Source organism: Lathamus discolor, chromosome 1, assembly GCF_037157495.1.
Source record: "Lathamus discolor isolate bLatDis1 chromosome 1, bLatDis1.hap1, whole genome shotgun sequence".
In the NCBI taxonomy this organism is placed as follows: Eukaryota; Metazoa; Chordata; class Aves; order Psittaciformes; family Psittacidae; genus Lathamus; species Lathamus discolor.
This window is the reverse complement of record NC_088884.1, coordinates 34,542,518-34,830,875: the sequence shown is the minus strand read 5'-3', so window position 1 is coordinate 34,830,875 and position 288,358 is coordinate 34,542,518. Positions and strand designations below refer to the sequence as shown.

The 288,358-nt window shown below is 37.6% G+C and overlaps 1 protein-coding gene across 1 annotated transcript; it reads left to right on the top strand.

Moving 5' to 3' along the window:
* Positions 1-111,956: 111,956 nt before the first annotated feature.
* SEMA3A (semaphorin 3A) lies at positions 111,957-285,985 on the top strand. Its single transcript, XM_065667262.1, has 17 exons — positions 111,957-112,206; positions 160,153-160,310; positions 163,039-163,101; positions 180,917-181,036; positions 218,269-218,362; positions 225,371-225,490; positions 247,943-248,085; positions 249,218-249,332; positions 249,426-249,495; positions 250,557-250,701; positions 256,647-256,866; positions 262,005-262,096; positions 265,097-265,138; positions 270,671-270,828; positions 274,836-274,903; positions 280,621-280,763; positions 281,674-285,985. The coding sequence occupies exons 1-17, from the start codon at positions 112,095-112,097 to the stop codon at positions 282,127-282,129; spliced, it is 2,319 nt and encodes a 772-aa protein (XP_065523334.1). The 5' UTR covers positions 111,957-112,094; the 3' UTR covers positions 282,130-285,985.
* The last annotated feature ends 2,373 nt before the right edge of the window (positions 285,986-288,358 follow it).

The following is a 288,358-nucleotide window of genomic DNA, read 5'->3' as shown; positions in this document are numbered from 1 at the left end:
AAAAAACAACACAAGGCAAAATTAATACAAAAGCAAGGCTGCCAAAGCTCTGTAGTCTGTTATCCAAGTGGGATTTGTTTACCAACATTATTCTTCATGTAGAGTACAGTTAAGCCTTTTTCCCTAAATCATTTGTAATACCATCGCCTCACCCAAGCTAAAGGCTATGAACTCTGTATTTCTTCCAAAAAAGAAGGTGAATGTTAATTAATAATATATTTTATTCATATGATGAATTCATATTACCTTTTGAATTCTAAGCCACTGTGAGCATTTTCTGCACAAATACTGAGATTCACCTGACCTAACTTTGAATGCTTACAATGCTGACACACACATATTGATCAGCATCAAGACTCCTTTTGTAGACTGACAAAAAACCCTAACAAACAGCTCTAAAGAGTCACATGTTTGAGCTATTTTAAATAATTTACTTACCAAAAGCTGACTCACACTTTAAAAGTTTCTACTTCTCCCTTTAAATCATAAGTGAAAATGAAACATGACTAACTCAAAAATAAGTTTTATGAGGAATCTTAACTAAACAGATCTATAGTCTAGGTTAGGCTCCCACAAGACCACGCTGACTGCAGAAATATTTGTACCTAAACCAAATTACTGAAAATTGGAGCAATATTTTGATTTTAAAAGATAGCCATAAAAGGTGTAATTCCATATACCTACCCTTCCTGAACAGAGAGTGCCACCACAGAGTAAGAACTGAGTTCCACCAGTTGGCAGTAATGGCATCAGCATCTGCCATCTCTGCAGTGGGCAGTGCATGTTTCACTTAGCTGAGCAGAGTTCACTGGCCAAACAGCTGCTCCCCATCTTCTCTGGGGAAAAGGCAGTAAGCCAGATATTTTCTGCACATACTTCGAAGTAGCTTTACCGCTGCTATTGGTATACACATCATAATTTGATTTAAATGATTTGTTCTTGCAAAGGGAACTGCAGCCAAATTATATGGAGTTGAGGAGAAACAAGACAATGCCATTATTTACCATTTATCAAAATGAGGAATGGACCTGGATGTCCTCATGCTTCAGCAAAACAATGATCTCGATCCATGCAAGAATTTTATTACAAACTCAAATTCCGTTATTAGTAATATAACTACATGTCTAAAACCCCCTCAGCTTTGGAATAAATATCGATCTGACAATAAATTTTTATTTTTAGGATTGTCTGTTTCTAAAAACAAGGCCTCAGTTTAGACTAGCAATGATTGCTGAAGCTTTATGTTCCCTACAGAAGAGGAAAAAGAATCTCAAGTAAAAATTCAGGATGGATGACATTGTTTAATTTTCACCGCCCACAGATGTTTCCTGAATTAAATAACAGGTCTGAAATTTATTTTCATCTTTGTACATATCTGTCTGTCCCATTGGTAAATTCACTTTGACTCAACTCCTAAAATCCATAAAGTAGAGACAAAAAGATTTCTTATTGACTGGGGAAGCCACAAAGTGGAGGCAGGTAAGTTAGAGGTCAGCCAGACACTAAATGGGAAATATCAGAAATACTACATAAACATGGCACGGACTTTTGAAAGTCTGGCTTTGGTTCCACTGAGGTTTTGTCTGGCCTCCAAATATACATTCATGTATTCCTTAAGCCCATCTACTGAGCCACAGGTGACAGAAATAATCAGCATTATTGTTGAAGGATTTTTTGGACTTCTTAAAGCAAATAGTACTGTAACCAAGTGTGTTCCTAATGAACCTTACTAAAAGTCTGTCCAGAAAAACTGTATTTGAGGACTTTTCAAAATAAAAACCCTACGGCTTAAAATCAGTAGCACTGGGTCTGCAACTACTTCACTAATTGTCTTAGTAGTGACTAAACCATAAGTCAAAAGGACTTTTTTGCAGTCCTAGTGCCCATTCATCCTCAGTGACCAAAAATATAAGGCCTGGAAATCATTCTAAAAGCTGAACTTTAAAAAAAACAAAACAGGATTCCTTTTTCCATTAGTCTGGCCAAATCTCTGCTCACCAAGAACCTTGAGTGTAAACATCAAATACAGCTTTTCCAGACAGGCTCGTAAACAATTATAGCTCCTAACTAGACATCAGCCTCACTTACCACATCACTATAACACTTTACTATTCCAAACTATTGTCATGTGCCAGTATGTTTTCTTTTTACTGTTATATTACTCTGTAATTGCAATGTGTTGATGTTATTTGAGCTAATATGATTGGTGGATAAAGTACAAAACTCTGAGTCAAATGACCATTCATGAATAATGCAAGCAGGTGTTTGTCTACTGCTAGGTTTTTTTCTAAGTATTATTTCTCTTTTTATCCTTCTATATTCCTAATGATGTAGCATAGCTTTTATAGAGGCAGGTAAGAGCCTTTACAAATCCATCTCTGTCTAAAAGATTGTTTCAGTTATTGTCATAAAAACATTCTGCTGGTGATATTTCCTGCTTTTGTGATTTCTCCCTGAAAAGTGGAGCACAGTCCAATATTTTAGAAATAAGTCTTGGATTTCCAGTAAAATGAAATCTCAATAATTCTTAACTATCCCTTAAATATTTGAGGGAAAACTAATAAATATCTAGGAATGTCTAACCCTTGGCAAGGGAAAACTATTAATCTAGAACAGTTTTTAAAGAATGCAAATGCTAGAAAACCTATCTTCTCAATATCTTCTGTCACGAACTTAGGCTAATATATTCTCCCAATTTTCAACTTTGAATGCAAATCTCTGCCTGTCTTATAGCAAGTATAAGCTAGACCCTTGTATTTCCTTGTAGATATTGTGGATTTCTAACCATAGTAAAAATAAAAGCACTCTTCTCATTGCAGAACTTGCATTGATATCTTCTAGATATTACGAAGTATACTATCCCTAGTGGAAAAGCATAAATGATGCAATCATACCCATTCATCTTATAGATTTCCTGGCTGGGTATACTCAGTGTTTCTTTCTCTGTTACTATTCTTAAGACACTCCTCACCTTGAATTCATCTTTAGTCTCTGACCTAACATTTGTAATCATCATCTGCATTCTGCACCCTAGTAGGTGACACTAAAATATTTCAGAAAAATATGTAGAACAATCATACTTTCAGTGTTAATCTGCTTTAAATGGAGTATTTGCTTTTAGCAGTCTGAAACAGTCTCCTCAGCTTGATCTCCTTTTAATCTAATGCATCTGGAGAAATGTTAAAAACTTCATTCATTTGCTTTGTGAATGGCTAAAACATTCCTTGCTCATCTTCTATGAATGTGCACTGCGGTAAACTTTATTCATTTCAGTTCAGCATTCTGGAAATTCTTAAGTTCCAAAATGTGTTTAAGTGTTTGGGTAATATCATTATCTGTCCCATCTGTAAAGCTCTTTTGCTCACTCCAAATGTACCATTTCTGTCCACTTCCATTGGGCAGGTTTTTCCCTTGGGCATTCTCAGAAATGAACCTTGGTTTTAATAAGAGCCCCAAGACTCACTTCTATCTGTGGAAGATTTTTAATCAGTGTTAGTCTTTTATTGCAGTCTAATGAAGTGTGGTTTAATCATTATTAGCTTTCTGTATTTTACCTGCATTTTTCTTGGCTCAGATTATCAAAGCATGATCAGCTGTCACAGAGGAGACTATTATACATAGACAACCCAGAAAACAGAATAGGTTATAACTGGCTTAGTTAGGGGTTTGCTTCTCCATTTGTTCCATGTGCTGAAATCCCAAAACATTCACAGGAATTTTTAAATAGATAAAGAACGCTAAAATAACATGGGCAAAAATGACTGGTTTATTTAACATGTGAATAGATATTTACAGGCTAAATCAGAATGTCAACTGATTTCTGAGCTCGTGACACCCTTGATAATCAGGACTCACCAATATATTACTAATGATCCAATACAAACTGTGCTTGCCTATTTTTTCAGCTGTATAGTGTTTTTCCACATTACTTTTTTATTATTATTTTGCATTTTATTTTTACTCGAAATTATCTGGGCAAGCAGCTGTGCATAGCAGGATGCTGACTCCTTGGGTCTGCAGGAGTGATTTATAAAGGTACCATACAAAGGCACATATCTCAGGACCCTTATTCAATTTTTACACAACTTGTTCTCAGATAGATTCTTATTATAGGTGCTGCATACTGTTAAAATATTTGGCTGAAAACATATCCATGAATTGAATTTTATGTTATTCCTTCACGCAAAACGTATCCTTCGATAGCCCAAAGGCATTTAAATACTTCTAAACATGAATAGTCGTATTGGTTGCTATTTTATCTCACTGAATACACTTTACTCCCATTTTTAAAAAATGCATTTCAGTGGGCATCTCCTTACTAAAGTTAGATGCCTGTTTAAACACATTCCTGATGTATAGCCTAATTCTCTCCTTGTTTTATGAATTGGGTAGTTAATTTGGGGTTTTAATCCATAATAACGCTTTTACTTTGACTGTCAACATATATGTTGGAGATTAATTACTAATTATCATTTCTCTTCTCCACTTTGTAATCAAAATCATTACTGTCAGCACTTTTGGATCATTTTCAAAGACATGTTGCACAAAGCTTGGATGTTTAACTACCTGCACAGTGGCAGTTACCTGTAAGTGTTGTCATAGTTTTGAGGGTTGCGGTTTCACACAACTGTAAAAAAATCTATGCTTCAAAAAATTACAAGAACGAGAAACAAACTGGAAAAAAAAAAAAAGGAAAGAATGGGCAACATAATTAATATTTATAAATAAAATTCTCCCTTTAACTGTTTCTGTGTAGAAAGCATTGCATCTATATTCCTTGCTTCCAGTACCCAGGCCCTGATAAATTGAAGAGGCAATCCAGGTGCTCTGTGCTGCTAATAAAATTACCTTGAGATAAAAGATTTTGGAAGGGCTCATATATCTATGTATTATGCCCAAATGGACACTTGAAGACACTTCAGATGTCCTGATGATATGTTCCCAGAACATCCAGATGCAGGGTTAGCACCTATGAGGTAACACCAAATGCTTCTGCTCAAGGGACAGACATGCTCCAGGCTTTGAAGAGAGCAGACATCTTCACTGTGTCTTACTGTCCTATTGCTCAATACACTGTGTATTGCAGAGCCCAGTCTCAGCTGCCAAACTGTCTCCTTTGACTTAGACAAATGAGGGAGCCCATTTGTGAAATTTATTTCCAGGATCAGGCATCTACATTTAGGTACTCATGGGTGAAAAATAAACCAAAATAGGTGGTCAGGATTTTTTCTTAGTTATTTATGAAGAATTAATTTTATTAATTTCTAGATATATTGTGATATCGTGGCAAGGCATCATTTTGGGGTGGGGTTTTCTTTTTTCCTTTTCTGTTTTTAAATGAAAAATGTCTCAGAAAATACAAAGCTACTACACTGAATCTGTTTTGTTCACTGTCTTCAAATTAATAGGATTTCTTTTCAGTCACAGGTAGAAAATAGTAAAAAATGGGGAAATAAAAGCAAAGACTGTACAAATTTTCCTCTATCCTGATGAATAAAGGCATGTTTAAGTACTGTTTTCTTCCTTTGCTAGTAGACCCTCCCCAGGAATTTGTAAAAATGTAGCTCCCCCAAAATGACATATTTCATAAATTCGTAGGACTTCATTCAGATTTCTGGCTTGTTCTTGGATTTTTCCAGTCTATTCCTGGCTTTGATTTTCTTTGGAACCATTTTTAACCATTTGAAACAGTCCTATTCAAGCTGGCAAAATAATAGTAAGAATGATAAGAAGTATATGGATGTTTCACTGAACCGAAAGGTACTTTCCATCTCCCAAAACCTATCTGTCAACACAGGAGAAATATGCAAAAAATGTGAGACAAACAAGCCATATGTTTTGCTTTTCATGCATCTGGCAAAAATGTGATTTCTTTTGCCATGTTTCTCCTGTGATGAGAATTTATTTCACAAACCTGACATCATATATTTCTTCTCAGTTCTTTCGTAGTCCTCATTTGCCTAAGTCTGGTATTCCACGCTGCTCTTTCTTTAGTGTCTTGGTGCATTTTCTCTTAGGTCATTATCCCATCTTACCGGCCCATGACGTTGCTAAAGTTGCAGAGGGAAATGTAACTAGATCCAAAGGCTGAAATTGTAAGAAAAATACTATAATAGTTTATTAGGGTGGCTTATTGGTAACTTGAATAATCTATGTGTAGATCTTGAACATGTTGAGTCTTTTAAGATATCTCACTGAAACATATATCAAAAATTATGCTGCAAAATCTTTGGCTAAATTCTTCAATTTAGGATGTGAGAGTTCAAAATGGATAGTGATAGTGGTCTTCTAGTCTTGAAATCTAATAAAACATAATTTCTTCAACAATCCTACCGAAAAACTGGATCATGCTTTATCACTTTTGGCTTGCTTCTTCCAAGAGTCTTTTTCCTATCTGAAATGTAGGAATTACTTTTTGACTTACATAGTACAGTAGTAACGTATTCAGTCCCTCATTTGTTTCTTCTTTCATATCTGTGGTATCATATTCATGTCTTAGTTTTTGTATTTCCAGTGCTCAAACTGTAGCCAGACACAGGACTTTTTTTTTTTTTTTTGCCACTCTGCACTCTGCTCTAATCCACCTTTCTTTCCTATCATTTTTTTCTCTCTTCCAAAATACCTTTAAGTTTTCTCCCGTCTTTATGTATATGTTAAGTTTTCTTCAATTTTAATAGTCATTACCTTGTCATGTATTTCAGCATAAAAAGAAGATATTTTCTTTAACACAAACACTACTAAGGAAGAAAAACTAGCTAAAATGATTCCCCTATTATTTAAAAATCAGTTTTTATATGACCGATTAATGGAATCTCTGTTAAATGCATATAACATACTGAATTTGCAGAGGTAATTTGTTGGAAAAAAATGGTTTCATTTCTTGATGTCTGAATAAAATAAAAATATTATTTAGACCTTTGAAATTAGTAATAAACAATTACAAACAAGGAATTTTTCTTAGTCATTACTATTTGAATAGATTTTAAGAAACATCACTAACTGTAAATATATAGCCATAATATTTAAAATGTAAAACATTAGCCCCAATTATAGTAATTATATAGATCAACTCTCATGGAAAAGAGAGTTATAGTAGTTTCTTGGATTCAGTAACTGGGTAATGTTAGAACTCAACCATGATAATACTTGTCTGCTCTTACGAACTCCTATTATCCTATTCTATATCATCTGTTCATACCATATGCTTGCAAAACATTCTTAGTTCAGAAATTTTAGGTTTATTACCTCTGAATTGAGCATATTTGGAAATGTTTATAAGACTGGAACCTAAATTTCAATGCTGGAAGTTTTACACTATGAAGCAAAACACTTCAGAGCAAAAGCTTCTGGGCACTTTATCAAAAAATTAACTAACACAACATTTTCCAAATTGCTGTATGCCAAATAAACTGTAAAGTCTCTAGATAGTGGAATAAAAATGAAAGAAAAAATACATAATGAAATGATCTGGTTTTGTTGAGTAAAGTTGCACCACATGTGGAGAGTGAAATAGCTTAAGCAGTGATCACTTTCTGTTTCCAGGTCCTGTGTATCATCATCTGCCCATTTGTTATACCCACCAACAGCCTGCAGTTTTGGCATGCAGAGTTACCAGATTATTTGGTACCTAAATTCCAAAAAAGTGTATCGGATACATAAATTAGCAATTCTGAATCACTAAATTGCTATAAATAAACTCATCCTGATAATTCATACAGAAGGAAACTGCTTTTTTAGCTTACCAGCTCTTTCATAGGTAGAGTTCATTCAGCCCTGAAAAAGAAAGGGCACAATGATCCTACCTTTCTGCATTAAGCACAGTAAGACGGTAGATGTCTAGCTAAACCTAGTACCTGGTTTGTAGACAGCTGCATTTTGATGAGATGAGTTCTTACAGAAAAAGGTAAATCTCCTCACAGTGATCCCAGATGCTGATCACAAAGTTGTGGACAAATAATTTTTCAAATTTATTTGTGAAGAGGAAAATTATTTAAATAGTCTCATTCTCTCAAGAATTCTCTACTTCTCCATATTGTAATTATTCTTTTCATGGAACTACTGTGCCAATTGTTGTACTTATCCTCTTGAATTTAGTTTGCCTCATTCATTTATTGCTATTATAACTAAAGACCTATACAATCAATAGATTCATATTGCAAGAATGTCCGCAAACCATAATCAAATCTTGGACCACATACAGTTGTATAAAATACAACAATCATACCAGAATAGATAACATCAATCTGATTTGAAATGCAAGAGCAGGTCAACTAGTTTGAGATAATGATGGCTGGTACTGAATATTTTCTGAACTATGTAAAGAAATACTGTTTGTTACTTCTTCCTCTTAAATTCAGCAGAAAATAACCTGAAGGTTTATGAAGTGTGCATCTGAGCCATTTGTTCACATCTGTACCTCATCCTGCTGAGTGTTTTGGGTATATACAACTGTCTAGGACTGTTTCAATTATATTTATTTTGGAAAACTTACCCTCTATCATAGCAGTGTTACAGAAGAATGAGAACAATAATCCCACCCTGAGCTCTATGTTGTGGAAAACTAGGTGGTTAAGAGCTTTTGTAAACTTAAAGCTGTGCTGCCATTAGTTTGATCATATTAAAACCCCACATGTCCCTGTTTTCTTTACTTTTATCTCAGTAAAAGATAAAACTGCTCATCAGTTTGTGAAAGGCCTTAGTGAACAGACTTGGTTTTACCACTAGCTTGCCATGTAGACTCTAAGCCTTAAATAACAAAAAGGAGTGGTGCTTTCTGTAGGCTAGTCATCTGGCAGTCATGTATTCATAACACCTTTAAGCATATTAATCTGATTTTTCTGTATCTTGCAAAGATATTTACAGTTTCAAATTTTTGCAATATTTTCCAAATGGATCATATGTATGTATTTAGCAATTGATAGGCATGGCATTCAGTGTCCTTTTCTTGGACAAGCAAATATGCAGAGATCTTAAAAATAAATTCAGCCCCCAGGAAAATACTGTGAATGTGCAGTTACTTGGAAATATCTCTCTAAATGGGATTTGGGTATTATATTTCTGAGATGGCATGTTGGAATGTTAGATGGGAAAAGTGGTTTCATCACCCTCCTACAGGAGTGGGTACTGATAATTGCAGGCTATTAATATTAAACAGATTTACTTCTTGAGAAGCGGAGGTTTGGTCTCCTGAAGCATTCCCTAGGATGGTTTGCTTTGCTGACTGGGTGAAACAGCACAAAAGGCAAAGTTCACACCTTGGCCCTTCTACAAAAAGAACGGAGCTACATGGTAAGTGTGAACAAAATATATGAAGGAAGCAGTCTGATTTCTTTCAGGGTCTGGTTTGTGGGTTTTTTCTTCTCAAGAAATTCTGAGAACCTTTGAGAAGAGAAAGACAGAGTAGTTTTACATAAAAAGCTGAAGGGTTTGGAAGACACAAAACTCCAGCAAAAGGTATGGTTTTCATCTTAGCATGTCTCAATCCACTTTCATTATACCATTCTGTGAGTAGCTTCATTAATATTTATAACACATTTTATCACTCTTTTTACTTTCAGCGCTTTAACTGTCTCAATGGTTGGCTCCCTTTGTTACCTGTGACAGTGAATTGAATAGGCAAATGCAACATGCAAACAAATATTCAAAGTGTAAACTGTAGAGCAAAAAAAAGGAATTGTTCTCAACAATACCATAACTAAACCAGAGAGGTTGGTTATGTTTTCAGAAAAGTTGAAAGTTGTCAAGAAAGTTCATGTAGCTAATTTTCTATTCAAGAAATTATATAAATAGCAATCAGTTTTAGGTCAGTAACTCGCTACTTTAGTCAAGCTAGATAAGTTTGTTCTATGATGTCTGTCATGAAAGCTTGTCTGACATTTTTCTTACAACTTAGCTTGGGAAAATATTTTTGTTTTTATTTTGAAAATATGACTTTTGTTATGTTGTTCTGTACTTTTACTAGACTAACAAAGGGGAAGCTACATCTGCAACAGGAGCGCTAAACTCAATAGCAGTAAGCATTGCTAGGGGACAGAGATTTTCCAGAAATTTCCTCTTTCAAGAGCTGATTGGTTGCAAGGATTAGGAGGATTAAAAACTTATTTATCTTAGGTACTGCACTGCACTTCGCTCTTATTAAAATGCATGTTTCACAGATCTTTATTATGCAATGATTTGGCTTTATTTCAAGGAATCAAATGTACATTCACCTAACTGGTTTTCAGTGACTTGCTAGGGGTGATTAGAAAACACATTTTAGAAACTGTAATTAAATATGAATTGGATAGAAAGATCTGTGCTTTGCTATTAACTTGATAGCTATAAATACTTATTGCAACTTTCCTTGTCTGAACAGAAAACTTCCCATATGCATATTTCTCTGCTCTAGGCTTTGCAGTTCCTGCAGCCAGTGGCTTAGGATGTACTTTTGTTGTGCAGCCTACTAGGAATGTTGACAGAGACTACACATTGTAAAAAAAAACTATTCTTAAATCCCCTCAAAGTAATAGAGTATGTATTACAACTACCATTCTTCCTATTTAAAACAAAACATTAAAAAAGCAACCTAAATCCCAATCTGTTCTTGTAAGGAGGAGAAGTTGAGACCTACAGTGTTTTTCTTCTACTTTGAAATCTGGGTGGACTAAAACTCCTCTTGGGCTGGTGCCAGTTCCCTAAAGAATAAAAGTAATTCAGAGCTATTCGAGATTTAATGTTTTTTGTTGTTTCATCTGAAGTGATTTCTCAGCATGCAAATTCTTAGTTGTTAGGTTTCTTTTGTTGGGCTTCTTTCAGTAATCTCCCAGTGATGCATTTTGTAACCTGGATAACTATAAAAAGGCACCATTTCCTACTTCAACCCTTTAGCCAGACTTTGCAACAAAATGTCCTGCATAGGTGAATCAGTCTTCAACACAGATTTGGTTCAGTCAATCTTTAGGAACTTCCCATCTTGCACTGCATCCTGCAATCTTTCCTTATATCCTTTTATATATAGAATCAGTATGAATAATATCACTGCTAAGGAAAGAATATTTCCATTTTATATATACACAGCTAGTGCTATTATTTGTTTCTGGTCATGTGTTACGTTTTCTTAAGAAAACTGGGTCAGATGAAGCTCCCTGGGTAGAAAAATTATTCCTTCTTTGGAAACGATTTAGTACATTCAGAGGAGACAAGCTTTAGGAGACTAAAAGTTGGTTAGCAAAGAGTAAAAATCACAGAAAAGTCCTGCACAACTGAGTGGGAGAACTTGCTGAAAGGTGCAGCAAACAGAGACAGCCAGGCATCAGAAATGAAGCAAGCAACCTCCCCAGAGCTAAAAGAGTTGTGCCAATTTTGCTGCAGCTCAAGGCTACTGAGCTGGCTAGAAGCTGAGAACATTCCTGCAGAGACAGCGGAGAGTTGTATATAAGCCCTCTTCTATTGTGTTTGACTAAGTTATGATGAGATGCATTTATGGAGTTGTTGTAATGTGTATTCTAATTAAATCTGGCTTTCTTCAGGTTAAAAGTCTTTCAGACTCCTTTGGTGAGTTCACTGCAAAGGAACTGTCTATGCAAATCTATCTCAAAGCAATAATCAACTCCCAGTACTTAAAAAATGTCAGAGGCTCTTACTGTCACAGCTCTGACAGAGCTTTTGTGCAAGAGTAATTGCAGGCTGTATAGGCTTGTATATATGTGTTTATTTATGTATGTGTATGTGTGTGCGTAGATATAAAGACATTCAGCCTAACTTTAGCGGACTCCTTTGGTTGAAGGTAGCTTAGCACTAAGAGCAGAAACCTCACTACAGACCAGTTTGCTCTGCTTTTCGCACAGTAAAACAGGCTTATCTAAGTAACTAAGGTTTAAATGCAACCACATGCTTTTATCCATATGTGTATATATATATATATACAAAGCCATAGATGAGAAGATTCCATACTTGTATTAGAAATGCTGTGCTATGTTTTCACCCTATGCAGTACAAAGACAGTAAATTATACATTATTTTTTGATGGTTCTACAAGAGTGTACCCTGTGTAACTATAGTCACAGAACTGGGATAACCCTGTGTAGCCATGCACAGAATCTGCAATACAGTGAAGCTACACAATCCTAGTTGCATAATGATATGCTGCATTCACAATGTCATAGTAGCAGGGGGTGGTAGTAGTGGGTGACTATTACAAGAATGATCCATTTATCTGGTTTGAATTTTGCATTAACTATTTGTTCACAGTAAATCAAGCATTCTTAGCCAACCTCATTCAACATGGCTGGGCAGAGAGCCAGATTCCACCATGCTTATTCACTGAGTAGTACCTGACAGCTCAGTTAACCCCTTGCAAACAGTGGTACTAGTTGCCTAGGAAGAGCCTGCCTTAAAAGTGATTGAGGTCTGTAGAATTCAACTCTATAAGAATATTAAATGGGAACTAGGAATAGGATTTTAAAAATCTAAAAGAGTTAATTTCTGATCAAATCACCTAAATTCCCTTTATACTAACAAAAAAAAAAAAAAAGCCAGAACTTCACTCATTTGCTTTTTTTTTTTTTCTTAAATAGGCATCAATGTCTCTGAAAGATCTTTCTTTGTTGTAGAGGAAAGGTAACTAGCTCAGGCTTAAATATCAGATCTCAGATGACTAAATATCTGAGGCTAAATGTCATACTTCAGATGGCTAAAACTTGAAGAAGTATATTCTCCCAGAAGATACATGTCCATGAGACTGATGCATTCATTGAGAAGCTGCAAGTTGATGGTACAAAATGGGCAATAACAGCTATAAGAGGACCTCTGATATGTTAGATAAGATTGTTACATCTTCCTTGCTCAGTACTGATATTTAAAGTCTGTGAATATATGTAATATATTGTAATGTTGTTCAGCTATATCCGATCAAATCTTTTGAAGGAAAATGCCTACAATCACTTCTGTGCCCCTTCCTCTAAATTAGCATCTGTGACCCAGCTGCATAAGCAGTTTTTATGGCCAGGATTGAAGACTCTTTCCCACTACCCCCATTGTAGCTCTTATGGAACGCAGCCATCTAGCATGGGCTGTGCTTCTTTTCCAAGGGTTGGGCCCAAAGCCTTTGACAAATTTTGCATTTGCAATTGATTTGCTCCCTCCTGGGCTTTAGAATAAAAAGCAATGGATAATGTCCTAGGATCAGACTTTTCATGATGAAATAATAAGGGTTGGATGAACTGACAGCTTTTCTCAATGTTCTATAATGCTCATTAACTTAGACATTGTTTTGATTTTTTACTGAAAAACTCATTTGGGAGGACTATAGTCAGAAGAAAAAGAATTGGATGAGATAAGTATAGCCAGACTACAGCGCTGTTATCCTGGAGCATATGAAGGAACCTAGCATCTCTCCCAGACAACACAGAAAATTAATTTTCATAATGGAAATTGAAGTCCTTTTCATTTAAACTCCAGCTGTTTTGTTGGACTCACGCTCTAGCAAATATCAGTTAAACTTTGTTCTTTCTTTTGGAAATGAAACTAAAGTTATTTTCAATCTCAGTATTTCACAGTCTTTTGCAATGAAACAAACAATAAAATCTAATGTCCAGTTGTGAAATTAAGACCCCATGGCACTTTTGGGAAGAATAGGTGAGTTAGTTCCAGTGTGGTTTTGACAATTATATACGCTCTCGTTTGAGCTACTTAACATTCAGCTATAAAAAATATTTTCCCTTCACTTTCTTCAAACTGCTGTGCCATGCTTCTGCTTGCTACTGAGCAGTAGCCAGTGCCAAAGAGGAAAGAAATAAGCAAAACCTGCTCAACTATACATACTGTTAAAATCAAAATTCTGAACTTTTCACTTCCTTGTAGTAAATTTGTACATTGTGTAGTATAAATTAAAAATCAAAATATAGACTTCAGTATGAGGATCATCTGTTGCTTATGAGTTAGGACAAAACTTTGACTAAAATTTAGCATTTTTATCTCATTATCTACACTAGTTCTTTAGAAATGTGGGAATTTTAAGCAATAAGTATATCAGAACTGTTATGAAGTTCAACATCCTGTCTCTGAGAGAACTGTCTGGTTCTAACAAAGTGAATATTTCGTATCCTAATCTCAATTAGTTAGATATCAGATATGAATCAGTGCTCTGGATGATGTACTCCAAAATTCTGGTTCTGCAGTTCTAATGGGTCAGAACTGGGCCTTTGGAAAAATAAAAACTACAGTCATAAAAAGATTTGCCTTTCCAAAAGAGAAAACCAAGCTGAAACAAGTTTGTTTTCTAATCAAAAGTACAGAATTATAACTCGAACTGTTATGTGTTTCATTGGCTGCTGTATAGAATACTTTTTTTTCCTGTTAAATTTATTTTAAAGCATAATGAAATTAACATTAATTTTCTTTGTATAGCTCTCAGATTTCTTAGATGAATAGCAAAATACAAACAAACAAAAAAGTGTTATATAAAGAATAAATACTGCCAGATTAATTTGGCAAAAAAGTGAACTAGGTAGAAAGAGTGTCTGAGTTAAATCCTTTCAGAAAAATATTGTGGCCAGCATTGTAGATAATGTGGCAAACTCTTCTAGGATACACACTACAGATATCCTTCTGCATTCCTTTTATGGCCCCAGACTCCAGAGAATTTGTTACTGCATCATTACAAGTCATATTTTATGTTTGAAATATTTATAATATTATTTTATTGAAGTTTAATCTTCAGTTAGGACACAGGGACATTTTTATATGCCTCCATTTTCACAGCACTGTGTACACAGACTAGGCCTTCAGGGCAATTTTTATTGTGCCAGTGTAACATATGTTCCCAATAGGTAAGTGACACATGAAAGGAAAGGAATGTGATTTAATGTTTCAATTTTATTGCTTGCAATCTAACATATGGCAGTGAAGAAGATACAATCAATAAAGCTACATGAATACGAAAGCTCACAATAAAAGATGCTTCAGAAGGAAGGTCTGATTTAAAAATTTATTGAATCTAACTAGTCAAATAATTCAACACAAAAATGATATTTATGGTCTTGGGCTCATTTGTTATTGGTGAGTTGCTAGTGCCTAGTTGATTTTGTAAAGTTCTTTCAAAAATCTTTCTCAGATTTTGTACCTCACCCATTTCAATTGTACTTGTATAAAGAAACCATAACCCAGACCAACAATGCATTGTTTTCAATTTTTATTTTTCCTCAGGAAATGAAAAATTTTATTTTCTTCTTTTTTAATCTCTTCTCCCACTTTTATTAATAGATTTTCCTTCTTTTTCTCCTTCGTATCTTATCTTCCTTATTCTCCTCCCTTACAATATCCAGCAATTCTTTCACTAGTTTTCATCAAATAATGTAAAAAAAATAATGTTCTTATTTCCATGTTAGTATACAAATTGCAAAGTCTTATTACAAAAAGTAATGCTGATATCCAGAAACAAAAAGAAAAAAATATAAAAGAATTGCTTTTTCAAAAGAGAATTAATATTTTACCAAAGTATTTTCAGTTGTAATAAATACAAAAATCCATCTGATTTACCAAAAATGTCTGGTTTTATTGAAAAACCTCAATGAAAACCTGAAAATTTCTTTTTTTTCAAAAAAAAAGAAACTCTTTTTTAAAAAGTGGAATTCCCATTTTTTTTTCTAGAATAAATAACATCGAGGCAAATTGCCATTTTAATGAAAAATAGATACTTTATATTAAATAATAATTTTTTTAAATAACTTTGTAATGTGTAGGGTGTAAAACTCCTATCAATTTAAGCAATCTTAAAGCCAAAACCATTTCGCTTTCTTTCCTGCATTTGAATCAAAATATTTAGAAGCAAAATTTGACTTCCAGACAGATGAGTTCAATGAATTAAAGTATTTTATAACCACTTCTTTCCTCAAGGAAATTTTATAGTATTTTTATGGCAAAGTCACATTACTATGACAAAAATAGATACTAGATAACTTTATGGATAATGAGAATGGTTGTCTGAACAGCACACTGGCTCAAAACAGGAAATCTGTGGCATGTGTTTTAAGCTTAGTCCAAGTTTTTATGTCCAATGCAACCTTATTGATGTGTACCCTTGCTCAGACAGCATAAATTGGGTCCTTAAAGTTTTGTTTTCCTAGTGTTAATAATCTAGTTCTGAATTATTTTAATCGCATCTTTCAGATGTCATTTCCAAAGATAAAGCCTAAACAACATTTCTTGATCTCATATTCTTCTTTCTTTGATTTACATTCATATAGTTCTGTAGATGCCAATGTATGATTTAAATACATCTTCAATTTACTATCCTCTCAATATCTTCCTCTCAGATCACATAACTTCAGTAAAGCAAGTTGTGCATATAAGATGATTTGGGAAAATTCTGCAGGAATTAACTGACTAGCTTAGCACTAATTATTAGTAATATCTTGCAATTTCTAAGCAATGAGACCTGAAAATATTATATGGACACCCACTGACAGAGTTTAAAATCCTTTAAGCAGAGTTTGGTGGTTTGATTGTTTTTTGGGGGGTTTTGTTTCAGTTGTTGGGGGTTTTTACTGTTAGGTTTTTGTTGGACTATTCATAAAGACTAATATCCAGCCAATTCAGAAATTATATTAGTTTCATTTACTTCACATCACAACATATAAACAGTTGTGCATCATTCTTGATAGAATAGAATCTGGACAGCCAACCATCCTGGAATCAGAATATGCCAGATCTGCTTATTTAAGTTCATGTTACCACCACAACAATGTTGTATCCTGTAAACATGGCATATTTAAGATGGTAGGGTTTTAATTTTAATAAAGAAAAAAAAACTTACTTCCAAAATTAAGCAAAGATTATCAATGAAAAATACTATGTGATGTATGGGGCAAAATTCTGTATCAGAAAAAATTCTGCAGCAGGCATTAAATTAAAAATATAAATTTATGGAAGTCAAGGACAGAAACTATCACCAGACCACTAAGAGTCGAGAAGACTCTAAAGAAGACCAACGTTGTGCCAGCCACATTTGTTTTCTTGAGACCAGCCTCAAAAACTGCCTTCCTGTCTGAGACTTTTCTACATGAATCTTCTTCATTAGCAAATTCATCAATTCGCACACCCAGTCACCTAGAATCTACCAGTTTTCAACCTCGCAGTCATGCAAGTAAAAAAAAAAAAAAAAACCTAAATCATATCAGGGTCTTGGCATATGTGGAAGTTATACATTAAATGAGCATTGAACATGCATATACTATTCAAATAAGCCTAAAGTTTCTTCATGCATGGTATAACCTGAATCCATGCAGGTATATCACTATGATCTCCAAGTGCCTGTAAATGTCTCTTCCATGACTGTGTTGAACACATGGTATCTATTTGCTTTGTTGTCACATTTTATGGGTTGTGAAGCTTCTTAGGATATGGCTTCTCATAAAAGTTCTATTTAAGAGATTATTGTAATTTTGTAAGTATGTGTGTATACACAAACTGGAAGAGAGAGAAAAGACATTTGTTAGATATCTGCATTCATGTGTATAGTCCCTGTCATTATGGCACAAAAGATTATCCAAAATATTTGTAAAATCTATGGGAGAATGGCAAAACTTTCAGGAATTTCCATGAGATTCCTGTTGTGACATATCATTTCCCTTCCATCTTCAGGGTTGAGTTGAAACAAAGGCTTCTGGATTCATTCATCCTCTTCTATCTTCTAAATCCTGCTTTGTTTACCTTTGCCATAGTAGTGGGAGGTGGGATATGAAATATGCTCCACACCAAGAGACAGCCAATGTAGGCATATGTACTTCCTATAAACTGATGCAGCTGAAGAACTAGACTCATAAAAGCGTACTGTGTGGGTGTCATAAGGGTAAAGATTCCATAATCTGTGAAGCATTTGATCTGCATTAAAATTGTCAATATATATCTTCTACATTTACCACTAGAGATGAAAATTCCTTGCAAGGTGGCATTATTTATTTATTTCTAAATTCATCATTCGTGCTTCAGACCACCACCGAAGACCATAGCAAAACTTTAATAGAACAAAAGTCATTTATATTTACCCAAACAAGTGCTCAACAGATTTCTGTACAGATACCATGTGACAAGATTTCTGTCATGATATATCGATATCATTCTCTGGCTGGCTGAATTCTCCAGCTATTGGCTAAAAATAAGTCCACTGCACCATAGTAACTGACTAGTTGTGTAAAGAACGTTTCTTTCGAGATCTTAAATGGCCAGCAGCAAAAACACCAGGCCTTCTTTACAGTAATATAATTAAAGCAGTCATCTGTTTACTTGGGATCAGAAAAAGTCTTCTGTTTACTTGGGATCAGAAAAGAACCTTCTCCATCTCCAACAATAAATAAATTGGGAACTCTCCTTTCACCAGGTTGTCATACTTACCCCTATGTGTCCGAATTGTGCTTCCCAAAAAATTATAAGTTTAACTGAAAACCTAACCCTGCTTCACATGCCAGCAACCTGAAAGAGCAAACTTAATGAATGAGCTATTTCATTACAAACAATCCATACATGACTGGCCTTCTGAGATATATCAAGGAAAATGACTGAAAACCAAAGCCCTGAACAATTTAGTCACCAGCTCCAAAATGCTGACTGCCTGATAGTTGCTGTGAAAGTGCCCAGGCTATCCAACCAAAAACCACCTCAACTATTCACCACATGTGACCAAAGCCACAACTATGGGAAACAGCTTTATAGAAATTCTTTTCAATACCCTCCCTTTTCCACAGTCCTTGCCAGCCTTCTACACAGTAGGATCCCTGGAAACAAGCTCCAAACCCTCTCCTTCCTGACACATCCATGATGAACAGCTGCAACTTCTTAGGCACTGAGCACAGCTGCCTTGAGCTGTGCCATTGAAATAATGCAAAAAGACAGCAAAAAATGGAAATATGTTACTGAGTGTATGGTTAGTGGTCTTCATGCATCAGCTAGATGGGTGGCTTCCAATTCGTATTGCTGAGGCTGCTGGAAATCACGCGCAAAACACAAACCTGATTCTTTTCTCGCTGTTTTCATTCTGGAGTTATTTCTAGGGAAGGAGAAAGTGAAGACCAAACAAGATTATAGTGCTCCCTTCTCTTCCTTCTTGGCTACATTCTTTGCTGATATTACTACTAAACTTTTACTGTCTTTAAGAGGACTCAGATTGCATCCAAGAGGCCAGTTTGTGGTCATGATTATGAAAGTTCTGTGCTACTTCATTATATTTGAAGATGTTCTGATACATAGAGTAGAAGAGGCTCATGAACATTGATTTCTGTTTAGGCTAATTCGTAGGCAGCTGAGAAGCTGGTTATATTAGCTGAGAGGACTATTTTATGAAAGTTATTTGCATTCCTTCCAGCACCTGAGATAGCTCAAAGAGAACATTGCATTGTGGTGGTGGTATATCCCAAATCAGATTATGTAATTATTTGATTTACTGGTAAAAATGAGCTTGAATGTAGGTAACATAGCTGCCTTGCACTCAGCTCTGTGCTTAATAGCATATCTGGGCTGGCTTAAGCCTATATGCTGTGTTTTATGAAACTCCAAGTTGGCTGGTTGCTTCCTGTGAGGCCTACAGCAATTCCTACCACCAACGTTGACAGGAAATAAAAGACAACTGTGTTAAAAAAAATGATAAAAGTTATTTGTAAAAAACAGTGCCCCACAGTGTTTTATTCATGGCACAGAATCATCCATCTGGGAAACCTTTGCATGATTATTGCTTGAAAACAGTTGCCTTATCTGATCAAGTGTTTCTTAGGAATTTCTTCATAGACTTAAGTCATGAGGCTGTTTCAAGAAGATGTGCCTGGTGCTGAGAAATGTAGTCCCAGCCCAGAAGAATACTTGGCTCTAAGGAAGCAGGCAGCTTTTTTTTTATCAACATGTGCATGGTATCTTGATTTCAGAAGTTAAGCAAGGGCTTAAGCAATTTTGGTTTGTGTTGCTTTCCAATTTCTATGAAGCAGGCAAGTGTCTTCAGTATAATTCCTACAGATTAGTTTAGCCTTTTTTTTTATTTCCACCAAGACCATGTGATTATTTCCTTTGAAAGTTTCTTCTTTCCTCTTGAAAATCAGATGTTATAAAATAGGATACTGTACATGGTTAATTTGTTCTTCAGTTGCTGAAATGCTTACTCCTAAAAAAGCTTTCAAGTTATTCTGTAGCAGGTTTAGGTGGAATGGGCCAACTGCCTCCCGATGTAAAGCTGGTAGAGAAAAGAAAATAATCTAGTGCTATTTCTTAGGAGTGTAGATACTACCGCAGTGTAACTTCCCAAGAAACTGGCACTAGGAAATAAGAATGCATCTTTTGTTTGTTTGTTTCTTTTTAATTTTTTTCAAGTTTTTTTAATAAAAATAAGAGGATGCCACATTTGAGTATTGCTATATATGAGAGTACTTCCTGGTAAGTTTGGGGAAATTGAGAATTTGCAGTTGGAAGATTAGGAATTTCTAATTTTAGTTAACTAAGGACAGTACCTTTTCTTTATTTTTTCTCCACTAAGCTATTAGCTCTTCAGCTGTACCAGTGCAGTAAATTAAAATAGACTTGTAATTTCTCCTCATCACAAAACCAAAAATATTACAAAAGGAAGTTCAGCCAACCAGGCTTTTTTCAGGATCAGTATGGCAGAAACAAAAACCTATGAGCTTCATTGATGTGTAAATGTGCAGTGACTTTTTAAGAATATGCAGGCACATTGAACACGAAAGAACCAGATACAACTATCAGGGTACCGTGAACCAGTGTCTCAGTGCAGTAGTGAAAGCTGGATTTAAGCAGGCTTATATACTTCATTAAGAAACTAATAATTCTGCTTGTTAAGCCAAAGGCAAGTACAAAATGCATCTGCTGAATCTGGGTTGTATGATGAAAGCATGGGATTCATGATTAACTATGCATCTGTCTTCGACAGGAGTTTGCAAGAAGTAACTTCTTACCGTTCATAACACTTCCTACAAGGAGCTCCAAGTGGTCTGCAAAATCAGGGTATCTTCATAACACTTCAAAGAGTTACTTCTTTCCTAAGATATATTCTTTATTTTACAGCTGAAAATCTAGCTAACTAATCCTTTCAATCATTATTTCCCTAAATGATCCCTGTCAGTCTTAAAGTTTTATTCTAACACCAGTCAGAATAGTACCCAAGCTCCTCCCATTCTAACTCAAGCTGTTGGGTGCATTTCAGCCAGACATCTATAATTAGTAATTAGAAGTCATCATCTGCAGTTGTTCATCATTAAGCAATCAGGACACACTTTAAAGTACCTACATTTATATTTAGAAACCTTATGACAGAAACACAGGCAAAAGAGGAAACTTTTGGGAGTGTTTCAAAATGCCTGAGCCTGCAAGGAACAAATACAAGGTTATTATTTCTTTTGGAAGAAAGGAGGCCATAGTGTGTAGAATTATACAAGACAATCAATGGAGCATTAGGTAAATTTGCAAGCATTTTCAAATTAATAAATTTAAATTTATGATCAAGTACATATTTCATACCTGTTTGGGTAGAGAACACAGTGAATGAAAAAATAGCATAATTTTTAACTTTACACTTGAATATTAAAGCAAATTCTATTAATTAATACTTCTACATTGTATTTCTACAATACCTTGCTAGATCAAACGGACATTATTACATGCAGGTACATTTCTGACACATTTATAATGGAAAATCTTTCCTGATCAAAGAAACTAACAATTTATTGCACTGTGTAATGGGAGAGCTGACTACTGCAACCAGACATTGGAATTCAAGGTGCTGATACAGATAATAATTCCTAACAGCTGCTTAACACTTCTTAACCTTGCAATACTCATCAAAGGAAAAGTAAAATTTAGAAATTCCAGGGAAGGAGTAGTATAAAGTGCTATGGGTGACTTCTCTAAGATTTTTATTGGAGAAATCCATAAATATTTTCACAAATGGGCATGTCGGTGACCTTGATAAAATACCTCTTTTTCTACTGATGAATATCTGTAGCTAAACCTTACTAATCTACCTGGGTTATCATATCAGAACAGCATTGTTTTTTCAAGATGTGATACCCTGCACACATTTTTAATACATTTTGTGGAACCACAGAAATGCTGATTGGAAGGAAATTGTGAATGCATCCAGTCCAGCTTCCTGCTCAAGGTGGGACTATTGCCAACACTAATGTCCTGGTTAACTTCTTTTTTTTTTTTCCCTTAAAGTTTAAGCTGAGCCTCCCAAGCTGCACTTTCTGTTACTTGCCCTTTGCTTGGATGTCTGCTACCACCAAGAAGCGTTCTGATGCCATTATAATACCTGTTCATCTCCTATCATTTCCATTGCTGAGTCTAGCACTTTGGCTGTGACACTGCTGAGTTTTTCCATTACTGAATTTGGTAGTATCACATGTCTCATTAATTCCTGCAATTATAAATATGCTTTAATATACTTCTACACAAACATGCATGTATGTACATACACACACATATAAAATTCACATAGATTTGTATAAAATGTTTTTTTTTTACAGTATAGAAAGTAATTTCCATTTCAGCCTGGAGTGGTCATTTCTTCTTGCTTATAGTGGTGTCAAATGTGTAAGTTTTCATTCACCTCCTTTTATATATACATATATATATATTAGAATTGGAAAGTACATACAAATATAAACACGTGCATGTATACATATGCTCATTCCATATGCAGTCCAGACATGCCAGGGCTTGAAATATTTTATGCAGGAAACAGTTGCAGCATGGGATTTGTATATTTATTTTTCCTCTTACAAGATTTCTTCCCTACCCTGTGCAAAGTTTTGGCTTTATGGTCACCCATGGAAACATGTGTAACTATTTGTGACTATAGTGGGAATCGTTTTGCTCTGGGCAAATGGATTTTTGGGTAGAGATGGACATCGGCCATGCAGATCAGATCCAAATAAGGATTTGAGAAGATTGAAACTTCCACTTATTGCATGCTGGATCCAGAATTTTAATTTAACCCATTACAAAGATAGGGCCAATTTATGAAATACATGTACTGATCCATCTGGATGTTATTTGCATCTGTGATTTAGTTAAGGGTCTCATTTATATTTTATATTTGAATTCAAAAAGGCTTTAAAATACTCAGCCAAGTACCACTGAAATGGAGATATCACTCCACCAAAAGAGTGTAAAAAGACAGATTGCAGCAAAATTATTAAAATTGCTCTTGCGTTTACAGAGAAAAGTTTTATGAAAGTCAGAAAAAAACCAAACCTTACTCAGAACAAAAGCCACTTAAAAATATGATACAGGACGTATTTCCGAGGTATAGTGAGAGTTTTGAAATCTTTGGATAGTAAAATGTGCATTTTATTTCTAGAAATAAGACTGAATGTTTCCTCCAAGTTTTTCTGTGGATGAATGCAAAACATAATCAATCTAACTTTTTTGGTTACTCATGAGGAAAGTAATGATCCTCTTTTGTTGGTCTTCTGCATTAAAACAGACATCAATATGTGTTGTAAGAAAACATTTTTGTCTGGAGTCCAGAGGCTATTTTATTAAATGCTGAAGCAGGAAAAATATATAGGGTGAATATTTTAACTTATATAAAGATTTATTCTACTGGAGAGGAGGAGGATGATAATACCCAGCTTTTCAACAGCTGAGCTTGCTTTTGTTAATCATCATAAAGATTAATATTTTTATCCCTATTTTACAGAGGGAGAATCTAATGCCAAGAAAAACAATGAGTCCTAATTACATTACAAAAGTTGTCTCTAACCCTGACAGTAAGTACCATATCATATATGCCATGTGATGATATTTTTAGCATTGTTCTTTAACCTTGATGATTCGTAGACACTGACAGTAAAAAGACAGTAAAAGCCACATTTGCTATATAATTTACTGCTACAATAAAGGGTAGTAGTTAATTCCTGGAAAAACCTAGCGTATTAAAGGATAATACTATAAATTCAGTGAACCATATATTAAAAATGGCTCAGGCTTTTCAAGGAGTGGCCTCAAGGATATGATAATCACGTGATATAACATGCCAGTATGCAGTAATTTTGTAGTTGCTCTGAGCAAAAGGCCAGCCTGTGGCTTATAGTAGCAGGTTTATGTCTTGCAAAGCAGCCTGCAAAACAGCTTGGCCTGGCTCATGAGATCCTATTGAAAACCTAGGCTGACCTTGTAGCTAAACTCCACAGAAGCTTCCTTTTTTTTTTTTTTTTTTTTTTTTTTGTGTAAAATGTCTGTGTATATCCACTCTGCACACCCTATTCTCCTTCAGTCCAGCGGATGTCCCTCATGTCAAAAGCAGCACATTTTAGTATGTAGTGTGACTTGCACATTGATCTTCAGATTCTTTCTGAGATTAAAAATATCCCTTACATAGATGATAGTCTTTATTTATAGCTATTAGGTTAGATTTACAGCATAAAATTTTAAGTATAATATTTTGAGTATAACAAGTTTTCATAACACCTACATTGAAACTGGAAATCTCCAAGAGATTATACTTTCAGCAGGACAACCTATAAAATATAACATGGTGCATACTACACAAACTCAGAGCAAAAGGATGATTTCTTCTCCAAATATCTCAATAAAAGAAATATTCTTCTTAATAGAAGAGCTAACACACAAAAGGGAGGATACAAGGAAATGGTGAAGAAGTGCCAATTAACACCATGACCACCAGTAACAGTGTATAGGTTCAGAAAAGAAGTATTGCTTGTACACAGAACAGCAATTTTTTAACAGTTCTTGGTTATGAAGTTACTTCCTCTCAAGATAATAAAAATAATAATAAAAAAATAAATTATCAACAGGAACCATGCCTGTCAATTATGTAATTTATCTGTGATATTATATTGAGATATATATAAAGAGAGATATAATATTTAATCAGTATGTACCTTAGTGCAAGGTAAGAAAATAATTTCTCAAAATTACATAACCTATAAGAAAAAAGCACTGTTTTCTCCTACACTAGTTTTGACTCAAATTTTATCAAATTTGAAATTGAATAAACCTTCAAATATTGACCTGTATATTTTTGAAGAGGAAGAAATTAAGTTCATAAAACTGGAAAAAAAATAACATGCTTGATAAAAACCTTGAAATAGACAAAGTGATTACTGGTAAGTAAAAACCAGATATATCGTTTGGGTGTCCATTAACCGTAAGGTCATAAAATGAAGATAAGCCAAATGGAACACGCTAACAATATATTGATTTAAATATTGACAAAAATACAGTCATGAATATATTGTTATAAGGTCTGGTCAGGGATAATTCAAAAAACTTAACTTTTAAAAAATAATCTTGTTTTTCCAAATATCAATAAGTCCTTGAGTACCTACTGTACGAGTGACTCTTGCTTAATGAAGGAAAGAATAAACCATGGTATTGAACATCTGTAAGTTCTTACCTATCTTCACTTACCATATTTTAAACTCTTTAGCTGAAGCTGGTTTTTCTCTCATACCTCATTTGATACCAATATCACTTTGTCTCGTGCCTGAATGGACTGATGCATAACAGGTGAATTCCCTCCTAAATAACTTAAAAGTGGTTTAGTGCAATAGGTTTGTGTATTAGCTGTCCAACAGAGCAATGACATTGACTAAATTTGCATGACATTTACTTCAGTAAGCTTTCATGAAGTGAACAGAGGAAGTGCAGTTATGAAAAATACAGGGGAAAACACGCATAAAATCAATGGCCAGACACTTTCTTTTCCCGTTACAAACTATACCCTATGGGTTAAAATCATGAGGGATCAGACTATGCAGAAAGGATGTTGCATTATTTGGGTGGGAGTGTTGAGCTGCTAGAAGATAAGAAGGCTCTACAGAGAGATCTGGACAGAATGGGCTGAGGTTAATTGCATGATGTTCAACAAGGCAAAGTGCTGGCTCTTGCACTTGGGCCACAACAACCCCAAGCAACACTACACACTTGTGGAAGAGTGGCTGGAAAGCTGCTCGGCGGAAAAGTACCTGGCAATATTGGTTAACAGGTGGCAGAATATGAGCCATCAGTGTGCCAAGTGCCCAAGAAGGCCAAGAGAATCCTGGCTTGTATCAGCAATAGCTTGGCCAGCCAGGCCAGGGCAGTGATTGTCCTACTGTACTCAGCACTGATGAGGCTACACCTTGAATACTGTGCTAAGTTCTGGGCCACTTAACTACAAAAAAGGCATTGAGGTGCTGGAGTGTGCCCAAAGAAAGGCAACAAAGCTGGTGAATGGTCTAGAGCCAAGTCTTATGTGGAGTGCCTGAGGGAACTGGGGTATTTCAGCCTGAATAAAAGGAGACTGAAGATCTTATTGCTCCCTACAAATACCTGAAAGGAGATTGTAGTGAGGTGGCTGACAATCCCTTCTCTCGAGTAACAAGCAATAGGACTAGAGGAAATAGCCTCTGGTTGTGCCAGGGGAAGTTTAGATTGGATATTAGAAAAAATGTCTTCGCCATAAAGGCTGTCAAGCATTTGAACAGGCTGCCCAGGGAAGCAGCTCAGGTATTTAAAAGACGTGTAGATCATCACCATCCCTGGAGATATTTAAAAGACATGTAGATGCGGTGCTTGGGGACACTGTTTAATGGTGGTTAGTTTATGGTTAGACTAGATGACCTTTCAGGGTGGTGAAGCACCGGAATGGGTTGCCTAGAGAAGTTGTCAATGCTCCATGCCTGGTGGTGTTCAAGGTCATGTTGGACAGATCACTGGGTGACACGGTTTAGTGTAGGTGTCCCTGCCTATGGAAGGGGGGTTGGAACTAGATGATCTTAAGGTCCTTTCCAACCCTATTCTATGATTCTGTGATCTTGGACATCTAAATGATCTATGATTCTACAATCATTGCCTGATTGAATTTCTACCAGAAAGAATGTTAAGATGAAGAGAAATTTTGGGAATATTAAGTTAGAAAAGCCAGAGATTAAATTGTCTGCCCAAATTCAGGTATTTCGTAGAGACAGTGAAGACAGAAAAGTAGTGACCACAGGAGATTTTTGCTTACAAGAGACAGTTACATCTAGAAGGGGACTGAAGTGAACTGAGTGTATATGTCCATTCATTGGTTACAGAAATTTCATTAGAAGACACGGGTATCTATCTTAGGCTAAGTTGAAGGCTGAATGCTTTGTGATGTGAGTATGATCATGTTTTCCTATGGGTCCATGGCATAAAGAGTAAGAAATGCTGTTCTGGCCTGAGACTTGAAGTATTCTTTTTAAGCAGTGTCGGCACACTAGTAAGATAGACACATCTGTTGTTCATTATTTAATTGCAGGGATTTTTACAAAGAAAGCAAATTATTTTGTATAACATGATGTCTCCTTCAATGTTCTTGCTCAGAACTAGTAAGACAGAGTCTGAGGAAGGACTTGTTTTAATACGTCAGAAAGTCCAACAGCAAACAGGCTTGAAGCAAAGCTCTGTAATAATTTTTTAAAGGAACTTCCACTTTAGTCACAGTGTGTTCCTCTCCACTGGTTACTGTATGTCTTAAGGGATGTGCAACTGAATGAAAGCAGGATGCCTGGTCTCAGCTTGTGGGGCTGGCGTAGCACTGCTCCAGTGACAAATCCAGAGGACCTTGGGGAAAACTGACCATGAACATACATTTTAGGAATGACTGAGTGGGAGTAGAGTTTTTAACCACACCCAGCCTCTATGTTATAAATCATCAAGTTGAAAACACCCAACAAAAACAAAGAATGGGCCATGATATTCAAATAGTTCAGTAAAGATTCAGATTCTCTGAGGTTTATTTCCAACTGACAGACCAACACTTTCCTACCAGCTTGTGAGCTAAAGCAATAAAAACACCACTCACACAACAGGCAGATATTTAGTAGTGATGTCTGTTCCTTCCATTATACTTAAAATGCAATTATTCCAGGCACAAACAATTTCACTGTATTGCAGTTGGTTGCATTTAGTAATGATAGCCCAGTGTCAGTATTGTAAAGGTAACTGTGGCACAAATACAGCTGCTCATATGGCTCTTGACCACTTGCTTGTGTTTGGTGTTCTCATTCTAAGGCCCCATGACTCAAAGCACTTCAAGTAAACTGACATTTGTTTCACAGGGCTCTGAAGACTAAATGTCTGACTTTCATTTCCAGGCTGATGATGAGGATTTCATCGCCTCTGTGGCACACAGGCTGCTTTCACTCTCTTAACTACACTCATATCCAATCCACAGATGATTGTCAAATCTGAGCCCTGTATTGCAGGGTAAGGTTCATAGAGATGCTTCTCTTTGGGGGGATAGAAGAGTACACTATGTTTGGGAGTGTAGCTCTCAGCATGGGCAGAGGAGGAAGGACAGAGCATAAGATTATCTAAATCAGGGTTGCCATCAGATATATGCGTATTGCCAGCACATGTCAGTAAGGATTATGCACTCTTAACACAGCAGTTTGCACAGCTCCTTGGACAAACCATCATCACATCTATGGATTTAGGGGGAGATGTAGAGAACTCCAGCAGGGAAAATTAACATCTGCGGCATTCAGTGAAGAAGTGCGCCTCTTGGTTAAACTTTCCTGACCTTAGCGAAACTTTGATTTCAGCCTTGATCTGTTGGACTCTGATAGTTTACTTAGCTGATTTCTTTAGGATTCCTCTTCTGGGAGACATCAACCCCAGCTGAGATAAAATTAATATTTTAAGTCTAGTTTTAAAAATCCAAAGTAACAGAGACTGCCTGACTTACTTGCAGTGGTGAAGCTTGCAATAAAAATATTTTTTGGTGTAGAGCAACTATTGCCAGATGATTTTCAGTGACTTTGCAGCCCAGAAAGTAATTTATCCAGGAAAGTGTATTCACTGGCACAAGGAAGGCCAGAAAAATAGACATTATATACTCTGCGTCGTCACACAGACGTACATTACAGCTAATTTTAATATTCAGTCTCTGCTGAATGGAGGAATAAGTTGATTAAGCAGTAGAATAAGATGTAGTAGAAATACTGGTTCTCCTTGTGTTTCAACCAATAACAGGTTTCAGCAGGGAAAGGTGAAATAAGTCAATCAGCTGTTTACTTTCTGATTCCTTCAAAGATAGCAAAATGCCTCTGTGTGTTAGTGGTTAAGACACCAGAGATTTTGGTATTCAAACAGTATCAGCATAGAGAACAAATAGGCCAAAAACCAGACGCTGTTGTATGTTTCCTTATTCTTATATTATCTATTTTTCTTTGACAACTGCATAGCTACACCCAGAAAAGTAGTAATTATATCCAGAACCCAAAGAAGTCCATCATAACATGAAAATGTTGTGACATCATAGTCCTTGGTTAAGGAAATTATAATGATGGCAGAGGTTAAAGCCACAGTGCAAGACAGGCAAGGGAAGAGAAGAGCCTCAGAGGAGAGTTTCTTGCTTAAAAAAATACAAAACTTTTCCATTTTGAGGGAGAATTATCAAAAGGTAAGTCCCCTTGCTTTTATAACACTTCCTTGCATGTGAATGTTTTTGCAAATGTTTTTCAATTTATGTAGGTTTAAAACCAATCATGGGTGAGGTGGAAGAGAGGAAATAATGAGAAACAAATTCAGTGGAAAAACAAGTGTTGATGGTGTGACTAGGCAATGAAGTAAATTTATGAACTGATTTGGTCATGGATATTAGCACCTCCTTTCCTTCCAGTGTGAATCAGAGTGAGCATAAACATTATAGCTACGTGGAAAATGTACCCGTGTGGAAAAAAAAAATAAAATCAAAACTAACTGAGTTTTTGGAAGGGATTTTTATTGTTTTTTAATGTTTATTAATCCAGAACAACACAAAAATATTAATGTACCGTTTCTGCGCAGACTAGGAAAAGAAATAAGTGAACACTAAGTACAGCGTGTGATGCACCAATAAATTTCAAAGTTAAATGTTAGTAAGATAGTAGGGTTATTGTTTCTATTAAGATATCAAGGTGCAAAGATCTATTATGTTATGAATCTTATTATCATAGGAAAAAAGCACTCTGGACTTACATTTTATTAACTTTTAAGCATCCTTAAGACTGATATGAAATGTTTTTTACCAAACTTAAAGCAGTCTAACATATTCATAGACAAATTCACATCTCTTGTCTTTTTTCTTGTCTTTTTGGTCTTTCCTGTGGAAAGAGAAACCAGTTTTGTGGTGGTGGTAGTCATACACAACATTTGTTATTAGACTGCCTGAGAGCCATTTGTCAAACATTTTACCTCTGGAAACAATATGAAGTGACTGTGACAATACGAAACTATTTCAGTGATGAATTAGATATTCCCTTTGTGTTTAATTTTTGAAGAAATACATCCAATTTGGTAAGTTTCAAACACTGGTGGATATTGAGCATTTTACTATGAGTCCCTCAGCCAAATCTTAGATTTTCTTTGTTTCAGCTATGTGTTTGTTCCTTTGTGTATTGTTACAGTCTTGTTTTTGTAAGTTTATTGGAGCTGGCAGATGTCTAAGAGAGCTTGAATTCCAAAGCCTAGTCAAAATTTACTTTATACCCATGACTACTGTCAAATTTGAACTCTAATAGAAATATTGAGTAACCTCATGTTAATCTCTTCTTGATGCCAGTTATGACTAGCTATAATAGCTGAAGTCAGGTCACTATCCCTAATGTATATATTCTCCTCACACTGCATTTTCTTTGGTAAAGAAGCATATTGAGGAAGAATCCCACTTCCAGTTCAAGCTGGTCTGGTACAATGCAGTTAAAAAACATTATACACACCCTGACATTTAAAAGTCCTTGACTCATGACTGCAGGAATTCAGCAGGGCTTAGTTATTAAATTGGTAAATATTTCTTCTCCAGATACTCTCATCTATATGTATATTCTAAGATTTTCTTGATCATTCAATTTTTAGAATATAAAAAGTAGATAGGCCTGTGGGCAGCATAATATGCAACGAAAAATTTTTGTCATTATCTTAACCTGTATGAGGACTTCCCCCAAAATGTGTTCTTAGAAAGAGAATGAGCAGACCCAGTTATGACTAGATTTTCCTTCATAAAAGCAGAAAACTGTAGGATGCAAATATTGGGTTTATGGTACAGATGTGCTGTAACAAAGAGAAATGCATGCAATATTACATTTTGTCTCCTATAAAAAGAAAAAAAAGTTACAATAAGAAAGTCTAATCCTTAGTCTGTGTTGTATAAATTTAAAGAAATTGTAATCAACCTTGATGAGTGACTAAGGCACACATCTGCCTGTATGATTTATGACAGAATACAATCAGAGAATAAACTGGTCTTTTTTTAATAATATCCTCCCTGTAAGAGGATATTCTGCTCCATAGTGAAACACAGACTTTTTTCATATTTTGATATTTTCTTTTCGAGTAAGCTCTCTAAAAGTTATTGTACATCTACAAGACCTTATGTCTTAGCAGTCGTTATAGAAATCCTCATCAGTCTTTCCTGTATGGAGGCTCAGAGTTGTTCTTGATGCAGAGAGATGGTTTAACCAGATTTATTTCTAAAGAAAGAACAGGCTTCTTCCTAAGAACATCATTATAATTCTGAATTAAATGTCAAGGAGATTAAGTATTTTTTATTTAAATTAAAGATTTACTACACGTAAATAAAACATTTTTTTTTTTAATTTTATTTTGTAATGCTCCTTGGTCTTGAACAGGGCATTTTTAAAGGCTAAAAAGAGTTGCAACATCATATCTATTTGACAAAATTTTCAATAAAACTGCCAGCCATAGGAAAGACAACATGGACAGTATCAGTACTGGAATTTGATGGAGACAATCCAATTAAGCTAATGTAAGATGCTGAATCATCACCAGGAGATTAATCTTCTTTAGTACAGATATAGACTGTGTTTAAAGTAGTAAGCTTTTAAGCCACATTCTGCATTTTCTTGGCCCAGTGAGTTTGATTATAAATATAGTACCACTTGAGTTAGAACAGAAGAGCTTGAAAAATTTGCACTGAACTCAAGACCAAGATTTCCACTACATTCAAATATATATTACAAAGTCATTTAAGACCTCTGTTTTCCAATGGCCTGAAGCCTTATCATTGACTTTATTTCAGACGGAGGTCATGAATGTGAGTTGAAACATCTTTTATTGATCTCTGCAATGTAGAGAATAACATAGCATGGTAGCAGAATATTTCACCGAATTAAAAAAAAAAACAAAACACATTTAGTGATGAAGCTTAAGCATTTGATCTTTTCCCCACTGTTGTTCTTTGTTTACAGTTGTAAAGAATCACTTTCAAAGGTATAACTCACTAAGTCAGTTTATACTGCTAGTGCTGGCTGGACCTGTCAAACTAGCTGCCTGGGAGTATTATGCAAGAGACTTCTGTGTAAAGTTTCTGGATCCCTGCCTCAGGGAGGAAGCAAATTTTGCTTATATATTTGTCACATTTAATGACCTTTTCAGAAGGAAATCACATGTCCTTTGACATCTATCAGCAGGAAAGCTGAGTTAATAAAGGGAAGGTCTTGCATCTGTGAGGAAAGAGTAGTCAATTAGTAATTCTATAGTCATAACAAAGTTATGTGATGACGTTTATGTAATAGTGTGTTTAGATCAGTCTAGAGGAAGCTTAAAAAGAGTAGGAGGCATGGGAGATGGACTCATTCATTGTCAAATACCTCATAGCATTACACTATGTTAATCTAAAGTTATATCTGGTTCTGCATCTCTTTCATTCATTTTGGAACACTTAGAACGATCAGAGATGTCACAAGCAATTTTGCATATGGAAGAAATGTAGTTGCTATACTGAACAGAATTTTATTTGGAAGGCATAAGCCAAAAGAGATCAAAACAGGATATTTATCACAATAAATGATGTGTCTATATGACAGCACAAAATAAGTGTTAAAAGATCTGAGCAAAGCCAGTCAAAGATAACAGTTTAGAAACTACTCTCTATTCTGCTAAAATCTGTAATATGTGCTAGCAGAAGGTTTCTACTTTTTCTTCTCCTTCCAAATTCTAGTATTCGCCAGTGTACTGAAAGAGAATGAAACTTATATCAAAATGAGAAGATGTCTCTATTATTCATTACTCTATTTCTCTCCCAAACACCTGAAAATTTAAGCATCCTATCTTAAACAGAGCAAAAATGGGTATATATATGTAGCAAACATGTAGTCAAAAGCAGTAGTGCATGGTTGACAGGAAGTAGAAGCAGTTTAAAAATATTAATCAGACACAGAATGACAGATTCTGTAAAGTACTAAATTGCTCAAGTGTAAGGCTGGACTTCTGCTAATGCCAGAATATCAAATACCTCAAGGACCTCTGCTCAAGATAAAAAAGCCTATTCCAAAGTGTATTAGTCAATTTAGACTGCTAATACAAGAAACTTTCAGTTGTACTTCACCTCCACAGAAGCCTTGCTTCAGTCAGTTCAGGAAGTAAAACTTGTTATTGTTTCATTCACTAAGAATCAGATTTGAGAAACAAACAGCATTTCCTCACATCAATCTGAGGACAGAATATGGGTCCTCTTGGGTCAAATACAGCACCTTGCTCCTGTGCCTCTGGTGGTAGCCAATGGCTAAATGGCAGCTAAAGCATAAAACTGTTTTTATTTTCTTTGAAGACCACCCATGAGGTTTTCTCCTTCGCTTTTACAAAGCTGTTTTTCATTGGAAATAATGGGCCTGCCCTTATATGTACCAGACAGGAAAGGCTTTCATTAATAAAGCCAGTGCTGAAAACGATTGTGTTAATTTTCACCAATAATTTCAAAGGCAGGGAAATGTTTCTACATCTTTCACCCTGCTGGTGGGATTCCAAAATTTTATGCACACACACAAGAGTATGCATAATATAGCTTCAGACAAAGTTTATGACAACTGGAGACCACAAAACCTGACTAACAAGAATTGAATGTACTTCATCCAAACACAAGCAGTCTTTGCCTGCCTGTAAGTCTAATTTTGAGATGTCACATTTTCAGAAATGCACCTTTGGAGGTGAATAAAAATTATATTTGCAATAACATGCCATTTCTCCATTAAGAGAATACCTTCTCTCAAATGCTATCACTCATTATACAATTATTATGTCTGGGATAAAGTTTATCTCTGTGCAGAACACAATACATAACCTTGCAGTCTGCTTGCAGCTTATCTCAAGGCTTTGTGCAAACTGTTCTAGGATTGGGTCAAAGCCAAACATCACTGCTTAGGACAACTTTTTTATGCAAATATTGATGCTTAATGTCAATGAAGAATATCTTTATGAAAATGTATTCACTCACATATCTAGCTTCGTGCACTTGATAAGATGTTGTGTCAGGCATAGTTTTGAGATGTGCCTGTCCAAACCATTTATTTGAGAAAAAAGACAAAATCTTCAAAACTGCTTTAGATCTAAAGACAAAAAAAAAAAAAACACCCTCAACCCAGTGACTCAGAGAAAGCTCAGAGATTTTAGATGAAGGAAGTTGAAATAGATTTGCAAGTAATTTAAAAGATTTGAAATCTCCTTGCTTCTTCTTCCTTCCAGATCAAGATCTTGTTCCCAGTCTTCACTAGGATTTCTGTTACCTGGAAAAACCTCTTTTTCTACCATTTCTCCATATTTGCTCTGCTTTTCTGAGGGATATCTGTCCATGCCACAAACTCAGTCTTCCTTCTCATGCTTTTCATCAACCCAGGAGCTTCTCCCAGCTGGTGTCATGGATATGAACATCTGCTTTCAAGGAAATACAATCCCTCCTTCCAGGGGGTCCTGTCTCATCTCAAGCTCAGTAGTTCAGACAATGTGAGCTCATGGAATTCTCTCTTACCTATCACTAAGACTTTTCTATCATATATTGTATATAACGTAATAATCACAGGGTGAGAAAAAAGTAATGTCAAAGCATAAAGAGTTGTTTCATCCGAATTTATTTCAAGTCTGTGTAAACCCATTAACCAAAATAGCTGCCCAAAATAACACTTTATATGTGGAGGATTCCACAGACAAAACTAACATAAGTAAAGTATATGTGAAATATCTGCTTAACTTAAAATGCTGTATGTCTGCAAAAGATCGTAGTTCAACATTTTATTTCCAAATTAGATCTTCAAGTGAATAAGAGTTAATCATATCCACAAAAAGAGCCTCTCTCCTTTCTCTCTCTTCCTTTTGTCTTATAAGTAACAATAAAATAACCAGATTTTCCTACTAAATTTTTTGCTGTTCCAGTCATACGACATTTAACAGGGTGGTCCACTCCTTTCAATCCTAAAGCAGTTGTTCAAGGAGCAGGGAGGTAACGTTGGACTTGGCTGCCCATATTTGATTATCAGAGCCAGCTGGAAAGGGGTCAAATGTTGCCTATAAAGGACTGAGAAACCTCAGCTGTAAAAACCAGCAGGAGGTAGTTTGGCTCCTGTGATTGGCCCTGAAGTAGTGGAAGCATGCAAGAAAGTGCAGTGAGGATCCTACAAATTGTTTAGTAAAGATTAGTTTTCCTTTCTGCATGCATGTGTGCATGCAAATGTGGATTGTTTGGTTTGTGGGTGGGTTGATCTTCACATCTGAGAGATAAAAAAATAGCTGTTTGAGAAAAATCTCTGAAAGAGGTACAAGAATGTTGTTAGTCCTTTCTTGCTTGGAGAGGTGGGCTAGTAAAGATGTTTTAAACCACTGGTACTTATTCTATTTATGATTGAGAGGTTTTGTTTTGGCTTCATTTGCATAAGAAAGAAATGCATGCACCTGCAGTAGGCATTTCAGAAAGGATTACTAATGTTGGGTGCTTAAAAGTTGGACTTTTGGTGTCCCTCTAGAGAATCTTAAAAAAGCCTGACATTTTCTTTTTCTGTGTGAATGTATTTAATATTCTAGAAAGTCCATTTAAAAAGTTGGGGGGGGGGGGAGGATGCCTTAATGATAAGTCTTTTAATTTATTTTATGTTTTTGTGGCTTAGAGATAAATTCTATATCTTTTCCACAGGTGAAGTTAAAAAGGATAGGGTCTTCAACACAATTTCAATTGTATGCTTTAGTCTGCAGAATGCTTTTGTGCCCAGATGATAAAACTCTGAAAATACAGATGTTGCCATATCTCTGGAAAGTGTTGATAGAACTTTAATGGAAGCACCACAATAATAATATTTTAATATCACTCTAATTCTACTATAATTCAGAATATGTTTTCTTCATCCATGTGTGTTAAACTCAATAGTTTAGTTATACATGCATATCACAGAAATAAAGGAACTTTGTATTTAAAGTGTATTAAAACCAGGTTGTTGGGGATTTTTTCTCTTTAGAGAGAAAAAATACAAACCAAACAAACATTGTTCAGAGACGACTGGATTAGCAGGATGTTCACAAAGCTAGTGTAGTGATTAAGTTCTTGGAGAACTGGAATGCTAGACCTGTTTAACTCTCCTAGGACACTCTCTGTTGCCTTCCTAATTATATGTGAAGGATCCGATTAAGAAAAGATAAAATGAAAAAATCTATAGAGGTATTTTTATGAACTCCATCTCCATTTACTTTTTAAATCGTCAATGTTAAACAGATCCAAATCTGTTAGATTTGATGGGTTTGTCTCGCTTTCATAGCTCGTTGAAATGTCTTCCACTTTCCTCTCTGGACTTTGCTCAGGCTTTAACAAAAAGCAGAGTAAGGTCTGAAAATTGTCTTTTGCCTGAAAAGGAGAATAACATGAGGGGAAAAAAGAAAAAATAAATAGAACCCCTGGAGAGCAAATCAACAGCTATTGTATGGTTATAATATATATATATATATATATATACGCACAAGAAAGACTTATTAACTTTGTTCCCATTAGCAGATAACGTAATTTATTTCATTTGAAATCACTGACAGTCTAGGTTACAGAAGATCAACTCTTGTATTTTTGAGATACTAAAAATTTTGTTTAATTACTTTAATTGTTCATGTTGGCTTCTGTTTGACAGCTGATGTGGGCAAGTTGACAACACTGGTTTCTTCCACTGGATGAGTTTTTTTTCTGCCAGCTCTTTAAAACTAGACTCTAGACTGTCTTTTAGCAAACTTCTTGAAATACATTTACACAGGAAAAGTATCCTGTAATCTCATTTGCTTCTTCCTTATTAAAAAGAAAAAAACAGGCATAATTCCTTCTGTGTCAATCACATTGAGAAATCCAGAGCACTTCAGCAGAACTGCAAATCATGATCCAAATATAGAAACTTCTTTTCTCTTAAAAGTGTACTCGTATGTAACAAGCAAGATCTTGCATAATTTTACGTGAGAATTTCACTGACTTATTTGCCAAGGAAATTTCGGCATTGTGCAAGCATGGATCAAACCGCAAGATGCATCCTACAAATCCGTAAGGTCCCATAGCACAACCGCCATAGAAATATAACAGAATTAATCAACAGAGTCCATGTGTTCTAAACAGAAATCTTTAATTTGAAATGTTTGATGAAATGAGCCAACTATAAACCAAACTGAGGCTAGTTCCATTTGGACTTGCTCGTTCATGGATATATTCCACACAGAGACGATTGAAAAGTTCTTTTCTCTGATCATCCATAGCCCAATCACTCTTTCGCATCTCTTGATCCTGGATGTACTCTAGGTCCCAGAGCAGGAAACTACAGCCCAGGGTATTCATGTTCACGTGATAGACACCAGGGAGTGGTAAGTTTACCATATTGCCAGCAGAAGGTATTTGCCAGTGCCCAAAAGATCCATTTATGTAAGAAAATTTCTTGTTAACAAATTGTACAAAGTCTTAAATATTTTTCATTTAGATTCTTTACTTGTACCTTTTCAGGAGAGATTAATAAAAAAAAAAAAAAAAGTAACAGACTGCATAGGTTTTATACAGCCTGATGTTAGTGTAGGAAGGTGAATTATCTGTTTTTCCAGTGAAAGCAGTAAGGCTCTTTTACAGCTGAAGTTTGAAGTTAGATGACTAGAGCTGCTCCAAGATGAGCATTCTGATCAACTTTAAATCATAGAATACTAGGTTGGGAGGGACATCTCAAGGATCATCTGGTCCAACCTTTCTAGCTAAAGCATGACCTGGACTAGATACCTCACCACTAGGGAGTCCACCACTTCCCTGGGGAGTTTCCAATGCTAATTGTTTTCATGAAAAATTTTCCTCTTGTGTCAGTCAGAATCTCCTGAAAAGTAACTTGTACCTGTTATCCTTTGTCTTTTTCATCTGACTTCTTGTAAAAAGGGAATCTCTATCTTCTTTGTAGCTTCCTTTTACTTACTGGAATTGGTTTTAAGTCGTTCCCTGGACTTAGCCTTTGTGGATGTGCACATATGTGTCTGAGTGGACCTGCAAGTCCAGAAAATGCACCTAGGCACAGGCAACCTGACATCTGTATTACAGCATTCTGCTAACATAAGATGAGGTTCCCTGGCGTATGCTGATACTTGCTGCTTTTTGTTTGTCATAGGGCTATTTATGGAGTGCTCCACACCTGTGCTGTGTGTTATTCATACAGCACTGCAAAACTATCCGTCCCTTCTCCAAACAAATATTCCCTCTCTCCCTTTCCTAAGCAAGATTAACTGAGTGGGCCGAAGTATAACCATGCTATTAAGTTTCAAAAAGTGAAACTAACTTTGTTCAATGTCTAATGTCTAGGCTTGCCTTTATAAGGAGATGTAACTTCATTCCAATAAAAACTGATGCATTTAGAGGCTTGAGGGGGGGAAGGGGTCTGCTAATGAGACAACCCTAACAAACTGCATTTGCAAACCGAGGTGACTTCACTTCATTACAGCAAAAGGCTGATATTTTATATAAGAGCAATATGACTGTGTTTCATCACAAGCCCCCTGCCATGCACTTTCCCAAATCATATTAAATTTAGAATGTTCCCTGTTATATAGTCAAGGCTTTGGATACTTTAAAGTAATGCTATGGTAAGTGATCATGTTCTTATTTACTTTTCAAAACATGTAGGTAAGCCTTCATGGATTTTTTTTTTCCTGTATATTAGTTGTATTTTGAAATACAAAATTATTTTCCTTTAGGACTATCAAAAGAGACACCAATCAAACTGGATAATTTTGCTTTGACCATTAAACATTTGTGGCTGTGTAAGGTAAGCTTTTTTTCTCTTTCTTTTTCTCTTTTTCTTTTATCTCTTCTCTTGTAATCTATTTAAATAACTTAGAGCTAATGGTTCTTTCCTGTTTGTTTCCCAGTAATGAAGAACTTTATGCAAAATTATTATGTTCCTTAAAGATCCTAGCTAGTACCCTGCAATTTATGCAAAGGATTATTACACGCTTTTTGGTTAATTTTCTGCTAAAACTTCAGCTAGAAGTTCATAGGGACAGAGCTCATTTGATAATACCTTTATAAAAGGCACTGGTGCAGTTGATGATGTGCCCTAGAGTTCTAGTTCTTGGTATGTGTCCTGACAATTTCATGCCTTCTTATTGAGGTAGGACCCAACTCATTAGCACACTGTGTGTTTTGTTTTCATTTGGGAAGTTTCAGTGGATGGACATGCCAGGGTCCCTCCCTCCTGGGGAGCTGGGAATCCAGACTGTGGTATTTCTGCCTCAGGGTCACATGTGTCCAAAGTGTGAATGTGTGATAGGATGGCATGTACACTACAACTCTGAGCCGTAAATGCTGTTTTCACACCTGGTAGCTTTTTTGTTCTGGAAGAAGCAACACTTACAAGAGTTCACTCTTGCAACTTAAGCTCTTGGCTGGATATTTGCATGTTTGAAATAGTTCCAGGGGTAAGAGCTCAGATACTGCATCTATGACCGATTTGAGAAGCACAAATTATGGTGGTGAAAACTTTGGCTGGTAAACTTTTAATACCTTCACAAAACCTGTATATATCTGAGATTCATTACTCTATTGCTCTTCTATTTTTTAATGATCCATTTCCTATAGAAATTGTGGCTGGCTATGGGGTAATTTCATTTGTGTGAACCCTGAAATACTTATGCTCGCTATTCATCCAGGTTCTCCTTACAGATATAGATTTTGAGTACTAGTTTTATTTTTAATAGGTGCAATTAAGATATGGGAACAGTTGCTCAAGAAAGCAGAAACCTCCTTAAAATATATCATACCTCTCAAAATTTACTCACCTGTGTTTTTTGCTACATTACATCATGCTCTACTTTTCTTCTCTGTTATTGCTTACATTCTTAGCCAGCCAGGAATAAAAACTTACATCAAAAGCATAAGATGGAGAGTAGGTACAGAGAAGGGCAGAATAATATTTAGATATTCTGAATTATTTTCTGGAACAGCCTCTTTTACCTAATTACAGTGCTTTCCTTGTACAGATGAAACATAATGCTAAATGGTATGAATACCTTTTTGGAGCTGCATCCTTCCAGTATATGTTTTATAGAAAAGACTAAAGTACTTCACTTCTTTTCTTGGAGAATTTTGTTCCTCACTTTATGTACCAGCTGCTGCATATGCAGGAAGGTGCACCAGTGTCTTCTGATATTCCTGTGCTTTCCCCCTGGGGTTACATTCACAGTGTGGGGAAAAAGAAGGCGAGACTCCTCCCTCCCTTACATGGTCAAGGAAGAGTTATGATAATCTAGCCCTAAGTGTTTAAGCCATGGTCTGCTGCTGCTGCTGAATCTAACTGAGGTTGGCATCATTTGAAGGAGTTTGCTGAAGTGTGAAAGACACTGACATGGCTATGATTAAAAAGTATTGCAAAATTATACTCCACACTGCAAGAGGCCCTTATTCAGGTGGATGAGGTCAAGGCAGGTTAACATGCAAGGAACACTTTAGTAATTGATGCTTGTGTACGTCAGGAAAAGACGTCAGAGTTGTTTAATCGGGTGTATCCCCTCCTTCACTTTATTGGCCAGACTGCAATCTGTACAACAAATTTTTCAGACCTAAGGTTGATCTTTCTATTCATGTTTTTAGAACGGATTATGCACTGGCAGGAACCCCCTTCTGTACATACTTCTCTGCATCATATGTCCTTGATGTAAGTTTTTTATTCCTGGCTAGCTAAGAACCTGAGCAATAACAGAGAAGAAAAATAGAGCATAGCGTACATGATGTAACGTAGCAAAAAAATACAGGTGAGTAAAGTTTGAGAGGTATGATAAATTTTAGGGAGGTTCCTGCTTTCTTGAGCAACTGTTCCCATATCTTAATTGTACCTACTAAAAATGTAATCTACAAGTTTTACTTCGGGTTCATTTAAAAGTAAAAGCAGTATGTTAGCATGTGGCAAGTTTCCAAGTTAACTACACATTTTAGGATAGGATGAATGTAATTTTCAACACTCTGAAACTATGACTGACCCCAATATATAAATATTTTTTTGATAATAATATTTTGGTCCCATTTTCATGGCTGTATCCCAGACTACAGATGAAAGCTAAGTATCTGTTTTCTTTTTCTGGCAAACAATGATGTCCTGATTTTTCCAATCTAAATTGCCCTCCAGGGCACTAATAAAACAAGTCATGGCTCACAAAGTAAATTTCCTGTGTACTAATTGAAAACGGTTTCAAATTTATTAGGGTCTCAATCATCTTCCGAAGATCTAACGCTTGTGTTCACAGTAGTCAATATGACTGTTAATATATTTACCTGAAAGGTGAAAGAAATATTAAAAGTAGTTCCTAGGTATGTTAAAATTGGGGGGGGGGGGGGGGGGCAAAAGTAGAGGGAGAGGATAAAAATAACAAAAAACAGAAAACCACACATCACATATAGTTGAATGTGGTTTAAAACAACATCTGAAACTGAGCATTCATTCTCATGAAATATTTGGGTTTACTGTACTGCCAAAACCTTTCTTATATGTGTTCCCAGACATTGGCTATAATGCACAATCTACTACAATTTGCTGGTAGACCTTGTTCTAAGATGCTAGAAAAGTCAGGATAGAGACAACATGGTTTCTTCTTTTTGCTAGGTTTCTCTTTGTCCTGCATAAACTGCAGCAGACAGAGAGAGAAGGGCTGTTGAAATGCTCTAACTTTCTCCCCCTTCAAACCACACCACAAAGAAGCGTAAGGTCTATTCAAACCATCCCCCACCAACCCGCAGAGATTTCGCCTTCTGCTCTGTGCTTCCTCTCTCCAAAATATTGTACTGGGAGGGAGGGCACTTGTCAGATTTTCTGGCACCACATTTCATAGCAGAGTTCCTCTAGCAAGAGAACCACAACCTCTTGTGCAGACTGAATTAATAATATGACAAAAGCATTTGGCCTCCATGTGGATGAGGGCTGGCTGGAAAACTAGAACTCTGGTTTCTGAAAGATTTCAGGGCCTGCAGATTTGTTTTATTTTCTTCATTGTGCTAAATCAAACTGTGTAAAGAAAAAACTAGGCAGAGAAAAGGGAAAAAACCCTAAACCCTGATGTCCTTATTTCCCTTATAGTAAGGATACATGAATGCTCAATACATATATGAAGATCACCTATGGCTAAAAAGCAAAGCAAAACCCTTTTTCTCTCATGTCTCCAATAAAACCTAGCATAACATCGGCCTCTTTTAATTGTTTTCATTGCAGCTGTTTAAGTTTGTGCAAATACTTAAATATCGGGCCACAGTGTGGTTGGCTTGTTGGGGATAAGAGAATGAAATACCTGTGGAGGACTGTTCTATATCGCAGGGATGTGGGAGGCTGCATTTCAAATCTCATCCTTTTTCTGGTTTGTTTGTAAAGTGTCTCCAAGGATGTCGCTCTTTTATGCTCTATGTTTTTGGAGAGATACAGTCTTTCTGATTGCTGTTCCATATTTATACAATTTAACTCCACTGAACCATGGCACACATTAATTCTCTGTCCTCATGTTTTGTCTAAGTAAAAGTACAGTCAAGGCAAAGTATATCCTTTGGAATATTCTGTGATAGATTTATTTGAGAAAAGTTTCAAATAAAGATATTTGTGAAAATTATTCATTTTCATTAGGAAAAAAAAAAAAAAAAGTTGTTCTGACAAATCATAATTTTTGGATAGAAAAGGGACTTTGCTGGAGAAATCCCAAACAGCTGTAATGAAAAAGGCCTTTGCTCCATGTGTGCCCTAAAGCTGCAGTTAACAGCAGACTTCATGAGATGGATTACAGGACTGGTTGTTGTTTGTATGTGCTGCTGTGCCTACTGTACCTTTCACCCACCCTGTCTTTTGTATGACAACACAAGAAGCAGCACTTGAAGTCTGAAATCCTTATTTTCATTTAGCTCCAATTCTAAGCACTGTGGCTTGGTCTTCTCTGCTTACAGAGGTACGTTCTCAACCAGTGTGCCTAAGGGGACTACATTAATATCTGCTAGCTATTTTATCCCTCCACAGTTGCTCTGTCAAGACTCATGTTCATGGCAAAGACAGCAGACCAGATGAACAACAGTTGCAATGCTATAAAGTAATTCCCAGATGTAGAAGAGACTAGTTGTAATGGCTGTATTGTACATGTGGAAATTAAGTCTAAACATACTGCAGTCCCCATACACTTGTGAGCCAATTAAAATGTCAGTCATGACAGCAGCATAGTAGATACTGTGTTTCTCCTTCTGTTATCTTGTATGCATATCTTTTGGGTATGTTCATGATAGATAATGAAAATAAAAGAAAGATAATAGATATTTTGCCATCATATGCTTTCTGCTATGCATAGTACAATACAACACTTAATTCCAAGAACTTTAAGAGATACCAGTTGAATTCCAGTAATTCTAATTTCCTTTGAGCTGTTCTAAGCAGGAGTTGCACTTTTTTGGTTTAACTAGTATTGTCCTATAAAGCTGCAGTAGTTAATTTATCACTTTATGAATGTTAGAGTATATAACCCATGATTTATGCAGATACGTATTTTTTTCTTGGCATAATTGTACTCCAGAAAGATAGAGTCAGAATCATGATGTGATTATGAAATCCGTCAATAGTCAGATAACGTCTAATGAAAAAATCTTGACACCCATTCTATAGACTCTCCCAGATATGAGTCTACTTTTAAAGTCACATCAAAATTATTCTTTTGTTTTAGTGGAGAGTTTATACAGAAATGACAATACATTTGATTTTTAGTTTTATTTCAGATCAGTATGGGAGAGTAAAATTGCTTCAAAGTTAGCATAAGTTATGTCCGCTTGATACCATTTACAGTGATTGAAGAGTGTAGACGTACCTGTAGGCCAATTTTTTTTTTATTTTTAATATCCAGATGAATAAAACTGAGTCCTCTAGTACAGGTTATTTTACGTCTACCAGAGAAAGTAGCATTTTCAGTTCTCCTTTATAAATGTTCAGTTTTCTCATCTTTCCTACTACAAACTGAGGGGGAAAAATAACAGTATTTTAATGGGCACTGAGGTTGTGAGAAGAAAGGGTCACAGAATAGTTGCCTTGCATGCTACTATGCCTTAATGAGCAGGGCTGCTGTGTTCAGTGACAGGCCATTATCTTTCAGTGAAGTGCAGCTTTATAAGCAAGTCTGTAGTTTCTTTGTCTTCAGGAGGGAAGTATTCTTAAACCAAAGCCATTGTCTCAATTGCCCAAACTGGATTTTATAAAAAATTGCTGGCAACTGAATGTTTTTGTTACATTGAAGAGTCAATGACTTGTTTCTGAGATTTCTTCCATTTCTATTGCAAATGTTGATGCTTTATAGTCTGGTTCCAAAGTACTGCCAGGTATCTGCTAGTCCTTACTCAGTGTGCATCTGAAGTATTTTCTTTTCCATGCAGAGGATTTGATAAGCCAATGTACACGGGTCTAAATGAAAAACAGCCAAAAAAATCCTCTATATCTGTGTAATTTCTCAAGCAAACCCTTGAGAAATTACTTCTTAGATTTAGCAGACTTCTAGTGTTCAGAAAAAAGTTAAGGGCTATGACTGTATGTAAATAGTAAATGAAGTCACTGATTTCCCTCTGCCCTCCTGCATCATAGCTTTGCATCACTTCACTAGTTTTCAGATGGGTATTTGCAAAATCAACATCCTTTCTGTATAATCTTTTTTTACTGAGAATGTGATTGTGCGATGTGAGTTTCCAAATCAGTGTGATCCTGAAGGTAGTAGATTAGCAACTTCTGCTGCCTTCCCTTACATTGCTGCTTTTATCCTTCTAGCTGAGCTTCATTGCTTTCTGCTCTTCTGTTTGTTTAGGGGACATATCTGGACTGCAGTTTTGCAGTTTTGAGCTTAATTATGTGGGGTTTGTTTTGTTTGGGGGGTTTGTTGGCTTGTTTTTGTTTATTTGGGGGGGGGGGCTGATTTTTCTTTGTTTATGGGGTTTTTTTTTGCCAGGATTTGAGGACTGAAAGCTGAGAAATGTTAATAAGAGATGTTTTTAACATTCCACATCACTATCTGGTGTACCATCATAGTCATTTGTGCTTGTTGGGAAGCAATTATAAGTACTTACTGTATTCTGATGGTATCCTCCTACTTCCTGATAAGAGCTCATCTACAACATTTGGTTACTTTGTTGGAGGTCCTATCTGAAAGCTAAATTTACAGGAATGTTGACTAAATCTCATTTCTGAAGACTCTTTGAAATGTCATGGGAAAATTGCAACAACCTTGAACATTCTTAATAGCAGATGAGTTTGGTTTCATGGGTTTTGTCTCTAGTACCTTTTACAATTACTTAATCCAGTTAGCTTATTTAATATTATGAGATTCACTGAAGGAGAACCCCTGCTTAGATAAATAAAGAATAGAGTTTATCCCCAGATAATGTAGTAAAATAGCCAGGCACCACTTCAATAGATTTTAAAACTTGGAAGTAACACTTAAGAATATTAAAAATTGCTCTGAGGTCACTAGTACATTTCTGTTCCTCCAACACTTCTATTTATTTCAGCAGGGGTCCAAATATTTTGGAATCTGAGTTGCGTACTAATGCTGATTAAAGAACTCTAGGAAAATAAGCTATACCTTATCCTATTTCTTTAGAGCTCTTACAAACATTTCCCCGAAGAAATAAACGCTCATCAATCCGTCTAAACTTCAGAATAGCATGGCATCTTTCAATGATAAATTAGGCACAGTCGAAAATGGATGAAATATAAAGGAGGAAGTATGTCTTCCAATTTATAGCTGAAACTTCTACAAAGTTGCTTGGAAGAACTTCTGCTAGATTTATCTCCCTATTGTGTTTCCTTTTGTCTCTGCATTCCTATGCTAGGAATTAGGCCTGAGAGGGAAAGCTATACTTTTAGCCTAGCCAGGGGCCAAGTACCAATCGGTCTATCTGAACATTCCTCTTCTGTTAAAGGCAAACCTCACTCTAATAGAGTATCTCAGCTATGTCCCAGGACAATGCTACTTCAAAGGTCAACATGTCATTCATGTCTAAACTTCAGGACATAGTAAAACTGACATTTGAAACCATAAGCCACAATGTTTCCTTGGGATTTTTTTTTTTTTTTTAACATGTAAGCAGGAGTGGATGCAAAGAGTCCCACAGTCAGAAACAAAATGTGGACTCAACAAAGACAGGGGCATACAAAAGGAAAGCAAAAGCAAGGCAATTTATACAAAGAGAAATATTTCTAAAATGCTAAAAGAACACTAGTTGCTATTCTGTTGCCAATATATGGTAGCTTGATTCAAGGGGGAAATAGAGATTTTTAGGAATGTCAGCATGAAGATAAACATCACACTAGTAGGTCAAGGGGTTGAGGAAGAGGATATGTTCACCACATTTTCTGGCTTTCAGCCCTACCTATGAAGCTGAGCACAGTTGTACAACCAGTTATATGTGATTACGATAATCATATTTAGAGACATATTGGCTATTTTGTTATTAAAAAAGTACATCTGTATCTCTCCAGGAGGAAATGCAGATTTGCTTCTGAGCCAGCTGACAGAGCAAAATGGAAATCTGGACTGTCCCTTACTCAGCTGCACAGAGAACCTTTTCTCACTGCTTTCTGTTTTGAGTCAGTGTGTGATGACCGTAAGATACCTAATTTGTGCTGATTGCTTTGAGGAATAGCTTGGATAGGTCTGTATGACTTCTTTTACTGAACTAGTGTTAAGTGCCTGGTTTTTTTCTTTCCTTTTTATGGTTTGAACATAATTTCTTAGTTTTACATGATTCATAATACAATAAAAGAGATGTTTCCATGGCACTCAGAGCTTATTTATATTATATATTGCTATACACTCTGTCCTACCATGTAGAATATGTTACATAGAAATGTATTACTTAGCTCTGAAGAAGTGTCTGCTAGGAATTCAATCCTATCACATTTAGGGAGGATTCAAACTGAGGTAGTTGATTATCCCAGAAAAAGTTCCCTGTAATTTCACATACGAGCTTTTTTTTTAAATGGGATGTAGCTATACTTGCCGGTTTGATTCTGTCTTTTCTGTTTGTCAGTTTGAAGTATGTCTGTGCTCTTTATTCATTCTCATCTCTACATGTAGTCTTCCTTGGAAATTAAATCCTCCACCCCACCTCTCATAATGAAAATCATCTCCAACAAATTTATGAGGGAGCCTGAGATTGCTTTTGCTGTCTACTTTTAAAAGTTACATGAGCATCAAGTCTTCCCCTTCCATCAGATCTTGTGCCCCTTCTGTTAAGACTTTGCAATTACAAACTGGAAAATGAATTGTCTATACTTATGTGCAATGTTCAAGAAACCATCTATTTTTGTTCTGATATAGATGCTAAGTAACAACTTAGTAAAGCTTCACGAACAAGTGAATACACATTCTCAACTCTGTCAGTGAGGCACCAGCAGTCACTGATTTCCCTTCTTGTCTTCTGCATAGAAGTACACAATTAAGCAACCTCAGCTTCCTTATAAAACCTATCTTCTCAGTTGGAGTAGTGTGAGGAAGCTGTGAGGAATCTGAACATTAAGAAAAATAAGACAAAGAAGGAGATACAAAGATTGATTTCTCTTCCCCTACTGAGTGTTAGCAATTAGGTAAACTGATTTGCAGTGAGGTCATCAGTCACAACTGGAAGCTAATTTGAAAATGGATTAGCTGAGGAAGTAGCAATTTCTGCTCTGTGGGTTTCAGCAGCAAGTGATTCAGTTCTGTAAGAGACCTCATAAACTGGCTGAGATCAATGCCTACTTAATGTGCCATTACACACCGGGCATACTCCAGTGGCAGCACGCACAGCTGTGGCTTTAGCGAGTTTCCCTGCCGGGTTTCCTCTGCTCTGTACTCACTTTCCACAGGTGTGCTAGCTGATTATTTTGCCTAAGGGAATAAACAGTTTAGGAGAATTAGAATGGGTGAAACTGTTTCCCTCTCTCTTGAGAATGAGCTTTTCAGGTCTGAGATCAATGGCAGCAAGTGAGAGGGATTAGTTACCCCACGCTTACCTTAGAAAGGACTAAATCTGCTCTGTGAATGCAGAAGTCAACAGTATGACAGTAGAGACTAATACAGGACCTCCTGAGATTTCTAGTGATGGAAGGACCTGATTCTGGTCAGGTTTTTGTGCTGTGTGTGCAGATAGGAGGAGAAATACCCTTTTTTCCTGCTCTGTCTCCAGTTTTAACCTTTTTCCAAGAAGACCCCAGTCCATTCCATCATCTTCTCTTAACTGCTTTGCTTCTTGATAATTAAGACTACAGCCATACTACCGCATCTGTCCTTCTTGGATCCTCATCTTGTTTCCCAGCCCATACAGGCTAAGATTGAGAAGAGTTTCTCAGCTAACCTGGTGTAGGTGTAATGGTGATGTGAGCAGAGACTGGAGCCCGCAACATCACACAGTCAGCCAGGCAGCTAGTACCTGGCAATCACCTGAATAAAGTTGCTGTCCTGGGTTCAGCAGTAGCAGCCATTTTTCTCCTTCTTAGTAGCTAGTACAGTGCTGTGTTTTGATCTTTTGGCCTGGGAACAGTGCTGATAACGCCGATGTTTTCAGTTGCTGCTCGAATGTTTGGTCTGGCCAAGGACTTTGTGAGCCTCATGCTCTGCCAGGGAGGAGGGGAGGCTGGGAGGAAGCAGAGACAGGACACCTGACCCAAACTAACCAAAGAGGTATTCCATACCACAGCAGGTCATGCCCAGGATGTAACGGGGAGTTACCCGGAAGGGTTGGGACTGCAGGGTTGGAGGAGGTATTGGTCGGTGCTCGGCTGGGGGGAGTGGGGCGAGATTAGTCGGCTGGTGTTGAGGTGTTGTATTCTCTTCCCTTGTTATTTCCTTTATCATTATTATTATTGGTGGTGGCAGTAGTGATTTGTGTTATACCTTAGTTACTAAACTGTTCTTATCTCAACCCGTGGGAGTTGCATTCTTTTCGATTCTCCTCTCCGTCCCTCCAGGAGCAGGGGGAGGGCAAGAAGGGGGGGAGTGAGTGGACAAGGTTTGTGGTTGGGTTTAAACTACGACAGTTGCTCAGGCATTTAAGGGCAATTACCTCTGATGGATATGGAGATCTTTGTGTAGTGGCTCAAGTGAGAGACTGAGTGTTCTAATTGCCACCAATCCTGCGATAATGACCAGTGATGGTCTGGAGGAAGTCAGGTGCACGGTTCAAGTAAGTTTTGTTGGGGAAAGACTTGAAAGACAGAGTTAAGACCTTGCTGGGGTGAAACATCTTAGAGGTTTGCATGCTATGAGTGGTAAAAATTAGGCAGTTCAAGATCAGGCTCAACTAATAAGCCTTGAGGAATAGGGTTCTCTTGCAGAGAGAATTTTTAAGATTTCTGGTAAATTTCTGCTCTAAACTTGATCAAAAGCTTTGGTGGGCTAATGTAATTAGAATTTCATATTGAAAGTCCAGTTGGACAAATTAAACATACTTGTTTATGATGCTTCTACAGTGTTTCTTTGAAATAAACTTTGACTTCTTAAAGTGTTTAGGGATGTGGGGCAACTAGCTGTAGAAAACTAAATTTTGAAATGAAAATTGATCTTGAGAAAAAGGAGGGAATATTTCATTTAAAAATGTGAAAATGTCAACAATTCTGAAACTTAAAATGTAAACTTAGAAAAATCACTTATTTTCTGATAAAGTCTTTTAACAAGCTGATATTTTTAACTGTAAGGCTTAATCATGGTTATCACCTAATTACTGAGCTGCAACACCAGTATAAGTTTGGAAGCAAGAGGTGGATGAGTAATTGAAGCAGACAAAAGATTAGACTTCACATCCTACTCTCAGGGCATGTGCAATTTATAGTTACATTTTTAAGTGGAATAGTCAGACACAATGTCAATATGAAGCATTGAATCTTCTAAAATTGAGACTTTGTTCATCTAGGTATTTGTGGTTGTATGAGTGACACAACCTCACATACAGCAATGAATCACATCCAAACTTCAGATCCTTAGATGCAGTTGCAAACACTTCTTTTTTCAAAGTGTTATTCAGAAAGATGCAATAGAAATCTTAGAACAAAATTTGAAGAACTCTTCAAATAAAGTCCTTGGAACATGAAACACTTCTAGCATTGGACATTAAATTCTCAGGAAGCTCTCTGATTATGGTCTTTTTTAAAGGTAATCAAACAACTATATAATAAAGGTAGAGTCTGGTCCCACATGCCTAAGCTATTTTTAAAAATGAAATTTAATCTGAAAAGTGATTTGGATGCCTGTTAGAATTTTACTGGGTATTAAGAAAAAAAGGAAAGAAATAATTCTGGAAAAACAGAATTAATGTGGTCTCTGCCTAAATGATCAGGGCTATATAATGGTGATATTCATTTATACTTCCTTCCCTGCCATGCTTTCCTTGGAAAGAAAGAACATCCACCTGGAGCAGGGGATTCACACTGTGCTCTGTGATGTCTTTTTTTTTCCACACAGTTGAGGAATTAGGGTGCCAATGCACAGTATGTTTGGTGCAGTCTAGATATACACTTAAAAATTATCTTGTTCTATCCTAAGTTTTAGTTACCTATCACAGTACTAATTTTACTTTTCTTTGCTTGGAATTTGCCATCGAAACAACAGGAATAAAATATCAAACAGAATGTTGAAGGAAAAGTGGAAACCAAAAAACTAGGAGACATAACTTCAAAATGATTTTAAGGTAAATTTTGACTAGTTTCTAAGACAATTTCAGGAAATCAGTGACAGTAACATCAGTGAGGTGGATGCTGAGACTCAGGATCTCCTCTAGCGTTTTGTACCCAGCTGTGCCTTTCTGAATTTTCCCAGCAGCAAATGCACTTTAGTTTCTTGCGTCACTATTTATTCATAAACTTTTGAAATATAGTAAGAATTATAAGACTTGGTACCAATCCTTGTTTTGATTTCTGAAGTATTATGTGCAATCTCCAGAGCTGGCTTCACAAAGGAAACCACCAAGAACTGTAGCCCCTGTTAAGATGTCTTTCTTAATAATTAACGATATTGTGTAGACATTCACCTACCGTCACATTTTCTGCTTTCGGTACAACTTTCTGCTTACCTTTGGCAACAGGGTGCCAAGTTGGCAATTGGATGCGACTACACCTGTTTTCAACACAGGAAAGGACATCATTTAACCTGAATCTAAATGCTAGTAAATTATATGATTGGACAGTGTGGTCACTTTTGTACTGCAATCATACGTCAATATATGTCAACATAAAGTGGCACTTTGTGATTACTGCATAGCAAATTAAAAGTGAGGTGATATTTCCTGCCTTTTCCTTAAAAACAAATCTCTGAGGTCAGTGACACCAGCTCCCATTTTCTGACCCTGCAAAGTGAAAGAGGTTGGTTTGGGGATTAGCTGTAGGAAAACTAGTTTTAGATGAAGTGTTGGCTAAACATGCCAAGTAAAATTCACCCCTACTATAGATTCACTGACCACATGGGAATAACATCAAAGACAAAATTTTTCTAACCTTGAAAACAAAATTTCCTTTTATTTCTTAACTATTTCCTTCAAAAATCCTGACTCTAATTCAGCTTTTCAGTGTTGCCTGATTCATCTATACACAGAGTAGAAGAACTTTGCAGTTAAGACTTAGAGGTAAATTGGCTGTCTTTTTAACACAAAATGTATTAACAGATGAGAAATCCTGTTGTCCTTTGTTCATGAAGTCACAAGTGCTCAAGTACTTTGCTGACATCTTGCAGAATGGACCCACCAGCAACATTTGGAGTGGGAATATCCCTCTCCCATGTAATCAGCTGAGGCTTTCTTATTGCTCCTTGAAGGCAAGGAGGCTTAGGGATACTTGATCTGTAACTAACTGTGACTCACTAAACCTTTAACTTATCAAGAGTGCGGTCAGATGTACTGGGTACGGATCCACAAGTCAGGATATAGAATTAAATGCATGTGCTTCCCAATCCATTTTGCAGAGCAGAAATGATGGTGTCCAGTTTGTATAAGCTGACATAGCTCCATTGAGGTGTATGGAGGTATGCTGGTTTATAGCACTAGAATGTCATCTGTGGTAGTTTTATTGCATTTCTAGTCTTATGGATTTATCAGAGACAGGAAAAAATGGGAATTAGTCTAGGCCAACTCTACGTTATGTATTAGATGTGGTATATGATGAAGCTACAAGAAGAATGAAGGAGTTCAAGCCAATCTGAGTGTCTCCTTCCTTAAAGGTTCTCAAAGAATGTGTTCAAGTCACTCTGTAAGTCAGGTTTGTACTTTTGTCACTTTAACTGTAAATAGTATTACCTTATTTCATGAAGACTAGTCATTGAATTAAGCTTCTACTGACCTGAGATATTATGAGGCAAATGAGAATGTATGACAAGTCATTGCTATGTCTTCTCTGCAATGCTTTCCTACTAGCTAACTGCCCTGAAGATAGAAGTCTGCTTCCCAAAATATCCTACAGTCAAAGTCTCAATGTTATTTTTCTGGTGCATTTTCTTATTCACTGTGCCTAGTAACTTCAGAGAGGGAATATATCATGGCTGTTCGCATAAAAAGATTTCAATTTCATAAACACATGGAAATATTTAGAATTAAATACTGTTTTAGATAGCTGGAGAAACACCAAGTTCTTGTTATGCATGCTTCTTGGTTTCTGTGTATGAACATGAATATAAAGTAAACCAATAGCTAAACATTTGTATATGAGTTTTCCTCTGAGTATCTTTAGAGACGATTTGAAACCCACTACGTGTAGTAAATTATGAACCATAACTTCCTTCCCCATACCTAATTCAACATCCACAACTAAATTTTCAGCTTTTTAAGACAACTTGGATGAAAAAAGCATGTCTTATTCATGTAAAAAAAAAAAAAAAAAAAGAAATAAGTGGAGTAAATAATGTCCCTGACATTCAATGCCAGCAGAATATTTATTTTATGTTGATGAGTATGACTTAGAGCTTTGGATCCTGTTATATCTCAGATCTTATAGGATAGAAAAAAAAAAAAAAGCATATTGGCTAATGGACATCTTTTAAGCAGCTACTGACCTCCTCTCTTAGTGGAAGAAGAGTCCATTATATTTGAGAAGACAAATGGCAGAGATACTTCACTCACACCAATTGCTCTAAGCTCTTTCTTATCCCCACGTATATGTTCTTCCATTACATGAAGGAAACCCAAAATCCAGGGGTATTGTTTTTACACTTGATTGTTTTTTCTTTTGTAGTGTCACAGTTTCTTGGGTATTTGACTTGTAGTTACGGAGAGGTTATATATTAAATCTCCTTAAATAACCACACTCTCTTCATAAATAGTGACTCTGTATGATTAATCCTCTGCCTGGCAGATAGCATTGGCAGTAGACTAAGTGGGGTGAGAAAGCAAGATGTTAAATAACCACCCAGTGGATTAATAAGGGACTTCCAGGAATCTCGAATACAGTCTCTTTCCAATAGGTTTGGTCATAAATCAGTCAAAAAATATACATGTCAAAATTTGATATTAACTGGACATTAGCTACTAACCAAATCATCATCCCATCTCTTTTAGAATGGAGAAATACACCACTCCCAGTACACAGTCTAAGCACACATAACACAGTCTGATGAACTTCAAATTGTTTATACAGTGTTTTTTACATGAATAAACTCTGGAATCTATCCCCAGTTTAGCTCTTCTGACTTAAAAGAAATGGAACAAAAATCCAATATCTTTCTCCCAGACCATATTTTTTCATTCAATCTAATGAACAAAAGCTCTGGCATGCACCCTCAGGCTTGTTGTAGCTGTGGTTAACACACATCTATAAGACTGGAAGACAGAAGTGTGTATCATCTTTACTTCGTGCCTATGGAAGAGGTTTGACATGCAGCAAAGACAGAATCCATATCCCATAGTCCAGAGGCTTTGTAGCAATGTGCCAAATCAGTTTAACATGTCGCCTATCCTATTAACCCTTGATCTATTCAGGTCCTCAGATGACAAATTGTAAGATAGGTAGAACTTTTAAGAAAAGCAAGAAACATCCATAATGATGCATTGCAAACTGCCTTTGGGCTTCCTCTCCTGGACATCTGTGCATCCATGTGCTTTGGAACACATACAGCAATAGGTTGTTCGGACCTTTACAGCACTTGCTTGCCTTGTGCGCCCTGCACGCTGTGTCATGATGCATGGAATTACACAGGTGTTTTAAAAGGTAAATTTGATACTTTTAATAAGTTCTTTGAATTCAGTCATTCAGGTGATTTTCTAGTTATTGGCTGTTTGTTCCTTATTTTGGGTCCCTGTTTTAAAAATTATGACTCCTATACACTTGAATTTCAACATTTCATTTAATAGTAGGGTTGGGTTGTGGTTTTTTTTTTTTTCCTTGTTCTATTAAATACACTCTTGAATATTACTTTGTTTCCCCACATGGAGGTGTTATGAGGGTTATTTATATTTTAAAGGTATATTTATCGTATGGCCACTGCAATTTCATATTATCCTCCTCTTCCCAATGAAAAAAAAAACAAAGCACCCAAAACATTTTTATTAATCATGAATGGTTTAAATTTATCTATTTAATACATCTCTCAGGAACTTGAAACACCTGCTGTGTTGACCTATGCCTTAGAAGAATGGAGAGGTTATATATTAGATTTAGGCTTGTGGGTTAAAATTAAGCTTCTCTTAATAGTAGTTACACCTGGGAATGACTACTCTAAAGTTCTGTAAAAACAATGAGAAAATTTATTTCCAGCTCCAACTCATTTACAAAATAAAAGAAATTAACATGAAAATGTAACTGAAACACAGTTGACAAAAAATTAAGTGCCATGGGAGAATCACAAATTTTGCCCTGCCAAAACCATTTTGAGGCCTGCTGTTTTCCCTATAGGTGTCCACATGGCTTTGATTTTCTCCTGATTATAAAAAAAACATAAACATTGGCAAATGCAGTGAAGAAAGAGTGCTGACCCCACTGTGTGAACTAGCACTTGATGTCTGCCTTGGTAGAGTCTCAGTTTGACTATAAAGATGTATTCATTTGGTTTTAATTTGAAGAAATTTTATATTTCAATAACATCAAAATGAAAATCCCTTTGTTCAAATTAGTAAATTGTGACAGTTGAGTTTTACATAGGTTTGTTGACAGTTAACTGTGGTTCTGTCACTGGTTTAGGTTGGGGTTTTTTTCTTAATATTTAAAGGAATATATGTAACTTTGCTAAGAACATGCAAACAAAAAGTAAGGAAAATTGAGAAAATCCGTAGTACTATAAATCAACACTTTGTAATTTTCTCTGTAGCTTGTGTACAACGGGAGAATCAAATTTAAGGTCATATTCAGGGCTGTAGGCAGCTAGCTGTATGAGATGAGGTGACAGATTTAGTCTTAGAAATCTTTGGCCTCCTGGTATTGTGGCTGCAGTTGCTATTTGGCTAAGTTGTGGTGTTGGCAGTGAGAACAGATTTATGTACATAAAGCTGCCATTCTGTTAGGGCTTTTATAACACAAAGTACACTTCTCAAGTTGTACCTTGGTCTGAAAAGAGCTGAAAGAAAGAAGCAATTGAGTACCAGGAGAATGGTACCAGATGCTGGCCTTTTGACATCAACCAGTGGGCCATGGCTGAGCACTTCCTCAGCAAGCCCAGCTTTCAGCCACTTCAGCTACCTTAAGAAACCCTCATAATAAAAAACACTATCAAACCCAAAGAGTTTCATGACCTACATGGGGGGGGGAAGGAAAGAAAAAAAAAAAAAAAAAGAAAAGAAAAAGAATTAACTAAACAAGAAGGTGCTAAAAGGTAAAGCATGCTGCTGTATTTGGTTCCTAAAGTAGATGTAGGTTTTCAAAGGATTCTTACCTTTCTAGCACCAGTAAAATCAGTAGAGTTAATTACTGCATCTGCTGCTCTTTTTCTGTACACCCTGAAACAAATACATGAAATTGTTCATGTTTCAGTTCTCCCTCTGTAAAACAGGGATGACATTTTTTAACTTCTCTTGCCCTTTCATCTGTACTTTCTGTTGGAATTGTAGGTTCTTTGGGGCTAAGTGTTTTTTGAGTCTTTAAATTCTATGAGGGAGAGGTGAAAAAGCTGCTCATAAACAGAGAGATACACGTTAGGAATCGATTCCTGTAGTTTCAATTAACTCCTTTGCACTTTTAGAGCAACTTTTAGCCAAAAATCTCCAAGTAGTTTGCAAACAATGCATGATGCTATGTTCAACCTCACAATACTCTTACGAGTTCATTAAAAATTATTGCTGTTTTGTAGATGAGAAAAACAGAGGGATGTAGAAACTCTGTGACAGTCCATGGATTTTTCAAAGTGCCTGTTCTCTGTCCTAACAAATAGGCCATCCCTTCTCACTTGCCCTCTGCCAAACTATTTGCAAAGAAATTGTATGGGGAGAGAGTAGAGACATGTCAAACTCTAAGTGATGTTCTCTCTCTAATGAAAACCACAGGCACATATTGCTAATTTATTACACCATCAGCATGTGAATAATGTGAGTGATGAAATACATAGAAATCAGTTTCAGTGTCAGAAGTTGAGCACATCTTTCTGTGGTTTGGATACATAGAAAGAGAGAGTCTTTAATGTAGTAAAGGGTCCCTTATTGAACTATGAAAACTTTACCCTTAGATTTAGCAAGATAAAACAAAGTGGAAATGGGCAGCAGAAGGGCAGAAATAGAATAAAGGTTGGGTCACCTGTTTTATCCCTGTTGGACAAGTCCTCACCACAACCTGCTTATCAGATGACAGACATAATATTCTGTTGATACCTACCACATGACAGAATTAGTACTTTCTTTTTCCCAGAATCACAGAATCACAGAATCCCAAGGGTTGGAAGGGACCTCAAAAGATCATCTAGTCCAACCCCCCTGCAAGAGCAGGGTAACCTACAGTACATCACACAGGAACTTGTCCAGGCGGGCCTTGAATATCTCCAGTGTAGGAGACTCCACAACCCCCCTGGGCAACCTGTTCCAGTGCTCTGTCACTCTTACAGTAAAGAAGTTCTTCCTGATGTTAACGTGGAACTTCCTATGTTCCAGTTTACACCCATTGCCCCTTGTCCTATCACTGGATATCACTGAAAAAAGCCTAGCTCCATCATCCTGACACCTACCCTTTACATATTTGTAAACATTGATGAGGTCACCCCTCAGTCTCCTCTTCTCCAAGCTAAAGAGACCCAGCTCTCTCAGCCTCTCCTCATAAGGGAGATGTTCCACTCCCTTAATCATCTTTGTGGCTCTGCGCTGGACTCCTTCAAGCAATTCCCTGTCCTTCTTGAACAGAGGGGCCCAGAACTGGACGCAATATTCCAGATGCGGCCTCACCAAGGCTGAGTAGAGGGGGAGGAGAACCTCTCTTGACCTACTAACCACTCCCTTTCTAATGCACCCTAAGATGCCATTTGCCTTCTTGGCCACAAGAGCACATTGCTGGCTCATGGTCATCCTCCTATCCACCAGGACCCCCAGGTCCCTTTCTCGTTCACTACTTTCCAGCAGGTCAACCCCCAACCTGTACTGGTACATGGGGTTGTTCTTCCCCAGATGCAAGACTCTACACTTGCCCTTGTTAAATTTCATCAAGTTTCTCCCCGCCCAACTCTCCAGCCTGTCCAGGTCTCGCTGAATGGCAGCACAGTCCTCTGGTGTGTCAGCCACTCCTCCCAGTTTTGTGTCATCAGCAAACTTGCTGAGGGTGCACTCAGTTCCCTCATCCAGGTCATTGATGAAAATATTAAACAGCACCGGTCCCAGCACCGACCCCTGAGGAACTCCACTAGTCACAGACCTCCAGCTAGATTCTGCGCCATTGACCACAACTCTCTGCCTTCTTCCTTTCAACCAGTTCTCGATCCACCTCACTACTTGATCGTCAAGCCCACACTTCCTTAGCTTATCTATGAGGATGCTGTGGGAGACAGTATCAAATGCCTTACTGAAATCAAGAAAAACTACATCTACCGCTCTACCATCATCCCTCCACCTAGTCACTTCCTCATAGAAGGCTATAAGGTTGGTCATACATGACTTCCCCCTCATAAAACCATGTTGGCTGTTCTTAATGACCCCCTCATCCTTGATATGCCTAGTGATGGAGTCAAGAATAAGTTGTTCCAAGAAATTTCTTTTCAAATATGAGATGAGATTAGGTCATTATATTTCTTTGTTATACTGTATATTCTTCATTACATATTCCTCATTATATTACATATATCTAGATCTTTGTTATATATTCTGCTTTATATTGCATAATGTTTCTTCAGGGAAAGAAATTATGTCATGTTGAAAGCTGAAATCTTGAGACCTGGGATAAGTTCCCATTTCTGCCATAGGCATCTTATGTCACTTAATTAAACCCTCTCAGGTTTTGTTGTTTTCTGCTTTGCATGTTACATAATTCTTTAGAAAATGCTGTAACTAATCCAAGCTGCAAAATATTTCCTTTTGCTAAAAAGACTACCCCAGGACCACTCCATGTGGATGTGCATCTATCCATCTATTCAAGCAATTAGTACAAATAAACAGGCACATATGAATCTATGTCTGCACAAATTTATATACCTATAAACAGTGACTGCTTCCTTCATTATTGAAATGCAGTCACTTCTCAAAGAAAGAATGGTAGATGTTTTCTGCTAGCTGTGTTTCTCAAGGTTTTCTTGAAAGAGAAAGTGAAGAATAGCTTCTCCAGTTGGGACCTCTTGGAGAATTTCAGCAAGTGTAACATAATTACCTAAACTGGAAGCAAGCCAGGACACTGGGGTTAACACCCCTGATCAAGTGAAAGGAGACAGGGGACTGTTCACAGCTATAAAAGTGGTCAAGGGCTGTGGTTTTAGGTTACATCCAAAATACAGGTAACTCAAGGACATTGATAAATTAATTGCATTGAGTGCAGTCTTCACTTATGTAGAATGGCCAGCATATTTTTAATATTTAGGAATACTCAAAGCAAGTTTTCCAGTTGTTGCTATTTGTGATACAGAAAGGTGAAGAAATTAGAAAGAAAAACTATATTCAGCTCAAACCAGTATTCAGTTCTAACCTGATTGAAACCATAAGGACGTTTGCCTATTATTGAGAGAAGCGTCAGACTTGATTTCAATTTCATTGTGCACTGTTATGTCACAATGTGACAATTTTCTGTCTGAACTTGCTGTTATAGAGAGACTCCTACTTCATGAATATATTTTTGGTTTGTTTTTTTTTTTCTCTGACTGTGTTCTGCCTGTGTTTTCTAAACATGCAAAACCTGCTTGGGAAGATCATGTTTTATGGTGAAAGGCAAGTGGCTGTGCAGGAAAATTTCTAAACACTTAAAAGATTTCAGAAAGTTTAGGAAAGTGATTAGTTGTGCTGTTGAGCGTTTTCATCAGCTTTCCCACCTTCGCTCAGCTGAACTAGGACTGTTTGGGGTTTAGAAAACATATGCCCTACATGAAGTATATACATGGACTTGACTTCAGTTAAACACCCTTACATCACACCTAACTTACGTTGCACTACATTAATTTAGAGAAGTATTGGCATACCTTTTGATGAAATTACCTAATGGTTACAATACTGCTTCAGGAAAGACAACACTCCTTGTTTCCATGCCACATTGCAGTGCCTTCAGTCACTGTCTTTTGTGACATATTCTGGGTCAAGGGATTTTTATCTATCCTGTTAAATTTGAGACAACTTATGACCAGCAATGCAGGAACAGAGGGGTATGACCCATAGGTGTCCATATCTGGAAGTCAGAACACTCAGATGGGAAGGTGATTCATGTTTCTGTGAGAAAGTCTGCTCCCTGTTGCCTTCAGTATTCTTTTTTTTTTTAACCTGGTGTTATGAAATGTGAAAATAATTTGTGTAAACTGTCTAATCATGTTAGCTTTTACTTGATAACACAGTACTTCTTAATCTGACCTGAGCGATTTTGCTCTAAAGACGATGCGAAGAACCGTTCCACTGGCAATGACTCATGTTAGAGTGATGGCTACAAACTAATGGGGACAGTAATATCTTGTAGTGGGGCAGCTGTTTCCTTCAGGAAAGCTTGATCCTGAGCTGCAGATGTCAACAGAGGTGTGCAGAGCCAACACTGATAGAGAACAAGTGATACTATGAACTTTCAGAGAGGAGATGATTGCCTATAGAATCATAGAATAGTTAGGGTTGGAAAGGACCTCAAGATCATCTAGTTCCAACCCCCCTGCCATGGGAAGGGACACCTCACACTAAACCATGTCACACAAGGCTTCATCCAACCTGGCCTTGAACACTGCCAGGGATGGAGCACTCACAACCTCCCTGGGCAACCCATTCCAGTGTCTCACCACCCTAACAGGAAAGAATTTCCTCCTTATATCCAATCTAAACTTCCCCTGTTTAAAATTTAACCCATTACCCCTTGTCCTGTCACTACAGTCCCTGACAAAGAGTCCCTCCCCAGCATCCCTATAGGCCCCCTTCAGATACTGGAAGGCTGCTATGAGGTCCCCACGCAGCCTTCTCTTCTCCAGGCTGAACAGCCCCAACTTCCTCAGCCTATCTTCATACAGGAGGTGCTCCAATCCCCTGATCATCTTTGTGGCCCTCCTCTGGACTTGTTCCAGCAGTTCCATGTCCTTTTTATGTTGAGGACACCAGAACTGCACACAATACTCCAGGTGAGGTCTCACAAGAGCAGAGTAGAGGGGCAGGATCACCTCCTTCGGCCTGCTGGTCATGTTACTTTTGATGCAGCCCAGGATATGGTTGGCTTTCTGGGCTGCAAGCGCACACTGAAGCCGGCTCATGTTCATTTTCTCATCGACCAGCACCCCCAAGTCCTTCTCAGCAGGGCCGCTCTGAATCTCTTCTCTGCCCAATCTGTAGCCGTGCCTGGGATTGCTCCGACCCAGGTGTAGGACCTTGCACTTGTTGTGATTGAACTTCATAAGGTTGGCATCAGCCCACCTCACAAGCGTGTCAAGGTCCCTCTGGATGGCATCCCTTCCCTCCAGCATATCAACCGGATCACATAGCTTGGTGTCATCAGCAAACTTGCTGAGGGCGCTCTCAATCCCACTGTCCATGTCAGCGACGAAGATGTTAAACAAGACCGGTCCCAACACCGATCCCTGAGGGACACCACTTGTTACGGGTCTCCAGCCGGACATCAAGCCATTGACCACAACTCTTTGTATATGGCCATCCAGCCAGTTCTTTATCCACCGAGTGGTCCATCCATCAAATTAATATCTCTCCAATTTAGAGAGAAGGATGTCGTGTGGGACAGTGAAACTTCTTGCCTATGCAGAAGCATGTCTTAGGAAAACATCATAGAATCACAGAATAGAGTTGGAAAGGACCTTAAATTCATCTAGTTCCGATCCCCATCATCAGCAAGTGATGCTTGTCTTCCAGAGGACTGCACTGCATTTTGCTGCCATTCCCTTCCTTCCCAGCCAGGCATCCTCAGCTTTGCAGCAGTCTGGCATATTCACCATGGAAACTCCTGCAGCAGCCTGTGTACAGCTGTGTTCAGCAGGCAAGCAGGTGTTTCTGTTTGTACTTTCTGTCTTGCCAGCACTGGCATTGTTGTGGGTTTTTTTAAGGGCAGTATGGATTTTTGGCTATCCCACTCAGATGTTCTGCAGATACAAGGTTAGTGTAGACCACCCAGCAAGACCAAATGAAATCATCCTTGCTCCTCACTGACTTCCTCGTCATGCTCCACCTTTGAGGAAGAAGTCAAAGGGGACAGGTGAATCACCCAGGAAATGTTTGCGTATTAGCATGCTTGCTTTGCTGTTTTCTAGCTTAGCCTGAAAGGCTTGGGCACAGCATCAGGCATTCAGTGAGGCCCTGCCTTTTCCCAAGTGATAGTGCCAGATTGCTGAGGCACACAGAGGTCAAGAGACTGTCCACAAGGTCATCTAGTGACTCAGTGCCTCGATTCAAACTCAGTCCCAGCATCTGCTTGACTCTAGTTTTTGTTCTAAGACCCACCCGAAATTAATTGGTAGGAAATTCAGTGCTTGTTGGATTAAGTAGGTCCTTTTATGTTTGTGACAATAGTATGTCAGTGTTTTCATGATGAATAGAGGAAATCTGGTACACAGCATCAATCCTTAGAGAAGAATTCAGTCCTTATAGGATGAACAACCTTTAGAAACTCAAACAACCACACATACACAAAGGAGAGACAGTCTTGGGCCTATTCATTGATTCAGTGAAAGACAAGTTTTCTTTGCTAATAGCTCTTGTGCTTCTGCGGCATTTTCTGCTGTGACCAAGGTCAGCATAACACGGCAGAAACCACTCTGTGGTAGGAAAGGACACTGTCAGTTCTGTTTTGTAACATTTTCTTTCTCTTTTCTAAATCTTGCTTTTTACTTTTGCTTTCTTTGGAAAATAAAGGTTACACTAAAGATATGTCTTTGGTCCTTGTTAAAGTCCTGAGAATGTGAAGGTTGAGAACATAATACGTCTTCTCAAAAAAATAGTCTTTAAGAGACAGAAAATGAAGTATTCACTTTGATTTTATGTTTTACATATTCTCTTAAGACAATACACAGTTATGTTAAATGCCTTTCTGCAATTCCATCAGTGGGCTGACACCATGAAGAAAAAATTACTGCAGAGGAGCTAAACGCAATTCCTTGAAGTCTGCATTTTAAGTAACTAGACCCTTGAGGAAACCATGACTTTCAATCTTAGTAAGATAGTACATAAAATTGTTGGATATTTATTTGGTTTTGTTTAACAAATGTTTTATTTTTAGCTTCATAGTTGGATATACATAGGAAAGAACTTTGAGGGATGGGACCTCCAAAGAAGATGAAGTAACTCGACATCATGGAGTAGTTTTAGATCACACAATTCCTATAGGATTGCACAGGTTCATCCAGTTATGTTAGGGTCATAGCAGCTTAAATTGAGAATATTTATTGCTTTTGTAGGAGGGGTAGATAATATTAGTCTTTGCCTGTTGCTGTCAGATACCACCTTTTCCTTCCATCTTTGTGCGAGTCAGGAAGCTGACCTCTGTGCTAGATTAATCTAAAGGTGTAAAATTACCCACCGCCCCAAACCATGAGAAATCTCACTGCTTTCTATTCCTTCTGGCAATATTCCTGCCTGCCGTCCTCCATAGCTTTTAAAGAGTGTGGGCACTTAAAGCCCTACCAAAACAAAACATAACACAGCACAGATAGTTTTGAGGAGAAGCTAAGAGAGAATCTACCCATGACAGGTGTCAGTCATATTGCCTGACACTATTTTGAAAGAGACTAGGTTACTGTAATGATAGGGGTGTCAAGAGCCTAGGCAGACTGTAGCAGAGTTTCTAGGCCTTTGTAACTTGCTTTAACAGTGTCCTGGGTTGAGCAGCAGCAGCCATTTTTCTCCTTCTTAGGAGCTAGTACAGTGCTGTGTTTTGATCTTTTGGCCTGGGAACAGTGCTGATAACGCCGATGTTTTCAGTTGCTGCTCGAATGTTTGGTCTGGCCAAGGACTTTCTGAACCTCATGCTCTGCCAGGGAGGAGGGGAGGCTGGGAGGAAGCAGAGACAGGACACCTGACCCAAACTAGCCAAAGAGGTATTCCATACCACAGCACGTCATGCCCAGGATGTAACTTGGAATGACCCGGAAGGGTTGGGACTGCAGGGTTGGAGGAGGTATCGGTTGGTGCTTGGCTGGGGGGAGTGGGGTGAGTTATTGGTCGGCTGGTGTTGAGGTGTTGTATTCTTTCCTCTTGTTATTTCCTTTAGCACTATTATTATTGGTGGTAGCAGTAGTGATTTGTGTTATACCTTAGTTACTAAACTGTTCTTATCTCAACCCGTGGGAGTTGCATTCTTTTTTGATTCTCCTCTCCGTCCCTCCAGGAGCAGGGGGAGGGCAAGAAGGGGGGAGTGAGTGGACGAGGTTTGTGGTTGGGTTTAAACCACGACAAACAGTTACATCATTTTGATAATCTCTTCAAAATATGGTTTTTTTCTGGTTCAGTTTTCACTGCAACCAGACTCTAAAGCCCATTATCCTCCTGCTTTTTAAGGAGATTATATTTTGAGGTATATGGTTAAGTTTTAAAAAGTTAGAAACATCTAAACTTTGTGTATTCTTAAATATTACAGGTTCCTTTTCCCTCTTTAGAGAAGCATTTTTAAGCAGTTTCTCATTCAACTTTTTACTAGCTGTTTTAAAATGCTTGGGAATAAAATAGTCCGTTTGCAACTAAGTGGCAGCACTTGTCCTGGAAATGAAATTCACATTGCTAAAGTGTTTATGGAATATATGGAATGGGAGCATATAAATCATGGTCCCTCTATGTAGAGTTCAAACACAGTAATTTCAAACACTGCAGGAATTACAATAAGTTGTGCTGAAAAATAATGCACCATTTCATAAGGGCAGGTGGGATGGCACTGACAGAACTTTTACTATGTGTAGCAAAAAACTCTAGCTTTATGTGCACCTAAATAAAGAATCCAGTTTATCAAGCTTTATTTGTGAGTCTCTTTTCAAAACTTCAAAGATACCACTTACTTATAACAGCACTGAGTTATTGGTGGTCTGGATATCACACACTCATGACTAACTCTTCTTTTTAAATAGAGGGAAAATACTACACCATATTTGCAGTAATAAAAATAACTAAATTTCCACAAAGACTGACTCAGAGTGGGACAATTTTTTTCTTTTCTTACTTTGGCAAAACTGTCAGTTAGTTCCAATCTTTTTACGAATCTGCTTTCATAGCAGAAAATGCAAGTGGTCAGATGACATTATAATGATGTCTGTTCTACTGAATATATAAACGAATTATACTAATTTTTACTATTTCCAGAAATGGCATAGAAAGGCTGGCTTTGTGAATGCAGTTCCTAGGAGACATAACCAGATGGAAAGAAGTTACAACTTCGACTAACCCAAAATCCAATGGGTAGAAAATGGAAATTATTTGTCATGAAATTCATATTTAAAACTCTAAAAGAATTAACTCCTTTGTAGACATAAATATATCTTGTTATGCTCTTGCTTTAAATAGCATTATTAGTTTATACTTTCAGACTAGAAGGTTCTATATTCTGGTTTTTGGATTCCCCTTATCTTCCATCGTTTTGTAAAAATGGACTGTGATTTCAAGTCAAGAATACCTGAAGTCAGCTTCCACATGCTGTTCCCAATTGCGGGTAGATAACTGTGTTCAACAGGAGAGTATTTGGCTTCTCACTGTACAGTACATAAATCTTAAGCAATTGCTGTTTCAATTTTTCTCTTTCCTTTGAACTCTTGAATGGAGGGAAAGAATTTCCTAGAGAGTTCAGTAGGAATGTCCCATTCCGAAACATCAATCATCAAATGCCTATTGTACATGGAAAGTGAGGTGACTGTAATAAAATTGACATAACTAAGCAAGCAGCATCTGACCTTTAAGAGCCCAGAGCTTGTGATCTGAAGACCCAGTCTTCCAAACCTTTAAGAGTTCAGAGTTATCATCTCCCCCAAAAAATACCTCAGTAAATGAAGTGCTACATATGAATGCATGTGATAAAAGAGGTGGAATAAATTCTTCCCTGACCCTTAGTAGGGGAGTGTTGACAGAACAGAGGTAGAGAGTGACTTTTGAAAGGAAGGAAAAAAAGAATGTATCTTTGGGTCTAGATGGGAGCAGCTGCTCCCCTTATCTTGCATCAGTGTTAAAGCAGATGCTGTTCCTGCTGTGTCAGCCAAGTCACAACACAGCATGCAATGCTGCCTGCAATTGTTGCAAAGAAAAGGCGCAATGGGTACCGTCAAAATGTTGTATCCAAACTGTGGACATAAGTCTTCCTAGTGATTTGTCAACCTGTTTGCTTTTGTCTGTTATGTTTTCCATGTAACATGCTGTCATTACCATATTATTCTTTTCGAGCTTGCCAGTCCTTCAAGTACTTCCAGGGCTGGTTAGATGAGACAGAGCTACTCTGAGTTCTGACTCAGCATCAGACTGCTGCATTAATGCTTTTATAGCACTCTTTTTTAATTTGTTTGCTCCCTTCTGCTTTGCTATTTTATATGTGTCAATTCATATACAACTGATGTAACTGATTAGTGCAAAACAGACATTCAGTGGTTTAAATCTTAGCAGAAGGCCTTCAATCATCCCTTGAAGGAATTGGTTTTCCTATTCAGGTACTACATATTTCTGCAAAATGTGTGACCATAGAGCAGGTCACATATTGAGTCCTTATGCACATACTTTGCCAAGAACAGAAGTGTCACAGTGTTCTACCAGTCCCTCCCTAAAGATTTTGTGTAAATTCTTATTATTGAACAAGAGAAAATTACAGGAATTTAGAATGTAATATTTCCAGAAATCACTGAGAAACTTCTCTCCTCCCATTATGGAGATTCTACTTAACTAATCCCTGGGTCAAATATGTAATCAAATAGATTATAGAATATACAATAGAGTTAAACTTTATAGGGACTGTTCCTTGAAAAGTAAAAATTCAAAGAATTCTAGCACAGCTTTATGAAACAAAACAAAACAAAACCAACTCCCAAAACTTAGCCTGGTTTTGATGTGTGCTTGACATTTATTACTTCCTTTCAGGTTTCTCTGTTAGAAATTCTTTGGTGATTTAGGATGCTACTAGTTTCTGGAGGTTAACAGCAGACATAGCTGGCAAGTGATATCCCCTTATTACTCATGAAAAAGGATGGAGATACCAGAGTGAGAAAAAAGCATCTAATAATAGTTAAAGCATTTTATCCTTTCATCCTGTAGTTTGTACTTGAGACACCAACGGTCTGATAAATATTATTTGCAAAGAAATAAAAAGTGTAGGTTTCCCTCTTTGTGGTGTTATCTCCATCCCTCTGTCTCCATGTTTACATGACCTCCATTCCTGAGGTACTACAGGATCTGACAATTTACATAATAGATTCAGAGAGCAAAATGTGGCTGACAGTTACTATGGTCTCCGTTTTGCAAACAGGAAACTGAAGCACTGAGGAACTAAGCTGCAGAGCAGGTCATCCAAGTAAGGCACTAACAGAGTGATTCATTAAATTCTTCCTTGGTACATCGGTAAAGTCCAACTTGGGAGAGCACTTCAGGAGGTGCCTATCTAGTGCTGTTTTTCTACTTTTCCCCAATGTGATTCCCTCTGTCTACCCCAAGCACAGTATAACAGGAAGCATTCTTCACTTGTCCTGCTTTCCTAGTGTTTCTGTTCAGGGGCAGGTTTCTAGGTTTCAGAATTAAGTGTATTAATATATCACAAACAACTTCATAGATAAAACAAAAAGAGGAGCTGACCATATGACATCTTTCAGTTCATGTTTTTAGTGAACATAGTTCCAAGGGCTCTTTGAACTTGAGAGCAAACAGGCATTTTGTACTCTGCAGATGTTACAGCAAACTATAACCCATCTTTGCTTCTCTGGCTTACAGTATACTGTGTCTTTAATTCAGCAAAGTACAGCATGTCAAATGTCAGGTTGTTATGACAGCAATAAACTTGTGATTCCCTTGAAGCAGATGTTTTAATTTGTTAGGTGTTTTTCTGAGGGAAAAAAATCTGCTTGCATTTAAATATATGTTCAGATTGAGAAAGGAATTTGCTTGAAAACATCTTTTCCACCTGTATGAAAACCGTCTCAGTGAAGCTTACCACACATGCATGAAGTAGTGCGAGAAATCATCACAAAGATGTCTAAATCACAGAAATCTCCTTCACACCTGAAACATGACCTTTGTAGAAGTCACTTCTGTGTAGGAGTCAGATCTGGATCATGGAAAGACCTTTTTTAATATATCTGATATTGTAAAAAAAGAACACTAAAACCAAGAGTCTGCTGAGGGATCTTCCTCCGGAGGTGGATTTCCTTCACTCTGGAAATTAACATCACACTCTTCAGATCTTTCACTCCTTAGTGTGCTGTTGCTTTTACCTTTGTTTGTAGTGATCAACGAGGATTATGGTTTTAAAGTAAATGCTTTAAAGATGCAAAACCTTTGATGGTTTTCAAAGACAGAGAAGAATTATGTACCTGCCTGAGCTGCAGGTAAAGAATGTTACAGCTGTGTGAGCACTAATTCAAGTAATTAACTGATCTCACTTTACAGTGAAACACACATTGGACCTTGCTCAATCATCAAAAGATGGCAGGGTTGTCCCCGGGCATAGGTGACTTTAAAGTCCATAACTTGCTGTATCCATGTGGAAGGCAAAAGTTTATGGTGTAGCCTGCTCCTATAACAGAGTACACAGACAGATGCACTCAAAAGATCAGTTTACTGGGATTACATACATCAGATGTGGTCATTATTGCGTCATATATATTATAAGATAACTTAAACCTAAAAACAGGCATGGAGATTTCTAGAGTTTCTTTTAAATAAAAATAAAATTTAAACAAACATTCAAAACAAAACAAACAAAAAAGAAAAAAGAGAAAACCAACAAAAAAAAAAGACCAAAAAATCCCAAGCCCACGCACCCCTCCAAGACCAAGACCAAAAACAAAAACAAAAACAAACCCTGCTTTGTTTAATGAATCTTCTGTCTCTGATAATATTTTAGGAGTTAACTAGAGTCCACCTAGGATTAAAACGATTCAGCAGAAGCAGCTGTGTAGAGTTAAACCCCCATAAACTAACATAATTTACCTCAGTGTAGACTGTTCCCAGAGCGAGGTATTCAGAGGAATTGTAGGGACAGTATGGATCTATTAGCAGTGGGAGTGTAAGCATTTTCCCACACTGTTTTGAATGGTTTATGCGTTGGTATGTCTGCCTACTTGATACCCCTAACTAACTAAGGGGACAAATTAAACGGTTATAGAGATTTTCTTTTTTTTTTTTTTCATTTATAGTTAATATTGTAGCCTATGAAAAACTCTTGCATGTTTTGTCTCAAAATGTATGACCACTCATATCTGAAAGCAGTGGATATATGCTGCTGCAGCAGCCAAAGAGTCAGAATAGCAGAAGCCTTTGAAAAGAAACCTACTTCTTTCTGGTTTTGAAATACATTTGAAATAAGAATTTGGATTGTCTGTAGCACTAAGATTAACTTCATATTCATCACACAATATGACTAATAATATGTTTCCAAACACAGCAAACTTGATGAAACATGGACTGTAAGTAGGGGGGACACTCACTCTTGGTTTCTCCCCACCACCATGCACACACTGTGGTCTGTGGGTAGTCTGAGAATTGTAAAGCTGTGCTAAATGGATGGCCTCCCAGGTTCATGAAACTGTTTTGCTGTTTTGTGTTCATAATTAAAAATCATGACATTTGACCTTCAGTGCAGGGCCACAGCATAATTGCATTCACCTTACCTCGTTTATGAATGCAAATCAGGTCAATTTAACTCAGCATTGTGTTTACTCTGCATGTTTCTAAAAGACTCCTCTTGCCACAGCATGTCTTTTTCCTAGACGCCTGCACTTTGTGGTAATTGCAGAGCATGCTGTCACACTGGAATTGCAGGTATGGATGGTTTGGTGATAGAGTTTGAGTGGTCTGGAGGTGCCTTGGATCTGTCAGCAACCAAAAGTGATGAGATAATTTGAATGGGACAACTTTGTCTTTGAATGGCTAACAGTGCTATGGAACGAGCTTTAATAAAATTAATATTCCTTGGCAATAAAATTAATACCTCTTCACTGAAGTTATTTGTGCTAACCAAGGATCTAACTCTCAGCTTGTTATACAAGCCAAGAGACTGCAGGTTTCAGAAGGCTCTGCCCCCAAAATTTGTCTAGGGAAAGCCATTCTTCACTATGCCTTTGAACCCTCACTATGCCTTGAGGTAAACTCCTCCCAAGTACCAGTGGATTAAATCACCCTTGTATGGAGGTACACAGGGAGAAGTGAGGGGAATTTCAACTGGTCATTATCAATCACGCAGCACAAACAGTTTGGAGCACTAATCAGTCTCTCTGTCCTTCACACAAAGAGGTTTACAACACCAGAGGAGTTTATTATTATTGCTGGTCTAAGATCATCAAAGTAATTTTGTTTCATCTTGAACAGTAGTCAGAGGGGTTAAAGTGAGGTTAAACTGCCTAAACAAAATGGAAGCAATTACACAGTGGGATCATGGAGAACTGTTTTCTTTAACCCTCGCTGACAAAAAAGGTACTATAAGAAAAAAGTTCCCTGGCTCTTTACAATCATTAAATGCATCTGTCTGTTTAAGTTCATGCCAAACTTCTTCACCTAAATCTTCTCAGGAGTGTCACTGTTTTAAACACTAGCAGTTTCCCCACAGTTCCCAACACAGCCCCCATTCAGTGCCTGATCTTTGCAGCATTGTCATCACTTTGCAAGCTGCTTTGCAGGACAGGACTTACACTGTGCTGGAGATCTGCCTGTAAAAGTTATGCCTTAGCTTTTCCTACTTAGTGACTTGGCAGGAAAAGGCAAGGCTATGTGGAAGAGCAACATGATGGGGAATGCAGATCTGGCCCATTCCAAGCTTTAAATTGCAAGACAGGGAATTGCCTCTTCTACTCCATTCAAGGTTATATCACAGCTGAATTGTCAAACTTGGCCTTCCAGTGACCTACACCATGTGATGGGATGAGATCTGCCCTTTACTAGTTTTGTTTTTTTCTGTTACTCAAAAACGGAAGGTAGCAGCATAAACAGCTTTCACTTACAGTGTGAGCCTTGCTGTATTATGGGTCTAAACGGAGTCTTTACTGAATTCCCTGCAGGTTCATTGCTGTTTAGCAGAAAAACACATCAAAGAGTAATAGGAAGGTGGTGTGTTTAAAGAAAGAACAGGAAAAAAAGTTATAATTCTGTAAGCAGGCATTGACACAGTGTTTATTGAAACTTGTCTGTCTGAAAGGGGACTAGGTCTTCTATAGATAACCCAAATGAAGAATTATATGCCTCATTTTATCATTACATAAGATTCTTGCAAAATGGTTCCTCTGGACCTGGAAGGAGTGTTACTGAAATAGCTCCTGTGTAGATGTGAAGCTTTGCAAAGTTAATAGTGAAATATGTCTGTGATCCTGTGTCACACCTCCAAACACACAGTGACTCTTTCAAAGAGTTCTCTGTATCCTGTGAAGTATTTATCTTGTTTGAGCTTGTCGCGAAGCTTAAGGATGAGACCAGCAGGCAATAGGATAGGAGAACACTGCTCTTACAATTTGTAAAAGACCTTGCAATTACGTGGCGTATCTTCTGCTGGGGGAAAAAAAAAAAAAAAACCACAAACAAACAAACAAAAAACCCCCAAAACAACAACAAAAACCCACAAGAGAAAAAGCTAGTTTTTTATGCAGAGAAAGCAATAAAACCAGCTTGTCAATGGAGCCAAATTGTTCCAATACAAAAAAGATTTAATAGATTCCCAGTAATAGAAGGGGTATTGCACAGGGTTGAATCAGGCTCTTACTTCTCAAAACATTACTGTAAATGGTAAAGACTATATAATACTCTTACACAAATATCTGCTCATCTCTGATAATTAACCACAGCCAACAAATGAAGTAGCATATTTTGGTCTCTGTTGCTCAAGATTTAAAGCAATGGAAATCTGTCAGATTCAATGGGACTATTCTTAGCTTAAAGCTCTAACTTTGCCGTGTGCTGTTAGAACAGAGCATATCATTTATGAGGAGCTGCTTTGAAAGTGTTGAAGCTATAGATAAAAATACAGGTAAAGCCATGTAAAGGAACACTGATTTGACTGAGGTTCTGAATGGGTGGAAGGCAAGACTGACACCTGACACAGCTTATATGTTAAAATAGCAGTCTAATTTTTTCTGATGTGTCTGAGAGAAGATACCATGAAGGTTTGCCAGAAATGCGTTTCTGTTACAATTAAGGAGCATTTGAATCTGAACAGATATTACCAAATGCCAGCTGATAGTGTGACAGCAGTGCAGTATGCCACTCACTTAATTAAAGAAATTTTCTTATTTCCCACAAATGAATGGACTACTGGACCATGGCATTATTTATGTGTCCTCTAATACTTGCTCCTTAGACACAAGAAGGACAGAAATGTGATAGTGCAGACATTGTTTTATCATCAAGCAGACAGACATGAGAAGAGAAACAGGTGATACTTCCGTCATATAATGATCGTGATGGCAAGATCCTTGTTCTTGTGTCATATCAGTGTAGCATAGAAGAGAGTCTTATTCCTTTGATCTCTAAAAGCAGGGATATCCAAAGTATGCGTGAAGCTGTACCTGAATTAGGAAAACCGCAAAAGCTCAGATTCAGCACCTTGTTTAATCACACGTGGCACAGGATCTTTACATCACATTTCTATCAAGGTTTTCTCCCTGTACAGTCCTAAAATATAAATTATACTCGGTAGAATGCAACTGATGGATAGACTGGAAGGTAGCTCATCCTGGCAGAGGTCGGTGGCGTTTAGTGACTGTAACTCACTGTCACCCACTGCTTACAGCAGGAAATAGAGCTACTGAAATGCCCTGCAAGCTTCCTATTGCTTATGCATCTCCTCCTGCTCAACCCATTTTCCAGCAGCTGCCTCAACCAGTTAAAAAGCCACTGTGAATTGCCCTTCTATACAAAATAAACTTTGTCCAGAACTGGATGTACCAGGAAATGCTGTTGTACAAGCTGAAGTTATCAGCAGGCTTCATTTCTTGGGTCAAAGATCATCTCTGAGAATCACTTCTGGGGTTTGTATTCAGGCTTCCAAAGAAGAAATTTCCTAAACTTTCACTGAAGATGTCTGTTGGAAGTCTGATGCTGGCAAACCAGGTTACTCTCTGTAAATAGAGTCTGAGTGTTGCTGAGTTTCCTTCTCTGTGTGCTTTACATCCCTCTCCTGTAAGCATGAGATCAGAGTATGATGCTGCACTCAAGATAAGGGACAATATTTTTGTCCTTGATTCTATCTCCAAGAAGGATGACTTATTTAGCAAAGAAAAAGAAGAAAGTTATTCTGTCATTTGAGGTCTTTGTTCCTGATAGAACTGTATTATGCAGGGAGGAGAGATGAGACTTTTGGACTGTTCCCCAATAATTCATTGGGATTTCATTCTTTCTCCTTAAATGGACAGAGAGGATAAGACTGATAGATATTTTCAGGGCACTGCTTTGAATTAACAGTTTCAGTAGCAGGTACTATAAACAGCCAGTCTGGGTTGCACCTTCTGATCTCACCCTCCGTTTAGATGCTCTGAAGCAAGCAGTTCCTTTTCTTCCTTTTTTTTATTTCCTTTCACAGGCTAATTCCAAAGGATTCTTAAACAATAAAAATGAAATTGTTCACTGTAAAATATAATTGGAGCTGCTTTGTAGTTCAAGTGACAACCAGATGCTGGAAAAAAAAAAAAAAAAAGACCAAATTGTTGATCCAATTATATAAGTTTCTTAGTACTCTCACTGCATGAAGTCATGTCCAAAAGGAGATTTACTTCCGCTAAGATATTGCTGGTAATTTTTATTCACTCTTAACGGCCTTTTTGATAGCTTTTCTCCTGTATATACGTGTTTTCTCAATATAGTGACACTAAAAGTGTGTGTTCTGTAGGCTGGGAAGGAAATTCATAAGTGTAATAGATCATAGAATCATAGAATAGTTATGGTTGGAAAGGACCTTAAGATTATGTAGATCCAACCCCCCTGCCATGGGGGGTGACACCTCACACTAGACCATGTCACCAAGGCTCTGTCCAACCTGGCCTTGAACACCACCAGGGATGGAGCATTCACAACTTCCCTGGGCAACCCGTTCCAGTGTCAGGTCTTACAGTAACCTATATAAAACCCAATAGCAGCAATTACAGTGGCTGTATCCCCACCATCCCATAAAAAGCACAAGTCACCTCACCAAGCTAATGAATTTCCATCAGTGTCTAATAAATATGAAGTAAAGAACATCAAGCCACCTAGGTTTGCAAATCCAGATCTTTCTGTTGAATAAAAAAGTATGTGTTTCATGCTATTTTTTTTTCTGTAGAGAATTCCAGTTCCTGGCTTTGAGTGGCTGCCAGATCCACCCAGGCTGTTAGAAACAGCAATGCTGTTCTGTGTAATCTAGTTATCTAAGCTGAAAACAGTGCGAGCAAATTTGTTTACTTCCAGGTGATAATGACAATCTGAGTGAAATGGTTGCTCTGCCATTCTTAGGATCAATGAGCTGGTAGCACAATTTTTTCCACGAATTTGGAGTTTGTGTGTACAAGTCTGGCACTGGGTACAGGTCTCACAGGATGAAGCTGAAAGGGAGATTTCTGAACTTCCCACTGTTTAACTTTACAGGGATCTTCAAGTTTTTTCCATTGGGTTGCTGTATGAATTAGCACCTTGAGCAAGGGTAGTAAGAAGGACCATAAAAACAAGACTCAGCTGAAGTGCTGAGGAATGCTGTACTGAGAGGAAACACTGGATAGACACAAGACTAGTTTCCTGTGGCCCTCATCCAATGACAGTTCAAATGAAATGAAAAATCCTCTCTTCAGGTGATGATTTCAAAGTCCCATTCTCCCAAAGTTCAATGGACAGTATCCCTGTTTTCAAATGCCTGAACTGTACAATGCTTATTATAAATACATACTTATATAAAATCCTGATTTTCAGAGTTCTTGTTTAATCAGTGAAACCTGTTAATGACAGTACTTGTGAATTATGACTTTTTAAGCATCAGTAACAGAGCTATTGACACACATTACATAAGATATTATGTTTATTTGTTTTGAACCTGAATACCTCCTCCTGTTTCTCACAGGAGAGCACTGTGAAAATTACAAGGCTTCTCCAACAATTTACATTACCTAAGGTAAAAAATGTCATATAAAAATTTATCCTGGAATATACCAGTTTGTAGTTAGTGACTATCAAAGACAAAGCTGTTTCTGTATTAAATATTTCCTGTAATGCTGCATTAGCAGCACTTTCAAAGTGCTTTACAAGACACAGTCAGAGATGGAGGGCTGGGCAATAATTCAGCTTCAAGGTGATAAAGACATGAATAGCCATTGGATGGTTGGAGTCCAAAAGCAAGTGTCATAGCCCATGCCTGTGCAATTGGATGTGTGTGCCCTTTGCAAGCATTACTTAAATACAGCAATGTACTTTGCTGAGATCAATAGGCAAGTTCTTAGTCCTTTGGAGAGCTAAGAAGTCCTTCTTTCTCATTAACTGATAGTTCATGTGTCTCTCTTGTTTTTCTTGAAGTGCTAAGAAGTGACCACAGTGTGTTTTCAGTTCCTGCAGGCCTGGAGTAAAACTTTTTACTGAGAGAGGAGAAAATGTTAAGAGTGAGGGAATATAAAAGGAGCCTTTGGATTTTTACCTTGGGCTGCTTTTGAATGAAATTTAACAGATAGGGCTGGAAAACCACAAACATCTAACTAACAATGAATTAAAATCAGAACCACTTGTTTTCTGGGGAATGAGGTACCCTGGTATCAGCTGTCAGAAGTAACATTATAACAGGAAAAATAGTTATTAAAAAAAAGAGAGAAAAAAGCAATCAAAGAAAAGAAAATTGTTCTGAGTAGGCAACAGTGTATGTGATATTTCTTTGCAAGTGGTTATCATCTATACGGTATACATCATCTACAGCATGAGGTATAAACAACCAAAAGCAAAATCAGGAAAACATTTGCAGTGGTATTCACAGGGCTTCTTGAGTATTTTTTTATTTCATCATTCTTAGTCTTGAACAGAGAAACTTGTAACGAGCAGTGCAGACTAACTTAGGTCTATTGGGTATAAATTGTCTCCATACATACAGACACATACATACTTACCATTTGATCCTAGTCTGTTTTTCTATCTATTCATCCAAAACTGTAGGATATTGGAGCTATAACACATTAAGCAACGTAACATACTGTTCATGTCCCTGCATAATTATCCTGTGTCTCCTTGGGGTTATAATTTCTTTAAAATTCCCTCTTTTGGGAGTTGGAATTAGATGATCTTTAAAGGTTCCTTTTACCCCAAATCATTCTGTGACTGTGACTCTATGAAAACAAAATAGAGTTTTGTTAGAACTCAGAGAATTCAAAGCAGAATTTAATTTTTCGATGGTGACAGCATCAACACCTGTATCTGAGCTGGGCTGGAAAGGTGAAATTTAAATGTTAAAAAGGATTTTGCACAACCAGATTTAATGATCATTCTGTTTACATACTTAAAATCTGTGATTGGTGATTATTCTTTTATTTATCTTTTCTGCTTCCAAATGCTGCTAGTATCTTCAGCTTTCAGGTGCAAGTAACTGTTTGCATTGATATCTGTAGGCCTGAAAAAAGTGAGTTATGCACTAATGGTTCAGCGGTTTATACTGCAAACATTTGGGACAGGCATTGTGACTTACTTAGAGTGTGTAATATCCAAGTCTCTGATGATCCCAAGTCCCAGTGTTCAGTGAAAGCAATTGGAATATATTTTCCTTAACTGGGCTTTGGATGAGGTTCTCTTAATCCTTGAAATTCAAAATACAAATAGAATTAATAACATTTTTTCCACCCTTCCCAGGAACTGTCTATAATCTGACTTTTCTTTGCCTTAAAGTCAGGCTACAAATGTTATGACACCTACATACCAGAGCTTCACATACAGAGAGGTTTCTCTGTTGTCAGTAACAGTTTGTCTCAAAATGGGAAATTTGACTGCTGTCTTCAACAGTCAAACTTAAGTGGCAGAATCACAGTTCACAGTCATAATTTTATGAATACATTTACTTTTCTTCAGATCTTAGGGAAATTATTTGTTTTGTTTGGATTGAGCTTTGAGCACCAGCTCTTCCGGATGGTTCATATTTAAATTCAAGTCAGTGCATTCATTTGCAAAAACCGTGCCAAGGGCACATGGAACAGAGTAGCTGGACTACCCGAAGACTGATTGGTGGAGGGCTGTCATAGTGTTCTGTAGAGAAACCACATTTCCATTCTTACTTAACAAAAGTGTTCCTGTATGTAGCATCTGGGCCAGCCGCAAGCATGCCACTCTCCCACTTATAAAATAGCAGTACCCTTCCCTGTCTGCCTCTGATATCCACCATGTACCATGAACTGATTGGCAACCCTTCATACAGGTCATCCTGAAAGAAAGTTTGTGAAAGCCACTTCCTTGTCCTTTCCATCCCATAAACTCATAGTGTAGTTCAAACACAGTGAAACAGAAACATGTCATCAAGCTGGTAGTGATTGCCATGAATTTTAACAATATTTCAGTATGAATCTATCCAGGATCCATTTTTTCCCCCAGACATTCATGAATGGATCAGATAGAAACTCTTTCAAGTGATTGCCAAGTGAATATAAATATGAACAGCTGGGGCCAGGGAGAGAATCTTTCCTTGTTTTCTGTTATGCTTGAACATTTGATTGTTTTGTTTTGCTGGTTTGGGCTTTCTGTTTTGCTTGTTTGTAGATGTGTGAATTTAATGAACAGACCTCTCTAGTATGAATAAAATATCTTGTGGGAACACAGACTAGTGATTAAAATACAGTGTTGGTGTTCATGTTACTTAGATCCCATTTCAAGTTCTCTCATCTTTGGAAAATCTCTTCATTCAGTTCTGAGCATATGCCCACCACCAGTGTTTCTCTCATTTTTGCTTTCACTTATAGTGTTCTTGACAAATCTCTTTTTCCCCATTTTTGTTCCAACTTGTTTCACATGTCCAGTTCAAGTCTTTAGAAGCAAAAAGGTAGAGGAAGAAGTCAAAGGCTATTCACCATATCCCAAAGCCTAGGGCTTAAGAGACAACAGCAAAATTACCAGTTAATATACCTTTTTTCAATGAAGTATCTTTATTGCACAGCAAGCAAAAGTATAATCTGAAGCCCATTGCTACTGGATTTTGAGAAAGGCAAACAAGTGAAATGAAAATGGGTTAAAAATAAAACATGCAGGAGAGCTGCACAGTCAGATCTGATTACATGATGCTGGGAGGTTAGTTCCCTTCATTCTTTCAACTTTTCTCATATTATCTCAGTAAATGTCTAACTGATGCTTTCCACAGATAGGAACTGGGCTCTTGATCTGAATATCTATGGCAGTTTTAAAACTTTCAGGTGCAGAACAGTTAGAGTAAAAAAAAAGCAATAATCAAGGTGAAGAAGACGTTCCATCTTCATTAATACCTTTGTTAAGAATCGGAAGGAAACTTGCAAGAGAAAAGAAAGGGAAGAAAAATTAAGAGGCTCCCCCCAAAATGTCTTGTCTTGTCGCATAGAAGGAATAATACCCGGATAATGGTTTAGACTTATTTCTGCCAATAAATTTATTGTAAAAAGACCAAACTGAAACACAGATGTCCCATCTCATCAAAAGCATATCATGACTGGCCTTAAGCCATGCTGGAGTCTTACTCATAACTGATAGGGCATTTCAGAAATCCCCATCTCTCAACTGGAAGAAGGAGCTTTAGGAACAAGAATGTGCGTGACCAGGAGCTGCCCTTCAAATACAATTTTTCTGGGGTTTTTTTTTTTCCTTACAATGACATGCAAAGCCAACCATAGCCTGAACCTAATGACAGAGTCAGTTAAAACCTGGAGTTAAAGCCTGCACAGCCCTGACAAAGCTGTGCCTAGACTGTGGGGTTTGATTTCACAGCACTTTTTCAATGTTAGCGAGAAAATATTTTGTTTGGTTTTCTCTGTCTATGCTGAAGGGCATTTGAGAGAGTTAATAATCACTCCTCCTCTTCGGGTAGGCTGAGCCTGCATTATACAGCTGATGCAGTGGCACCTATGACTTCAAATATCTTACAAGAGCCTGTACAGGAGCAGAAGATCTTTTATTTTTCTTTTTCTCTTTTGTAATATGATTATCGGGGTGAACTTTTGTAGCACAAATAGTGCTTTTGTGGGGATAGAAAATGCCCCAGTAGGCTTCTCTAATCCTTATTGAGAGAGACATCCTGGGGCAATCAACTCATTTATACATTCTCAACATTTTTTTTCTCCCTTTTTGTTGAAGAAAAGGGCTGGTTTGCTGCCAAGACCTGTTTAAGTAGTAACCTATGTAGTCCATTCTAAATACATTCATTTATCATCCCCAAATTAATCTTGTAACAGGATAGCTGCTCTTATTTTCATTGTCATTTTGCCCTTCGGATAAGAGATCACAAACACATAGATATCCAACCCAAAGATACTAAAAAAGCATACATAAAAAAGGGAAAATAAGAATGGCATTGCTATAATGATAAGCAGAAACAAGCAGCCATACATCTTCATTTCTCACATATCACATCTATTAATATTAGATTGAAACATAATTTGTGCTGAATGCTGTTCAGAGTCTCGTGCCAGAACATAATTGTTTTCAATGAGACTGGTAGTTGGGAGGAAAAGGCTTTTTTAAACGTGCAGTAAACACTCACAATTCATGCAAAATGATTAAAATATGATATATTCAAGTTTTTCTGGCACACTGTATGCATTTTGACATAAAAAGTTATATAAACAATGAACAGTTTGGTATGAAACTACCGTGCAGAATTTTAAAACCATATATACATGCTGTCGTGAGTGTAGAGAACAATATCTTGGCACTGGCAAGAACAGCTTGCTACAATGAAAAAGTTATAGATGCAACTTTTTTACAGCAAGCATGAAGCCTTTTTCAAGCTATGTCTTGTAAAAGCATTGCAGAGAAATTTAAACGAAGGGTCGAGGTTCCTGTGGCAGGTTTGGACTCTCAATTCTTCCTTTTTTGGGGGGGTGGGTGTAAAACTTTATGGGTTCTGCTCACACACTTAGAGGCTTTTCTCTCAAAGGACTTTCTTGTAGAGGAACACACTGCAAAATGTGTGATTTCTGACACCTCTCCTGTTCCCAGCAGCACAGGCCTAAATTTATGTTCTCTGTCCTGCATCCCACTCTGCAGGGACATGAGGAAAATAAATAATGTCTTATTTTTCCTTCATTTCGCCACACACCCCGTTCCCCTTCATGCCCTGACATGTCTCTTCAGACTGACTTTCCTTCTCTTTGGATGTTGTATATCTCTTGTTTTTTGGAAGATGGTCCATCTCCTTGCATAGTTGGAAGAGCTAGAAATTATGGTTTTCAAGTGCACCTGAAGCATTCTCAAAACTCACTGAACAGCGATTCTTTCCATTGACTGCAATGAGCTTGAGTAAGATTTCTGCACAAAATCTTCACTTTTCATTGTTAATTGAAAAAATAGTTTCATTCCTAAGCTGTGAGTTACTATTCTTTGAATGATTTATGCAAACAAATTTCAGCTCATGGCTTTTTGTATTTATATTTTTTTCAAACTGAGAATTTGCTTTCTTTGTCCATCACTGGCTGCTCACTGGTTTGTCTGTGATGGGTCGCGAGGTCAGTGGTACTCTTTCTGCTCCATGAATGGAAAGATTCAAGTGAAAGAGACTAATGACTCTAATAGCCAACAAGAATGAATTTGCTTATGTATAAACATCCTTGTTTGTGTGCCAGCTAGAACATTTATGCACAGTACATCTATTCTTCAAGCATAGGTGTATGCAAACTGAAATAAAGCTGAGAGGGAAATGGCAAATGGAGCTTGCATCTCAGGTGGAGACTTGGGAGAACCCCAGTTCCTTGGCCAGAAAGACTGCATGGTGCAAGAGGTGCCTCTGGTCCCCCTGTCTATGCCCTGTGTTTCCCACAAAAGAAAATTGCTGCAGGTCCCATCCAGCCTGCATGTCCCAGCGAGTCCCTACTTAGGATATTCAGAGCGATAGAACTCCAGGGCACAGCATCACATATCCCTACAGATCACATTATAATGAGCTGTAGATGATCAGAGAGATGTAATGGACAACTCCAGTTCCTGAAAACAGCCTCACAGTGGTTTTGGTGTGCATTAGAAAAAAGAGAAAATAAGCATAAAAGCAAAAACCTTTCAGAAGTATCTCTCATCCTGCCTCACCCCTCCCTCCCCCACAATTTGGAAATGCTGTAAAACATGTTTTCCTTTCATAAGGGTCTGCTTTTCAATATTTTTGCCTTCGTCTTTTTTTCTTCTCTCATCAGAAAGTGACCTCAGAAACCTTCTCATTTAAAAATATCATCATTATTGAGATGCTTCTGTGGAACATCTCAGTTTAAATAGGCTAGCACATATCGACTAAATTCTTTTTGGGTAAAAGTGTTCCAACTATCTGTAAAGGCAACCTTCTTCCAAAGTTGTTTTTCAACTGAAAATATTAAAATGATAATTTTTCAATATTTTGTGGGTTTTCTTTCCTTCTGTCTGCATAGGTTGAAGCATTTGTTTTTGTTTTTTTTTTTCTCAGCTGATTTCTTTTAATAAATTTATCCGTTAAAATGTTACATAAAATAGAAAAAGAGGGAATACCTTACATTATATCAACGACAATATGGCAGGGGGAGTAATGTTAAATTTCAGTTATCATAGAATCATTGAATATTTTGGGTTGGAAGGGACCTTAAAAGTCATCTAGTTCCAACCTCCCTGCCATGGGCACAGACACCTTCTACTAGACCAGGTTGTTCAAAGCTCCATCCAATCTGGCCTTGAACACTTCTAAGGAGGAGGCACTCACAACTTCTCTTGGTAACCTATTCCAGTGTCTTACCACCCTCACTGTGAATATTTTCCTGAATGTAAAATGATCTTAATCTCCCCTCTGTCAGCTTAAAGCCAATTGCTGCATGTCTGAAACACTAGCAGCAAATAAAAAATTAACACTTTTCTTTGAAAAAACATTCACATTCATTCTGCATTCAATGGATTCTTCCATGGCTTTATCTTCAGTCTTGATTACAGCATATTATTTTGTTCTACCATCTCACTTCCTTGGTAAATCATGAAGTAGAAGCTGGAGCTCCATAGCTCACACCTTAAAACCTTCCAGGGCTCTGAGGGCCAAAAAACGCTTTGAAGAAGCAGAAGCAGCAGAGCAGGATCTGCTTAAGTGAGGCCATCACAGACTCCAGACCCAGCTCATGCCTTCAGCTACGGGCAGTGCTGCTGAGTGTCTCCTTCTCACAGAAACAAACTGATGTTAAATTCAATTAAAGTCAATGCTTAAAGTCAAAGCTGCCACATCCTAAGATCTGTCCAAAATCAAACATCTTTTTGGAGTGGAGCAGGAGCATTTTCATAGACAAGCAAGTGTTGTCAGCAGCTGGGACCATCATCTCCCATGGCCTGCCAGAATAACTTCTTCCTGCCCTCATAGCACATCCAAAAAAGTGGGCTCAACACACAGAAGGCCAGAGCTCCAGTCCAAGGCAAATGTTTAAAGTAGATGCTGCCATAGCATGTCTCTTCTATCTGCAGTAGTGGTGATTCCAAACTTCCACCCACAGCCTGCTTTAATGACAGTATTGTGGAGGACAGTGACGCCCACAGTTTGGTACTAAGTCTGTTGTCAGCTCTCAAAGTTTCTCAGTGAGTTTAGCTCAGCTATTTAGGGCTGATGAGATCATGCTGTTTAATAGACCAGAGACCACACACGGATGATTTATCAGCATTTTGGGGAATCACAGTTTCAAAATCACTGAGCAAAGCTGGTCCTGGGACTTGATTCTGTCAGGTAAGATCTGTCACTGGAATTGCTCCTGTCTCAGAGGTGCAAAAAGCCTTGACTAAAGCGGTGTTTTCTGGATTTACTGTTGCAACACTGTTATGGCTTCACTGATGCCTACAGAAAGGTACGGGCATAAGAGAACAAACACAGCCAAGACTACCACAGATCTCAGCTTTGGCATCAGCACTTTCAGAAACCTGTACTTTCTGCCTATTTGGTACTTGCTTTCAGTTTGTCTAAAGCTGCAACTTTCCTCCAAGCCTGTGCTACGTCTTGTCTGTGAATGCAGCTGGGAATTCCCCACCAGAAGGGGTCTGTCCCTTCTGAGTGAATGGGTAATGGTGGTGGTGTATAAATTAAAAGCTGTAGGAGCCATTGTGATGTAGGTGATTTCTCACAGCTCACAGATGGTGGTCAGTCAATGCTGGGTATTGAAAGGAGGGGATCTTGCTGGCCTAATTCTGCTTTGTCAGCTGCCAGTGAGCACCATGCATGTTTCTGCAGGAGGATCAGGGCAGGTACTTGTGCTCCAGCAGGTTTCTTTGCAGAGGCATTAGGGCTCAGTGCATATAAAGCCACACAGCCACTGTATTTGCCTAATGCTTTGTGGTGCAGATCCCAGCCAGGACTTGGATTTGTGGCTGGGCTTAGAGCCTGCAAAGCAAAGGATTCAGGATTTGGCCTGGATCTGTCTGTGTATTTATATAATGACAGAAAAAGCAAATTCCTTACAAGCAAATATGAGTCAAAACAAAAACACTATGAAGGTCAGCTGAGCGCAGCAGTGAGATGATGTTATCCCAGCCACACACTCAACTCCTGAGCTGCCAGATTGGCCAGAAGGACTCTTGGACAAAAGTCATGAGAAGATGCCAGCTGTGAAACCACCCACCAACACCCCAGCTGGCTTCTCAAAACAACTGGAGCCTCAATGTTTGACACTCAAATCCAGGCACAGCTGCAGGGCATAGCCCAGGCACAGAGCAATACCAACGGCTTCTCATCAAGTTTTCCAACAGAAATACTGTGTATGGGCAGCACTGTCATAAATCCTAAATTGCAAGGATTTCCTTAAATGAGAGGGATGGCCTTGTATTTAAGGCAAAACTGGTTGCTTTTTTCTTTGCAACCTAGCTGGCATAACATTAATCCAGCAAGTCAAACTCAGTTTTAGGGACTTTTTCCTAAATATATTGGTTAGTGTCTTGCTTTCACCCAAGACACTATAAACAATTCACAGACACAGATTCAATCCAGAGGTAATTCAACTTGATCAAAGCTTATGTGCAGTCCTTAACTCCTAACAAAGCACTGAGGTCTTTGTTAAGGATATACTGTCCTTGAAATATGTATTTCCCCTTATTGGTTTGAATTTAATTTAATTTCATTATAACCTCATGTCTATAAATGCCCTTCAATCAAGTAATAACAACCTCTATGCAACTCTTCTTGGGAAAGTTTTGAAACTTATCTAAAAGCATTCAGCATAAATATGCACTTAATTTTTAGAGATGCTATAGTAGTTTTGAGAAGTTACATTGCATTGTGATCACTTTTCTTGTAAGAAGGCTCCAAATTTGACCAGTCCTATTGAGTCAGGCACTGTTTTTAGGGAGATACAGTTGATATCTGGAAAAGTTTTCAGGCCACATGAACAAGGAATGTTCACAGGCAGGAAATCCTGTGCACATTCTGCAGACAGATTTCAGAGACATCAGGGCAAAATCTAGAAGATTACAATCTAAGATCCTGGTAGTATGTCTGTCTGCACTCCCTGTCCACCCTTCCCTCACCCATTCTGGGGCAAAGTGGCATTTGCACTGGATGCCTATGCTTGCATTTCCAGGTGAAAGAGAACCAAACCCACTGGCTGGAGGAGAATTTAGTAAAGAGCAGCTAGATATCTATTGTAAATAATCTTAAATTTGTATGCTACATATTCGCAATTCAGTTTAGAGAAAGCCAAAGAAATTCAAATCTGGACTTTTAATAAAGCCTTGTTTGTTTGATGTCATATAGTACAAGGAAGGTGGCCAGTGCCTCTAGTGTTCACCAGCTTTGTCTCTAAACTAGGTTGCTTTTAATAGATATAGATGGTTTTTGCAGACAGTATGGCACTTGACAGTCCCAGGCAACAATTTCAAGTTACTTTACTTCCTCACCTTTGCAGGAAGCATTACCCAGAGGCATTACTGCCTAACAGGTCCTCAACCATGCTCATCTTTGTGATCGTCAAACTGTTCTGGGCCTACCTAGTACATGCTTGTTCCTGAAGGGCTATTCAAAGAATACATGTATCATCTGTCCAGGGGAGCATTTTTCTGTGACAGCAGAATCTGGCATGGAAAGGCCCCGAGCCTTTGGCAGGTCAAGCTCTCATGTGCAGTACCTCACAAAAGAGATCTTTCCTGTGCATGGCCCAGCTATGGATTGGATGCTTTACCCTGATTGTAGCCACCTCCTGGTTCTGAGGTTACTCACTTCAAGAATCTACTCATTAAATTGCTGTCATACAAAATTAATAATGTTAGCTGAATATGGCCCTCTCATAGAAATGGGAAGTGGAAAATCCTAGATATGGGAGATGGAAAATCCTAGACTGCTTGATGGAAAATCCTGCCTCGCTTCTCATGAATGTAGCACGAAACCTCTCCAAAGACAGCAAAATTGGTCCATTATTGTTTTATGCCAATATACAAAATTATGCAGACAGATATTTTGCTTTTCTTTTTCTTTGCTTTCTTCGTGTGTGAATTTTGCCAGTCTGGTAGTCTTCAGGACAAAGCTTTCTCCTTATACTATAGCATTGACAGTTCCTCACAGAACCTTCATTATGCCTAGAGGTAACTACCTACCCTTTTCCTACCATTAAGATTTTGCAATATGCCCCTGAGGGCTTGGTGAACGTCATCAAATTATTGCAGTGAGCCACTGAAGGCCATTTCTAGACCTTTTGGAAATGGAGTATAAGTTTGAAATGGAAAACCAGAAGCGGATTTTCATTTCTATTGTTCTGAGCCATTCACCAGTCCTCAATTAGTTTTACTATCAGAAGGAAAAACTATTATAGCAAAGTATAAAGTGAAATGTCAACATTTATTTCTTGCCTATCTTTTTTTTTTTTTGTAATGGGATGAAACTGGTTGATGGGTAGAAGCCTTGTGCTCACAGTTAGTAGAGATGCAGAAATTCTGATGAATTTTTTGTTCTGTCATGCACTCTGGGATACATAGAATCATAGAACAGTTAGGGTTGGAAAGGACCTTAAGATCATCTAGTTCCAGCCCCCATGCCATGGGTAGGGACACCTCACTACCATTTCATGTTATTTCATGCTCCTCTGTGGTAGAGAAACCTTTTTTCCTTAACTGGTGAAGCAACAGAAATATTCTACTCTTCCATAGGGAAAAATTAAAAAGAGGACGCTGCCACTTTATTGACAGCATTTCTTAACTAGTTAAGCAATTGTAAACATTTCTTTTAGGCTACATTCAAGGGAATAAACCAACACCTTGGTCTTCTATAAGTTTTCAGTTAGAAAGAGGGATTCTGTTTTTATCTACAGTAGATAAATGAAAAAATCACTAGGGGAAACATGAGCCAATGAAATGTCAAATCTTAAATTTGAAGTAAGAGAAAATTGAACATTTTTTCATCAGTTTTTTTTCCATCTAGATTTTTTTTTCAAGGAAAAAGGTTACTGATGCCTTTAAAATTAATTTCTAGTTCTGTGTTTCCTTTTTACTATGGCTGACTATCTATCAATTCTCTCTTCACTGTAATCTGTGAGGACAGCTCTATATACATCTGAATTCTGCTGGTATTTTAATTGGATGTGTCTCCAGTGTGGTACTATAAGTATCTCATTTAGCATCAGTGGTTTAACATCCTCTGGAGCAAAGTGAACCAATGACTTAATTAATTTCCACTTGGGCAGTTATCTGTTCTAGGAACCTGCAGGAAGTATTATTCTATTTGAGGGTGACAAATGAACATACATGAGGTACCACACGCCACCCAGTGGGAGATCTGACAAGAAACATAATTTATTTCATTAGTGGTGCCAAAATGGGCTTTCAAGCTGAAAACCTAAATATGTAGCAGTGTCTTAGGAGAAGAGGAAACAGCATGGGCTTTGCCTGAAATAATTGATTGTGTACAGTTCAACATATTTCCATGGGAAAGTTTAAGTTTAATGTCACTCTTAATCCATCATATTGTAGTTTGTTAGGTGTTAGCCTAAGTGGTGTATAAAATAAACAGTCATAAATACTTTTGGATTTGGTATTATTTATCAATTACATTACAAAAAATTGATTTAAAAGACAATAACTAGCCTTTAGTCACAATTAACTTTGGTGGTTTAGAACATATTTATAATTGTTCCAAGTACTGTAGGTATCAAAACATGACTACAAGTCTCAAAGAACCTTGGCTTTCTTTGGATTTATTGTAATTTATAGAGTAAAAGTTAGTGGCAGCCTCTAATTACCCACAGAACCAAAGTTTCCTGAGTGAAAACTTGAGATCAAAGGGCATGAATAATAGCCTTAAAGGCATCTCCCCTTACACAGGCTACTCTTAGCCCCTCTGCTGTCCTTTGGTATAAATTAAGCACCTTAGGATGAATAAAACATGAAGCACAGAAGGTTTAGATTTCACAGAAGATGAATGGTTGGATTATTGATGGGAAAAGGAGCATGGGAAAGTATAAACCATGTAGATCTAAAAATTTTAAACTCTGTAAGCAATCACCTTTGCTTTAGTAATTTCTTACAATTTCTTTTCATTGTTTTGTCCAAATCCTGTCTGCTGATAAGGCAGCAGGGTTGCTCTGTGTCACTGCACTGCACTTTTAAGCAAGCTCAGAAGCCTTTCACAGTTTATTCTGTTGATTTCAGTGGGCATACAACCAGGCCATAAAACCACAAGAGCAATCACTGGTTGTAAAAAACCATACAAGCACTTACATTCAATTATAATGAAAAAGGTGCATACCTCTTGTGTCTCATGAAACTCAAACTTGAAGGCTGTTTGCTTCCTCATATATATAGCATGAATCCAGTTCCTTCCTGATGTAAAGTTCATTGCCTTTCACTAGTGTTACACATGCTGAATTTAATTCATTTCATATCCCGTCATGGTATAGAGGTAATGCAACTGTAGGAATGAGGAAATTAGAATCAAACCCCTTTCTACTGTAGATGCTTTTTTTCATAGAAAAAGATATTGCAGGATGAGTGCATGAGGCAAAAGCTGTGCATTTGTTCTGAACTAAATTCTGTACTTGCTTCCTATGAAGAGTGTTGGGTTTTTTTGAAGAAAATAAAAGTACAAAAAGACAAATTAATTGCTGTTCTTGGAAATAGTAAAATGAAACGTTTCTCCACGAGCTGTGACTCTTCACCTTGGCCATATTTTGTTAGTAATGAAAACCTTAGCTTTTTAAAATTTGGACAGTTGAAAAATTACTAGTTTTGTGTTAACCCGTATTGAAAACAATCACACCAGCCTCTTTCTAGTGGCAGTCAAGCTCCCAGGTCAGCTTCCATTGCAAAACAGAGAGATGTACATTATAATCATCTCATTAAATCCTATGGCCCAGCTATCAAGTCAGTCATACAAACATAGGAAAAGGGCTTTACATACTTCTTCTGCTTGATTAACATTAGAGCTTTGAACAAAGGTCATATGCTTTCCAGGAAGTTGAGTCAGCCTTTGTCTCTCCTCTTAAAGCTGTTCCACTTTTTAGAATACAATTAAAAATTCATTGGACTGGGAACAGGAACCCAGGTGTCCCACATCCCCTTGGGACTGGTCTAACCACTGTCTTACAGAGTCATTTTCACGCTCTCTAGCTGACTCAATAAATATTAAAGTATTTTATGCAAAGTGAAAGACCTTCTGTACGAGAAATGGGAAAAAAATTGCATCCAAAGAATACTGTAGATTGTGATGATTACAGCAGCCTCAGGGGAGGTGTGACTCCTGCCTTTAATCCTTGCTCTGAATCAGAAAACGAAAACTTGGAATCTCTCCCTCCTCATGTGGGATTGTGCTTAATTTTGGAAACTGGATAAAAATTAAACATTTAAATGAAAAGGTGCACTGAAAAACCCTCACACTGTCTCTCTGACTGGGTTTCCTGATTCTAAGTGCAGAAAAGATGTAATTTATAAAGTTGTAATGGCAAAGTTAGGAGTGTGTGTGTGTGTGGGAGGTTATTGGGGGTGTTGGAATTTAGCATAAAATCTTTTGTTCAGTTTATTTATGCAGAAAGTCTTAGTGTAACCTAAACAGCATTTTTATCATATTTATTTCTTCTTTGTTTTTTTTTTTTAATGAAATAAATAACTAAATAGACAACTAAAGATTGGTTATTTAGGAATTTTTTATTTATTGTTATTATTTATATAGGATAATAATATTTCCATGTCTTTCTAAGTGTTTTTAATTTTTTTTCCTCAGGCCCCTTTATTTGAAGAAAGACCTGTGGATCAAAGGGGTTTTTTGCTAGATTGTAGCTGAAAAATTGAAAGTAGGATTTTTTCCCCTGTGAAGTATGATGAATGAAAGTATCATTTTTTAAGCATTTTTAATCTTATCTCTGAATAGGTGTAGTTATGCTTAAATTGTCAGGTCCCAGGAAGACTTTGAGCTCCCAAAGCTGATCCAAAGCCCTCTGAGTAGGTGACAGTCTTTCTGTTGACTCAAGCTGTCTATAGAGGGGCTTCTATCAGGGTTAAAAACCTACTGACTGAGAATCTGTGTCTATGTAATCTAGTATATTAAGACAGAAGTTTACAGGAGGGAGAGATACTTCAAAGTTATCTCACTATTACAGAAATTTAATTAATTGTGCTTTTGAAGTAAGGATATTTGTATTTACTGTGTGGGTTGGGGTTTTTATTCCTGCTACATTATAGATATAACATATTGACATTGAGGACACTGGAGAGGCTAATGAATTCCAATCAATACAGGCACAATGAGCCAGGCGATACACACACTCAGAAATCCTTAGCAGTCAAACAGTTCCAGCAAACAAAGCCATTTTATAATATATCAGCATTACACTGTGGAATAGAAAGAGTAGTTAGCTTAAGCAATCAGGGTTAAAAAAAAACCCTCAAGGAGCAAATATTCTCACTTACAACAGTTTTCTGACAATAAGATCATTTCAAAAGGAAAGGGAGATCACAGGTCATTCTTATTAAGTGCTTGACTGATTTAACACAGCTCTCCCTTCTGCTGGAGAGGGGAGAACTGAGGTGTATTTTTCCTCCAGAAAGGCTTTCTAATGGTGTGCCAAGCTGCTGTATGGAGAAGGTGAGCACTGATATCACATTAGTTGCAGGATGCTTCCACCAATGCAGACAAACTGCTCCAGAGAGAGAATTCTCCAGCTTGAATCCACTCCCTTTCTGCCTCTTCCTGACTTCTAGAATCTGCCAAATGCCCCTTTAGGAACAGTTAGGTTGTGCTTGCCCTTGCAAACTGGATAAACTGCTCACTCTATCCACTGTCCTTTTCTATAATAGTTATTCAAGGAACAGCCTAATTCTGCCTCTGGAAGCTGACATTTTTATATCTGCCTCAAAGCATTTGTGATGTCTCGCAAAGCCAGACTGTATTGAATATTAAAAACATAATATAGGAAACAATTCCTCACCCATATCATAAACTATACCTTTTGGGACTCCAGCTTCTCTTTTAATAACATCATTACCCTAATTATCTTAACATTCTCTGGTGTAGGCAGCCCTTTATGGAAGAATAAAATAAAGGCTTTTTTCTTTGCCCCTGCAGCAGGCTACTGATCAAATGTTCAGAAACTATTACAGTAATCATAACCATTTCACTGTTATCTTCCGTTCTCCCCATCTGCTTGCACATATCCACTTGTCTTCTGCCATATCCTCAGACCATAAGCAGTCTGAGGCTGGGTGTCTTGCGGAGCTTTGCACAGTATTTGTTCCTAATTGGGGTGTGTGGGTGGAGGAACAGTCATAATGAAAGATTTGTTTTCCAGATTATCAATAACATAATTATATTAAATTTTAACATTTTTGCCAATGTACTTTCTTACCTGTGTAATGTACTGTGTAGCATTCCCATGACAATTGCGACCAGCAACTAATTTATTAATTAAACAGATTGATAAATAGCAACTGAAGCGGTTTTGGTGCAATAAAGGGAAATATTTCTTCCTTTTGTGATAGACATCCGTGAGCTCAACAGAGTTTGCAGAAGTGAGATATGAAACACTGAAAAGAGAATTTGATTGTGTTGCCATCCCAATTCATACTTCTCATTTCTCACAATTAGTTTAGGCCCTTCATCTCTTCATGTCATCCACGCTGCACTTCTACACTTGTTGTTTATTGCCTTCTTCATTTATTCTTGCTTTGCAAATGTGACATTTTTACAATATTGCTTAGGAGGAAATTATAGATCAGACTAGCCAGTCACACTTTTTTTCCCCCCCTTTTACATAAAGCAAGAAGAAATATGAATTGAAACCCATGTTCATCAGAGAGCATTAGTTTGAGAACACTGGATGCTGGTTTCAGTAGTAAGGGAGTACAAGCTGAAAATATGATACAGCTGTGCTGATCTCTTTGAGATTATTTTGAAAAGCTGGCTATCTTCCCCATCTGACAGTCTGTGAACATGGCAAATAATTTAACATTCATGCCGCTCCTGTTTTGGCATAATGTATATGAATCATATGGTCACCACTTTCCAAATTGGTAGTAGATCAGAAAAGAGGTAATGACTAAAGTTTTGGTCATGACTTGTTCCATTGTTCCATAATAAAAACCATTGTAAAATGAAATACACTGGAGATATTCAAGGCCCGCCTGGACAAGTTCCTGTGTGATGTACTGTAGGTTACCCTGCTCTTGCAGGGGGGTTGGACTAGATGATCTTTTTAGGTCCCTTCCAACCCTTGGGATTCTGTGATTCTGTGATTCTGTGAAATATCAAGGCATAAAGGACATTTTGTGTCATGACTCACTCTCATGGAGATTTTCTGTTTTAGTACATATTAAGGGGTTGACTTCTAACTGGAAATTTCCTGTAGAGCTGATCAACTCAGTATCCCTGATTGCCAGGCATGGTCCAAGTATTCATGGATTCTTCTTTTACTCCATAGGCTTCTACACCATTGAATAATCAGCCATCTACTACTTCTTCTAGTGTCTCTCAAGAGAATACACTGAGTCATGTTTCTTCTGTTTGAAAAGTCTATGGCAGGTTTGCAATTAGCTTTTCTTAAGTCACAAAATACCCACTGTTTGCCTGTTGAGGAGGGAAGCCCTCAGTAAGTTACATGGAGAAAGGTTGATTTTTATCCTTAATATTGTTGCAGCAAAGATCACATGGTCTGGGATAATTTCTAGGTGTGGGTCTTCATTACCCTTACACCATTTGTGTTAAGCAGGTTTGAGTGTGAAAATCCCCCTGGGGAGTAGCATTCCTAAGTCCACCTGGGCACTGTGCTTATCTGCATGTCATTTTGAAGCAAAGCTGATAACCTAATTAGGTGAACTGCTGGGCAATTCTCAACACAGCAGTGAGCCATATCACTTCACCAATTCTTCCTCCATGATTCATCATTATTTCTGAGCATGTGTGTGACCCCATAAGTTGTTCTGAGAGGAGCTTCTCTGTATCAGCATCACAGATCGTCCTTGTTAGAGAATCATGAGTTTCTGCCTGAATTTAGCTTTTGTCCTTTTTTATGGCTGAGCCACCACAAGTTAAAAGCAGGGGTTTGTGTGGAGTCAGAGCTAAAGTTAAACTAAATGTCAAGTAAACTGGGAGTTTTCAGGTCAGGAAAAGCAGCATAGGGTAATGAATACTGATCCAGCTATGGCAAGCATCTGTGTTTTGCAAGCAGATACCTCATATAGCAGCATGAATTGCACAGTCATTTTGCTTGTGTTTGAGAATCCCGTTAAGCTGTATATATGCTCACATTTACAAACAAGGGCAGAAAGAGGTTGCCTCTATACACATTAGCATAATATCCAATTTCTTCCCTTATCTGTCCTAGTAAGCAGCAACCAGTCTTGTTTCTTGACTGTGTAGAGAACAAGGAGGAAGGAAACAGTGTCACCAGCCTTCCTAGACCCCATGGAAGAAATGCTTTACATTTCACACTTAGGTTAACAAGCTCATGAGTCAGTGTGCACCGGCTTTCTCAAGGGCACAGTGGGAATTCAAGCATTGTCTCATCATTACTTAAATAATAGCCTCCTTATTTCATCAGACAAGACCTCTAGCTTGCTGGCTGTTGGTGCAGAACACATGCATACACCTGCCATACATTTGGCATCAAAGGCATTGTAGAGCTTATGTTCCAAAGCAAACACGCAACTGATAGCAAAACACGGCAATCAAAAGCAGACAGTGCTTCAACTTGATGTAATGTAAGAAACATGAATTTGTAACAAATACACTGATTTTTTTTTTTCTTCTAGTGCTATACAAGAACATTCTTTTGATGATAATTTGAGCAAACAAGAAGTCTGTCAAAACTTCCGTAGTTAGAACAACAGGAGCTGAATAACATTTTCTGTTTGTGGGGTTGCTTGTTTGTTTATTTGTGTTACTGGCGGCAACTGGAAATGCTCACACTACCCAAAGTGATGGGAAAAAGTGTCAGTACTGCATAAGTACCAACTAACCCCCTCCCCAAAGGAAAATACTCTCCTTATTCATCTATGAAAACTCATCATACACTTACAGCCTTGATTTGAGATTTGCAAAGTCAGTTTCTCAGGTTTAATAGTGTTGCTAGGAATTGTGTATGAGGCCTAAAATCCTTGAATCAGACTTTATCCACATAATACTCTATCTGTTTTACCTACCTAGTGTACCTCTCTCTAAATAAATACTTGCCTGTCATAGAATCATGGAATAGTTAGGGCTGTAAAGGACCTTAAGATCATCTAGTTCCAACCCCCTGCCATGGGTAGGGATGCCTCAGACTAGACTATGTCATAACCAGGATAAAACAAGCTCCTAGGTAGAAGCACAGGTAATTATTTACAGCTTAGTCATTGAACAATTCTTTGAAGTTTTCTTCACGTGAAGATTTTTTTAATTCATTAGTTGGCTCTGTTAACATTTCCCTTCCAAAATACATTAGTGTGCAAATAGCAAAGAATCACAGTGAAGCAAGTCTGTATGACTGTAAAATTAATCTCCATGGAAAAATGGAATTCTTGGTTGAAGTGGGTAAGAAATCAATGAAAGTACTGAAGTGATGAAACTCTGGGGGGTCTTGGATTACATATTCTCCACAAATGCCGTTCAATGACTGTAGTTGGATTTCTTTTTTTTTTTGTTTTCAGATAGTAATCAGACAACTAAGGTACTAGCCTATAGATGAAATGCAGTTGGTTTCACCTTCAATATACTATTTGATAAGGCATTATCATGCATGGATCCGCATGGATCACACATAATACAAATGCATTAAACTCTAACCAGATCAATTGCCAAAACACTTTTGAAACCCTAGTTATACAATAGAAGAATTGGGAGAATTTGTTATTAATGATGTAAAGAGGCAAAGATAAGAGGTCATCAGTGATTTTTCACAGCAGGATGAAGGCTAAGTGAACTGCGGAAACTGCTACCTGAATAGTTGCTTTTGCTGTGTTTATAACTCAGCTAATCTGTGATTCTGATGATGATGGAAGGAAGCATCACACTAGCGTGTTTTAGACTCTTGGACTAACCCCTAAATTTTTTATAAGACAAGACATAGCCTGATACAAGAGACTGAATGGAAGACCTGTAAATAATCTATGACCCAACTGTAACAATTTCTGGGGAGGTATTTTTCCCCAAAAATTAGTGGTTTAAAGATTCATTCTCAGCAATATCAGAGGCAAGAGTCCACCCAAGCTATACTACCTGTGAATTGCCATATCCATCAGTAGGATTCAATGAAGAAGCAGCTGATTCACCCTGCACCAGGCAGTTTATCCTGGTAATGTTAATGCTACAGGAAGACAACTGGGAAAACAAAGGAGTTGGAAAGGCAAGTCAGAGTACCATTTTTCAAAGCAGCAGCACTACTAAATATTCTTAATGTAAACAAAGATGAAGGAAACTTGTTTAGATATATCTTTAAAAATAAATGCTAAATGCTTTGTCTGGGTGGCACCTAAGTGTTCTTATTTTCAGGTTGCTATGGCTTCTCTACTGCTGATATTGAGAAATTGAGTCTATTCTACTTTTTTTGTGCTTTTCTTAAAACTCACAGGTGGGCAATGGATTAGAAATAAGGATATTGTCCCATTTCTTTCATAACTTTGTTACTGATATATTCCTTCAAAATTGCCCAGAATACAGGCATTTCATTGTGCATCATTTAGCTCCTGGGTTTTCTAAATGAGCAGTACTATTCTATGAGACGCCAAGTAAATGTGACACTAGTTCAACAGTCATGTGAAGGGGTTTACGGAAAAAATATAATGTCCTATGTCTTTTCACAGTCAAGCATCCAATAAAAAGAAGAATCATCATTAGTATAATACAGAATTTCAAATATATGTAACCTCTTTTATACTTAGATTTTATTCATGAATTGTAAATGCTCTAAAGCAACCAACATCCTCTCACATGTTGTCCCAGAAATCTTCTTGCCTTCCCGCTGGGACCATCAGTCCATTTATTTTTGGTTATGCCATGCCCAAACGTTTCACTGTGTCAGTTTGCTGCAACTCTTACCCAAGTGACACTTCCCTCGGGAAAGTGACCTTTTCAAATGTCTGTCCAAGACATTTCTCCTTTCGTTAAATTATGTGTAGGTTCAGAATGACGGTTTCATCTAAAATATGCCACTGGTGACCATCTATTCTCACAACATGTTCTCACTTCATTTTCATAGAAAGGTGACTTCGTTTGGTGACACCAGGTCAAAATAAGTTTTTATTTTTTTCCTGTTTCTTTACTTTTAGTGTTGGGTCTGACATCCTATTAAGGTTTTCTATTCTCTGTGGAACAAGCAGCACCCAATGTCGGATTCACTGGTAACACTCCACAAGTCAGTCATGCTCACCATTTATAATTAAAAGTGTGACCCCCACAGGTTTTTTATTAGGTTTTGTTTGGTTTTTTGTTTAGTGTGGGTTTTTTCCATTTTAGTACTATGTTCTTACCTATAACATTAGACATAGTATCAATTAATGATTGCATTCTAAACCTGCACTAAAACTTCTTAAAATAACACTAGCTACTCTGTGGCAGAATTTATGATACAACAGGTTTCTGTTAGATATACATCTTGTTTAGCAAAAAAAAGATTTAGCATATACAGCTACAGGTTTAGCTGTGGTATTTTCTGCTAAAGTCATCTCCAGTGAATCAGCATTACATATTAACACAAGCATATTTCTCCTTGCCAATTTAAACAATTATCATCTATGTCTGCTTTCCTTCAAGGTGCTGATTTTCCTTTATCATTAGCATGTTTTTATCACTCTTTCACTTAGTTTTGGCTTGTGTGGTAATCCTTGACAATGTTCTTTACTTCACTCTTCACTTTGGGTTGTTATAAAACATTTTTGCCCTTCCCCTAAGGTGGTTTTGGACCATGAAATGACTTTTACATATCCTTTTGAATATATATTCCTGTAACACCTCAGCAATTGCGAGGTTGTTTCCTTTAAATAAAGCCCCATTTAGGACTGAATTGTCTCCCTTGAAAAGCTCTGTGAAAATCTTGATCCTACCACTCTATGCTGGTAACTCTGATGACTTTCCATCATGTTAGCTCTGCCAATCTCAGTCCACATCTAACTTGAGACCTGATGAGTTTGTTCATGTGTTGACAACTCCATAATCTAGTAACAGACATTGTTCTACTGTGTGTTAAATCTTTCCTATTTCTTTTCCAGTTTGAAAGTGTAGTTTTGTATCTAAAAAAAATAATCATTTCCAGGTTCTCAAACACTGGAATGGTTTGCCAGATCCCCTTCTGATAGCAGTAAATAATATCTGACCAATTTTGTTTTAAAAGGGCATAAAAAGAGTTAGAAAGAACGATGCAAAGCTTCTTATTTCCATTGCTCAAGGTCAATGCCTCCTTTTGAGCAGACTGAAACTCATTTTTGGTTAGTGGTTAGTGTGGTTAGTGTGATACATGAACCAGTGCCGATCATCTTCAATCACACTACTGTACGTAGACTCTGCCAGAGCTGTTCTTAGAACTTTCATAGAAAAAAAGAGTAGCTTTCTGCTTTCTGGCATAGCAGCTATGTATTACTGTGTCTTTTAATAAATCCATGACTTTCAGAAACCTCTAAGCTTCTCTGTGATAGCCATTAGATTTTTTTTGCAGAGTTTAACTTAGGCAGCAAGATTTATCATAAACATCCCCATATGATTTAGCACTGAGAAGAAGTTAGGAAACTTTTTGTTGCATCAGGCATTTTAGTGATGACTTCAGCTATATTATAATCTGCACATACGTATACCTAGTTGTGTTAAAAGTCTCCGCCGGATATGTTACATCTATTATACAAAACCTGCATTATGGTTATTCAGATTTGTACCACAATCTCTGTTTCTTTTCAAAATTCCAGCAGCTCAGAGTTGTTGGTTATGGCTGTCTAATGTTTTGTTTTTCTAAAGCAAACTATTACTTGGGCAGGTCTTAGTATTGTCTGCAGCATAGATGTACAACTTGTGTTATATAAACCAGCTACATACAGCCTAAAGAAATAAATCATATAGTCCCTCACCCCTTTGTATGTTTTCTCTTTTCCTGGATAAGCTGGAAAAAGTCTGCGAGCCAGAAGGGTTTCCCAGGTGATTCACTGGTCCAGGTTTCTACTCTCCTTAAGAGTCTCCTAGGTCTTTCTTTATGTCATCTCATTTAGTATGGGTGTAATACATGTAATTGTTATTTTGGAAGTGTTGTATAAATACATTTTTGTCAGGAAGGCCAGCTTTAATGAGGGTGCACTGTGCTTTGGTTCTGCACTTGCATAATAAATCTGATATTCCTGGGAAGAGTATACAGTATATTTGGAGAATGAGCACAGTGCACTGAGGCCTCTTATTACCCATTTTTTAGCTGCTGGTGCTACATCACCTCACTAGTGGCAGGGAAGTAAATTCAGATGTACCCAAGAAAACATCAGCGGAAGCAGGCCAAGAGCACCGTGAATGTCACCTTCTTGAAAAATACACTATGCTTGGCATTATTCTTACGGGAGTGCTAGGTCAAAATACATGATCTCAGATACCACTCATGATTGTTCTGCCAAGGTTAAAATTGTTGGGTTTATTCAATGTTTATATTGAAAAATCCTCCCTCACCTTCAAAAGTTTTGTGCTCTTGCTCAGATACATATATGTTCAAATGACTTGTGAGTCTCACTGTGTAGGACAGGAACATTTTGTTAAGCCAAGGTAAGAACTCCTCTCTAAGAACTGTAAAGGAGTTTACCTACTTATTCAGCTACCTTCTTCAATTGCAACTGTACTAGCTCATAGTTGTTACAGATTTCTTTGGCTCCAGTACTGCATGTGGTTCCTTCATGCTCATGGAATTTTGGGTATACTTAAATGCAATACACAGATTATTCATGGCAGACTCAAAAACTCCATGGTGGCTGGGAGGAGGCCTCTACCTCTGTCATAAAAATTTAGAAGTAATTGGACTGGGGGGGGTGAAAGGGGGTAAGGGTGGTGTGTGTGTTGATGACACTGTTTATCACCACTTTGATAATTTTGTATCAGTTCCTTATTAAAGGTACTGCTCATGCCTATAACAGGTGCATTGTTTGTCCTGAGTGTAAATAAGATTAGCCTTCTAATCCTGCAACTTTTTACATCCATATCTCAGTCACCTCCATAAGCAAATGGACAGAGTACGCATTTGTTTTTCAGAGCAAAACTGTAAGACAGCTTTTTCTCAAGCAATCAAATTTCTATGATATATATAATAATATATAAAAAATATAAATATATAAAAAATATAACTAAGAAAATATATTCTAGATTATAATATATTATAATATATAATACAAATATGTTATAAATTATTATAAATAAATAATAAATGTATAATATATAAGTAATATGCAAATAATATATAATATGTAATATATAATATATATTATATAAAGACTGTTATTTATTGCATTACAGTGATATATAAAAATGCCACCTGAAATTAGTAGTCCATCTTGCCACATCACTATAGAATCAGCAAATGGTTCATATGGCTTTTGGTCTGCAGCTAAAAAGCTGTCACAGAGAGAATGTATCATATACATTTTAAACACAGGTAACTAGAGGCTGAATTTAATCCAAAACTCTGTAACTCTTCTCTAACAAAAATGGTGATTAAATTACTATTATTATGAAAGAACTTTCTCTGTTGTGACACAGCTCAGGTGTAGAAGAGTAAGAAGAGTAAGGCTTCAGCAGTGAATGGAGTTATTCTGCAGTGGAGGGACAAGAAGTGTACCCCATCACAGGTCTTTTTTGAATTGGTGACAGAGGTGTGAACTCACACATTTTTACCATGCACTAGCTATATAGGCTAAGTGTTCACACAGTCAAGATGATGCATAACAACTCAGGGTTACGCAGTCCTACATATAAACCCTACATCCTGAGCCCCAGAACACAAAGCTTGCTGAGTAGTCCTAAGATGTTTCAGTTTCATAAAAAAAAAAAAAAAAAAAAAAAAAAATCTAACTATCCAGGTACTAATCTACCTGTTCTGGTCCCCAGGGCTGTTCCCATACACCCAGAGCTGTTTCTAAGTAGGTAACATTAGTGCCATTAAAACCTGATGTTCAAAGGAACTTGCTACACCCCACTTACTTAGTAAGAACAAACACTCCTGATGGACTCACAGGTAACTTGACGCCCTAAATCCTTCCATGTCTTCCTTCTACATCAAACCAGCTTTGAATAGACCTTTGGTACTCTAGCTTACATGAATGCAAAGGAAAATGTTACACAGGAGACACCAGAAGTCCACAGAGAAAAGCTTTGTTCACTGTAATTTCAGGTATTGAATAGAAGACCCTTTCTTATTTTTCTACTTGCACACAGAGACCAAATAGCTCAGAATTTTGTATAGTTTAATTCCCCAACTTTAAACCCACAAATAATGTTTTCCAAGAGGTTTTCAGAAGTGTAGCTAACTTTACTTGCCTCCAAATATAACATTCTATAAAAGACATTTCTCAGGATGCCCAGTATTTTAAATTCAGGCTCTTTTAATTTGATTCAGATGGAGACACTCAGAATTAATACATGCTTATGAAGATGATGGTACATATTGCACAAGAGCATATGTGTCAAAGGGAGCTATATAACACATTTTCCAACTGCCAGCAAGAGTATGTTAATGACGGGATTGTGTGCAGCTACAGTGTTTCAACTTAGCTGCTCAGTGATTTTTCCTGTAGCGTGTGAGGTACAACCATGATAATGCATAAGTGAGAAAAATGCCTGAAATAACAATAATAACAGCAACAATAATAATATCACTTTAGGTATCTTTATTTTAAATGTTACAAAAAAAGTTAGAAAGCAGTACAATTACACACACACAAAAAGATCTAGAATATTTTATCATACAAATCAATACAAGTTAAAATTAAAAGGTCAACTGCATGAGGATGAAATAGCATGCACAAAAAGCTTGCAAACTATTTCCTCATCTCTAGACTTGAAAATGGCAAAGAAGAACATGTGGCAATTAAAGAAACATTTTTATTGCTTTAAAACAACACAGTTTAATTGGTTTGATATAAACATTGAAGCATATCTCAACTATGAGCAAAGCAGTGTACTCAATCATGTTACTTTTAATGGAAATAGTCTTGAAAATAGGTTGCGCAAAGAGCATTTGTCATAACTGCTGGCCTAGCAAGTCACGCAAGCACAGCTAGACAAATAAGGTAATATGTCCTGCCACTTGTAACTTAATCCTCCAATATATTTCATTAGAAGGGTCTTAATTTTCATCTGAATGTCTCCATCGTAATGAGAATGAGACTTGTGTTTGGCTGGAGCCCTGATCAATTTCATGCAATAATAACAGTAACCATCTTAAACTTATCCTTTCCAGTAATTGAACTATATAATACATTGGGAAAAAAAAAAAAAAAAAAAAAAGACACGTGTATGCAAGAAAACAAGTTAACAGTCTCTATCAAACTGTACTCTGAATGCTTTGTTTCGGGTGTCTTGAAAACATGATCAGTGGAGAAATATGGCTTTTGAGGCAGTGGCTGTTGCATATACAGAATGTTGGAAGAGATTAGTGAAATAGGTTTTGCATTTTTCATGCTGTTTCCACAGGAGATGTGCTGAAAGCCATAAAGATATGCTTCTTTCTCCAACTACTTTATTTCACATATACAATAATTTGCGGTCAATAAATCTAGCATGGATTTGCACGGTAAGGCATTGGTGTGGCAACCAGAATGGATAATAACTTTATCCATGATGTGGTTGCAGTACTTTTATAATCAGTTTTGTAATGTGATATCACTGGAGAGTATCATCAGCCAGTGTTTAGTATTAAACAAAGTTTTCCAAAGCAACACATGCTATATACTAATTCATGTCATCAGAGATCCATCTTATGGTATAAAAGACTCATCTTGTATGCACATGGCTTTCAAAGACATGATAGCATAGAAAAATTTACTTTTACAGTTCTATAGCTGGGCACTCCAGATGGAACATTTTACTATAGTAGGCCATTTTACTGAGAAGAAAATAAGTCCTTCACCAGCCAGAGTTCTCTTGACTTAGGAAAACAAAACTTGTGGAAAGGTGGGAGCTCTTTAATGAGAGATTATGATTTTAAAAAAGCAATTGCTGTAGAGAATATTCACAAAATATTAGTTTATTTCTTCAACCTGCTTGTTAATTTACAGTGCAATATAATGGTCTACTTTACCATGAAACTTTGAGACTCTAAAAGTCTTGGTCCTGCATCTGACTGAGTTAGTCAACAGGTTTAAGTTTAGGCATAGTCTGACATTTTCCAAGTGTTTTTAGCTGTCAAGAAGAGAAGGTTCAGGCTACGCAGCATCTGATAATTTGTTTCCCTAGATTCTTATTTTTCCCAAAGGTCCTTCCTTAAAGTTTGAAGCGCGCTGAACAACAAAAATTGGCACTCCCTGATTCTGGATTGTGCTGGCTGTCCTACACATAACAAAATTTCAACACATATGGGCGTTGATCCAGCAAAGCATGTGCATAATTTGAAACCTATGAATAACTCCAGCTAAAGCTGCCAAAGATGGTAGGATGAACAGAGAAACCACTGAATTTCAGAGCAAAAATACAGATGAAACTGGATCCTCAAACATAAGACTGCAAACTTTAGAAGGGTACTCAGCACTTGTCAAAAAGGATGCTGCTTTTCAGGTTATTCTCATAAATCATTATGGTATCTGAAATTCATTGAAGAATTGAGAAATATATTTGCATTTGATTTTCCTTTTCTTAAGCTTCTGCTTCTTGTGACTTTTAACTCCTGTGGGAAACTGGACTGAATAGTATACCTAATGTTTTCTACTTCAGCAAAATCGTTAGACTTGCATTACCAAGTATCGGGTAGAGAGTGGAAATATTTTTAAAGGTCAAGTCATAAAACTGAAAATTCCAGAGGGAATTATCTCTAGAGAGTTATATCAAGTGTACCACTCCCTTGTATGAAAACTTAATTGTTGTCACTTGGTTGAAATTATTATCTCTTGAGCTGAAAGCTGATATGACGTTGTGTAAGATATCAGAGTAAAATGCTTTTTTCGGATCAGATTTTAAGCCCAGCATGTACTATCACAGTTGGTCATTCTAAAAATGATTATTATGTCACAAACAGAGGATTATGATGTCAGGTGGGGAATAAGTGCAGAAGCAGATAAATTCTTAAGAAACAACAGTGATTCTGTTTTAGAGAACTGTCTACAGATAGAATGAATGAGAAAAAAGAAGTACAGGGAAATACACTGCACAGAGGAACACTTGTTTCCAAATAAGATATTTCATAAAGTTTTCCATAAGGTGACAGCTGCTTTTTCAAGCACCACATTCTCTTCTCCGTTACATCAGCATGTATCCAGAGGAATTGCATTTGAATTGCTGCTTGGGATTGACCCAGGGTAACTGACAGTAAAATTTGGCTTTAATAAATTTTCTCAGAAATAGAACCCATTTATTCCCCTCAAAACAGAGAAGGGGAATTACCACACATCATATGACATCATGTATCGTTCAACACCTTTGAAGAAAAATGGAGAGCAAGATTTGTTTGAAGTCTGGGGCGCTGGTTTTTTTTCCTCTTCTTCTTCCAATTTTCACAATTTATTGTTAACACCCCCACCCCCCGCCTTTGCTGAAGCACAATATAGACCTTTTGGGCACAAGGGAGCTCTCCTAACAGTTGGTTTTGCCATCATAATAAACCCTTTAAGGACACTAATTCTAGGCTTCGGCACACTGTTCCCTGTTGTTAGCAACATCATGCAAGGAGTTTCAAGGCTCTTTGACAGCAGCTACAAGGGAGTGCTTAGAATAAAGTAATCATCGGTAAACTTAGGTCTGAGGGGAAACACAGCTTCAAATGACTGAGCTTGTGTACATCAGTTTTTGCAATGTCATGTGAAGTCACCTTGTTTCCCATAACTTTGCCCTATGGCATGGGGAGGAGAGGATGGAGGAGGAAAGTGAGGCTTCAGCCACTAAAAGCAAATGACAAGTAACTTCAGAACCGAACTACTCATACACCAACCTGCTGTCTTCATTTGTATTCAACAGATGCCTTGTTTTTTCCCCCTCACTGCCTAGTCTGTGCCGATCAGCATAAACAATGGGATTTTCATCTTTATGAACATATTCTGGTTCTGTTTCACTTGAAGGTAGAGACAAACATAAAAAAAAAAGTGGAAAAAAAAAAAAAGCAACCTTCATAAACATATATTTATAGTTTATAAGATTGTTATGTAATACTCTGAAAATTTGGCTGAGAGATTCATGGAACCGGTACATAATGCATATAAGCTTTAAACAGAAAGGAAAAACAACAACAAAAAAGAAAACCTGAGGGACCCATCTGTGAGATAGTGTGAAATGCCAGGAAAAATGAAGATGGCTAATTATGCTAATTTATGTTATACAATCCGTATACAGCATGTATTGTCTCTGTGTGTGTATATATATATACCAAGAGTGTGCACGTATGAGCCCAACCTTTTCCCATTAATACTTTGGTATAACATAAAGTATGTTTTATTTAAGCTATGTGGCATGAACAGAATACCTGTCTTATTAGTATATGAATTTTTTTCCTTCCAAGTCTGATCACAAGTCACTAAGGTGTTGCTAAGTAGATAATTCTGGTCCAGAACTGAGAATTTCCATTGTCATGGGAAATATTTACCGGCAGTACCAGCTTCTTTGTCTTTCCTTCTCCTCAGGTATAGGGAATCAGGAAGGAGAGCAGAAAGACATTATACAGTGTCAGCAGATCCCTATTATCATATGATCTCCAGCAGGGTGTCAGGATGCCAAGTTGCAGCTCTCCTCCCCACAACTGGCTATATGTTTCCTTGACCACTTTTACCACCTTTGCCACTGCCAAAAGTCCTCAGTCACCAGATGAGCTGCTCCAGGGAGCTCTGAGCTCTGAGGCTGCTGCTTCATACCCTACTTGGAGGCAAAAGAAAAGAAGGGAAATGGACTACAACTGTTAGATTTACTTAGGTTTGACTGCACCTTCACCAAGCCCATGTGCCTGGTGGAAAAAACACACACTCAGAGAAGTGTGTTTTATTACCTGATGCTCTTTGTAGTCATGCTCTCTGTATGCACATACAAATGTCAAAGTAGGAAAGTATTTGAAGTATTTCTAGAATGCCTGAGAAACAGAAAATAAGCTGGGTTTTCAGTTATTTTCCTAGAGAATTGTTCTAGTGGTGTATGTGTGTGCATGCATTCAACCTACGCTTGAATCTCCACAGACGAGATTTATGTCACTGACTGGTTCAGCTCCATCCTAACTTTGTTTCAGATTTCAACAGTTCAGGAGACAGAAGAAATCTTTCTTTCCTGTGTCTATATTTACCTGCCTAAAATATCATGAACTCTGATGTCAGAGAAACAAATAGGAAAATAATGTAGGGAAAGCTTTTCTGAAATAGTTACAAATTCAATCCATAGGAGGGATAAAGTTCCTCCCCCTCTGAAATCCCTATTCTCTGGGGATTCAGAGAGGAAAAGAGAGAGTTACTTAATGCTTTCTTAGAGCTTGTTTTTCTTGAATTCCCCCCTTCTCTTCTAGCACACGCTTCTACATATTGCTGACTCTAAAAGCACTCACAGAGGTCAAATTATTGAAAGTTCAACCAAGTTTTTCTAAGCTATCACAGTTTACCTACCATTCCCAGTTTCCACTGATTATCTGAGTAGTGATTAAATAGCTATCAGTTTTGGCATCAGAAGCCATAAACTGACTCTTTAGCCCCTACATTTTGTGTGTTACTGTTTGATCTTCCAAAGGCGATTTGCACCCACACGCTCTGTTCAACAGAGTCAGATTTGGAATTCATGTATGAAAAAAACATCCTCATTAAAAAGTTTTTTTCAGTCTAGAAAGCCATATAGGGCAGATGCATGAAGATGTCAGCCAGCTACGGTTTTCTTGGTCTTATATCTTTGTCATACACTAATGAACCACTCAACACAAGAAGAAAAAAAAAAATAAAGACAAACAAACAAACAAACAAACAAAAAAAAAAAAACAAAAAAACAAACCCCAACAACAGAGAAAGAAGCAGAAAGGTCCAGAAAAGAACAATAATCGCAGCAGACATTGCATACACTTTCAGTGTTTGGTTTGTGCAGTTCACCTGGACTGTTTAAAAACCTGTGATGAATGGGTGGCACAGAAGATACTGTTGCGTCTTTCAAGTCTTTGACAGCTGGCAGTAAAGGTTTACTATGCAAAATTGTGGAGGGCCAAAAGGTTGGCCATGATGGATCCCAGATACAATAGAACTGGGGATTTTCTGTATATGGAGTGATAATGAGGAACTTTTAGGGCTAACAGGAATGACTTGCATACTATGACAAATGAAGAGGTAAGGATGTGACTGTTGGCACAGTACATGAGAAACCAGGATCAATTTCTTGTCATGTTAATGTCTTAGTGTGTGGCCCTGAGCAAATCCCTTAGGATCAGACCTTGAAAAATATACAGGGGTCTAAAGATGCAAATTAGAATATAAGAGGCCTTTCAAAGACAAGCAGGAAATCCCAAAACCCCTATTTTGATATTGATCTGTGTCTTATTCTTCTGCGACATAGCAGTTCCTCCGGTTTTGTGCACTAAAATATTTTATATATCATCACTTGTTCCAATTTTGAAAAAATATGGATGATAAAAGCCAAATTGGATTTGAATGCTAAAGTAACTGAATCTGTAATGCATTTATGTGTAATACACCTTGCAACTTGGCTCTTCAGCCAGCAGTGGGGAAAAGGACAGGCCCAATTTATTATCTATCTTTTCAGACATCCATCAACCATTAAATCTGTTGGGTTAGAGGAGCAAGTAATTCTGCAGCCAGTCATTTGGGAGGAGACCTTCCGGCTTGATTAGACTTCCCTCAATAAAGTTCAACACATCAAGGCTGGAATAGGATTTAAGGAGCCAAAAGTTTCATGGCTGCTGTTGCTTTGTTTTCCCCTTTATAATGATTTTTTTCTTAAATTGGCTTTTCTCTGAAGAATTAGAACATGAAATATTTCTTTGCATTTCCCTCATCTCCTGTAAAAACACATATGTCCTTGCCAGTATTTCCTCAATGAAGGCCCAACAGCCAATAAACATAAGCAATCAGAGGGACGGAAGTCTCTGTACTTGAAAGTTAAAAGACTTGAAAGTTTTGTTCGATTTGGATGAGTACTACAGAGCTAATCCATTGAAACAGAAGCTACTGACCCATACCAGGAGTTGAGGAAAATAAGCTTTGCATAACCCTTATTAATGTCACATGCCTGGCACTGAGCTATACAGGTGGGTTTCTTACCATGGCTCTGGTTATCACAGTTGGCACACGTTTGCCTGTGACACATTTGGCAGCAGAGGCCAAGGGGATAGGAAAGGTTTGTTTAGGTTTGAAGAGAAATCGGAAAATGCTGCTGTTCAGACAGGCATATAACCTGTCTACAGAACAGGATGCAAAGACTATTTTTGAAGAATTTGATGAGGTGTTTAATAGACCTGAAAGCATTGTGAATAAAACACATCATACTGATACAGATCCCATTATACTGCAAAAATACAAGCATCACATATCGTATAGTCTCATTAGTCTTGAGAAATGAAGGAAACGTTGATTGTGACAAGATGGTAAGATGCAGTGTTACTGAGAGAACGCAGACACTAACTGGTGCAGTTAGCAACCCAGTCACATGTGATAATAAGAAATGTTATGGATTCATGTAGATTCAGGAGACGTGAATAATGCTAACAAATGCAACACAGCCCATGGGAGCTCTGGGGCAAGACATGTCTAGACTTCCAACAGCAAAAACACTTCCAGATCTAGATGCAAGGCCATGATTTTGGCAACTCCAGTTTGATAAAATGTTAAACTCTACACCTTCAACTCCCTTTTTGCTGATGCATTTTTAGGTAACTTTGCTGTCTGATTGCTTCAGAACTTAAAAAATACCATTCCACAGAATTTTGAATCCTTTAAAATCCAGGTGGAAGTAGCTATTTATAACTTCTTGAGCTAATGTGATAATCATCAACACTATAAAAATTATAGCTGATATCCATTTCAGCAGGTCTGGATATTGGAAGCATTTTTCTTCACCATATAGGCCTTCTTCCAATGAAGAGCAACTGTGTCAGCATTAAGCTTTATGCAAAATAGATTCCAGATTTAGGTTCCTGTCTGAATGAGGCAAAGGACTTGAAGCTGAAGGTAGAGCTTCATAACATGTTGCCTTCAGAAGTGAGACAAACATCCGAAGCTCCTCTTCGTTACTTCTGTTCCGCAATGCCAGTTCACAATTCTTTCTACTTCATTAGCTGGTGCATGCACTGCATCTGCATGTAAAACAACCCCCATCCTACGGCCATGAGGATTATTTGTAAACACTCTTTTTCACCATGTTTCTAGTATGTCCCTACAAAAAGTTTGTAGTGTCCCAAATATGAGAGTGGCAGTCCATGACATAAAAGCAAAATGTAGTAGATGGTGCCTGGATATTCTTAAATGGGATTTTGCTTCTGAAGTCAGTATGTTCTGTAACTGCTTCCTGGGTCTCTCACGCATCTCATGACAAATGCATTTATAATTGGGCTGTAGACTGAGACTCCTTTTTGGCCAATAATTATTCAATTATTCTGAAGCACATTACAAGTATCATTAAGTATGCGGCAGGAGCAGTTTCAACAGGACCCTTCACAGAACTGTAAATATTCTGCTCATCAAGCAATTCACCTGCTATGGAAGAAAATAGCAGAGAGTATATCTAAGTCAAGATTTCACATTTCCTACAGTAGTGTATTCCCCAGGGAGGTCTTTAGCAATCAGATACAGACTGTGAGGCTTTTTTTTCTTTCTCTGATTTTAACCAGAAATTCCACACTGAAGCCAAAAAATCTTTCCTTCAAAAATTACTGGATTAGTACTGCATATCAGAAAAGGATTCTGGTAATTCCTGTGCAGTTCTAAGAAGCACCTGATCACATCAATGTAAACAAGCAATGACTCATCTAAAACACAGGAAATTATGCTGAAAACATAAGTACTTTTTTTAAAGCGCACTAAATACTTTCTTAGAGCAGTTAAGCTTTCAAGAGCTTCTAAGTATAAAAATCACAGCAGCCGCAAGAAGGTTTGAAGTAATCATGAGTCAAGGAATACAATAATGAGAAATGCCAAATGATGCCAACTTGCAATTGAAAGAGTAATTTTGCATGGATGGTCAACAGTGAAAGCCCAGACACATCCAAGTATAACTTTTTGCAGGATCTATCAGTGTGAAGTTGCTGCATATATTGAAAGGTGGCATAAAAACTCCAAATCATAATGCCATAGAGCATGAGACCACAAATATTAAACAGAGCCCACAAGTGCCTACATCTGGGTTTTGAGACACAAAACACTATATAGAATGCCATATAAATGCCCTTACAGAAAATAAAAATAAAGTCTGCAACAAATATTTGAAAAGATGCAGAAGAACTGTTATTCCTTTTGAACTTGCTGAGCAATGACGGAATAATTAATTAAGCCAGTAACTGTGGTCTTCTTTTCTTCAGGGAAGAAGGGTATTGTTTGAAGAACTGAGAAGAGTTTGGGTTTTACTTTTTCCCTCTCTCTAAACTCAGCAGCTAGATCGCTTTCAAAAGACCAAAGAAAAAAGGTGAATAGATTGTTATTTGAAAGTGAGATGTTGCCCACCCTAAATTCCCAGAGTTGACATTTCTGGCACTGGCCATTGGAGCATTGGCCAAATCATTCCTTCCAAGCAGAGCCCAGTTTTGCCTTGGCAGAAGCAGCATATGGCAATGGGTGTCTTTGAGATACAAAGCTTCTTCAAGCACCACTGAAGTGCTGCCATTGCCCTTCTCCTTTTAAGGGGGTGTAGCATATGCTCTCCTGACTAGCTGATTAGCACTACTGAGAGCTAAATAGCAGAAGGACAACCCACAGGATCAGTTTTTACCATTCTCTGTGTCTTTAGACTGGCATATCCCACAGAGGAAGGCAAAAACTAAGTGGTCTCTCACAGGAAGGATGCAAAAAGTATCTCTCCTTTCTAAGTTAGTACTCATTGTATCTAATCCATATGTTTTCTGGGCAAAATATATATTGACTGGGGACAATGATTTGTTTATTTGGTTGCTGTAAAATTGTGTGGAGTGTTACACATTCATTCTACATGAGGGAGATAGGATTCTAGCTTCGTACTCCCTTTTCCTTATAAGAAAAAAAAAAGTAGTTGTGCCTTCCTTATGCAACTAGAAGTAAATTGTGTGTAACAACATCATTGTAAAATGATGTGCTTTATAAGGTCCTGAATATGGTGCAATTTTTATATTTTGTTTCTAATTGTTTGCTCAATACAAAGGGATAATTCATTAGGCCAATTCCCGAAAAAAATCTCAAAGTGACATGAATTTCTTTGCAGAGTGAATGTCTGTAGCAAGTAATCCATGGAAAACAGACAGGCATCTCTTGTCATTTTGGAGCTCTAATCCACTGCCCGGAGCATGAAAATGCTCAGGATAACAAGTGTGGGAATGACCAAATTCAACATTATTTTTTTAATTTTATTTTCTTAACGATGCTGCTGATCAATAGAATTGCTGAATCTGGCAAATACAATGCCAAAGGATTAATGAATTAAGCTCAGGAAGCAAAAGAATTTGTTACTGAGGAGAGGGGAAAAGCCCCTTCGTTTCCACTGGTGTGTGAATATTAAGCAATGAAAGCAGCAATGACAGAATTTTAGCCCTCGCCTTACCACAGCACCAAGCCTTGTTCTGCAAGAGTCTCTATGTTTTAATTAGAACCATACTGACACCCGCATTCTCAACTATGAACTTCAGTTTGAAAGTTAAGACTATTTCCTAAATGCTGGTTGAGCAGCTAAGTCTGAACACAGAAAAGGGACTCTGTGCTCTGTGAAATTCAGTGTGGAGTGGTCACCATTGCTGGGACTAGATAAACTGTTTTTTAACCCTTAGGAAATAGTGGTAAAAAGAAGAGATCTCACTGAAATACCACAGACTGTCACCATAAAGTACCCACAGACTCTTTATTCTGTACAAGTACAAAATAAAGCAGGGTCATCACACTTCTCTGATGATGCCAAAGTTTTGTAAAGGTCGATTGCCAGCATTTCTGTCAATATTGCATTAGGAATGTAATATGGGGTGCATATCTGTGTAAGACATTACATTCCAAAATGCACATTAAATCGATATTCAGCACAGCATGGAAAATTTAATAAACCATCACTCACTAGAAGGGGGCTGCTCAGACGTGTGGGAGGGGAGAGCTTAAGTTTGCTTACATGTTTGTATTTACAGTTCCTTAACATTTAAATACCTCTGGGGATTTTGTGCGTCCTTTTGTTTAAACAAACAAACAAAAATCATTACTTAGTTCCATGGCATAAAAATGTAAGATTAAAATAATCACACAGCCCTGGAAATTGGAAGGTTTGGAACGTTTTTAACTTACAAGAACACTTCAGAGAATACTCCAGTGTAATTTATAAGCCCCTCCAGACCTGTACATGTCTTGAACTGATTGCTGAAGTGGGCTTTACTAGGAATTTCTCTTGCTGAACTGGAGTAGTGCAGGAGGTGGGGAGGGCAGGAGGGCTACAGCAACCTTCCCTAACAAGGCTTTAAAAGCTTCAGTGGTAAAGTTATGCTGATGGAAGACTTTGTTACTTGTTTTTAACCGGGAGCAACCCGAAGAGGATTACGTTATGGGCAGATGTTATTTATGTGGGTAGCAACATTGTTGTGTCGTGCCGTTGTTGTTTTTAAAGGGGGACGTACATCTTTTAATTAGAACGGTAAAATGAAATTAATCCTCCCCACCCCCACCCCCCAAGAAAAAAATAAAAATAAGAACCACCCGAACCTGGAGACTGACATCAAACAGCTCGTGAAACGTACAGCTCCTTTCCCGGGCTGGGTGGACGTCTCTGTTCTCCCCTCTTATCCTGCCGCGATGTCTTTCCTTTTTTCTTTCCCCCTCCTTTCTCTCTGCATGTGCGGTGTGACAGCGGGGGGAAGGGGGGGTCGAGCTTTCCTGCGCTCCCATTGTCAACCGCTCTGCCGAGCGCGGCTTGAGCCGGTGTCCCCAGTGCGGCTCCATGTGCGCGGGGTGCGCGGGGCCGCCGCCTCCGCGCCCGCCCCTACCGCCCGGGACCCGCCCGCCGCGCGGGGCAAAGGGGAGCCCGCCCGCCCCAGCCCCTGCCCCCGGCCCGCGCCGCCGCCCGCCGCCGCCGCCCGCATCATGCCGCCCCCCCGCCCGCACGCCACTCGCGCCCGGGGGCTGCCTTCTTTTCCGGCCCGCGGCGTGTGCGTGAGAGGGGCTTGAAGTTGCCCCGGCGGCGGCGGCGGCGGCGGAGAGGCGGGGGACCGGGGCGGCTGTCGGCGGTGGCGAGGCGCGGCGGGGCGCGGAGCCCACCCCCATCACCTGTTACCTCCGCTCCCCAGGTTGCCTGAAGTTCCCCGGCGGCGCCCGGCAGGACGGGGAGCGCCGCGGCTCCGGCTCGCAGGGACCCTACAGTGGCTGCTGCAGCATGGGCTGGCTCAGGGGGATTGCCTTGCTTTCCTTGGGAGTATTACTAGCAGGAAGAGTGAACTGCCAGCATGTGAAGAATAACGTGCCAAGGCTCAAATTATCCTATAAAGGTAAGTCTGTTGTTCTCGCTCTTATTCCCGGCTTGCCTCGAAACCTCTCCTGGTTTGCCCCGTCGCTGCCTCCCCTCCCCACCTTCCTCCCTGGTTTTCCACATCTTCCAAAAGGGGGAACCTGGCATGAGGAGGAATTTCTAAGGAAAAGACTTAAAAAGCCCCTCCGTGCTACGGGCGGTACCACGCAGTTTAAACACAGACAAAGAAGAGTTAGTTGCATTTGCAGACAAGGACACCGGATCGTGCTGATCCGTGGAGGATTTTTATTCAGTCTTGTGCTATTTCACCGGACTTTACTCTTAGCTTGGCCACCCAGCTAATCTCTCCAGTGCTGGGCATGTCGCGCAGCCCCGATACCGGGTCTCCTTCAAACACCACGGAATAGATGAGGATTTATATTTTCCCTTTTTTAGGCATGAAGTGGTTAATTCTCGAGTCATGAATATTCAGTTTGTACAAATCTGACAATCAGATGCCTAACATAAGCAGTAGATGGTGGGTTTGCCAAGAAACTATAAACTGAAAGGAACAGATCAGTCCAGAAAAGGAGGAAAGGACTGTTATGCACTAGAAAATGCTGCCTATAGATGTTTAACGCAGTGCAATTTATTTAACTGGGATTGTTTTCAGTGTAGTCGCATGTATTTCATTAGAGATCACAGGGAAGGCGTAACTGAAGAGAGCTGTGAGATTACGTTTACGTTTGAAATTGTGTAATGCCACTCACACTGCAATTGTCAGTAATTAACTTTTGTATAACACTGCCAGTATTAAAGGGGGACTCTGAGGTAGGCAAACTCTGTGCTATCTGCATAGTTCTTCTCTAAGTACATTTGCAGAAGGATTCACCAAATCAGGAGACTTGTAACTGGGGAAGAAGTTTAAAATATAAGAGCTGTAGAGTGTTATTTCTAAAAGGGAGATGTAGACATCCATGTGTCTATATACATGTCTCATTGAAGAGCTGCCTTCTCACAAGTCTCAGATTATTGAAGGCTCAGAGAAGGCACAGCAGTTACAGTTCTGAAGTAAGGGAGGAAAAGTAACGCACTGCTTTTACCATGGAAAAAGAGGAAACATGTGTGTGCATGCCTGGTCATAGATGTCAATCTCATTTTACAGTACAATGCTAATACATCTCTTGCCAGTAGAAATGTATTTTCCTTTTTTTTTTCACCTTTCTTGTGCTGCAGTTGAGAGGGAGGAAAGTCCTCTCTGTTTCGATGTCAGGCGTCATCTTCACACTCCAGAGGAAAAAGAAAGATATTAAACACCTGCAAAACTTGGATGCACTGTGTGAAATAAACGCGTGTGCAGGGTTTTATTGAAGAACACTCCTATGCATGTTTGTGTGTGTTTAAACTTGAAAAGATATGTATGGAAAGAACACTTTAAGCTGTTCAGAATCTGTTAACTGAGTTTTCATAAGAAAAAGCATTAGTATTTAACACAAAATTGATTATTTTGAATGATGGATTCTGAAGAAATCTTCTACCATTACTCCGTGTCATGTGAAAACCTCATTAAAACCTTCTTAATTGCTTCCAAACTTTTACAATCATACTGAAACTCGGATGAGTGTATAGAAGCATGAATACTATAAAAATATCCTGTAAAGCGGTTTAACAGCTAATTAATTATTTTTTTTTTTTCACCCTCTTAAAGTTTATTGATGGCTCAAGTCTGCTACCCCTGCTTGTACTGACTGAATTCACAGAAGCTAATTTGAAACTGAATGATAGTGATTTTCTCTTTTTCTTTGTTTTTTTCCCCCCATTTTCTTTTTTCACCCCCTGGTACTATATCCATATACAATTTACCAACACTTTGCTACACTGATGATTGGTTATTTTCCAGCTCTGCTCTTTTTTTGGAGAAAGGGTCTCATTTTCATTTTTTTTACTATATCAGACATCAATTTTAATATACAGTCAGTTCTATATGAGCAAAACAGGAAACTGAAAGGAACATTGATGCTGGTTTTGTAATTGGCAGATCATTGTGAGAAGAAAATGAGTTCAAGTGTTGAGCAGCCCTGTTTCCTATCTGGCAAAGTAAATGCATGGTTAATTCAAAGCAAGTTAAAAGTCTGAACACTTACACGAGTTCACACCTTGGCCTTTGATTCATATGCTTGACTTAAAACATGTGTAACCCTAAAAATCAGATCAGACTGCTCACACGCTTAATGTTAAGTACCAGTGTAAATGCCTGGCCAGGTCAAGAGGAGCTTGTTGCCCGTGCTGACACATTGATCCCGAAGTATGGGGATGCCATTATTCATGAGGGAAGACTAAGCCTTATCAGGTGGTGCTATTCCAGACAGATTTTGCTTCCAGCAGAGTATTTTATGTACAGATCAATGTGAACACCTTAAGTAGGAACAGACTTAAAAGCTGTAGGTATTAAAAGTATGTCTTTTAGGCACTGACTGAATACCTGACTAATGCTAATATCTATCTCTCAGGGTATACCTCATTGCTGGGTGACTATGTGATATTACGTGATTCATCTCTAGTCAAACTGCTTGCAGTTAGGAAAAGAAGCTCCCCAGTTACGTACCCATTCTGCCTCTCCATAAAGAGCTGTGGTTGAGTAAAATGAACTTATGATATCAAAAAAAAAAAAAATAATACACAAGGTGAAAAGAATGACTCAAGTGACTTCTCTTTTCAGTGACTGTCATTGTACTTTCTTTCAACAGCATGCTTGTTTTTTTTGCCTAAACAAATACCTTGGAGCTAATTGTTGGTGCTTTATTTCAAAAGAAAAGCAAGGATGTATTTTAACTTCTTGTTTTTCTCGACTAATTAGATGTCAAACATGGTTAAAAACCCCAGGCACTTTGTTGGAAAGTTAGCAAAATGAGTCATGAAGGGTTAAATCCCTGCCAACCTTGATTTCCTATGGTCACTTGTTTTTAAAGGTCCAGTATTAGCTGTGCCATTTCCCAGGTTGCTGGACAGAAGTTTTGATGAACTCTTATTCTTGTTTCCTCTTAACTTCTTGTCACACAATCTTGCAGTAGATTAGAAGCATCCTACGGGGCATGTTGCGGATAGGAAGAGGAAGAGAAAGTGTATAAATGCATGTATTAAGGCCACATCTGCGGTCTGAAAAGGTTCTTTCTGTTTATTGTAAAACAGAGTTCTGGTTGTTTGGTTTATATCACCTTGATTTCAGTGGCATATTAAAGGAAGGAAATTTGAGGAGAGCACTTGGGAAATCCTTGTCCAGCTGGAATCTGTGGGGAAACTCCTGTTCAGTAGCATCAGGGTTTTGCTCCATTTCAAAGTTTCCAAAAATTTTCATCTTCATTCATGGATTGCAAAGGTTTTGCACAGATAATGTCTATATCCTTATTTCAGTCAAAGGGAATGAATATGATTAAAGGCCTGATCCAAAGTTCATTGAAGTCAGTAAGTTCTGGATGGGGTAAAACCAGCTATAAAAACTGAAAGCTCGGTTAAGCCCTTCAACCTCTGAGCTCTTCTTTTTGCGTCCTTCAAAGATGTTGTGTCCTTATGGTAAAGTAACAAGGAATGTCATTGTTGATATGTCAAAAGTAAAGGAATCTTTCCTTGAAGAATATAAGGGTTTTGTTGTTGGTCTTTGTTAGTTTGTTTATTTGGAATAATTTTGTGTTTTGCTTTTTTAATCTCATTGGCTTCAATTTCAGTGTCAGTTGTAAGTCTCTATAGTGTGTCACTAGGTCACAGATTTTGTTCAGAAAACTCTTGAGCACAAAGTTCTTGGAAAGATGGTGATCAAGTTGAGTGTGTCAAGGTTAAAACAATAAATATAGTCTTAGCTCCAGATGGATTTCTTGTATCATTTATTGTTTCCTATTTTCTTCTGCTGTCCTCTCCATGGGAGGTAATGGCACATAGATAGAACCAGCTACAGTAACCTTTCAATATAAACATATAAGTCTAAAGAAAGAGAGAGTTTCCATTAATGATTCTTTGATTTACAGATTTTTCCTAAGGCAGCCCTGATTTTTGTCTCCACAGGAGTAAATCTTGTAAACCCAACTTTCTCAAACCCATCTGTCACATCCGATTCCTCTATTGAAAATTACTAAATGCTATAAGTATGTTTTGTAAGAGTACATGTGTGGTTCTCTTTTGTTATTGTTACTCAATTGGATACATATTACTTGAGAATAAGTAACTGGAAAAGCATTGCACACAGATTTAGCTCTATTACTCTCTGGCTCCAGTTCAAGCCATATTAAAAATAAGTGTCTTGTTTAAAGTTGCAGTGATAGTGAGACCTTCTCCATCCTTGATGTGCAGTTGATTTACAGTTTTATATTATGGATTTTGATCCAAATGAAAACCTGGCCCTAGTGAAAGTAATGGTAAAACTTTTGTCCTTTTCAATCTGGCCAACATGCCGTGACAAGGAAGGAATGACACCACACTGAATTACCTGTATGTACACTCGTGTAAATATGATACCTGGCTTGTAGTTTGTTGACCCAGTCTGGTTGTAGTTGATGACCTGCCGGTGGGTTTAATTGTGGTTTTTCCTTTCCATCAAACTCTATAACTCACAATTCAATACTTCCACAAATACTGGGAAAACAGGACAAAGTGGGAGAAGTAAATTAGGAGAGAAATATTGGCAAGGGTGCCTGTCTCTCTTGAGTTGGAACCAGTATTAGAGTTTGTCTCAGATTTCAAGGTATCTGTGTGAAAAACCTTTTGCTAAAGCTGTGTTGTAAGTCTACCGTATGAAGGAAAAACCTCTCCAATAAGCCTGAAAAGGAGAGAAGGGCAGCCCAGATGTAGGAAGAAGACTGTTAAGGAAGACAAACCGGTGATGTTTGAAGTCTAGGCATGGGTTTGTAATGCACTGCAGCTTCTACTGTTCCTGATGGCATTTTTGCACGGCTCCGACACTCTCAGACCTCACTGTTCAGTCCGTGCAGGAGGCAATGAAGATGTTTGATACAGCCATAGCCTTTTCACCCTTTTGCACCCAACTGATGAGTCCTCCAGACAAGATCTGTCTGATGGTCTTTATGATACTGGTTGAGTGGGGTCTTCATGAGACTTGAGAATTGTCAGGGGAGAGGGCAGGACTACCCTGCCTGCCCCAGAGCCTGACAGGAGGGGGAAGCTGATGAAGGAAGTGCTTAAGCTCAGATCTTGCCTATATAGGGAAATTTTCAGCTAGCTAATTAGAGCCTGAGACAGGCAGTGTAATTGGAACAAGGAGGGTGAAAACCTAGCCCAACATTCTCATTTTGTGTTTCCAACTATCCCATTTAATTCCAATGGAAAAAGCGGTTTTTGGATTACAGAGCCTCCCTTTTCTGAGAAGCTGGAGTTCTCTATAATTATTTGCGCTGTATGGTTTGCAAATGCCTAAATTATTTATTTATGGAAAGTGCTGTATTGACAGCAATGGAAACTCTTTTGCTATGGACAAGGTGTGCAGCACTTACTGTTTATTACAGCATCTTTAATACTCTAACCTAGTGAGGAATTTAGACATCCATAGTTATACTGAGCTCAGTGGATCTACTGTGAAGTCTGCCTTAAAATTTACTTCTGTGCATGAAGTTTTTTGATACGGACTGACGTACCTATCTGTTCATGGTTTATTCAGGTGTGCATTTATTCTGTAAGGCATAGCAAAACAACATTTAAATAAGAAACCCAGTCTTTGCAGGTTGCTACAGTGTAAACTGGTTATTTATGATAATCTCTCTGGCATGTGCCTCTGTGTGTATAGAAAGCATTTACATGGAGTTCCACCAGGGAAGGAACCACTAAATTATTTGTATTTTTAACTCTTTCTTTTTGCTTGGAAGTGTTTTTCACTTTTGATTTAATGCATTACTGTACTCTCATCCTTTTAATCTGGTTTTGGTTTGCCTTTCATTGATTCTGCATACAGCCTTTAATGCCCACAGCTGCTGTTAGAGGGACATCTTTATTATTTACTTCCTCTGGCCTACAGCCTTTTTTTTCTCATGTGCATACCTGGAACACTGCAATGGAAGCACAAGCAGTACAGAGTTGCTCCAGTATTTTGAGCATTTTCTATATCAGCTGGAGCCTAACTTGACCCTAGTTCAATTTGAAGCAAAACCACATCTTCACCTGAGGCAGTGTGTGAGTGACCAAGAAGAAAACAAATCCTTCTAAGCAGTGTCAATGGTTGTGACATTTTCCAGTTGTTTGAAAGCTAAAAAGGGTAAAATTGTCTTCAGGCTCCCACGTGCTTATTTTTAAGCAAATGTGTGGGGTGGACCCTGGCAGCTCTATGTCAAAGTTTTAAATGGAAGTCCTGTAGCTTGTCCTGGTGCTCTTGTTAATTAAGGTTAAATGTGAAAGTTGCTTTTGGTGCTGGTGGGCGATTCAGCGAATTCCTTCCCTTGCAGGATTAAAGCTCCCTTCAGGAATGTCTGCAAGTTCACGGTCCTCCCACATACAGCCTTCATATAGGTTAGCTGCTCTCTTCCAGCAACAGCTGTGGATGGTGAGAATAACTGTGGGGATAGTACATTTACTTGACTTTTCCTGTTTTTTCGCAAGTGGGATAGTGCCCCAATGTACAAGAGAGAAAAGGATGGCCACAGCTGTTGAGAGCATCAGAAATCTTTAAAGAGTGCTGTAGCCTTTTCTCCTGCACCACAGGAGGTTCTCTGTGGTGTCTTTCTCTTTGACTGACATAGTCAGCCACATTAGGCTCTTTTCACTGTCAGTGCAAGGAGAGGTGCCTCCAGAGAGCTAATCTTGGGTTAGGCAGACTGAGTGAGACTTTAAGGGTGCTCATTGCTTTTCAGTGACTAAAAGGAATTAAGCATCTTGTTCATTCATTTTGTTGTTTTTTGGTTTTTCTGGGAAAGTATCAAAAGAAGGTACCAATTAAATGCTATGGAAAAAATTAGGCTGTATTCTGATCCAAAGCATCCTGATTTAAGAAACAGTTTCAGTTAAATGAGTATTTAAAGTTGTATAAAATTCCAGCTGATTAAACTTATGTATGCTATCAGTATCTGTGATCTTGAGGTCACCTGTGACTATCTAAATTTGCATGAAACTTTCAGTTATAGCAAGAAATATGCAGTATGACTATCTTCTTCATATTCTTAAAACAATTACCTATATCTATCTTGCATCTCACATTTCCCATGACTCTTCTCCTTAATAAGCTCATCCCAAATCCAGTGACACATGCTGGAAGTGGCTGTCTGGGGCTGCAGAGCTTTACTAATTTAATAGCTTAATCATTCAGAGCTTTCAATAAGCTGTCCCCTGGCAAGCTCTGTTACTTTCTGAATGTTTCTATACTTTAAAAGAAGAATGTATTCAAGACTCAATTTCATGTAGCATGATTTGCAAATAAAAATACATATGTATATGTGCAGCTCAGAGGAGAGGTGCCTTGACCCTGATTCCCCTTTTTTTCAGCTGAACTATTTCAATATTGAGAGCAGAATGAAACCTAATTTAGGTTCATTTCTAAAAAATCTATATAGACTTACAGTTTGGGGGATTCTTTTCTCACTTTGGGGATTACAGTTTGCCCTTGAGCTAGACACATCTACAGCAACCTCTGAAATGCGTGAGCACTAGTCTACTTTGTGTCACATCTTGTTTTCACCCTTCGCTGTTTTATAACCAAACACAGTAAAGTCACAAGTACTTGCCATTCTTCTAATGTTTTAAAGTTGTTTGACATTTGTTAGGCTGCCTGCTTATCTCTCCAGCTGGATGTTGCAGAAACTTTAGAAGTGAGCAGTCAAATAAAATTCTCATCTTTTATAAATACTTTCGTGCAAAGTTGGATCTTGCAGGGAACAATCCGAAGAATGAAGTAATTATTTACTTTCAACTAACTTGTGGAAGGAGGAAAAAGAAAGCTCTCCTTTACTCTCCACTCTAATGAAGCAAAGCTCATGTTGGTTCTGACAGCCCCTCTTGGCTCCTTTTGAAATTCCAGCCTTGTGTGAGAAAAGGACACAAAAAAGCTCTGTGAGATAATTTAAAGGATTTAGAGCTGCCTTTCAAGGGGGAGGGGTTGGTGGCCTTTTCTAGAAGCAACAGATGATAAATACAGCTCACAAGCATCCAAAAGAGCTGCAGAAAGTGCAGGGTACAGCTCTCATCACCAGCTGACACTGGAATGGCAATAGCTTTCCTTTGCTAGACGTAGATCTCACTCCTGGCCAAGGCACAGAGTAAGGTCTCTTAGAATGAAGTCAAGGTTTCAGGGTGTTAGTATTACTTTTTTTTTTTTTTTTCTTTCATGGATTTCCCAGTGCAACTTTACTACTTTTGCAGAATGTATAGTCTGAAATGGTTCTGGCGCCTGATGAAGCTCTTTTTCTCAAAACACAGTAAGGATCATATCAGCCATGATGAGTGTTGCTCTCTTGTATCTGTAGGCCAGCTTGGTCTCATTTCCATCATGCTAGGTCCTATATAAGGTCTTCATTCTGCTAGGCCCATATGGTGAATGCCAGTTCCTGTTGAGTGATCAGAGGGACAGCAGAAATGATATCTGGGTATCTGAGAAAGAAAACCTTATCTTCCAGGTTTTTTTTTTTTTTTTTTTCCTCATATTCCCTTCTACTATGGCAGTGGCTATATCAAAATTTCTTGCCCTGATGGCCTTGCAGACAACAATATAAATGTGTTCCTGAGCTACCTGCAAATTGCATAGTTAGGAAATTGCTTTATTTCTAAATTACAGCTCTTCTAATACGTATCAGAGTCCACCCACAAAGTGAATATTTAGATATACAGGAGGTTATGATAACATCTTCAAAGAGTTCTGGTTGGCACTTCTCTGAAATATCCTAAACATCAGCGAAGAGTATTTGGAGAATGATGGCTGTGTAGTTATCAGTGTGTGAAGACCCCATCCATACTGCTGCTCTAAATATGTATCCTCAGTTGTTTGTACTCTAGCCATAAAAACTGACCCCTAGCAAGTAGGCAAGATTTCATTTCAAGTGAAGAGATTCAGAAATTTGTTAAATTTGAAAGAAAATTCCTCATAGCTCTTTTTAAGTGAGTGTTATGAAATAACAATAAATTATATAGTGAAAATTTTGTATTTTCTCTGCAGCCTGGAGTATTGAGATCAAGATTAACATAAATTTCTAATTCCACTTTTTTAGATTTTGTTTCCCATCTGTGATGGAACTGTAATCCACTGGGAATTCTTCCTTTTCTGGCATCCTTTTACAATTTTGTGTCTTTCATCATTCTTTTAATCCCCACTGGAACTCACACTCGTTACTGGACAACAGTCATGCAAATTAGGGAAGTTTTGTTACCCTCTCCTACAAACAGAGGTTGGAGGTTGACAGAAACCCAGCACCACAGCTGATGATGTACAGGAAGTCTGTACTGTAATGGGAATCAAAGAAAGTACCATAAATGTGAAATCCTGTTAATTCTTCGGTGCTTCTGTGTCAGCTTCTTCACCTGTAAAGTGGTATTAAGTGATCTCATGAGGAATTGCTTGAGGCCAGAGACTTGCCATGCTTATTCAGAGCTGCATCCTACTCTCAGAATAATCCCGTTAATGTGTATATTCACAGTTCAGTCAGAGCTTATTTTTCATCAACATACAAAGGCCTTACAGGTACTTTAAAGTGATTATAATAATTATATTCACAGCTGTGTATGCCTGTGACATGAAACACATGCCTGTTACCTAGAAAGCGTATCTAATTTAATTCCATTTGTATATTCCAAGGGATTCTATACCCTTTACAATGTTTTTTGGAGTATCCACCTCTGTTTCACACTAAATACACTGTGAAGGTGATTATAAATGTCTCTGGAGAAGAACCTTTGTTCTTCTTGTTTAGTTTTAAGTTCTTTGTTCCTTGTTTAGTCTTTTCAATACTGCCTACCAAAGATGTTTGAGTACTTGCAAGATCCTGGCTCATTTCTCTGAGTTTAAGATAGGGTTCTCTTTATTTCTAAATGTAACTGATAATCACATTTTAAAATTAAGAAGGAGTTAAAAAGATGTGTTTGGTTTTCCTTGTTTGGTTTTTTTTTTTTCTTGTGCTTAGCAGACAAAACTACACCACTCACTTTGGGCATTTCCTCCCCTTTGCACCCAGCCTGAGCATACCTTATCAGGTCACTGATGTTTAATATTCTGCCCCTATAAGTGTACATTTTCCTTCCCAACAGATTCTGGAAACAAAACTTGTGTTTCTTTTTGCACACAGCCCTTTTTCTGACTTTCTGTACCCAAAATGCTTCCCAACCTTCTCCAGGGTGAGGGTAGCTTTTCTTAGACACTTAGGGAAATACTCAGTAATCAGTTCAGTCAGTTATAATTGCCTATCATTTGTGACTTGAACTCACTGGAAAACTGTTGCTTGACAGCCCTGGTTCAAACCTAATAATGAGGATTAACTGCTATAATAAATTCAGAAGTGGAATTCTGCATCTCTTAAGATTCACATCCTCATTCCTAAAATAAGTAAGAAAGCACCTGTTCCCTTCATCAGCCTGGCCCTTGTGAAAGTAAAATTGGCTGTTTCATGTATTCCACATACCTCAAATGCAGCATTTAAATATTACCTTCAGTGAATTAACTCCAGGATTTTTTTTTCTTTGCTTTTATACTTCCTTATGCCATTTACATGTTGTAATGGTTGTTTTGAATAACATTTTCCATAAGAAAGTACTGGATTTCATGCTATTAATTAAGAAATACAGAGCAAATACAAGATTTTGTATGTTTTTTTGGTGTACCTTTTATCTTCAGGCAGAAGTTTGTAGTTTGACTCCTTAGACTGCAGTGTCGTATTTGACCACATGCTACATATTTTTCTGGCAGTTTTGCTGGTGCTGGAAGAGCTAAGTCCAATTCTTGAGGCTGGCAAGCTGACCAACAGAGGCTAATGTAAAAGGTCCCTTTTACTGCAATAAGGAAGCTTTTTAATTTGTCTTCAAAGACAGCAGTATCAAGTGTCATGAGTATTATCATTCTATATTAGAAATTTTAAGCTATCATCAATTATTACTGGTGTAAACCAAGTGTAACTTCATTAAATGACTGCGGCTGCAGTGATTCATGTTTAGACCACTGATGTTGCTAATTGACATTGCACCAAAGGGACTGAGGGCAAGACTGAGCAATGCAACTTCTAGTTTTTTAACACAATTTCCATAGCTGAGACCATAAACATCATTTTAAGGTCATTTCGCGTAACTGCCACTCTTAAAAAAAAATTCTATCAGCATATAGGAATATGGCAAACACAGAATTTTGTTTCAATGTAGGTTCACCCCCCATTACTGTGCACAGAAAATATTTTACCTTGTGCCAGACATATGGAAATGATCAATGTATGTAAATTACATGAGAAGAGGTGAAATACAGCTTTTTAGGCTAGGAAATGTCTCTTGTTTCTGGTTATAAGACACTGAAACCAAACCAGAGAATAAAAGTTTAGGTCTTAAGACAAGTTTTCCTTTAAAATAACAACTGGTGAGAGGGTAGAAAAATTATGATTTTTAATAATCACCATGAAAGCACAGTATTGTCCTGAGCTGAACCACTCAGTCAGGTCTCTTGGACAGCAGGGTTTAAGATGCAATTGCTTGCATGTGTGAGGAGAGATCGTGAACCTGTTCTATGCAAAGGTGAACTGTTCTCGAACTCACAGTGCTCAGTAGTACAAGTCAAGTGTCCCCAAACATGGGGTTTAACAGGCAGGGCCAGCTTAAGTGTCTGCTATTCATTTTCCTCCCCTGATGTCATGGCTTGCCCATGGTGCAATGATTTTAACCTACTCTAAAATTCAGGGGGTTTGAGGAGCTGAGTTATTTTCTAGGGTTCTGAGTGACCAAGGGAGGAAAAAGAAAGAGCTTAAGTCCGCTCTGCCTTTCAAATAGTTTGTAAAACTATTGTACCCCACCTGGCCTCTAAGAAATCAATACTTATTTTGTGATCAAAATGCATTCACTGTGATCCCAACATTTTCCATCACAAGAAATTTTGATTATTTTTATGTTATTTTTTTGTTCATGTTCAGTATTGCCGAGTAAGAAACGAGAGTCTGGTGGGGTTTTAGTCTAAAGCATTGTCATATCTTTCATTCTGAGCTGAAAAATGGTCAGATCACTGGGTTTCATAAATGTGTGGAAAGCTGTAAAAGCTGCTATTTGCATGTGAATGGTCAGCTGAGGTAGGAAGGGAGATATGTAAATAATTCTCTAGATAACTCCTGGCAAAGATCATTGCATTTCAAAGTGCTGTGAAAAGCAGCACCATAAAATTTTAACCTATTCTCAGGTATGAAAACTCCCACGCCTTAAATAGATCTGGTGTAATAATGACCACTTGGGGAAAAATGAATCTTAAAAAGCAATATCAGGTCTCCCACTACAATACATTTTCTATGTCTTTTAATATTTCAAAAAAAAAGCTAAAAAAGCTTATCCTCACCCCCCCCCCCCCCCCCCCCCCCCGAGGAGGGGGAAAGAAAAAAGGCAAAGAAAAAAAGAGCACAGGATCTAAGCAGTAAGCAGATGTAGACCTTCAATGAAAGTCTGGCAGACAAGTGTGATAGGAGTGGAAGAAATGTAAAGGATTTGAGTATTATTCTGCATTATGTCAGTATCTGACCCAGGAGGCACGCAAAATAATCATTACTTTAATCTTCCGTACAAACTGCTCAGCATTTCACTATTCTGCTCTGCTGTTGTACTTCAGTACATGCCCAACTAGGTAGAATGGGGGAATGTTTTAGTTTAAAACTAAATGTATCCTTTGAAAGGTACAGAATCATGCATCCAAAAAGATGTAAAATAAAAATCTTAACAGGCTTTGAGCCAGACAATTTTCTACATTTTTTATTGTACCTCGTGTCTGCTTAGATAGAATTGGCATGTGTATATATGGAGAAAGATTTACTAAGCCATTTATGCCTGAAGCAGCTCCAGAAAGTATGATTAGGCAGGCGCAAGGACCAGAAAATGTTTCCAAAGTGAAGTTCACCTTCAAAGGTGATGCGGATTATGTACCTACCCCTTAATAATGAAATAATGTGGGACTATTGCTGTAGTTTACTAGTGTAATTTCCCCCAGTATTGTTTTGTAGCTTCCTTGTACTTACCTCAGAATACCATGATGTATTTCATTCTAACTTCATAATTTAGTAAATAGCTTGTATCACTCCTGTAACCATTTACAGCACACATTTTCTTCCTCAAAAAGCTTCTGCACGCTAATTTGATCTGGTTACATTGTGCTAAAAGTAACTCACAAAGTTAAATGCAATTTCATTCACTGAATTTATAAACGACAATTACTCAAAGGCTCTGGGATTTGCTCAGTCACACTACTATTCCTGTAATGAAATGTGATTTGTCTTGGTATTTACCAGGAGATTAAAGATGAAAAAAAAGGACTGATCTTACAAACTCCTACTCACATGAGCAGTCCCATTAATTTCAATGTACATGGCACTCATGGCGTGAAGTGCCCTTTTGGGAGGTTATGCAAGTTCTTCCTCACTTATGAAATAATAAACCAACAGAACCAGACAATTGTAAGGATCACTTGAGATTTTTGAGCTCTGCCCAGTTAATGGGAAGAAACGAGGTAAAAAAAACCCTCTTCAAAATATTCTGTTCCCAAATGAAAGTTTTAATTCAGTAACAGTCCCTCTTCATCTTGCTTATCCCTGTGCTCCACTGTACTCTACACATTGTCTGCCTGTGTTTCATTGCATCTTCATGTCCAGTAGGCTACAATGTCAACTGAAGTCACTACAAAAGACCCTCACTCAGTGTGGCGGATCTTTGAGTCCTTTTAAGTGTGTGCATCAATATAAAATTTTATCAGATATTTTTAAATGCCAAGCAAGTTGAAACTGAGTTTTCAAGCAAAGGAATGTCCTATCTTATCCAAACCCTCTCCCATTTTCCCTGTTAACAGGTCTTTCCATTAATACCTTCTGTGCAGAAGTCCATCTGTGTGAATGTAACATAGAGCACACATTAGACGCAAATCATCCTTGAAGCAGTTCCTCTGATTCAAGCACAGTAACTTTAGATAACTAATACTGCAATGTTGGAATAGAGTTTCAATAACTGTTCCCATATCTATCAAAAAGGGGCACAGTGTTGTGGAAACTTTTATCCCCTACTGCAGTGTAACTTATTAACTGTAGCCGCAGCTCCAGGCGCTTTGAGTGAAAGCTGCTACTGCCTGTTTCTCACATGAGTTATTGGAGAGGGCCCAGGAGATCTCCCCACAGCAGGAGGCTCCAGAGCTACTTTCCTGCCACTCCAGATAGCTGCTAACACTAGTAGGAGAGTAAGGAATCCCTGCTCCTTTTCAAACATCAGTCTGACAAAGTGGGACAGCGAGCACGGGGCCATGTGCTCCCTCGCCCCAGACAACTTGTCAGTGGGCTCTCAGTGGTCTTTGCAAAACAGCAAGAGGAATCTCAAATTGCAGCCACTCAGATGTAGCCACTTGTGGAGACACTTCTATTACCCTAAAATTTATTATGGCCTTTATCACACATGAAGAAAATGCAGAAAGTCCCAAATGCAGTAGAGGGTGGTGAGGCAATAAAATTTTTCACATTTTATGATAGGTGTACATTTAAACAAGGAAGCAAAAAGAATGTTTTCTATTAAAAATAGGAGCGGAAACCATTTGTGGCATAAAATCCGATAGGAAACACATTTGCATTACTTCTGATTATGGTGCAGTTGGCTGTGAAAAACTTCAGTAGGCTGTAAAGGGCATCGATTTAATTAATCTGAGCTGTTACTTAAACTATGGTAGCAATCAGAGAACAACCCACAGAGTAATTCATGAGTAAACAAGTCTATGATGCCTTGGAACAGAGGCATCCTACCACTTCTCTACTGCTGGCCAAAGATGGTCTTGAAAGGTAGAAATGGTATTGTATATTAACATATATGCAACAGATTTATATATAAAGAAGGCCACTTACTGTAAGAAAGTCTCTGAGCCTGTTCAAGTGATAACTAAATGACACAGAGACATCAGACATCTAGGCAAAATTGCCAGCCAGTGGCAAGGTACCTGGAGTGTAAATGCAACAGAGGAAACTCCTTCCCTTGCTTTGTCCTACTGAGATCAGAAGCTGTCTCCCACTGACTAGCCTTCCAAAGGGATTTTTTGAGTCTGCCTAAGCTCAACCTCTCCCTTTGTGAAGTCAACCAGAGGGAAAAAACTTCTCAAACTCTCTGAATTCTGAAAGTATCCTTAGGTGCATGCATGCATTTACCTACATAATGTATACAAATATGAAGCTATTTGCACACCCATACTTGGACCAGATCCATAAGCAATGCAAAATTACACCACACCCTGCTGCAAGTTATTTTTAGCTGTTCCTCAATGTAAATGTCTAATTCAAAATTAAGTTTCAAAATAATGAATGATGTGTTTTGTGTTGCAGTGAGTATAAATGTTTGCGTTGTGTAGTGGGTGATTTAAGTATGAAAGGTCTTGCATTCCTAAATCCGTTACAGAATGTAGGTGGGAGGTGGATCTTTTCTCCTTTGCTCATACCAGGAAACAAAGAATGAATGAATATTTGTCATGATGTTTCATCAAGACAGTGTTAACATTAATTGAAAGTACACGTGTATGTTGTGGAGAGAATGACTGCTTGCTTACCGTAAAAATTTCTGAAAACTGGGACATTGGCTTTTAGTATTTGTGCAGGGTGTTAGCAGTGTTGATGTTGAAACTACCCAAACAGGAGCCTTCTGCAGTAGTCAGTCAAGTAGGCCAGATATGGAGGAGAACAAATGCTATTAAAACCCAGTGGAAAAAAAAAAAAAAAAACCAACAAAAAATACCTCATCAAAAATCCAAAACCCAACCCAAACTAAAAAAAAAACCCAAACCAAAAACCTGGTTCAATTTTCTTCAGCTCTGACATAAGGAACTATGTCTCCTCCTGTCTTCATGTTCTTTCCTTAACTGCCCATGGGTGATCTTCAGTAGTCACTGTGTTAGACTGGCTTCTGGTCTGGCTGGACCTTACTGGTTTTACTTTCCATCTCCAAGATCAGCCTGGAGATGTCTGCAGCAGTGTCAGGATTCATGCTCAGTCCTGCCCCTGGGACAGGGTGATTCCCATGTATACCTCCTAAGGAGCAGTTATAAGAAAGAAATAAGAAATAAGGAAGAAGAAATAATAAGAAATGAAGGATTGGTTTTTTTTTTTTTTTAGCAGCGTCCCTGTGTCTTGAAATGGAATGGAATTTTATCCTTACGTGCATGTAAAAAAAACCTCGAAACAGTGCAAAACAAAACCCCCAACAACAATAAAAACCCCAAGCAGAGCTATTTCTAATAAAAACATTATTCATACTAGTATCATAGCCCTGACTTTACATTTATTGGCATATATGCAAACTTATAAAGCTGTGTGGATGTTTGCCATATGCAAATCCATCCACCCATAAATCAGTGTACAGACTGGAGACTGCACAGCTGAAGTGACTGTAATGGTAAATGAAACCTTTCACCACCAGGTCAAATTCAGTTCAGCATATGTGGTAAATGAAAAAGAACCACCATACAGGAATTGATCTCTGGCATGTGTGAAATGAGTGACTGACCAGTTCACGCTGTTTACCACCAGAATTGGCACCCCAAGTTTAAGTTGGCAAATAAGTCAGAGCTGAGCTGCGATGGCAAAGAACTGAAGCAACCTGGCTGATGAACATTCTCTTTGAGTCATGCATAAACAAAGAAGTTGCCTTATGGGACTCTCTAGTAGTATATTACAAGGATTAAGCAGGGGTTTTCCATCAAAACAAATTGTCAATGAAAAAGGAAGTTTCCATTTAATCAAAATTTTCCACCAGTTCTGTCCAAATGATAACATTATTTTGGACTGTTGTGCTGATATAAGGTACATAATATAGTATTAATCTGACACTAACCTCTGTGGGCTCAGGGTTTATAAGAGCTTTGTGTGTTTTGCTGCTTTCTTCCTCATTCTTTCCTGCACAGGACCATAACTCTTACTAAAATGTGTGAGAGTATTCAGAAATTAGCATAAGGCTTATATGATAACAGGCAGCATGAAACATATAGGCCAGTCTGAAATTCTGGACAACAGCTCTGCATCAGGGTTGAGGCACATTTATCCTTTTTATAAGACACAGTTCACTGTCAGAGGACAGCATTTCCAGTCTTCCTGATGTGGGGAAATGACTTGACCATGACTGACTGGGCTGTGGAGTATATGCCTAAGAAAGGTGGACACACAGACCAGAACAGATATAGATAAAATGATCAAAAGCAAAAGTTGTGCATTCCCCTTTTTTTTTTTATTCCTTTTTTTTTTTTTTTTTTTTTTTTAAGTTGTCACTCTATGAAAAGTTTAGCATTTTGCCTGTTTGTCTTAATTTGAAAACAGATGTTGGAATACTGTAATTTCCCTGGGGAAAAAAAAATTCCTTGCTTTTCTCAGCTTTACTTATTCCTGCTATGAAACTGTGTTGTGCCAGAAAAACAGTGCTTCTTAAAGCTCCTATGTGATTTGTGAAGCTCCAGACCATCTTGACACATGCAGCTATGTGCTAATGTGAAAACATAGTCCTCAACATTTACTGAAGCAAAACCAACATTACAAATTGATATCTGATTCTTTAATATAATTTAATACACTGTTTTTAAATAATAATATTGTTATAGGTTATTGTTTGCTTAACAGAAGTTTTGCTGTACTTTTAAAGAATAAAGCTTTTAAGACATGGAGTAATTCAGATATGTGTTTGCCTTCATGTTTCAAGGTTGTTAGTAATGTCAGGAAGATCAGTCTTGTGGCTAAAGTTCGGAACTGACAGATGATCTTCAATTCCAACACAAACTTTCTATGTGACATCAGATGATATCTCTGTGCCTCAGCTTCCAATCTGGAATTACTTTTTGTACACAGTTGTTTCATTTTCCGTTGACTTTGCGTATTTTTTAGAGGCAAGCACTATGTTTTTGCGCAATGAGATTCAATCTGGACTTTTCAGGACAAGAAGTACAACTGATAAATAACAGAACGATTTAGTTCAAGGCTTGAACAAGCATCTGAGTACCAAGATGAAAGCCTTCCTCTTGCTTTCTTTTAAGAAAGAAATAAAAATTTATAAATATATATTTAAAAAATCTCTGAATAATTCCTTAACAGTATATCCAGCCTGATTTCACAAACCCAAGAAGTTTAGTTGCTTGAAAGATACTTTTCTGACTGCATTACTTCTGCAACTAAGTGACTGTTTTTAGAAGCCTGCTTCTTATAGAGGGAGGGAAAAAAGGTATTTTTAGTTGAAGAGATCACTTTGATAATTTCCTCTTGGTCTTAAAGATTCTTTAAATGATTATTCCACTATAAGTAAAATCTAAAAGCTGACAATTTTTGCTTTCAGAATTTCTCCCTTACATGTTGTCTTCATGTTATGCAGTTCTCTAGATATAAAGGCTGCAAAATTATTCAAGTTTGTTACATGCATTCGTTTCAATATGAAAAGACACGTTTGCCTCACATTACTGTTGAGGAGAAGGGATTTCATTTTCCTTCTGCTTGGTGCTGAAACTCTTGGTGCATACGCCTTTCTCTTTTCCTTTTTCTCTTTTTTTAAAATTTTTAATCTGTGGTTTCAGGTATAGTTTGTTATGTCAGTTGACTGGAACAGTATAGATTATCAGGGGAATTCCAGGTGTCACACAAGAAGAATGACTCTTTCCCAAAACAAGCTGTGCAGTCCCCTAGGCTCTGGCATAGATGAATATATGAGTGTTATTAGGCATAGAAAACATTTCTCAAACGTTAATCCTGTGTTGTGTTTGAATGTTAAGGAAACCATCTACTTGTTCTGAGGGGTTTAACCTTTCTTCAGGAGGTAAGTCGGAAACAATGGTCCTTATTTACAAAAGGTTTCCTTTATTTTCCATATGGAATACAAAACCCGAATTTCTCCTTTGCTGGAGTTGCTTCTTCCCTGATGTAAATATGCATTGCTATTGTTGATTCATCCAAATACAGATTGTTACAGTAATGATAAGTGACAAGTTATGTGTTATTTTGAAATAACACACATTATGGTTCACATCATGTCTTCAGAGACCCAAGCAATGTGTTATTTCACATTGACAAATGCTCCAAAGTGTTTGTGCTTATGAATAAAATATTGTCCACGTAACTCGACTTTCAAGTGCGCATTGTGCAACATTAGGATGTGGGCATCGCCACAGCCATCCTAAACCCCTGTCACCTTCCTCTTGGATTACTGCTCTCCCTTCTTGTTCACTTGTTCAAAGCTTTTGGAAAGACATCAGTGGACTTTGATCAGTCCTTTAAACCGGTTGTGCCTGCTTGTTACTGCTTTAGTCGGTATGAGACTCTGGATGTAGTTCAAGTCCTTGGTATTGTTCTATGGAGGCCCAATTTGAAGCCTGTTAAATTCAGTGAAAGTCTTCCTGTTGATTTCCATGGCCTACAACCCAGACCACAGTCTTTGGTTATAGCTGATGTTACAACACTAGCTCTTTCCAAGCTCAACCCCAAGATCTGGCCTTACTTGAGGGGACAGGCCAACATGCAGCATTATTTGCTTGCCTCGGATTTCTGACAGAATCTTTTAAGTGGTACATCAACAGGGCTAGGTCTTGCTATGCAAGCTAGAAAGTGCTTTAACATATGGGAATGATGTGAGAGCCAATTTTTGCACAGGTGCTTGCCAGCTAAATGCAACCCTTGGTTTGGTCCCTTGAAACCGAGCTATTAAATGCATGTGATAACTGAGAGTTAAGAATGGTAACAAAAAGCGGTGTAGGACCTGCTGTTACAGACTTCTTCAGGCCTTGAGCAAGCTATATTTTGTCTGTCTTTGGACTGCTCGGGGTGCTGCATTCTTCCAGGGAAGATAAACGTACAGTCCAGGCGTGCCCAACGGAGCCAATTCCATTAGGCTGATAGTGATTGTTCTCACTTAAGAAATATCCAGGACTGTGTTTTCTTGCAAAATCCAGAAAAAATGTGAATCAAATCATCAGCACATCTTTTCCAGTTCCAGTGAAATTTACCTCCTACATAATGTTTCCAATATAGAAAGTATTTCAAGAGGAAAATCTCACATGGATTAATGTTTATTGGTTGCCAAGGCAATAGTTTGGAGACTTCTCTAGCAGAAAACAGATAATATTATAAGCAGAAATAGATTAGTACAAGGAGAAAATTTATCGACTTCAGAGAAGACAATGTTCTGAGAGTTTGTTATACCTTTTAGAGATTCAATTTTGCTTTGGTGATTTTTCCACTTATTGCCATACTTTTGTACTGTTATTTGTATGATGGGAGAAATTAAATCTCCACATGAAGACTGTATGCCACTGTGCAGTGTAAAACAGTGTTTCTGTATGGAAAACCTAATAGTCCATTTAACAAGGCCGCCCTAAGGTAAGCAGGGTTCTGAGACACCATAGGATAAGTGGTCTTGCCAAGGTCATGCTGTGGCTCCCTAAGAGACGTGGGAAAAGGACACAACCACGCCAGTCCTGAATTATCCAAGTTTTGAATGGGGAAAACCAAAACAAACAGAGTATTAATTGATTTTATTATTGAGGAGTAAAAATAAGGAGCCTTAGTAGATGATACTGAGATTGACAGCTGGGAAAAAAAAAACCCAGTCCAGATACAAAGAAGGAAAACAAAAACTGAGAATTTCTGTATTTCTTTTCAGCAGGTAGTCTCTTTAAATTATCTTTTGTAATCATTAAAGAGTATCAGGATGTTAGGCTTTTACAAACCAAACATCACTGTGGGTCTAAGCAAAAGAAAACATTTAAAACATGATTCACTCAGAATCATTTCAAGCCTAGCAACAGATTACAGGGCATTTCGGACAGGAGCAGGAGCTGAATCCTGCACAGTTCTGTACCAGAGTACATCTGTACCAGGTCTTCCTCCCTTTTTATGTTCTGCCTACCACTGTCATGGTATGTCATGTGTTATGGAGAAAGGTATGAAGTAACCATGTTCCTTTAGAGCTGAACATCCCCAACTCCGTGTCAATTATTGCTAGGTTTTGTTCTCTGCCATCGTATAACTGCAGCTTTTTTTACAGTTCTTCTAAGCAAAACCAAGACAAAGTGATAATGAATTTTTAGATTCTTTGACTGACTGATTTTGAATTATATTCAGTTTTATCTATACCCTTTGATATTTCTAAAGCAGCTCCGAACCTTGATTTTTCAAAGGTAGTCAGTCAGCAGAAGTGTTGGATGTTCGACACCTTTGAAAGTAGTCTTTTAAGGGAGACAAACCAAATCAAAATAGTATTGTTCATTCATCCTTTTTCTCAGCTCTGCCCTATACTGTAAATTTTTTCAATCAGTCATATCCATAATTTATAGATCAATTCTAGTCAGATGTCAAGGTAGTTGCTGAACTTTCTCTTGCATATATGCACATGTGCTTGTATATTCTAGTATATATATTATAAAGTAAGATACAAATATTGCATTATATTATAGTGTCCCCTGGATACTAAAGAGAGATTGAAGAAAACAGAATAAACAGATAAATAAATAAAAAAAAAAAAAAAAATCTTTAAACTTTTGCCAGATATTTAAGCCAAACTTTTCAGACTTGGAAACTTACTTTCCAAATTTTAAAGAAAAACCATTAGGTTTCTTTAACTTAGCATAATGGTTTTCACTATCTTGAAGAGTTAGACCATACCAGTTTTCTGGTATTTTCATTCCACTGGATCAGAGACTGCTCGTCTCTCTTGCCATGAGATTCTGTTTGCACCTGAAGTAAGAATTTTCTGCCATGTTATCTTGATTATTTACATGAGAAACTTTCGTGAGATCATCTTGCTATCTTTATGAGAGAGATCTGGCAAGACTCTCATGTTGTCCAACACTTTCCAAGGATGGTGCTCAGTATCCTGACAGAGTCTAACAGTGATGAGAACAAACAGATTTTGATACCTAATTGTCAGACAACTCGGATATGGGATGCTTTATAACTCAATGACTGAAGGTTTTGCTAAATTTATTCAGTGCACAGGTTTCTTAATTGTTCGTGATGGTGGTCGCCTACTCCTTAAGCTGTAATTAAGTCAGACAAGCAGGTGTTTGTTTTCTCCTGCTGCTGCTGCCCCGCTAATTCTGCTAATGAATTCAGCACATTTTTCCTTAGAATGTGGGTGCCTGTTTCTATTTCCAGTGTAGATTTGGCTCAAGGTCATATTTGGTCAATCAGGAGATGTTGGTCCAGTGGCACCAAGTGTGTACTGAAGTTAAAGGTGTTTGCACTGCATAACGCAAATATCACCTATTTGATTGTGCTACTCTTCTTACAGGAGCTTCCCAGCATGGAAAGCTTGGACTTATGGATTTGTTGCTATTTGCTTGTTTGCTGGACAAATTAGATGAGTACAAAGGTCACAGGGATTCCAGGATGGGCTGCCAGAAGAAACTTGAATATTACAGGGAAAGAAGTTTGGTATCAGATCCACTCAAGCCATTGTTAAGCTTATAGAATGACAGAATCATGGAATGGTTTGAGATGGAAGGGAGCTTAAAGCTCCAGTTCTAAACCCCTGCTGTGGGCAGGAACACCTTCCACTAGACCAGGTTGCTCCAAGCCCCACACAGCCTGGCCTTGAACACTCACAGGGACAAGGCATTCACAGCTTCTTTGGGCAGCCTGTGCCAGAGCCTCACCACCTCACTGTAAAGAATTTCTTTCTAATACCTAATCTAAATCTCCTTTCAATTTAAAGCCATTACCCCTTGTCTTATCCCTACACACCCTTGCAAAAAGTCCCTCTCCAGCTTTCTTGCAGGCCCCCTGTAGATACTGAAGGCTACTATAACATCTCCCTGGAGCCTTCTTAAGATCCTGAATATGTAGTGAACAGTGTTAGTCTGTCATGCTTTCTAGGAAACATATTCAGGTATGTTACAACATTGAGTAAGCCAAAGTTTACTATTCTCTGTGATCACAAAACTCCCAAGAAATGTATGGCATTCTGCCAGCTCCGTTTGGTGCATCTACAAAATGTGCTCAAAGATAACTGTGAGCTTGCTGAGATGGATAATGCAGTTGTCAGCATGCTTTTGCCATAAAAATTGCTCAAGAATAAGGAGCTCTGTTTGCTGTAGGGCTCAGCTATAGAGAAAATAGCTGCATACTCGGCCTAGAGTTTTGGAAATTATTCCAGTCATACAGGCAGTATCTGTTGGTAGGGTCTGATAAAGTAAGTGCTGACTAATGGTCAGGGATACAAATATCTACCAGTTGACATTGATCATCCTGTTCCTGCAGGGCATGAGGAAATGCAGCATGAAGCAGAATAGGACACTGGTGCTCTGTAGTAAGAGACATAGCCTAAAACATGGATGTGAACATAGTTTCTCTAAATGGGTCTTGAAATTAGAAAAGTAAAATTAAAATGGAGAGCGTAAACCTTCAGAACATGGTCCCTTGCTTTAAAAATCCATAATAAAGTAAATCTAGACATTGAGACATATTTCTTCTCCTTATCTCTACCAAAAGCAGCTGCAAAAGGAGTGCCTGGGCTTGACAATGTGACTTTTCCACATACAGTAAGGCAGAAATCTCTCAGAAATGGAGTGCAAGGATTCAGGCCAGTTCTCAGTAAGAGGAGCTTTGTCCCAAACTATGGTTTGTACCTTCAAAAGCAAATTTAATTTTCTCACTCTTCAACTGCTAAATGGAACTAGTGCTACCAAATCAGCTTTGAACCGTGTCTGGAGGCTGAAGGGTGAAAACTATTGATATTATTAATAATGAATGATAACCATGGACATTACAGAAGATTTGTCTTCACTAACTTGGGACAGAGTTATAATACTCTCGAGGCAATTACACTAATATTAGACTTCTGTTCACCACATAGTGCTGTGGTTTGGCGGAACATTAAGTTACACAAAGATGAGAGCATTGTGAGGCAAACTGATTTTCAATATCTGAAAAATAAAGTTCTCTAGCATATTTGGTAAAGTGCCTGTGACTCAAATGTTGATTAGATCATATTAAAAAAGGGAAATGTTATTACTGGAGTTGAACTGCAAATTCCTGAAAAGTTATGCATCTCTACTGAAATGAAAGGAATTGCAGTCACTTTACCAAGACAAAGTTTGTCATTGTAATTTAGCTTCTGAAAATAGGGTTACTTGCACAGCAGTTCTTGGACACTCACTGACATGAACACGTTACAGTTTTTTCTTAAATGCACTGATTTTTAACAGTAGTAGTTTATTGTTCTTTAAGTCCAAGGATATAAACAAAGCGGGATATTGAGTGGAGAGAGGACATTTTTTTATTTAAACTGGAAGAGCTGGATAATGTAGCCAAGGCTTTGGCCATACAAACACTCCTTCAAATCTGCAATAAGGAATAAGGTCTATTAAGAAAGAAAAGTATAAGGTTTTTGTATGATTTGGTTTACAATACTATACATTTTAGAACATTGCTAGAACCTCTGGCTTATGGTTGAACACAGTGAAAATGGTGCCTTTGCCTCTCTTGTACATTGCCTTGGATTTGTTTTGAATTCTTATTGGAGTTTGTAATTAAAACCTCCTAATAACTATAAAATAGACCAAAATAATCAGATGTGAACTTCAACAATATGAACCTCTTATACTGAGTGTGAGTGCCTGTTTAAAGGGATTTCTGTTCATCATTCTTTGTAATTCGGTGTGATACTGTATTCCATCACGAGCAGCTTAATTTATTTCTTTCACCATCTGTTCTTTTTTTTTTATTTCTTACATGCCAAAAAATCAATAGTGCTCAATGAGCAAAACGAAGCTATTCTGTAATTCAACTAAACTGCTTTTATGCTGTTGGTGTTCAGAATATGTTGGCCTATTTCTTACACTGGTTTTGTTTAGCTGACCAACCCTTTTGTTTTCTAAGCCTGTAATATTTGAAACAGTAAATACTGTGCATGAATTGCTAGTACCAGCACTTTTGTAGCCGTTACTTGATGAGACTTATATCGTGCCAGTTGGCTTTTAATTATAGGTAATAGCTAAAGCCTAATAATATGTGTGGGTACCCTCGCCACAACTCTATCCAGCTCATCCCTTGTACAGAGCAGGCTGAGCCACTTGCACAAACACAGACCAGTAGTCAAAGCACTTTCCATGCCAAGCCATATTAATCTAATGATATCTCGAAATGTCCTTGTGTGGTCCCTGAGCCGCCAAAATAATTACGTAAGTTTTGTGAGCTCCTAGAAGTACAACCGTGCTCTCGTTAACGCCTTCTGTCCCTGGGGAGATATAAATATGTATCAGTCTTCAGAATGCAAATTTTTAGTTCAGAAAGCTTAGCTGAATACATGACCAAATGAAAACTAACATCAGTAATACAAAATCTCACTTGGGGGTCTGAAACAGAGAAAGAGTATGTGCTTGTCCATCAAACTGATGTCCATCCATCTGTGATAGGCTTACACAGAGGGCTTCATGCTACATATTGCAAAGAAATGATGGTAAATGAGTCAGTTTAGAAACCTTATATGGGAGCTTCAAAATTGATCACTTTTCTGTCCTGAATTGGAATAAGTTTGGCCACAGGTAATTTAGCCATTAAAATGCCGTGTCCCACGGAGTACTCTAATATTTAGGCTGTGTTTGACATTAGATTTTTAAGACAGTGTGTTTTATAATCTTAACCTTGTTGCTTTTTCTGGGTAACATGATATTACTGAATTTCACATCATGGTGTCATGAAGTCCATACTTTTAGCTAACTAAACTAGTTGATCAGCCAAAAAGTGATGTGGTGAAACTCTCATAGTTCTTATCAGATTAGACTTGTGCTCTTCTGTATAAGAAATAAAGGATAATAAAGTATATCTTAGTATGGAAAATGTAGCTAGATGTACGGAATTCTTTTCCACATACACTTATAATTTAATACAATTCATTCTTTCTACTAAATTCTATTACTAGAGTGCCAGGAATTATGCTGGATTTTGGGTTCATATCCCAACTGTACAATTCAGGATATGCTTTAGACCTGTTTATTCAAATAATTTTATTCAGACTGTGGCTAAAATAAACAGAGAAGCAATTTGAAGAAACTTGATGCAGGTTTTTCTGCAAGTCCAGTAGACATAATGATTAATATTTCCAGGAAGGCCTCATGATTAGACAAAATAATGGTATAGAGAAGAGCTTTCAGGGAAAAAAAAAAAAAAAAAAAAAGAAAAATGATGGAAAAGAGCTCTTACTGAAAATTACTGGTAACCTAAACCACCTGCAAAAATACAGTATTTGCAATAATAGCCCTTAAAGTTGAAACAGAAGTGAAAAGAATACAATTACTAAATTAAACTGAGAGGTAAAAGAAGTGTGCCTGCTGTTTTTCCTCTCTGATGTCAAACAAAGCACAATATTCATTAAGGATTCATTCAAACAGGTGTGACAAAAGACAAAAAACTAGCAGGTAAAAAGTATCATGGCTTCACACAGTCATCATTATAAGATGTACCTCTGTCAGCTACCAATTCATCAGCGCTGAAAGTGCTTGCCTTCTGCACCTAACAACATCCTCATGTTAACAGTTCTGTTGTCTCTTGAAGTCTCATTTATCTTCCTACACAGTTCATTGAAGTTTGAACCTGTCTGCTTGAAGTTGTGTCTGTGGTTGCCACTTTCTCTGTATCCACCCCCACAGTGTTCTTGTGCTTCTGAGATCTCTTTATTTCAACAGCAACAGCAGCAGCAGAAGCACTGGAGTTTTTGCTCATAGATTTTGGTTTATTTTCATCTGAGTTTCGAATTCTAAGAAGTTGCAAAAATTTTCCATGAGCTACAAGTTCTCACTTTTAGTGGAAATCGGTAAGTTTTAGAGTGTCTCTCACAGATGCATAGCACATAGTACAGATGCATGGCCATTATCTTGGATATTTCTGCTTCCTTTAGAATCACAGAATCAACTAGGTTGGAAAAGATATTTAAGATCATCAAGTCCAACTATTACCCCAGGACTGATAAGTCCACCACTAAACCATCACTGCGGGCCTCATCTGCACAGTTTTTGAACACTTCCAGGGATGGTGATTCCACCACTGCCGTGGGCAGCCTGTTCCAGTGCCTGATCACCCTCTCTGTGAAGAAAATTTTCCTAATATTCAATCTAAACCTCCCTGACACAGCTTGAGGCTGTTACCTCGTCTTCTTGCTTGTTACCTGGGAGATGAGACCAACCCCCTTCTCACTACAAACTCCTTTCAGGTAGTTGCAGAGGGCAGTAAGATTCCCCCTGAGCCTTCTCTTCTCCAGACTAAACAACCCCAGTTCCCTCAGCCATTTCTCATAAGACATTCTCCAGACCCTTCACCAGCTTTGTTGCCCTAGCTCACTAGTTCTGGTTTAGGTGTCTATGTTGCCATGACAGAAAACCCTAATTCATCATTATTCTTGTACCTTTCTACATGAGGAAAGAAATTTACCATGTAGACTGATGTAGAAGTAGTGGGATATATCAAAAAAGAAGGTTTGAATGTCTGTGTGAAAACTATGGTGGCTGTTAAAAAAAGGACTGCATGGGAAACAGGTTATCAGAGATGCCCATATGATCCTAAGCCTTTGGTTATATCTGTATAGATGGTGACAGTGGGGAACGTTATTATAGAATCATAGAGTAATTTAGGTTGGAAAGGGCTTCTCAAAGTCATCTTGTTTTACATCCAGTCTCTGCCCCAAGTAGGGCTGACTAATTCAGGTTGCTCAAGGCTTTATCCAGGCAACTTCTGAGTATCTTCAAACTGGAAATTCTACAGCTGTTAGGTCTCTGTGACACTGTTTGACCACCTTCATGCTGAAGAAGTTAGGCCTGATTTCTAATCCAGATTTGCTATGTTGCCCTTTTCTTATCATTGAGCACCACAGGGAGAGCCTGCATCAGCCTTTTCTATAGCCTCCTGTTAGGTAGTTGAAGTCAGCAATAAGGTGTTTGTTGCCTTAGTAGGCAACCAGTGTGAGTATTTAGTGATCAGTACTGCAATATACTCTAGCAGAAAATAATCATAAAGATTACAGGAGATCAGGTAGCACAGAAAGTGCCAGCCCAGTTTCTGACTGGGATAGAATAATTATATATGTTCTGTACTGGTATGCTGACTCCTGGATGACACATAGACTAAATTCCTTTACTTAAAAGCAGACAGCATTTAATTTTAATATAATTTTAGATTATTTTTTTAATCAAAATGTAACTGGATTCCTTGTAAAACTTGAGGAATTCTAACTTTTTTTCTAGTCCTCCTATGTTTTTATACCACCCAGCATGTATTTTGATTCCATTTTTTCTGCTTTTGTGCTACTAAAATTATTTGGCATATGATTGTTCCAAATGATTGGCTACATATATTCTATCTCTGGTTCACATATACTGTGTATATGAGATCCAATTATTCTGGCAGCTGCTGTGATGCATCTGGCTTCTGGGTAACATCACCTCTTCCTGCACCCAAATTAGATGGAGTGAAACCAACATTCCCTCAGTCCTTCAAGTTGCCATAGTTCATTTTGACTTCCATGTGTATAGTGTGACTTTTGATACCAATAGCAGAGTGGATAATAAGGTTATTCAAGCTAGAATATTTTGTATGAGGGGGTTAATTATTACAGTTTCCTCTTTTATTGCCTTACTTAGGTAAAAATAAAATCAGGCAGGTTTGCTTCTCACTCTGTCTCTGAACTGTGGAGATACTGAAAGAAGACAGCTGGTGTAGACTGACACTCCAGTAAGTCAAGAAATTGAGGAAGAACATCTGCAGGGGGTAGAAGAATATTTCATTTCAACAAGGCAGACATAGCAGCGTCATCTTCTCTTCTTAGCCAAATGACTTGAGAATAATTTAAGAACATTACTATATGTTGTGCACTTTAGAAAAGTATGTGGGAGTAATTCAGAGGAATCTGAACAGGCAACTGAGTGTTCTGCTGTCCTCCACATGAGTGCTTATTAATTACAGGTTACTGGAATAGGCAAAAATGTATAGCAAAATTTAGCTTCTGTGGCACATATCTTTAAATGTGGTAAGGAGGAGCTCAGGTGTGCCTTATTAGAGCTCTAAAAATATTATATTCTCAAAGCATTCCAAGATTTCTTGGCTTAATGAGACCACAGTTGGCACAGGTTATGTAGAGTCAAACTTTATTTCCTCCTGCCTTCATTTGATACCCTTTGTTCATGAACCGAGCTAAGAATGCTCATCTTTCCTGGAACCACAATACAATTTTGTTTTGGTAAAAGAACTTTTACTCTCTAGCAATTTGCTTTTTATACCATGTATTCATTGGAATTTCCTTTTTAGTAGGTAAAAAGATCACTTGAAGAGCTATGGAGATTCCTAGTTTGTGCTGTGATAATAATGCTGTTGTTAGCCCATGCTCTATTCTGTTTGCCAAAAACAAATGTCACAGATTTAGATTTTGATCAGGTCATCTACTTCACATTGTTTTGCCACACCCATGGAACTTAGTCCCATGATTACATAGGGAAACCAAACAACACAACATTATTTATTATTATTATTAATTATTATTATTATTTACTTTGATAGAATAAGACTTCTTGAGAGTTTCTCCAGATTGTTGATGCAAATGAAGTCAAGTCAGTGCAATACTGATGAGGTACAGCATGGTTACGACTATCCTAGATAAAATAGCTGGGTTATAAGGCTTGGGGGTTTATGAGAAGCAGCTGACTCTCACAAATTTTCAGGGCAACTATATAGGAACCAATCCTCTTTTCTTTTTTTGCCTACTGCTGTACCTTATCAGATGCTGCAGGCTTTTAAAAAGTTTCTTGCCAATCAGTTTTCCGTTGTGAGATCACTGTTTGCTCATCACCAGAACTAGCATCCATGGAGAATGACAGTAGAAGCATTTGTTAACCTTGAATAAATCTGTTTCTTCAGAATAGTATAACTGTTGCTATGAGCTGTGCTTCTTCTACTGCTACAGCGTCTATCTGGAGTCAGAACTGTCAAAGGAATTTAAGACTGGTTGAGCCTGCTCTACCCTGTGTACCTCTGTGTGTGGGAGTCAGGAGAGGGTGAGATCATTCAGTGCACAGCAAAGCCTCAGCAAAGACCGCTGACTTACAGGGTCTGAACTCACAGTTGTGGGTCTAACATTCGCACACCAGAGTGAAACTTCCAGAATCAGCCCCTTCTCAGCTGTTCTTTTGTTAGGTAGTTCTTCTTTTGCTGTCTATCTCTAAGGTAACTGCAATCTTTGTGCTTTTTATCTTTCAGCACATCAAATGTATCAGATAATGGTTAAGTTAGAACAATAGGAGATGAGATGCTGTGTCAGCATGTGGGCTGCAAATGGAACAAAAGAGTTTTCTTAAATTCAGCATGTTCTGAAAATAAAGTTAGTGGCAATGTTCAGCCATGCAGTAACAGGCCATAAAAGGAGAATGAGTTACTCTTAACGCTGCAGTTCTTTTGTCTTTCTTTGTCAACATTCCTTTGTTTCTTAAATAGCCGTAACACATTACAATGTTAGCACAGTATATTTCTTTCTTTTTCATTTTGAACTCAGTGAGTACCTTCACTATTTCTTCCAGACTGTTCCTCTGCAAAATAGACTACAAAAGCATCAGTTGTGTTTGTTAAGTCTTACTGTGCTTTTTTATGGCTGTGGTGCACTTGCTAGAGTGCTATGTCTAGCAGCTAGAGTGAGATTTAGACAACATTGAAGTCAAAAGGACCAAAATTTGTTCAGTGTGCTGAGATTGTTACTTAATCACCATTAAGGTGGTGTTTACCTATTTTATTCCCCCTTTATCTGGTATTTACCACATTGTCTCATGAATTTTTTTCACAGGGACCTTTAATGTGGCAAATAAAGGCAAACAGCAGTAATAACAATATGTGATGTGTTCTTTCTGTCTGAACACTGAATTTAGATGAAAGAAACTAAGCACCGTTTTGTAGAAAATATCAATCCAGAGCTACTAGTGCCTGTTCATGTTCACGTGATTCGTAAAATGTTGTTACTTAAAAAGAGATTGTGTTGAGGATATATGAGAGGAAAACAAATGCAAACGTAAAATGTAGATTAATATCTACATGGCATAGTTGCAATACACTTCTGCTGTTTGAGAATCTCACCAAAATTGAATTCCTGTATCTGACATGCATATGCTACAATGCATAATTTGAAATTCCAGTCCTCTCAGTGAAAGCTATGGATCCTTATTTGCCCACTGATGCATAAGTAATAGTGTTGACATTCCACCTTATCCCTCAACTGTTCTACAAGGATCAGCATGTGCCACATCTCCTGTTGTCCATTTGGTTGCTTTCTGCTCTTGGTTACAGTAGGGAAATTCTTACCCTCAGGAATACCTCAGGAAAAAATCAGCTTTAGGAGAGACTGAGTTTTGGGTTTTTGTCAGTTTTTAATAACAGGATGGAAATGCCTGTAATGGTCTGTTGGTTTTTTTAATCAAAGCTAAATCATTCTACTTAATAGGGAAAAAAATATTGCAATAAACTTATTCAACCTCCTGTTCAAATGAAGACTATATTCAGAATTAGGTCAGGCTTTTTTGTGTCTTGATTCAGTCAAGTTTTGAAGATGTCCAAAAGATGAAGACTTACTTAACTTCTCAGTCAAGACTTCTTTATATCCCATTCACTATTTCCCTGCCTCAACATCTGCATGTTACCTCTTGTCCTTTCACTGTGCATCTATGGCAAGACAACAATTAGATCACCCCTTGGCCATCTATATTTTTTTGCACAGACAGTACTTGCTCAGGCACAGTAAGTTCCAGTCTTGTGATACTGTGTCAGCCTAAAATGGAACTCTGCATTGCAGTTCCCCACAGGTCAGCACAGCTTCAGGATTTTTTGCTTCTTGTCATGGAAATATTTGACCATTAGGATAGCACAAAGGAGCTTTAAAACATTTCTTTCCATTTTGAAACACTACTGTACTGCCCAAATAAATGACTGAGAACAAGACATAGGTCCTGTTATTAGAGTGTGGTGAGATCTTTGCATGAAGGGTAAAGCACAGTGTCATTAGTATTAGTACCTGTGCAAATAATAATATTTACTAGATTGGTGTCTAACATACCTGGAGAATAAATTATACTTGCTTTCTCTCACACAAAATGCTCATCTTCATATTTACACTCCATGGGTAGTCATAGTACAGATAAATATTTCAATGAATCAAACTCTGGAGGGGAAGGATTAGATACAATTAAAGTATTAACATTAGATAGTAACTGCTGGCATAGTTAAATGTTGGTTTATTTAAATATAGCCACCAAATTATAATGGGCTCTAATGCATGGGAATGAATTGCAGTCTTGTTATATTCAGTGAATACTTAGCTATATCCTCTATGTAAACATCCTACTCACAGTAATCCAGTAAAGACATAAGGTAGAGACTGTTTATTTTAAGAGGTAAACCACTCAGGATTATACAGGAATTAGGATGTGCATGTAGATATGGAGGGTTTCCGATGTGAAGAAACTACAGGTTGCCCATTTTACTCTGCTTTTACTCCACAGTAAAATGTGGAGTGTATTCACCTAATTACTAAACTACCTATATTCCTGATTTACAGAAACATTTTAATGTATATAAACTAAATCAGAAATTAAATGCTGTTGACTTCAGTAGGAGAAGAATGTATGCTAATTTTTAAAAATAGAAAAAGTCATACACTTCTTCATTGTAAATACGTTATTATTTGAACACTAGTTAAATGTGCGTGGTACTTCGTGTGATAAATCAGTGCGTTTAGTTTCTCATAACCTGTAATATTTTGGACTGAAAATTTACGTGCTGACTGTCCCACTTCTTCCTGTTTGGATTTTTTTAGCCAACACAGTCACTTCTGTATGTGAATCTGTGACATAAAGCCTGGACTATCACTACCACCAGAGAGGAATTATTTCAGAGAGCTTGCTCTCCTCACACAACTGGAGGATCCAGCAGCCCATTTCATGTTGGAACTGCAGCAGTCCCATGCAACCTTTGATTACACAGATTTTGTCTTATTTCTAGGGGACTTCTTCCCTTGATACACAAGATGGGGCTGGGTAACCAGCAAGGTGAAATCAGAGATGCCTTTTGTGTGTAACACCTCAATTTATTGCAGAATCCGGTATCTGTATGGTGAGGCAGGAGACAAAAAGGTTAAGGTACTTGATTCTTTTCCTGAATAGCTAAACTGTTATCTTGCTGCTCTATCATTCCTGTGTGCTGTGTGCTAGATAGTCACTGACTGTGAGTTCATAATTTTTCTGGCTGTCTAGGTACCTTTCTACTGGATCCAAGTGTGCATTTCTGCACTTGGTATATCGAGTGTGGGATTGTGCTCTGAAATAATCTATCTCAACATGCTAAATATTCTGAAAGATAGGGGCTTGTTGAGTCAAATCGAATCCCTATTGTTTTAGGTTAATATTGTTTTCTTTATTCCTGTGTCTACATAAATTAGGAATCATAATGGCTTCTCTTCCATTGAATCATGTTTCTGACTCTCATTTCTACCATAGGATGAAAAGCAATTTAATAATTCTTTTTCCCAGACTAGCATTTGAAGGCTATGTACTAAAAAGCTCAAAAAGAAAGACAGATCTGATGTTTCATCCATTCTGCACACTGAACTGAGTAAAGATAACATGCAGAAAATATATATGTTAATCTAAGTTGTGACAATTAACAAACACCTACAATTAAAATCTTGCCATCAGTTTAATGTTTTTCTCAGAATGAAATGGGATTTGGTTCATTTAATTTAGGTTCTTAAATTTAGACAGACTTGATCTCTTTGTGGAGATCCTTGAGAGTACCTTGTGATGTTCACTGATGTACATAACAATGATTTCAGGCAAACTGATTCATGACATAACTAAAACTGAGGCCCAGATTAGATATCAAAGTTAGGCGTAGTGCATACTATCCATTATTTTAGTATTATTATGAAACAGAGTTTTCCAATAGCATGGAATATAGTAGGACATGCATCTAACATTCATGAACCAACACCAAATCCTTCTCAAAACCTACTCTCAACTCACATGAGTCAGACTAAGGCAAAACAGAAACTCCTGCTGCTTATATTCTGCCTGCAGAGACCATTGCAAAGCATGTCGGATTGACCATTTAATCACAAGATAAGAAATGCACATGGAGCACCGTGCGTAAGAGCGTTAAGTAGTGACATCCATAGGGACCCTGTGTTTTAGCTGAAGTGCATACCTTTTAAAATATGTTTCTGAGATAAGGATAAACATTGTGGAGGAAGTTGCTGAACACACAGGTCCTGTAAGAATCATACCCTTAATCCATTGGTTTGATTCAGTTTTCAGCACAATCAGTAAAATCCCACTGCCTTTGCTTGGCTTTGGATTAGACCTCAAGGGTCATGAACTGCAGTGGAGCAGATGCAAGCTTCCTCAGCTTGTGGACCTTTCTACCAGATTTCTGTTCAAACTTGTTAGCATCTGAATCTCAGGAGTATTTCTGGCATATACATCTGCAGAAACCAACACATACAGCAGTTGTGTAAATTACTGTCTGAAATCTCAAAGCTTATACTTCTAAAAAGGGCAACAGTAACTTTCCTTTTAAGGAATCGGGTACTATGTCCATATATACCTCCAAGCTTGAAGACCTCTTTTGTGGGGTGTTTATGCACTCATTTAGTTGTTGTAGTTTTAATTAAACAATATGCCACTTAAACTGCAGTCAGCCACTGCAGTGAGAGTATTTTTCCTCTGACTGCTGTGGAGAGTTGGCTGTTCTAATTTCATTTGTTCAAATTAATGTGTTAACTCCCCCTGAGGAGGGAGTAGTGTAACTGAGGTAAGTAGTGTGTCACAGCTTGAAGCAGGACCTCTGCACACAAATACTTTTAGTTCATAGCAGGGCTCAGACATGCAGATGTTGACATTTTGAAATTGTTTCCCCAGTAGATCAAATTAGTATTAGTGGCTACAAAAGGAAAATATATCTACCCTGATGCCTTTCATAATTAGACTAGCTAGAAAAAAACCCAAATGTTTGCCATTATATTAGAAGCCATGTCAGCTCCTGCTGGAATTACATTTCTTTAAGGAAAAAATAAACCAAAAGAAAGTACTTACCTTGAACATTTATTCAGCAGAAAATATTAAAATAACTTTTGAAAACTTTTTTACATGGTTTTACATGCATTGGTAATTTACCATGGAGGCTCAGAAGTCACTGATTTCTCACTGTCAGATATCCATTCTGTATGTATGTGTCAATAGGAAACTTTTTCATCATAAGGACAAGTAGTCATTTCCCCACGTATTTCAGAAGTATGAATGTAGTATCCAACAGAAGGTCACAATACTTCTTTGTGATGTGTTTCTTGGGTGCTACTTAGTCTTCAAACATTATAAACATGTAGAAAGCTTATTGTGATGTTAGTTTATTCCAGATCTAATCACAATCTTGTCTGATGATAAGGAGTTTTAGAGACACACTTAGTACACTTTGCTTTAAGTTATAGCCACATCTGCTGTGTTATAGAGTTATACCAGATTCCATCAGCTGAAATCTGGCTCTTTAGAGTTTATTCGGAACCACCCAGTGTTGCTTTAATTTGGAAACACCGACTCAGTGTCCTGTTCAATTCTAGGTGAATTGCAACTTCAAAATATTATTTTTAAAGCTTTTTTGGCAAATCTCTGGAATATACGATTGACCACAATGTCTTAGTGTGAGACCATCAGGAAAAAACGTGAGCTCTCCTTTAACTTTCAGCAGAAGTTTTGTGTGAATGTTCCTCATCTGTCAACAGTGACTCATGGTATCTTGGATCAATGTGGGCATTTGGAAGCCTGTGTGGCAGTTGACATACATATACACTTGAATATTGCACCCAAAGGAGCATTCTTTTGGAGGGAAATTAGCTGAGTAACGAGCAGAGCTGTTAAGAATGAATAATATCATTGGGTTTGGAAGGGTAAGTGGAAAGTGCCCTGCCTTTTCCCCCAAAACATTCCAGTTGTTAATGTGTTCTTTACATAAACCAAACTTACACCGAGTCTACACAACCTATGTTTGCAATTCATTAAGCACATTGTGCAAGTGTGGTAATTCCATGCCAATGGACAATGTTTCCTGAATTTAGGTGAGAAATTGTCTTGTTTTAAGTCACTCGAAGTGCAAAGAAATGTAGAGTATGAAACAGTGAACTAAATTAAATTTCATGGTACATTTTGCAGAAATTGTCATGTGTTGGTAATTCTCATTTTGCAAAATAAAAGAAAGAAGGCAAACCCTGCTTTGCGTTTCAGTGTGCCTGGACCATTTTGTTAATACCTTCAGTCTACAGGTCATCCTCTAAAGGCTTCTGTTCCGACAGGGACCCTAAGTAAACTGTAAGAATGTGGTCTTGGTAAAAAAAGTGCAGTTTTTGTGGCTTGACCAAAATATGATACACTGATTCTCAGTGATATTCCACTTGAAGCCTCAGAAACATAAAACTTCCATTATTTCTCTTCTCTGATGCAGAATTCCACTGGACTTTATTCCTGATGGTAATCGCAAAGGGTAATGAGGCTATCATGTTCATGCCCTGAATAAACTATCATTTATTTAAATTGATGAGAGACATAGGATCAGTGGTATGGACTAGATCTTCCTTGTGCTAGTGCAAAGAGAGAGGAAAAAGCAAATACGAAATCTGGGAACTGATGAATTTTTAGCGTGGTAGGCAGTCACATCTGCTTTCCTCCCTAGTTAATTTAATTGAACAAAATATTGCTTGGTTTTGTTACTTTTGGAACAGTATTTTCATTTCTTCAGTTGTCATCTGTGTGCAATCTCACCTCCCTCTTACTGATGTGCTACAGAAGGTGGGAGGTGATGTGGCTGGACATGCAGCAGTTTGGCTATTTCAGCTGATAGCATCCATGAGGAACCCGCTATGAGCTGGTTGATGTGTGACTGGCCAAGTGTGCTTGGAGTCAAAACATCCTCAAGTTACTTTCAATTATCTTTGCATCCCCTTCTAAGGCTGCTCTAAATAGAGCCTGATGCACCAGGTGATTCAGTGTTCAGACAAATCCAACTATATTTACACTGATACGTCTTTAAGCAAGTGAACTTTTGCTCTGAGGTCAAGAACCACAAAGTGGTATCCAAATCTTGACATGCATTAAGCCTAGCCAGACAGCAGGTGCTACCTGAGTGCTGATAATCCACTCACTTTCCCTCTTCCATCTCTACTGGAAATTACTTATGGGTCTTTCTGGTGTTCACTTGAAAGGTCAAATATGGACAAGTTATTTCAAAACAGAAGGTATTTAGAAGGAGTTGGAGGTTGAAATGCTGTTACAGAAGATGGATTCAGTCAGCATGAAGTGATGCTGTTTGCAAATACTTCCACTCATCCAAGGAGGCCCCAAAGGCTTTGGGGAGGGAAGACAGAGTGGGGAGGAGGGTGGGTCAGGGAATCCCCACTGACAACTACAGAACACAATCCAGGCGAGGAGGGAGTTGCAGCAGGTATTTTGCTAAATTACATTTCATGTCTTGCATATTCATTTTCCTTCTCAAGACCCAAGTCATGGCTGCACTTCCACCCATACCTGACTAGGTGAGAAATATGTTGTCTCCAGCCACAGCTAAAGAAAACACATAATATGGGGTTTCCATATTAGGGATTCTCCATAGTAGAACATAATAGGGTTAGGTCAATCAGATAATGATAGCTCCCCAGAGTGCTTTCTAAGTCTCCTAAAATTTGAATTTCAGGAAATTGGGGAGCTAGAGGCTGCATCTCTGAATTTGATAGCCTCTTAAGGATTTCTTTTCCTTGATCTTATCACTTGGCCCCTTGAAACTATAAACGATTTTACCATTTACAACAGCCCATATCAGGAATTTTCACAGCTTAACTGTGTGTTGTGTGAAGTGGATTAAGATGTTTTGGGGGAGATTTAAAAAACTAGTAAAAATGCTTCACACCATAATTTCTTGGTTTTATCTTGGTTTTATTTACAGTTTAAAATTTGCTTGCATGTCTTGAAATTTTAGGCAGAAATGCACTCCTCACAGCCCTTTTGGAGTATGCCCAGGATCCAGAAGACTAATGTAAAAATTGTATTTAAGGTTTATTTTCCATTTTGAAACTAGTGATTAATTAGAAATTCCTTTTTCCGCTTTTGAATGTGTAATAATTACAGAAACATTGAAAGTAGAAATAGTTTGGTTTGTGTAACCTGAAAGGAATTTGAAACTTTGGTTGATGGAGCAGAATTAACCCTGAGAAAATTCACCTTGAGCTGAAAAATGGTTTTGGGGAATTTGCTGATGTTTGATTATTAATTATGTTTATAGCATTTGGATGGAAAGAAGGAACTGGAAATTTCTTTTTCATGTACAGAACCTAACCTAACATATTGTAGGTATAACTGGAAACATTCAATAAATAATAATAACTAATTTGAAGTAATATTTAATGTAATGGACGCTAAATATATTCCTCACATTACAGAACCACAGCAATCAGATTCTTTTATCCATGGCATAATACCATTGATTTTTCATTAAGGTAAACTAAGATAAAAACTTATAATCATTTACTCCATTTTGGCACTGAATTCTGTGCAAGGAGGGTCAGTGGTTAGAAGTCCCTCCTTTATTTTGCTGCAATTACAGTGCATTAGCAGAGTCGTGTGTATCTGTGAGCTACAAAGGCTGTTTAACTGCAGTCAGTGCTTTAAACCCCTTGCTGAAATTAATCCAAACCCTCCCTTATGGATTGGAAGAAACAAGAGCTATCAGAAGACAGAAGGATATAAAACTGAGAATGAATTTTACTCAACCATTCTATTAATGTGAAAAGACAATTCCTCAAAGTGCTGGATATGTGATATCCCTTAACAAACTTAGCAGCTTATATTTATTAATTCTTTTAAGTGAGCTCACTTCCTCTAGAAGTGATATGTTGGTTTGGTTCCCGAAACTAAATTTTCTTTAAGACTTAGAAAGTAATTCAATACTGTTTTCCCTGAAAAAGAAATACACTTGCAGGAGGAAAGGATTTTATTATCTCAACTGCAACTCCACTACACACATTGACAGTGTTGTTACTTTTGACTCTTAATTGTCCATGGTATGTGAATCATAAGGACTGGATTTTGGACTTTCAGGTTCAATTGTTAGGAATTTAGAGGAAAGGACAGTATTGTTAAGAGATAAATGACAAAAAAAAAAAAAAAAATTAACTGACCTAGACCAGCTTTTCAGAAAGGAATTTCTAAAGCATCATGGTATTTTAAGTAGTTTGTGGGTTAATGGAACCCAAATATTTTGACAGGTTTTGACATTACCCAACAATTTTATTTGCACTTGAGAAGGTTTTTGGGTTTGGTTTTTTTTTGGGTTTTTTGGGGATTTTTTTTTTTTTGTTTTGTTGTCAGAAATAAAGGAAGAACTGAATTTAATAATAAATTCATCTAAAACTTCTCAATTTGTACTTGTGCAAAACCCATCATCATGTAGATGTTCTGGCTTTGCATTTAGTGTCTCTGACTTTGATTCATTGTTGTGCTTATGACATAGTCATATCCCCTGAGCTAACTTCAAAGTAGCTTGCCTGCTTAGCATGATTTAACACCCTAGTCATTCAACATTGAGCTTCATCGAAGCACTATTAGATGAGAAGCAAAATCGGCTAGTCTTTGCTGGCCTCTTGGCCACTGTTGTTAAGACACTACAAGTACATAATGAGTTTTAGGCTAGCTCAGATGTATCTATACTGCAGCACGGTCAATATTTTGAGCAAGCACATGTGCCTGAGTACCAGTTCCTTTCCTGGTTTGCTTTTGTTCTGGGAGAAAAAGTTTGTGAATTGGAAATATGTATCCTGCTCTTTTGGGGAACAGAGAGTGAGTAAAAACTGTGCTTCATGCTATGCATAGACTTAACATGTGGTTAGGCCATGGAGAGGATAGGACATGACAGTCTTTCCATCTCATCCCCCTTGGTCAAATGAAATGCATTTGTGTTCTGGGAAAACATCTATCTGTGCTGTTAGTCATTGAAAAGGTGTTCATGGCTCTGTGATATGGTATTTAATGAGACAAGGATGGTGCTGTGTACAGATAAGGTAATCCTTGAAGTGTGACAACTACCCACAATTTCACTTTCTTGATAACCAGTACAGGTTCTGCTTCTTAAGGACTGTTTCCAGCAGTATCATACAAATGGCTGAGAACTGATTAACTGCTAACTAGATCTGATAATTCAGTAACTTAATGAATAGGATTTAGCTGCTTGTTTATCTGTGCTAGCTCAGATGGTGCAATTTTGAGCTAACCAAGCTTACTGAGGATAAATTACCCAGGGTAGAGGGCATAGCTAATATGCCTACAGTGTTTCTACTATTTGAATTAGCAGGTTTAGAAACCATTTTTATTAGTATTTTGCCATATTATTCTGTCACATTTTAGAAAACCTGGAGAATACAGATGTTGTTCTTAGCAGCTAGGAGTACAACATTCATTGGTACAATACATCATTTCCATTATTTCTCCTGAGCACAAAAATGGGAGGTAGAAAAGTTACCTACTCAAATCTTAAACCAGGTAGATTTCCCCTTAGATAACTACTTGGTAAAACCAGATCCTGGTCTCTTTTCACTATCATGTATTTCTGCCTGATTCATCTCACACACAAAAAAATGCTATAGGTAATATTTATCATCTGTGATTTTGTAACAATGTTGTGCTTAAATACCTGTGAAGTTCTCAGTTAAATATGTTCCATAACCTTTCTCACAAAGCCAAATTCATAATATGAGATTAGAAATATAAGAAATCAGGATTTACAAGTCTTTGTTTAGCTCAGAGTTTAACATTTCTCATGTTTTATAAGAAAACAACAGAGCAGTAAGGATAATCTGGATTCACTTTAAGAGACAGGACAAATAATGTAAATAATAAAGGGAAAACAGGTTGGCTTTAAAAATCAAACTGTTTTATGTCTTTGAAATATCATGTGACCCCTTCAATTATTCAAATCAAGAACACTTTAAGGGCTGTCATGCGGCTAAATAGCGCTGACATTAATGAGCTAAAATCTTCTCTCAGTTTTACAGTATAAAAAACATATGCATCAGTATTTTGAAGTCAAAGGAATCCATGCTTATGCTGGTGCAACTGAAACAAAACATTGGTGCAACATTCCTCCTTCCAAGTATCTGGTTTTAATCAAACTATACTCATGGCCTTCAAGTTTTCTTTGCTGCGGTGGAAGGTAGGCAGGAGTGTTTCATTTAAAATGCTCGGTTTACATCAGGAGCGCACTAAGAACTGTATATCTTGTCCTAGCTGCTTCTAATTGATAAATTATAACGAAAATGTAGTAACCTGAACTACATGTTCTCTCAGAAACACAAGTTTTACAGAAAACAAGAAAAAAGTTTCTGGTTTTTTAGTCCTACGAGCAAATTTCAGTGAAACCGGGTGATTGGCAACTGTTATGATAAGGTAGATGAAGAGGATGAAAGCTAGGACTGATGGAACAGCTGTGAGAGGCTCTGTTCCAATTGTATTTTGATTACTGATAAGATAACCTGCCCTTTTCTCCCAGTGATTTATCTCATTCAAATTACAATAACACCGAATTGCCATCAACAACAAATGCTGTGTAGTTTCAAGTTTATCTGGCTCATAATGTAGCAAAAATGAAAAAGGGCCGATTAGAAGAATTTTTGTGTTACATTTCTGAAAATGGATAAACCCTTTATTGCACTATGTGAGCTCATGCACTTTATAAACTTGTTTTCTGTTTTATTTCAGAATAAACTGATCACTTTCTGATATTCCCAAGCAACGTAATTCTAAAATTAGGTGAAAACATACGTTGGGGAGGGTTAGGGGGAGGTGGTGGTGTTATAATTTTACTATGTTTTTTCTTTTTTCTTCTGGGTCTAATATGAAATCAAAGGCTAATTGCTAAAAATAACTTGGAAATACTGGAACAGTTTAGATGGTACTAAAAGACCAATAGCCTGACCAGTTAAAGATGCAACAAAACAAAGGTTTCTGTAGGTCTTTTAATTTTGTTTAACTTTTTTTTTTTCTTAAATGAAATCTTAAACAATGGATAAATTATGTCCTTTTTTAAAAGTAATTAGTTTGTGCAAGTTTGAATTGTACCACTGACTCTTAGCAAGATTCTTATTTTTTTGTAAGAGTAGGTGGCTGAGCTATTCTCCTCACTAAGGGCTAGATCCTAAGGTCCCAGTGATATCTGAGGTGCAGATAAAAGAAAGTAGTTGAGGTATCAAGCAGTTAAATCCAGGGGTGGGGGGTGGGGAAGAAGTTCTCCTTCCGGCCATTGGCAGTGTTTACTGAACATTAGACTTGGGATGGGGTCAAGTACCTGCTTTCAGACATCTGACAAGCACCCATCTATCTCAGTTCCTGTCAACTTTTAGAATATGTGGGAAGACCCCACTGAAATATTTCACTGTGTACATGGCAGCTGTTGTCTTTTCTGGGTGGGGAGTGGGCTCACAACAAATCTGCTGCCTTTTGCCTGCTTATATACCCGGTTTTGCCGAATAAGCTCTACTGGCTGTCACCTTGCAGGAAGCTGTCTTGATTTCCTGCCAGTCCCTGCCTTTCCAATAACTGACAGGGTCAGAATTCCCCATCTAGACTCAGAGCAATAAAATGGGGAAGCTGCAGGAGAGGCTGGAAGTTAAAATAGCTACTTCTTTCCTTGCATGGTAGAAGTAGTATCTTGGAATTCAGTAAATAATCACTCAGAGAGTAATGACTAATTCATACCTAGGATTATTTACAGATATACATGCAGATATGCAGAAGAAGTACAGTATGCATCTGTGTAAGCAACAAATGCATGTGCAAACATGTGGCCACCTGATACTCTGTAGCCAAAGTAAAAGCCTGGCGAGAGAAGAAGGAAATGTTCTAGCATGACGTTGTGGGAGGCATTGCTCACAATTCAGCAAAATCCCTGTTTGATGGCATAATACTCATTGACTCATCTTTTATCTATTGCTAGGAGATACACAGTGAGATCTTATCGTTGCTGGCAAAGGAATGAAGGTCGAGAGTTTGTGCAACCAGCAACCCACTCATTTGATTCACAAGCGTGTTATGACGAGCAGAACTGCCTATGTAATCCAGTCACTCTGCAGAGTCACCAGGAATAGGACAGGGCCAGAACTGAATACTGGTGAGGAGACCTTTCCTCTGATTTCTCTAGAAATTGGTATGGCCCTTTGATCCTTATCAACAAAAATAATCTTGGCTGGCATGTGACTGTGAAGTCTGCGGCAGGAATGCAGGCCAAAGCTCACAAATTTTCTAACTTGTTACACAGGCAAACTCCCTCCTGCTAAAAAGAGAGTTTGCCTTGTAGTAGATAAGTAAAAAAACCAAGATGGTTTTCTTTTGTTATGTTCTCCCCTTGACAAACTGAGCTGAAGGAACACAGACATAAAACAAGGTTTATAGTGACATACCAACCATGGATAAAGCAAACCTCAGAATCTGCCTAACTGTATTCATCTTAGCTATAGCTGTGGTTTTCTGGCTTATTCTTTAATGAAAAAAGTGTCATAAAAGAAACCAAATCTACATTCCTTGTGCATGAGTATCTCCATGGATTTCACTGCAGGAATTTGGCCTTCTGTGTGTATACATACTATTAAGTTTCAATTCCATTAGCAAATTAAATAACCATGTAATAAAAGGAAGGCAAAAGTTAGGGACTGGTTTTCTTCTTAATATTTGTCAGCTTGGTCTGTTGAAGTGAATGTTCTTCACAAGACTGGATCAAGAAAGACCATGCAGAGCCTACAGAAAGGCACATTGAAAAAGGTCAAATACTTCAAGCTTGGACACTGGCAGAGAAAGGATAATAGCTGTAGCAAGCAGGTCAGTACTGTGAATTAAAGGTAGTTGGAATGAAATGGTTAGTAGGATAATGTGGCCCCCAAACTTTGAAAAACTCAACCTCCATCTGTTTTCAGTGATCATCACAAGTGAAAATTCATTATTATATGATGAGTGGTTTAGATATGGTGCATTTCAAACCATGAGGTTTGGTCACCTGCAACACTTAACAAATGTGGGGAGCAAGCACTTATAATAAAAGCAATGAAACCTTTATTACCTTCAAATATCACCACCCACTCCAAATCTACCTCATAGGCAAATGCTATGGTCATAATAAGCAGTAGTTAGCTTTATAGGGTTCATTCATTCCTGTTCAAAACAACGGGCATGACTACAGCTGAGGATGTGTCAAAAGGAAATTAAGAAAATGTTCTCTGAGCAATTACTGAAGAAGTGGTACTTGGCTGCACCAGCTGCTGGAGAAAAGTCACCATCTTTGCAATAAAAATAACTGGACAAAGCATAGAGGAAGTAAAATATTACTTGGAGTATGGGCAACCATTGCCTGTCTGCATAGGCCATAGATAGGTCAATGTTTAATAAGAACAACAACAGAAAAATAGAATACAATTAGGGTCTGCATAATAGACAGTATTAATTTTATTAACTTATTGAAGGCATTCATCATTTTCCTCATCATTGCAATGCGATCCTTGCTGTAATCTTGGTTTATGTTAGCACTTACCAGCCATATACCTTGCCAACATGACTGACTGATGCTTAACAGAACTGATGGATGTCATTGCCCTTCGAGGAGTATGCCATGTAACTGCTCTCTCTTTCATTCTCTTAGCAATAGTCACTGTTGGATACTGAAAAGACACTGGATGGTAAACACATTGAAACTAATGACTTTGAGGAAGTTAAATACTTAATTTGTATTGATTGTGAAAATGCTATTGCTTTGCTCTTCAGCAGCCCTTTCCAGAATGTCATATGAAGCCATATTCATCACTGGAAGAATACATATAAATTAGAATAAACAACACAGGAACTGCTGAGATTATTTAGGTTTTCACCTCTTAGTTGTGATGTAACTCAATCCTAACAAAATTAGTAGTGAATGAGAATCATTAGCACCCAAATGACATTTTTCTCCTCAGCTTACATTCTCAACCTGATTCCTGATAGGGAGAAACCTGACTTCATGTGATTTGAAATACACTGCTTGGAATATGCTTAGGAATCATCTTTTGGGAAATAGACCCTGGAAATCTGATCATCTCCTGCAAAAGTCAATAATAGGACAGTACAACAAATACCGGATTAAAATTCAGGAGAAATGTCCTAATCTTGGAGAAGGCGATGGAATTTAGCTTTTAGTTTGGCTTCAAATTGCATGTTCACAAAAAAAAATCCCCACCAGTGTTACCTTTAACATTGCTGCATACTCTGAAAAGTCACAAAAAACTAAAAGAAAAAATACATATAAATGTATATATAAATATATATGTATTTCCCTGTACAGCTACACCTGGTTCTTTTAAGTTATACTGTGGTGACATACGAACAGTGAAGACGATGATGTAATTTACTCTTGGCTGTAATAAACCTTAGACTCCAATGTTATGATCTGGCATTTTTCATGAGTATTAGAAAGCAAGCAAACATCAATCACCATCTGAGAAGTGAATGTTTAGAACTCAGGTTTGTTTTAAACCAAGTAGCTGTGTGCCTAACTGATCTTGTTTCTATTTATATCACTTTTACCTTTCTGTAACATTGACTTCAGCAGACAGTTTTCTTTACGCTTCAGTCACCAAGGGCAGAATCATACCTATGCGAGTTCAAACCATGAAAGCTGAAAAAATTATAAAGGTTTTTGACAGCTATAAGAAAAATGATGAGACGCAGATGACAGCACAGTATTTCTAGACAAGGGAGTTTCAAGACAAGCTAAGCAATCAATCATCTGCATCACTCACTAGCGAGTCGACATTCAACATCTGAATCAGTCATTACAATGTAAAGAGAATTAGTAAAGTCTCTAACAAAATGCAAATAAGTGAACTAGAGGACAATACAGTCAAATTCTAGAAGTTGGCAGGAAGCCAGAAGAATTATTTTGACAAGACTGCTTGGGGTGATTTGATTTCTTCTTCTTACACTAGAGAAATGGAGAGCTTTGGTCTTGAGCAGTACAAGTTTTAAAAATCTAATCTGTAGTACATCTGTATTGCTATATTTAGCCAGAAAAACTGTAGAATAAGGAACATAATGCAATGCATGCCCTGGCACTCTGCTACACCACTACGCAAATTAACTCCTAGTGCTAGTGATAGTTTTGCAAGTAAGTAAAGAATACTGAGGCAAAGCTAGCCTGAATGGTCTACAACTTTGAGTGTTATCTTTACCTTCCTTGAAATGTTACCTGCTAATTCTTGCTATTATAGAGTATCAGCCTGCTTCAAAAGGCACCTGGTATAAATAAATGTGAAAAGTAAGTTTGACATCTTTGTGATTACTAAGCTATAGGTGCTGAAATTCTGGAAAATCCTAAATACCACTATTATGCAGCTACAAGAAAGCTCTACCTGATGTCTTGCTTGTTCTGGTTAAAATAAAAGAAGATTAAAAAATAAGGAAAATGAGTTTTAAAAGAAAAATAAGCAGAAATTTCTGTTTTAACGGCATCAGCTTGATTTTTAGCAGCATAGAGGATGCTGTCTTACACTCACTTATCATTGGAGTAATGGTGGAAAAAGGGCCTGATATTACTGAAAAGCAAAAAGTAATAGTAGGTAGCTGTGCTGTTAGGCAAATCCTGGGCATTTGGCAGCTGTTTTGAGAGGAGAAACATTCGTCCTTGGCTTGCATATATGGCAGAGCTAACACTAACATTAGGTGCTGGAAGGTATGGCCATGCCCTCTAGCCATCAGCCTTTGGATCCTGATGTTATTTGTTCCCTTTCTCTTCTGTCCACGAGTGCTGACTGCACCAGCATCAATGGAACTGTCCCTGCTCCTAAAACTGCTTGTTTGCTTCTGTGTATTATAAGGTCAGGGCTTAAACCACATAGGATTTCTCATTGCAGGGAGAATTTCTTATCAATTACATTAGTGCAGATACATCTTGAAATGATAGAGATGGTTTGGCTTTGGTCGTGATATAAAAGTAGATAGACAGGAATAAAGAAAGAATGTTTTCATGAAAGTTTACATAAGTATGGTCCGTATTATCTTATGGAAAAATATTTTTAACCAGTTTCAAGAAAAATGCATATTTTTTTTTAATGGTTGTGAATAGCTAAGAGGAGTCTGTAGATCCTTTTGCTGAAATCCTGTTCTTGGCAAGTGCAAAGGTTCTGGGAAGAGTATGACAGCTAGAAAATTATTCTTGAGTTAAACAGAAGCAAACTTACCTTCTCTAGCTTAATTCTTGTCATGGATAAATACAGAATTCCGAGCAAGGGAACTGTGTCAGAAAGCTGGGAAGATAGTAATACATGTGAGAATAGATTGCATGTGTTATTTTATTTCACCAACTAGTCATTCTTATGCACTTTCTCATAACTTACAGATCTGCATGAAATTCTTTTGTATGCTAAAAGTAGGAGATTTTTGTGTTTAGAGGTGTTTTTTATCAGCTGGATATCCTCAGGTTTACCCTTGTAAATCTCACTGATTGAACAAAATTGAACTTTGTCCAACAGTTGATAAGTTCCATGGATAAAATTTTACCACCTAAAACCTCTTTCAATTGATTTCACTGATATTTTGACCTTTGTTTTTGTAGAACTGAATCTCACAGTCAGTTTGGGTTTGGGTACTTGAAATAAAAACATTTGTGAACTCAGGGACATAACTCTTTCACTGGTTTCTACTCCATAAGTATAAATTCCTAAAATGAAATATTTATAAGTCAAAATATAAGTGTGTATTTTATTTGACCATGTTATCAATGAAGGTATTATTTTTATCTTACAGAAATGTTGGAATCCAACAATATAATCAATTTCAATGGACTAGCTAATAGCTCCAGTTACCACACTTTCCTCTTGGATGAAGAACGGAGTCGGCTGTATGTTGGAGCAAAGGATCACATATTTTCTTTCAACCTGGTTAACATCAAGGAATATCAAAAGGTATGTTTGCTCATGTTTTGTACAATGCAACTATCTACTTATAACGTTGCAGCATTGTTATTACTCTGACTACATTGGGCACTGTGTGAATTATGGAGTAAGGGTTTGGATGTCAAGGATACTATCACAACACAAACATTTGCTTACTCTATGAAGAGAAATTATAATAATAAGCCTGTAACCTGTGAGTGTATAAAATACAAAGCTTTTTTCAGACTATGGAAAAGTAAATGCTAAACGAATAATCCACCTATTTCCCAAACAAGCTACTTTCATGTTTTCTAATAAAAAACCCAAACAACTGTTATGACAGTTCACACAAAAAAGGACTTAGTACTCTGTATTTGTAGCTAAGAAGCAGCTGTTTGGGAGTCCAAGTGCTGATTTCTCTCCTTTAACCCAGCACTTGTAGGCACTCTGCTTCTGCTTCTTTTGAACCAAAATAGGTTCAGTTTTAGTAAAAGAGGAGAAGGTCCATGAAAACTTGCCATTCTTGATGGAGAGTATAATTTTCCAGTAAAAGCTGGTGATGGATTAAAAGCTGACAACAGTTCAGTGATGTGCTTTTGTTGCAGGCTAAATAAATAATTGCATTTTCAACTGATTTTAGTAAGATAAAATGTTGCGAAGGTAAACAATGCTATGGAGGTTTGATTTGTTATATTAAGTATTTTGATGGCACTTTTTAAAATCCAGAGGGTACCCTTTTATGAGAGATAAATTGCTTCAATACCCAGGGATATTTTTTTCTTGGTGTTCCTGACCTTTTGCCCATTTGACTATTAGCTTCCTAAGATGATAGCAATAAATACCTTGCGTTTTTTGTTCAGAGGGAAGACTGGCTATTCATTTGTATTCTCTAAGGAAAAAGGATAAAAGGAATACTGGGTATTTTCTTTTCTATTCTCTTTAGAGCAGCTATAAAGGAAGCTAGCTATTTATTTGAATTCTCTGAGGGATTGATAGCTTAATGTGCAAAACATCTGGAATAATTAAAGGAAAGAAGGTGTTTCAATTGCAGAAAACAGCTCTGTAGGAGGAATTATATCTTACATGCATACATATTCAGATACCTTTAGAATACCATTTGAAATCATATACAAATATTACTATATTGAATAAAGAATTGCTGTTGGTAACATGCAACTGAGTGTTTCCAACAAACTGAGAAGAACAGACTTACAATTTAGATTTAAGAACAGACAAAAGGCAGAAAGAATTTGGGGATCTGCTTATTAAAGACAGGAGGGTCACAGAAGATCAATATTACAGTGCAGCCAGTGCTGTGCTTGACCACAAACCTCACCAGTTGTTGCTTCCATCATGTAAATAAGCACTGAGGTTCCTGTCTAAATGCATATAGCAGCACTGTACTCCAAAGGAGCACAACTCAAAAAGCCAAACTTTCCAGTCTATTAAAACCAGTTCAATTTAGCCAACTTTTAAACCAAATTAGAAGAAAATATTGTTCTGTAAGAATAAGGAAAAAGAACATCTAGCCATTCATTTTTATGGATTAAAATACTCGGTGTATTAATACAGAAACCTGTGCCCAAAACTTGAACTGAGTTTGAACTGGTCCTTTTGGGAGATCTCAGAAGTTTGGTTAATGTTTTTCAACCTAGTAAATTTAAATTTTCACATGTCTCTGCACATTTTAAGCTGGGAATAGAAACAGGAAGTAGCAGGAATCCTTTGAGAGAGAATGTGCTCATAAAATTTTCAGCCTTATTTTATAGACTTAAGAAGTTCGATTGCTTGGATTGTTTGTTTGGATTTCATTAAGTTTTAAGAAAATTTTGAATTTAAAATGTGTTTGCAAACCATTTTCAAGTGCCATATCTAACGTCTCCTTAGACCTCTTATGTCATCCATATTAATTCTTTTCGCTTTTTGAATGCTTTGACTTTTATAGTTTTAGCAAACTATATTGAACACCAAGGCTGTAATCCAGACTTACGGCCATTCATATTGCATTATCTGAGGCTCCCAAATGAATAGCCTGGCATTTTATGGGAAGATCATGTTTTATTCTATATGTAATTCCTAAAAGCTTTTCAAAAAAACCCACCATGAATAATTGACTGTGAGGGTCTCTGGATTTTCTCTGTATGAGGTGAGACCCATTTTCTGCTAAGCAAACACTACAGTAAAAGTAGGATTAGGTTTACTTGTGTTAGGGTAGCTCTATAGGAACAGCATAAACATTTCTTTTTTGATAGTGGGATACTTTTAAGATAGTATGGTTTCTTTTTTATTATTTAATTAACTAAACTTAGTAATAAAGTGAAATAGTAGACACACTGAAGAGGCAAAGTATTTCTGGTGCTGTAACTAATGTGAGATCACAAGCACATAGATTTGATTTATTGTTAGTGTCTGCAATTTTTGCTTTCAGTCTCTATTCCATTACATCACATTTAAAACTATGAAAGAACTCTCACTTCATGGAGAGTCAACACTCTTATCGTCTTTATTCAAGATTCACAGCTTAGATTCACAATACAGACTATATTTCTATTTCTAGATATTCTTACTGTGATTCACATTATCCCTATTTTGCCCCTATTGCTTCATTTCTTTGTTGTTAAATTTTATGGAAGAAAAGGAAATAAAGAAACGAATGGGGAAAAGAGAAACTGGGTAAAGACACTGTATCATTCAGTCTGCAATTTGTCATTATTGAAGCATGAAATAACACAACGTGATTTTTATTCTGTGTCTTTAGATTGTTTGGCCTGTATCTCATTCCCGAAGGGATGAGTGCAAGTGGGCTGGAAAAGATATTCTCGTAAGTACAAATCTTTTTAGCATTTTATTTTTCTTTTCTAAAACATTGTAAATATTTTATTATGTTTTATTTTGTTAACTCTTAAAGTATTTTTTCCTCCAATGTAAGGTCACACACCTGATCAAAACTCCAGTCTCGAGCTACCTCATCCTTCTTATTCAAAACAATGAAATTTTGTCTTCAAGAGCAAGGGTTTAAATTTATTAATGTAAATAAATAGAATTAATCTAAGAAAAAAAAAGAAATCAACTAGAAAGAGGGAAGTAGAGATATCAGAAAGGGAGAGAAATAAAAGAATGAGAAATATCAGAATGAGAAATATCAGAATGAAAAATATCAGAATAAGAAATATTAACACTTGTGTACTTGTCTCCTGATTGTATTTTGACCTATTTTTGCCCTGCTAAAGATCCTAGTGCTATAGTAAGTTCCAAAAAATGCTTTCTCTTTGTGGCATCTCAGTAAGAGTCAGTGATTTTCACTGAGCTATTCCCTGCATGGAGTTTGTAGCAAGATTGAGGTCAAGGTGGTTTTAATGTTCTACATCATTTTTGGTGCCTCAGGAAAGACTCTGTTACACTACACATAATTTTCTGTATGTTTTCCCTCATTCCTTTGTACATCTTATTCCCTGTATTTATGAGGCAGGAAAGACATAGCCAGTAGCCCCCAAATAATAATACTTCCATACTGGTAATAACTGTCTTCTTTATAAGAATAATATGGAAAATGGGAAGACAGAGCTAAAGAAGGGAGAAAAAAATGATAAAAAATACATGCATATAATAAGCCAAACAAATACTTGCATAACACAGCCAAATGGGAAATCATTGTGGTTGCCAAGGTATAACTGAGAGTGGAACTTGGCCCCATGTGTATATGCTATTGGCCTGATTTTCAGAGATGAATCTGTAAAATATTCATAATGCCAACCATATGCCTCTAGAGAGCTCCATCTGAATAATTTCCTAGGTCATAATAAAAATAGTTTCATCAGTCTTTACTGGGGCCGTAGAGGACAGTTGTCTTCATAAAAAGCCATTTGGGAACAGTAGAGGTGGATTAGGTGAAAACTAAGAACTATGGGTTAAGCTATATATGTAAAGGGGCAGCTGAAGTGCCAGATACTTGGGCTAATTATTACACAGAAATAATACATTTAAATTAATCCACCTTCATCTTCACAAATAATTTTCAGGAGTACTTCACAAGGTGAAGACTAAAATATCTAATACTCAAGTTTAGAAGAAAAAAAGGTTAGTGTTAGATGTCTGAGCAAATTAACTAACCTTGCAGCTTGATCTTTTATTAAGTATTATGATATTCCGTTAAGCAGATTTTTTTATAGCTGGGGTTGCAACCTAGAAAATTAGTAAGAGATGCAGCACCTAAATTTAATGTATACTCTTGAATTTTTTAATAATTACTTTTATAAATTCACAATAGCAAGAAAGAGTATGTTCTATACATTGCATTAGGCCGATTCCAATCCATTCATTGTAGATAGAGATGCTATTATACTGGAGTAAGCTGGCAAGTTTGGGTCCCTATCCTCTGACTGTGGTAAGCTTGAGAGGACTGCTTATACTGTAACTATTTTATTCACCTTGATTCTCTTGCTTCCTCTCATATCAGGACAGCTACACCTGCTGATCGTGATTAAAAGGTGAAGCCCATACCACACTCCAGTGCAGTGAGTGATGCTCGCACTTTATGTGCCTGCTATGATCGTAGGCATTAGAGGCAGCACTCCCACAGGCTGGTGGAAAATAGATAGAACAGGAAGCTCGGGACACAGTGCAGCCCTGATTACCTGAGAGTAACAGTAGCACAGCAAAACGTTGCTAAAATCAGATAATTCGCTTTCATAAACATTTATATGGCTGTTGGGGATGGTTTTGCTTTCTTTTCTTTTAATTTTTAGAGTTCACCATAAGTGTAGGTGTGAAAAAAAAGAGAAAAGATAATGCATAGGTCATATGTAATATGGGTCCAGTTTTGGTAGGCAACTAGAAAGATGGAATATATATTTTGGTGTATTCAAGTCGTCACCTTTAAATATTTACAGCTACCTATTCTTGACATAAAACAATGCATTACAAACAAAGCATTTAACGTAACTGCCTTAACTGTAATTACAGAAAAAGATCACAAATCATTTAAGAAACATATTATTCTTCCCTCATTTATTCCTTAAAGCCATTGTCAGTACCTTGGGAGTGTGAAATATGAAGGCCATAAAAATAACTCAACAGACTGTCATTAGAGGGAACAAGAGGAAAAGAGGACAAATAAAGTGCCATATAAACCATGCTCGATTTAATACTGCTTTCAGCATGTAGCACTGCTAAGATGTAAGATACTCTTCACTTGTGATGGTTCAGGACAGTCTGTACTTCTGCATTCAGGTCTTTTTAAACAACTTCTTTTTTTTTAATTATTGATCTCCAGGGGAAATCAGTGTTGAAAAGGCAAGTCCCCACTAATAGGCCAGGTGCACTGCAGCAGCTGCAGCACAAGCATAACCCCAGCTCTGCCCCGCTGCTAACCTCAGCTATGACCTCCGAGATTTCCTCTCATAATTATAAGAGGTAATTTACTGTCACCCCTTCAGAGGGATTCCTTATACTGACGCTGTCAGTCAGGCCAGTGTAGGTGCAGCAACTTTGTAGCTCAGGACAGTTCATACAGGATTTGAGGAGAGCGGATGGCTTGGGCTGTTCCTGCCCTCCTGATACCCCTTTCTTTGTTCCTTAAGCGGTCATTTTCATATTTGTTTCTTAAAGGACTTAATATATGTTAATTAGTGAAGCTTTGCTCACTGTATAGGTAGATTGACCTTTTAAAGTATGTTTCAGATCTTTTCTTATATAGGTAAGCGAAGAAGAGAGGCTAAAAGACTCCCCTGGCTATGCAATACTTATAGCAGGATTTCTCTGATGGAAGTTTACTGCTACACTTTCCCACAAAATATAGATTTTTTTCCAATAAAATAATAATTACTGTCCCATGTAAGTACTTTAGTATTACAATATATTTCCATTTCCTCAGTGTAAAGTATTATGAGCACCAAAATAACATAGTTCATAAAAAATTAAAGACTATAAATAACAAGTAAGATATTTTTCTTACGTAATTTTACTAAATGACAATTTTGTGAGGATTTCTTGTTATTCTGGACTTTAGTCTCTCATTTGATCTACTTTGGTTGCTCTAAGTCCTGTGAATATTTCTCATGATTCCTGACCAGACCTTGGAAATGATCAAAGAAGACAAAGTCTCTATAGAATACTTTGCAGCTTTTGTACTGAACTTGCAGTACAGACATGATGCTAGTCATATCCCTCACTAGTGAGCCTCAGTATTTTGTTTTTAAGATCTCACAGGCACCTGGGACCCAGCAGAAACACATGGCAACCTCTGCATTACATATGGGTTAAATAATTCCACTTTGACATTCCTGGAGTGTTATAAACCAGCAAGGCAAAGCTTGGGTGACTTGTAGTAGTTACCAGAAACACTAGTTAGTTTTGCATGTAGGAATAGGGTAGGAATAGCTTCTTGACTGAAAAGCCCATCTAGTCCTTAAACTATTAATTTACTCTTGTTTTAAAAGCTTTGACTGCCATTTAGTTAATACATGTCTGCACTAGATTTGGCTGAGGCACCTTAGCAGTAGTTCATGTGGTGTACAATTAATCAAATAAATCCCTCTTAAAGGTTATGATAGATTTCTATGACTTGAAAGCTTTAAAGATGTGTTTCTGAAGGGCACCTTAGTATGTTATTTTCATGTGCGATTTGACTATCTAATTTATTTAGCCACTGTTAAAGATCCCAGCTCAAATTCAATTGTCAAAATGATCCTTTCTGGCCTTGACATGTATAAATCTTTAAAATTTCAGTGGGTACTTTAACAAAGTCACATAGGACAAGCTACATGGTAACAGAAACACACTTTGCATGCTGTATAAAATTAGCTCCTGTCTGGATGTTTCTGGTGAGAAATAAATGTTGATATATGGATACAGAAGGTACCAAGTGTTTTTACTTGGTACCAGCAAGCTTCTACATATGCTATGGCATATGAACAAGTGAGTCCATACAGAGAGTTACACTACACTTTTGTGTCATTTCCCTTAACAGCTGAAGTGTATCAGCACAATTGTGTGTGTGTATTATAATTTATAGAAAATAGATATCTACTTGGGCTATTTGACTGCTATTAAATTTTACCTAGTTATTAACTCTTGTAAACTCAACTATGATCGACTCTTTTTAAACTTGATAGTTCTCTTGGTGGTCATTTGGAATCACTTTGTATTAGAAATCTATACCCAGTTAAGAAGAAACAGGACTCTCTGCACTACACATGATGTAACTATATCATGCATGTGCTTCTTTGCATTTAATTATTGGCACTTAATTATTGAGTTTATGGTTCGTGCAGGTAGAATCACATGGCTGTAATTTAATACACCATCTCATTTGTCATGATAATAATTAAGACAAAATGTTTATATGCCATCTCAGTTTATGCTTCCTTTAAAGTTTTCCAGCCCCTCCCTACATCATAGAAAGATTAGCAATTGCACAGGCTTATAGAACCATCAGTGCACAATGATTTTATTTGGAAATAAAGAAGAAAAAATAAGAACTAGAAGTGATACGTAACTTAGCAAGTTTCCCTTAGCCATATCTGGTGATACTTTGGCAAAACAAAGTTGGCAATAAATGCACACTATTCCCTTTAACTCATTTTATTGCTGTTGTTGCCTTAGGGAATACAGAAGAACATGGAGGCAGGAAGTAAAAGTAATTCTTTTCATCTGTTTATGTAAACAAAGATCTGAAGAGGGAATCTGAAAATTAAATATACAGTGCTGGCTAGATCTAGAAAGCTTGCTTCTAAATTTGTCTGACAGGCACAATTTTTCCTGTCAAATTACTTCTGGCTCTTTTGGGTGTGCCAAAGAGAAGTTTGTCACTTTCCTACAGGGTTCCTCCTTTGGAGGACATCTACAGGCAGATTTCCAGCTTTTCTATCACCAAGCCTCACCATCATCTCCATTTCTTTTCTACCTCTCTGTCTCCAGCATAGCACTGAAATCCTTTAACAGAGCCTCAAGACCCAGGAACCCTTCCAGCCTGGGGAAAGGGAAAGGTGAATGTCCCCTGGGAGTAGGAAGGGCTAAAGTCAGAAAAAATCCAAAGCAATGGACCTCTAGTGAGTTTAGGGACAGAATTTACTCTCAATATTACTTACTACAAGAAGAAATGTGACTTTTGAGCCATTTTGTAATACAAATAGTGCCACTGCATATCCCTTTCAACTCTTATCAGCTCTTCCAGTTAGTATGTTTGTTTTATCAGCTTGAGGGCTGCTCACTCCTTAATCTTGTCCAAGATTTTTAATGTGGGCATGATTTCTTGATAAAGCATTCATTGCCATTTGGGAGATGAGAGAGTGAGACATTTTGTAAGTAAGTAGTGTGCTGTTTTAATATTGCTGCTGCATAGAACTGCTTTGCATAGACTACAAACAAAAGAGAAACACCGATGGGGGAAAAGATAAAACAAACTTACAATCCCTTCACTTAGAGGTGAACTGAGCCTGGTAAAAAGAATCGTACTACACGGGAGTCCTTCAAAGTCCTATGGAGCTCTCTAGCAGAATATCCCCCTCTGGGAAATTCTGATTGTGCCAGCTCCATTTCTTGGATGGACCCTCAAAACACATGCACCAGCATAAAGCCCCATTTATGGCTCTTAGTTCAGATGTTGATCCTACAGCTTGTGTTCATTTAGGCATTTGCATGTATTTCTTTTTGTGAACTGACCAAGGCAAATCAGTTACTCTAAGGTAATAACTTGTGTATTTATGCAGAGGAAGAATTAAGTTGGCTGTTGTTCAGATTTTCATATTTTACCCAGCTATGTATCATGGGAAGTCATTTAAGTCTTTCAGTATGGAGAAAAAATTGATACAGATCAAGGAGAAAGCTAATTTTCTAATTTTGGGCTTATTTTTCCGCTTATAGGTGTGACTATAGAAATTTGCTTCTGAAGGGAACTTAATATTCAGCAGATTTAATGCAATCTTGCAGAAAAGTTTTCTTTGAAATACAAAGTCACAGACTTAACAAAGGGGAAGTAAAGGAGAAATGAAGGAAAAATAGTTCCCAAAATTATGGGTTTAATTTTCTATCAATAGAAGTTCCTCATGAGCCCTACTTTGGCCTTGGCAAAGTCTGAGAATTACTTTTATTTACGGCTGAATTACCAGCTATTGCTATTTCAAAATGATGTTGGGTAATTCCCTGTTATGATTTATTGCATCCCAAGATGGACAGAGTAAATTTATTCTTTGTACATTCCTTTCCAGAGAAACACATTAACTGGATGACTAGTAAAAATGATCAATATGTTTAGTCCCAATTTTCTTTCAGGGCTTCAGTCCTGCTTCACATTCTTTCTGTTTGTAGTGGGTTTTTTGGGGATTTTTTTTGGGGGGGGGTTTTGTGTTGTGTTTTTTTTTTTTTTTGTGGTGTTTTTTTTGTTGTTGTTGTTGTTTTGTTTTGTTTTTTTGTTGTGGGTTTTGTTTGCTTGTTTTTTTGTTTGGTTTAATTTTTGGTATTTTCTGTTGTTTAATAAAAGGAAGGCTAGTTTAAAAATTAAGGCTAAGTCTGTTCTGAAAGATCACGTATCACCATTCCTCAATACTCAAGATGTGGTGACTATGTCACTATTAAATTAGTCAGCAACTAACTATTTTCGGTACTTCTGTTACTTACATTCACCAAAACCAAGTCTGCTAAATTCCTCCCTGCTGTACACAAGGCTAAAGTATTGTCTTTTTTCCTTTTGTAATAAGTAAGATAACTAAAGAGAAAGTTCTTAAAATAACCTAGGAAATAATATGCAATTATTTCCTATGTTGAAGCTAATCCTTTGTTCAGTCTTTTAGATCTTCCTGTCAACAGAAAATCTTTAAAAGAACCCTTTCAGTATAGAGAAAGTTTAGTATTCTGAAGATGGTGGAACAAGAAAAGTAAGAACAGTAAATAAAGGGAGAATCTGAATCTTTCTCTCTTGCCTTTTGTTTGTTTGCTTGTTCATTTTCTGAGTGATGTGATCTGTGTTGGATCAAATAATCTATAGATCTCTTTTTCCCTTGGGTAATTCTTTCCCAATTAACATCTCCCAGAACATGAGGTTGCTATATACATATATATCTGTGTATCATAAATGTAAAAACAAACAACCCCCTCCCCAACAAAACAAAACAAAACCCCAAATCAACCCCCCAATACCAACCTAATGAAACTGCTCAGCAAACTGTCATTTCAACAATCGCACTTTGGTGCCAAATTTTTACTGAGTGGAAATTTTAAGCTTCTGTCACTTAAGGTTTCGCTGTTCAGCATCTCTCTCTGGTGTCAAAATAGTTTAATATCCACACACAAATTTCTGAGTTTCCACAGTAAGGTATATGTAACTTCATAGTCTAGCTTACAGAGTGTGTTCATTTACAGGTACACATACTGCTAAGAAACTGTCCCTTCTAGATGCAACTATCTTTTGGTTCAACACTTCATGATTTTACATTCACTTTTGACAGAGAAGTTCTGAGTATGTTTATCCTAGGTGGCTGTGAGTGGAAGTCATTACAGGATATGCCTATAATATGCTGAATAAAGGCAAGCTAGCTGATACAAATTATAAGTGCTTTATGTGCCTATAACAGGCTTGACAACCTGTTTGTCTGAAATACTCCACCCAATTAGCAGGTGTTGATCCTATTCGGAAAGGCGGGGTGTAATCTGATTTCTCCAGGAGACAGGTGATTACCCCACCCAGATAGAAGAGATAAATGAGAGAAACTTTGTAGATCTAGACTGTGGTTGCAACTTTAATTGCTGCTGGGCTTAGTGAGACTGCTTGAGCTGAAACTGAATAGTATTGTTCATTCCTTTGCTAATAAAGCCATGCTCAAAATATGGAACAGGTTTACTCTACAGAGCAAATTCAACTTTATTTTAAAGTTATGGTCAGAAAAGAACTGGCTTCTGCTTGACCACAAGGCTTCCCAATGTTTTTAGTTATTTGTGAAATACTCTTCTGTTCCTTAAATAAATTCTGTGATGTAGGAAGTGCATACCACTGAAAACCATAACAATTCAAAATAGAGGATGCTTGCTAACACTTGTGGAAAGGTTTAATGTACAATGATCATGCTGTGGATGCAAAATCCTGAAAACCCACTTGTTTGCTGGACTGCATCCATAAAAGACTTTGTTTTGTCTTGTTAACTATGCATTAGCCAGATGTACAAAAATATGACATGGTCATTAAATCAGGTATTTAGTGCTGCAGCCTTTTCTTAGCATCCCGTTGGCTGTTCACAGCTCCAGAACAATTACCATCTGCATCTGCTGAATGAAGATTTAAGGACTGGAAATATGTCTTGTGATTTGAACATACTGGATGCAGAAAAGAACTAGAGAAATTCTACTTCCTAAGATGGCTAAGTCAGATGGTTAGTGCTAACGGCAAAGATTTGAACACCTGATGTGTTTAGTCTATGCAGTCAAGGGAAGCATCTTTAAAGCATGACTTTTAATGACTTCTAATGGCTTCTGACTTAAGACTGTTTTGAGGACAGACTCTAGGGAGTATCCCATCTGGCTTAGCTACCTCCATGCTTAGCCTTAGTGGTAAAGTCTGGCCCAAATGACCAAGTACCAGTAGTAACTACTGGATTTGCAAATAGGTAGGTAGACAGCCAGGGAGGCATTTTGTTTTTCACCCCCCGTAACACAAAGGAAGAACTGGAGGAGCTTTCCATCTGCTGTGCAAGTGTGCTAACAATACAACTGTTTGCTAATATGGCATGCAGTTTTGTGGCTTGAAGGAATCAGGATATATCTGCTTTTTTCCAGTGGCTTTTTTTTTTTTTTTTTTTAATGTGCTTTGTTAGTTGGCTTCTTTTTTCTTGCCTTGATGATTTATTGGCTTAAATTCATGCACGTATCCTGCAACTTAAGTAAATTATGTATTTTAAATACCCTCATGAGTTTTTGTCATATCAAAAAAACAGACAGATAACAGGCATAACTTAATTGGAAAGATAACTGGAATACAGTAAGCTGTACTAGGCAACAAAAATGTCTTATCAACCCTCATCAGCACCTTCAGTCTGAAATTTCTCAGGGCACAACATGACAGCAGAGGAAAATCTAGATATGGAATTAATCAATGGTTCCTTTGCAGTGTTGGCAGTGATTAACATGCCTAAGAGTAGTGTCATTCCTGTCATCTCCAGATGGGTCAAGTCCTTCAGATCATGATCCAATATAAAGTCTCCAGATCATGATACAGTATAAGGGCCACTGAATCTAGGGTTCTATCAGCTTTTTCAAAGCTATGAGTTGGGAACACAAGTATATTTAGAAGTCATTTTACAAAATAACATAGATTTATAAAAGAGACTAAGTATTTTGTTTACCTAGACATATTCAAGGTTTATACTTGATTTATGTGTCTGTGTGATGCAATACACATCTTACTTGGCTTTGACTAATGGGAGGGTAAGAGAACTAAGTTAATAGAAATTGCTTTCTGTAACACAGACCCCAATACTTCAGCTGCTCAACTTAACTCAGCACTGCAGACTGGCTCTTTTTCAGAGGGTAGGACTATAAAACATTGATCCTGGTAATTGCAAGGTACAATAATGACAAAACAGGTTTGGAAATGATGTTAGCGATCCAAACTACAAGGGGCACGCAGTAATAAATCATAGTCTGCAAATATTTTCATGCCAGCTGGCCTCCCCTGCTCTAAAATCATGCACCTGACTATACAGGTTCAGCTGGAAGGTTATCTCATCGGATACAGGTGCCAGGCATGATTTCCCCACCCATTAGTAGTAGAGGCTGTGCAAAGCTTCTGCTACTTGAGGACTTTCCTGTTACTGCAGTGCAGGACTTGGCACAACAGCTTTGCAGCAGTATTACCAACTAGCTTACTCCAATAAATTAGAATTATAATATAACATTGCATTGTAACAGGACTGGAATAATTTCCTTTGATCCCTGCCTGTCCTGGGTCTGTTTATGTAGACTGTGCTCTTTGAACGTATTTTTCTAACTGTTACTGTAATAGCAAAGAGGGAAATGGTAATAATCTTTAAATAATGTTACTGCATTTTACAAAAGCTTGTACACAGGCAGCAAGAGCTGTGAAACCATATGCCATGTAGAGCTCACCATCAAGAGGACTTCCTTGCACATGCTTACTGACATGCTAAAGTGTTTGCTGGATCTAGCTGAGAATCAATCATCTGTGTACATGGCAATCACACATATATTTATTGCACTAACACTCCAGAAATATTTTCCTTGAAACAATGCAGCTGCATGTTGAAAAGGTACCTTGTCACTACAGCCTGAACTGACTGCAACTGGCAGTAGCCCACTAGCAAAGGAGAGAAGTTTAAAAGCTCCCTGATAAGTCTGGAGCATCTTTCAGCAGTGTGATAAATGTGAATGACAGCAGTAATGTCGGGGATTACTTATTCTCCATGGATATACCTGACCTTGTCATTTGAGAACTCAGTTAATTGGACAGAAGGAGAAAAAAAACAAGGTAAATATATTAATTAAACTTATTCATGGGACTTTATATAGAAAATGTCCATTTTGATTTGAAAGACAAAACACGTATTTATTTTGTTTGTCCAGCTGTTAGACTATAGCTTTAAATCCCCTTGTCCATCCAGTTTAGACAAAACTTTGTGATATGTTAATCACTTGGCTATGTGGGAAGGATGAGATAAAGGAAGAATGTATTACAAGGTCTGATCCTTATCTGGATTAAATCAGCAGAAAACTGTTGAAGCTAATGATACTGTAATGGATTATTCAGCCTTCTGCTTATGGCCCTGCATAATCTGGCCATTTGCATTTACTGTGATAGCTGAGAAGCAGGATGGTCATAAGTGTTGGTTAAAAAAGAAAAGAAACTGATTTCTTAATTTCAGGAGAAAAATCTGGATATTAGTTGGTCATAGGGACTTACCCTCTTCCATTTAAAAATATATCATTAAAAACTCCTTGCTGCAACAGTAATCCAGATTGAAGATTGTAAATTCCAGGTTTCTGGAGGAGAGATAATTACTGGAAACTCATAAACTCCACCTAAATTCTCTTTTAATTTTCATACGCGGAGCAGATGTTTTGACAGATGGATGGACTTTATTTTTGTAACTGTCCGGGAAAAGTCTGCATAACACAGCCTAATCAGTGCCACATATCTGTAGTGTTTGTTTTTCAGTCTTTCAGCATTTGGCTCCTATGCTTTTAGTTGCAGACATTTTCTTTCCAATTTATTTTTTCAGGCTAATCTCTCTCTGCATAAGCCCTTCTATCAATTTGATATATAAATATTAGAAAACCCTTAAAAATAAGTGTGTATGTTTGGTTAGTAAATCAGACATATTGATCTTCATATAGTGGGTGACCTTCTGGAAAACTTCATCAACACTTTATCTTCTCTTCAAGACATGCCCTTTGCCCTCATACACAGCATATAATATTTGGAATTGAAATTTGGAGTTAAGATCTCTCTCCAGACACACTGAACCTCTTAACTCACACTCTGAATGTGTATGACAATCTAATTTCTCAACTTGTTCTACCAGCAGGAGTTTAGTGCAACAGAATTTGCAGTGGGGTTGGTGCTTTGGCTGCATTACTGCAGATGGAAGTGGGTTTAGCTGCTTTTATTTCAATAAACTGTCAGCTGAGAGACTGAACCTTGCAACCTCTTCAGTCAAGTTTAAAAGAAGCATAAACATCTATGAAGTACCTGAAGTTAAAACTTTATTCTCACTTAGGAATGCTCAGTAAACTTCTGGGGCACTGTTCCCTCCGTGTGGCTAAATGGCAGTTTAACTCCTGGACGCAAAGTAGAATGTCATAGAATCATAGAACCATAGAATAGTTAGGGCTGGAAAGGACCTCAAGATCATCTAGTTCCAACCCCCCTGCCATGGACAGGGACATCTCACACTAAACCATCCGACACAAGGCTTCATCCAACCTGGCCTTGAACACCGCCAGTGATGGAGCACTCACAACCTCCCTGGGCAACCCATTCCAGTGCCTCACCACCCTAACAGGAAAGAATTTCCTCCTTATATCCAATTTAAACTTCCCCTGCTTAAGTTTTAACCCATTACCCCTTGTCCTGTCACTACAGTCCCTGACGAAGAGTCCCTCCCCAGCATCCCTATAGGCCCCCTTCAGGTACTGGAAGGCTGCTATTAGGTCCCCACGCAGCCTTCTCTTCTCCAGGCTGAAAAGCCCCAACTTCCTCAGCCTATCTTCATACGGGAGGTGCTCCAGTCCCCTGATCATCCTCGTGGCCCTCCTCTGGACTTGTTCCAGCAGTTCCATGTCCTTTTTATGTTGAGGACACCAGAACTGCACACAATACTCCAGGTGAGGTCTCACAAGAGCAGAGTAGAGGGGCAGGATCACCTCCTTCGACCTGCTGGTCACACTCCTTTTGATGCAGCCCAGGATACGGTTGGCTTTCTGGGCTGCGAGCGCACACTGAAGTCGGCTCATGTTCATTTTCTCATCGACCAGCACCCCCAAGTCCTTCTCTGCAGGGCCGCTCTGAATCTCTTCTCTGCCCAGTCTGTAGCTGTGCCTGGGATTGCTCCGATGCAGGTGTAGGACCTTGCATTTGTCGTGGTTGAACTTGATAAGGTTGGCATCAGCCCACCTCACAAGCGTGTCAAGATCCCTCTGGATGGCATCCCTTCCCTCCAGCGTATCAACCGGACAAATCTGAATGGCTTCAGTTGAATGTCCTTGTGACCTCAATTGCCAGCGTAACCCCAGGAAAGCCAGCAGTGCCTGCTTGGACTTTGGTGAGGGATGCAGTTCATATTCCTTCAAACTGGATTGCACCCCACTCTTGCGGTTAGCGCTTCAGGACCGCACAGAGCACAGCCAGAACAGGGCATGAACCATTTATTTGGCCATGCTTTGGAGGATGTTGGCAATCATGCCATAACAGGACAGCTTGCAGAAGCAGATGCAGCAGTTACGCTGTATAAACATAAAAAGGTAGCTATCTAAAGGAGTTCCCTCTGTCAGGACGGAGAGAGAAAGACCTTGCAGGCTACGCTAAAAGGTCTCAAGCATGATGTAGGGTCTCAGCTGCTTGGATTTTAAGAGAGAGGTACTTCTGTACAAAGCCAAAGGCAGAACCTAAAGTTCTTGAGGAAACCCTATACCATTTACTGAAATATAAATGAAGATTAATCCTCTCCAGGGGCAGGCAAGATAAATGAATTGGGGTTTTGAGGACTGAGGACTGCAGTAACTCCCACATGATGTACCTAATTTTCTTTATGAATATCTACTTCAATCATTGTGTACCATGTGCAATCACTTACGCTTTCTGCTGTATGTATGTATATGTAAACTCAAAGTTTAGGCCATAAACCAGTGTTTATGTAGACAAGAAAAGTTTCTAATATTAAGTAAGCCATCCATTATAATAAACAGGATTATTAGGTGGAAGAATTTATAGTAATTCACTATGGTGATTTCAGTGCTCCTCTTCTTTAAGATTTATTTTCGTAACCCATCCAAGTAATAATTTCCTGCTGATGAAGAACTTTGCAAACCTTGCATTCATTTTCATTCACATTATTAGGCTAAGTGTATTTTAAACTCCCACACAACCCTGTTTTCACAGATGAAAAAAAAAGATTTCCACTTGGAAAGTAATTTTTAAAAGTCTAATTTTCTTCCTTCAGCTGTTTTATTTGACAAAGAACAATATTCAAAGGATATGGATATATCCAGAATATGTTCCTTTTAAACAACATCCCTTTCCTGGGGATAGTGTAAATGAGTACAAAGGCAGTGGGGGGGGGGGGGATGCACCCACATGCAGACACAGTGTTTAAATTCCCTGACAATTTGTTCCTTACAGTGTCTGGCTCTGGGTTATTTCCTCTTCCTCTGGTGGATATTTTCTCCCATCTGCTGTATTTTACCAAGATACTACATTTCTTTTGTTGTCTGTGTCTCCTTTCCAGTACCTCACATTCTGAGATCATGTAGTGAAATGCCTTGTCTGCTGGCACCGACTTTAGCACTAACAATATAGCGCCAGCCTGGGGGTCTGGCAAGGGGAGATGCTGCTGCCAAGTGGGACAAGCCCAGTTGGAGACACCCAAACCCTTCCAGGCCTCCAGCCAAAGGGGTCAGGGAGTTACTTTGTAGTCAAATTGAGGCAGCCACCAGTGTCGGGACCAGCAGAGCTGTCTGCCAGGTTTCACAACTGGTGGATCCTGAATGCCATTGTAGGAGCCTTCATGTGAGGGCAAGAATGGGGAAACTGAGACTGAACATGGGAGTCAGTCACCCAAGTCTCATGTAGTATCAGACACAAATTGCATTCATCGAACACACACTTTCCTTGATCAGGATATCTTCTTCCCCATACATGTGTGCTGAGATTTACTCTAAGCAAATTATTCAAAACTATTCAAATAATTCAAAATTGGGATATTAGAGATTTATGGGAAGCTTTTTTGCCCCAGGCCTGCATATGCCAGTAAAACCTAATATTCACCATCACTAAGCAACCCCTTGCTAAGTTCAGAATATCAGATGCACAGGTACAACGTTTCCACACACGACACTGTGCCTTGTGCAGCTATACTTGAGCATAATTAGACAAGGGAAGGAATCTGGTTACTCTGCCATTGAAATCAATGTGCCTGTTGCTATCGTTCCAGGGAGAATAGCACCGTCTCCCAGGCAAGGCAGAAACTTCACTTTGAACTTCCTGAGTTGACAAGGGCTTAAATCAGAACTGTAGCTTTACTTTGATGTCATTTATTGTGGTTTAATACCCCTCTTTATTTATTTTTTTACAACCATGTAAAATATATAAAGAAACCTAATCTGTTTGGGAGGTGTATGAGAATTTACTGAATAGGCCTTAATGGTTCCTTTATGCAGTTGTAAACCACAGAGAAGCTATAAGAGCAGTCTGAACTGGACTAGGAACTTTAAATGTTATATACATTTATTTGTCATAGTCAAGGGTTTATTGCTGTAGGTATTTACCTTCCCCATTGTTTAACTATGTTGTGTATTTCTCAGACATCTATGGTAAAAACCATGGTGTACCAGGAATTAAAGAGAGCTTAAAAGCCGAGATGAATAAGCCAAATCTGCTTTTGGAAATATATTATAAATCCAAAGTAACTTTACTGATATTGATGCATTCACACTACTATCAATACTGAACACTTGAAACACAAATATGGCAATGATAGTGTTCATCCCATCCAACCTCCCTCCCCCCACCCCACCCACGCCACCCCCCCCCCCCAGCTGATATGGAATAATTCAGTGAAGCTGATGATTTTCTTAATTTCCATCTATAGATATCGAATAAGATTCTGCCCCTTTACTAAGTCAGGTTTTCCATCTCACCTTTAAAATACTAGCTAATACCTTCTTGCTGTATATTATAGATAAGCAGCTGAACATTATTTAGTGAGTGCATGTAGAGTCACAGGTGGTGTGTTAGTGTAAATCAGAAGAGCTCCTCTGCAAGCACAGTCTGTTCTGATTCACATTGGCTGTGGGTCTAGCCCTTGTCCTCAAGCATTTTGCAAAGATAGGTGTCCACTGACTTCGAACATTCACATTCCTCAGGCAAGGCAATTTTTGGAAGCTTTACTAAAGTGAAGTAGTAGACCACAAAGACATTTTGAAATCATGATATATCATACCAGAAAAAACAAAGCACAGTCCTACCAAAACAGTGGTGTGATTAAATTTGGCTAGATACAACTCATAAGTGAGAAAATTCTGAATTATTTAAGAAAGCACAAATCCTTGATCGGTTTTAAATTATGTAGAGTCAAAATCAGATGCTCCATCTGAAACACATAATATCAGTATTTAAGGATCTGTTTCAATTGTATTAATTTTTAATGTTACGTGTATTTGTAGTACTTGCCCATTTTTACTCTTGCAGGCATTGAATTATTAACACACTTTCATGGTTTTTCCATATTTCTTTTATTAGAAGGAACAAGGGACAAGAGCATTAGGAAAAATATCAAAACATACATTGCAATTTTGATGATTTATCCCAGGTATTTGCTTAGTACTCTACCACTGTGACAGTGGAAAGTAGTCTGTGGATACGTATGATAAATGTATGTTCAGGTTTATACATGTGTGGGAGGAAGAATACAAATGCACCAGAAATTGTGTGTGTTTTTATTGAGAAAGGTCAGAATAGAAAGAATTAAGAGAGACCTCTAATAAGATCCATCTCTATTTCTTTCAGTTTCCTGTTGGATTACCTTAACTTATCCCTATGTTTTCTCTTCTGTCTCAGTTGGAAAGTTAACTTATCAGCAGTAAGCCAAGGGTGTAGTAAGATTCTATATTCTTATCTCTGGGTGCTGTTTTTAATACATTGCCATTATCTGTTATGCAAATAAACAGTAAAATTGGAAGAGCAATGCCATTTTAGTACAGTCCTTTGTGTAAGGCAGGGACTCAGTATTCTATCTGTGTAAGTTCGCTGCTTTTCCTTGTGATGGCTTAAGGTGCGCCTCAAACTGCATTTTCCTGGCAGAGCCATTATTTTCTGTTTGAGAGTATCTGGTTTAATTAGGAAGCAAATTACAGAGATGGATGATGCCAGTCAATGAGATTTCTGTGAAAGCTATGGCCCAGATGGTGTCTTCATAGGTCCTGGTCCACATGAAGAAGTACATGAGCAGTGTACCAAAAAAAGTCACCAAATATGCATAGAAAAGTTTCCTTAAAACACAAAATTAATTGGAAATCTTCATTTTATTTTGATGTTCTTATTTTTCTCCTATTTGAAATCCAGTATTTCTAATTGCGTCAGTAGACTGATTCACAGGCACTGACATATTTCTTTCATTGTTATACCTGGTTGAAATAATAATGTTAAATGAATGGAAAAGGTTGACATCTTGACTATCAGGTTAGACATTTCTATTTTAATAACATTAGACATTAATAATGACATTTTTTAACAGATAACATAATGTTTATACTAGGGACTGTTAGTGTTGCTGTTAAGTTTCTAATTTATGAGAACTAGAATTACTCATAATGGATAATTTAGGTAGAAAATGTTAAATCCAAGTCTTGCAAAGCTCACGTTCTAGGGGCTATCAATAATTGCATTAAAGTTTAGCATATGTATTCATCTTTGTAAAATTAGCCCCTAAACACAGACAATAGGGGTGAGGCAACATTCATATTAGAAATGCTGTATCAATGATTCGTTTTTCACAGCTCCTTCCATCTGGCACATCTTTCTTCTAATTGTTACTTAATTGAATACAAGCATACAGTTGGTCCATTTGTCTTCATTATTTTATTCTGACACGTTTCTATAAATGGGGTTTGTCTTACAAATATGGCAGTAGCATAAATTACAAAGATAAAGCATGCCTGAAACAAAAATTAGGAGATTTTTTGTGTAATCTTTTCTTCAGGGGTGGATGCCTTATTAAATGGCAACCAAAGACATTTAAATGAGAACCTAAATCATACTATTTATTAAATGCTTAGCAATAAACAAGTTTATAAACAGCATGAAATGATCACACTTTTAAAATCTGTTCATTCAGCCATATATCCCTAACACAGAAGAGCTCTCATTAGTCATAATCACTAACTCTGTGGATACATTTTTTTCCCCCTTTTCTTTACAGAGAGAATGTGCTAATTTCATCAAGGTGCTTAAGGCTTTCAACCAAACCCACTTGTATGCTTGCGGGACAGGGGCTTTTCATCCAGTCTGCACCTACATTGAAGTTGGAAGCCACCCTGAGGTAAACTATCTTAAACCAATATTTTTCTTTTTCCTGTTTTTAATCTTTATTGGTGTTTAGCCATGTTCTCTTCCTGCCAAAATGCACTCTTACTGGTTTCTGTGGCTCAGTGAGTAGATCTGATAAGACCTGCTCCTGAATCAGGTGCTGACGTGCTGATTGATAAATCACAGTGGAATCTGTACTTTTCTCCCCTACACAGCATCTTTTCCCCCAGGGGCTTAAATAAATATGAGTAAGCTCATTCTACCTGGTTCAAGAAATTAAAACCACTAGTTGATTTTCTTTTAGTCAAAACAGATATCAGCTATAAGAGGAGTGGTTCAGCCTGTGTATTTATTCTGGGCCCAGCTCTGCCCTTTAGTTTCCTACCAGCAGTACAGTCTGACACCGTGGAGGCTTTCTCTGAGCTGGGAATTAAAATAGTGTCACACATTCATAAATCCCACTTCTCAGATTTGTCCTAACACGCTGACAGTTTTTCATATGTGACCTAGGTTTTCTTTCCTTACTTTTTAGTGAAAAATATATCACTTTTCTTCTCTCTTTCCCCCATTTTTTTATATCAATCTGTAGCTTGCTGATTCTTGCTAGTGTTGCAGAAATCTTGCAGTAGCTCTTGACTTGACTTTTGCCAGTGATTGTCAGAACTAAATAGACGAGGGTAGTCTTCCCTGATTGTCCTGGGTTTACCAGGAGCCGTTTTGCTCCTTCAAAAAGTATCACTCACAGAAAGCAGTTTTCCTAGTTTTCCTGGCTGCAGATTTGACTAAAATGTCTCTGTGCTCCCTTTCAATACTTTTTCTTTCCAGAAAAGCCAATATTTTATTTCCCTGTTGAGTATGTAGTATAAATTAGACTACTTTACTTTGTTTTCAGTCTGGCTTACCTGAGTATTGCTTGATGAACTGTTTCAGTTTAGGAACTTAACTCTTGATGTGTTCTCAGCACATCGAATTTATGGATATGTTTTACTGGTGAATCCGTACTTGCGTTACTTGTAGCTTCTGTGATCTTTACAGAACAGCTCTTTCAAGCTACCTTATGGTTTTGCAATTCAGGTTTGCAGATTTCCCTGAAAATAAAGACATCATTGTTAAATGATTAAGTACTCAGTTGTTTAAAAATCAAGATTTCTTCTTGTAGGAAAATTAACAGACCTTTTGAGTGTTGACTTCATAGTCTGGGAAGCATTTTTGCCTATAAAAATGTCTTTTGATATTTGAAACATGAGTCTTTAAAATGTTCTAAGCATAAGGTTTTGAAGGCATAAAGGAGCTGTGAAGTAGAAAGGTTTTTTTTTTTAATATTCTTTAATGCTTTACTCCAGAATGCATTCTTGGCAATTAGCGATTGTCTCTTGACCACACACAGTATGTCATTGCTTACTGCATTAAACAGATTCTCTGCTTCCTGAGATCCATTTGGGAATTGGTAGACATATTAATTAACTCTAGTTCCGTAAGATGTGTGTCAATCAATTCTTGGCTATTTGCCAAGTGAATCTATCTGCAGAGATATAGCTGGTATGAGGTCATTTACTTCTACATTTGGCTGTTTTATGACTGCACCGTAAAACTAACACGCACTTTATCAAGGATTTATAGAAAGGATGATCAGAGATGAGAGGCCAGATCCAGCCTTGGTTTAACATTCTGGATTTTGAAAGTCTTGAGTCGATGTGTTTGGCCCTGAAGCTGAAAAAGGATGTTTGGTTTAGCTTCTTTTTAGCAGCCCCCAAGTGTAAACATAATCTACATTGTTGCTGTTTTTTTGGTCATCTATGCAGTAAGTTTGTAAAAGTCCCCATTTTCCTGAATCATTCTCATGACCCTTGGTTTCAAGGTTTTGCAAACCAGGGAAGTCAGGAGTATGTTTAACTGAACTGCCTCGGATACTGTTAGCTTTTGACTTCCTTTTCATACTTAAGCCACGAGTGAAATCATCCCCACCTGCCCTTCCAGTGGCACAAGTTTCTGTATCCTTTGGACATCCTTGCAGGGGGGGTCACTGCCTTCTCAGCCCAGGTCTGCCCATGCAGAGCGAAAGTGGGACAGGCTTTGACAAATCTGACAGTCAGCCTGGGTTCTGTCTCTAACAAAGGTGAAAAATCAGATGAATAAATGAATTTATTAGGTTTGCAATGAAAAATAATCTGGCCTGTCTCTGTGCCTCAGCTAGAGCCTGCTGCTTCCTTTCCCATACCACCTAGGCAAGAATTCCAAATGTGCATATCTTCCTGGAGCTGGGGAAGAGGAGGGTGCTTGATTGACAGTGGCTATTATAGACAACTCGAGTAAGGGGGGTACAATATTAACCCCTGAACCCCTACATGCTGCATCTGTGAGAGCCAGATGGCTTATGTTGTCATGTCAGACAGCAGCACTGGACGTGTCAAAGGGCCATTGCTTCTGTATCATGTATAGTTTATACCTCCCTAGCATATTAAAAAAGATATAAAACATAAGCAAGGGCAAGACGTTGATTTTGAGTTAAAAAATTGCCATCTAAAACATTTCCTGAAGATTCATTTTCTGCCACAACACTTGTGGAAAATTAACTGACTTCACCATCTGCTTATTTATTTTTCAAGCACTTAGAGAGGTAAATGTGAACTGATTAGGGGAATAGTCGGGGAATGTACCTACTGTCTAATAAGATTGCTTGTTTATCTGAGCTCTGAATATAATCCACCTGCCTGAGTCTGATGGAGAAGAGGAAATTAGTGTGTGCCAAACTGAAGAGGATGGAGAAGCAAAGTTTAAAGAGAAGAGTGGCAAGCGATAGAGGAGACATTAGAAGCAATTGAAGTAAGCTGCAGGAGACTGGAATATGGTACAATTTTATGATTGGGGAGAGGAAATAAATTACTTTGTGTGATAGTCATAAAGTAATGGGAATATGAATGGTTATATCTGTTGAATATTTCTTCGGTATGAAGCAGTGTATCTCAGCCCCATTCTGCGCTTGAAGAAAACCATTTCTAGTGATGAAACTAGGCAGGTCTAATTGAGTTTGATGAAGTACAGTATCAGAAATAATAATAAAAAGGTAAAAGGATATGAACAGCATGCTGTGCATCTGATTAAAAATGATCTGCGCAAATGTATACAACCTAATATGTTGTGAATTACACCGCAGTCTAAGGAGTAAAGCAGACTAATCTTTGCTTAAATCCATTCCAGATGTGCAAGTGAATAACCACAATATTTAGAGAGAAGAATAAAGTTAATGTTTGAATAGACTTTCAGCACGTAAGCCATGAGTAAGGAGAAATGAACATATTAAAGAAAGAACGTAGCATGTGTATAAACAGAAAATACCTAAGGAGAGCCTATTTTAAAGCTTAAGATCATCCATTGGTTATATTTGTAGTTTCACTGAATGGGGTAAACAGGCTCATATGCAAATGTCTATGTTGTATGTGCCTGTGTTTAGGTGAGATGACCTAACACAGACACCTACACCAACTTCAGGGATCCAGGGTTAGGCAACATGTGTCATTCTGTCCACATAACGCAATGTAATACAAGAAACCAATTACCAGACAAAACAAGAAAGTAATTAGTAAAGCTATGTTCTGCTCCCACTGACTTCTGAGGAAACAAGATTGGATGTGTAGGAATGTTGTACTTAACGGATGCAAAATTACACAAGTCAGATCTGTGATTGAAAGGAATTAATCCAACTGCAGGGAGACACAGAGGTGCATTAAAGCCACTAGAAAAATCACAACAGGATGCAGAATGCACCTGCCTGTGCATGCCTGAGCAGGGGGAAGGAGCCCTGCTCCCTTTCCCCAGGGCTCCCTTTGGGGTAGTTTGTGTGAACCAGCAGGGAACAGTCCTGTTTAGGAAAGAACAGGATTTTCCATTTACTTAACCCTTACACACAGGTGGAGGTAAGGAGAATGCCCTGTAGAACCTTTTTTTTTTAAATGCTCAGGCAGTCATAGCAAGAGCTGTACAAAATTGTTTGCCAGATCCTCAGCAGGAATACATTAGGGTTTCTTCAACAGAGGTAAATCAGTAGATGTTGTCTGAAGAACTAATCCAGCTTCTTTTATTGTCTCTTAATTCCAAATTTCTTGTCATCGTTCAACAGATTAAACCTCATTTTTAACTGCATGAACTTAAAAGATCTGGGATCACTTTACTTTCAGGTTATTTCTCATTCTTAATCAATAAAGAAGCTCTAAATTTGGTTCAGATTTATGATGTACATAAAACATTAAGTTATTGCATATGAAGTTATACAATGCTACCACCTGTAACATATTTGCTTTTTCCGGACTCTGTGTATTTTAAAAGTCTTTGGTTCAACTCATAAAATTTTGCTGAATTATACTTTCCACTTTTTTTTTTAATTATTGTTTCTTCTGTACTTCACATTAGAAGAGGTCTAAAGTGCATTTTCTAAGTAATAGACATCCTGTTCTGATACATGTATGCATTTGTCTTTTTTGTCTGTCTGCATATATTATGTGTAAGTATATAGTGGTGGAAGACGAGCGTTTTCCTAACAGAATGACTTTGAAGGTCCACACTACTTGAAAGACCAGTGCTACTGCTGGTAGAAAATATGTTGTATTTCATTCTCTAATATAAAATTCAGGGTGAAAGATTGACTTCAGTAGTAGCAGATGTGGCATAAATTGGCCTAACTTCATTGGATACAGCAGAGCTGTGTCAGTTTACATCAGTTAAGATTCTGACCTGTGGTTTTTAAGTGAAACATTTAAGCAAATGATTTTTTAAGAATCACCTCAGGATAATTTTCTATATTTTCATTATACCTTTATATGACATTTATATGCCTACCAAATATATACAGAAAACATGAAGGAAAAGGGTACCGTCAAAGGATTATTCTCATGTTTGTGATATAACAACTGTATGATAGTGTCCTGGGTTGAGCAGTAGCAGTCATTTTTCTCTTTCTTAGTAGCTGGTGCAGCGCTGTGTTTTGACTTTCAGCCTGGGAACAGAGCCGATAACACAAATGTTTAAGTCTGACCAAGGACTTTCTGAGCCTCATGCTCTGCCAGGGAGGAGGGAAAGCCAGGAGGAAGCAGAGGCAGGACACCTGACCCAAACTAGCCAAAGAGGTATTCCATAGCACAGCACGTCATGCCCAGGATGTAACTGAGAGTTACCCAGAAGGGCTAGGGGACTGCAGGGTTGGACTAGGTATCAGTCGGTGCTCAGTGGCATGGGGCTGGGTGAGTTATCGGTTGGCTGGTGTTGAGGTGTTGTATTCTCTTCCCTTGTTATTTCCTTTATCATTATTATTATTATTGGTGGTAGCAGTAGTGGTTTGTGTTATACCTTAGTTACTAAACTGTTCTTATCTCAACCCGTGGGAGTTGCATTCTTTTTGATTCTCCTCTCCATCCCTCCAGGAGTAGGGGGAGGGCAAGAAGGGGAGGAAAGTGAGAGAGCGATTGCATGATTTATGGCTGACTTCGTTGAAACCACGACAGATAGAATTATTATTTGTGACATACTATTTCTAAGCATCACTATAATCACAGAGAAATGCCAGTAAAAGAAGATGTAGTTTACAGAGTGTAACAGACTATGTTAGTTCAGAGATGCTTTAACCTTTCAAACCACTAGATATCCTGTTACCACAGTACATGAAAATAAAACTGAAGAGCCAGGTCTCTAGCTTATGTACAGTGTATGTGTGTTTTAGAGCACTTTCAATTTCCTGGGGAGTTTTGCATGAGAAAAAAGGAATCACCTCTCAGTTGCTTAAAGGCTGATATACTTCACCTTGTTTCATAGAAATCAGGATAATGATTTCTTCTACAATGGGAAATCCCAGGTATTGGAACTTTTTGCTGGACTGATGTTCCTGTCTGTGGAGGATGGCAGGCAACAGAGTAGTCAGTGTTAGGCACATATTTTTGCAGGTATCTCACAGGGTCAGTGGCCAAAATCACAAAATAAAGGAGTTTGGCATATCAAGACCTTCACCTCCCATGGCTTCTGGGTCTTCAGACCAAAGAATCACAGAATGGTTTGGCTTGGAAAGGACCTAAAGATCATCTAGTTCCAATCCCCTGCCATGGGCAGGGACTACTCACACTAGACCATGTCACCCAAGGCTCTGTCCAGCCTGGCCTCAAACACTGCCAGGGATGAAGAATTTGCCACCTCTTTGGGCAACCCGTTCCAGTGCCTCCCCACCCTCCCAGTAAAGAACTTCTGTATATCTAACCTGAACTTCCCTGTTTAAACCCATTACCCCTTGTCCTGAAACTACAGTCCCTAATGAAGAGTCCCTTCCCAGCATTCTTATAGGCTCCCTTCAGATACTGGAAGGCTGCTAAGAGTTCTTCATGCAGCTTCTCTTCTCCAGGCTGAACAGCCCCAACTTCCTCAGCCTGTCTTCATACGGGAGGTGCTCCAGTCCCCTGATCATCCTCGTGGCCTTCCTCTGGACTTGTTCCAACATTTCCATGTCCTTTTTATGTTGAGGACACCAGAACTGCACACAATACTCCAGGTGAGGTCTCACAAGAGCAGAGTAGAGGGGCAGGGTCACCTCCTTCGACCTGCTGGTCACGCTCCTTTTGATGCAGCCCAGGATACGGTTGGCTTTCTGGGCTGCGAGCGCACACTGAAGTCGGCTCATGTTCATTTTCTCATCTACCAACACCCTCAAGTCCTTCTCCGCAGGGCTGCTCTGAATCTCTTCTCTGCCCAACCTGTAGCTGTGCCTGGGATTGTTCCAACCCAGGTGCAGGATCTTGCATTTGTCGTGGTTGAACTTGATAAGGTTGACATCAGCCCACCTCACAAGCATGTCAAGGTCCCTCTGAATGGCATTCCTTCCCTCTAGCATATCAACTGAACCACACAGCTTGATGTCATCAGCAGACTTGTTTGAGGGTGCACTCGATCCCACTGTCCATGTCACTGACAAAGATGTTGAACAAGACTGGTGCCAACACTGATCCCTGAGGGACACCACTTGTTACCGGTCTCCAGCTGGACACTGACCCATTGACCACAACTATTTGCATGCAGCCATCCAGCCAGTTCTTTATCCACTGAGTGGACCCTCCAATTTAGAGACAAGGATGTCGTGTGGGACAGTGTCGAACACTTTGCACAAGTCCAGGTAGATGATGACAACTGCTTTGCCATTATCCATCAGTTCTGTAACCCCATCACAGAAGGCCACCAAATTGGTCAGGCAGGATTTCCCCTTAGTGAAGCCATGCTGGCTGTCACCAAGCACCTTGCTGGTTTTCATGTGCCTTAGCATGCCTTCCAGGAGAATCTGCTCCAAGATTTTACCAGGCACAGAGGTGAGACTGACTGGTCTGTAATTCCCTGGGTCATCCATTTTCCCCTTTTTGGAAATGGGGGTTATATTTCCCTTTTTCCAGTCATTGGGAACTTCACTTGACTGCCATGATTTTTCAAATATGATGGCCAGTGGCTTAGGAACTTTGTTCGCCAGATCCTTCAGGACCTGCGGATGGATTTCATCAGGTCCCATGGACTTGTGCACATTCAGGTTCCTAAAATAATCTCAAACCTGATCTTCCTCTACGCTTCACTTCTGCTGCTCCACATGACACTGATTTCCAGTCCCTTAGGCTACCTTATGTTAAAACTCTTTGCTTAAAATCAAGCTTTCCACACATGTATAATTTACTTCCACTTGTTAAATAGAATATATCATGGCATAGCTATAACCTTCCTAGCATTTTGGAAGTCTATAGTTTTATATACAGGTACGTGTCGCTATATATAGCATATAATTCTTTCTCCAAGCCATAATTCACTATGACAGTGGTTCAGAAGGGATATGCTACAGCAACTTTCCAATGACCTGAAGACAATATTTACAAAAGGAGTGCAAGGAAGGGACACAGAACATGGCAGTCTTTTGTCAGAAGACAAACTAAGCAAGTCAGTTGTTCTGGTAAGGTATGACAAATATTTCTGTAAAGAAACCAGGGTGTATCATTGGAAACTCTACACATTTTTAAACATGGTCATGGAGAAGCAAATATTTCTGACAGACCGAGTGCTATGTCCCAAATGTTACCTCTTGCTATGCAGCATTATCTTGTGATAAAATTACAGAAGTAGGTCACCATAAAGAGGTAACTTGATTCCCATTTAAAAGGCTTTTTGAAAAACTCCATAGCCCCCTTTGTAAATAAATATTAATCAGGTTCACAGTTAAATGCAGTCATTTATGAAGGCCTGTCTTTGAATACATTGCAGATCTCTTTTGACTTTAGCTGTATTTTGAACATTAGGTTTGCTAAAAGAGAAGTTAAACCAGGAAAACTCAGATTTTTCAAAACTTTGTCCTGTCATCCTGAAGAAAAATATAATTCCAATCAAAATTTATTTCTAGAGTAGATCTTTTAAAGTAAGACTGTTAAGCTTTATGTGATAATTTAGCTGTCGGAATAGTTGAATTTATGAGATGAATTCTCTCAACTGAATAACACACATGGTAGCAATGGCTGACATCTTTCCTACCCCTCACTGTTGGGAAAGTCTACACAGCTGCTATGAATATTTCATCCTCAGCAAAGAGAGGTACTGAAGAGAAAATGTTGAAAGAGATTTTTTTTCCAAGTATCTTAGTTTAACACTGTAAGAATAAATTTCCTAATGCAAAATATATGCATATGAAACTTTTGATGTAAACCACACAGTTAAAATTATGATAATTTAAATTTGCAGCTAGTGTTCATTATCCTGACATATTCTATTAAGGAGGACATGCCTTTATGACAGCTGAGTATTTGAGTAGCTGATCTATTTGATCTTCCATTTACCAACGCTAAAGGTATGTTTGTAAGAATAGGACGATTCCAAATCATATGCATGCAAAGTATCTGGCTCAATATCTTAAAATTCAGACACATTACAAATATAGTTTTAGGGGGTAAGTTATTTAGCAGAGGGGCCATGCTTTAATCATTGACAGGAAATGTGAACATCGTAGGTTTTCAGCTGTCATTTAATGCATTCAGTCCTGCCCTTGCATATTTCATAATTACACCTAAGCAATTTGGAATCTATTTATGTCTAAAGTGACAGAAAGTTAGTAATTATGTTTGAGGCTCACTCGGAGATTTGCAAGTTGAACATTTACATGAAGGAAATGAGATCAAGTTGTAGACTATCATGAGACAAAATTGTGTGGTTGGCTATTTTCTTTCCTCACCTTTTTTTCCTCAGTCTACAGACTTCAATGGTTTAGGCAAAATGGAAGCACAGTTCTTTGGTAAAGTCATACAGTGAAGAGGTATAAGATATGATGCGAAGCAGAGCAAAGACGTGGAATTTACAAGCACATGGGGCTTTTGTTGCACAGCAGAAACTACTAATGAAACCCATGTTGTTATTCAAGCCTGATCAGTTCAGCTAGTCAGCAACTAACTTTTGTTGTTTAGGACTTTATAAATATATCCAAACTGCTGTGGTAGATCCCCGGTTCATTCTTAGGTAATAAATACATAAGTAAATAAATAAAATACAGAACTATTTTACTTTAATATTACTTTATAGATATATTTTAAAGAAAATGTAAATGACAGTCACTCCACAGGTGATGTTCCAGTTGCTCTAGTTTGGTTTTATTGCGAAATTTCCCTGAGATGAGAGAGAACTCATGGGTATGGTCCTTAGAGAACATTGTTTCCATGGATATCTGTTCTGATCGCTAGAGACATGCATTGCCACAGCATGAAGCAAGATCTTGCATATTCTCTTCCACTGTTGAAAAAAACAACTCACAGGAATTAACTGTTAACACAGATACTTTTTTTTTCAGATTTTCTTAGTGCAAAGACTCCAGTATGAATGATAGTTTCCAGTTTGAACCCCCTGCCACCTAATGAGAGGAATCTGTGTGCTAGCACGCTTCCACTGAGATGAGTGAGAAGACCATTGTTCCCTCACTGTTACATGGCTTTCTCCTTCTGTGGCTGAGAAATGTTGGTTGATTACAGTGGAGAACTGTATACCGTATGCCACAGATGAATGACTTCCATGAATAAGAAACTAAAGCCGGTAGACATATTCATTAGGTTCAAAGAAATGAGGCTCAGAACTGTGGGAAAACTTTTGTTTATGGTGCTGGAGGGGAAGAAAAAAAAAGAAGAGTGAGATAGAAAGAGACCTCCATGGAAGTAAATTCGCGGAGTGGAGCGTGCACGTGTGCGCACGTGCACATGCATAACCATTGAGTGCATTTTCACTTACACCACATGCAGTGTCTTGGTTTCTGAGTCCAGGTCTTAAAACCATGGGTAGCTTTGAATATGCTCAGATAGCAAGTGATTCAAGTTAAAGACACTGAAGATCTGGGTTGATTTATTTTCTTTTAAGTGTGGGGTGTTTTTCCTAGTACTGCTTGTCTTTAAGTGGATTTCTGTGTGACGTATACTGATGTAACTAAGTCTGAGGCTCACTGTTCATTTGTATCATCACAGAAAATATTATTTTTTTATCATCTTAGAGCAATGAATCATAGTTTTATGACTGCTTTAAGAAAATTAATTTTAGTAATGAATACCAGAGGAGCTGAAAATATACCCACTGTTTGCATTTGGATGGTCACTATTTCTATCAGTTAAAGGATGATTGATGAATTATTTATTTCCACAATGTAATTATTCCTGCTGGCTCATTATTACTTTACTTTACCATGAGATGATACAGTTTTCCTAATTCATTGCAGACTTAGATTTACTTTTAAGAGGGATGGCAATCGTATTAGGATGTTGATCCAATTTTCTGGGTGGGAATAGTATGTTTGTTCACCACCAGAGCCCATAATGTTTCTAGTAGCACAGAAGTTCAGCATTTGCCTCTTATTAGAGTAACAATTGAAAACACTAACCTAACTTCACAGTCATGCAACATATGCAAAATTTCATCCACACACCTCCCAAAACAAAAGACAAGTATGGCTGAGTCCTTTGATCTCTCAACCAACATGGGGGAGAAAAAAATAAAATAACAAACCACCATCTGTTGGGAAACCAATGTAATAAAAACAGTGGAAAGCCATCTTATAGTATAGACTGACTTAATTGAGGAAATCGCTTATAAATAGAATTATTTCTCGATTTAAAGGCACAGGAGGAAGCAAAACTGAAGAGAGTTACCAAGCTCAGAAGTGGATAGATCAGCATCAAAACAACATTATTTACTGTGGGATCCACATCACAAGGCTCCAGTTGACAGGGACTGACCTCGTGAGGAAGAATCACATTTTAAGCATGATTTCTACCACTGAAGGAAGTCACTGTATTGTGTTTGTACTCAGTGCAAACATCTTGTCAAATAGTCTTTAAACAACCAAGGTCACGGCATAGCAGGTTTTAGCTGTGTGTGATGCTCCACATACAGGCCACAGGGCTGTGAAATGCATAACAGCAAACTAACCAGACATGAAGCCCTAACCAAGAGCCTGTTGACATCAACTGACTTCACTGGTCTTTGTCTTAAAATTTTATGAGAGCTGATGCATTGTGAAGTTCCTTTCACAAGAAAGGAACAGGCCTCATTTTTAAAGGCTGTAGGGCTTGGAAGTCATATGCATGTCTGAAAACACTGCCTATTGCCATGCTTTCAGACCAACCTAATATTTATAGCTTCTGTGTGTTCACATTGTGCAAGCTTAATTGTACACCAGCATGGTGACTGGCCTGGAGTTAGTCTGAGGAAGGGGCTCAGGGAGGCTGAGCACAGCCATGGTGCAGGCTGCTCAGCAAGGATGGAGAGGTTCATGACTGAGCTCCTTAAAATCTTCTCCTGATGTTGCTTCTGATGTTGCCATAATTCCCAGAAAAGGGGCATTTCCCCAAAGGAAAGATGAGAACACTTGTGGATTTAAAAGCAGTCTTTCAAACAGATTCAGGAAAAAGTCACTTTCCACAATGGGAGGCCTCCCTGCTGTGCTTCCAAGCTCCTCATGCATCTTTTTCTTTCATCAACAGCTGCATTTGGCATGACAAAACTGGTTTCTCCACAATGATTAAATCTTACTTCTCGTTTGATAAAAAGCAGAACAACTGCAGGTGAAGCTACTATTTCTGTGAGTAAAGAGCAGTACAAAGGTATTTCCAGCATTTGCCTGGTGGAACAGGAAATAATTGTTCTCCTGCTATCTTGACCATCCCCATTTTTATGTACAGACTCATATTTATGTGGAAAACCTTTCATAATAGTTTCCAGATGCCTGCTTGCCTTTACATGGTTTTGAAATTGAGTTTCTCCTCTGCCCTGTGTTATACGAAGAGTGTCTCAAATTTGTAACCAGTTAAGTATCTCTAGTAATTAGTATTTTGCTTCTTAAGGAGAGAATTTACTAAACTATGTAAGAAAGAGAGTAAGAATTAATCCCATATATGCCACACAGATGTAAAGGATAGCTGCAAGAGAAAGGATCTCTGCAAAATGAGCAGATACAGTTTAACCATTGTGTCACTTTTAAACTTTGCTACGTATCTTCACAAAGAATGAAGAAAATTATTTTCACCAGTATGCAACCTTTCATCTTTTACCATCACATGTTTTGATGGCATAAGGTGACACAGATACATTAACAATCAGGTATTTCAAGATTCTAGAACTCTTACAGGAAAGAAAATCCTGCATCCTTCTTTAAACAATACTTTTACATGAACAGACACCCAGTACAGCCGTGTATGCTTGACTGCTGCAATAGTACCTGACAGTGGGAAGAAAATCCAGCTTTAGGAATGGGCCATGGCTTAGACAGTGATTCTGTTTTGTGTGCAGAAGGAACATGGGACTATGCGTCAAATTGCCTAAAAATAACAGATATGAAAGCCAGCTCATAGGCATAAATTATTATCTTCCTTATATATTAGTCCATATATATTTTGCCATTAAGAGTTAATTAATCTACCGCTGAAAGACTGGGAGATTAAGAATAGTACTGAAACAGACAGTGTTTTAAATATTTGTGCTTGTCCCATATGCCTACTGCCTGTGAGATGCTGGAAATTGGACCAAGTGATCATGTCAACTCTTTCTGTCTTCAAAATCTAAGAATAAAGCTACTTTGAGTCAGTTAAGGGGAAAAAAAAAATATTCTTCTCTTCATTCTCAGTTCCAGTTTACAGTTTGTAACAACTTGCTTTCTATTACGGTACTCACGAAGTCTGTTTGGAAATGTGCTGAGTCCTCTTTGAGTTTCTGAGCATACACTGTACAGAATCTTTGCATCTTCCCTCAAACACCATTCCTGTGAGGGAAATGTGCTGTGCCCTCCTGTTCTTTCCTTCACCTCTACCTCGTTTATATAAGACAAATAATTTAGTGACTGTGATCTGACTCAGATGAAATACCTCTCTGACTCATTCATGCCTCTGTGGACTTTGAGTAAATTAGTGATTTCCTAAGTAACTCATTTCACTGAAAAAGGGTGACTAAGTTTCTACTTTTCTGGGGAACTCAAGGAAAGACAAGCTAAGACGTGTTTTTTTCTTTCTCTTCAGCTTCTGTATTATTTGCTGTAGACAATTCACATACGATTATTTATTCCCAGAAGGAAACTTTGTTTTTAAAAATGTGCTTTTTCTGTAGCTCAGTGAGTCAGAAAAGAATGTGAGAAACACATTGGATGAAAAACCAGTCACCACTGGAAAACTTTGATAAGAAGAGGTATTGTGCAGAATGAATAAATGTATCACGAAGAATTCATGCCTATTAGAATTGGTGATGACTTGCTATGTCATCTAATCTATTTTAATTTGTGTACATTTGCAGTCATCTGCAAGTCTGGACTGTCTTCTCACCTGTAGTGATATAAATCACAACTAGTGATTCTTGCAGTGCAGCATTAATTTGCATTTTAATTATTTCATTTTAAAGTATTGCATGGCTAATCATAGTTATATACATTGTCCTCCACTAAGCAACTCTTTTCTATTTAGTGTGTGTATCAAACAGTTCCAGAAAAGCTGTCATATAACTTTTCTCTTGTATGATTGCATATATTTTAATTAAGAAATGCTACCTGATTTATGAAAATCTATGGATACGTCTGAGTTGCAACATGGTCACACTCAAGGAGATACGTTAATAAGCGTTTGCGAGTACATAATCAGATGAGAACACAATACTCTCCATTAATGAAATATGATCCATAATGAATCTTGCATGGGAGTGCTAATAACTACCTTTGGGTTAAAGTGCTCAGATGTCACAGTATAACAATATCTATCTTAGATGTGTATCATTACAGCAAAGTAATTAAAGGTTACTTAGCTGTTAAATGGTTACCTTGGAGGAATCCTTCAGTAATGTCGCTTCAAACATGCCTTCACAATGAAATTAATTAAGCAAATTAAATATCAGCCTTGTAATAATCTATTTTATGTGCAGAATATCTAGCATATAAATGTATATGATTGGTGGCAGAAAGTTAAGGACCTGAAGATAGGCTCGTTTTTTGTAAACATAAAGCAGTCTTGGTGGTTCTTGTATGTAAAATAATGCTTATGCTATTGAGTTAAAAAGAACAGTGACAAAATTGCTGAAGAGGAATGGAATGTCAAATTATCATGATCGGGTTCCATGTGCTGTGTAAGTGCAAAGCTCAAGTAGCACCACTCAAGATGAGAGAAGTATTAAAATTCACTTGATCTTTTTCACACCTCTGTGCTACACGTAGTTAAAAGCCTGGTAGCCAGTGACTAGAGTTTTGTTATCAGCTCAGTCTGACTCATTAGAAGAGTACTTTCAGGGATTACTAGCTTGCTGCCTTCTTCTGTATATTTAATGGAACCACACCAGGAAAGTTGAGCAGGCAGCTTGATCTAGATACGAACATTTCTTACTGCCCATTCAAGTGGGAATATGACATGGGCAACAGCAATGACAGAGCAGAGCACTGCAGAAATGAGAGAAATTTACTTTTTCCCCATAATTTCCATGCTGGATTGAAATCTCATTTCATAGTTTTGATTTAAAAAGTAATTTCCTAACATTATGCAAACTGTCAGTGGCAAACATGCAGTGTATTCTGCTTTTTCCTTTGTTTAAACAGAAGTAATCCACTAGATAAATAGATCGTTCAGCTGAGACCTTTTCATATACAAGCAAGAAGGTGTAAAGTTCAAATCTCTGCTGTCCTCCTGGACCTTGACTTCTCTCCAGGCAATGAATTTATTCACATACTTTAAGTTTACCCTTATTTCAATGTTTTGCCTGATCATGCCTTTTGACAAAACAGAAAAAAAAGAAAAAAATCTGTCTCATGGTACAGAAATCTTTTCTCACAACACATCTAGGAAAGTATTGGCAGAAGTAAAGGGGAGATAAAGAATTCTTGATAGAAATCCCCCTTTTTTTCATGTTATGATACATGTTTTTATGCCAGTGAGATAACTAGCAGTGGTGGCACCATCTTATCTGTGATATGGAAAGATGCTGTACATTTTGGTTGAGGATGACACCAATGTTATGGGCTCTTCTCCAGTCCTCAGGCTTCTGCGAGGTCAGCTGGGTTGGCCTTAATTGGTTTTGCTGTCTGCAATTCCGATTTCTTGAAAGATGAAGCTTCAGTCATTGTCATGTGAAAATGATCCCATGTCTCCAGGCCAAAAAAAAAATCCCCAGACAAGCTAAATAGCAGTGATGGAGCTATCTGTGCACTGAATAATCTTTAGATGCCCTTCAAAGACCCTCGACACACAAAAGAACCAAACCTACATAGTTATAACATGTAAGTGTAAAATTCTCAAAGACTTGGTCAGTTTTTCTATGCTGCATGTTCTCAGATAATACAGATTTTTACTTCCTGGATGCAGTAAAACCATACATACTGATTCATTCAGTCTGATTCCAGACCTGGAAACTGCTTTTGAAGAGGTATCAGAAAAACAACCCCATCAATCTAAGAGAGGAAGACTGTCTTGCAATGAGTTATTTTGCTCTGAGGTATGATTTATTTTTTTTAATTAAGGACCAGTAAACATGTAATCAGAAAACAAATGGCATTGATTACTTTTTCAAAGTAGTAACTCTAATCATTTTGTCCCATACATCCAGGTTTTTTAAAGTAAGGAACCAACCCGAAACCTGAAAGTGTTTTGCCAGTTATAAATCAACCTTATTCTTTGTAGCTAACATTTATTTACAGTCTTAAAAAGAGTTTCATAAGGGATCTGAATATACCTACAATACAAACCATGTGTCAAACAGCAGAAAACTGCAGGGAAATAGTGCTGTTGTTTTTTCCCTTCCCTTGATCCAAGTTTCATTTTCTGTTTGGCTAAGCATCAGTGGTCATGAAGGTGGTATATCAACAATAGTCATGGTGGCATATTCTATTTAATTATAGCTAGTTGAGGCACTTAACTTCATTTACTTTTTCTCAATAACAATTTATTTTATGCTGTTTTAACAAACCTTTCTGTTTATGCATTTCATCATCTTTTGTTATAAAAAACAGGGATCTGGTTCCATTACTTAACTGGGGGAGTAATGAAAGAGTAAGTCCTCATCCACCTACTGTTGCTATACCTAGGTTCTTTTCCTGGAATACTTACTGAAGAACGAATTCCTTGAAGTTGGTAGAGTTTACTCTAGATGATCAAGTTCAATTCCTAAATAAAAAAAAGTGAAACATACCAATTTTTGGACATGGAAAGATTGGGCATCATTTCACACAGAACAAGGCCACAAAGATTCTTCCAACAAGTATAATATAATAAGTTATTCAGACCGAAGTACAAGATTTATATATTGTTTTTTAAGATTGGTGGGGATAAGTGGAACAGTAATGGGGAAAGTTGACCTTGTTTAACCTGAATCATGAAAGGAAGCCAAAACAGGAAAGTTGGACAAGGCAGTGGAGGTTTTGATTGTGAAAGAGCTCTCTGCATGACTTAAGCCTTGCCTATAGGCAAAATTGTGAATGTTATCACAAAAGTAGTGCAAATCCTTGCACAGGCATTCTCATTTCAGTTAGAGTAGGCCTGGTCTTAGCTCCTTGAAAGTAACTGACAATAAACTGCTTTTAAACTGAGCTCACTGTGTCGACATGGAGTGCATGTGTTTACCGGAATCTCATTACATTCAAACACAGTGATACAAGTCTGCAGATTAGTGCTTGCACTCAAAAGGCTGTTTAGTCTTTCAGAGGATTTGCAGGAAAGCAAGCTGGAATACAAGACCTTTCTGCTTGTCATTTGTAGGTTTGTGACTTTGGCTTTTATTTCTTTGTGCAAATGTGTTTTCATGTGGACATTGAAAAGCCATGACCCTCTGTAAAAAGGATTACCTTGAAGGCAGATAGTTAGACTACAGTGTAAAGGATGGTTAATACAGAAATGTTAAATCTCTCTGTAGAAAGATTATAGCACAATAATTTTTTTAACTCAGGGTACTTTCCTGACATTATAAAAACAGTCACTTATCAGAACCACAAAATAAAAGTCTTAAAGGGAGAGCAAAAAGAAAATAAAGGAAAATGTCTGTAATTTTTTGCAGAAGGATGATACAGAATCCCTTACAAAAATGTAATTTGTTTTAGCTGACATTGCAGCAAGTAGTTTAGATAACACTTAATGACTTAGATATTATTTTTACAATCAGTATATTTCATGGGGTATTAATAAATAAGGAAATGCTTAAAACAGGTAATAGAAGACTGTAAGAGAAGCTGGAGTTCAGTTCCTTACAAAAAGCCTGAGATCTTACTCATATGAAGCAATGACTTACCTTCATGAGCCACTTTAGCCATTTGAGTAAGAGGAATGAAATCCTGAACCAAAATTATTACTTTAGTGGAAAAAAAAAATAAATAACAGAACAGGGGTGTTTTTTCAAATTACAGCTACAACATCTTTCTTATTTGTTGTTCTGGGTAGTAAGCAGTATGGTCAGAAATAAATCCATACATAACCCTTCTTAAACTTCCCAAAGGGATAAAAGTAATATCCTTTGGGGTTAACTAGGATTTAAATTACGTCAAAAATTAAAACTGGAGCAAATATCTTTTTCTTTATTAGTGGCTTTCCAGTTTTCACTGGTCTTGACTCAGGAAAATGCCACATTTGCAATAGTTTATATGGATTTAAGAGCACATGATTACATATTGTGCCTTACCAGGGACCATACTTGAAAAAAAGCTTACATGCTTTATTTAGTTTTGGAATTAAGATGCCAGAAAAACAATTTTATCTAAGCCTGAAATTTAGCTATCCGAATTTGAATTTTCATATTGACATACCTAACTAGAGGAATCGTAGTATCATAGAATGTTTAGGGTTTGAACTGGCTTAGTAACTTCAGTCTCATTTTCAATGAGAATTGAAGGGGTGTTTAAGAATCTAAATGCCATTAAAAGCAACTGTCTCCAAGTTTCTTTGAGGAAAATAAAAATGGAAGGATGTATAAAAGCAATAAAAACAAACCTCAAAATTTCTTGAGGCCTGGAATCGAAAAATAAAAAAAAAATGAAATTAAATATTGTACCTCAGAATAAAAATTGAAAATTATAATAATAACAATAATAATAATAATATGTAATAATTTCTAATGAATCCAATGGATCCAAGTGCTGCTAAGAATTCCTGAGAATTCTTATTTCAAATAAGCATACCTTATTGTCGTGGTTTGAACCCAACCACAAACCTCGTTCACTCACTCCCCCCCCTTCTTGCCCTCCCCCTGCTCCTGGAGGGACGGAGAGGAGAATTGAAAAGAATGCAACTCCCACGGGTTGAGATAAGAACAGTTTAGTAACTAAGGTATAACACAAATCACTACTGCTACCACCAGTAATAATAATGCTAAAGGAAATAACAAGAGGAAAGAATACAACACCTTAACACCAGCCGACCAATAACTCGCCCCACTCCCCCTAGCCGAGCACCGACTGATACCTCCTCCAACCCTGCAGTCCCTCTACCCCTTCCGGGTCACTCTAAGTTACATCCTGGGCATGACGTGCTGTGGTATGGAATACCTCTTTGGCTAGTTTGGGTCAGGTGTCCTGTCTCTGCTTCCTCCCGGCCTCCCCTCCTCCCTGGCAGAGCATGAGGCTCAGAAAGTCCTTGGCCAGACCAAACATTCGAGCAGCAACTGAAAACATCGGCGTTATCACCACTGTTCCCAGGCCAAAAGATCAAAACACAGCACTGTACTAGCTCCTAAGAAGGAGAAAACTGACTGCTGCTGCTCAAACCAGGACACTTATTTCAAAATTTCTAATGTTGGTCCATTCCAAATTTTATGTACCACAGGCCAAATTCATTACTGACAAGATTGGTGCCTTTGGTGTCTATTAACTACACCATAGTATAAATGTGCATTTATTCTTCTAACTTATGTTCCAGAAAAACGACTGGTTTTATCTTAAACGGAGGTTTGTCTTTCAGTAGTTAAACAACCACAATGAGTAGTTCAAGCTTCCTGACCTGCTTTTCTGGGACTACTACTTCTGCATCACTTGGACTCCTCCACGCTGACAAGACTGAAATATATTTTTTTTATTTTTTAAATATGAAGAACTTTAACAAAATTCACCCAAAGACCTCCTAAAGAACAGAAACAACATTGTAGCAGAAGCCAGTGTCTAAAGCGGAGGAATAAAGGTTGTATATGAAGGTTAATGCCTGCTCTAAGGAGGATTTTAAATGTACTAGCCACCTGATAAGAGGTGAGATGGGGAAAACTATAAGCATGAATAACTACCACTATCATGATGTAGACTCATGCTGAATTTAGCTGCACTGGCTAGATTTTTAAAATTAATTTATTAAAAAAGAAAATCAGGGTTTTTTGTTTTTGTTTTTGTTTTTTGAGGTATTTCAGTGAATGATTGGACACAAAGGGAAAGAATGTGGAAGCTGTGTATGTGTTTTTAAAGCTGCTTTCAAAGCCAAATCTCCAATGCACTCCAGACTTAGATTACAGCTTAATTTCAGAGGTAACAAATTATTTTCCCTGATTTAAATCACCTGAAACATAGTCAGCTGTTACAGTTATCCAGCATTATCCTTGGTGTATGGAAAGAATTATGCATTTTCAGAAATAGTTCTTATCTTTCACACCTGTCATAGTATCTGGGATGTTCATGACCATGAAATAATAGAATAAACTGGGGCAGTCACTCAGAAGCAATGTATTTCAGAAAAGTTCTTGGATATCAATTTACATTTCTCGGAACTAGAAAGAATAAAATTATACAAATTGAATCCAACAAGAGAACTCAGGAAGCAGTATGAAATTTCAGATACAATTTAATTGTACAAGAGTTAAGGCAGATTATTATCCAGCTTAAAACAATCCACAGTGGCCTTCAGAAAAAAGCACCCAAAACCTTAGGTATGCTGTTAAACTTATGTGATGTCAAGGTAGAGGTGGTAGAAAGTCAGGAGTGCAGCAGAAAGAAAAATGCATCTGTCCATTGTAAGATTGAGCAAGTCTGGTCTATTTTACATCCTGTTATTGTGACTTAATTTTCTGTTGCAGTTTACATTTACAAATTTTCTACCAAGAATCTTCTACTGCCCTATAGCTCCTCTGAGTAGGCACATATCCTCATCAGGGTACAATTTATTATAAATGACTTATTAGTTGTTAGGATGATTAACAGTGCAGAATTTAAAACCTATGACCAAAATTCATTGAAACAACTTAAAATGAAGTGGCATTTAAGATAGAAAGAGGCTTCTGAATACCAAGAGACAGAATCCAGACAGCAGGAAAATAAGGTTAAACCATTCTATCTGAAGCCATTTCACAAAAACAAGAGGAAATGTATGACATATGGTATCAAGTGAGGCACTTGACGTTGAGTCTAAATATGTTGAAAAAGGCAGCTGTAAGTTTGCATGATTGAAAAAGGAAAGGAAGGTTATTATTATACATAAAGAAACAAGAAAGAGTTATGAAGCCAGAGGTGGACTTGCTGGATGTTTGTTTGCTTTTCTTATCCAGTGGTTTCTAATGTTTTTATTCAATTTATCTTCAAATTCAACCTCCACCACTGTCTTCCGTTCTGTTTCTCCCAGTGACATCAGTGCTGGCTACTAAAACAAAAACTGGGTGGATCTTTGAACCGTGAAACCAAATCAAAGAACAGTTTAGGGAAAGAGATAATTATGTATCAGCTCTTCTTCCCTCCAATATGTTTAAACAGATTAGATTATTTTAGTAAGTGTTGGATGTGATGGGAGCATTTTGGAATAATATTGCGACTTGAATCTCCACTGACTGTATATTAGTTATAAAAGTCAGTCAAAACGCTCAGACTTACCTGTCTATGAAATTTTGTGGTATGCATTATCTGATCTTTATTCTAAGTGACATATTTCTGTATAATTTTGGTTTATATGATTGTTTTGTTTAGCTAATTAATGTTAAATTGCTTTACAGCTGGAAATCTGTGAGAGGGATTGTTTGCGTCCACTTCTAGCTCTCGTAAAACTCAAGTGACGAAAAAGCAAGTGTCTATTTGCATAAAGCAATTTGTCCCTGCATTGGGAACCTGATGGATATTCCTTGTGAATCGCAGGGAGACTAAAGGCTAACTGGGCACAAAGGCTGATGCACTCTCCCCATCACAAGTGATCCTTACCAGTTTTACTTGGCCCATTGTGCATAGCCTTGCATATGCTGAGTAAGCTCAGTTGCCACTAGCTTTTCTAGGGTTGGAGGCAGGACTATATCCTTTTGTTTATGGCACTGGACAAGGCTCAGGAACTAGAACATTAGCTTTTTGCTTTGGCATAGATTTCCTGTCTAAATTACCTAATTTCTCTCTGCCTCATTTCATAAGAACAGTCAAATCTGTTCAGATCAAAAGCTCATTTAGCCCAGTATCTTGGTTCTCACAAGCATCCATAATGGATGCCAGTGGAAGAGAATAAGGAGAGCATGCAGCAGTGCTTACTGATAGAGTCTCCCAGGCTCCTATACACGTTGTTCAGGGATTTCCTGAACCAGTAGTGGAATCTCTGTGTTTAATGCTTTTCAATGACTTGGGTTTGATAAATTAGTACTGGCATTTCTTGAGCTCATATATCTTTTTAAGTATCCACAACAACCCATGCCCTACAAATTGTAACATGTGAGGAACATCCCTTTATTTTATTTCAAACTTTCAACCGGCCAGCTCCCTATTTTAGAACAAACTGAGAACAATCTTCTTTCTTTCATATCTCATCCAGTGTGCTGTGTGCTTTCTAAGCTAGAAGACTGTAACTTCATGCAGTACTGAAAATGCAGGAGCGCCGTGCTTTTATAGAGGCATAAAGATGCTGTTGGTTTTGTTCTTTATTTCTTTCCTTGAAACTGCTAACAATAAATCTGCTTTTCTGACAGTTATTGGGCACTGACCTTTTACATAAAAAATAAAATAGTTATTTTAAAAAAGCTATTGTGACTTTAGAATCTTAATCTATAAAATGAGGTCCTGTACTGGTGTTTGCAGAATTGCTTTCCGTGGAAGGATGCAGAAGAGAACAGTGAACACAGCTTTACACAAAGTTCCAGAGAATCCTTGAAATAAATATACAAGTTTTTCCAGTTTATTCTTGCTGCCTTCAGTCAGTAATATGAGATTTTGTCTCTAATATGGACAAATAAAGTATTTTCAGACAGAAATGTAGTTTTAAAATTCCTGATTCTTTAACCTATTCACAAAGTGATGCTTCTTTTGGTCTTTTGAGGCCTTAATTCAGAGGCCACTGAAAGATGAGAGTGCCATTGACTGCTTTGGAGCAGATGCTTAGTCATTGATACGAGAATAGAATGCCAATCCTGCAACTTGACTTCTCTGCTACCGCTAACACCTCCTGAAACAGGAAGACAGCTGGGCTATTATGTTTCAGTTTCCATTTGTAAGTGTTAATTTTAATTCCTGCATACAAAAGAAAAGGAAAGGGGAAAGATACATTTCATTCCCACAGTTTTTCTGTGCATATCTAAATGTGCACTATGGGACTAGCAGACCTTGCTAGCCCTTGTGAGACTTTTCTTACAAGGAAACTCCAGCATTACTGCAGATGTTTGGTCACTTTTCCTGCAAGGCCATGCCTCAAGTTCTTCCCTTTCTGAGGAACTTACTTACATTCTGGCAGGAACCAATTAGAGCTGACAGTGTTTCGAAAACTGTCTCCTGTTTCTCAGGGGCCTGTAATCAGTGTTCAAATCTAAGGCAAACAAAGTTTCATCTACAAAGAAACAATAAGCTCAGCAGAGTTCAGAAGGTGCTTCAAACAGCACAAACACCTTCTCCTGTTGAAATGTTTACATCCAAGGTAACAGAAAGCTGAGCAGAATTATCTTGCAGATGGTCTGAGAAGATTTTAATAAATAAATACAAAAGCATGCGTTTTTCTCCCTACCAATTAGGATCAAATTTCTGGATACAGGGCTAACTTACAGTAAGGAAATACTCCAGTTGTAGAACTGAGACAAGATGGTTTAGAAGCAACTCGGTGACTTAAAAATTGCATGTATATTGTGGATATGCAAAACCCACATGGATCCTTCTGATATTCATCCTGCTTGATAATCTCCAAACCCTGAGTTTTTTAATTGAGCTATGTTGGCTTTCACTGGGGGTGCGCAAGTGGTGCTGAGGAGAGAACTCAGCTCTTTGTCTAAGGGTGCTTTTGTTTATGAATAACAAATTAAAAGGGTGATTTGGCACAGCAGGTGATATGATTAATATTTCAGGTGTTATTATTTTGTTTTTTGCATGTATATGTGTGTGTAATTATACATTTCAAGGATTAACAGATGCAGTTAAACATTTAACATTTGCCTGCATAAATGCAAATGAAGCTTACATTTCAGTCAGATATTTTAAACCAAGTAAACTGTATGGATTAAGAACACACATGATTTTTCTTCTCAGTGTTTATTGCCATTACTTTAATGATGACAAAAAGCAGAGGGGTGATGGTACAGATGCAAGCTTAGAAGTCATATATTCATCAGTTCAGACCTTTTAAATTGATGGTGATAGAGAACAACTGTTTTAATTCTTAGTCACTTGGAAGGATTTGCTGTGACCTTGAGTTAACATGTAAACATGGCAAGGGATATAAGAATGATTCCTCTGGCGTTCAGTGAACTTGAAGGGAATCTTTCTTTAACTTCAGTGGGCTTCAGGTTAAAGCTCTAAGAGCAAGGCCCGAGAAGATACACACAAAGATCTCAGGGATCCCACCACATTTGGGATGGCATGCCCTCAGCTGCAGTCTGTAGGGTTTATTGTTACAGCCCTTAACCCTCCTCTGAACACAGACGGGTCCTGTCTAACCCGATTCACAACCATGACAGCTCCACACTGTGACTGTGATCTGGTGGTGGGCGATGAAATGTAAAGTAATCAGAATGTCATCTTTCTGTCTCAGAAAAAGCTGAATAACTTAATTATTTGGATTCAATTAAAGTTGGCTACAGAAAATTATCCCAGAAATCAGCAGAACTTTAAGGGCAACTACTTCTTTCCTGTGAGATGTTTGTGTGTTTGTCAGTTTGTTTTAGTCAACAAAGTTGATCTATATTATACTGTACAATACCATACTATACTGTACTGTACAATACTAAACTATACTATACCGTGCTACACAACACTGCACTATAATCTTACTGGGTGAAACAGCCAAAACTTTGAGCCAAAGTTCTGTTAAAAAAGCAACATTTCTTCTTCAAAAATATGAATATCTGTAATTGAGTTATCTGGTTGGATGCTGATTATCCCCTCTGACACTGTGCGATCCTATTTGTGTGTGTACATATATAGACATATGAGCTGAGTGTATTATGTATTCTTGCTAGTGTCTCTGACTCTCTCTGGGGATTCCTGGGTACTAGAAAAGCAGGCAAGATAGTGAATAAAGAATCAAATTTTACTGCATTTTTTCATCATCCTCAATCAAAACCACTTACATCCATCTGTTTCTGTGTCAGCAAAGTTTTTGTTCCACTGGGAAAAGAATATCAAACGTTCTTGACTTTTTTAATAAAAAAAAACCTAACCTGTATGAGAAATGCATTGCTCTTACACACGGTTCCGTGAGAAATAATTGCAACTTGTCACAGAGAGAGGTTATAATTATGTCTACTCTTAGTTATGTCTCTATGTGCACAATATAAGTTAGCTTTTCAAATGTGTTGTTCTCTAATGCAATACCAGTTATTAACATGTTGAGGATATTAGTTTTTGTTAATGAATAAAAATAAAATGAGGCTGCAGAAGGGCTGGGTGGTGTCAGACTGAAAGCAAGTGAAGGGAACAAAGAGGAAAGAGAAGTGCTTATTCCAGAGATTTCAGATCTAAGCTTTGCCTCAGGAAAAAACAAAATTGCCCAAAGGGTCAGGATTTCAGCTTCTGTATTCCAGACCTTGTTTATGGGGTTTTTTTAAACCTGAATATGTACCAAACACTGGGCTAGACCTGACACTTTACAGGCTTCCCTGAGTGAAATGTTGCAGATATATCGCAGTATCTTAGAGGAAAATGCAGAGCATAATAGTTTTTACAACAGTTGTTGTGGGTGTAACTCTCTGTCCCTTCTTTGTTACTTGTACATATTCTCTGAAAGCATGGTCACTAGGTCTTACTATAGGGAAAAAGTTCATACTATTTTTCTAGGCTTATTCCTTGTTGTGTAACTCATTTAGAGTCAGAATTTGAAAGGCTTTAGTTAGGACGTGTGCTCATATTAGAGATTTCTCCATGCTAGGAATTAAAAAGCAGATGGGTTAAAAAGCAGTGCAGACTTATACCTTAATCTTTAGAAGTGGCTGATGGTTTCAAGAATCAGAATTTTAAATTGCCCAAGAAAGTATTCGGTGAAAATCAGAGCCCTTGAATGAGTCTTAAATTGGGTGCCCGACTTGGGAGCATGCAAAATCACTTGGGAAATTAGAAAACCTTGGCCATATGCTTATATGTTAACTCCACTTGACTAAGTCCTTGCTATATGTTGCTTCCTCAATTTGCAGTCAGTTTTGTGTTGTAAATAAGATACTCTTGACTCAGACTTGAAAGTTCCCCAGGAAAACTGGAGAACCTTTCTCTTGTTAAACAGCACCCTAATTATAAAAGCAATTTTACAAACAATCCCCTGGAGGAAGCATTTTCGTTCTCATCAGGAAGGCTCTTGAATAAAGTAACACCTTTTCTAACTTCATTTATTTACAACAGGACACAAGACTGAGACTGGGTGAGATTTATTGCCATTACATCACTGATGCTCAGTAATTCATAAAACATTGGGTCTAGGAGTTAGCACTGCTGTTATTTCCTCTGATGCCTGACCTCACCACAGTCTAATAACATACAGGAAATCCAGAAGACAAAGGGGGAAAACACTGGTCTTGAATGCTAAAAATAACCATTGAAACTAGTACAATCATGTAATAGAGTATGGCCAAATAATTTATTTAACATAATAGTAGAATCTGCTAAAGCAATTAGAATCTGTTCCAAATGTTTTTAATGGAAAGTATGTTGGGGGTAAGAACTAAAACACTTAAAGAATTGAGACTTTTAGGTTATATAGTTCAGTTACGTGTACTGATTTTAGGTTTGTGTATGTTATTGCTTACATGTGCAGACCACTTAATGACTTGACTAGAACAGACAGTCATTGTATGGTTGTTATACTTCCAGAGGTCATCCTGTATAAGCTACACGGTGATCTTAAGTGATGTATTACACTTGACAACCCAAAAAGTTACAATACAAAAGCATTCCAATTCTCAGTGTCTTCTGAGACTTGTTCAATATCCTTGATGGTATCTAGTGTCTGGTGTGCCATTGGGATGACATTTTTTGGTGTCTTTACTAATCAGTCAAGGTTAACATGTAATTCATGTTAGCTGTGTGTTTGGCTTGTTTTGGGATGTAGGTTTTTGGGTCTGGATATTTGTTTAGTTGTTTGGCTTGTTTTGTTGGGGTTTTTTTCTAACCTATATTTGCAAGATTTCGTAAAGGGTTAAATAGTATGATGACACAATAATGAAAAAAATCATATTTTTCATAGCTACTTATTTATTTGTGTTAAAATTGGAACAGTATTTTATCCAAAAATATAAATTTAGGCAGTGCTTTAAAATTGGTGGAAAGAGGTACATGAAAAACAAAACCAAATCCCAAAACATACCATTGCATGAAAGTCAGGTATTTCTGATGTTTTTAGCTTGTGAAATACTGGAAAAGCAAGTTCACAAACATGTACTTCTTTTTTGAACAGCTGCTCAGTTTGACTGTGCCTGCCCTTCTTTTATTTACATATGTTGCAGAGTTATTTGAAAGAGATTATTCTTTGTATAAATCCCAATATTAGTATGCAAACTAGTATGTTCAGGTGTGAACAAGTCTTCGCTATTTGACACTGACACTTGATTTGCCTTCCAATCAGAAGCAGAAGTACTTACAGATCACGAACTGGGAATAACGAAGAAATTGAACCAGCTGTTCCTGAACAGTCCATTTGGCTATGGTTTCCATTTCATTAAACTCATTTAAGTATAATTATGTAGATAAATAGATCAGTAGATAGATAGATATGAAACATTTCCCTTTTTGTAAATGTATATGGTAACTTAAATATGAATTGATTTAATTTCAGAAGCAAGCAGAGAAATATGGGACTTTCGATATTTGACTGAAAGAGACCTACTGAGAAGCTGGATTGTCCAAATTCAGCTTAGCCTAAGGATGCAAATTCTCAAAACTTGTGCTTATCAGAACAGTCTACTGCATCTTAGGGCATCTTCTGAACATTGTAAACTAGGAAGAATTTTCAGTGGAAGTGACATATAAGGATAAAAGGAGAAACAGAAATTGAGAGCTCTATTCTGTTTTCATTAATCTACAGAACGAAACTGGATGTCATCTCAATGTCTCTTTTATCTCAATGTCAAAAATAAGATTTCCAGGTACCAAAAATGTCAGCGATTACCTACAAATAAGTGGCTCAGTGGAAATAGTATTTTTTCTGTCTGAAAAAGAGGACACAGATCAATGTAGAGACTTTCTGAGAGGTCTTGCAGTGACCAGGAAGCTGAGAAAACTGCCTGAAGGGCACTCACAGAGAGGTGGTCAGATCTTAGGAGCTCATGGTCAGCTTTGCAGGTGAATGTTCTTCAACAATGTTCCTTCTCCATCCCCTTTAGCACAGCACAGCAGCCTAAGAGACTTTCAGGTCCATGTCCTACAGAAGCTGGAGACCTTTCTTTAGGAACACCATTTTACTAAAGATCTGTCATTTACTGTGATTTCCCACAGGGTTTTAAAACTGCTTTCCAATAATTCAATTCTGCTAAGCCTCAAAGTGGAAAAACAAAACATAATAAAGTTGTTACAGAGCCCAGTATCCCCCAGATGCAAGCAGGGAAAAACCCCTATGGCAGATGGAGCCTGAAGACTAAAAGTCTGAAGCCCACTGTGTTCATTTCTTTTCTTCTTTTCTTTTTAATAATTAATGATTTAAAACAGTTGCATTATTGCTTCAATCACTTTTCACCTATTTCCCCAGTGGTTACCACTTGCCTTAACATTTACATTGGTTTAATAATTGTATTTTTTGCATAATTTCTCACATTATATTTATTTGCACTTGCATTTTTTTTTTAAATACATCATTCCATAGGGATGACTTTAATAAAAGTTTCTTATTAAAAGTTCCATAACAGCATGATTCCCAAACCTGAAACCAAAGTCCTCATATTTAACAGTTTTCATGACTCAATAGATTAAGTGTGAAATAGGAAATATAATAACAATAACAACATTGCCATATCCTGCACAGTTGTTCCACTTAAAATTATTCTTGAAAAGTAACACAATTCATAAATAAATAATTTCTCATAGAATGAAAGGTACTCAAAAGGTTCTGTGAAATATGCTTGATATCATCATAAAATATATCCACAGAAGGTTGTATTGGGCAAAATAAAAACCAGAAATTCATTGGAACTATTGAACGGGAGGGAAAAAAAAAAAAAAGAGAGAAAAAAAAAAGAGAAAAAAAAGACAAATAGCCAAACACCCAAACCGTCAGCATCTGTTTTCAAGGTCAGGTGTCTTTAATCACCTGCCTCAGCAGTGTTCATTTCAGAAAGACTCTTAGCTCAGACCTAAATTCATATGAAGGTGCCTCTGCAGCCTGAAGAGAGATCTTGCCCTTGGGAACTGCAGTTCTGAGCTAGTCTGACTTGTCATTCAGAGGAACTTGTTGGTTTCTGTTGCCTATGACTAGGGCAGCAAATTTAATCACCCCAATTAATCCCTTTATTTAGAAAGAATAAAGCTAAACCTTAGGAAGTCTGAAAGTTTTTCTCTGAGTGGGAAGTGTGGCTTTTCCTTTTGTTATGAACACTGAATAATACAGAGAACACAATATTTCAATGCCAGCAACTTCTAACTCAGTTAAGACACCAGTACTGGCTTTAAAGTCCTCCAAATGAATGCACCTTCCTAGTGTACTGTTATACTCCAGGCACTCCAGCAACATTTTGTGGTTATTTTTTCTGGGTTTTCAGGTGGTTGTTTTGGTTGGTTTTTTTTGTTTGTTCTGTTAGGGTTTTTTCTTTCCCTTTAGTCTATTTATCTTTTAAAATGCTTCATGTTAGCACAACAAAGTCTGTGAAAATAGCAAGGGTAATGTTAACTTCAAAGTGATGTTGATACTTCCTCAGAATCCTGGATGTGTCTGGACCATCCCACATTATTATTCAGCAGCTTGTTGCGGCAGTCATCTAGCCCCTGGAAGATACCCTTCCAGGAGATGTGCTTCTTTCTGTTTATGGTTTGGGGGTTACTAGAGTACGGATATAAGTTCCTTCAATTGCACTAGAGCACCTGAGGAACATCAATGCTGTCAAACCCCTCTACATCTTCTGCACCTTATAATTAAAACCAGTAATACCTTCTTAGTAGCTGTACACACTCCATCAACACAGCCTCTTCAGCTAATTTTCTTGCACTGCATTGATTCATTATTGACTAGCGGTGGTTTTACTGCTTTAGAGTCTACAGTTCTGAGATGGTTTCTGTGTAAATCGCTGGAAAGTTTCATGGAAAACAAAATCACCCTGAAATTCAGCAGCCACTGCTGTCAATTCTGGTAGGTTATCTCTCCCCACTACCGCAGGTTTGCTCACAAGTAGGGAAGGAAGATTGTTGGTTTGGTTTGGTTTGGTTTGGTTTGGTTTGGTTTGGTTTTTTTTACCCCAGAACAACTAGTGTATGTTTTCATCATTCTTGTTTTGTTGAGACAGTTATGGATGGGCTAGTTGCTGACAGAGGTAAAAAAACAATTTTAAATGTATTCATACTGAGTATATATACATACAGATGTGTACATGGGTATACAGTTGATATATATGCATTTATATTTATATATAACATTGTTTTGGTACACTGGCTGACTGAAGCTATTCAATAGCAAGATATTAAATAAGTTTTGTCAAATAGCAATGTCTTGTCACCTCTCAGTATCATGATATAGGGCATTTTTTCAGCTGTTTGAAAATGAATCTCTGAGGCCGTGAAATAGCAAATCATCAGCCTAAAGAATGGGAATCACAGTAACTTTCATGTTCGTTTCCAGGTCTGAACTGTAGTTCTTTCTGACAGAATCTTGCCATTTGTCATGCTACGTGCTACAAGAAAAACATGTGTTTTATGGAGCCAGAAGCATAATCTCCTACCACCCAAGGCATTTACTAGGTGCTGTACTGTGAGCTAGCAGTCAGTTGTTGTTAATATGAGTTTGTGGCATTTCAAGACCTAAACAATCTAATTTTATTATGGATTTAGAGAAGCATCCATGACATATAAGCCTGGAGTTTAATAATCCACACCAACTAAATAAAACAATCTACAGCATGGTTTTTGGCAACAAGGATCCTTAAAAAGGTTTGAAGTACATTCTAATGTTCTTTTGGGCCATCAGTGCAACTAAAGAAGGCGTTTGGATAATAAATTGGACTCATTGGTGAGATACAAAGACCTTTCTTGGAATATTTTTTTTCTTTCTTTTTGTATTTCCAGAGAATTTCCTCCCTCCTGGCAAGCTTGCTTTAATATGAATTGCTATTTACGGCTAAGGTATTTGCTGACTCACTGCAGTATCAGTCTTTGCATTCAATTAACTCCAAAACCCAAGAGGCAGCAACATTATAAATTGATCAGATTTTTTTTCTGAGAACAAATTATGTGAATTCTTTCTAGCTAAAAGCTCTTGTCTGTATTGTGCAAAAGAAGACTCACACAGCCCATAGTTTTCCCAAGTCTCCAACAGAGCCTTGGTCTTTGTTATCTCCAGGCAGACTGATTTTCGTGCTGAGTCATTACCCAGGAGCTGTTGTCACTTTCACTACTGCCTGCACACAGGTTTTCAGCTGAAGGTTAGGTAGACAGGACTTATGACACCTGGAACATAGACTGAGTTTCCAGTCTGATGTGGAGGCTAAGTCTCAGGAAAATGATCATAGAAAAAAAGAAAAGATGAAGTTTTACCCTCAAATACTGAATTTGACTTCTCATCTCATCTCTCGCTGTTATGGCATCTCAGGGCAGAATTTGGGTGCAAACACCACAGACCAGTTACAAGTATGATCAAGTACTTATCATTAGTCATATTGCTTCCTAGGCTTTTAAAATGGAGGTGGGGAAGTACATAGAGAAGAGTTTATTCCTTTATTGCCTGTACTTATTGTTTGTATGTAGACAGAAGCAGTTTGATTTTAGCATCCAAAAAGCTATTTGGGCAAGTTGCCGTATCTGTGACAGGTTAGACTTCCTGTATTATGTTTATCAGAACTCCTTGGAGCCTCAAACTAACCATGATATATTGATCTGGCACTCGGCAGTGATGTATTTATTGTCATTATTACTTGCCAATACATTCAGAAACTGATAGTACATGTCTCTACATTGCATTTTAACTGAAATACAAAAACACTGTGGGATTTCCCTGTCATGCCTCTTATTTTTAGTGTTTTATTCCACAAACACAAAGAGAAGGGTAGATCATCTCTGACTTACACTGATCCAGTACTCCACTCTTTCTTGCCTGCTACACACTGATATCAGTAGATCTACAGTGACATAAACCAGAAGAATACAGTCAAAAATCAGATCCTTCCTACACCAAATCACTTTCCACATCTGTTCCCTATTTGTCTTATAATGACACATGGGATTATCTTGAGAATATATTCTGCTTTAACTGTCATGCCACTGACTTTATAGCCTTATCAAATATCCATTGGTGTGCAGGTTGAGCAATTATCATCTACTAAGAAGGAATCCCAAGAAAATGTAGATTGATAATAACATTTTTCATAAATGGCTTGTAGCATTAATGCCATTTTCTATTACTGTAGTTAAGGTCTAACATTCTCCTCAATTTACTGCTTGTATTTATTGTGCAAGATCTAGGTATGGACACTGCAGCAGAATTTCAAAAAAACTGTTTTCTTTTTCATTATTTATTCATTTCTGGTTAGAAGGAGCAAAGTCAGAAAATTGGATAGAAGCAAGGAATGCATCTGGAATATTAAGAAATAGAAAGAAAGATAAGAGGAAAGAAAGGAAGAAATTTAATACTGTGTGAGATATTACAGATACAGAATGACTGTATAAACATAATCAGGCAGGCTACATCTACAAGAATATACCCTAGGAGACTGAGCTTGAATTCTGGGATCAGACTTCACAAAGCTGCATCCAAACTTTTTATCTTACAGTGCAGTAGCCCAGTAGCCCCTCCAGATAGACAATCCTGCTATCCATTTTCCCTTCACCTTTTTCTCCAGTAAATATAGTGAAATGTGAAGTTCTTCTGATGTTCCTTTTGAAATATGTAACATGCACACACAGTTATGTGCTTGCATAATGTAATTAAGCAAGCCTGTAAGGAAAACTATAGCCTGTGACTCGCAGAGACATAAACTGAATACGTTTAAAATAATACCATTTGGAAGTATGCTTGGTCACTGGCCTAGCCCATGCCCGGATTCAGTATGGATGAGCAAGATGGGGAAGGCAGGACACAGGGAGAGGACTGCTTCCAAATACTTACTTGAATTCACTGCTCCTGAGAAAGACATCAGTTATTTATCTGCACAATTTTCAAAGTGGTGATGGTTAATGGCAGCCTTGGCTGCAGTGACCATGAGATGGTGGAGTTTAGGATCCTGTGTGGGAGGAATAGAATACCTAGCAAAGCCACAGTTCTGGATTTCCGAAGGGCCAACTTTGGCCTCTTCAGTCAACTGCTAAGGGAAGTCTCATGGGAAAGGGTACTAGGCGGTAAAGGGGCTCAAGATAGTTGGTTAGCATTCAAGGACCGCTTCTTCCAAGCTCAGGATCAGAGCGTCCCAATGAGTAGGAAATCAAGTAAGGGATCTAGGAGACCAGCGTGGTTAAACAAGGAGCTTCTGGGCAAACTCAAGTGGAAAAGGAGAATCTATGGATTATGGAAGGAGGGGCTGGCCACTTGGGAGGAATATAGGACAGTTGTTAGAGGATGTAGGGAGGCAATTAGGACAGCTAAGGCCTCCTTGGAACTTAATCTTGCTAGTCGGGTTAAGGACAATAGAAAGGGCTTCTTCAAATACATAGCAAATAAAACTAACACAAGAGGCAATATAGGCCCACTGCTGAACGAGGTGGGTGTCCTGGAGACTGAGGATATAAAGAAGGCAGAGGTGCTGAATGCCTTCTTTGCCTCTGTCTTTACTCCTGCAGACTCTCCCCGAGGGCCCCGGATTTCTATAGCGCCAGAAGGAGTCAGGACAAAGGAGGAGTTTGCTTTGGTAGATGAGGATTGGGTTAGGGATCAGCTATGCAAACTAGACATCTGTAAATCGATGGGTCTGGATGGAATGCACCCACGGGTGCTGAGGGAGCTGGCGGAGGTCATTGCTAGGCCACTCTCCATCATCTTTGGTAAGTCATGGGAAACGGGAGAGGTGCCTGAGGATTGGCGGATGGCAAAGGTCACACCAGTCTATAAGAAGGGCAAGAAGGAGGACCCGGGTAATTATAGACCGGTCAGCCTTACCTCCATCCCTGGAAAGGTGATGGAACAACTTATTCTTGACTCCATCTCTAGGCATATTAAGGATGAGGGGGCCATTAAGAACAGCCAACATGGTTTTATGAAGGGGAAGTCATGTTTGACTAACCTTATAGCCTTCTATGAGGAAGTGACTAGGTGGAGGGATGATGGTAGAGCGGTAGATGGGTTTTTTCTTAATTTCAGTAAGGCATTTGATACTGTCTCCCACAGCATCCTCATAGATAAGCTAAGGAAGTGTGGGCTTGACGATCAAGTAGTGAGGTGGATCAAGAACTGGTTGAAAGGAAGAAGGCAGAGAGTTGTGGTCAGTGGCGCAGAATCTAGCTGGAGGTCTGTGACTAGTGGAGTCCCTCAGGGGTCGGTGCTGGGACCGGTGCTGTTTAATATTTTCATCAATGACCTGGATGAGGGAACTGAGTGCACCCTCAGCAAGTTTGCTGATGACACAAAACTGGGAGGAGTGGCTGACACACCAGAGGACTGTGCTGCCATTCAGCGAGACCTGGACAGGCTGGAGAGTTGGGCGGGGAGAAACTTGATGAAATTTAACAAGGGCAAGTGTAGAGTCTTGCATCTGGGGAAGAACAACCCCATGTACCAGTACAGGTTGGGGGTTGACCTGCTGGAAAGTAGCGAAGGGGAAAGGGACCTGGGGGTCCTGGTGGATAGGAGGATGACCATGAGCCAGCAATGTGCTCTTGCGGCCAAGAAGGCAAATGGCATCTTAGGGTGCATTAGAAAGGGTGTGGTTAGTAGGTCAAGAGAGGTTCTCCTCCCCCTCTACTCAGCCTTGGTGAGGCCGCATCTGGAATATTGCGTCCAGTTCTGGGCCCCTCTGTTCAAGAAGGACAGGGAATTGCTCGAAAGAGTTCAGCGCAGAGCCACAAAGATGATTAAGGGAGTGGAACATCTCCCTTATGAGGAGAGGCTGAGGGAGCTGGGTCTCTTTAGCTTGGAGAAGAGGAGACTGAGGGGTGACCTCATCAATGTTTACAAATATGTAAAGGGTGGGTGTCAGGATGATGGAGCTAGGCTTTTTTCAGTGATATCCAGTGATAGGACAAGGGGCAATGGGTGTAAACTGGAGCATAGGAAGTTCCACGTTAACATCAGGAAGAACTTCTTTACTGTAAGAGTGACAGAGCACTGGAACAGGTTGCCCAGGGGGGTTGTGGAGTCTCCTACATTGAAGATATTCAAGGCCCGCCTGGACAAGTTCCTGTGTGATGTACTGTAGGTTACCCTGCTCTTGCAGGGGGGTTGGACTAGATGATCTTTTGAGGTCCTTTCCAACCCTTGGGATTCTGTGATTCTGTGAATTAAATAAACATTGCTAAAGCAATTGCTGAATAAAATTTGAGTTGTTGATATTGTTTTGCATCCTCCACAGCATTCTGGAGTGCAAAGTCTCAAGCACTGAGCACTTGAGCATTTTGCTTGAGCCTGAAAGTATTGTGTGCAATTTTGAGACTTTTACTTGTGAGCACAAGAAAATGTAAGACTCTGGAGTTGACACTCTGGTTAAGCTTTCTTGAAGTTCTAGCCTAAGACTTAGTCTGGAGAAGTGAAGCTGAATGGGCAGCTTGTGAATAGACTAAAACTGCTTGAAGGGTAGTTAAGAAAAGACATACACTCTTTGTCATCATTGCAAATGTTATGATAGGGACAAAAAGTCACAAGTTGTTCCTTAGAAGTTTAGAAAAAGAAATGCTTCACTAAGAGGCAATGGAAGCTGCCTAGAAAGGTTATATAGCTTCCATTACTGAAGGTTCTCATGACTTGGCAAGACAAAACCAAAACTGACAATACTGTATGCTGACAATAGTTTTCAAGTCCTCCTGGAATTAACAATATCTAGAGAGCCCTTCCAGCCAACAGCTCTATGATTATGTCTTAGGAAAGGAATGATGAGAATAAGAAATGAGGGATTTCTCTGTCTGTGGGAAGAATTAAGAATTGTAGGAACTTGGGAATCAAGGTAAAGAGCTGATACGTTATGAAACTAACGGGGAAAAGTATTGCAGCATCTTCTTTGTTGGTTTCTACTATCAATACGTATAATTTAGATATATGTTCTGAAACTTATTTCTTGTTTATCTTCTTAAAACAGATGAGTGATTTCTGCTGTGTCTATAAGAAAAAAAGAAGCTGTATCAAACTACTTGCTGTTAAAGCTTAAGATATTTTGTCCTGCAAATATTGGTTAAAGGAAGAAACACAGCATCCACCTCATAGAGATATTCTGACTATAAGCATCTGAGAACTGGGTACAAAGGCTTAAGTAACCAGAGAAACTATTAGGGGGGTAGGAACTGTACCAGCTTTGGAGCTCCTTGACTTAATTAGGTGTTAATACAAATTAACCACAGTGCAGATGGGAATTGGAAATTTCTGGTTTCAGTGTGGCCTCCACAAGTTTTCTGTGAATGTAAGTCTACTGTGCAAAAAGCATCTATTCTTCTGGTTTTATCCTTAGTGCAAAATGTAAGATAAACACACAACTCAAATTGATTGGCAGATTTGGTTCCTCAGTTAAAATTAATTAAATGTACTGAAAAGCCAATTGCTTTGGATTTACTGACCTTGCTTTTACTTACTGTTGACTGAGTCCCTTTTTAATCTCAGTTTATATCCCTATATTTATACCCTGTATATTTTAAAAGTTTCGTTGCATATTACTGGGGTCCCAACAAACTTCTGATATAGTTAAAATTGAATTTGAGGATGTGTGAAACAGGCTTAGGTTACGAAAGCAGACTTTAGCATTGTGTTACATACTAATCTATGCTTACAAGATCTTTCAGAAAAGTACAGTCAATGAAAAATGGGTTTTATCTTTTTTCAGACAAAAGTTTCAAATTCCAGCTTCTTCAGTTACTATTACTCAGAAGTATTCTCAGTGAAAGCAAAAGCAATTCAATTATACCATGTAAATTATATGTGAAGTAGAATAGATGAGACGCAAGCTGTGCATGTGTATTTGTGCTTTTGACTAGCCTTCAGCACAGTACTGATTAGAAGGTGGGCACTTTTGCCGAATCCTCAAGTAGTGTAATTTTACTTCCCCAAAGCCACAACTTATTTTTAGTGTTCTACCATCAAATAATGTTGTTTTTTCTTTATTTCTAACCCACAGGACAACATTTTTAGAATGGAAGATTCCCATTTTGAAAACGGCCGAGGGAAAAGCCCTTATGATCCTAAATTGCTGACAGCTTCTCTCTTAGTAGGTAGGTACCACAATATAAGTTCAATGAGACATGCATTCACTGTAAATAATTGCTAGTTTTCTGCTTTTTTTTTTTTTTTTCTCCTTGTCCTCAATAGGACTTTGCTTTATGCACTTTTTTTCCAGGCTCAAGTAATTCTGGTTTCACTTTCAATATAGTTGACCTAGGTGTCTTGAGAAACAATGTGTGTGTAAACCAAGATTCAGGTATCACAAGAGCTGCCTTATATCCCTCTAAGACCTTGATTCTACTGTGTTTCTCCTCAGAAACTAGAGCTAGGTGACTCTGAAGGTATTTTATGGCCCAGTTTAGAGGCTGGCCACACTGACAGTCATATCAATGTAGCTGAGAGCAAAGTCAGAGCAGGAATATGTAATTTCTTACATCAGTTTTGCTGCCAAGGAAGGTCTGTCATCCAACTGTACCTGCATGTGAGCTGGAGATATACAAACAGCCACATGTCTAGGCCTTAAAATGATGTTTCAGCTGAAAAAGATCCATCTGACAATGAATACAATTAAACTCTTGGCCAGAACAAAGGGATTTCAATAAATTAGATATTTCTGAATTAGTAATACTTCATGGAATATGTAAGAATAGAGCACCTGGACTGTGTCAATCTAATTGACCTAATCCAGTTGATTGAATTTATCTAATTGATTTAACTTACTTAATTGAATTAATTTTGTTCATTGTTCTTCTTTTTCCTCAACAATAAAAGGCAAAAAGATGATTTATGAGAGGAAATTAAGTGAAACAAGTAGATTCTTCCTTCTGTAATGACTCTTCCCAGGTGTAGCCACTTTATCCTTCACATGTAACTTTCTGGCAATTTATTACAACTTCAAATCCAGCAGGACTTTTTCAGAAAATAGCAGATTCTCTTATCTCAGAAGTCTTTGGGAAATGAAACATAACCAGATACATTGGTTTCTTCAGGCCTTTATCAGATTTCTAGTCTAGGGTATTGCTTACTAGCTATACTTATTATATTTACATTAGATTTAAAAATTAAGCTATTTAAAATAGACAGAAACAAAGTTTCATCTTAAGAGTGCCTCATTTCCTGGTCTTCGAAGCCCCTAATGATCACAGGTGATGAGCTACCCTGGAGACATGTACTTTTTAACAGGAAAAACAGGAAAGACATCCACATCGTGCTCCAACTTGTACCCAGTACAAACAGAAAGGACAAAAATGTGTGTGAAAAAGGCCAGTGTATAAATTTGTGCCTGGAGCGACTTGAATTTGTGGCAGAGATACTCTCAAGGGAACAGCTTTGCTGTTTACTTTAATATACAATAAAGAAAGAGAATGATGACAAGCCAGTATTACATGGTGTACCCGGTATGCAACTGCACAAAGTCAACAATGTCTAGCTTTTCACATTCTTTTTTTTTTCCTTTTTTTTCACTCAGTCTGGCACAAATATGATTATCTTATTTCCTTTGGCTTAGATTGCATGTCTCTAAAACATCTTTGCTTTCTTGAGTCCACTTCATATCACTATGATTTTCACTCCATGTATCTTTCCTCCTAACAGCAGACTGAGTGTGATACTTTGTTTTTAATCAGGCTTCAATTAGAGCCATCAGTGTATTAGCAGTATAGAAAATGATGGAACATGCAAAGCCAGTGACTAATTTCTGCTTCAGTGACTTACACAAAAGTCAGGGTGAAGCTAAAATTAGCATTCTGCATCCTGAACACAAACATCCTTTCTTCTCTTCCTCCTCATAGCTGCTTCCCAGTCCTCTGTTGTTACTGATTATAATGTTGCATTTACTTCAATCCTGCAGAGGTTTTAATGTTTCAGAAAGTGTACACCAGATTCACCACTGCTTCACAAAGACTTACTCTTGTCTTTGCCAAAAAAGCATAAATTTTATGGTAAAATGAGGACCCAAGGCAAAATAATTGCTTCCTTAAAATAGGTGAGGCACAGAGAATGAACCAGCCAGTGACTGCATGGAGAAGTTTGGTCCAACTACTCTCTGAAGTAGGTAGCACTGGTCTGAAGAAGTCAATAGGGGAATGAAGGGCAGAGGAGCTTCTTGACCACAAGGGCCTCACAACAGGAAGAATGTGGATGGACTGCTTCTTCCCACCTCCCAAGTTGAATGATACCTCAGATACTCCTGACCCTTTGTGTGCCAGAAGTAGTCCTCACAAGCAACCATGTCTTATTTTAGGCTCAAGAGGGCAACGGTGTAAAACAATTACCCAGTACTAATTAAAATGAAATGTTATAATTAGTAGCACAATATTAATACGAGGAAGATAAAAGAAGGCTGAGAAGTAAGAGTAATTTGTGTGGTTAAATACAGGAGGGAAAAATAGCCTCTGTTCTTCATCAGAAACACTAAGCAGATTTTGCAAAATGTGGAAGAAGACTATGTTCTTGACTCCATAACTAGAAGGTAAATATTAGGTAAGTGAAATGTGATTACCCAAGCTGGAATTTGGGCAAAGCACCAAAGTTAATTTGCAAAAAGTAACTTAAGATCTTTAATAGCCATTAGTGCTCAGGATTCCTATTTTATATTTCAGCTGAAATAAACTCTTATAAAACGGATCGTCAGATTTCCCACTCTCCTAAAAAAAAAAAAAAAAATTGATAATATTTGGGAAAAAAAATGAAAACCAACAATTTATCATTCTTAGATTATTCCAGTATTTTCCGGTATACATTCCTTGTTCCATCCACCTGCAAGCATTTTTCATTATTTTTAAAGAGTTGTTCATTACAGCTACTCTACTCTAAAGTAAATGCTAGCTAAGGAACATGTTATAACTAGTTCCTAGTAATATAAGACATCATTCAGTTATTCCTGTCTATGTGCTGCTAACTAAACAATCTCATTTTGAGCGGGCTAATTCATGAAAATGTAGAGACTAAACAGTCCCTCAGCACTGCTAGCATGTGTTCCAGTGCAGGAGGAAAATGAGGGGCAGCATGATTCTCATATAATGTAATCACAGGAGAAAACATCACTGAAAATGTTACTCTAAAGCAATAATATTTGAATAACTGAAAAAAAATAATCAGAGAAGGAGACAACATTGTCCTGTTACCAGTCAGTTGCTCTTTAGAAAATGACCCCTTGGGATTTTCAAAAGCTCTGATGATCCAGAATCCTCAAAGCTCCTTATCACAGAATCACAGAATCCCAAGGGTTGGAAGGGACCTCAAAAGATCATCTAGTCCAACCCCCCCGCAAGAGCAGGGTAACCTACAGTACATCACACAGGAACTTGTCCAGGAGGGCCTTGAATATCTCCAGTGTAGGAGACTCCACAACCCCCCTGGGCAACCTGTTCCAGTACTCTGTCACTCTTACAGTAAAGAAGTTCTTCCTGATGTTAACGTGGAACCTCCTATGTTCCAGTTTACACCCATTGCCCCTTGTCCTATCACTGGATATCACTGAAAAAAGCCTAGCTCCACCATCCTGACACCTACCCTTTACATATTTGTAAACATTGATGAGGTCACCCCTCAGTCTCCTCTTCTGCAAGCTAAAGAGACCCAGCTCCCTCAGCCTCTCCTCATAAGGGAGATGTTCCACTCCCTTAATCATCTTTGTGGCTCTGCGCTGGACTCCTTCGAGCAATTCCCTGTCCTTCTTGAACAGAGGGGCCCAGAACTGGACGCAATATTCCAGATGCGGCCTCACCAAGGCTGAGTAGAGGGGGAGGAGAACCTCTCTTGACCTACTAACCACACCCTTTCTAATGCACCCTAAGATGCTATTTGCCTTCTTGGCCGCAAGAGCACATTGCTGGCTCATGGTCATCCTCCTATCCACCAGGACCCCCAGGTCCCTTTCCCCTTCGCTACTTTCCAGCAGGTCAACCCCCAACCTGTACTGGTACATGGGGTTGTTCTTCCCCAGATGCAAGACTCTACACTTGCCCTTGTTAAATTTCATCAAGTTTCTCCCCGCCCAACTCTCCAGCCTGTCCAGGTCTCGCTGAATGGCAGCACAGTCCTCTGGTGTGTCAGCCACTCCTCCCAGTTTTGTGTCATCAGCAAACTTGCTGAGGGTGCACTCAGTTCCCTCATCCAGGTCATTGATTATGTTCCTGTGTCTCACTAGTTTACTAATATTTTTAAGTTACTTTTTTTTTTTTTATCATTTTAAGAGCCTTAATACTCCTGAATACATATGAACATGATCTGAAACACAGTGGCTTCTTACCAAGGAAATAGAAATTAGCTACCAAGTATATATGAGGTTCAGGATGTTAGAGTTATTCCACTTTCTGGGAAGTTTTAGTTGCTGACTTTTAAAGGAGCGAAGTCAAACCAGACATACATGGTAGTTTTCAGACACAGTAGTTTTCAGTCATAGTAGTTTTCAGACTATGTATGTCTGAAATTTAGTGAATAAACCTACTAACCAAGGACAGCAGATTTCATTTGGGAACCCTTTTACCAGTAAGAGGAATTGGGTCATTCAGGGCTTGGTTTTGCCAATATTCCCCATCCATTCAACTTTCATCTTTCTTTCCAAAATGAAGCATACACTTCTCCACTCTCCCATTTTTTTATTTTGTTTAAGAATGCAATTGTCTTTAAAAGCTGAATAGAAACAATCATCAAATAAATATGTGCTTCTTTTAACACCTTTTTATCTAACGAACTTGGGGAGGTGCTCACAGTTCCATGCTGCTTATGTACAATGTAGGGAAAAATGGTTCCTCTCCCCTAAGAAGCATTACTATGGGCTTTAACTTTATTTAGTAAAGTCAATATATGTATTTCTGTTTGCATCCTATGTTCCATTCATATCAACATGCTCCTTTAGGAGCACGCACTGGTCTAGGTGTACTTGAACTTGGAGGGGTTGTAGTAGAAAGCAAAGAAAGGTCAGTTAATTTCCTGCAGATTCTTCCCCCTTTGGAACATGCTGAAGCCTGTTATTGGCAAAACATTTACTCTGTCGTTGCTGATGAGAAAGCATCATCCACAAAAGCCTAGTAGCATGAACAAGTTTTGGGTTGAACTGAAGTTTTGTTACTTTTGGTAGTGTTTATATATTGAGTTAGAAGCTGAGGCACCAAAACTCCCTAAATATTGCAAGTATGTAATTTTGAGCTATATTTTTTTAACTTTAATGCTATAGTGTTAAATATAGAATTTTTTACTTTCCTGATTGGCATTTGGATCTGATGATAACTAGGAAGCAAAATGGGGCTTATTGGTTTTTTTCTTTTCCCCTTTGATTTATATTGATTTATCAGAACTCACTAGGGACTGTAAGATGAGAAAATGAAGATAAGGTTAAAGAAAGGTTAAGCATAGCATCAAAGCCTTTTTCACATGTAAAAAGGTTTTATGTTCTTTAAAATCTCAGCTGCATACCCTGTACATAATAATCACTATAATTAAGTGATTGTTTCCCCTTCAAAAAAAGTTGAAAATGACATAGAGGAATGATAAATCGTTAATTAATGATATGCTGTTCTGTTTCACTTCTGATTACACCTCCTGCTGGGCGCAACTGGTCTATTTGCTTCTAATCTCTGCTGTGAGTTCATTCAATTCCATGCTTTTCCGCTGTCACATTTTCACTTTTCCTGACTTTCATGACTACCATATGGTACAGAGCCACTGTAGATTCAGTTGACAATTTCATGGTATCAGTATTCTGGAAAAAAGATGCCATTAATATCCAATAGGCATGCTTGGATCTAGTTGTTCCACCATGGAAATACCTAAAATTGCCATGAAAATAATAAACTTGTTCTTAAACTGTGTTTCAAAATGAAGCCATGGTAGACTTCATCATGACCATGAAAAATGTATTACCTTAGCTGAAAGAGTTATTTTATCCTCAGACATGTTTTGTGGTTTGTTTTTTTTTTTTTTCCACAGGAGACCCATTTAAGATGGGTAGCGTGAAAACAGTAGTTGGAAGGAATAATACTTTTTCCTTCCGTGTTGAAAGTATAGGGTAGGGTATCTTATTTCAAATGCAGGTGTAAAAGGGCACAGTCCTAAAAAATGCATTTTTCACATTTTGAATTCAGAGTAATTTTATGGACAAGCTCTACAACAATGCCAGAAAGATGTGTGTTGTGCTTTGATCCCTGGTTGTTTTCTGTGGGTTCAATTACTATGTACTTATTCTCCCTACCAGGTGGCAGGTACTTAACTTTGTTCAGTCCTTTGAATTTAGACTGTCTCCTCCATCATACTTCTAGCTGGCTGAGGAGAGGGACACTAGGACTCTAATATTATGAGTTTCATCTCCAGCTAGGCTATATATGTGTCATTTATGGGCAGAGTATCAGAGGTCAATTTTTAATTCACTTGTCCGCTGTGATACGCCTGGGGTCAAAGTAGCAGGGAATGATCTCATTTATTCTCTCCCTTAGCTGTTGCCATTTGGCAGTATCACAGTTAAAAAGGTGGCCAAAGGAGAAAGGCATGTTCTGTCTTTTCCTATAGAAGATACTGATCTGCTTGCTTAGGTTAAAAAAAAAAAAAAAAAAAGAAAAAGGAAATAAACAAAACCCCACCAAACGACAGTTTCTGTATGAAAAGTTGAAGGGACTTGAGGACTTTCTGAACCAAGAGTGAATGAGCTGGACTCTCCAGTTCCCAACACAGTCACAAAAACCCAGTAGGAACCTCTGGAGGTCTCCAGTCTAAACTGCTTTTCAAAACAGGACAACTTCACAGTTAGGTAGGTTTTTGGGGTGCTGCATGCTACTGTCTGCCAGGGACAGGTGTATAGGCAGTCGCTGTTCCAACCTAAGAATCCAAAGATATTTTTGAGAAGTTCCTGTACTAACAGCTCATTAGAGAGGTTACAGTTAAGCTCTGCAGTGAGAAAGTGGGTCTAATAATATATTTTCAATAACAATATATTGCATTATTGCTTTGTAATTTTCTCATTATCCCTATTAGTGTAGTAGAAACATAGGACTGACAGCTTTCTCTGACTTGTCATGACTGGAAAATTGAGAAATGTTACTTACAATTACATCCTCCCACAGATGGAGAGCTGTACTCTGGCACAGCAGCAGACTTCATGGGCAGAGATTTTGCCATTTTCCGTACTCTGGGGCATCATCATCCAATCAGAACAGAGCAGCATGACTCCCGGTGGCTAAATGGTATGTAAGATGTGCATTTATCTGGTTGCGTTCATCTAGCTTTTAAAGACTAGCACACATCTTCCTTCCAGCCACATCTGTGACATATGCACCCCTCTTTTATTAGGAGCAGAATTTTGTCTTAAACAGTTTAAACTAATTAAAAGTGATAAAAGTGATTTATAAAGAAGCCTTTTTTTTTTTTTAACTACATTGAGATTTGTGGAGTGTGATTAAATTTAAAGCATACACAGGCACCCTGGCTAACGCTGTCATGCTACGAGAGCAGATTGGTATAGGGTGCAAGTTAGACAGAAGCTTGAGGCTTGTTCAGGCATCAGTCACACATCAAAACAAAGTAGCTACAGAGCCTTGGGCAGGACAGTGCCTTGTACAGCCTTTAATTTTTTACTAGATAGAGTCAAAAACACTGGCCACCAAAGTCAAGAAGAAAGTGAATCAGCAGAGCTTCCTGAGCAAGCCAAAGTTGTCAATAGTTTGTAACAAGTGAAAGGGGTCCTGGGCATTCCAAACTGTTGGGTTTCAAAATATTCAGTAGTTTACAAGGCCAAATAGCTTATGTTTTCCTATTGATATTACTAAACAAGTCTGTAGTTCTTTGTTTGCGTGTATGAGAGTGAGGGATAATGTCAGAGAAAATATGGGTTTGGCTTCATGTACCAAAATTCTTTAAGATGCATCTGTGTATTCTGTCCAAGTTCTACTGAAGTTAAAGTTCCAATTGCTTAAATGGAATTACACTTGGCTTTAGCTATACAAGGATATGTGCACTTTGGAAATGAGATTTCATCATCTGAAATACTGACATTCAATTTAAGTAAGCCAGCTATACTAAATGTAGTTACTTTGCGTTAATTTGGATCTTACTTTTTGAAGAGTTATCTAGCCACTTTTACTGTACATGCAGCTTGCATCTGTACTCCTGTTTTTGGTCTCATATACTTTCCACTCCTAGCCACATTATTTATGTCTGTGCTGAGGTCCACATTTTCTTATGTGGTTTTGCAATTTAGTGCAAAGTGTTCCCACAATTTTTTAATGTAAAAGAGCAGAATATGTTTTAACAACACAGTTTCTTATTAGCTACAGTCAGGAATTTCTAGTGTCGTACTGGTTATAATATTAGCTGTATATACAACTCATAACAAAAACAATCTCTGACTCATTATTAAAACCACAAAGTTCTTTTGCAGGTTAGATTAACAACTGTCCATATGACATACGCATTGGTTATATATATCAAATAAATGTGTGTATGGCAAATTGTATGAATCTTTATTTTAATAAGACAAGCTGTATGAATCTTCTGCAAGAACAGATTCAGGTATATCACACTTCAGTTTCACAGTCTGTGCTTGCCCAGTAATCCAGAAATATTGTTAAAAGGCTTATTTTATTATAATAGAAAAGATTTCTGGACTTCTGGAGACAGGAAAGTTCAGGAGTCACAGACGTGTCAGTATATCTTGGTACCTGGTAGAGTAATAATATGTTGAAGATAACACAACACCCACTTTTGTTGTGATAGTCATGACGTAAAGTCCAATCATGCAAGCAAAATCTGCTTTTGTGCAGTAGATGTGCACAATGACAGCTGAGTCAGGAGGATTTATGCAGTGAGAAAGCACAGCCATTGTCCAGAGCCCCTATACTTCATCGCTGAAAATGTGTCATTCCTTTGCGGATTCGGTTATCAGTCTTTCAGCACTAAATGTGAGAACTGCTTTTCCCAAATTAGCAGTAAGGTTACATCTGACAGGGTGCAGAAACCACAACTGCTTTGTACTCAAGATGGAAAGAAGACAGTTTCACATAATGAGCTGACAAACCTCAAGCTTTCTAGAACTTACGTATTGTCCATAAAAGTAGAACGGCAGTATTTACCATAGCACAGGGTGAAAATGTTTTTCAATTCTTAGTGTAGTTCTTACACTATATGCCTGTATGGTAAGTTTCATGCTAACTTAAAAAAAAAAAAAAAAAAAGAAAAATAAGAATCAGACTGAGGCCTTTAGAATGATTCTTGTCTATAATTTAATAGAGAATGATCCTTAAGTCCATCTTTTAAATCTTTCTCTCTATTGCAACTTAATAAGTTTACCATTCCTAATATGGAAAGGTTGTCTTAAAGTCTGCACTGTAACGTTCCTATTAAAGGATCTAAGACATTACTGTAAATTTCCCAGTGATAAGATCCTGGCAGCCTTTCCCTTACACAGTACTTTTAATTTCAGCATCTAACAGGGAAATCCAAAAATGATAATTGTTTCAGTTTGAAACTCTGCAGACATGACAGTCCTTTGATTTTATTTTGTTTTCTTTTGTCATTTGTTTCTTTTAGATATAATTATAAAAAAAAGAAGCTTTGTGTTTGGATGTATTTAAAATGGATATACTTTTAATGAAACAAGCTGTCACTGAAGGATGAAGTGTACTCTGCTGTCTTAAAGAGCTGTATAAACTGGTTTTGAACCATAAGTTTGCAGACTTTTTTACAATTTTTATTAAAGAAAGACATAGATTGCTACGTAGTGGTGGGTTTGCTTTTCTTATTGCTTTCTAAAGTGTTCTTAGCCTCAGGTTAAAATCTGCTATTCTAATGGACATAAACTGAAAGCTGGATAGGAGCAGTAGTTCTGATCAAACTTACAAAGAGAAATCCTCATCCGTGTGGAGTTTAATAGCTAGGCGGTGAGATATCCAGTTGTAAGTCCTTGCTAATGTTTACTTCATACTAAGACTAAGGTCAGAGATGACAGAGTGCAGAAAACACAGCTGTTTGGTACCAAAAATGGAAAGGAGAAGACAGTTACGCATGAAGAGCTTACAGACTTTTCCCAGAATTTAAATATCATCCTGAACTGGCTTAAGAGAAGGACAACACTGCACAGAGAGATTAAGTCTTTTTGATTTAAGTATGAACACAGTTCCTACAGAAATCACACAGTCACTTTTTGGAGATGCTCCAACTTCTGTAAGGAGTAAATGTTGCTGGGAAGAGGACTTTGAAGTGTGCCCAACCCAAGGTAAGGTGCTGACCAGCAGCTCTTAAAGACTTCTTAAGTCTTTTAAAGATATTAAATACTCACAGGCTTCTAAAGACATTTCATTTTGTATAAATAATTAAACAGTCACCAAGCCAAATAAAGCAAGTGAGACTGATTCTATAGCCGTGTAGTTGGGGCATTCATCTAGAAGGTAGGGAGCCATACATCAGTCACTGTAGCAGTGTATATTTAATTATTGATACAGAGTTGGCCAGATGTGACATGGAGGCATTTGCAAAAAAATTGTAAAATGATTTGGCTCTATGGGGTCATTTTGGATACAAAAAGCTGCAGTTCAGTGCCCCAGACTGAATCGTGCGCTTTGTTATAATCCATGTACATGCTCATGTTGGACATTATTGGCTCCTCTGGTAAGTGCATGGAGTTTCTTTGCACAAAAAGCTTTGACAGTCTTAGCAGGTCCCACTGAGGGTCAAGAACAGTTTCAAACTCTCAGAAAAAAAAAATAATCCTGAAACAGAAAAAACGTCTCCTCCCCAACGAGCAACTGCTTTGATGTTACACGTACATCTTCCAGAATCTTGCCCATAGGCAAAAACAACCTTTCCCTTTAAATGTACCATTGCCTCTTATAGTTTAGAGCCATCAGAAGCTAGTGTTATTTGAAGAAAGCATAGATCAGGTCCTGCTTCTATGAACTGCTTCAGCAATGAAAAAGATGAGTAGGAGGCCTGAGCAGGTCGGAACTGCTTACCCTGGTACCAGGGAGTTCCCTGGTGAACTACACACAGCATTTGCTGTACACCATCCATGGCAGCATTTATGCAAGGGCTGAGGGCATGACTGGAGGCAAGAAGGCAGAAATGGCAGTGCAGTGTACCAGAGCAAATGCTAAGCAATGCAAAAGCAATGTACTGAAGGCAGCTTTCGAGCTGAAGGTTAGGGGAGTGGAAGGAAAGCTTGGAGCCACTCTCATGTTCCCTGACTTGAGCACAGGGGATCTGGCCTTAAATTGCTAGCATTTTGCAAAATGAATAACCGTAAACATTTATTTTAAAATCAAAACACAGTTGGGCTGCAGAAGATTTGAAAGGAAATGAAATCACAGAAGCTGCATTAAGATAGTATTATGAATGTGGTTTGCACCCCAGAAAAGTGAGGGCATACTGACCTCGCTCACCCTCTTTACTAGACCTGGGGTTAAAAGAGACTGTCAGTCTGGATTTCCACCCTTGGCTTGGAATTTCCTTGTTTTTTATGGGTTTGAACCAGCTCTATGATATTATTTTAGCATACTTTCCATGGTTTAATTTTTAAAGTGGGGTAGTAGCTGTGCTTAGTCCCCTGGGGTTATTGTCCTTGGTAATCTTTACTTTACGGTTACATAAACAGTTGAGAGTTATAGAAGCTGAGCGACTGTTCAATAAAAAAGAAAACGCCCTCTTAAATTTCACAGGCTCCAAGGCAGGAAACATGGACTTGATACTCTCCTGGCATTCATACAGAACTTTAGCCATCACTTTATGTTGTTTCTGCTGATGGCAATTTGTAGGATGTCCCAGCGCTAGCAACATACACACGTAATTTTGAATATCTATGTATTGCACAGTAGAAAAAAGTATGGCAAGAGAAAGACAAGACTGCAGCTACTTTATAGGTTTTTTACTTTTCTAATAAAATGTATTGAATGTGTTAAAAAGCTGGTTAGAAATGAATACTGCTCTCTTGCAGCTACTCTTGCTGAGACTTCGTGCACTCATTTGCTGCATCCTTGAATCTGTAGCTTGTCTTTGCTCACCTACATCAAACCCTTTCCCCACTGATACCCCCCTCTTCATTGTCCCTCTTCTTTGGCCATTTCCTTGTCCCTGAATGCCTTCCTAATTTCCCACTTTCCAGCTTGCCTCTTACTCATTCCCAGTCCAAATATACAGAAGGTACTGAAATACATGCCACTAAAAGTAAAGCAGATGAAAAACGGCTGAACTGCCAGTATTGACAGGGCCCAATCATCCATTCATAAAGTGCATCTATGATATTTTTTGAGAAAGTAAACAAATATAATAAATTTCCAGCAAGAAAAGAGCTATTTAAATAAAGAATATATGTATAAAAAAAGGGTATGAACTGCATATGAATATATGTAGGCTTCAAATTAAAAGTCTTAAACCATGGTGGGAATGAAATTAGAAAAAGCTGCCCAGTAGAAATAAACAGTGAGTCAGCCTAGCTGGTTTTTGAGAGGAACTTAGATAACATCTATGTGTTGTCAGATAGCACACTTGTCTGACATCGCAAGGGACTACAAAGAGTAAACTAAATAGTCTGTCTTCCAGATCTGCATTCCCATAAATATACGAGGGCATATTTAAATAACCTTACCAGTGCAAACAGTGAGAGGTGTTTTGTGTGTGTGTGTGTGTGTGTGTGTGTGTGTTTATGGTTTTTGTTGTTGTTCTTTTGGTGTTGTTTTTTTCCTGGCAAGAATCTCTTGCATTCAAAATATGCATTTCTACATTTGAACCAAATTAGTCAACTGATATCTCCTATCGTGCAGGCTGTAGTGTGGACCAAATTCCGTGCTTTCCCACCACTGCTCATACAGTCATGAACAATTCCGACCCTTACAGGAACAAAACACATCCATATATGCAAGTCTCATTTCTCACTCAGTTTACCCTCCCACCTCCATTCCCATTATCTCTATTGCTAAGAATAGTAATAAATAATTTCATAGTGATAAATTCCATGTGTGACAAATGCTAATGTCACCTAACACAGTGCTAGAAAGTACTCAGAAACTATGGTGACAGTGGCATAATAATGTGAACAGAATGGCATACAGACTCAATTTACAAGTTTTCTATTTTTTTCCTCCCTTAAGTCTGTAGATCCAAATTTGAGAGATTAAATATGAATTTTTAATTGCTCTTATTGCAATCTAACAAGTCTTTTCTCTACATGCTTTTGTGTTACTTGACATTTATGCTTTCATAATCCTGAAATGTTTACAACTCAGGAAGCCATAGATCCAGCTGAATACTTGATCAGAAAATGCTCATGTATTTGAACCATTCGCCTCATTTGCTCCTTGTATCTTTATACCAAATAAGAGGAGCACTTGATTCAGAAATCAAAGACCAAGCAGCAATTAGAGAATGTGTTTTACAGTTCCTCTAGAGGTGAGGAAGATCACGAAGATAGTGGGCAAAGGCAACCAGAAGAATTCTACTCTTCCATCCTTCTAGGAAATAGACCTCTCTCCTTCTCTCATGCTGTCTCCCTCACCTCGTCCCTCAGACTAGGATTAGGGGTTTGGTTTTTTTTCATTAAATTTTAGTGCTGTGGATAAGATTTTGTTGCTTTTTGGTATGATATATTAGTAAAAGTAGCCAAAAAATAATCTTTGAGGCTGGAGTGAAAAAAGTAGTAGGAAAGATTAAATGGAATAGGACATTCCCCTGCCTTGACTGCACATTTTGAAGACTTCCTGACACTCTAGAGAATATGACCTGGAACAAAAAGATTTGCATCAATAAACATATCTGTCTGAGCTATAGCCACAATATGCTTGGGAAAGTTAGGATACAAATTAGTCCAGGAGCACCTGACAAAGGATATGTGTATATTACATGGTTAACCGTGGGCTCATTTATGGGCTTTAGCTTGATCGGCCTTATTATGCACACCAAAAACTAATAGCTGGCAGTGTAGATTAGAAGCCATGCTTAGTTCCAGTTCATACCGTAACTTTCTTTATAGAGCATGTAAAATGAAAAATAATGGGGAAGCTCAGTGCTTTGTGCATTGTTTCCAATGGAAACCAGAGAAGTTTGTCTGCTGCACATAATACATTTTTTAGGAAAGAAGTTCACAGGTCTCAAAACAAGGACCGTGGAATGTGACCCCAGTCCCAAACAGAGCAATGCATAGTCTCTCTCTAGAGACTTGGAAGTGATTGCCAGCTTGAGTAACTGTGCTCACTCATGTACACTGAATTGATCTATTGGTGATGTGCCTTAGAACTGCTAAATTTTAGGGGTTTTTTTTCAGTGATGAACATGGTATCAGGTCAACAACCCAGTAAATCCTGGTGAGCCTCATGTTAGAGTGGGACCTGAGAGTATAGCTCTTCCTATCACCTATGCTCTAACTTTGCTGGGAAGGAAACTGGATGAAAGAGCCAGAACAAGTTCTGGCTAGAGATGCTAGATGTGGATAAATCAGTGCATCTGCCTGTGGGGGGCAAATCTTGGATCAAATTTGATAACCCAGGTGAGTTGCTTTTTAAAGATATAGGTTTAGATAAACCTATCTAAACCCTTCTTACACTGAATAATAAACACCAGCAATTGTCTGACTGTCAGTAGTACCAGTGATATTCTGTGTTCCCTAGAAAGCTTTTCTTTCTTTTTTATTAATTTTTCTTAAATGAGGATTGTTTGTTTGTATGTGCTTAATTCAATAGATAACTTGTAGAGCTGGCAATGGGCAGGTTTGTAAAGTAATTATCTGTTCACATCAAGAATGTGACAAGCTCAGTATATAACTCAAGCAGTGGTACCTGTGGTAATAATCTCTACTAGAAAGCTGTGTAACTTCCAGTTAATATATGATTAAAAAGACCCTATCTATCTATACATATATATATAAATATATGCATATTGCTTATTACTATTATGCATGCAACAGTTCATAGGATGCCTCTCCTCTTGCCCTGGAGATGAATTTCATTAGGGAAAAAAAGTAATTTGTGTGGTGAAAAAAAGTAATTTGTGTGGTGACAGGTGAAATATTCAGGTTCTAAGATTGCACTTTGCTTTGGTTTTGGTGTAGACCCCGCTTTAGATTACATGGGTTTCTTTCTTATTTTTACAAAGATCCAAATCAGCTTAAGGAAAAGAAAAGTTCAGATTAGGTGGCAAGATGCCAAAGACAAAGCCTATGTGTTATAGGACTTGCAAACTCAAGTAGGTTTCCCATGGTCTCCAACATCTCTATGAGGGCTCATCACAGCTATGATGCTTGGAAAACAGTGACTTTTAGCTCCAAAATTGTGCTTCCTTTCCTATTCACAAAAGTAACTAACCAGTTTTTCAAGAAAAGTTAAGCAGAAATCTGCTGGTAGGGAATTACACAGGGGAATACTAATTGATTTAAACAAAGTGGGAATGGGTCTGTTACAGCCTTCTTCTTTGGGGTATGACATACTCTTTTTTTTTTTTATGTTCTTGTGTTGTTGGTTTTTTTTTATGTTCTTGTGGTGTTGTTTTTTTTTTCTTCTCCTTCTGCTCTAGCCATCAATTTAATGAGTGTTGACCCTGTCAATACCAATTTCCTTTTCTCAGGCCACCATGTTCAGAGTTTGGTGGGCATTCAATAGAGATTTACTGTTGACTGGGTAATTTGAGTTCATGTGTGTGGTGAAAAATTAGTGAGGAGAATTACGCAGAAAAGTGGATGCCATGACAATGCATGTCACCATGGTGTGACCAGCTCTGCTGACATAGGTTTCAAAAGCTCTCCCCCTGTGAAAATGGGGCCTGTTTGCAAATTAATTAGTTTCTGGCAGCAGCTTGATTGTTGACCCAAAGTTTGTAGAGTGGAAAAACAATCAGATTAGTGTGTTCAATATAAAGGCCCAGCGCGGCACTCAAATGCAGTTTGCCAAACTGTTGAAGCCATGAATAGAGTGAAACAAATTCTTTTTTCGAGAAGCCAAGGCAAAGGTTAAGTGTGATGTGACTAGAGCACGCTGGACGCGGGGAGGTGGAGGGAGAATTAGAGGTTTCAGCCCCACAAAACCAGAGAGTGCTGAGACAGTTGCATTGAATTTAATGAAATTCACAGCTTCAGACGCAAAAGTGCTTGGCAATGTTTTAGTCTGTGTTAAAGGGGAAATAAGATGGCTTTGTTTTAAGAAGTTTTCTTTGTACAGCCATGTGGGACACCAGGGACTGAGTCTCTAAAGGGTATTGGAGACACTTCCTGAGCCTTCACACTGTTTCTAAGCACCTGCAGTCTTTGAGGTTTGTACCAGTTCCTCCTCCTCCCCACCACACACTAACTCTCTTTAGCCAAGCCTCTCATTTATCACCTCCACCATTTGGGCAGGTTTCTTCTTTTAAATAGTGCTGGTGCTGTGACTCATGAGCAAACATATTAGAAATCAACCCTTGGAAATAGACAGACTAGCTAAAACTTGTTATTCAGGTAGTGAGACAAAAGTTAGACACTAAAAAATACCACAGGTCAGATCTTTAGCTGGTAATAAATGAGAGTATCCCAAATACAGCCAAGAAAGATCTACTCACTGATTTTTACTCACTGCAGTACTTGTTTAATTAATGCACTTTATTTCTTCAGTGGCTGTTTTTAATATGTTCTCTATATATTTTTTTTTAATTATTATTTTCCTAGTATGACAAATAGAAAGAAGGAAAATGACAACAAATGTGGAGGAGACTATGTTTGTGGGCAGTTGAGGTAGTCTTCTTTTGAACCACTGTTCCACTTAGTCCTGTTGTCCTGGATCACAGTATCTGACAGAAACAGAGGAATGGGAAGACAAAGCTGCTGAGCTGAAAATGTGAAGGCCTCCATCACCACACAGCCACCACCACATCTAATAACTGACATGTTCAACACACCCAGCAGAGTTAATGATGTGAGGATACAGCCCTTTAGTCTGCTCCTGCCTCTTTCCCCTGGCTCCATAAAATTACAACTGTTAGTCGGCAACATATGCAAACTTTGTGATTTGTTCTTTGTAATGGGGCTGAACCTAACCCCCTTTACACTAACATTCCTGAACCGTGAATTGCTTGTCCCAAAAGGCATTCAGTGTTCCTTGCAATTAACACAACTGATTGCTCAAAGCCGGCACCTGATGTGGCACTTAGCCAGCTGGAAACATAATTGGCTCCTTAGATGGAGAAATATCCATTTCAGAGTGGAGTTTGTGATGATGGAATTATTAGTTCAAAATAAGCCAGGTATGTGAATACCTGGTCTATACATTAAAATCTTAGCTAGCACAAGACAGTTGAATTAATCTGCAGACTCAAAGGCTCCCTTTCTCTCTGTCCCGTAACTTCCCCTTTTCTTTGTTTGTGAGATTGTGTAAAATTCATTGAATGCTTATAGGGCTAAGTAATTGCTTTTGTTCTTTGGGTTATTTAATTACAAATCTCAGTAGATGACAGGTCCTCTGCGCTAAAGGAAGACATCACATTTGCACAGTTACAGAATCCCAACACAAATGTGTGTGGCAAATCAGTGACTGCAGATTTATTCATGCCTTCTGGGACCTGCGCTGCCTTTTCAGCTTAGCATGCAATATGATTTAAATTACAGCTTGTGCAGAGCTGTGCCTTGGGATTACTCTCCATGTTTCCAACTGTTTATAGTTCAGTGAGCTTTAACCTCTGTGATTCTGAAAATTAAATAATGTCACGGCTGATATCAAACTGATGGCTGGTACTAGGTTGCTAAATACTGTCTTGTATTAAAAGCCTGTTTTTACTACAAAGTGGAAACCTCAATGTATTTAAAACATTGATAACACATTCAGGTAGTTTGAGAGCACAATTCAAAAATCACATTATCAAAGAATGGCAAAGCTAATATTCTCCATTCTCATATAAGATTCTCAAATATAAGCTCTATTCTCAAGGATATATTCTACCTTCTATATTTAGTAGAGTTATGTCTGTTGACTTTACTGGAGCTGGACTGGGCCTAATATAGTACTTTGTGATTCAGTAGACACAAAGAGTGTGTGAAGAAATCTAGATAGAGCATCTATTCCATAAAAATTAAGATTTATTAAATTCCTTGCAGATTTTATAATTTCATTATTTCTGAAATACTATGATACATCAAATCTTACATCTTGAAGACCCTTTTGTGCTGTGACTTTAGAACATCTTAATATTTCTGTAGCCTTTCAACAAAGGATAGATAAAACATCTCATTATAAATCAGTATATTTAATATGGCATGTAATTTCCCAGCAGATTAGTTTTTATCCTTTGAAGCATTTTAATTTATACAAAAGCTTCTAGTGATTTTTCTTCGTTTACTTTTTCAACCCCATGTTTCCAGGAGAGATACTGTTCTATACTCACTTGAGTCACTTCACAGGGTTCCTCCGGAGGCGCCACCAGGTAACACCTGCAAAACAAAAAGGTGGAACAATGTCACCATCAACATCGCTTAGCCCACAGAGCCTTATTCATGACTATGGTGTAAGGGAGAGAGAACAGGATGAGAAATGAGCAAATGGGAGAGACAAACGGATACTCTTTTTCACTTGTAAATGTAGCATGTTTAACTAAGTACTAGGGAAAATAAACAAAGAAAGTCCATATACCTTATTCACAGAGTTGCAGTTATCAGGTATGATACACAGACTCCTCCTTTCCCCACCCAAAAGGAAACCCTAACAAATGGTTTCTCATTTCATATCTTACAAAGGATCTTGAACTTGCTGCATTGCAAAGTGCTGCTTCTTCCCCTTGATCTCTGGAGCAGCCTGCATTACTTATCTCAGACTTCAGTGCCTTTTAGGTATCAAAGTGGTGTCAAAAGTATCCCATACCTCACTATTCCATTGGATTCCATGGACTTAGATACATCTATTCTTGTTGAATAGCTGGCTGTTAGATTTGATTTTCTGAGCATACAGATAGGTGCTTTTACATACCATTAAGTAAAAAAGTTAAAGGAAACCTTTTAGGTAGCATTTAAGATATGACAAAATATATGGGTTTTCACCAGCTAATAGTTGATAGAATCAGTGAATGCCTCAGACGAAGTGTACAGATAAATACCTCTATTGCTTTTAAGAATCTCAATTTCTGTCTCAAAAGCAGTAGCATTGTCTGAAAGTTTCTATAGCCAAAAGACCCAGCAAAATAGAGAGTAACCCACCAAAACTGAAGTGCCGGGTGATATGCCTTCATTTAGCTCTTTTTCCTTCTACTCTCGTGCCTGTATCACTGGTGGCTATAGGCTGAATGTTTCACGTGTTAGGAAAGTGAGTCATCGTGTAGTGTTATCAGGGAAAATTATCTCTTTCAAGGCAAGTGTTAAACTTTGGCTCTTTGAGACCACTCTCTCTTGTACAATATCCAGCAGAATTTGATGTTTTGAGCTCTTAGGGCTGCCACAATTATGCTAAGTAAATGAAGAGAAAATAGTTCCCTTTCTGATTGACCTTTTAAAGTGATAGGCTGGCCTGTTTTGTTTTATTTCATTTTGGTTTGTTTTGTTGGATTCCTGGATTATGGAAAAAAGTATTTTTAACATATGTGTATATATATAAATTTCGTTTCCTGCTGGTGGGTTTGTGAAGATATCTGTTCAGGTAAGTGAAGCAAGTTTTGTAGGAAGATTTTATTAGATGAGCTGGTATAAGAAGAAACCAGATAGCCTTTCAGGGTCAGAGCTTTTTTTACAGATGATTATTCAGAAAAACAGAAGAAAAGTTATTTTAAAGACTGGATTACATATTTTTCCCATTCATTCCACAGCTCTTATGAAAGAGTTGAAGTCATTCACTGATAATACATCATCTGTGAAAATGGCCATATATCTGAAGATTGGTGTTTATTGATTCTTTTACTGCCGTTTGAGCAAAATTCAATACCTTTGTAAATAGTAAAAAGTGTTCCACTGATGTCAGTGAGATTAATCATATTTCCTGAGCTCTATGAAAACATTTGACACACTGTAAAATCTGACAGTCATGGGGCACAGCTCTCTTCATTTACCTACCCCTGTGGTCTCTGTTTCCCATTCTCCTCTTTCTCTAAAGGAACTTCCACTAAAAGCAGAAAAAGGTCCATGAGAGGGAAATGTGCAAAACCTTCCTATGAGATACTTTACATGGATTAGTGAGTCATCAGCTTTTTTCACAAGATTGTCTGAATGGATTGTCATTACTAATACTCAGTTCTGCTCCATATTTGACATAATGTCAGCTTTAATGCTTTTTTTTTTGCCAGTCCTGTCACTAGAAGGCATTCTTTACAAAGAAGCTCCACAGTTTCCCATTTATTACAGGGCCTATATTCTTTACTGCATTTCATGCTTTTATGTCTTTTTAAATACTTTTGCCTAAACTTTCTGCCAATTCCTCTCCCTGCTGTTTATGTATCACAAACGAATTCCTCCCTCACTGCTTTTAAAAAATGCTAAAATAAGTCTGATTCATCGTTACTCCAAGAAGGTTTCATTCTTAAACGTCATGGTAATTATTCTAAAATGCTGTCATTTAATAAAAAAGGAGGGCTTGCTTGTGCTGAATTAAAGTACATAGCAATTAAATAGAGTTTGAGAAGAATAACCTTCTGACAGAACAGTGCAAAAGGTGATGTTGCAAGAGTTTTCTATCTGAAGCAACTGCATGGTTTTCATCACACCTGTACTGCGAAATATTTTCTCTCTTTTTTTGTTTCACATCATTAATAAGCTAGTACTTTCAGTTGGGTACAAACCCTGTTAATACCTTATGTTGAATGAAGCAAAATTAAGTCAGAGTCGCATATTACGCTCACATGAATACTGAAAGAGATTGCCATAACTGATGCTATCACACTGAAAAACTCAGGTTGTGCCCAGGGGTTTTGCTTCGTCTTACAGATGCCTTCCTGCATTTCATGTTGCTGTGCTGCACTGACAGACCAGTTAAAAGCAGTCATTCACCCAGCCCTTTCTTCAGTCTTTGCTGCCATCCCTAATTCATCTTACTTTAATGGATTTTGTGTCAAGCTGCTTTACACTAGCTGTAAAAGTTAATTATAACAACAAAACCTTTTTCATAGTTTGACAAAATTACCTCAGTTTCATGGCCAAATCTAAAGGATTTAACTAAGAAATTAAATTACAGGAGATTGGATAGGTTAGGAAATTGCTACAGAGCGTTTTCTGCTAGATCACTTCTTGGGAACAGGCTGGGGCTGATGATCATTTCCCGATGAATGAACATCTCTCACTGAGATTTGAGATGTTGGCAGAGCCCCGTCCAGTTTTTCGACATGACATTGGGAAGAGATTGTTTTTACAACTACACAACCCCTTTCACACACTTCAAATTGAACTCGACAGTGCAAAAATTAGTATTTTTCTTCCTGTTTTAAAAATAGATTATTTTTGACACAAAGGCCATATTTGTTCACATCGTAGGCAGAAAACAGTAATAGATGTGCGGACAAATGATTCTGATGGAGACAGTGTTGTGCACTGCATGAAGCTGAGAGAGAAATCTTAAGTGTTTAGGTCTCAGGAGACATATGGAGACTGAAGACATACTTGTCAAGCCACTGTCCTTCAGTCTGGTGTTTCGTGCTTTTGCCAATCGTACTGCTGAAGGCTGTCCCACTTTCTCTACAGAGGAGTGTGTCTGCCTTGTTAATCCCCAGCTATTCCTCACAATCTGCCAGGGATTTGTCTCCTGCAATGTGCTGTGTCAGGAGTTTGGCTGATGGTGTTTGCTGCTGCATTCACTCTCTGCCCTCAGGACACTTTCTTGTAACCTTGATTTCCAAGCTGCAGAGAGGGAGAATGTTCCACCAGGACACAATCACGCATCTCTCAGCATTCTAGAAGGCCCAAGAAAATCATATTACTGGAAAAGAACAGGTTTGGTCTCTGAGTTTTGGGTCATCTACCACAAACTGCTTGGGCATCTTCAGGGCTTGTGCTCCACCTGTGAATCTTCAGAGCTTACAAAAGGCAGGCTCTGATTGCCAGAAGTGTATAACACCCCAAATCAGAAACATCCTTTGCTTCAGTGCCTCCATGCTCTACTTCCTCCCCTAATGCATCGGTTCTTAACATAAAGACTCTGATACTTAGTTTTTGTCACTCACCCAGAGTTCTGAAGATGTAGGTTACAGTTAAGGCACAGGCTTTCCAGTGTTTTCATTTCCAAGCATCAATGTCAAAACTTCAGATAAATGACCCAGAGATGGAGGAATAGGCTCTTAGCTGAAGCTGTCCTTAGCTTTTGCTGCAGATAGGTTAAGAAATGCAGAAAACTGTGAGTAAAGCATTTCTAAACAGAGACAATATTCTGTAAACTTTACTTTCTGGTTTGTGAAGGACACTAGTTTTCTCAATTGCCCAATTATTCTTTCTGAGGGACAAGTAAATCAATTTAAAATTAATTGTGTTGATAGATATCCAACACCTTAAAACATAGTCAGCAATGGAAAAGAGGTGTTAATTTTGGTTGTTCTGTAAAGAGATAATAATCACCTCTTTTAAATTAAATAGGGTGGATAGATCATAAGCATTGTTTTGTGAGAAATCTAATTTGCATTGAGAATTAAGCTATAATTTTACTGAACTTTTCTTCACCATATAATTAGTCATTACAGGGAATCAAAACTATTGTTGTCTCTTTAGAACAAAGACTTCAGAAACTGATAATTGCATCAGAGATCAACATTTTTGTCCTTCTCCTTCCTGTGAGAGCTAAAATGTTCCTCACAAGAAATACTCAGAGACTTGCATACTTGTATACTCATACCTCCTAGGCAGAGGCCCAACTATAAATCAGCAGTTCATTAAAAACAACCACCACTTAATTCAGATTTGACATCTCTCACAGTGAGAATGATCCATAGGTGACACTATGTCAGAACACTGAAAAGCCACAACAATTCTCATTGCTGTATATGAAAATATAGCACTGTGATGTGGAGGAATTGACATTTGTAAAAGCACTGTGTGTCTTTTTTAATGTCTGCCTTTTTGCATGTTCTGTTGCTGCTGCATCCATGCATTGAAATGATGGAAGAGCAATATGGTGATATTATTTTAAATCCCTTCACCCTTGAAAATCTGTAATCTCTGTATGTCACAACAAAATTCAGAACAAGCTACCACTGAAACATAACAGGTAGATTCTGAAGAGGAGATATCTCCTTAGTTCTGAAAAGAGTTTTGAATCAGAGTTTTGAAAGTATGCAATTGAAGTTGCAAGAAGCCTTGGCTAAACCTTCAACTTGTTAGCCCATATTATAATCTGATTACGTCACCAAAATTGCCTTTACTAGTCTTTGAAAAATTAAAAAACGCTCAAGATATGACTTTAAGGAGAAACTGTCATAGCTAACACGTTATTCTAAGATCATCGTTCCTCAGCATCTGTCTGGTTTGATAAACTGCAAAGATAAATATCATCAGTCTATAAAACTCTTTCTGTTGAGAATTTCCATTGCAACATCAATGAGTGACCATGGGGCTTCCTATCTTGCAATAGCTGCTCACATCTCAATCATGCATGGTTTACGTGCCACACTCCTCTGCCTATCTGCGGTTTTGAAAACAGTGTCTTTACATCACATCCGTGCTCTGTGGTCTGTCCCTGGTACTACTATCCATGTCAGCATCTGTTGGTAAGCTACCACAGAACCCTCATATTAGCTCCAGAATGGCCACAAGTTACGTTTTGCTCAAAGTGTCTTCCCAGCTTGAGGATGTGGTCTGATGCCATCTGTGTTACTGAGGAGCTTCACTGCAAGTGGTGGATCCATGAGCACCCCGCTATGTTTGCCTGAGTCATCAGCAACAAGAAAGATGTGAAAGCTGAAGAATTAAAATGAAGGGATTTTGCAAGAACACCACTGAAAGCTTTGGTGTTTTGTAAACTACATTTGAGTGTGTAAAACCACACACCACCTTCGCTTTCTCATCACCATATATTAAAAGCTTTGTCCTCTGCTGACCTTGCTGAGTGTGCCGACAGCAGACAGCTCTGCTGTGCACATTTGTGACCAGTGGTGCAAGTCCTTCTCTCTGTGGGTGGTAGTGCTCACTGTGATGGCAAATTCAGATATTCCGAAGACAGTGCTTGGCCCTCTTTGCTGGGTCTCTGTGGACAGGCACTGTGTGTAGTTATGAAGTCCTGAGTAGCTGTCTATTTCTGTTGTTAAATTTTTTATTTCAGCTTCCCTATTCTTGTGCTTCTCCTCAGAGCCCCAGTCACCCTCCAGTACTTTTCATTAAATTATAGCAATCACAGTTTTACTGAGCGTAAAATTTCCCTGGTTTCCTAAAATTTTCTTGATGTGAACTGATAAATTAGTCATTTTGACCGTAAATATACAATAATAGGGGCATCCAGTTCAAAGTCTTTACAAAACATTTCCTGAGAGAACTGCCCTTTGGCTTCTCTCAAGTGATGAAGAGCTGACCCCAGCTTCTGTTCCTTCAGCTTACTCACTCTTGACAGCTAAAGGTAATTTCTGTGCCTCCAAGTTTATAGATCTTCATTAAAATGCTAATACAATTCAGTTAGAAATCCAATTTCTGTCTTTTATTGTTTCTTTCTATTGGGGTATGTGTGTGTGGTTGTTGCTGCTAAAGGGTAACATTTGTAAAAGAGCCAATACAGATCGATTTTCCTTAGCTTTTTCTCCACCTGAAGCGCTGAGACAAGCAAAACATGTTTCCATTACTTAACTAAGCAAACAATGGCATATAAATCATAGAGGCAGATGGACCAAGGTGTTGTTTTCATAAAGAGCCAGATTTCTCCTGAAGGACAGTTTAATGGGCTGCTGCCAATGAAATGTCTGCAGAGCTGGTAATTGCAGGAGGGCACACAAAAAGTGGTGCTACAAAGGTGTCATGTGGGATCTGAGAAATAGCCCCACAGCCAAGTCTCCTGGAAAAAGGAGACTGAAAAAGGTGTGTGCTTTAATGATTTGCTTCTTGAGGGTGATTGTTTTAAATAAAAATCTAAGTTTTTATTTTTAGCTTGTTCACATTGGCTGCAAGATCAGAGAAGTGTTTTTAGCTGTAATTTTATTTTGATCATGTTTATGCTGTGGCTTTGTTTCTCCTTTGATCATGCTTAAACATGTTTCAGACATGTTTGTTTGATGTTTTTAAAGCACCCTTCCACATTGCCCGCTTGTAGGGTTTTTAAAAAGCAATGAATCATTGCAAAATACTTGCTGTCAAATTATTTCTTAAATCCATTTTCCCAAAACATTATTTTTGGACTTTTAGACAGTGGAAGACTGCTTTTAAATAAGAAAGTGTTGAACTGTTGTAACAGCATTTCTGAGTGCTTCACAGCTGAAGGTAGAAACACCTATCTATCTACACCAGCTGCAGCGCGCCAACATTTACAATTGTCAGCAGTGGGTTTGGATCAAGGTCCCACTTTCCATTTAGTAAAACTTGCTTGAAGTTCATTCCAGCACTTCTTTTGTGGCTATGTTGAATGTATGAAATAGGTCAACCCTGACTGACTTACTTTAAACTTCCCATGGGGACCCCTTGATACCGAACCTGTTTAATTTTGCAGGGTACGGCAGGGCAGTCTCAATACTTGTACATACACATTCATGGATGACATTCTTTCTTCTGCTGCATGGGTGAGCAATTAGAAGCATCAAGGAGAAGTCCCTCATCTGTGGACAACATCTCTCTTCCCTTCCACAAACAAGAGCAATAAGAAAATGCTACAAAGCCCACGGAGAGGGCTGTGTTGCGTGACTGCCGGCCATCTGGCTGATTGATTCATCATGACCCTAAACAGTTGTAAGCAAGGTCTGAAGCCCTGGAGTTAAATGCAAGTGTGCATCAAGCCTCGGGCAAGTCAAACAGCTCCTCTGCTAATGAAACAATAAAGAACACACTACAGATCACTAGTTCGCACCACCCACTTCTTAGCTTCATAACCTACAAACCACATTTCTCTCCTCTCCACACATTATGATATTGCTTTTATGACTGTTATATTAATTCCAAACAGAAATGTATCTATTTCTATATGCAACAGAACACATTTAGGCTGTTCTTCCTTCATTTGCTTCATTGCGTGAACATAGATCTGTTATATTGAAGAGGAGGGAAAAAACTAGGTAGCAAGAGCAAGGGCCCTATAACATGAAGAACCACTCTTTTATTAACTAAAACATATCGATTTAATCAGACAGTGAAAGAGCATGAGATTTTCTCATGAAGCAGCACCAGTGTTATTCAGAAGAAACCGTTCCACAACATACAGTGGATGTGTTCTAATATGAGGCTTTGTGACTACTTTATTTTCAGGGACTCAGTTAGGTTTACTAATCACTGATTGAAATCTGAGTTCATCCCAGATGAGCCCTGGTAAAAAATGTATACAAAGCATATTCACACACGTCCTGGCTGTGGTGTTTGTTATATCTGCCTTCTTCACACCCCTGTCCTCTGCTACCATTCTGACAGAATTATTTGAAGTAGGTATTAGCAATTTCTTAAACATTTTATTTCCATCATTTTTGCATCAGTCCTACTTCAATACCAGACTGTCTTACTGTTTCTAGGTCCACCTCCAAAATTATGAGATGGAGAGAAAAGAATAATAATATGCTAACTGAGGGCAAGTTTATATAACCCATACTATACCAGCAATATTATTGTCTCAAAAGGGACTCCACACAGTATCATCATAGGCCAATGTAAAGTTAGATTTTTGATGCCTGGTAATGCAGTGGTTTATTTTAGAACCTGATACCTTGTGATTTACAAAACCCATTGCGCTAGAAATTAATCATTCAACCGTTTGGGAATGTATTTAGGTTTTGGTTGAATTTTTTTTTCCCTACCCTTTTCAGTAAATCCTTAATATGTAAACCCAGTGTACACACGAGGTTCTCCACACCCAGTAGCCCAGAACAGTGTCTACTAATGGGTATCCTCTTTCTCTGATGTATCCTTCCACAGGATGCAATGCAAAATTTTACAAGCTGTAGCACTGAATTTTGTGTGATACCAGTTGCACTCAGAGCCCTGTAGATCAGATATAAAATAATAGTTATTTACCATGGTACAATATAGTCTAGATACTATTTATCTTGGGTCATTCAACACTGTAACTTGAAGGCATGCTAAAAAGAAAGGAAGTAAATTTAGGAGCTTAAGTTACTGGGGTTTGACGTGGAAAGCTTAAGCTGCTTACAGATGTTTGATGTTTTCAGATATCTAAAAAGATTTATTTTAATAGACAACAGGTAGCAGATACAGTTCCACAGAGATCTGGTCTGTAATCTGTGTTGTTCAATGTGTTCATAAATAACCTGAAAAAGAGGTTGAGCAGAAGGATGAGAATGTTTTTCACACAATGCTAAGTTATTCAGCATAGTGAGACTAAGGAAAACTGTGAAAAATTACAAAAGGAACTTATGCAACTGGATAGCTGAGTAATCAAATGACAAATTAAATTATTCTTGATGAATGATGTGATAAATTGTGGGAAAAAAACATGAGGAAAACATGCGTATCTTCACATATTAAATGATAAGCTGTGGACTGAGCATTACCTATGAAAACTGAGTTTCTGGGGTCATGGCACATAAAATTTCGTGAAAATTTTAGATTACTGCTTGGGAACTGTCAAATCCATATTAAATGTTTGGAACTAGTAAAAAAAGAACAGAGAATTTAACAAAGCGCATTGCTATAGCCCTTGTATAAGGGCACAATTCATCCACATCTTGAACACTGGGGGTATTTCCAATACAGGAATTAAGAGGCACCAAATGAAGTTGGTAAGATTGATGTTCAAAACACAAGATCAGAAGTTTTAGTTCATTAGATTGTGTATGTGAGGAACAAATTCCAAAAGGACACTCTGAATGCTGGAAATGTGTATGGGTTGAAGAACAGTATACAGTGGTACGTGGATGAAAAACCTATTGAAAATTACTAAGCACACAGAAAGCAACCAGCTACACTGAAAATAGTTGGAGGAAAAGAGATTATTCTGAGAAAGTGTTATTGTACTTATTATATTCTTTCTTTGCCCCAAATAATTACTTCTGGACAATGTTAAGTTCATATGTTGATCTAAATAAACATTGGTCTAAGGCAGTATGGTCATTCTCATGCACTGTATATATACATACATACACACACAGAGACAGTACACCAGAATATATATATATATATACACACAAAGTACGTGAGAATATATATATACACACACAAACTTATGCAGGACATACTCATATAATAGAAAAATCTAAACATATCCATGCATATATCAAGATATGTTGCTTACAAAAACTGCCATCCTTAGTAAGGCAATGGGTTTCACAGGACAGTTAGTGCAAACTGGCAAAACAAAGTACAGTTCATTATTTCCATGACTATATAGCAATAAACATACACTGAAATTATGTTAATGCACAACACTAAAATAGCTTATAATTTCACATAGGAACAGGACTCTGAGTAGTTAAATATAGTTACCAGTTAATTATCCCAGCAGGACATAAAAAGGTTATAAAGCATATTGGTAAATCTGTTGGATATGTCTTCTTTTTCTAAATATAGTGAAAGATACCAGCTGAAGTATCTCTGTAAAATACAGTGATGAGCCTGATTCACCACTGGTATAAATTTACTGTTACAATTTCTATAGAATTCTCTCCTAAAACTTCGTTCCACCATTTTTTACATAATTGATCAGTATGCCTGCATTTTATGTATTTTCATTTGTTGATGTATAGTCTTTATCACCAAATAATGTTGTTGCTCATAATTGTCAAGAAACGAAGGTTGTCTGTGACAAGAGAAAGTATTTCAACAATTTGGATAGAAACTCATAAATCATAGAATCATAGAATAATTAGGGTTGGAAAGGACCTTAAGATGATCCAGTTCCAACCCCCCTGCCATGGGCAGCGACGCCTCATACTACACCATGTCACCCATGGCTTTGTCCAGCCTGGCCTTGAACACTGCCAGGGATTGAGCATTCACAGCTTCTTTGGGCAACCCATTCCAGTGCCTCACCACCCTCACAGTAAAGAACTTCTTCCTTATATCCAATCTAAACTTCCCCTCTGTAAGTTTTAACCCGTTACCCCTTGTTCTGAAAACAGGAAAAAAATATTAGGGTTTGGGGTATCAGTGTAGAAGTAGGCAATATCAAATAAAACTATATTTTTAACTTTTTTTTTTTTTTTTTACAGTAGTATATCTAGATGCAAAATTCTTTATAGATTTATCATTATTGCTAAAGTTAGGAATATTACATTTGTCTCAATAATTCTCTCATTTTATGTGTAACAGATACAGAAAAGTCAAAACATCCAAGGAAACAAATGTCAGTGATAAATACTTGGAATTAGGAATCCATGCTGTAAAGTTATACAACCATTTGTAAAGAGATTTCATTAATGTTTAATTGCTCCAGTAACAAAGTTAGGATCTTTGTTCATTAAATATCTGTAGAAAACACCTTTCTGTATTAAAGATAAGAGGAATGTAAATACCTGTCATGTTAATGGGTGATGATGTACCTAACATAGCTATATTTGCTATTTGATGCAAAGACTGATTCTTGGGAAGCAAAATCACAATTTATGTAAGGAAGGCAAGTGACTCAGTTCATGAAGTAATAACATGCACTATGGCATTGTCTTCTCAGATCCTAGATTTATTAGCGCTCACCTGATACCAGAGAGTGACAATCCAGAAGATGACAAAATCTATTTCTTCTTCCGTGAAAATGCAATTGATGGGGAGCACACTGGAAAAGCCACTCATGCCAGAATAGGGCAGATCTGCAAGGTAAAATGATTTCTTCATGTGAGATTGAAAACACTTGTAGGACACTTTGCAAGTGATTTTAGTAACTCTATTTTCTTGCCCATAAAATACTCAGTATTGACATTGGCACTGGGCTAAAGCGGAGATCATTCCAGATGAAAAATACTCAAAGATATATTATTTACTATTTTTCTGTTTGGGGAAGTTTCACAAACTATGATTTTTTTGTTTAAGAAGTCATAGGCATCTTCTGAGGCTTAGAATGTATCTGCAAAACAGAGAATCTTTTGCAGGAAATGTGATACTTCCAGGTAGGCAAAAAACATTTGAAGAATTTACTTTTTGAAGGAATGTTAATACCTTTTCATTCCCACATTAGTGAAAATCCTTAAAATAGAGGCAAAAGAAGATTTAATGAAACAGTTGTTTTAGGTAAATTTTAGAAATGGGCAACCGTTCAGAAGACCCTTAATGACTGCAGATTGAATCACTCATCCACACTGATAAGCATCCAGATATTTTTCTGACAGACTTCTGAAAAGATTTCTACAAATGAAATTGTATTAATAAATGTTGTAGCTTTGGCAACTACGATGTGTACAGTAAAATTTCATGTTAATCCATAAGCACAATTTCCATTTATCTCCTCAAAATCAGGGATAGCTGCTTGAAAAAACAATTACCCATCAGTATGGAGTCCTTGGGGCACTTTATTCATAAGTTTTGCAGCTATACAACTGATCCAACTGTTCTGGCATTTTGACCTACTTTGTTGACTGGCATTTCTACTTTGTTGCTACCAGTTAAGAATAATAAACCCCTTCAGCTTTACCAGGATCTGGCAGCCTGATTGCTCTGGAGCAAAATATTCTGCCTGGCTGTATGTATTATAGTATATAAAGAAGTTTAGGTTTGCCTTTAATTATTTTTTTTTATTATGTGCTACTATGAAATATGTCACAGTACAACGTAGAATTGAAGTAATTCAGAATTAGTGTCTTTGACAACAAAATAATGCTTTTATATGTAGAAGGTAAATTCTTTTTTATATAAGTAGCATCTTGTAGTTATTTACTGTATTTTCTCTGTATTCTGTGGATAGTTGAAACAAAGAGTGTTACTAGATATTCATGCAAAATGCTTTTGTTATTAGAATGACTTTGGTGGACACAGAAGCCTTGTAAACAAATGGACAACTTTCCTCAAAGCACGTCTGATTTGTTCTGTGCCAGGACCCAATGGCATTGACACACACTTTGATGAATTACGTAAGTGGCAGAAATAGTTTTGAATACAGAAATGTTTTCAAGTATTATACATATGAATTAAACTTAGTTTTCCATCTCTTGTTTTTGTTACAGAGGATGTGTTCCTAATGAACTCAAAAGACCCTAAAAATCCAATAGTCTATGGAGTGTTTACAACTTCCAGGTACAGAACGTATCATTTTACTTGCATGGAAACTTGGGTGGCTGCTTGTTTTAAAGAGGTCTCTTTGTTAAAAATGTTTTTAAGAAACACAGAATTTTCTTAACCTTTGAACTGAGAAGTCAGTGGCAGTAAGGAGTAATGAATTAGGTTTCTTATGAACAATGTACATCAACACTCTGAAGCTAGTAATCACAAAGACTATCAGTTTCTCAGGCTGTTCTTGACGTTGAATTGGCTTTTTATAGTGGGGATCAGAATTTGTAGCCCTTTCCACACAGACGTGGAAAAGCACAAGGATAAATATGCTTGCTTGGGGGCAGGGTAAAATAGAAAATCTGTGGTGTGAGAAATTGGCTACTCACAGAGATATTAGTAAAAAATATTGCTGAAATCTGGAACGTTTAATGGTCTTTCAGAAGTTCTGTGATTGAATCACATATAACTGTGGCTTGAGTGTTTTGGTTTCATTATGCTTTCACCAAGAACAGAACTATACTTGTAGCTCTGGCCTGAGGAAGGTTGGCAGCAGTGGCTGCATTGCCACAATTTTCTGTGAAGGACAAAAGTTTTAGTTTTTAAACAGAAAGAATGTTTCTAGTGATAACCAGGCATGGAAGAGAGAGATTTACAGCTCCTTACTGTCTTCTGTAAGAAACCTCAAGGTAAGAACACTGAAGTTTGTGTGTGCTGCCCAAATGACAGAAGAGACTGCAGCGACAAGTGAAAAAATGTGAAGTGTAGGAAAGAACTGAATAGTCCTCTTGGGATAGCCCTATTGAATTTTACTGAAATTGGGAGTTTGCCCTTCTGGGGGCAATATGTTTTAAAGGATGGAATAGCAGCTATCTACTTTGGAAAATGTCTGAGAGATTGTATCAGTTATGCTGAACCTTCACAGGAGGTGAGTTAGGATTGCTCTGAGAGCATGTCAAAGTTTTGATAACCAGCACATGCAATAAATTAGGAAGCAAACAAGCAGCTATTCCCACGTGTCTTCCACTTGATTAAACCAGCTGATAATTTAAAAAACCTGATTTGATTTCTTCTTCCCTTATTTTTAGTAATATCTTCAAGGGGTCAGCTGTGTGTATGTACAGCATGACTGATGTCAGGAGGGTATTTCTTGGTCCCTACGCCCACCGAGATGGTCCAAACTACCAGTGGGTTCCCTACCAGGGGCGAGTGCCATATCCACGACCAGGAACTGTAAGTACCCTAAGAAATACAGCAATCTCAAAAGGAAAAACATTATACATTTTATGGTCTTTGAGCTGAGATCCGTGAAAGAAACTGAAAAAAATGATGAAATGGGTAGTGTGGCAGAAGGGAAAGCCAACAGTTCCTCCAGATCCGAAATGTATTGATTTTCTTGTTAAGTATGAAACAGCAATAACAACTTCATTTGGATTTCAGTTTTGGCATTCATATTAACAACTTCAGAAGAAGTTTGTGCAATGGCTGGAGAACATTACTGAAAGTCATATGTTTAATAAATTGCTCTGCATTATCCTTTCCTTGGAATTTGTCTTTGTTCCAAATATTGGCTAAGCCATTCTTAGTGAGAATGAACAGAAAACAGAGCATCTGCCTGGCTTTTAAGAAACTTTCAATTGTTCTTGACATTAAATCTAGTGCAGTAAGACAGATATTTCTTCAATAGATGACAGAGTGACTAAAGTAATTTCTAATTTCCACTGGCATTTTAGGAAATCTGTGCTTCTGCCCATTTTTCTGTTTCTAGTTTGTGAAAGACTAAAATATCAGTGTATCTAAGACATCCATATTTACAATTCCCAACTGATATCATCACATTTTAGAAATGTTTCACGGCCTCTGAAATTAGCAGTAGGCTAAGAAGATGGGATATCTATGAAAAAAGCATTAATTGTATACATTGGGTAGCTCCTTAACTAGCATAAATCAGCTTGGCCCATTTAAGTTTTGAAATAGGATTGCTGAAGATTAAATATATACACATGTATATATTTAATATATATAAAGACATAAATGCAAATATATATAAAGACATAAATGCAAAAAATATAAGTTTATAATACTTTAAAAAAAAAAACTCCATAAATATAAACCACAAAAAAAAAAAAAACCACACACACACAAAAAAACCAACCTTGGGAATAATTTAGATCCCTTCTTTTAAATCATTGGGTTTTCTACATTTGTTGGTATGTTTTGAAATTGTTCTTTCAACCTGATCTTTCAACTGGTTTCCAACAGTTAGAGGATGTATATGCTCAGCCAAATGAGAATGATTTCTTAAGTAGAAGAAAACAGTGTCTCCCTGGCAGCCAGATTGCCCAGCGCTCCTCCTTACTCCCTCCGACAACTGCTAAAGGGATTCCCGACTTTTTCCAGAGTTAAAATACAAGCTCTGCAGTATAAGAGAGGTTTCATTTCTCATTTGATGCTGACCTTTTTTTTAATTACTATAGTTAATGCTGATATGTCAGAGGTTTATTTATAAGTTGCATTGGTTTACATCCCCATGGAAAATAGGAATGGGTAGAATTTTTTGCATTGTTTGTAGAGCTAATATCATCATCTTTTCTGTCTGACAGACTGAATAAATTAGTGTTTATTATTCTGTTTATTTATATTCCTCTTTGATTCCAGTATTGATTGACCTTTCCAGACAAAAAGCAAATAATAGATACTATGTAAATCTACAGACAAAGAAGAATGTTACATATTTCTGTTATGGAAACAGACTGAGATAACTGACTGCTATGCAGTGGCTCTGTTACATTCATTCTTCAGCAGAGATTAGACGCAACTCTGTTACTCTGTTACTGAAATTCTGAGTTAACAACTCAAATACTTGCCCTAGAGGATGGCAGCACAGCTCTGCCTGCTTCAGAACCTCTGGGTTATCTCAAGACCTGTCTGAGGGTCTTGAACTGAAATCCAAATGGGAGAAGTAATGAATGGGAAATTCCTGAGAACTAGCAGAAAAGCTGGGACTCAAATCTAGTCCCTAAGTGGCTGAGTGACCTAAGCCAGCACATCTTTTGCCAAAGCAGGAAAATGCAGTTAAATTACATGTACTTTTTGTCTTGCCACCCTCCCAGAATGGATTTTATGCTCATAATTTCACCATAACATGCTAAGATCACAAAGAAAGGGCGAAGATGGTCAGATTTCATTGTAACATTTTTCTTGCCTAAGTGCAAATGTGATCCCTAACTATACTATTCTACATAGCCCTGCAGTCACATCATGTAGTACAAGAGGCCGTGCCACTGTAAGTGATGTTAATTAAAGAGAGGCTGAGGTTATCAGGTTCTTCTAGCCCACCACCAGTGACTTTAATCCTGGTGTACACCATTTTGAAAAAGATGGATTTTTTTTCCTCACAGTTGTTAAAATCCTAACCAGTAGTACAAAACTGAATTTTAAAATTAGAGGGTTTTTTTTCTAAAAATTTTGATGCATTTTCAATGGCTTTGAAATCCTGTTGAGAATAAAGTTAAAAAGTTTTTAAAGCTCCTTTAGATGTCAGACTTGTGGCTTCCTTTTCCAAGAAATGGTGAAAGGGAAGGGAAAACAAAACCTGAGCTTCTTACAGTGAATCAGTTCCAGATCGTACTGCAGTTAAGCAGTGCTGAATTATCTAAGAAATTTAATAGGTGAGGAGCCAGCAAACTTCTTGAGCATCTGGTGACTTGACCAGTATGAGTAAAGAAAAAGGAAAGTTCATGGTTCTTTTGAGAAGTCAGAAAACTTTGTACACAGTTCTACAACAGCTTCACGTTTAGCAAAGATGTTGCCAGGATTTTACCTTTAAGGTCCATGGGACTTGGAGTTTTGTTTGGGTTGGGGTTTGGGGTTTTTGAGTTGTGTTGGGGTTTTTTTGTTGTTGCTGTTTGGTTGCATGGGGTTTTTTTAACCTTTTAACCATATTTAGGAGAAGAGAGAGGATTTCATCCTGAATTTGTATCTGACTTTCTGTGTATTCAGCTACAGAGCTCAGGGTTTCTCTGCTTCATGGTACCAAGAGTCTATCTTCAGTTATGAGCAAAGAACTTATGGTAGCTATTGACTTATGTTGAATTCCCTAATAAGCCAATGAGGGGATAGCATAGTTACCTCCTCCTGACTGATCAAAACCCCTGACAGCATGCTGGAGGTGAAGAATTCAAAGTGGGTGGATGTTAAATGCAAGAGTTCTTTGACTCTACTTGAATACAGGATCAAGTTTATTCCTCTGAACCTTTTCAGGATATTTGTATTTATGCCTATCTTTTGGAACCTGAAAACTTTCTATTTATTTCTTTGCTACCAGTGGAATTGATGAGGTATATAAGCATGAGTTCTGATGAAGCACCTTGCTGGTTAGCTTGACCTAGACCCACTGATACCAAAACCAGGCCTGTCATTAGCATCAAGGATGATATCTTTGTTGTATTTCCTGGTTTCGTGATTGTAAAATAAGTAAACATGGCAGCGCTGTCCTCTTCAGGACAACTAGTCCAGTCTAGCCTAGTCTACTCTTGTCTAGCCTCATTTTATTTTGTCTTGTCTTGTCTCATCTCATCTGGCCTGGCGAGTTCTGTTCTGCTTTGCCCCACTCCACTCTGTTCCACTCTGTTACTTTCTGTTCTCTGACTTCACAACTTTCAGTGGTCCCTTCCAACCTTAATGATTCTGTGATTCCATATGGTTCACGTGAGTTGAAATTCCTCTGCAAGCAATTTGGACTATTGATGGGCTAAATCTCACCTACTGGTGGTGCCCATTTCACTCAACTGAAAAGAGAGGGAGTTTGATTTAAACTTATTTAGTTTCCTAAAGTGGGGTGGGATGAATCTGATCCATAGCCTAGTCCAGGCAATGCACTTTAAACTTTAGAGGTAAAGACTCAAAGTTCCTATTTTTTGTTTTTTTATTCTCAGAAAAGCAGGGGATCCAAGGAGTAATCTAGTTCTCAGAATTGGAATTCTAATTTAAACACATAGAATTATGACACTAATTCTAGTTTTATGATTTTTCTACATAAAATATATCTTGGTCAACCTTGCTGCAAGTAAAAGCCTTTGTTCTAATAAACCAGAAAGTAAATATTCAGGCAATTGAAACACAGCTGAAATTCATTTACTAAAAATCAAAATGAATATTCATTTAATCCCTTTTTTTTATGTTTGTCCAGCTGCAATTAACAATGCTTAGTTCTTGTGTAGTGATTATTATACCTAGAACACTTTATATGCATTATTTAATTAATCATTATGTAATTAATCTGAGTAATTAGTATTGAACTGTAGTTAAAATATTAAGCAAGAAGTAAAGCAAACTTCAAATTGAAGTGTAAAATTTTAAACACAAGTTTTTAGACATACAAATGTTTGACCAATGTTTATAAATAGCCTTTCTGCTTTTCTCTTTGTAATATTTCTGTACAAAAGAGTAAGAACATAGAATAATAAAAAGGCTGGAAAATGTTGTCACAATAAAGTAGACAACTATCTTGCTTTTCGCTTAGTCTGCTCCACATGCAGTAATCAAATATTCTCCTTCCCTCCCTTCCTCCCTTCCATACCATGTAATGGAAAAGAATAGGGAATTTGCTTACTAACAAATATGTCAAAAAGGGAGAATTTACACTTTATATGTCCATGCTGGAAGCGTCCTTTTGCTGAGCATAACAACTACTCCTTTTGACAACATTGATTTTTTAATTTAATTTCTGATGAATTATTAATATTTGGATCAAGGTGATAGCAAAGACAATTGATTTCTTCTGCTGAGCATCCTGCAAGGTCTGGATTCTTGGTTAATAAGATGTTGTCCTCTAGGTTTTTAATTTAATTGGAAGATACCGTATACATGGATATAAAGGGCAAATTATCTAGGTCATTTTAACACCAGCTGTTTATATTTCAGGTTCAAAAGCCACAACATATTGTCAACTGGGTTTCAGAGTTTTACATGTCTTCAATAGGTATATGAACAAATTAGGTGTCTGTAACACCAAGTTCTTTCCTGAGTATCTTTGGACTACTGATTTAATGCCATTGTAGCTCATTTTCTCCATATATTTGATGTTACTAACACACTACTAATACCTATGTTAAAGTAACTTCTAGCTGTTCAAGAAACACCTGTTCTACAGAAGAGATGTGGGGAAATGGTGGTGATTAGCCACAGTCCTCAAGTCTCTGAGGGAAACGTGGTAGGTGAAAATGGAAGAATACTCTTGCGGCTACCAAAGCTGTGGTCTTACCTCTTCTTCCCTTTTCAGCCTCTATTGTTTGCTCACATTGGGAGAATATGAGCAAAATGTGAAGAGCAAAAGTACTTTTTACTGTATTCAGTAAGGACCAGATTCATTCCACAGGGACGTTGTGCATTACACAACAGTGAGGAGGTATTTCAGTTCTTTAGCAAGACTCATCTCACCTAATTGTTCACATCAGCAACATTTACAGTAGGCTTTCTTTAGAATCAGTGGAGACAAAGGATATAGATTTAGGGCATGACTCATTTGATTTGACTTAATGTTAACAGGATCCATGAAAGGTTGGACCAGATGACCCTTGAGGTCCCTTCCAACCTGGTATTCTATGGTTCTATGTTATTGGGTCTACATGGCTGACACAGGCTTGTTGAGACAAGCAGGAGTTTGAGAAGTCAGTAGAACAGGAAATTGTCCCAGTATTAAAGGATTTGATTAATCAGATAGGAATTGACTTCCAGTCAACTTCTGAAGACAGTACTTTGAAATAAGATGGTGGCATAATTGATTAATTTTGTGTTGTATGCATAACTAAATATTGAAAATGCATGTCTCATGTTGAATAATTTTAGATATTTTGGGATTTCTTTCTTCTGCCAGTTAAAGACTAATACTAATCAGTAAATGACTGAAAATTGTTTTGCACTGCATAGTAGTAAGAAAAATTTTGTATGAGGGTAATTTACATTGTGTTAATTATATTGATTTAAACCCAGAATGAAAAAAAAATGATACTTTTATTGACAGAATAAACTTTTGTTGTCTGTCAGGGCACATTTAGATGCCCTTTCATATTTGATTGTAGACTGCATTAGTTGGGATGTTTGTGATGATATTGATTTCTAATATGTTTCTAGTGTTCGACAACTAAAATGAAAAATATTTCCTTTTTTATTTCCAGTGCCCCAGTAAAACATTTGGAGGCTTTGATTCCACTAAGGACCTTCCTGATGAAGTTATAACGTTTGCAAGAAGTCATCCAGCAATGTACAACCCGGTATTCCCCATCAACAACCGTCCAATCATGATCAAAACAGATGTGGATTACCAGTTCACACAGATAGTAGTAGATCGAGTAGATGCAGAAGATGGCCAATATGATGTCATGTTCATTGGCACAGGTGAGAAATCTTGAATCTACACTGTATGCTCCTCCAGGCATTATGGACACATAGAGCAGATAAACTGAAGGACAGAACACAGGCAGAATGTTGTATACCTGTGAAAATTTGGGGAGAGATTCAAAACTGTGCATGTGGGGAGGTCTTTCTTATATCCATTCGCTGTTACAGGTTCAGGCTGCGGCCTGCATAGCTCAGTTCTTTAGGAGCTTTGCCAGCTGGATTAAGATCAAACCGTTCTCTTTTCAGCTACTGTTATTAGGGAATTTTATTAGAAATATCTTGCCTCATTAATTATAATTTAATATTAAAATGAGTCTTTTGAGGTACCCATTTTGAAGTGCAGTGTAAGAAGTAGTAACACGAATGAGGCAAGCAGCCAGGTACGAGAAATGTCTTGTGTACCTTTCAAGTACTTCAGGTATTGCCTTAAGATGTCCAGCTCTTATTCCAGAAGAGTGCATCATTTTACTTAAGATGAAGATAACTGGCACACACAAAATGTTTTAAGAAGCATTGATATTCAAATAGAAACATGACATCCTTTCCAAAGCATTTGCAGAATCTCACAGATTAGGCATTTTATAAGAGTGGAAATGTGCACACAGAAAAGACATTTTGTTCCAGAAAGGTAATAATGAGAAATAATAGTGACCAGAAATCAGCTGGCATACAGTGGCTTCAGAATAGTTTTAGTGGCCTCAGACTATGCTGATTAGCAGCTGGTGGATCTGCTTCTTCACCTTCGAAGATTTTCCATTAGTTGGCTGCTGTTTCAGTTACGTTGAATAAAAGTACTTAAAACTTCTATTGAACATAAATGCTAGTAATTAGACATTGGCATCATGAAGTCAAAACAAATCAAACTAAAACCCCACTGACTCTTTTCAGCTTTGGACCAAAAATATATGTCTGTATTATAACTCTCCAATTTTTTTTTATTTGCTTTAAGTACAGTTCTGGTACTCTAGACCTGGGGTCAGATTTCCAAAGCAATAAATCTCAAGGAATCTTTCATGTTGATGCCTGAATTATATTATGACTAAACTGAGAGCTGACGAAGCTTTGTGTACCAAACACAGTGCATGCATATCAATTCAGAACATTTACTGCAGGAAATGCATCTCTGCAGAAATCATTCCAGCTCTTTAAAGCTGTGAACTGAGTTATTAGATACTAGTGCTACAATATGTTCTTCCATAAAACATTGAAAAGTAGTTTTATATGATTTTTTTTACACAACATATTTTCCATCACACATTGGAGACTTCAGTGCTGTCTACAATTGAGTGTTTTGTGCCTTTCAACAAGTCTTCTATGACTTGCTTCAGCCCAGAAGAAAAAAAAAAATTGCAATAATCTCCTTTGTCTGCAATGTGAGGGAAAAAGCCCTTCAGCGTCCAGAGTATGATGCTGAACAAACATAAGGACCTTATTTCTTAAGCACAAGAGATGGTGTTTATCTTACCAAAGTTAGGCATTCAGTCTAAGATGCATTGGTTTCTGCAAGGGGATGAGATAAGTACTTCCAGAGAGAGATTCACTGTACTTTCTTCAAGACCTCAATTGGATTAAGGTGAATAGTTATGCAGAAGTTCCTGTCTGGTTTAGGACAGTACAGGAAGACTTGCTTAAACCTGGTCTATAGCTTTTAGATATCATTATGTATAGTGTTTCTCATCTAAATTAGTAAGGCAAGCTGTCCCTATGAAAGAGCTTCAATGATACTCAGCTCTTACCTTTGAGCTGGGAATTTAGGCACTCAGTTCCTGTAACCACTGATATTCAAGTGTGTGGTAACTGCTCTGGAACCCACCCAACATTGCTGATAGTTGTGCCCAGGAAATGTAAGAAAATTATTGAAAGATTATTACTTGCACTTGCCAAAGGAGATTTCAGCACCAAAACCCCAGCTTTGTAAGTGCATGTTATTATTTCTTGACATATTACTTTTGCCCATAGAAACTGTTCTTTTTGCAGCAGGAGGTTATACTCTCATGGAACAAGAACAGGCACTACAACACTTATGCTTGGAGCAGGAGCACAAAAGCTGCTCTGTGCTCCCCTGAGCTCACTATTGCAGCTTTCAGAATGAGGAAGGGGCATCTTCCATGCATGGGAAAGGAAAAGAGGCAGAACTGAGGCCCTGCCTGCCTTCTGCCAGAAAGCTGCACTGAGCTGGCTGGTCAAAGTCAAAGGAACCAGAAACAGATACACAATCAGTGTGTATTACATATTCCCCAAGCAAAGAACAAGTGGGGGAGCAGATTAGTGAGTCTAGTGACAGTCCAGTTTCCCGCTTGATGATCTGAACCTACAACAGAACCAGAGTTAAGCTCTCTGGGGTATGACTAGATTTTTCTGTGCAGGTCTGTCCCATCAGATTAGATATATTTCTCTGTATTTTCTCATTGCTTTTGCACCAATCTACATTATTCCCACATGCTGCTGAACTTCACTATGTTGAAGGAACAATTTTTTTTTCTCCTTTCCATTGAATGACTGTTGATAATTGAACACAACATAATTAATAGCCATGCAGTGTGGTCACATTTTCCTTTCCTGTGGGTGAAACCTTTAGCTGAGCAGTTTCTTTCCCACTGTGATTGTACCAGTGTATTTCACAATGGAAATAAAATCATATCAGCATGCTTGAAATTGTATCAGGGAAAAAACAGGATTTAAGATATGCACTTAATGCATATCCTGAGTGTCTGATGTTTGGGATCATTTGGCACAGTCGAGGTACATCTGTCAGTAAAGCAAATTAATAATGGTAATCTTATCTTACTGAGCAGAGCCTATTGATCCTAAAGGAGAAGCCCGATTCCATTTGTGTGAAATTGTCTGAAATACTACTCTGTAAAAATTGATCTAGAACTCAGATAAAGCCCCACTTTGGTACCTGTGGCCTGACCAGAGTCACTGTAGTGATTAACACAGTGTATCTTTGACCTCAGAGGCTTTCTTGAGCATCAAGCAACTGTAATTGTTGCAGGATTCACTTCAAAGTCAAACCTTTTGTTGAAACAACACTATGTAGGGAGCTTAAGTCTGATGAGGCTGTGATCAGGCTCCACAGTTTCCCTTGTGCTGTTTTATCAAAAATCCCCTTTTATTTCAGGAATTTTCAATGCATTTGCTGCATTGTGACTGAGGGCTAACAGAGAACACAATCATAACACATGGCTACACTGTTATATTTATTCTATAACAGTTCTCTTCTTTTACCCATAGCATGCATTTTCCTCAAAACCACAGTCATCAAATTACCCGGATAATTAAGGAAATGAATTCATCCATTAAATTACAAATATAACTAATGTTAAATTATCTATTGTTCTGAATTACTCTGTTGTAGAAATGTGGATATTTTTTTTCAACTTGGTTTAAAGTTTATATTGTATTTGCTCAGTATTGGTCTCAATATTCATTGAATTAAATATATCCAGTTAGTAGCAGTTACCATAATGAAAACCACTTCCAAGAACACTTATCTAGTATAATTTGCTAGTTGAGGTTGTACATGTAGCAGCCTAGATAAAAAGTTGTTTTTATGTTTTTTTAGAAGAAACCTGTTTTTTCCTTTTAAAAAGAATCTATGAATGAATTTGACTAGTGAAAGAAAGCAGTGAGGTGCATATTTCACGGAGAAAAAAGAAATACCTATTTCTAAACTTTCAGAAGTATGTACTAAGAAACCAAAATCTGCTTAAAGAAGAGCAGATGGGAAAATGAAAAATCTCAGTTCTACATGATATTCTAGGATTTCTAGAATATTTTAATCAAAATTCATGTAATTAAGTTGAAATACAAGAATTTTCTCATTAAATCAATAGCTTTTATGTTAGTCACGTTATAAAAACATTTTCAACCTGTGGATTCTATTTGTTCAATTTTATACATATTTTCAATGCAGAAGTGGCGCGTTGTCATCTTTTTAATCGGAAGTTTCAACTGACACACAAATATATATATATATGCACAAAATTTGTTCTGATTTTGTGTAATCAGTGTTGTTTTGAGAATGTTGATGTTCATAGTTTGGTTATGTTGAGAATTTTATTCATTTAAAATGCCTTATATTTTCCTGCTGTAGTATGTGCAACTTGAAAAGTCTTCAGGGACATAGTTGTTATTCCTATGATAGGTTTACATGGCACTACACTTGGCTGGCTAAAAAGAAAAGTCACATGCAGAGTGTTTCCATTTCAGAGAGTCTGGAGTGATGTGTACCAGCCTAGAAATGATTCTCTTTTTTTTTTTTTTTGTTTTGTTTTTGTTCCCTGAAAATTCTGTTCATGGATACAAACAAATAAATCACAGATGCAGAAGCTGTGAAACAGAGATGGTTTTATGTCTCAACCACGTTCATAAAACCAAAGGCTGCAGCTCTGGAATTTCAAGTGTTGGCCTTGTTAGTGTTAAAGCCAATTGCAAAACTCCAAGAATGTAAATGGATATAGTATTAAAATGCTGGCACACATTTATTTCTAAACAGAAGATACAAGTTATATTGCTTTTTATCCCTCAGCAAAGACCACTGTCTAACACAGAGAGAAATATAGATGCCTTAAGGGGCTTATACATCTTTGGCACTTTGTTTGACACAGGGAAGATCTCATGTACTTAAGAGATCTAACAGCTTCATCTGTCTAACAACATTTGTCCAGATGTTTCTATATCCATACCGAGCCTTCTGACAACATCCTCATGTGCATTTTAAGAATGACAAACATCATATTCAAAATGGACAATAAAACATGCCTGGGTAAATTTAGTGCATTTCTTTCCTTAGTTAAATGACTGAAACATCTGTCATTTTATCCTGTCAGTTAAATGGCATTTCAGTCCTTTTTGTTCTTTAATAACTGTAGTTCTAGTGTTTATCTTCTTTGCTGCATTTTGATAGTTGAAAGACTTCAGTGAAATGGACTGCTAAAATTCAGTGTTTTTCAGGTTATTTTAAATAGCAGTTTGTATTTTGAACAATTGCTCGGAAATATGCAGCTTCAAAATCTTGATACATGAAATAATTACATGCTACAAGGAACTCTGGCTTCTCTGAAACTTAAGTATGCATCTTAAGCACCTGAAAACTTTTGGTTTCTTTTTTCTTCTTTTCTTTCCTTCTCAAGATGTTGGAACAGTTCTTAAAGTGGTTTCAATTCCTAAGGAGACTTGGCATGAATTAGAAGAAGTCTTGCTGGAAGAAATGACAGTGTTTCGGGTAAGTGCAGCTAAATTTCAAGTGTCAGGTTATAGATTTCTCTGTGGACAGCTGCAAACTAAACTTCTTGCAGTCTAGCCAAGGAATAGCCTGGCATACTCCTCTAATTAGCTTGTCATTTAGAGACCCAGACACTAGTCAAAATAAACCTTGAAACTTCCAGTGCTAGCTGGAATTTAATGATAAAAGAAACAGCATTCTGGGTTCTTGTTTTGTGATTTTTAAAGTAAATTAGTATCTCTGAATCTTAGAGCTGTTCCATGCTTTAGTTAAATATGTATCTGTGCAAGTCTGGGAATAATGCCTGTCTGTTTTCTCCCAGGGTTATGCAATACACAAATTTCATAGTTGCATCAACTCTTAACACTATTCAGACTATGAGCATAATGTAACTAGGAAGATAATTTAAGGAAAACAGTGATCTGCACATATTTCTTATGCCTAATAATCTTGGAAACACAGGGTTTGTGTTTCCATGACTTTAGGGTCTCATTTTCATGGCTTGACACAAGACACCGTAAACACCCCCTAATCTTTAGTACCTTTTTGTGAAAATCAATCTCTTCTATTTTTCCTGTCTGAGCCACCTAAAAAATAAGGCATCCCATAGGCACTCCTGCAAGTCAAGGCTGAGCAAAACTTTCAAACACTTTCCAGACAGAACCCAGGGATCTCTTGTGTTTTGTACACAACAATGAATCATTTACATTCCCCACGTTACTCTTTTTGTCAGTGCCGTTTTATGGCACCATTTCACAGGCTTCAGGCTTTTGGGGTGTTGATACCTACCTGGGAATATGACGTTAATTTGACAGTGTGAAGGTGATGCTTGCATGCTTGGAGAGTCCCGTGTCCTGTGGTCTCACTCTAGATGTTCTGACAAGGACTTTGCCTCCAGACTGCCCCAGGGGCCCAGCCGCCAGGTCCTCATCACACTCACTTGCCATTCCTTTACCTTTAGTTTCTGAACAGACACAACATATCTAAACAGAGTTTGTATATCTTTTCATTATTATTTTCAATATTATTTTTATGCTTTTCTTATGTGCAGTCTTGCCTTAACTGACATCAATCTCACACAAAAAGCACTGGTTTGGGTTCAAGATACTGCTGAAAAATAGGTATCTGTTTCTGCAATCCATGGAGGGTTTGAGGACAGAAATGTAAGGTTTCTTCTTCCTGATTGCTGCTGGGTTTAGGGCTTCTTGTTGTTCTTCTAAGAGAAAAATAAAGTAGAAACTATGAAGAGATAATGAGACAAGTAATTTGTGGCTCCCAGCTTTTTTTCTTTTCTTATACATGCAAACGTTATTATATTAATGAAGGGTAATTTGGCAGTTGTTGGTAATGTATGAGTCTCTTCCCCAAATCAAGTAGAATTGCCAAGCTAAAGGAGATCAGAGAAATCTATAAGGGAAAGAAAATAAATGGAGTGAAAGCTTTATTTCAGAAAGGCTTTACAGAAATAGCATGGTTAATGCTGAATTCAAATCTGGTATTTTACTTTACATGTGTATTTGCTCATTACACAAAAAGATTTTGGTGTTCTGATTTACTTGAATGCTCATTTATCTTCTTTGGCATGTATTTAAGCCTTAAAGAGGGCATTAATGTACTTCAGTGGAGTAAGCAGCATTTGTGTGCATAAGATACTGATCTTTCAATAGGGAATTTGCAACAGATTTTACATGTACCTTAAGCAAATGTAAATTTTCCTAATATACTAAAGTGTTTATGTGTATCATAAACAATGTGTTTTGATGCTTAAACTGCAATGTGCTGAATACAGTACCTTTATAATTCCGCAAAACAGTCTTCCATATCTGTTACATTGATAACAAATGCCTCTTTTAACCCCATTTGTGCCATATTTCTCTGAACAGCTGAGCAAACAAACTAGTGAATTCAATTTTCCTTCAAATGTTACACTTAATTGATGCTTTCTAATATAAGTTCTATTAACCCATTTGTAAAGGCAAGTCCACATGCTTAACATCTACTGACCCATATCAAATTCTTTCAGGATAAGCAAACTGAAAGCTACACAAGTGTAAATGATTAATAAGGACTTTATTAATGTACATAACCAAAAGTATGATGTGTGGTATCAATAGCAGATTTTTAGATTGAATAAAGTTCATAGTGTTGACATGCTCGCTTTGTAACTGAATTATGCCACTTTTACTCTCAGGATTAAAATCCATTCAAGCAGCTGGGACAAAAAGGTGTAACAGTCCTTTAATCAGATCTAAATATACTTGTTTTTTTAAATATTTCCTACAGCTTCTCATATAAGAAAGTAGGTATTGGTTTGACAGCTGCCTGCTAAGATAATTATGCGTAGACTTAGCTAGGAGAACAGTAACTCTCCTAGTGACCCATTTGGTTGATTAAATAATGGGTGTTCCAGGGTGCAAATAACCTCTTTCCTGTTATGGTTTTGTGCTCCGCAAATACAAGTAACTTCTTAGTACGTAAATGGTGTAGTCCAGTCAACAGGATTATACTTGGGACAAAGGCTTGCTCTTATGAATAAAATTTTGTACAAGTGGGTTTTTCACCTTGATATGGTTAAAACGTGTTGCTTATTTCAGTTTTACCACTTTTAATATATAGTGTCTATGTATTTTGTTACAACCACTATTAATTTCCTATTACCTGGTAGGTTCTTTAAATGTAGTCTTAATACAAAGTGTAGTAATTAATTTTAAGATGTGAAATTAGTGACAAAGTAATCATAATGAAACTGTAATAATCATGGAAAATGGTCTGTCCACAATCAACAAAACAATCAAAGATGCACCTGGATATGTACATCCATTCTAATTCACTCTAGAGCTAGAAAATATTCCACTGCCAAAGACAACAAGAAATGCTGTTACTAAGGAGTGTCTAGTTTAATTTCAGTTTCTAGGTTAGGCAAATAACATTCTAGCAGAACTGTTATGTTTATAAAGCTCATTTTATATTTTAACTCTTTTTTTTTTTTCTTTCCCCTAGGAACCCACTGTTATTTCAGCAATGAAGATTTCCACAAAACAGGTACTATGTGCACAAACTTTAAATCACTTTTAAATATTTATTGGTCTCTGTCTTTTAGAGACAGTAACTTGGCAGTCAGTAGAGACATATTAATTACAGCAGCAGCATCACATCCCTTTACATAAACATCACTAGTTTCTCAGGAAAATGTGACATGCAGAGAAAGTCTAGTTCATGTTACTTACTGGTAAGGTGGAAAGTAAACACAAACTAACCAGCTGTCTGGATGCTCTCAATTAAAAAAATAACAAGTTCCACGTTATGGAATGTTCTCCTGACAGAAAAATTGTTCAGGAGTGGCCAGAATTGGTCCCTTGTTTTAATGGGACTAATTCTGTAGCAATAGTCTAGTACAAAATGCAGATAGTGGAAGCAAAGACTGGAAATTAGATGTTCTACTGTCTTTCTGTCCGATGCCCATTACATTCCTCTGGGTTCACCATTCGACTTTAACAAAGAGGGTAGATCTGATTTAGTCCAAGTTTTCCATGGTATTTCCATTCAGTGACATGGTTAAGATAGGGGTTCTTGACTCCAGAATTTATATTTCCTACTTTCTGTTGAGTGCACTAGTAACTAACTTCTGAAAGAAATGTATTATAGCCTTCACTGTAGACTGGATCATAACAAAAATGAACTGGACTTCTTGATGGATGGAAATAAAGTTTTGTCAGATTTACAGTAAAAGTGATTTCTGAGCAATTGCAGGCAATTATTCTTAGACTTGTTTGTGAAGCAGCTGGTGAGTTATGTAGTCATGCAAAGAACATTGTGTTGCAGTCCAGGAGTGAAGTGGGTATTAGCAGCATGTATTCCAGTTCTGCCTAGAATTAGGTAGAGGGATTCCAGCCACTATCAATTCCTGTCTCAGAAGTCTTAGACTTAAAATTTAGTGTCAAGTTTAACACAATAAAACTTTGGCATCATTTTTCATATTTGTGTTGATTTGGAGCCTAATTCAGCAAATACGGGCAACTTGTTCACACTCATTAATTTCATCATTAAAGTTGTTGCCAGTAAAGAGGATATTTGGTATTACTTTGAGGACTGGGGCACTAAAAATTGTGTATGTTGTAAATAAGGTTTAGTTAATTCTTCTACCTCATGCTATACATTATTAAACAGAAGTTGAATTCATTCGTAACAGACAGAGCCCAATATTATGTTTGAAGTGCTGCATATCTAACTCAGAAACCACTGTATTTAGAAAAGTTGTCTGAAAACATTCATGTGTTTGACAGAAAACATTTTGTTTTGGGACACTTTTCTAACACAGTTTACCACCTAAAACAACAAAAATGGCAGGACAAAAACATGTACTGTTGAATACTGGGATATTTAAAAACAACCCTGTCAACATGTATATATGTTCACATCATACCAAAATGCTCTGCTTTGGATTATTTTTATAAGTCCATTCCCTTAAAACAGCTAGTCATATTTAATAACGGACTGTGCATTTTCACACAACTTCTTTAAAGCAGCTTTAGTTATTCAGGAGAGATTACAATTTTCCCTGTATCTTTTGAAAACAAATTTATACTGCTAAAATTGTCTAAAACTAAAAAAGAGCATAAACCATAAGATATTCAGGCAGAGTTAAGCTCATGAAAATTCAACCAGCCTTAGGCTAAAAATGACAGAATCATGATACATTATGACAAACCTTTGGCACTGTCTCTGTATCAAATAAGTGTATGGCAACATGTTTCCATTTTATATTTCTGATTTTAAAATACTGTAGTTTTATAATGCAAACACTTTACTCATTGTGTTCTGATAAGTAGGGCTTTTTTCATATAAACAGTATGATAATTCTATGCATTGTAGAAAGCATGAGGATGAAATACAAACAGTAAAACCACCATGTCCTACTGAATAACTTTAAAGCAATCACTTCATTTGATTTTTTTCACTAACAATTCTTTAATGGTACTGGGAGTTTCTCCTCATTTTTGAATGTTCTACTATGCTGGTTGTTCAAAGGTACCTATTTTACCATTGTGCCAATGTGATGTTAGAAATGACTCTTCATCCTAAACACCAAAATCTACAAATTCTTCAGGAGTGGGACTTAGCTTAAGTTTTAAATTAAATTTAAATTTAAATTCTCTGTGAGAATTTGACCTTTGAGTGAGAGTGACTTTGAGCAAGGAAATTTAGGCTTTATGTGCAAGACTAAGCCTCGATACAGTCTTTCTCAATTCTACTGTCTTTAACTCTCAGGAATTATATTCCTCCTAATTGTGTTCAGAGCCCTAGGCTTGTGTAACCTCATCGCTTAAACAACTTAAGCATGGTTAGCGATAGACACAGACCTTCAGAGGACAGCATCCCAGAGCCACCGTAACACCCTGCAGCTGCCTAAATTCACAGTTCTGAGTGAGTCAGGCTTGCCAGGAGCCCCTGGCTACCATTCAGTCGTGAGGCTGTCAAGTGGGGCTCTGTGATTTAAAAGTACGGAAGCAAGCAAGGGTCAGGCCTGGCTTTCGAAGTGACTTCTTTTTGAGCAAACTCTTATCTTTTTCTCAAGGTCAGGACTGTGATCCTCTTTTTCAAAAAGCTATTGGATTTCTGGAAAGCTGGGAGGGGGGTGGAAACTAAGAGATGCTTAGCTGGTACAGGCCAGATTTTTGACTAGTGAACAGCTATGAAGAGCTTTTTTAATTCCTCCATAAGATTCTCAAAGGCAAGGCAGAGACCTTCAGAAAAGCCTCAGTGACTACTTCTACAGTATTTTTCACAAAGTACTGAATTTTATTCAGAGATGGCCATTTCTGTCCATAGTGAGCATATAGAAAGGTCCAGCTCAAAATGGATTTGTCACTTAAACAGCCCCCTGAACTATTCTGCACCAGTTACTTTTCAAGACATAAAATTAGTTAAACAGGATTTGAATCTTATGCTCCCTAAAATTCCATTTAAAATTCTGATTTTTTTCTTTTTAAGCTGTACATTTTTCATCTCTTTTTTTTTTCAATTGCAAATGGAAAAATTTTGTTTATCTCTTTGACTTCAAGAGAAAGGCTGCATTTTGGGCAGCACCATGGGGCAAACTGAAACCACTGGGTTGCTTAAAACATTAAGTCTCCTCTCCTATAGATTTTCTGTAGTTCTGATACTTCTGCAAGACTTTTTAAAGGACAGCTTTCCCACACACACACTCCACTTTGATCCGATAATCAGCTGATTTATTGAATTGACAACCTCTTGGGAAAGACTCTTTACACAACAGGCAGTTTGACTGTGTATGGCAAAGTAAGGTCAGTGATGCAAATCATTCTGTTACTGTTTTCTGAATTTCATAATGCCTGGATTCATATATTACTAGTGTCCGGAATAATGCTCACCAGCTGGAGTCTAAAACTGGAATCAGAAGAGCAACAAAGAGGGCAGCAGCCCTCAGGCTGTGCAGCACCTGAAACTCATGCTGTAGTTCACTGACTGAACTTTATGAACTTATCTACGAGGAACAGAGTCTTGAAGTAACCCTATTTGGCCTCACAGGTTTTTTTAGCTTGTGTGTTTCTGGCCATTTTTTAATTCTAAAGACGTTTATTAGAAATCAGGGAGGCTTTTTTTGACGAAATTAAATTGGTTACAGAGGTATGTAGGAAACCCTCACACAATTCTTCTTTATTTTCCCACATGCATTCTCTGGGTTGATTTTTATATTAGCTGCACCACACATTGCTACATGCCTATAGAGATATTAATGCCCCAATTACATAGGGCTCAGATCAATACCATCTGGACATTTAAGATACTTAACTGAAGCTCTCATTTAACCTACGCTGCTTCCATAATCAGTAAAGAGAAAAGGCATCCCTTGAGAAATGGTTAGGTCACCTAAGATTTGAATTGCTGCTCGTTTTTACTGCAGAACGTACCCCTAAGCTGGGTACTTGATTAAGTGACTTAAGTTAGAGAGAATCAGCTTATCATGTCTGCCGCCTATCATCTGCTTCTCAAGGATACAATACTATCTGGGGACTGGTATGTACAATCAAGGCTTTGTGTAGAGCTCTGTGTGGTCAGAGATTTTTGCCCAGGGAATGTGGTTTTACAACCCAGCTATGGCACTGTAATAGATGGAAGCAGCTGCTTAGAAGGGACTTAGTTTTTAATTTATCAGTAAATTTTCCTTTGGGTACTGTCTTTGTCATATTTTCCTTGAGAAAATACTGGTGTTTATGTAAATGCATGAGACATCTCTGTTAAATTCATGTGTCTGTATAAATTACAAACTTTTGTCACTGAAAGAAGTAAACCCAACACCTTTTATAAGTGTTTTTGGTTTTGCTGTTTCCTGCTATCTAGTGCTCATCATTTCTAGTAGGTAGGTGAGCTCAACCAACTTCCATCCCTGAATTCCTTGGAGATAGTACCTGTGGATCATCACAGTGCAGGAGATTAAGAATTTTGATAATATTTCTTGAGATCCTATTTTTCACACCGTGTTTTGCAAGAAAGGAAAACAAATACAAATATGTATTTTCCTGGCGGGACTGCTTGAATTGGGACTATAAAAGGAAATGTACTAATTACTCCACCATGGGTGATCGGTGACAAAGTGTAAGCTTTTGATAGCAGAATGACAGTGTTTCCAAAACAGGTGGATTATACCATTTAATTTTTGTTTATTTATATTGTTTTGCCAATTCTTGCCTCTCAGAGGGAACTAAATATTTACTTACTACACTCACACTTGTTTTCTTTGTGAATTAGCGCCAAGCTGAAATATCTCTGGACATCCATGTGGGATCAGTAGTTCAGTTTCCTTATGTCCCTTTGAAAACCAGCTTCTCCAATGGACCACGTGAATTTGGTATCAGAGAGGAAATTGAGAGAGAGAAGATAATCTGTTGTGATGCCATACAAAGCTGTCATTCATGTTGCATGTATGGTTTTTTATTTGTTTCATGGCTTCTCTCTGCATTTGAGCTACGTATTCCTCTCACCATATTTTAATCAAAAATAAATTAAGCCATTTCCCCTGATTAAAGTTATGCTTCAGTTAGAGTATTTGACCTATATAAAAGAGTATAAAGCATCACAATTATCAGACATGCGAAGAAGTACATGTGTGGCAGCGCTTATAAGCTGAAATATCTTAGCATCAGTCTGACATAATTTACTTTAGTTTCCTCACACAAATCAAAGTCATATATAGGAAATTTATGTTAAAGTTGTTTTTCTTCAAATTCAAAAGCATATTCTCCATTGTGTTCTGTCACTGCAGTGCTTTTCTAAGGCAGGGATCTGAATACAAAAAAAAAAATGGAAGAGTACTTTACTCTTTGTAATTGTTTGGAGAAGCTACCGAAAGCTTCATACAAAAATCAGCGGTTTTTCTATTTACTTTTTTTTATCCTGTGGACAATTCTCATTCCTTTAGTGTATGTCAGGATCATGGTCCTTTATTGTCACTGTAATGGTCCTAACATCTAACTTTTTTATGCTTTTCTAGGAAAAAGCTGGTAATTTGCAATTCTTAATTTTTTATTTTATTTTTTTTAACTTTTATAACAGCAACAGCTCTACATTGGCTCAGCCACTGGAGTTTCACAGCTTCCTTTACACCGCTGTGATGTGTATGGAAAAGCATGTGCTGAGTGTTGCCTTGCAAGAGACCCTTACTGTGCCTGGGATGGTTCATCTTGCTCACGTTACTTCCCCACTGCTAAGAGGTAGGGACAGTTTCAGATGTCTGCATGGTTTGCTATTTGTCTTAACTGATGGTCTCAATATGACCAGAGGGCTTTGGAGATTTTTCACAGGATGGTTAACTGGAGCTCTTTCTTTTCCAAAGAAAACATAGTTGTGGGAGTTACAAGCAATATGAAGTCTTGGTTGATTTAAAGAGAACACTACTACTTCTTGGGTTGGTTTAAAAAGCTGTTGTAAGAAAACGTTCAGAAGAGAGTTGTCTCTGAAATGGATTCATGACTTTGCATTTAGTAATAAACAGCAAAAAAGAAAAAAAAAATCTCTAACACTAGGACTGATTGCTCAAGTAAATTACCCTGCATTTTCATGAATTCTAATTCAAAGGAAATACAAAGTGTTAGGACATGAGTGGAAGGTTATTTTTCTAGTGGTATGTGACATTGTTTATACAAAAGTATAACTTGTTTATGTTTATGTGTGTCTAAGTGCTGCAAGAGTAGAACAACCACTATTTTAGATTCACTCTGCACTCAGGATTTGCAGTGCAAAGGTCAAGGTAAGACTGCATAAGTGAAAAGTATAATTGTAATAAAAAATTTAGGAGTCCTATTTGCCTGATTTGAAGGTTTCAAATAATATTTTCTTTGCCTGCCCTTATCTCCAGAATTCTTTATCTCAGAGTATATAAGGTGAACAGCTCTTAGCTACTGAGGTAGAAATTGGGAATAACTGACTAGATAGATACTCACTTTCAAATCAGAACAGACATTAATGTAATGTTGTGTTTCCCGTAATAAATTGGCTAAAATCATAAAAAAGTATTCTCATAAAATCGAATGTGCCAAACATCTTCCACTTATGAAGAAACAAGGAATCCAAGGGTTTGTATACATAAGGGTTTATATACATAAAATTAATCGTAGCAAATACTTAGTTGAGAATGTCAGGACTCCAAATTCCAGATTTGGATTGGTTGCTGCAGGAGATGAATTGTGGTAAAGGGTGGGAAGTAGCATTTTTTGTCACAGACTTTTCAGATGGAGGGGATTAAAATTTCAAGGTTTGCATTACAATGTATCCTAAACAAATACTGTAGACAAAAGAAAAAGCTGCTTATGGAACATCAGGTTCTATTTTTGCACCAGGAAGCAGAGTTAATCTGACACAAGCTTTTGAGAAATTCTTTAGAAAAGTATTAAAAAGGAGAAACTAAACCCATCCCAGAAGAAGAGCTGGTCAGATTTTCTCAGCTGCATGGGCTAAATTCAAATTTGTGGTGGGAGCATGGCAGTTTTTCTGGAGGAGAGGAGAGCAAAAGAAAGGAGAGGGAACAGTGAGGTTTTGAAGGAGAGTCTAAGAGATTGATTTGGTCTGAATGTTTTAAGGGTTAGAAGTCAATATGTTTAAGTACTGCCTCTGAGTCAATGGAGACAGTAAGGTCAGGAATCACCAAATCACTCTTCTCTGCTACTTCCCATCTAATCTTTACCTCCTAACTTCATCCATTCTCAGCATTCACTAGCACCCATTCGTGCTCCCAGCTCATCTCAAGACCCATAGAGCACATCATTCTGCCATTCATCACTGACACTGACAGAAGAAATACGACTGTCTTTTCCTTATCCATCTCTGCAACCTATTGAGGAACACAGGAGATCAGTGTTGCCATCAGGGGTAAAGGGACTTAAGGGGCAGGGTTACTAGGGCTAAACTGGGTTGCAGAATACCAGGAAAAATCTTGGGGTGCAGAATTTACACATCTTGAGGCCACTATGAAAGAAAAAGGCTGGGATCCTGACAAAGTGCTCAGAAAAAGCCGATGTCCTTCCTTAGAGCACCCCATTTTACCCTTGGCAACAGCAGAAAAAAGGTCTGTGTTACTGGGTGAGAGGATCCTCTGTTTACCTGATACCTGCTGTACCCACTGCCTGAAGGCAGGATTGAATGCATCTATGACAAAATCAGCATTACTGGAAACAGCTTAAATGGCAACATTTTCCTAATAATGAATCCTTGTAATTTTAGGCTCCAGAAATATTGAGAAAGTTGAGTCCTGAGGCAATTGCACAGATGCTTTACTAACAGTTGGTTCTGGGGTTTTGCTTTTTTATTTTTTCCCTTTCTTTTTTAAGAAGGGAGATTTTATGAGCTATGATTTTAATTTACTTTTCTTTCTTTGTGTATTTTACAAGCCTAAATGACAGTTCAGAGCTCCTGTAGTGTGACCACTTAACTTTACCCCATGCAGATGTGTTCTGGTTCATATTTCATAAATCACTGTGTTGATACAATGGTGAAATGTGCGACATTTTCCTGAGATTCTAAGTAAACATCTCTTCCAAACTCCATTGACAGCAGTACGAGTCTTTCCACATCTTTTCTACAAATATCCTATAAATATGCTGTGTTTCAAAATTTAGGAAAGAGTAACAAAATTTTATGTTTTCTTATGTCTTGGGTCTGGTTTTATTCATTGGTAATGTGAAGATGATATGTGAAATTAGGATTAGTACATTTTTTAATCATGCATAAATTAACAGCAGATTCCTTTTTTCTGAAGCATGCTAAGATATCCTAATTCGTAAGTTTAGTGATGTTTGATTCAGAAAGAAGTCTTAAATGCACATTCTGATTCTTTTTTGCCTTAAAAAAACCCTGTTGCCATACTTCACATGACTGATTTCAGGTTTAACTTTTCAGTACTTTTCACTAGAAGAAAAAGTACTGTTAAAATCCTTCAGCCAAGAGGAGTTTGCTGTGCAGTTGAGGGGGCCTCTGTGAGAACTCTCAGTATGTGCTGATGCTGGGCTGTTAGTGAGTCTGCAAATCGGGCTAGTGAACAGAAGAGAGATGATCTCTGTGCTGCAGAACAATGGCTTTTTAAAAATGTGGGTTGTTGTCACAAGGGAGTGACCAATCGCGCTTTTTACAAGGCTACTTGACTTTTGCATATCCCTTGCTGGATACCATAATCTGAAATCACAGCATTGTTCAGCAGCCTAATCCTCTTTGTTCTCCTCCAATTTTGCAAGCCCTCAGGCTTTCTCCGATTCCTAAAGTAAAGTGCTCACACTTGAAACACATCTTTGTTTGCCTTGTTCTTTTTTTTTTTTAATATGAAACGCTTTTCTCTGGCTCAACTGAATTTTGTGTCACAGCTATTTAAATAAAAATAGGAGCAGACAAAGAGACAACAAAACATGCAAAGTAATACTGTATTAAAAGGCTTCTTTCTGCTAATTACAACATTTTTTGGCACAGATCAATGTTTTCCAAAAGAGCCAGTGGAAATCAAAGTGGGGAAAGAATATACTATGTTAAATGGACATACAATAAAAACTAGAATCCAGATTCAAGCTACAAAGGGGAATAAATGACATTTCAAAATCTTCCTATCCAAGTGTTTTATTCTGTTTATTCTAAAGACAAAGCTATTTGCAAAAGTTTTAGAAAAGGTTTTATCAGAAATTTTTCAGTGAGATCTGTAGTGCCTGAAATTATCTATGTATTTTAATTTAGATTTTGTACAAAAATACAGCACTTTGACTTTTTTTTCAAAGCCATCCATCCTAACATTTCATTTGTATAAAAGATGTCATAATACTTACAGTATTCTGTGCTTTCAGAAAAGCTCTAGTTTCTTCATGATTGATCGATGATGCATTGATGCATGTTCAACTGTATTGTTAATACTTTGATCCTTTAGTTCCTGTATCTATGAATTAAGTAACGATTTTGTGATCAATGTTGCCAAGATAGTTAAAATAAACTTTGTAGGCTCAGTGCAAGATATATGCATTTACCAGTTTCTGAAGAATTTACTTTCAATTGTAAAGGCTGATTCTACAAACCATGATAATGCATTGAATATAGGAGGAACAACATGATTTCCTTGCTAGTTCTGTTTAGGTGCACTTGTGACCTATGTAATTTCATATATGTTCCATTTGTTGCTCTTTAGTCATGGCAAATGTGAATGCTGACCACTGAGGAGGTAACTAACAGTTTTCAACTATGATATTTACAGACGTACTAGACGACAAGACATCCGAAATGGGGACCCACTTACGCACTGCTCAGACCTGCAGCATCATGGTGAGTTATGGGTAGTACTCAAGTGCAACTGTTTGTATGAAATTTACAGACTGTGCATGAATAAAGTAGGAAGCACATGAAAGATCTGTGAAATGATCTTGAACACCTGCAAAAGATGCATATAATACATCATTATCCCAATTTAAATTGTTTACAATAGCCTGGATCAGACACTAGAGACTGAGTGGGAGGGTGGAGTGTGCTGTTTGTTTTCCCTCAGATTAACAGTTTTAAGCATTTTAATTTTTTCTGCTTTGCTCACCTTATAATAGCATACCATCAGGCTAGGCATATTACGTCAGAAAAGAGTCATATCTCCTTCAGAACAGCAAGATGTACACGTTGCTTCACATAGTTTGTATAGGATGATAATCAAACACATAATTAACTACCTTGGCTAAATATGGAATGGTCTTTGTTTTAGGAGCCACACTAGAAGCCCTTAAGAGCAACCTATTCCTTCTAGGAGGCCTGTCCCGTGTGCTTTCAGCATGGGTTTTCTTTGACGTCTTCTAGTTTTGCTTTTTGTTGACTGTGTAATTTTCACAGTGCATTGACCAGATCTTCCTTTCTTGATTGTTTGGCTGATAAAATTCTTACAGTTTCTAATTTGTTGCCAAAGTCTTCAGATGATCTTAGCTCAGAAAGTGAAAAATGTCCATTTTGCTCTAAATGAAGAGAACACTTAGGCAATGCTTCCCTCTGCTGGAAAAAAATGATTACTCGCATTTGTGGTACATTTATAATAACAGTTAAACCACTGGACATAAAATTAGAGATATTTCAAAATCCTTGAGTCCTTCTAGTCCTTGTAATAGCAAGAATGATATATAGTCCAAAGTTGTACATTTGTGTCAGCTATAATTCATTACTACTAAGTTTCAGTAGTAGTTTTTTCTATCTTCCTTTTAATCATTTGAAACTCACAGCCTAACATTACTACAGCTTCTCTTTTTACTTCTTGATTGTCAAACTCAGGTCAAGCTACTCGAAGGGGTAAAAGGATTGTAAAAGTGCATGAACAGACAATAATCAATATGTAGTCATCATGTTTTGAGAACTCATGAATGCAAAACTAGTTTAGATTTTAGCTAGTCAATGTGGACTAGCAGAATTTCCAGTTGCATGATATCTACTAATGCTTATACAGTGCACATGAGACCATTGGGGCTGAGATGACATGTTCAAGTCCCAAGTAGATAAATTTCATCAGGCACTAAATGTGGATTTTATTACCAACAGAAGCATATTTTAGCTTTATCTTTTTACTATCTGGGCATTTTACTCATGTGGCTGGGGTTTTTTTTAAACGGTCTCTTGGCCTTGCTAGCTGTGCTTTATACAACTGTAGGTCTGTTCTTTATCTTCATAGACAAGGAAAGGATTTCAGAACACTTGTTTTTTGTATCTTCCCATATTTGGTAAACATATTTGTCTGAAAAGATATCTTCTATCCAAAGGAAAGAGAGTAATCCAGCACAGTTATTTCATGACAACCATCATGAGAACTCAAGGTCAGGAAAAACCTATTACATGCTAAACACCCAATCACAAGGAACTTTAATACAGCTTTGTCAAAATGAGCAGAGCAATTATGAGACAAGGTATCACTGGAAATTTTACTTACCAGTGAAATGAAGACAGGGTGATTAGAAGAGTCAGTAACTTTCCAACATACTGAGGGAATGCAGTTCTAGGTCCTAGACTTCAAGGATGCACTGTCAAAATACTTAAAGGAATGTTTTAAACTGTTCTTGAGTGAAATTTTCTCTAAATCAATCCTTAGTTGTAAATCTGTAAAATTTTCCGTATTTAGTTGTCATTTACACACGATCATGTATTGTACAGAGAGCTGCATGACCCATAAACTTCCTATGCCAACTTATGCTGAGGTTTTTTGTTCGATATGACTATTGGTTTTCTGGGCAACAGATGAAGAATTGGGTTTGTCTGTAGCCAAAAAATAAGCTCCATCAGTCATTTACTACTTGTCTACACATTTCTTTGAAGCAACTGCCAGTTAATTCTCTATGTGAACTAGGAAAAATGAGAAAAAATAATTACCTGTAACGTATATTTCAAGGCATTGCAGGAACTTACTTCAATAGCAGTCTGAAGCAATAGAGCTTTTAATAACTCTTAGGTAGCTCTTTCAGTTGTCCTTTTATACAAATTATAATTAGTATTAAATTACTACACACCAACATTAGAGGGAGCTGAGGATCCTTAGCTGTATCATAGATGTTAGGGCAGACACCTATATGTCAACTAAAGACCAATTCTTTTTTAAAATGTAACATATTAGTGATATTAAGAAATTGAGTTTTGGGGTTTTTTAAGAATTTGTAAAAATGAGGCACTTTTTTTTTAGGTGATTTATATTAGGGCAAGCTCAAAGAATAACTGAATTTAACTGTATAGTGACATTCATTCATCTGCAAAGCAATCTTCATATAAGTATTTAGGCTTTCATGCTTCTTCGGTTATGTCAGAAATTATGCATTTAAAGGATATTTATCAGGGTAGTAAACTGATACTGCTGTTGGGTTCATTTTGGGAATTGCAACTCTCAGACAGGATTTTGGGTTGAATTTCATAACCAACTTCATGACTTCTATAATTTTCTAAGTCCTCCAGCTGCTCTTCTGAACTTCCCAGACTTTCATTCTTCCTTCTAGCCTCTTCAGTGTCTCCCTCAGTCCCAGAGCTGTGCTCTGATCCTGTGATTATTCCATCACTCTACTTACTTTCTTGCACTCCGCGTGCTCAATATTACATTAACTTTATAGACATTTCTGGACCTGCCTTCTGTTCCCTTAAGTCATGGAAATGAAATTTAAAGGATCACCTAAATCCTTTCTCATTGCACGACTGTCACCCATACTATCTCTTCTGAAGCTATGAGAAAATTTAAAGCGGGCTTGTGCCACTTTCCATGGTGACCTGTAACACACTAAAATGCCATGGACCAGTTCCAAGAAAACACTCAGAAATTTTAAATAGCATCAGAGCACCCACCTTCAAGGTAACTTCCATGAAAACTTGTGACTAGCTTCTTGGAAGGTACCTAAATATTCCTGCAGAAGCTTCTATAGATACTTAATAATATGCTACCATTCATGGGCAGTAGGACCTTTGCTAAAGAAATGTCTATTTTTGTCCTTTCTACTGATATTTATGATCTAGAAGACAGTCTCCTTGGATCTAATGAGACCAGTGTTACATGTGCTATGCTCCTGTATAAATAATACAGTCAAGTGGTGTTTAAAGGTTTTAAAGCTGTTTAAAACTTAAACAGGGGAAGTTTAGATTGGATATGAGGAGGAAGTTCTTTACTGTAAGGGTGGGGAAGCACTGGAATGGGTTGCCCAGGGAAGTTATGAATGCTCCATCCCTGGCGGTGTTCTAGGCCAGGCTGGACAGAGCCTTGGGTGACATTGTTTAGTTGAGGTGTCCCTGCCCATGCAGGGGGGTTGGAACTAGGTGATCTTAAGGTCCTTTCTAACCCTCACTATTCTATGATTCTATGGTGCTGCAAGCTACTTAATGAATAACCTGCTGGTTAAATTAGCTATTCAGGATGTGGGAGTAAAGGGCTCAAAGTCCACTTAGGTTTAGGAGATTGACTTAGTAGCTCTTCTTCCAATAGAAGTATTTGCTCTTGTTGAAGCCGGGCCATTCTGCAACCATGATTCATAAAGGCTGGGAGAGAGGAACTGAAAAAGAGCATGCATCCTAGGGTGAAATCCCTATGTTTCCATCCTTTATTGTAGAAGCTTGTAAATCTCTTTTTCACACAAACACATCACTGGAGCAGTAACATGTGCCCCAGTCTATAAAAGGGGATATTTCCTACTGAATGTCTTATGCTGCAGCCCTACATGTGCTCTCTGTTGTAGATCCCAGTTCAGATAGCAAACGGCTTATTCTTGTCTATGTGAGGATCTTTGGCTGCCTGCTCAGCCGTGTGAATTTGCTTCCTGAATTAGAGTGCCTAACTTGAAACAGAATAAGTCAGGACATCAGTCAGGCATTCACAGTATTGATTCTGGACCCATTAGTTATCAACCAATAATTTCCATTTCCAGTCTTCATCTTATTACTTCTAGTTATATTCAGTTAACATCTTACATAATTTGAGTTTCTCTGTTTCACTGACACAGATTCACCTCTGTTCTATCTCAGACCTTACCACTGGTACCCCCACTACATTCTCTTGCAGCTGTGCTACCCTTCTCTTGCTTCTTTGCTTCCTAATTCCCTCCTCCATTGCTCGCAGTCTTCCTGGCCCAAAGCTGCACTGACATTCTTCATAGGGATGTGGTTTCTGAGAGCTGTCATAAAAGTTGTTTCACTTAGCTGTTTATATAGCACCCCACGTACTTGCTGGAAAGGTTCAGAATCCAGCAGAGGAAAGCAAGCTAACCCACTCCCTATTTTTGCATTGTTAATAGGCCATTTGATGTTTCCTTACTGAGAACTGGGCAAGCACCAGCTCCTCTTCTGTCCCCCATCCCTTCTCCGATCCTCTGTCAGGGCTGCAAGTCATTATGGAAAGACATGTGATTGTTCAACATAAAGCAGGAGCTCAATTTTGTTTTTACTTTTGGCTCAGTCATTTAGCAAACAGCCTGTGTTTGCTAAATGATGTGGCCAATACGATAAAGGCACAGTGAAAGCAAATAAAACTTGACAAAGGATTTCTTTAAAAGGATTTTAATTAGACATCACTTTGCAGTTAAAGCATATCAAAAGAAGTTCCTTAAAGATTGCCAGTGCTAAAGATCAGAAGTGGAAAATGGAAAGAATGACAAATAATGGCAAAGAGACAGGAAACCCTGTGAGATCAACAAAACGTTAAATAACTTACCAACCCCTTCCTCCCCATTTACTCTCTAGGATTATAGTACTGTTGCCACTTAAGTCCATAACAGCATTTTTAAGAGCTAAGGTGGAGAGTTGAAACATGATGCCTTACCGTCTCTGCGGTATTGGAGAAGAATCAAATGCCATATAAGTCCTGTAGCTATGTGATATTTCCAGCCAGTTGATGAATATCTTGAAATATTGTTGTTACAAAAGGAAGTAATTTATTTAACTTTCTTTTTCCCCTCCCATAATGTCTGGGTTATTAAGCTTATTACATTTCCATGAATTATATCGGTATGAGAGGAAATAATTAATTGAAGATCATTTCCCCCAAAACATTATTCCTGGTCATTAACAGCTTCAGCAAACTGCAGTGCCGTATAATCTAAACACATTATACTACTTTTAAATAGCCTCATGTTTTATTACTTTGCTCTAAAGTATTATGATCATAGAGCCCAGGAGGCATCATTACAAACATTCTGCAGCTACACTCTGAGTTTTCTTACTGCATAGAGTTTGCTATTAAAAATTCTTGTCATGTCCTGGATGTTTTCCTTGATGAATAATAATGAGGTTTACACAAAATTTCACAATGAAATTGAGATGTTAACAGCTGTTGGGATTTAGAATACAAAAATAATTAAAAAATATAAATACCAGGGATCTTTACAAAGAGTGATGTTGATAGAGATTTTCCAAATGGCATACTGATATGGGGAGGTTTTCTTGTTAAAGTTTCTATCATTAAATACCTTAAGGAAACCCAATTTCTAAACACACATTCACTTAGCAATACAGATTTGTGTTCCCTGGTAATTTTAATTTTTTTTTTCTTTGCTTTACAGATAACCCAAGTGGTCAGACCCTGGAGGAAAAGATTATCTATGGGGTAGAGAACAGCAGCACTTTTCTTGAGTGCAGTCCGAAGTCTCAGCGTGCCGTAGTCTACTGGCAATTCCAGAAGCAAAATGATGACCGCAAAGAAGAGGTATTGTAACAAAAATAAAGAGAAGCAACTAGTCCTCTTCACACATATCTTAAGAGAATAACCTTTTCTGGTAGGTAGGGAGATCACGTTAGGAAATAATACCTTTTTTGTTGCATTAAAGTATTTGCAAATATACCCAAACAACTCTGAAACTGTTTGTTGGGGCTTTTTTTTAAGCATGTACTAAATCCTCAGTTACATTAGCAGCTTTAGGTGCTTTTGCTGTTTGCTTTGCATGAGTAGTAAATTATTTAGAATTTATTCTTGGTGGTGACAGCAGCAAGCAGGTTTGTGCCTTTTCTGTGTGCAGCAACCTGTGCACACAAAGAATGAAACTATAGTCTAGATATTAGTTAATTCAGGAAAATAAAGTATTTTTGACAGCTACTTGTTTGAATATTAAAATTTTGAGATTTAATCCTTATAGTTTCTTTGTAAATTCTCCACTTACGCAGAAACTGCTTCTATGCAGTAAGGAACAGTAGGAAGACAGAAAACCTTTGCTACAAATATATCTAGGTTTAACTAAAAGATAATAATAAACGTGGCTTCAGTAATACAGCCGAATGCATCTATGTTGACTCTGCTGATGACAGGCTTGAATCTTTTATAATCTTAACAGCAAATCCATCCGACAGAGTTGATACAGATCTTCAGCAGCACTAAGGATTTAGGAGTAAATTCTTAACCCCTTGAACTCTTTGCAGTACATCAATAGTCTTTCCAGCATATTTAAGACTTCCATAACTACATGTGGCTGGCAAGGAGCTTCCGTTCATGTTGCTTTGGGGATTTTTGGCACTGTTTTACCAGCTGAAAGGAGCAGTACTAAGGTACTAGCATGGTTAGAGGATAATGTTGCACATCTGTGAAAGATAACTATTGAAATTACCATTTTTTTCCAATACAGATAAAAGTGGATGATCGCATGATCCGGACAGAACAGGGCCTACTGCTACGAAGTCTTCAACAGAGGGATTCTGGTACCTATTTTTGTCATGCTGTGGAGCATGGCTTCATGCAAACTTTGCTCAAAGTGACCCTGGAAGTAATTGATACTGATCACCTGGAAGAGCTGCTCCATAAAGAAGAAGATGGTGATGCTTCCAAGACCAAGGATGCTACCAATAGCATGACCCCCAGTCAAAAGATCTGGTATAGAGACTTCATGCAGTTAATCAATCACCCCAATCTCAACACAATGGATGAGTTCTGTGAGCAGGTTTGGAAAAGAGACCGCAAACAACGCCGGCAAAAGCCTGCCAATGCGCAGGTGAATACAAATAAATGGAAGCACCTACAAGAGAATAAAAAAGGTAGGAACAGGAGGACCCATGAATTTGAGAGGGCACCACGGAGTGTCTGAGCTGCATTACCTCTAGGAACCTTATCCAAGTAGAAACTTCTATAGACAGATAACTGGAAAAAAAATGCAATATTCATGAACTTTTTCATGGCATTATGTGGATGTTTACAAGAGTGGAAAGTCCAAACAATTTCCACCAGGTTTAAATAAAATCCATTTCTAATTTTCCTAGTAAGTAAGTCCTTCCTCGCTACTCTGATTCTAAGACCAGAAAGACCAGAGTTTCAAGGATGATAACTCACCAGGACCTAGCTTACTGCTCAGAAAATTCTGCAAGTGTTCAGCAGGCAAGTTTTGCTTTCTGTTTTGCTTGAGATATAAACAAAATGCTGTATTTCATGCTGTCATCTTAAAGAAAAGAAAAACAACCCCCACCTTTCATCATCAGCACTACCATTTCTAGACTTACACATAAAACTGCATGAACTCATTAAGCTGATGAACGTCTAAACACATGATTGGACACAAGGATTTTGTTCTTGTTTTGTCTACCAGTTCTCCTGTTTATATGTACTAGAAGAGGAAAAACAATACTGAATGAAATTGTTTGTGGAAATCTGAACAGCATAAGCCATCCATCATCTGGAAGAACAAAAAAATGTGGAGTACACTGGCCTACTACTGATGACTTCCTTCAGCTTTGATCTAAAGATGTATTTTATTAAAACTATAATTTAAATATACCATGAAAAATATGCAGCAAACATTAGCTCTTTTCTAAAATAGATTAGACTTTTTGTCTTAGAAATATTGTACTTTCTAATTACTGGTTTAGAGGGAAAAAAAAAAAAAAGACAACTTCCAATTATGAGCTGCTTTACTCTTTTGTTTGGAAAATCTTCCAGGGGAGCTAGTCACAGTGCAGTTAACCTCCTCCCCTCTCAGTAATCTGTATGACATGTAACTTCAAAACAATTTTAAAACTAAGCTATTTTAACATGGAAGTCGCTGTATAGCATTTAAGTCTTCTGCATTCTTTTTTTTTTCTAAGTATGGTATTTGAAATGATTCAACTTGTAAAATGCCTTGCTATTAATTGAACCAATGAAAAGGAGAGCATTGATTTTCAGTTGTACATTTTTTTTTCTTACTAAAAGAAGAAAATAGCATTAAAATACCCTCCACTAATTATACTCTTGCTTTCTTGGTTCGTAAATATTTGTGAATGCTAATATTTAAATATTGTGGCTCATAGACTGTCGTATATCCACGAGCAAAGCTCATATTCTGTTTAAGGAGTATTTTTTTCCCACCTCAGTGGTAGAAATGTGTCTACATTACTGTGCTCCATTCTTTATATGTGCCAGATCACCCAAATGCTAAGACCCAGCACTAGGCCACATAAATAGTAACCTCAAAGCTAGCTCTCTGTTTTAGATCTAAGGGACAGTTTCATCTGTGGGCAGTCTGCTGCAGTAGTAAATTGGTGAAGTTCAGCTAAAGGACTAGTTTCTACTAACAGATAATTTGGTCCTGCACTTCTGTCTTATTCTATATACAGGAGAGCAAGAGGGTAAAACAGACAATGTACTTGCACCGTAAATGTCAGCTTAGGGTTATTAAGTAGTGGATATATTCACCTCAGCACAGATGTGCCTTTGGTCCCCAGTTCTATGGTGTCCAGTTCTTTTGAGATCATCTTTCTCCAGCCTCCCGTATTTTATCTTGGTAAAGTCCATAAATGACATAATTTCAAGTAATGTAATTGTGGGGAAAATTACTAGAGCAAAGTCCTTAGTTTGCTAAAGGAGCTCTTATATAAAAGTGTGTCTGTATTGATGACTGATCTGCTTTGTTGTTATTCACTCCAGATTATTTAACTTGTCAATCACTACACTATCAGTCTAATCAGATATAACACAACTGCTGCGACAGCTTCTCTCACAACACATCCCAGTCTCCTTTCCTCTTACTAATTCAAGTATCCTTCTGATGGATCCTTGGCTTCTTGACTCCTTAGTGATTGGATTTTCATTAACGACTCAGTCACTTTAGCCCCCTTTGAATCTTTTGCAGGAGATGAACTTGCAAGTTTGTTTGTCATTTAATTCTTTAGCAAAAAAACCAAAAGTCATTGAATAGCCCAGGTCAAGTCTGTGAGGCCATGATTTAGGAAAGCATATGGGAATTTAGTTTTAAAGCAACTTTAAGTCTCTCTTATGTTTAACTTGACTCCTGTGAAATTTAATAAACTATTAAATTCCCATGCTTTCATGATGTGCTGAGTAGGGATGAATTAAAACAGTTCAGCTATGGGCTTTCCTGTACAGAGTATTAATTTTACAGCTCACTTTATGATTAATTTCTAAGCATTGTTGTCAGTTGAATTATTTAATTGTAATCACAGAACACTCTTTAGCCTTTTGCGTAGATCTGTTGTGTACCATCAAGTCATTAGAATCATCTTTGTTACAAAAGGAAACAGTTTTAATGTGAACCTCAGAGAATGCAGTGGGAAAATACGGATGGATTTCAACAAACCCTAAATGCCTTTGTTTCCTTTTTTGCATATTAATGGATTGCTGTCTAACTTTTTTTTTTTTCTCTACCATGCTCATAGCAACTGGTTCTATAGCAACTTGCTGCAAAAAATCAAACCAAACCCAACCTATTCCACTACCCCTGAAGAAAAACCAGATTCAGTTAAGTCAGGATTCTATTATATGTTTCTCTATGCAGAGAAAGACAATCTATGGGAACAAAATTACAGAAGTTGCAATGTTTTTATCATAACCAATCAATATAATCAATCGATATAATCAGATCTTACAAACTTCAATTCTTACTGACATGAGTATTCTTGTTTATGTCTTCATATTTGCTTATATGAATAAGAAAGCAGAAGATCAAGACAGAAGTGGAAATATTTTATTTTCAGGTTCATATATGGTCAAGTTAAAGCAACATTTAATACTGATGTGAAATTAACTTTTTTCAGAGAACGTAAGTCTGAATGAATTCATGGTTAGACAGAAGCCCTGCAGCTTCAGTAAAATTCACACCCCCATTTGTGTTATTATTGTTTAAAGCAACATAAGGTTTGAAGATAAAGATAAAAATGATATTTCTGTAAATCATTAATGAAACCCTCTAAAGCTCTAATTACAAACTTTAGAAGTAAAAAATTGTGTTTAAGCTGGAGGGAAATAAAGGGTTTAATTTGTAACCGGAAAGATCTATTTTGATTTATTTAAGATATACATTTGCAAGGAACAAATATACATTACATTATTCTTACTCATCTACACTTTGAACTTGCATGGATCACTGAAGATGGGATTTTGTTCAATGGCTCCTAAAAACTGTATGGTTATGTTAAGCTGTAATATCAAACTGAGAAAATGTTCATCATTGCAGAACAGAGTTAAATCTTTATGACCCAATAAAGTCACTATGTAAAAAAATAAAATTAAATTAAATGCATGTGAATGCGCATTTACTGATCCTTTTTATGTATTATTTAGTGAATATCAATGGTATGTGTTTAATAGTTCAGTTTTTGCTACCTACACATTAGCCAAAAGAGATGTAAATATTTTTGACTAGATAAAGAGGTACAGTGTAAAGTACTGTTATCTAGAGGTACTCCGTTTCGGTGTGTTCAGCATAATACTAAAATGCAAGATTTTGGCACACAGGTGATAAGGTAGTTTATTTGCTGTATCAGTTCTAAAGTTATGTGCTTATACTTTAAGCGCATTCCTTACTGGGTAGTAAATAATTCTACTTCTGTATTTATCACTTCAATTCAGATGGGAACTAGAAAACTGGAGAGAAAAAAGTGTAATGAAACTGCTGCTGTAAATTATTTCTTTTAGCATGTATTCAGTTGTTAAATAAACATTTCTTCCAAATATTTGAAGTTCGCTGTCTTGGCTGTTTACATGGAACTGTGCCCTGTAACTTTCATGAGCATATGGAGTGCATTGTTGCCAATATAATGCTGTCAATGTATATGAGCTCCATTTACCGGGCCAGAAGGGTTGCTATTTTTATTAATGGTGTTTATTGTTTCTTTTTGAAGACTACTAACTAATAATGCCTGAAACGAAAGCTACAAACTGATCTTCAGCCTATCTTTTGCCACAACTATGTGGGTTTGTGAAGATAAAGCCATGCATATGCACCCCACACATACTCTGCCCATGCACCAAACTGTAAATCAGCCTGGAAGCCATGCGAATGTTAGCAAGTTGCTGTACCTGCTGGAACTTACTCTGTGTGATGCTAATAGCTTAGTACAGCCATGCTGCTTCCTTTTGGAAACTGACTTGCACAGACAACAAGTAGAATAAATCAGGTACCTTCTGTTACCAAAATACCTTCGTATCCTTAGGTAAACTTACCAGCTGCTTAGAAGTGCTTAGGGGCTCTATCTAAAAGTAATATGCCATAGCACTAAGCATTGTGCAAACAGCTAATGAGACAAATGCCCTAGAAAGGATGAAGTTTAAGTATACCAGATAAGAAGTGGGGAAAAGAAAGTATCATTACTTCCATTTGCCACATACACAATTGAACAACAAGTAGCATTTAACTATCACTAATTGATTCAAATTTGCCCATGTTCATTCCTGTACAGCAAGGATAGAGATGTCCAGTTCGAAAGGATGTTGTAAGAATATTTTACAGTTACTACTGTCTTCTGAAAATGAAAATAAGCCCTCAGCAGCAACGAGGCAACTCAGTGGGGTGCAAAAGATGTCTGCAAATACAGAATGGAAATGGGAAGCCCTGAATCCACAGTGGGTTTGGGGTTTTATTTTTGTCTGTCCAGTACATGAATTATAAATACTCACAAAGGAAGACCCTTATTTCTGGATGTAGCCAAGCTGTGCCCTTTGCTAGAACTCCCTGCAGAGCACAGCTAAACTGATTGTTCTCTGTTACTACTTTGCTGCATTGCCAGGAATGTACAATGCCTAGGGACAACCTTCAGTGACACTGAGTGGGAAGAAAGTAGAAACATTCAGTGTTTAATGCTTGTTTGTTCATACATATATACATATATATACACACAAGCATTTAAATGGCCAGCTTTCACTGAGATGAAATCCCCTTTTCCCTGAAGTATTTGAGGTTCTACATGTAATTCTAGTTCATCTCTGAAGAACAGGTTTGGCGGCCTGAGCTATAAATTGTTATAAATGTTTCCTTTGTGAAGACTGAAACACACTATTCTGTTTCCTCACAGGTCACATTCACTGAGCTCCCCATCAAGCATACATTTAATGTGAGGTAAAGTTATAATGTTTTTTTCCAAAGCCTAAAACAAAAGGACTATTCTCCCCAGAGCATTCAGTAACAGGATACAAGTAGATCAGAGTATTAATGAATCAGCCAACTTCTTTGCTCCCCTTAAATACTCACGTGAAAGGTTGGAGGACCTTCATAGAAAAACTAGAAACTGCAGAGAACAGGCGTTGTTTGGGACTTTTTGTCCTGGAATTTATCAAAGGTTGACATTTTGGAGAACTTAGGGATGATCTGAGCTAAATCCCAAAGCTGTAGTGAAGCAATTTCCTTACTGAAAAAGTTTCATTTAGGTTACGAAGCAACTTCCCTTTCTTTCATAACACTATTTTTTACCCTTTTAGGAAAAGGGGCTCCTCTTGACTCAGTATTTAGCCAGAAAGGTCATTTTATAGTTTCTATAGTCCTTGTTGAAGGCTAATGTCTTCTTCAACACACATGGGGAACTCAGTTTCTGATGACTAGCCTACCCTGACCTTCTCTGTGTCCAGGTGCTCCAATCAAATTAGCATTCCTCCAAACTAGTCTATTCTTGCCACATCTGTTAGTACTAAACCTAAAAATGTCTGTTCTCATCAGCAGGGATAAAATCAGGCCTTGGTGGGCAGTAAAAACTTTATTATAATTGAACTATGAGGTACAACACAATAAGATGTCTGTCACGGAATCACGAGGGATGGCATCTCCCTGTGCTGGGGATCAGAGGTGTCAGGGGCTCATGAGAGTGTCAGGACATGACCCATCAGCCAAGGCCTGTCCCCCAGCTACCATGCACCTCCCTTGGGATGGGGACAGAACATCAGCTGCAGGTGAAGTCAGATTGACATGGCCCATGGACAGGGCAGTGGGGACTGGACATGGCATCCTACAGCCTCACAGGGGTAGGCACTGATGACCCTAGGGGCTGAAATGGGGTCCTGGGCCATGGGCATGGTGGTGCTACCCCCAGGGGTGCAAATAGACTTAAGGGTCCCCA

What these genes read in the sequence shown, in the direction of transcription:
- SEMA3A (XM_065667262.1), top strand. Translation starts at nt 112,095, where the DNA reads ATGGGCTGGCTCAGGGGGATTGCCTTGCTTTCCTTGGGAGTATTACTA. An exon ending in TGACTCCCGGTGGCTAAATG is followed by an intron (nt 225,491 to 247,942) that starts GTATGTAAGATG and finishes TTGTCTTCTCAG; the next exon opens with ATCCTAGATTTATTAGCGCT. An exon ending in CTCAGACCTGCAGCATCATG is followed by an intron (nt 274,904 to 280,620) that starts GTGAGTTATGGG and finishes TTTGCTTTACAG; the next exon opens with ATAACCCAAGTGGTCAGACC.